This window comes from Acomys minous, assembly GCF_964271855.1.
Source record: "Acomys minous genome assembly, chromosome: 15".
Lineage (NCBI taxonomy): Eukaryota > Metazoa > Chordata > Mammalia > Rodentia > Muridae > Acomys > Acomys minous.
Window position 1 is genome coordinate 25,076,148 of NC_140497.1, and position 288,358 is coordinate 25,364,505.

The 288,358-nt window shown below is 42.2% G+C and overlaps 1 protein-coding gene, 1 long non-coding RNA gene and 2 pseudogenes across 5 annotated transcripts; 2 read left to right on the forward strand and 2 right to left on the reverse strand.

Moving 5' to 3' along the window:
- Positions 1-1,571: 1,571 nt before the first annotated feature.
- TNKS (tankyrase) lies at positions 1,572-165,756 on the reverse strand. Of its 2 annotated transcripts, none has more exons than XM_084760366.1 (27): positions 165,375-165,756; positions 129,629-129,853; positions 102,290-102,385; positions 68,341-68,377; positions 67,538-67,613; positions 51,889-51,983; positions 49,975-50,041; positions 49,534-49,720; positions 43,744-43,865; positions 42,004-42,095; positions 41,581-41,659; positions 36,826-36,997; positions 32,647-32,726; positions 30,973-31,118; positions 28,785-28,950; positions 27,085-27,304; positions 26,569-26,678; positions 24,076-24,264; positions 23,463-23,700; positions 22,138-22,220; positions 16,607-16,727; positions 15,636-15,733; positions 13,872-13,946; positions 12,788-12,893; positions 12,186-12,372; positions 10,629-10,785; positions 1,572-6,851 (listed from the first exon to the last, which is right to left on the reverse strand). In XM_084760366.1, the coding sequence occupies exons 2-27, from the start codon at positions 129,813-129,815 to the stop codon at positions 6,765-6,767; spliced, it is 3,273 nt and encodes a 1,090-aa protein (XP_084616492.1). In that variant the 5' UTR covers positions 129,816-129,853; positions 165,375-165,756; the 3' UTR covers positions 1,572-6,764. The 2 variants fall into 2 exon arrangements, with proteins under 2 accessions (XP_084616492.1, XP_084616491.1); XM_084760365.1 differs by lacking the exon at positions 165,375-165,756 and adding an exon at positions 153,090-153,787.
- Positions 79,599-92,269, reverse strand: LOC311584077 (small ribosomal subunit protein uS12-like; annotated as a pseudogene). Its single transcript has one exon. The product of its transcript is annotated as a small ribosomal subunit protein uS12-like (transcript).
- LOC311585308 lies at positions 161,716-166,667 on the forward strand. The gene is made up of 3 exons (XR_014775186.1): positions 161,716-161,895; positions 164,076-164,232; positions 166,337-166,667. It is a non-coding gene; the product is annotated as an uncharacterized lncRNA (long non-coding RNA).
- A 108,064-nt stretch (positions 166,668-274,731) lies between these two features.
- LOC311585251 (transmembrane protein 169-like) lies at positions 274,732-283,131 on the forward strand (annotated as a pseudogene). The gene is made up of 2 exons (XR_014783565.1): positions 274,732-274,756; positions 282,502-283,131. The product of XR_014783565.1 is annotated as a transmembrane protein 169-like (transcript).
- The last annotated feature ends 5,227 nt before the right edge of the window (positions 283,132-288,358 follow it).

Sequence of the window (288,358 nt, forward strand, 5' to 3'; positions counted from 1 at the left end):
TTTATCCCGCCAGGCTGCCCTGTGAGCTTTGTGGGCAATACCAAAGCTGGTATTACAGATTTTAGTGCTTTCACATGAGTTCTGGATGTAGAAATCAGGTGACTTACATCCTCTCCCATTTGATGTCAAGCCCCCACCCACAGTGGGTGCAACTATAAAAGCTTATGTACCGACCTGTTGACAATTCCAAGTTATTTACTTCATGTTGTACTTGTGACTGCACACAGTTCTGATGACCTCCACTAACGGGGACCGAAACAACAGTTTCTTGGGGTATGGAACCTGTTCTTCATGTGAGACCCTGACTGACACAGTGGCTCCAGCTGTCATTTCTACGTACACATCTAAACATCACCTGTTAACAGGGGCCGGCATACAGCTGCTGGTACTTAGGCTCTACAGGGGAAGGTTACCTTCAAGTTTATCTGTGAAACAGGGATTAAAAAGACTTTTCAGGGTTGTTTGATTAATGACAATGTACACAGAGCATGAAAAAAATGGGGAAAAACCCGGCTCAGCTGTTCTTCCAGAGGTCCTGAGTTCAATTCCCAGCAACCACATGCCATCTTCTGGTATGCATGAAGACAGTGTACGTGTGTGTGTGTGTGTGTGTGTGTGTGTGTGTGTGTGTGTGTGTGTGTGTGTGTGTATAAAATAAATAAGTCTTTAAAAAAAACCCTAAAAAACAAAAGACCACCACCCACCACCACCCTCCCCCACCCCCTCAGCAAAATTACTACACTTTAACCACCAGGCCATGACCACTTAAAGCCTGACCCCTAGTGGCCCATGGCATATTACACAAATGGCCAGTCTCAAGAGAAACAGCTGCTGTAAATTTACAACCCAGGAAGATTGTAAGCTGCTTGACTGTCCACCTAGATGTGGAGCTCACACAAACTGGCCCTGAGACCTAGCTAACTTTCCCTTTATGACAGCACCTGCGCACATTCCCTCAGCTCGGCCTATCTCACAGGTTTATAGGAAACAGAGTGCTACCAAACACTTAATTTATGTTTATAACTGTGATGATGCTTTTGGTAGAGAAGTTACGGATACACATCCAGGTTTAAATTTGCTGTGTGGAGGAAGAGCAGCAGTGAGAGATGGCAAAGCTCTTTGCCTCTTGGGGACAAGGTGGTAGGTCTTAGCATGCAAACCAGACTGGCCTGAAACTCGTGGTCCTCCTGCCTCAGCACCCTAGCTGCTGAGACTGCGGTTACGGTCAGCTGTGTTAGGTCTCGGCTGTGTCCTAGGGCATGTACAGAACCCTTCTACAGTCCTCCTCGCTGTAAGGGCCTATGAGTTGCTCTCAGGGTTAGATCCTGAAGACAATGGTCCTTTAAGACTTTTCTGAAGTTCTTCCTGTTACTGCAGTTTTCCCACAGCTCTGATGTGGGCTTACAGGTGATAAGGAACTTCAAGCTGGGATCGCACTAGGAAGCGGGAAAGGAGAACTGTTAATGTGAATTTTGACAGGGTTAGGTCAGCTGCGCTGTGGACGGTCAAGCTGACACAAACAGGACAGGACAAAAGGAAACACTTAAAAGCTGAATGCTATATACACACAATGTACTTTAAAATGTTTTTTATTGAATATTAATCCGTTACAAGTACTGTACGTTAGACATTAAGCCAAAGCACAATTACAGGTTAAATATAATCACAGAGATGTTTTAAATAGAAACCCACCATGTAGGCTGGTTAAGTTCCTTGATGCCCTCTTTTAGAAATAAGTAGAAGGCGAGAAAGAAGGGGGAAAAAAGGCCTTCCATTCCAGGTGAAAGCTACAACGACCAGAGCATTTCCATGCTGTGAGCATCCATTTGTGATCAAACTGCTAGGACTATCAGATTTAGAAAAACTACAAATAAAACAAAAATCTCATCAGTCAAAATCTGAATTTCAGATAAGTTAATGAACATTTAAAAAATGCACAGATATGTAAAATATTGCATGAAATATACTTGAGAAAAAACTGCCTGAAATTTAAATCTATTTGGGCATCTTGTATTTTGTCTGACGAACCTACAGATAGACAAATGCAAAAAAAAACCAAAACCCCAAAACCCAAAACAAACAAACAAACAAACAAACAAACAACCAAGGTGGGGTTAGATCCCTTGCCACTGGTGGGTCACACAGAGAAGGAAACAAAAAGAAGACTATCAACAAACCAAAGGGCCACTACACTGGTTATTTACAGAGAACGACATCACAGTAAGAAAACACACAACTCCAAATGTTGTTGCCAGGAACACACTACATTTCCTCAAAGCTGGTTTTGTAAGTTTCTGAGACCTTGTCAATCAAAGTACCTTTTTAGTATTGTAGGTATCAAAGACAAATATTACTACCACAAAGTTAAGATGAGCTTACAATACTGGGAGGGAGCAGAAGCAGGCACAATACACACACACAGAGCACGCTGTGCAGGGAATACACTTCCTGCCCAGCACGGTCACCTAGCTCTATACCACTCCCTTCAGAAAGTTCAGTTCCTTCCTTTTACTGTGGCGTTTTCTAGCTTTCCTTCCTGCACATTGGGGGCAGGTTCGGTGACACCCCGTCACCAAACGTCAGCTGACAAAGGGCACTCAGGGCCACTTGAGAAGGACAGACAAACAAAAGAACGAGAAAACCTCCAACGGACAGTGGAAGGGGGAGGAGCTATGACGTGTACAGAGAAAAGAGGGTGAAAGAAGGAAGGGTCAAAACTATCTCTATGGTGCAAATGTTACCTCAGCTTTTCAGAACTCTGGGAGAAGTATAAAACTGGCCACTCCCTGACCATACTGGATCTTACAGAGGATATAAAATCTTCAGCTTCCTACAGGTTTAAGTTTCACGGATCATAGTATATACTGTAGATAGTATTACTTATAAAATACACCCCCATAAAACACACTTACCAGGTATGAAATAGAGACATGTCCATTCACCAATACATTTCACATACTAAGAAATGGGTTCATGTTTCACTGCTGGAGTAGAAAAGGTTAAAAAGTTTCTGCCATAGATAAGGCTCTCTCACAAGAAAAATGTAATTGCTCACTAACTGTAGAATGTATCAGTTGGCTGGAGAAGCCTCACTTTTTAGGGTGTCTTTTTTGTTTTTTCAAGATAGGGTTTCTCTGTGTAACAGAGCCCTGGCTGTTCTGGATTTACCGTGTAGACCAGGCTGGCCTTGAACTCAGAGAGACCAGCCTGCCTCTGCCTCCCAAGAGCTGGGATTAAAGGCATGAGCCACCATGCCCAGCTAGGGTGGTATTTTTTAAATAAATCTTTTTCATGTGCTAGATGTAGCTGGTAATAGTTCAAATATTACTTCCATTATTTCTCTCATTTCTTTGTCACCACTTTAACAGCAAACAAACACCCAGTCTTTATGATACATGAAAACCCATTTTAATGCCATTTTTGAGTATTTGCTGAGTGACTCTAGAGTCCGTAGCTCTATGCAAGATGATCACCTTACAGGAAACACAGGAAGAAGGCTGCCACACCAACAAGACCTGGGTACATGGGCAGGGGCAGGACAAGGAGATGTGCTTAAAAATATACACCATTTTTGTTTACAAGGCCATTTATAGGAATCCAAACAACGAATGTTTAAAGGGGAGAGGGAGTAATGTCCAAGTAACCCTTCATGCAACTGGGAATATACTGAAATGCAGGAAAATGTAGACAATTTACTGGACTCTAATGCTGTTTTCTAGCATTAGCCAAAATGTTATTGTTTATAATACTATCTAGGATAGGATGTTAATGCACGTTTATTTGCTTGCCATTTTCAATTACTTCTCTATATATTCCCAATGCACCTCGCTATTCTGACAACTAAGAGAAATGAGTCTAGTTGGTACCAGGAAGCTCAGCAGAGCCCAGGCTGCTGCAGGAGACGGCAGTGTCCTTACTCTCCTTCGCTGCTTGGAGCTCTAACTGCTAAGAAGGGAAGGGAAGAAGCCTGGCTGTGCTGGTACTATTGTGCACAGAACTGAAACACTGGATTCCTTGCTGCCATTTGTTAGCAAACTGGCAGAATCTTTTGAGCAGAAAGTGGATGAGGACTAAACCCAGTTCTGCTTTTGGTATGAAAATAACAGATACCTGCATTCCTTAGACCCAAGAGGAAGAGAAGAAATACGAGGGTGAATGGGCCAAGCGCGAGAGCTACTTCTAATACTAGATTAGCAATTGGGGGAGAAGCAAAAGTAAAGTCCACAGAGAAGTGTCCAGAGTACTTGATTTATGCCTGAGTTAAGTATCCGTCTGGCCGAACCTGGGGAGCTGGCACCATCGGGTCTCTAGGAAGGGCCCTGGAGATGAGGTGAGCAGAGATACTTGCCTTCTCTCTGCACTTCTGTTGGGAAGGTGAGGAGCCCAAACCCATCAGCAGTTCGAAATCACGCATGCACAAGAGAGTAAACAGACTCCAGCCAAATGCCATGCTTTTATATTCCAGGGGCTCTTTTATAGTCCACGTCGCTACACAAGGGAACTCTGCGCAGTCACCTTTTGCCAACTTGAACACACTCAGGATGCCTTTGGTTTTCAAGTTCTGAAAGTATCTATTAGCTCTGCAGACCCACTCTTAAAACAGATCACATATGTGCATTCTGCCACACATGAGTCATGAGACCACTAGCACGTCACAAGTCTTCCTTACACAGTGTCTACTTGGCACAGAACATCAGACACACAGCACTGGTGGCTTAGTGACTACAGACTAACTTCTCAAGGTAAGGCCCAGATGCTACGATGGAGATGATACAACACACAACCACAGTTGAGACAGTGGCTCATCTTTTAATGATGCTCTAAAGCTTTCCACATCTGTAGCATGTTAATGTTACTTACCTAAACCACAGCTGTGTTGAACATTTTAAACTAATTCAGGTGGGGTCGAATAACAAATACATTATAGCTACTAAAACTACACAGACGGCAAATTCTTCAACCTTTTGTTAACAGACGCAATATGAGGAAAGAGAACTGAATGGAACTCTAGTCACTATTAAACAGGCAGCCCAAAACATAAGCACCCAGCTCAGGCCTGTGCAACTTCAACAGGAGTGAAAACCGAGGCTAATTCTTGGTTTAATTTTGAGGAACCCATGCAAGATTTAACTATAAAATTCACACTAGACTGGATGCCTAGCTCCAGCATTGGGCTCAAGCTAACAAAAATTAAATAAATAAAAAGAGAGAAATGTGTATTTCAATAGCCAGGGAAATAAAGGTGGTCACAGTTTAATATGCTTGCATTAAAAAAAAAATTAAAAACTTGTTTTCAGGACTTCCAACTGAAATGGTTAAGTGTGTCACACTGTTTTCTTCCATGTTTATATGACTTTTCCTTCAAAGCTGAGTAGACAGCTGCACAGCACAAATCTAAGTAAAGTAATGCACTCAATTCAGCATTCAGTTAAGGTCCACAGGGCAACAGATGGAGGGTGGCTCTGCTCAGACTCCTGTGTACTTGGCAAATGCTGTTACAACAAACAGTACTTCCACCAAGAAATGGTTTCTATAAGTGGCACTTAAAAAACTAAGTCAAAGAGCCTTTGGTTTCAATGTTTGTTTTCCTTGTCTAAATATATTATGACCTTGAAGAAATGGTTCAAAAACTGAAAGAAAGGATGTTCTTAAACTATTTGAAACATACTACTTAAAATAAAGGCCAACTCTTAAGTAAACAAAATTCCTTATATTTGTGCATATTTATTATTTAGGGTTTGAATCTTGGCTTTCTAAACTAAAGAGAGAGGGGAGTAAAATGCTGGGCACCCTAATGGAGTGCAATAGGCCTCTCTCTAATTTTGGAAGCAAAGGGTAATATTAGGGTGACAATTCTGGTGGTCCAGATAGTGAAATATTTATTGAGACATCCTGGGTTGGTGTGGGTGCAGCCACGGGGCCCTGTGACCCACTCATCCTTCCTCCTACCACGTCCCTTCCTCCCAGCTCTCTAGTCCTTTCGCCAGGAAAGAGAAGTCATAATTGCCTCCTTGGAACTCTCCCTAACATCTGTAGCATGGTTCTGAGAGCCCTGCAGACTGCAAAGAGCAAATGGTCCTCCTGGCTCTGACTTTCTAGGTCGAAAAGATGTTTGTACCCTTCCTTACTAGATGTGCCAGTTTACGAAAGGAAACTAGATCTTGATGCTTTTCCTTTGTGTTCACAAGAAGCAGATGCAAAATTTAATAACAGGGATGTGGGAACAGTGTCTTGCTCGGCCAGAAGCTCTGGCTGCTAATAGTGATTTAGTCGGTGTGACTCTGTGCAAAATAGCCCAGGAAGACTGGCTCATTTTCAAAGTAACAACAATAACAACAAGCATTAACAATATATGTTTGGCAAAATTAAAAAATAAAAAATAAAAAGAGCCCATCTCATGTGTCTATCTGCTATAAATGTGGCAAACACAACAAAGAAAATGTAGTGTGTGGACCAAGAACATGTAAGCCAGCATATTCTCTTTCCCATTTCCGCATTGAGCAAGGCGTCTTGCTTGAGAAATGGGAAACTGTCATGAACCGAGCCTGAGCCACGATCCTCCCAGGGAACCCGGCAGGTAAGTGTGCTCAGTCACTCACTCTGCACCAGCACTCTGGCACTGCTTTATAATAGACAAACAGCTCACTTCTTGGCTGTTGGGATTTAGAGAACTTTGATTTTTGTTGTTGCTGTTGTTGTTGGGAGCAATCCACTATAATCCAGGCGCAGGTCTGAATCCCTCTGGCCTTTACCAGGGGCCATCACTAGGTCTTCTGCTCTGCGGCCGTTGCGGTCTGTGAAGGGGCTTCTGGCTTCATGATCTGGTAGGTGATGAGATATTCTGGATATGCCTGCAAAGGTCAAGCAGATAGACAACTCATCCCCTGAAGGCGGAGCGGCTGAGCCTTCCCAGGGTCAGGCTAGGAAACAGGTGTAGCCTCTCCGCCTGTAGAACTGTTTGCACAGCAGTTCCACTTGGCATTTCTTTCACCTCTGCAGTGCTGGGGACGGAGCCCAGGGCTGGCTCACACGAGCTGACTATCTCCCAGCCTCAGCCTCACATTTCTTTCAATACTGTAAGTTAGTTCCCTCTGCTCATCCTTTACCGCAGAGCCATGTGCCGCCCGCTGGAAAGCATCGATATCTTTCCTCTTCACCTTACATAGTAGGTAGTCAAGGGGCTGATTAAATCAAGTAAGAATTCTGCTGCTAAGAGCTCAAATCAACCATAATGAATGTAACCCACATGCTACCACCTAGAAGAGGAAGGTCAAGCATGCTGAGGTACCAAAAATCTACAGGGCAACTGTGTGGGGGTTACTGCAGGTAGGATATTTCTTTGTGACAGGGTCTCATGTAGGCTAATCTGTTCTCAAACGTGCTCCATAGCTAAGGCCTGTCTTCCTGCCCCTGCCTTCCAGGCACTGAAAGCCACCACTCACGGCTCGGGATGATCGTACCAACCACCGAGCACCTTCTACAGGAAAGATGATGGCGCACATTTAGATTGTGGCCTTCATCACTGTCTCTACTGTCAGGAAGTTACTGAGACAGAAGCTCAGCTCTCGCCTGAGAAGAGGACTTCTTGGTGGGGAGTGGTAAGGGAGGCTGCTACCAGGGGACACTCTCCCAGGTCTTACATAGAAACCACTACGAGAGCCCGCTAGGAAGCAGGGAGCGAAAACCCCTTTCGTTTGTGGACTACCCATGAATTCTCTAACGCTAAATGACGACAAAACTAGACTCAGCATTTCAGAGTGCCCTGTGACTCTCTGGACTCTTGAATCTGAAGGTGCAAACTGCTATTCCATAGCTCCCTTCCACCCCCCCAAAAGACAGGGTATCTCTGTGTAGCCCTGGCTGTCCTGTAACTCACTCTGTAGAACAGTCTGGACTCACAGTGATCCAGAGTGCTGGGGTTAAAGGCGTGCGCCACCGTGGCGCATTCTGTAACTTTCTTTAATTCATACTGCTTCACTAAAAGGATTTAAAGCAGCGTTTCCAATTTTAACAGTAATTTCTCCTTTACTAGCAGAGAACAGCAAACACTAATTAGATAGTTTAGCCATAACGGAATAACTTTGGCAGTTCCTGCACACTTAAGGCCTCCGCTGTGTGGACACACTCTGGTGTGAGGGAGAACCCTTGCTCTCAAGTTGCTCATCATCTGTCTGGGGATATAAGCAAGACAAAGTGAAAGAAGAGTGTAAAACTGTGCACAGCGGCACCTGTTACACATAAAACTGAGGCTCAGCATCTACTTCCCTTTGTCCCAGCGAAGCTGACTTCACACTTGCTGTGACACCTTCTTTTTGCTTACAAAGCTACTTCATTAGGAGTCAAGGGGACCAGGAACCCCGATTTTTGGGACTCCAGCACATGCCCATTTTGGTCAGATAGATTCTGATTCTAGCAGCATGAACTACTGTAAGCTCCTCCTGTGAGGGCTCCAGAACCAGGATTAAGAGCCAGGACTGTTGCTGTGCATAGTTTATGGATCAATCACAAAGCCAAGAGGACTTCAAGGCAGCGGATCATTCAGCTGCAGGATTAGGAAGGCTAGAGCAAACCTAAAGCTTTATTACCTATCAGGTCATTTTAAATCACACTTCTTACAAAAGCACAGAGTGTATACATCTGTTTTAAACTCCTAGAAGCAACCGCTCACTTTGGGTAACTCAGTTTAAAGAATCATCACCCATATTTCTAATGCTAAAACTAAATCTCAACAACTCCATTTGAGTTGTCATGCTTTCTTGAATGAGATTCTGAATACTGGGAAACTACTTTTACAAACTATTCTATAGTATATTCTTCTCCATCTTAAATAAGCCAGCACTGTACAGATCGTGTCAGTAAAATGGACAAAACCTTGGTAGCACTCAATATCCAGAGAATCTCTCTCCTATGTATCTGATGTAGAGCGTAAAGTAAAACTCATATAGCTATTCGTGCTCCGCCCACCCACAAGTGCTGGACAGTGACTCCAGGACCGTGTACATCGAGGCGAGGGCTCTACCAGGGAGCCACTGCCAGCCTCTCCTGAGATCTTAAGTCTAATCATGTCCCAATCACAGCCAATCTTCCTTTCAGGTATACATCAATTTCATGTACCTTTCAACCCTAAACAAACAATCCCATCCATAACATCCTTTGACTGAAACATTCGTGTGTTCTCGACAGTGTTAAGCATTAAGGATCAAGTATGATTTAGTAAGCAGGGAGTGTGAACAGATTAGGAGAGAAAAACTTCCTACTGAGCGAGGTAAATTTTGATCAGCTGGTCGAGGCTGATCCTCTTTCCTCATGAGTGATTCCTGCCTCCTGTCCTAGGAGCTTTGCAACAAGCATGCAAATATTCTTCTTATGGAAATTATCCCCTAAACTCAGCATCCATGTTGCATGCAGCCTTCATTCACCATAATGATTTGCAAGATGGAGTTTTTCCAACCCCAGCATTCCTCGCATTTCTACTTATAGTATTCTATTATGACCTAAGCAGTTCCCTTTGTCACTCATTCATCAGAAAGAGTAATGAATGAATGCCCCGCCCCATTCACTAGTGTATTTATTCTGGGATGCAAATGTCTCAGATTTGCAGGGGAAGCTCCCTCAGCGACTTCAGGTCCTCACGCTGTCCTCCGCACTTTCCTTCCTGAGCACTTCGTTACTGTCTGGTGTAACAGCTACTTGAAGTTCATCTACTCTGCTCCAATCCTGGCTCCTTCTAGGCAGGAATGGGTGGAGGGATTGGGCTTTAGGTTTTCACTGCTACTGGGCGTCTCTGCTTTCAGCAGAGTTTCACATACGTACATATATTTATACATAGACTTAAACATACATTTATGTACAGAGGCATCTATATATCTATATATCTGTTGGTATGTTTGTTGGAAACCACAAATTCCTATTAGTTAACGCAAGTTCAAAACATTCCCATGTTTTGTTTGTTTGTTTTTTTTAAAACTTTTCTCTCATCTCATATGCTACTTCCCTTCTTCTATAGTAAAAGCCACAGTTCCCAAAGCTAATATCCTGTGTACCTACTCACTTGCTCAACCCTGTAATACAGTTAATGGAGCTTTGCTGTTTTGCCCACACTACCACCATAAGCACACTTACTAAGGACGAGTTGCCTGCAATTTCTCAACTATACACTCCATTCTGTCCACACTGAAAAATTATTATTTTTATACGTTATCTGTTTGAAGTTACTGTCCTACTTTTTCTTCTACTTCAGGCTAATTATGGCTTTCAATTAAGGTTAGAAAATTGACATTTGCATTCAGACAATTTGGGTGGCATTTAGTGCTGGTCTGCAAATCTAGAAAGTTTAGTTATGTACATATATATATCTCTGTATAGACATTTCCATCATTTTTTTCCAATTTCATTTTGAAGCCTCAAGAGGGTGAGGCTTAACTACACTGCAGTTTTGTGACTCTCAAGGCTGTAGGGCTACGATCGGAATAATAAAGATCCAGTTCATGCAACCAGCCTAGGGCGAGCAGGTCTACTCAAAAGCATGCTGTGCCTGCAACACTGTAGATGCTGTCTTAAACATGGCTTCCGCTTTTTTAATGAATGTGTTTAGTGACTCCCTCACTCTGAGTTAATGAGCAACATACCTGTTCTCCTCTATAGATGACGTATTCAGCATACGCCAGTCCATTGACACTTGGCCTGCCAATAACTGAGTGATGTCCTGGTGGAGCATGGGCCATTTTCATGGTGCTGAACTGCAGAAAAGACTTTCCAAGGGTCACTCTACAGAAGAGCATTTGTCTAAAGAAAAAAATAAAAGCAAAACTTTCAAGAACACTTTAAATCTTAAAATGTAACCATTAGGTTTATTAGCTTTTTTAAAAAAAGAAAAATTCACAGAATTGAAACTAATTTAAATGCTACTTTCAAGTTTGTGTGCTGTAATGGAATAAATTTACTATTTAACAATTATCAGGCTTGGAGGCAGAGGCAGGCAGATTGCTGTGAGTTTGAGGCCAGCCTGGTCTACATAGTGAGACCAGGACAGCCAAGGCTACATGGTGAAACCCTGTCTTAAAACAAACAAACAAACAAACAAATAAACAAACAAACATAAAACAAAAACAAAAAAGACAAAAACAATTATCAGGCTCAATATCAAGTTAGACCAACAGTTTAAGGCAGTTTTGGAGTACTGTGGGAATCTAGCATAGAAAGTACCTGGTATGAGCTGAGCCAAGTGTAAAAAGACACACAAGGGAAACTGCGTTTTCACATGACCGCATAGGAAGCAAGGAATCAGATGGGCGGTGCACCTGAGATCCATACTGCTGTGTGCTGCTGTGTGTGCTGCCTTAGTACAGGACACTGCACTCACGGAGTCAGAGCGGCTACAGGCACCTGCACTGGACCAGTCACTAGCTGGGAGCATGAGTGTGCACCCCTAGCCACTGGCAATTGAGGGCTGCGGGAGAGGAAGTTTATTTTTCTTTGGGGGTGTAGGTACGGTATGTTGGAGCCCCATACTCATGCACATTCCGGTAGTTCAAATGAGAGAATTACCAAAACTCACAAGGATGTCAAGGTGGGAGGGGAAAGTACTGGTGAGGTTTGAGGTAAGTGCAGAGCGGCGTGTGGGTTGCGTATAATCAACACACAATGGCACATGCATGAAACTGCCAAAGAATAAACAGAATTAAAAACATATGGAATAAATCCTTTCATCAGTGGAGAAAGAAACTCTGTCTTTCACTGACTTCAATGTTATATTCTCAAACTTCTGAATTATAAAATCTTGTTTTAAAAAGCTGCTATTCATTTGTTTGCTACTAATTCCAAAGCTGGTGTCATGAAGCTCAGCGTTCCCGGGGTGTTATGATGCTGCCTGAGAACAAGCCGTATCACTGGCAGCATCAGCAACGCAGACCTGTGTGTTCAGACACGGTGATGGCTAGAAGGCTTTTGTTCTGCAGTATCATTCTTAGCATCTTCTAGCTCTGACTCGGAAGGGCTGACAGGAAGGGCTGAAATGCAGTTTCACTACAAGCTACAGCACGTGCACACATGTCTGGCCTGGATCACTGGCACCAGCACTCTGTCACTGCTCTAGGCCAAAGGCTGAGCAGCAACTTCAACAGGAGCTGAAAACCAATTTGGTTAGTTGAGGGTGACAATCATTCTGGTCAAGAAAGGACGCTCACCTGTGACATATATAGCATGACCTATCTTTGTGTGTGGGACAGCCGGTTCCTCCTCCAATTCCATAAACATACTGGTTGCTTTTAGAAGAGTTTTCGGCAAAGTAAATTCCAGCTCCAAACATCCCTCCAATGTATGCATGTCGTTCATCAAATCCTTTATGAATAATTGCATTAATGAAAGGAGAACCTAAAAATATAAAGGTGGAAAAGTTTCCATTTGAAAACTTAGCTGTATACTATTTTCACCAAACACAGTATTATTAAAGAAGAAAAATGAAAAACAAACAAGCAAGAACCCCACAAGTGGCTCGACTTGGAATTTGAATTTAGAAGAAAGTTCAGAAAGTCATACATTGCACATGCTTTGGGAAGCCTTGCCAGCATGTGAAGCATTAGGGTACCAGGCATTATTTCAACCAAAAAAAAAAAAGGTCAAACAAGTTGTTTCAATACAACATTATCAATCAGTCCCATGGGCTTTCCCGTTACTAACTCCCCAAGCGCAGGCAGGCACCTGCGGTAGGCACCTGTGGCAGCCACCTGCGGCAGGCACCTATAGCAGCCACCTGCAGCAGCCACCTGTGGCAGGCACCTGCACTCACCGTGGAACAGCATGCGTTCATTGTGATGGTTGTGATTCTCCTCAGACACTTCCTTTTGTCTGTGACAGAATCGCTCCCTCAGCTTCTTGTTCACAACTTTTTGAATCTTCATAAAGGAAAGATATCATTATTAATTAAATGTACATTTCTGGTTTAAAATGACAAGTAGTTTTCCCTTTGGTGGTGTCAATTTTGTTTGATGCAGTACGTGAAATTCAGTAAATATGGTGGCTTTGAGTGACACATGTTTTCAGTTCAGTTGTTGCTGTTTTATGTGTGACCATGTGCAGGAAAGTGAGTGCTTGTGAGTGTGAAGCCAGAAATCTGCAATGAGAATCTTGCTCTATATCATTCCCTACCTTATTTTTGAGACCAGTCCCTCATTGAAGCTGAGTTTACTATTGGCTGGACGAGCTGGCCCGTGAGCTCTTGGGATCCCCTGACCTCCATCTTTCAGAGATAAGGGTGGACACCACCATGCCTCACTTTACATGGATGCAGGGGGCTCTAATTCAGCTCCCTCCCATTTGTGCAGCATGCACTTTATCCACTAAGCTAAACAGACAGACAGACACCCTTCATTTCTTATTTTGATGCACTAGGATAATTCCTGTGTGTCTGTTAAGAAAGGATTAAGCTAACTCTCAGCAGACAATCCCTTTCATGATATCCTCTGAAAAAGCAGATAATGGCCACATAGTTTTTTCTATGATGTAAGAGACAAATGCATTCTGATCTCATCAATGAGAAGTGGTCTAACAGTCCAGGCCTTTAATAAATGCTATTTTCAAATGATTTTAAATGAAGTTACTGCTGTTGAGGGTCCAAATTTGAGGATGCAATGGGTGACAGCAGCCGCCTTTGTGACACAGCCTTCTGTTTGGAGCTTTGCTGTTTTCACGGTGTAGCAATCTCTGCCCAGTGTAGCCTTGATGGTTACAGGTTGTAGTGAGAGAACATTTGATTTTAAGACAATGAATGATAATTTTTGACAATTTGAATTTTTTCTTCCAATTTGATTGTCTAGATTACTTTTCTGTTAGTTTTGCAATGCAACTCTCCCCATAAAAGTTTGCACACTTACCCGAATGACATTGTATCTGTTGAAGATGCCACCAGCATTCCCGCCGTCTCTGTGCTCTCGAATGGTACTCTGCATCTGCGGGACAACGGGAAACAGTTAACTTTGTAAGAGTCAACATTGGGTATTCCTTCTGCTGTCTCTACAATGTTGTAGCTCTTCCATTTGTCTCCCATGAGTCTGAATCTCAAACAGGAGCACACTACAAACCTATCAACAAATTCATTGAGTATCTGTGGTGAGAAAGTGGTCTTAGGTACTACTGTGAACATTTTCTGATACAAATTTTGGAAGATTGTAAACACAACAGGGAAACTGGAAAAATAGCCCTTTAAATAATGTATGATTACTCTTTTGTTATTGAGATGAAAAGAAACTGAGTAAGTTGGACTAAAATGATATTCAACTGATACCACATTAGATAACTGCTAAAAATAAATATTAAAAAATATATTTTTGTTCCATTTCATCTCAATAGTCTTGGGGATCTTGATATATCATCTCAGGCAAGGGAAGTTTGACTATATTTCACGGTTAAACAGAATAACCCTTTGACCACTGCTAATTCTTCTACCCTCAAATTTAAAATAATTATGAAATAAAATAAAATAAAATAACTATTATGGAAAAGAATCTATTTTAAAGACTTACAAAGAGAGTCTAGGACAGCTAAGGCTACACAGAGAAAACCCTGTCTCAAAATACAAAAACAAAAGCAAAAACAAAAGATTTAAGTGTCTTGGGCTGTGGGCAGAACACTTGTCAAGGATGTTGGGTTTCGGGGCAGCATCACAAAGACGCCAGAGTTTTTGACAACTGACATAGAGTAAGCTCTACTCATAGTTCCGTTCGGGGGATGTGCAGCCCGCATCTTACATGACTGGAACTTACTACAGGATAAATGAACATGTCCGAAGACATGCTGCCTTCCTGATAACGTAATACAGACTGAAACATTCCCTAATGTGAGTCTTTAGCATTGGATGGAGATAGTTCGGGCAACAACGGCCCAGCATCCTAAGTGCAGGCAGACCAGTTTCTGCTTGGGCGTTTGTGTAATGGGCCGAGGCAGCTTACTCACAACAGTGGAGCTAGACATTGCATTAGGGAAAGGAGTACAGGCCATCAGCACAGGGAATGTTTAGCCACCTTTCTACAGGAAGTTCACACGCGGTCTTATTATACAGTGTTTGAAATAATCGTGATTGTGAAAATTAATTGAGATAGATAACCAGGATATTACTAAAAAAAAAAAGTAATAACTACATTAAAACAAAAACTAAGCCAAGTGTGGTGGCACACACCTTTAATCCCAGCACTTGGGAGGCAGAGACAGATAGATCACTGTGAGTTTAAGGCCAGTGTGGTCTACAAAGAGAGGCCAGGACAGCCAGGGCTACACAAAGAAACTGTCTCAAAAAACAAAACAAAACTAAACCTAAAACCCTAGAAGGTATTTCCGTCTATCAGGAAGATTCTTGCCCCATATCAATCTTAGGTGTATTTTACTATATAAAAATGTTTTTTAAAGGTTCTTATTTACATGACAAAATTAATAGAAGAAAAAGACAGCTATTCTACATATAGGCTTGTGATATGAGCGCACTGTGCATCGTGTGAGCCGACAATCATACTGAAAGGCTTGCTGGTGACTGAGATTGAGTAACAGACCAAGTGACTCCATAACAGAGTAAGAGGAGTTCACGGCTCCTGGAAAAGCACTCTTAACAGAATCTGGGCAAAGAGACACTTTTTGACGTTCGTTACCTCTTCTTCTACTGACTGATATTCTTTATCTTCTGGAGCAAGATCTAGCAAAATAGTTCCCTGATTCACACAGTGAAAAGTCAAGTATGGATTGGTTCCTGTAGAAGAGAAAAACAAGACCATAAAGCACATGCCCGCATCCCCTCAGGCCCATCAAGAAACTGGCAGTTTGGAACAGCCTGTAATATGTTTAGTCTCCACCTCAGCATCCAGTCCGTAAGCAAATATACCAAAGGCCCAAGAAAAAATGAAGTGTTAAGGGACTTATCCCCTCCCATGAGCCCCTTCTCTCTCTGTTTTGAGACAGGGTTTATCTGTGTAGCCTTGGCTGTCCTCAAACTCACGGAGATCCACCTGCCTCTGCCTCCCAGAGTGCTGGGATTACAGGCATGCACTACTGCACCAGGCTCCGTGAACGCCTTCTACACAGCAGGGCTCTATATTTGCGGAACTGAACTCAATCATGAACATAGGATATGTCTACAAAAGTGAAACACAAGGGCTGGAGAGATGGCTCAGAGGTTAAGAACACTGGCTGCTCTTCCAAAGGTCCTGAGTTCAATTCCCAGCAACCACGTGGTAGCTCACAACCATCTATAATGTGAACTGACGCCCTCTTCTGCAGATAAAACACTCATATACAGTTGGGTGTGGTGGTGCACGCCTTTCCCCAGCACTCAGGAGGCAGAGGCAGGTGGATCACTGTGAGTTCGAGGCCAGCCTGGTCTACAGAGGGAGTCCAGGACAAACAGAGAAACTCTGTCTCAAAACAACAAACAAACAAACAAACAAACAAAAAGTGTAGACAGAGGGAAGCTAGTAAAAGTGATTGGCTAAGCTGAGGAAGGTAGGGGATGCTCTACCAGTTAACCTGCATGTGCTCCGGGGTCAGACTGCCCAAGCCCCAAAACTAGCCCTGGTATTTCTTCACTAAATTCTGGGGGAAAAAAATTTTTTTTCAAATAGCTTACCTTGCTGTCCACCTAAAAGTCTTTCCACACCCTTGATTAACTTGTGGCGGTGTCCATATGCATTGATGCCTATTTCTTTCAATTCTTCATGACCCATATCAGCCAACACGTCTAGTGTGATCTGAAAATGAAAGCAATTGCACCCTAAATCTGAGACAGTTCTTTGGAGGATGAAAGCTCTTCCACTTGTCTACAGTGCTGTGAGCACCATACAAGTTTAAAGAACCTATTTCCTTTCATAAACATGATCTTCAAACTGCCTGAGATGACCAGGAGCCTCCCAGCTCATTACAAAGACTTGCATTTGCTTTAAGCAGATGGGGAACCAAGAGAGGAGGAGACCCAGTGTGACGGAAGACAGATGTCATTGCCACGTTTCTTTCTGACTGCAATTCTACCATCTTTTGTTTGCCTCCAGATAGATAGATCAGCAGCTGGAAAATGGGAAAATCCCAAATTCAGTACCTTGTGGGTAGAAGAAATGAATTGCAGAGACAAATTTTAATTAATCACAGTGTAGCAAAAGCAAGCCAACTTTACATAAGAAAGCCAGCCAGGAGTTCGCTGACTTAAGTGGTAGGCAGATTGAAAATGTAAGTATCAGTGTAGATCGTAGGTCATTTCATAAAAAGTGACATTAGAAATTCCAATTTGGAGAAAATAAGATAGATGATCTTTAGGCTCATAAATGATCCGGCTAGCAACCCCCGCTGTCTCACACACTCCGTGTCTGTACAAACCTGTGGCTTATCTAGGATGGAAAGCTTCCTGATTTGCTCACACCTTTGTGGACTACAGTGACTGTGACTCTACCTCCACCTAGTGGCGAAGTTCTGAAATCACCCGTGGCTACATCTAATCTCCCAAACGAAGTTTTCAACAGCGCTTTCAAACGACAGCAGCACCAAAATAGTCATCTTTGAAATGGAACAGTTTACAGAGGATGACATTGGTAGTTTTTCAGGGCAAAAAAATGGCCCTGGGATAAACACTGGTCTGTCACCCTTGGTTTTTTATTTCTTCGGAGAACTGAAATATCCTTTATAGACATTCTTTTTCTAACTCATGCAAAATTAAAAAATATATAACTTTCTCGTTCCTTACACGTACATACTTAAAGTGGCAAATAAGGCCTCAAGCTCTGAATTGTACTGTCTAAATGAAATACTGCACAGTGAGCTGGACCATCTCAGTGCAGTGAACAACACTGCTCACTCTTTGAGCACACTAAGTGGCCATTGAAGAGATAATTGCTTCATGGTACAAAATCAGCAATTCACGTCTGATCTCCCAAAGGAAGTTTTCAACAGCGCTTTTAAAAGGCAGCAGCACCAAAATAGCCATCTTAGAAATGGAACAGTTGGGGTTGGAAAGATGCCTCAGAGGTTAAGAGCACTGGCTGCTCTTCCAGAGGTCCCGAGTTCAATTCCCAGCAACCACATGGTGGCTCACAACCATCTATAATGAGATGTGATGCCTTCTTCTGGCTTGCAGGTGTACATGCAGATACAACATTGTATACATAATAAATAAATAAATCTTTTAAAAAAAGAAATGGAACAGTTTATACTGTAAGGTAGACCTGATTTTATATAATTTGTGACCCATGTTACTGATGTCATCATCTTCTAGACATTTTATACTTCAGTTTAAATATGGTTGACAATAAAAACATGGCCTTATTTATATGAGGTAACTTTAGGTTATATATGTCAAAATCTTTGTAATTGATACACATAGTGCATAGCTGAAGGGTGTCAAAACTAAGCTGGAAGACGAAACAAAACTCCGAACAAAGAATATTTCGAGCCATGAAGGATGGAGACGGTTTAATATACAGACTTCAATCACAAGGATATAGGAACTCTTGCCCACCCCCACCCCCACGCTATCAAAGGCCTACATTACTACACTTCAGTCAGTGAAGCAGTGCCGAGCGCCGGGCTCCTCTCTGGTGGAGAAGGCAGCCTCTAAAATGGCTGCCAGAGATCTTCAGCCCCTCGCATCTGTGTCCTGGTGAAAATACCTCGCCCTAGGTGTGGCCTACACTTACCAACTAGTTACTAATATAATACAGCAGAGATGCAGGACAGTCCTTTCCCCTCACATTTAACTAGCTCATGTATCGCTTTTAGGCCTCCACTGACTTACCTGGTGGGAGCAAGAAGAAGATACGCTTGGTTATTTGGAGGAAACCTGAGTTTACTTCCCTGGTCATTTCCTTTGGGATGAAGAAGTTACTAATGTCTAACATGATTAATATAAATCTTTAGAATAAAGCTTGATTAAGCTTTTATCAAGCAAGATAAAGCTTGATAAACTAAAAATGGTCCTGCATATAAAGTACATGCCACATCTAGTAGGGTTGCCTCCTGTTCCTAAGATTTGTTCATTTTACCTGGGGTGTGGAGAGAAAATTAACTATTTTAACTGAAAAGAACTTTTTTCGTTTGGGGGTGGTAGTGGTGACAACTTTGTAATTTACTTAACAATGAACTTATTTGAGCTCAAGCTTTTATTTTTATCATATTTTGAAATGGCCACTCTGTGAGATATAGGTTGACTATAAATATACCCAGCCAGCCAAGTCACAGCAACTGAGCTCTAGAAATTACAGTGTCAATCAATATCCCCCTCCCTCAACAGGCAAGGCCTTCTAGGTAGGAAGCTACATTACAGGTGGGAGATGTTATTCGATCCTGTAGTTAACTAGAAGGGATTTTGATAATATCTTTAGAAAGTATCTGTATGGACTAAGATAAGAGAACAGAACTGTGAAGGTGAAGCTGAGAATATGACGCTCTTCTAGGACCAGAAAGAAAATAATCGTCTCCCACCTCACTGGGAGAGGAGCAGCCACATGTAGGAACAAGGGCAGCAGAATGCATGTAGTGGACACAGCGCATGCATCGCACGCTTCCACAGTACATAGTATATTGACACACATCACTGGACGCTACAGGATATTTATGACCGAGAAGAGAAATGTAAAGGTATGCTTTAAAAGGTATGGAAGAATTAAGTGGACTTAGTAGTTTATCACTGAGAACTAGAAGGCAGCATGTGCACTTGAAATAAATACAAACTTAACTGGCAGCCCAATAGTACAAGATAGTCAAGACAGCTCGATGTGTAGAAAGGCAAACCGCTGCTTCAGGAGGGGCACACCAGGCAGTACCCATTAGTGCAACACTTAACACCTTGACTATGAAAAGGATGTAGAAATTATTTTGAACAAAAGAAAAATCAATGGGACATTGATTTACTTAGAGCAAAACTGCAGTAAAAAGGAAGTGATAAAAAGGATAAGCTGACTGAAGGCATCATTAAACTAAGTCAATACATGAGAGAAGCAAGCCACAGGCAGTCGGCTGCTGACAGAGAGAGCATACAGTAGGAAGTAAAGAACAGAGTTGTACATTACAACGCAAACTGATGGAAGCACAGAAACGGCAGTTCTAGGAAAGGCTTAACGAGAATTAGAGTTTTTGGTTTATTAAACCAAAATGTGTGTGAAATTTCACAATTACTATGTGTGTGACTCAGAATGAAGAGACAGAGCTGTTGACGGAGCCACAGCAGAGGAGATTGTTTCCCACACTTCAAAGCTGTTTACAGCGTCACAGGAATCTCCAGTCAGAATGAACAGATGACAGGAGAGGCAGCCCCTAGAGCGGCGTACATCTTCACTGCAAATAAAGACCTATTCTTAACAAAGCATGGTTTAAAAACTGACAAAAACACATAATCCAGCCAGGAATTTTCATTACCTGCATATTGTAGATGTGCTTAACTGACTAATAAGAAAAGTGATAGGCTAAATGCCTCTTAACTCACTTTAACAGTCAGAGAAAAATAAGATCAAGATGTTCACTTAGTTCAGTTCTATTTCAACTGTTTAAGTCATTAAAAATATAAAGAATGAGCTATAATAAATGTAAAGAAATTTATTTAGCTAAAGAAAATCTTGGTATTATAAATTATATAAAAATTTAAAAACCCAACACTTTCCAGATATTTTTTGAGATAAGCTTCACTAAAGCCCAGACTACCCTCTAGCTCGCTAGGTCACTTAGGGCCAGCCTTAAGCTTGTGATCCTCCTGCTTCATGCTCCCAAGCAGCAGCGGGAGGAAGCGCCACCCTGTGTTAACTGCAGGTACTGCATTAGGTCGACTACAAGCTTACAAAGAATAAAGAGGGCCAAGACCTATGGAGAAAAATGTAACTATGTCACATACTGAAAAACTGAGTGAGTTTATTTATAACAGCGGGGCATAAGTTGTAGAGGCTGATGGTTGGAGAGGGAAAGGTCTATGATAAGTTGGCAAGGCCTTATGAACGTAATAAGGCTTGCAAACGCATGTTGTTGTGGGCTGGGTGCTAGCCTTCAAAGAGACAGGTCCTCAACCCTAGAAGGGATATGTTCTAAACGCTAACACTTTTGGGGAGCAAGGCTGTCCCTGATGCTTACGGTAAGGATCCTGAAGCCAGCAATCACCCAGGAGAGCCCACGTTTATAGGAAGTATCCCAGTAAGAGGCACCTGAGAAGGCAGACACAGGACGACAACAACAGGAGAGACTGGGATAACATGACCTGTGATCTAAGTCAAGGAAGCTGGGTGGGCAGGCGCAGAATACTCTAGAACTGCTGCAGGGAGTGCATCCTCAACAATCTGATTTCAATCTTCTGAGGGAAAATATTCCTGTTAGGCTACCAAGTCTGTGGTCATTTACTGGGCATAAGGTGGTAACTCTACACCAGGGAGAAGGATGTACTGGGTTCTAAGTGCCTCCTATCCTGAGGTTCCATGTCCAACAGTAGTCCTAAACTGTTGGTATCCCTATCTTAAGGGTTTACCACCGAGCACTGTAGTAAGAACTCATTATCCTCCACAACAGGCTGGCAAACGGAGTTCTCACTAGTAAACACAGGAGATGAGGGCATAATGCCAGTGTCCTCTGGAAACAAAACACCCAGATGGAACCGAAACTATTTTTTTAAAAAAAAGATTTATTATATATTCAATATCCTGCCTGCATGTGTGCCTGCCCACCAGAAGAGGGCACCCAGATCTCATTATAGATGGTTATGAGCCACCATGTGGTTGCTGGGAATTGAACCCAGGTTCCCTGGAAGAGCAGCCAGTGCTCTTAACCTCTGAGCCATCTCTCCAGCTCCTGAAACTATTAGTCGATAGTTTCTTGACCTAAGTTCACCAAGTGCTCTACCACCACGCTGTACCCTCACTTTTCCTGGTCTAACCTGACATATATACTACACTGAGCAAAACTGATCATAAAGAGAAAGGGCAGCTCTCTGAACTGTGGGATAATTTTGGAGAGGAGTACAAAGTGCTGGGCTCCCTGGCTTCTCTAGAAACAGCTCAGGCAGCTAAGAAACAAGGTAAACACTTTAAATCACGGAAGAAAGAGAACACATACTACAGAAAATAAATAGCTGCAAACTTAAGAAAACTATGTGGCAGTAAGTCAGTAGTTGGAAAGCTGAAAGAGTACACGAGAGTTTACCTGCTCTGTTTCAAAGATATCCCGAAGGTGTTCGAGGCCAAGGCTTTTAAGGAATTGGCTGATATTCATGTCAAGACCCGCAACTAAAACAGAAACATTAAAATTTCTCAGAATTTTCTAATTCTATGAAGGTTTCAGTATTTGTGTATAACCCTATTTCCTGACCCTTGCCTATATAGATGAGTTCACATGACATAAAATAATGCCAACTAATGTAAAAAAAACTTTTTTGAGACAAGGTTTTTCTATGTAGCCTTGGCTGTCCTGCACTTGCTCTATAGACCAGGCTGGCCTCGAACTCACAGAGATCTGCCTGCCTCTGCCTCCTCAAGTGTAGGATTATAGGTATTCGTCACTGTGCCCTGCTCAAATATGTAAATTTAACTCAAACATTTCAAGTTATTCTGAATTTGATCTTTGGCATAGCAATAGTACTTATATAATTCTAATATACATAGAATATAAAACTAAAATACAAATTTATATATAAAATATATGGTGGCACATAATAATTTACATATTAATTTCTAATATAATAATATTATTTTATAAACTTAAGGTTTATTTAATCATGTCTAATTGCAAGTGTGTTTATGCATATTGAGTATAGGTGATCCTGGAAGGCGGAAGAGGACACTGGGTTCATTGGAGCTAGACCGAAGGGGATTGTGGGCTAAGCACTGAGGGTGTTGGGAACTAAACTAGGTCTTCTGTAAGAGCAGTGCCTAGGCTCCAGACCGTATTTGATAAAATTAAATAACTTTAATGAATTAAAAAAACCAAACAAACACACAAGGCACCAGCTATTATTTTGATTTATTCTTTTAAAAATTATTTTTATTTATTTCTGTGTGTAGAGTGTATGTGGAAGCCAGAGGTCAATGTTGAGTGTTTTCCTCTTCCATCTTCTGTCTGTCTCTGAGAGCCAGTGTCTACTGACCCTGGAGCTCGCTCGCTCGCTCGCTCGCTCGCTCACTCACTCACTCACTCACTCACTCACTCACTCACTCACTCACTCACTCACTGACTCACTCAGCTGGCTGGCCAGCCAGTCTCAGGAGTCCTCCAGCCTTTGCTCTTCAGTATTGGGATTGGTTAGCATTTTACATGGGTGCTGATGCCCAAAACAAGGCCCTTTCTCTCCCCCCCCGCCCCATACCTCCCAGGCCCAGTTTCGATAGGGCCTCACAATGTAGTCCAAGCTGTCCTTGAACTAAAGACTTTAGAGAGAGGCTATTTTTAAACTTTTAATACTAAAAAGAAAAAAAAGTAACTAGTCTACTAAAAAAGTATAAACAAATAGGCATTCACAGGGCTATACCTACCTTCTCCTTCCTTCCTTTCCGCACCTGCGGCGCCATCCCCTGCATTGGAGGCCCCTCCTACGGCCAGCTCTGCTAAAGGGCCAGTGAGATTGTCTATGCTGCTGGCAGCGGAGAGGCAGGAGGGGGTGGACGCCGGTGAGATCAGAGAGGCACTAACGACAGTTGCCTGAGGTTTAAAGCAGGTAGGTAAGGCCTCAGGGGGCATGGCATCTATCAGCAAAGCTCGGATGTCATCAGCCTGAAAATAATGATGAAAGAAAACACAAAATCATTTTAAATGCTGAGCTTCCCACTAAGTACCGAATGCTTTATAATGTTTTTTCTTTAAAGACTACCAGGCATAGAAATCGACACTTGCTTTTGGCACCAAACATTAAGTGGTGGCTGTAAGAAAGAGCTGGAAGTTAGACAACTGGTAGTGAAAGCTAAAGGGGGTTGATTACACACGAGATATCACGGACTACTAAAGGAACTGAGGGAAAAGTGGTTTTGGCTAAGACAATTTCCAGGAAGAATGCCAACTGCCGAATGAACTGCCAGTTGGGCCCTGGAAGGTAATGCCACGCCTGAAGGCATGCCACAGACAGTAACCACAGCTCCAACAAGGACTCACCGTTGCCAGATCTAAAGGTGTCTGACCTTCCTGGTTCTTCATGGTTGGGTCTGCGCCATGTGCTAGGAGTAGGGCACATAACTGTGTCCTTCCTTTCTGGGCAGCTTCATGAAGGGGAGTAAAGGCCCACTTATCCGTTGCATTTACACATGTGTTGTATTTTATCAGTAATGCTGCTATGTCAACATGCTGGGAAAAACAAGAGGACACGGAAGCTTAAGAAGAACGCTCCCAGTGAGCTCCGTCAAGTAGCCTTGCTTCTACTTAACCTTAGTAGACATCTTCTTAAAACAAATACGCAAAACAAACAAACAAACAAACAAATACGCACAACCCCTCTACTTTTAGACTTGTCTCCTTCACAACTACTCTTTTGCCCCTCTAGGCTGGGTCTCATGTAGCTCAGGCTGGCCCAAGCGAATTATTTCAAACGTAAAGATGTTAATTCCTAAGAAAGGCTCCCCACTGCTGATAATATGAAGGAGGGAGGGGGCAGCACGGTGAAACAGGCTCTTTTGAGACCAGGCTAGTTTACTGTGCTTCAAGATTCTTTGGGGATTATGAGAACATTATAAAACTAATTTCCCAGTTTATGTTTAAACTTCTAAACACTGGAAGCTATCTATGATCTCATCAAAATAATTCAAAAAAAACAAACAAACAACCCAAATTATCTTCTTTACTCAAAGATGTGTTTAGAAAAACAACTTCTGTTCAGTCAACCCAAAAGCATGGGATAATTTCAAGCTATTCCTCAGATGATTTAAGTTACTTAAATTGTGTTTCCTGTATTTTATTAAGAGCAAGGCAACTTAGTAAGACAATTTGCAAAGATTTCCGAAATTAGTCCAAGAAAAGTTACAGTTTGTATGTACGTGGGTGTATAAATGAGCTGTGTATTCAGTATGTATTGTTAAATTTTCTTTATATTGAATTTACAGTGTGTCTTTAGTGAAGCCAATTATATGCTTACTAAATTGGCTGGCAAATGTCTAGAAGACCAATGTAGAGGAAGAAATATTACCCACATAGAGTCCAGAAACAATTCTTAAGCTTTTCATTCTTTTTAAGTAGCTGTATCACTAGGGCAAACTGTTATTACTATTATAGGTAACTGAAAATTAGAACTAAATGCACAAGTAAGCTGCACCTTGGCTCCTGTCATGTGGGACCACAGGCCTAAGTGAGGAGAAGGCCTAGACAAGGAGTTGACTGCCTCACTGTTGTGGACACAGGCAGTTGGATGTGGCTTTAGTGTTGAGCTGTATCACAAAATGTTGCAAGTGACAAAATGGCATAAAATCAGGGGACTCAATTTTAAGAAGGAGGAAATAGAAGAGAACATGAGCTGCAGTCAAAGCCATGTAATTATGTGTGGTCTCTACCACAACAATGGCCGGAGCCTGTGAGCTACCATCTATGTTAGGGAAACACTGCAAACGAGGAAGTGGAGGAAGAAGACCAACTGGCCAAATGATCCATTCTTATAAGAGAACATGCTTTGAGTAAGGAATAAATATTAATGCTTTTATATTTATTAATAGAACAGACGTTAACTGCCCTTTGTATGTATAGAGTAAGGTAATAAGGCATATTACCATACATAAAAACTATCATGAAACTTGTAACTTTTAAGATTCTTAAGTCAGCTATTGTCTCTCCATTTGAAAAAACTGAGGTGACATTTCTTTTTAAAGTTACAGATCAGAGAGTCTGATGACATGCTGTAACAGTGAAAGACAGTAGGGAAACACTCTATATTTTCTCATCTGCAGCCAGAGAAGGGAAGCAGGAACTGTGGACACCTACAAAGCAGGTTTGTATGAAAGGGGACAGTGGGAGTCACTCCATCCCCCACGAACCCAGTGCACAGGAACTACTATCTGGGAACTGTGTAGTCGTCAGAGAGGGCTGTGTGCAGAAGCAGAGACGCACAGGAACGGTCTTCATGTCTGACTCTTCTACGGCAAAGCACCAGGCCTGAGGACCTTGGTTACTGCTGGTTCTGACAAATGGCACCAGGGCACCCCAGAACCACCCTCTTCCTGTTGAGCACAGCTATAATGCCTGGAAAGAAGGCTCTGTACTTTCACGTGGCAGTTTATTCCCTCGGCTGAGTGCTATTAAACGCTGTACAAATTGCTTAACCACTTGGCTATCTCTAGAATCTGAAGATTCTAAAGAGAAGTGTAAGCAGCTACAGTTCCATACCTACTTAGGAGGCTCCGGGCTTTCATAGTTTCTAAAATCTATCTAAGGAGAGGTGAGATCTGTATATGGCTCATTATACACTCATTATTGTGTCAGATGATGTGCAAAGACCTGACAGCAAGCTCATCAGAAAGCCACTAGCTACATGGGGAGGTGTGACAAAATGTGTATAGATGGTTGAACTGTACTCATTGCTGTTGGTTAGGAATCTGTTGTTCAGCACATGACAGTACAGCGCTAACCGCCAGGGAAGGCGTCCAGATGCCTCTGTTACATGCTCACCCCGTAAGATGCTGCATTGTGAAGCGGAATCAAACCTCCTTTGTCCTGGGCGTTGACATCAGCACCGTGCTCTAGAAGGTATTCAGCTACTTCCAGGTTATTGTAGCCTGCTGTTAAGAGAAAAGGGGACATGTCAGGGCAGGAGAAATAAACACAACTCTCACACACATATAAATAAAGACCAGAAAAATTTACGATTTTAATTATTTTTCTTCAAAAGCTAATACTATCTTCATACAACTGAGTCTTTACCTAAGTGCACAACACATGGCAGCTTCTTTCACAGACGCTGCAGGAGGCCTCAGGACAATCCAGAGGGTTTGATCCTCTCTGGTGACCATGTGAGTTCAAGGAATTGAACTCAGGCCGTGAAGCTTGGTGGCAAGTGCCTTTACCTGTTGGGCTATCTCACTAACCCTCTTTCACCTTTCAAGCCAGGTGGCTAAACATCGGGCACACAGTTGAATAGTGTTTAACAGAGTATTAAAAGGACAATGAGGTGACAGTGATGCTTACCTGCCAGGTGGAGAGGAGTTGAATTTCTGCCCTGGGTATCTCTGCAGTTGATGTTCTCTGGCGTACAGAGCTTCTGCACTCTGGCAAGGCAGCCCTTCTTTGCAGCATCCAACAGGGCAGCGTCCCCCCTCAGTAGGTCCTGAATGTCTGTGTCTCCCTCTTTGACCAGATCTAGAGGTGTATTTCCATCTCGGTTCTTCTTAGTTGGATCTGCTCCATGCTGTAACAACAGAACCGAAGATGCACGCGTGTTTCCAAGTGGGCAAGCACATACACACTATTTACTCAAGTTACTCTCTACACCTTCCTTTCTCTGGAAAGAAATCTATCCTACATGCACTTTGAAAACAGGAATCTAAATTCTGCTTTATTTTGCGACTCGGAGGATACTGAGCATCTTTTGCTTTTTTGTGACAAACTTTTCCTAAGATTTGAAGTTGTCTTTGATAATCTCTCTTTTTTAAAAAATAAAAATAATTATCTAGATATTAATTTTGGCCAGACTTCAGTTGCAGTACACATCTACATATCTCTACACACACACACACACACACACACACACACACACACACACACACACACACATTTTAGCACTAAAACTAGGTCCTCACACTTGGTAGGTAGGTTAAGCATTTCACCACTGAATTATAGCTCCAACTCAAATTGCACAGACATATTTAGGCAGCATCATGACAAATGAAAAAGGAATATTCACAGGTATTAAAAAAACCTCACTGAATTCTAAATGGCATCAGTTTAAAAACAGTCTCATAGTTTAAAAATATATTTCGTGAAGTGTAAATGTGTTTTAGAAAAATACCTTGGCTTAAGTTATCTACACCTGTGGGCCAAGAATTTTTACTATAAACCTGATACAGACAGCTCCTGTGGAAATTAAGAATAATCCAAGCTGGCCAGGTGTGGTGGCACACACCTTTAAGCCTAGCACTTGGGGGCAGAGTCAGACAGATCTCTGAGTTTCCAGGCCAGCCAAGGCTACATAGTGAGGCTGTCTCTTAAAAAATGGACAAACAAACAAAGCCCAATATTCAGGTTAGACAATGGATTCATAATGACCTATATAGGTGCTATTAAAAAAAACTAGTGGTAATATTTGCTACATATATTTATGGTATCAGATAAAAGTATAAACTGTACTTACATATAACAAGAATATTTTTTCTCGGGTTAAGAAAAGATGAGAAGCCACACAATTGATCTCTCTCTTTATTTTTTAAAAAAGATTTTATTTATTTTATGTTTATGAGTGCTCTATTTGCATGCCAGAAGAGGGCATTAGATAACATTACAGATGGTTTTGAGCCACCATGTGGTTGTCAGGAATTAAACTTAGGACCTCTGGAAGAGCTCTTAGCCGCTGAGCCACATCTCCAGCTCCTTAACACAGATATCATGTTTGTGATATTTAATAAGGAATGAGTTAATAGTATTATTAATTAGTTATGATGGTAGCAATAGTAACTGTACCACAAAGAGCAACTAAGGGTCATTTTTCCTCTAATATTATTGCTACATGTAAGCCATATAAATTAAACCAACTCTCCCTAGAACCTTCTTTGATAAAATTGCCTCCATTGAGTCTATTCAGCAAGACGTGTCAGGCACTAACCAAAGACAATAGATTACCACACTACTTTCAAGCAGTAACTGAATCCAGGTCACCGCTCATGTCTACATACTTTCAGGAGAAGCTTGCAGATTTCGTATTTCCCCTTGGCTGCTGCTTCATGGAGAGGAGTAAATTTCCACAAGTCTGCCACATTGACAGAAGCTCCGTGCCTCACCAGGAGCTCAGCCACCTCGTAGTGTCCATAGGAGCAGGCGTTATGAAGGGGAACCAAGCCACTAAACAAAAGAGAATTACAGTCACAAAACAAATCTTTCAGATAAAATAATTCTTACAATGGTGATACATGCCTCTAATCTTAGTACTGGGGAGGTAAAGGCAGGAATTAAAGGTCATCTTCAACTACAGAGGGAATGTCAACCCAGCACAGGTACGTGAGACTCTGCCTCACATCTTCCTCCTCCTCTTTGGTCTTTAAGAAACGAGCCCCTGCTTCTAAGCAGAGATTAATACTTTTTATTAGTTATTGTACGTCGGCCTGTGTGTCATGATGCACATGGGGCCGTCGCAGGGCAAGCCTGTGAATTCAGTGCTCTCCTTTCACCTTTACGCATGCTCTAGGGATCAAGCTGAGGCCACAGGCTTCAATGGCAAAGGCCACCACCTGCTAAGCCTCCTCACCACCTCAAGCATTAGTAACTACAAAACCCTTTCAACATAAAGCCTTCTTCTACCACAGCCATCATTAGTCTTAAAGTACACATGAGTACACGCGCGCACACACACATACATACACACACACTCACACAAAACCAGCCTTTTCTATTTTAATATAGGCATTCTTAAAATATTCTATAAACCAAGCAGACACCAGGCCTGCTTAACACAATCATTTCAGATCTTCCTGTTACCCTGGAGTGTAAGGCTCTGTACACTACAAAGTACTAGCATGAATAACTAACCAACTGCTTCTTATGCTTTCTCAGATTTTCTTTGATCTGGATTTTACTAATGAAAATTGCTAGCTTACCTATATGACACGCAATATAAATAATGTAATATGTAATACATAAAATATACAAAACATTCTACTTATTCATTTGGCAAATTTCATCATTTGGTTTAGACATTTTTAAGTTCATAATGATTCAACCGTGGTTTCTCTGGATAATTTAAATATTGAGGTACAAAGCAATGAAAACTCAAGTAATTTCAAAAGAGAATTCACACTGGGCATAGTAGTGCATGCCTTTAATCCCAGCATTCAGGAGGCAGAAGCAGGAAGATCTGTATTAGGCTGGGGCCATCCTGGTCTACATAGCAAGTTTCAGGATAGTCAGAAGTACACAGAAAGACCAAACTATCTCCACTCTCCCTAAAAAGAAGAAGAGAATTCACCAAGGAAAATAAATATGTCAACTATAAATTCTACTCTCATCTAAGAAAATCTAGTGCCCTCATCTGAGCAAACTCACACGACTCCATTCTCATAGAAAGCAGGTGACATTCTAAAAGGCAGCACAAAAACAAAACAAAAACAAAAACAAAAAACAAAAAACACACACACAAAACAAACAAACAAACAAAAAAACCACCTTCTCAAGATCAGTGCTCTGAAGGATCAGCATAAGCTGACTTAGGATATGCATAAACAAGATTCCCAGAGCTGTTCTAGTTAGAGATTAGTGTCTCTAAAATGAAGGTTTTATGATGAAATATGCTGGTATTAAAACGAGTCATAGAAGCTGCACCACTGCATCTATTTTTAATAGTAAAAAATATGAGAGGATGAACAGTAAATTACAAATTACATGAAAATATTCATAAATAAAATGAAATCTTCACACAGGCATGAGAAGGATGCACCAAACCAGAAGACAGCCTGTATCTCCTACTGGGTGAGAACAGGTAACGTCCAAAGCAGACTGGATTGGCACCCTCACATATGCACAGTGCAAATTCAGAGGTGCCAGGTGACAGGCTCACAATCCAAGTGATTGACAGTTGGCATACACAACCAAAGGTGTAGCTGAAGAATTACATACAAAATGCTCATATTCTGTATTTAGTGTGTGGGATGAAAGAATCTTCACTTTCTGTACTGTATGTTTGTTTAAATTACAATTTAAATGAAATGTATATTATTTTAATGAGAAAAACATCTATAACAGTAAAAACATCGTTTTAAAAAGTGGTATGCCATTTGCAAACTTTTTGTTTTAAGGAAAGCAGTTATGTTCTGTATATCATATAATTTTATACCAGAAATACATAAAGTATGAAGAGAGTTGGACACATACCCTTTGTCTTTGGCATGGACATCAGCTCCGTGGTGCAGAAGGTACTCCACAACAGACACGCGGTTATAGCCTGCAGCAAAGTGCAGAGGTGTGGAATGCCGGCCCTCCAGGTCTCTGCAATTCACATTCTGCGGGCTGCAGAGTTGCTTTTGTGGTGTACAGAAAGACAGAGGCAGAGACAACACCATTAACCACTCACAGACTCTTCTCTAAGGCTGTGGCACACTTTAGATCACGACAACTGCGCAGTCAGTGTGCTCCAGGACGAGCTGTTTAGCAATCAGACCATATCCAGACATGGTGACACACACTGGAAAACCCCAGAGCTGGGAGGCCGAGGGAAGAGGATCTCCAACTGGGGCCAGTGTGGGTAACATAGTGGGTTTGAGGACAGTCTGGGCCACACACTGTTTCACAAAACCCCTAAAGAGAATCCACACAAATCCACTTAAGTGTATGGAAGAATTTAATCTTTGTGGCATGCCCTAGCCCAATCCCGTCTCACTGTGCCCATCCGCCTCCCTTATGTAGACTGCTCATCACAGATCATCCTGTGGTGGCTCAGCTGTTCTTTGCTCAAATCAGAGCAAAAGTTGACTATAGGGAGCTAAAGAGAGTTCCTGTTCCTTAAGAAACATTTGCTTTTTAGTTCTCAAGTTCTTGATTCTATTCACTTCTTGCTAATGTCAGAGCAACTATATATCCTGTTTTTCAAACTTAAACTATACAGAGAGGCTAGAAGGAGGGGCGGGGGGAGAGGTAGAACATCACTCTTATGTTTTTGGTTGTGAGCCTAGCCTGTAAAGGCTGAGCCATCTCTCCAGCCCTTTTTTGTTTGTTTGTTTGTTTGTTTGTTTGTTTTTCGAGACAGGGTTTCTCTGTGTGTAGCCTTGGCTGTCCTAGACTCACTTTGTAGACCAGGCTAGCCTCGAACTCACAGCGATCCACCTGCTCTGTCTCCTGAGTGCTGGGATTAAAGGTGTGTACCACCGCGCCCGGTGAGCATCACTCTTATAGTGCAGGCTATCCCAGAACTCACAGCAATCCTCATGCTGTAGCTTTCCAAGGAGACAAAAGGCATGAGCTACCACAAACCAGCTAACTTTTAATAACTCTTAGCATTTGAGGGGAAAAAAAAAATCACCCAACATTTACACTCTACTGTCAAAAATGAAATTTTCCTTTATTGTGAATGCACTGTTTAGGAACTTGAAAGCACATATTTCCTACTTGCGTACAAACAGATGAAATTAAAATTTGTATTCTGGAACAGTAAGATGGCTCATGGGACAAAAGTACTTGCCACCAAGCCTAACAGCTTGAATTCAAGTCCCAGGTTCTATGTGGTAGAGAAAACTAACTCCAGAAAGTTGTCCTTTGACTTTCACACATGCACCATGGCAGGAGGAAGGGGAGCTGCATACACATACACACAAAGTATATTTTATTATTTTACATGTAATAAAAATATGTTTCTTTTTTTTATAGTTTAGGTGTTATAAGAGACATACTGGGAAAATCTTAGTAGTGTACTCTGCCCATTTAAAATCATTCTGAGAGAGAGAGAAAGAGAGAGAGAGAGAAAGAGAGAGAGAGAGAGAGAGAGAGAGAGACTGCTTTTGAGTAGTTTTGGGTAGCAAGAGTCCAACAGTTACAGCAAAGGTGCTAATTTACCTTCACAGTGTCCAGGTCACCAGCTTTCGATGCCTCCAAGAGCCGATAGTCCACATCAGAAGTGCGGATAGGAGTACTCTCTGTAGAAGAAAGGCAAGGTTACTGTTGGCCTTGGGGTATTGTAGGAAGTCATGGAAGGACTTGGTGAGGGAGAAGAGATGAAGGCATTGGACATTACTGTGATATGATCTTTTTTTTTTTTTACTATTTATTTTGGCTATTACTGTGATATAATGACTATATAACTTCCCAAATTTTACCGAGATGAGTACTTTTTACTTCAATTTACATTTGATTGAAGTCAAATTTAAATACATTATAACACAGAGGAATATTTAATATCCCATATGCTCTGGTTAAAGACTGTTTCAAAGGGGAATGAGGAAAGCTGGGACCAGGAGAACGAAACTATCTCCACACTTTTCCAAATGCCTGTACAACTGGGAGAAATGATAACAATGCTAAATGGAACGCATCAAGTTGGGCTGTTACATTTAGATGCCTGTAAGTCAGGTATTTTAATTAATCAAATATAAATATGAAAAGAACTTATTCAACACTGGTCATTTAAAGAGAAAAGACTCAACATGCTCACATGAAACAGCCTTCAGAATGCACACACCAGCACAGAAAGGAATGCGCCCGGGCTCCATGCGGACTTTGGAGGATACTCCAGATTTTTGATATTTTTATTTACTGCTATTGGAGGCCAGGTGCATGTGGCACGGCGTGCAGATGGGGGCCCGAGACTGGCTTCCAGGAGTCAGGTCTCTCCTTCCAGCGTGGCTCTGGAGACTCAACAACTCAGCTGTCAGTCTTGCTCAGCAGGCACCTTTTACCACCACACAATCTTGTCAGGCAAATGCCTTAGGTTTTGCATTTCAAGAGCGAGCTCTGGTTTCCTTCAAAGTCTCTTTCATGTTTAAGATTACATTACACTGTGATCAGAGACACTGAGTTCATGGTCCAAGTGGGAAGATCAAGTGATGCTATGAAAGGCGTTAGATTTTAGAAGAAATACTTTATTTTTCTACAGTGCTTTGTTCAGAAGGTTGACTTTTATAGACAGGTTATAAGAATTCTTCAGTAGAAGACAAACTATTTGATCATATTAATAATACTTAGCAGATAAAATACTAAGATTAAAGTAGATAAAACACAAAACCTAAGGAGGAAAAAAAAAGACTATCTCAAACAGTGAAGCATATTTTAAAACGATTCCTCTTTGGAGAAGGTGTTATACCATGCGTTAGTCTGTGGAGCTGTTGAGGACAGGGATCTGATCCTTGCTCCTCTGTATTTCCTTTTTATAAAAACAGCGGTTCAAAAAGTATTTGCCGAGTTGATTTCTGGGCTACTTCCTATCAGAAGCAGTGTGTCGAACCCTAACTCGCTGGCTGCCTGTACGGGCTGACTTCTGGTCACTAGTCTCCACTCTCACAGCGACTGTGTCCTGACTGCTGCACTTACAGGTGTGAGGGTGTTCTGCAACACACTGCCATGTCTCTATGAGAGGGATTCCAGCGACAGAGACAACCCAGTGAGACCTCCTTTGTGTGCTCAGGCTGTCAGCACACCACGCTGACAGGGAATGACTAGGGAGGTGTCGTTTTCTCATCAAGCAAATTATCTAGTGGACAAACCAGAAGAACTACATACAGAAAGGTCAAAGGGTAAAAGTTAAACATGCTGACTGATGATAGCAGCCATGGAGTTTTGCATCTGTATAAATCTAAAACAGGTTTAGAACAAATTTATCTTTAGAAATAATACAGTGAGGCTTGGCAGGCAAATCCCAGCTATGGAAGTACGTGAGGCAGGAATATTACAAATCCTAGGCTTGTCTACATTACAGAGTGAGCTCATGACTAACATGGGCAACATAGTCAGACCCTGTCTCAAGATTAAAAAGCAAAAAGAGAATGTAGGAATATTAATATAAAAGAACACTCAGTGTCCTCTTCCAAGAATGAAGTAATTCTGATAAAAATAGTAATTTTTTCATGGTTTCTAAAAGGCCCTATATCTCAGTCAGCTCTATTGTTAGTATTATCTTTCTGATCAACAGTGAATACGACAAACTGAGTCCATCCATTTACTAAACTAAGCATTTGATTAACTACTCAATCACAAACCAATTTTAGAGTAGAATTATAAAACTAACCGAAACTTTTTATTTATGATTTTGTATTCAATTCCATTTCCCCCAGAAGTCATATATTTGAAATGCATTTACTTAGAAGGCATTTTAAAGGTATTAAATGGATCCAATTTGTTGGATTTATTTGATGCTTCATCCCCATTTTGTTAACCACTGTTAAAATTTATGTACATACTGTGAGAAATTGATGCAGTAGCTATATGTTTGTTTATTTATGGTTATAACTCACAGAAAGTAAAATTCAGTAGTGCATCATTCCCAGTAAAAAGTACAAACGGATAAAAACTCCAATTTACAAAATGATTACAATTTCTTGAAAGAGCTGTTTCCTAGTTGGGGAGCAGTATCTCATCTTCCTGCAGCCACTGCCCCCTGCTCTGCACAAGGCAGGGGTTCAATACTCAAGCTTTAAACCCTAGCCACATCTGGTAGTGAAGACTGGTGGAAAAGCACAGGTGAGGAAGAAGAGCAGCCATACTGAAATCCCTGCGCATTAGTTCCTAAGGTTTCCGTAGGCTGTGACTTCCAGTCTGCGGAGTTAGGAGGTCAGCGCCTCTTTTCCTATCAGTTGTATTCCTCATCTCCGTCAGCAACTGAAGCCTGAAGCAGAACGACTGGCACGTAAGAATGAACGAACGGCGGGAAGGAAATCCTTACCCAAGTTCTCAAGGTTACACGCTTGTTTCTTGAGACTGCTTTCCTCAGGTGGCATCAACACAGCAACCACTAAGATTCTGTGCTTCTCAAGTGGGCTGAATTTCTTAGCCCTAAAATGTCTGTGGTCAATTCTGGTCCCCCTGCATTGCCTGCCATATCCAAGCTATCATAACAACTGCAAGCTTTGCTGGAATTTACTACCATTTCCCTCCTCATAGTCAGATCTTGTATCAGATAATCTTAAGAATTTTACTTGGGCTGGAGAGATGGCTCAGCTGCTATTTCTGAGGTCCTGAGCTCAATTTCCAGCAACCACATGGTGGCTCACAACTATCGGTAATGGAATCTGATTCCCTCTTCTGGTATGCATGGAAACAGAGCACTCATATACATAAAATAAACCTTTTTTTTTAGGGGGGTGGGGGAGTTCAAGACAGAGTTTCTAAGTGTTAATAGCCTTGGCTGTCCTGGACTCACTTTGTAGACCAGACTGGCCGTGAACTCACATCAATCCGCCTTCCAAGTGCTGGGATTAAAGGTGTGTGCCACCACCCCTGGCCCAAAATAAATAAATTAAAAAAAAAAAAAAAAGAATTTTACTTCTGGGTAGAGGGTGCCATAAGATAACTGTTATAGAGGGGTACTGTGCCTACAGGGCTTGGGTGCACTGCTCACAGGCAGCAGAGTGCTGGTTTCCAGAAGGTTCTACGTTACTCTTTCATCTTCTGTCTGGCTACAGTAAGAGAACCCAGACAAAGGCCAAAGAGTGAGAAAGAAAGAATTGAAATTCTGGCATATCTAGTTCCTAGGTTTTCAGAAGGCTGTTACTTCTAGTTTTGGAAGTTTGGAAGTTGTTTATTTTACTATCAGTTTTGTGTCTGATCTTTGTCAACAAACTAAATAAAATATCTCACACTTAGTAGGCATTCGCTGGGATAATGTCCAAAAATTGATAATTATGTTTAAATCAGAAAAATCCAAGATAATTTCAGAATAGTTAAGAATGACAAGAAGTAGGTCAGACTACATACCATACGTATAAGATTAAAGGCATTACTATAGAAATTTAATTTTTCTCCATTAGATAAATTGTATAGCTATAAATTGTATAGTTCTAACTTGTGTCCTGTGCCATTTTCAATTTCAAGCAACCAACCAACCTAAATATGGTATAGATTGCCTCCTGACAGCTCCGCATCTCCTTCACAAAACAGATGGGGAGACCATGGGTTTAACTTTAAGCAAGGAAAGGTGAAAAACACGCATGCAGGTCGAGAAGAGAGCCCAAGAAGCTGCTTCCAACAGGCGACACTGTCTGTGGGAGAGGGCGTGGGGAAGAGGAAGGCAGGCGTGACGCTCACCACTCAGAATCTGCTGCACTGCTTCATTCCCCATCTGTGCTGCTGTGAAGCCTTGCAGGGAGATGACGGACGGGTCAGAGCCGTAGCTCAGCAGAAGGCGGCAGGTCTGCAGGTGGCCCGCTAAGGCGGCTCTGTGCAAAGCAGTCTGACCAAGACTGTCCAGTGCATTCATCTGAAAAAACATCAAGTGTCCATGTGAAATTGGGCATTCTTTCACATTGTAGCACAATATGCTCAAGAGTCAACTGTGAAACTTTCTTGGAAAATGTCATTGATAGTCTAAATATTGCTCACTGGTGTTGTATGAAGAAATAGTGAGTCTTGGGGAAAGGGAAACCCAAAACTATCCTTAATTTTCTTGAATAACCATCTTTCTGCTACTCCACTCAAAAAAAGAAAAGAAAGAAAGAAAGAAAAACAAAGTGTCTGAGGGCAGATACTCTCACCTGGCGTTCACTGCTTGTCACACTAGAGGTAACCATCTCAGAATGAACAGTCCTGGTCATGCTCAGACAACAGACACACATGCAAAGACTATCAATGTAGTTCATTACATTTTCTTCTCACTTTAGGAAATGCCTTACATTCTTGTTGAATATCCAGATTTAAAACTCTTTTGTGTTTGAGAGTATCTGTACATAGTGAAATATCTTGGGAAAAGGACCCACATGTTTCATATATTCTTTGTACACACAAGCTGAAGGGAACCATTTTGTGTGCCTGTGGCGCATTACTTGAGTTCAGGTATGGAATTTTCTAACTGTATGATGTTGATAATTCCAGAGTTTTGATTCTGAAGCATTTCAGATTTCCTGTTTTCAGGTCATGGATGTACATCTGCAACAGATACCTTAATTATAAACAGAGCTGCCTTGAGGATTCAATGTTCCATTTTCAAACCTTGAAGAGTGTATATGGGAAACAGTAATTTAGCTAATTACACTGACTACATGTTCAGCTTCTGGGTCATGTCCATAATTTGGTCAAATCTAACTAGTCTGTTATGTTCGAGTGTTCCATAAGTACCCGCTCCCCAGACAGATCAGAGTCTATTCCCAACAGCACCTGCTGCCTTCTCCAGGACCTCCTCACCTCCTGAGGCCTCAACGACCTCCTCCCTGGCTGAGCATCTGCCCGATTCAGCTCTTAACCCCGACTACACCACTGGGATAACTTTTCACCAAGCTCAATTACTGTTAGAAATATGGGCTGTCTTCTTGAAAGGCCATAGTAAGGGAAAGATAGTAAAAGCTCAGAATGGGCTAGGTGTTCAAAACATTTCTGCTCCTCCCACACCAGAAGGTCAGGATTGCAGAGAATTAGTCTCTGTTTCCAGTCCTTCATCATTACTGGCAAAGCTGTGGCAGTTGTCCAGATAAAGGTTCATTTAAATTCTTATGTTCTTCACAAAACTCACCGTGAAATGGTGTCACAATTTAAATTCTATTGTATTTTCCAGAAGAAAAAAATGACTTTGTACATAATAACAAAAGCACTGCTGTAAGTATTTACTTGTGGAAAACACAAGATGGCAAACTGGAGTTTTTGTATGAATGTTACTTCATTTTAGAAGAATATACCCAGAACCACAAACATTCTAATTATTCACACTTTTCTGGAAATTAGATGAGACATAATTATACAGCTGTAAAAATGAATGCTAACAATGAACTCCAATTTAGCTTGTTACATCATGGAAATATGGTCTGAGAGCTATTCTAAAACAGATTTTACCAACTTAAGCTCTCTCAAATTATTGATGCTAGCCCTTTAAATAAAGCCAAATCCACCAGCAAAGAAATGTTATGGGCAAGAGAGAAGGATGTAAAGGTTTTCTGTAAATCCAAGACTAGCCGGCTTCACCTCCAGTGTTGGAGGAAATCAACAGAATACAAAGAACACATTGCATCTTCTGAAAGTAAGGATGGTAGAACTGAGTGTTGGGGAAAACGGCTCAGTCACATGCCCAGTCACTCTGGGGAACTTCATGTCTGAACAATGAATCAAAATTTACAATGTATCAATGATTCTCAGAACTAACTTGTGACAGGAATTTTTAAAATTTAGTTTACAAAGTTCTATTTGGTGAGGGTTGACTGAAAACACTGGAAACTGATGAGTTGGTTATGGCTGAAATTTTATGTTCTACATTCTATACATACGAGGTAGTTACTCTTTGTTCTTTTGATATCTTAGAAAATTTCATAGACACTAAGTACAAGACAACAATACAATGCAAAACCATTTGTTTTAACAACTGTTTATTTTTAAATTATGAAAGGACATTATAATCCTTTCTTCAAATTCTGAGAAGTATTATCGACCAAAGACTATTTATGGAGTACTTTATCCAGCAACCAAGTGGAAGTAAAAATTTACCAATGAGTTAAAGCACTCGCTCAGTGGAGATAAACAGAAGAGCCTAAACAATTTTTGACTGTCTATACAGCTCACTAAAAGCACTAATGTGTAACAGAAAATAGTAAACAGGCTTTCTCTACATTTTTAAAAAAAGATTTTCATTATTTTAAGTATGTGTATGCAAGTGCCCACAGTGGCCAGAGATGTTAGATTCCCTTGGGGCCGAGGATACAGGCAGTTGTAAGCCACCTTATGTGGGTGATGGGAGTAGAACTCAGGGCCTCGGGAAGGGCAGTACGCACTTTAAGCACTGAGCAGCCTGTGGGATTACTCTTTACTAGAAGGCAATGTCACAGCTTTCTCAGGGAGGCTTGCACTGAAGGATTAGACTCTTTCCACAAGCAAAGGAACAACAAAACCGCCACCAAGCAAAGCAACAAACCTGCCCCCACCTCCCTTTGCTCCCTGAATACTTTGGTTTCACAGCCTCAAGAGCTCCCTAGAATTATTTGAGATCAAATCCTAAGTCCTAACTTCCTTGGTCACTACAAATATTTAACATTCAATGCTAAGGAGATTATTTTTATTAAAGTGTGAAACTACCTCCAAAAAAAGAAAACACTTAATTTAGCGTTTCATACTCAACAGTGCTAACAATAGTTAATACTTCCTTAAGCCATATGTTTGGAGGTCATGATAGCCAATTCTGATTGTGAGCTGGACTGCACTAAGCAAGTGACTAAGTAATGAATATTTAGTAGAGCAAACTTGTAGGGTGTCTGTGAGGGTTTTTCTGGAGATGACTAGATTATAAGGCTTCACCTTAAATGAATGTTAATCCACTGATGGACTCAAAATTGGGAGGCTCCTAGGAGATGGAACTGTGGAAGGCATGGGTTGACTGGAGGAGCAGGTCACTAGGGGTGTGTCCTCTGCGCTCGCACCTTCCTGTTAGAACTCCACTCTGCTTCCAGTGTGGCATGACACCGCTACTTCAGCACACTCTCTTGCCACAAATGGATTGAACCTCTGAACCCTGAGCAAAACATACTTTTGCTCTCTTATGTGGTTTCTGTCAGATACCTGATCCTAAGAACACACTCAGAAACTGTTACCAGAGTCAGTGGAAACATGGGTCATTAAAAAACCAAACAGAGATCACAGAGAGAAAATCCCAAGCAAGGAGAACATGGCCCAAGAGTAGCAGAGGAGAAGCTTTAGCAATACACGAATGACTCAGGGCAGCACCCTGTGGGATGAGCACCTGCCCTGGGATCCAGGAATGAGCACTTAGGAGTTGAATATAGATCCTCCCCCCCACCCCCCTTTTTTTCTTTTTTCTTCTCCTTTTGACTTACCTAGAGCTTACTATGTAGTTCAGACTGGACTCAAACTCACCAGAAATCTACCTGCTTCTGCCTCCTGAGTGCTAGGACTAAATAAAGATTTTTGTTACTACGGCCCATATGATGTGGCATTTGAAATCTACTGATGACAACTTATACATCTTTGCCTTTTAAGCAACCAATAACTTGCCGGCTGTAGTAGAAGGCCAGGAAGGCCATAATACTCTGGAAGTATCACTGGCAGAATGTTCTCAATGCTGAACTAAGATGCTGACAGGGAAAATGCACTATGCACACAAATGGCTGGTGAAGACTGAGAAGCTCAGACCTACAGAATCCCACTGAGACAGACTCTAGAGCTTTATAAGTGACAACAAATAATTTAAAAAATGAACATGATTCATGCTTCTGTAAGGGGAAATGTAAGAGGCAGGAAAGAATAATTAAAACTGAAAGAAGACTTTCATTACTATGGTGTAAAATATCATTTTAATTTTTTAAAAAGAATATATATATATGTATATATGTGTACATGCGTGCGCACACACACATATATAAACACATTGTTTTTGGAGACAGGGTTTCTTTGTACAGCTCTGGCTTCCTGAAACTAGCTCTATAGACCAGGCTGGCCTTGAACTCAGAGGTCCACCTGCTTCTGCCTCCCAAGAGCTAGGATTAAAGGTGTGTGCCACCACCGGGCAGCAAGATTTTATTTTTAATTGAATGTAGCCTGCATGTCTCTGTATGGGAATGTGCACATGAGTGCAGTGTACCCATGGAGGCCAGAGCTGCAGGTACAGGCAGCTGTGAGCTCCCCAAGATGGGTGCTAAGAATTAACTCAGATCCAGTCCCCCAAATCTTTTAATCTTATAAAGAATTATGATGTAAGGGTTTGAGGTCACTGCTTAGTTGTGATACCTGGTTCCAACAGCTTTTATTAGCTGAAGAGATTTCATACACTTATTGAAGATAGGTATTGTTAACCATGTTTACTAAACAGCAATGTTCCGTGCAGCTGGCTGGCTGTGCTGCGCTAGGGCTCACCTTTGCTCCATGCTTATGCAGGACTTCCATGACGTCATTGTGAGCTCTTTCGGCCGCGACATGCAAAGGGGTCATGAAACTGTGAGAAGGAGAAAAAGGAAGAGAATGTTGTGTCTTTTATTGTACCAGCTCTCCTCTCAGCAGCTGATGGATGCTGACAGAGGGTGTTGTTTTCTTTAGTGGTGTAGTCATGCTCGGCTGCATGTGCTCATCCAAGCCACTCTACCTTGGAGTCCCAGAAGCCAAGGCGAAGCAAACATGACAACAAGAAGACATGACACTAGCCAGGGGAGTTGTTGGGAAGAAGGGCTTCACAGTGAGAGGTGGTGGAGTTGGACGGCCACACACTAGATCGCATACATGTCCAGTCAGAGGAAGAGGAGGAGGAAAGGGGCTCAACACCTTTCTTCTAACTATACTTACTCCTTGTTTTTTTCGTTGACATTGGCTCCTTTCCTAAGTAACAGTTCTGCCACCTGCTTTCGTTTGGGATGCAAGGAGGCCACAGCACAGTGCTGTAACACAAACAAAATCCAGTTTTAGAATAGGAAACTTCTGCTTAAACATGAACTCCTGAAAGAAACAGCAGCTGGAGCTATTTGGAACACCGTCACCTCAAAGTACATCAGGACATAATGATGTATTTTACTCTATGGCCAATATTCCTTTTAAACACATCGCGAGTGCAAACCAAGTAAAATTATATTCTCAGTTAGGCAAGGAGAGACTTCATTTCTTTTCTTTCAGTCAATAAATACTCCTAAGCATATATTCCACTGAAGCATATATTTAATTCCACCACCTTTTCACTGATCTTTCAGCCATAGAAGTTAGCGTTTCATGATAACTCCACTGACACACTCACAGAGTTGATCTGCTTAGGCACTGGTGAGAACATGTGACCTTGAAGAAATTTAGAGGAACCAATATTCTCAGAAACCTTATATTTTTATTCTTGTATTTACATAACTTCTGTATTTTGCTCCATTTTATACAGGTGACTGTATTAACAGTTTGAAAAATAAAATAGTGCTGGAGAGATGACCCAGCAACAACATGGTGGCTCACAACCATCTATAATGTGATCTGATGCCCTCTTCTGGACTGCAGGTGTACACGTAAATAGAGTGCTCATATACATAAAATAAATAAATAAATCAATAAATCTTTTTAAAACCTAACCACACTGAATACAGTAAGTAACTAAAAGCGGTGGGTCACGGTTCTTCTAGTGCTGGGGCTCACACTCAGTGACTCTGGGCCTGCTAACCCAGCACTGTGCAGACTCATGCTATTTGAACTGGGCTTGCTGGCTTTAAATTTAAGTTGACCCAATTTGGTTTGGTTAGTTTTTTAATGGTATTTTCAGCTGAATGGGCTAAATGACCTTTCTGGGACACACTGGCTTCAGAAAGTTTGTTTGTTTGTTTGTGTGTTTGTTTTTGGTTTTTTGAGACAGGGTTAGGCTTCGGAAAGTTAAACGAAGCATATTAAATAGTCTATGATAAGAACCACCTATGTTTAAGTCCTTAAGTTACAGGCAAACACTAACCAGCCCAACATTTATGCCTTAATGTGCTTAATGACAAAAAAGTGGATCTTCCTGAGAGAGTACTAAGAAGAAAGGATAGCTTTAAAGGTAATTTATACAGTCAGGGTCAGAAATTCAGTTCTAACACGCCCTCACATGAACATAATCCATTATTTGAATGCAATTACTCTAAAGGATAATGCAAGTATCTATGAAACCATATTTTCTATAGAAAACATACAATATTTATCTAGTAAGCACACCCCAAAGAGAAGAGTCTATCAGATCATACTTTGCATTATAAGGACAGCACTGAGCACAAAAATAATTTGTCACAATAAGCTTGGGTGAACATAGAGATAAAGCAGGTCTAAATCATGGCTGAGCAAATATCCAGGCCAATCCTTCACTCACAAAGAACCCTGACCCAACCCAAGTTAAAAATCAGTGCGACCAACATTAAAATGCAAATTGCTGGCATTTCAGAGAGCAATGCCACTTTAAGCCTTCTGAAACGAAAAGCAGTATTTAATCTTAAACCACTATTACAGACCCAAGGAGTGCATGTATAGCATCATCTTACGAGTGCTCTTTCGTGGGACCCAAGGGATGCATGGATAATATCATCTTACCAGTGCTGTTTCGTGGGACTGTGGTTGCTTGAAGTTAATGATTTCCAAAGCAAGTGTTTTTTTAACTTTGGCCAGGTCTGCCTCTCTGGCGGCTTGTAGTAAAGAATGGCCTTTAAATTCATCTGCAATGAAATAACAGTTGACAAACAGTTTTATACGTTATAATCAACTATGGAAGGTATGATGTGCAAACCTGTAGTCTCAGCACTTGGAAGGCTGAGGCAGGAAGATGACAAACTGGAGGCTAGACTGGCTGCAAAAGCAAGTCTGAGACCAGCTTGTGCCACATTGTCTCAAAAAGCAAAACAAAGAATCCAACACATACCAAAAAAAAATTTAAGCAGAAAAATTAAATTTGCATACATCTCTACTTCAGTTAAAAGTAATATAAAATTGTGATAACATAAAGAATGAAGGTATACATTAAACATTTTTTGAAACATAAATACTCTGAAATGAGACTTTCATACTCTCAGAGTTGGCGGCAAGTCCCACAGAAAAGCATATACAGAAACGGTTTCTGGAACAGGCTATCTAAATGTTCACCGCAGAAGAGCAGCTGAGCCAGCAGTGACCACACGGGAGCGCTCTACAGCTCGGGAACAACACATGGATCCCTATGCTGTCAGGAGACAGCTGGGCTGCTCCCATTTCTTAGACTGCTCTGTTCTTGCTGCTCCTGCTGCCATCAGAGCTAAGTGTAAGTCACGGAACAGAAAATAATGTTTAGAGAAACAGTCAAACTATTAACAACACTTTGATTTTTCAAAGAACAATAACCATCTAAGAATAGTTTTAGATTTTTATCTTATATTTTACAAATTTGGCTCTATTTTATATAATTTTATTAACAAAGAGCTGAAAACTATTCTAAAAACACACAAATGAAATTTGAGACTATTCCATAGCCATTTGAGGTGCTAATGCTTAGACCGTTGCAGCTGCATGGTACTGTGCTGTTTCTTCTTTCTTGTGAGGACCTCACAAGATACCCCTCCCTCAAAAGGTGGAGACACAGACAGCACCTAAGGCTTCGGCTTGCATGCCTCCTTACTCCACGTTACCGAGCACTTCTAGTTAGGGTCAAGTACCTGTAACCAGCCTAGTTCCAGCCCAGCACCACGGTCAGTTCCTCGGCACAGTTTATCACTTAGCACAGAGTGTGGCACATGGCAGGTTCTCAATAAACAGTGTTTGTTATCAGTTCAATATTTGTATACTATGTTGTGGTTAGTTTGGAAAATGAACCATTTCTACATGACCTTTGATTTAACATTTTAAAGTGTGTGTGTGTGTGTGTGTGTGTGTGTGTGTGTTACGTGTGTATGAGTACAGTTGTGTGCAGAGGTCTGAGGACTACTTTTAGGAGTTGGTTTTCTTCATCCACAGTGGGTTCTGGGGAATCAAACTCACACCATCAGGGTTGTGTGGGAAGTGCTTTTACTGGCTGAGCTATCTATCTTGCGGCCCTATTTCATGGTTCTTTTAACCGTTAAATTTCTCAATGTGTAAGACTTCTGGAACAAAACCCAAGGTTAACTGAGGTGATAAGGTAAACCAGTATATAACAATGACAAAATCTGAGGCTTTGATTTAATGCTCCAAGCAGGGGCTAATAGAGTCAGGGAACATAGGCACATGTAAACAGCAGGGTCCTAACGACTACAAGGGGCACACGTACTCAGAAGTAGGAGCAAGCCGACTGCAGAGCTTTCCTGGAGTAAGCAGTTGAGAGATATTTAAGCTGAAGGCAAATGGCAGTGTCCTTAGCAACAAGCATTCTATAATCATCAATATAATAATGGCAGTTTAGTTTTCTTCTATTGTATAGGAAGGAATGGTGGCTCAGAAGAACAGCAAAATAGGGAAAATGTAAGTAGCCACAATGGAGTACTAAGGAAGGAAGACCTCTGTCACAGTAATACAATTAAATGGTGTGTTATTTCCTTCACAAAATATTCTTTATCGTTGCTCTTAGAAAAATCATAAGATTTCTGATCATACTGATTTTGAAATTTAAAATATTTTGTTGAGGAATAGTTATAATTAAAAAGCAACAACCCGGGTTCTAGAAAGCTACAAAAAGAACATCTTGACGGGTGGATCAGGGCCCAGAGGTGTCTGCTCAAACTATTGCACTAACCAAGGACAATATAAGTAGTAAACATCAAACCCCTACTCTGATCTATCCAATGGACAGGACATTCTCCATAGTTATGTGCAGAGCGGGGACTGACTCTGACATGATCTCTGGTGCCCCATATTTGACCATCTCCCCTCGGTGGAGAGGGGTGGAGATGAGACTTGATAGCCTATCACCATATAGTGGGGGAAGAGGTCCCCCTCAGTCATAGACCTAGGGGAGGGGAATAGGGTGAAAGTGGGAGGGAGGGAGGAATGGGAGGATACAAGTGATGGGATAACAATTGAGTTGTAATCTGAATAAATTAATAAAATAAAATAAAGCAATAACCCAAGAAGCTGAATGTTTATTAACTAAGAAAATGTTTTAACATTTTCAATGCAAAAAAGTTAAACAAGAATTTACTTATTCATTCATTCATTCATTTGTTTGCTTATGTATTTGATTTTTCAGGAGAGGGCTTCTCTGTGTACCCCTGGCTGTCCTTCAACTCAGAGACCCGTCTCTGCTTCTCAAGTATTGAGATTAAAGGTGTGCACCACCACTGCTCGGCAAGAATTTAAAGTTTTATTTTTATTATTCTTACTTTTGTGTGTGTGTGTGTGTCTGTGTGGGGATAAGTGTACTTTTGTGGGTTGCTCATGGAGACACTGGATCCCCTGAAGCTGCAGTTCTAGGTGCTTATAAGCTATCCCACAGCAGTGACCAGCCCTACTTGAGTGCTAGGCACAGGTCTTCTGCATGAGCCAAAAGTACTCTTGACTGCTGGACCATTTCCTTAGTCCTGGCTGTTTGTTTCTAGAACCTCAAAGACATTATACAGCTTAAAGGATGTTAAAATTAATTATGAAACTAACCCTAGATCCTGATAATTTTCATATTTATAAAATACCTCAAAGTTTTATTTTCTAAATGTATCTTAAATAAGAATGAAATTCAGACTACCTCATTTGGCTTTATAAAAAGAATAAATAAAATTAAGAAACGGGATAAATATGCAGAATGATGTAGTTATAATAATGGCATGGTGTAAGCATTACTTTTGTTTCCTGCATAATTTTCTTTTTGGGGTGTTTGTGGTCCATGTGTACCCAAGCATGCATGAAGGCCAGATGAAGTGTCCTGAACTTCTGAGGTAGGGGGATCCTCCCTGAACTCAGAACTGGAGCTGGGATCAAAATTCAGTTCCTAAGAACAAGTGCTCTAAACTACTGAGCCATCTCTCAAGCCTTCTACATAATTGTCTTTACATAAAAATTCCGTAATTGAACACCAACCACAAAGCAGAAATCACAACAATGAGAACTGTAGCTAGAGAAGATCCTTAAATTGGTCCTTCCCCATGACTCTTGGAAGAATCGGATTTAACAAAAATTCCTATTGAGGGTTAAGAGCATTCTCTGCTCTTCCAGAGGTCCTAAGTTCAATTCCCAGCAACCACTTGGTGGCTCAACCATCTACAATGTGATCGGATGCCCTCTTCTGGCACGCAGGTGTACATGCAGATAGAGCACTCATACATAAAAATAAATAAATATTAAAAAAAAAATCCTATCGAGAAAGTTGAAAACAGCCAAGAAACTACTCTGTGTATAAAAGCTACACAATTTAGGTAAGCTTTAAGGTCTACAATAGAATAAGATAGCCTAATAAAACAATGTCAAGACTTCTGGTAAGACTCTTAATTTCTTTTTTCCTGATTTTCTTTCTTTTTTGTTGTTGTTGTTTTTCAAGACAGGGTTTCTCTGTGTAGTCTTTACTATCCCGGACTCACTTTGTAGACCAGGCTGGCCTTGAACTCACAGTGATCCACCTTCCTCTGCCTCCCGAGCGCTGGGATTAAAGACATGCACCACCACCGCCTGGCCAGACTCTTAATTTTTAAAATGGCTGAGTGAATAAAGGGTCAATGTTGACACAGGATAAATACAAACTAAAAAAAAAGGACACTAGAAAACAGTACTGTACATTTTAAGTAGTCATGTTCAATTGGCTGAAGCTGTTGGACACACAGCACATACAAAGACTACACTAGGCTGGGGTTAGATAGAGACATGATACAGAGACCTCACTTAAGGTACCAGAGATAGTTGGGGGTGGGGGTCCTCAGAGAAGCACAGGGGCCAATCACTGAGTTCAAGGTCAGCCAGGTCTACAGAGTGAGTACCAGGACAGAAACCCTGTCTTCAACCAAAACCAAAACCAAAAGGTAGTATCAGAGATAGTACGGGTGTTCAAAGGTCGGAAGCCTGGCTACATAGACAATATAATCTAATGCAGCACGGCAAGACACATAGGAGGTTCTACAGGAACAGTTCGAAGGTGCTTCCCAACTATAGTCGGGTTCACACTCGAAAATCTGATCTAATCCGACTACATGAATACAATACATTTCAATTTCTACATGTGATTAAAGTTGTAGGAAATTTGCTCTATTCATAAAAATTAGCTTAAAAGTGGTTTCAAGTTCAATGCTATGAACACTATTTTCCTTGGGCTATCAGTTAGTAAAGATTTTCTGATTCTTAGGTCAGTGGGAGATGCTTAGCTTACTTTAATCTGAAATGCCCACATGGAGAACTGTATACAAGTCAGTATTGGCTGTAACACTACACATAATGTGATGACTTGAACGAGAACCCAACAGAAAAGGGACTTTAGGCAAAACCCAAGGAAATCTAGTTAGCGTGGCCTTCAGTTAATGTGTCAATATTGGGTTATTTACTGTGATAAATGTAGCACACTAATGTAAAATGTCAGTAATACAGGAACCTAGATATGCTGTAGATAAGAATTCTCTGTGCTAGCTATATAAACTTTCTGCATATCTAAACGTATTCACAGTTTCCTTAAAAAAAAAAAAAATATATATATATATACATACATACATGTAATACATGTGAATATTTATAAAGATTACGCCTATCAAATCATCTTCCTTAAATTTGGGACATAAAACTCACATGTAAATAAAGACATGACTGTGCAACTTTTTGGAAACGGACAGTTAACGTGCTGCATCTCCTTCTATTACCAGTGGCACAAGAATCAAAGTTTGGTGAGCCCAGAGACTTGGTTTTGATTTGTATACTGCTATATTTCTATTGTCTGTCACACAGGGGAATACTCAGGAAATGCTTGTTGATGGACCTTGTCCTTAGCTGTCAACAAACACATAAAAGAAAACAAACAAACAAACAAACAAACAAACCCCCAAAGTACACAAAAACAAAACCAGAAAACAAAAGACCAGGAGCCTTGGCAAATGAGTTAGAACTGGACATTAAAAAAATGTGTGTGAGGGGCTGGAGAGATGGCTCAGAAGTTAAGAGCACTGCCTGCTCTTCCAAAGGTCCTGAGTTCAATTCCCAGCAAACCACATGGTGGCTCACAACCATCTGTAATGAAATCTGGTGCCTTCTTCTGGCACACTGGTGTACATGCAGGCAGAACACTGTATACATAATAAATATTTTTTTAAAAGACTGTGTGTGTGTAGTCTGCATAGTGTATGTTTTATTGATATGCATGTACAGCATATGTGTGTAAAGGGCTCTTGTGGAATACATGAACATGACAAACTAGCACACATGTAAGAAGGGGAGGACATGGTCTAGGCACGTTGGGTTTAGGATGCAGATACTTACACGTCAATCTTTCCCGGAGCTCAGGAGTTGGAGCCATATCAACAGCACTTTTGCCATGGCAGTTGACCAAGGTAGGGTCAGCGCCATGGCTGAGTAACAAAGAGCAGACTTCTACACGGTTCTTGGAAGCAGCTTCGTGGAGTGGCGTGAACTGCCACAGATCCATAGCGTTCACACAAGCGCCATGCTGAATCAGGGAAAGGCTGACATCAGTACACATGTCCATGAGGGAAAGCAAACTCAGAAAACGCATTTCACTGAAATTTCAGCTATGACTTTTGGAATGTAATGGTTTTAAATTCAGCTTTTAAAAAAGTAAAGTTTCTAGGCAATAGAAACATTATCTTATTATCATACAAGTATTACTTGCTTGAAAAATTCACAAAGTATAAACAAGTTAAAGCCAAGCCAATATAATTCATTATTTTGGATTTCTCTTACCTTTAACAGAAGTTCTGTGACCTCATAGTGTCCATATGAGCATGCGTTATGAAGAGGTACAAGTCCACTGAATGAAAAGAGAAAATTAAAACGCTGTAATTTCAAACACAGCAATCTGGTTATGAATTGCTAGGAGAAAAATATGTTTTAAAAGTATTTTAGGCCGGGTGTGGTGGCGCATGCTTTTAATCCCAGCACTTGGGAGGTAGGAGCAGGAGGATTGATGTGAGTTTGAGGCCAGCCTGGTCTACAAAGCGAGTCCAGGACAGCCAAGGCTACACAGAGAAATCTTGTCTCGAAAAACAAAAACAAAAACAAAAACAAAAAACTAACCAACCAAACAAAAGCATTTTAAGACTTTATGGAAAGACCTCAAAGGAAAGCCCATGTCCACGCCTTCAGTAGTTATCTGTGGTCTTTATACATAAGCCATAGAAATTATAAAACTATCGATCAGAAGAACAGTTAAAGAACTAATAAACAAATACCAATATGTAAGAGGCATGCCAACTGGCAGGGAACCAGAATAGTCCAATTTTAATCCAGCTACGTCATACTTTGCAGTGAAAGAATTAAGTATCTTATAACTTCCCTGTCAGAGGCCCCTTCCTGCATGAGGCTAAAGCCGTCTTTCCTCTATGAGCCCTTCTTGATGACTGGTCACCGTACACCATCTGTTTCCAGACACGCAGGAGGAAACAGGCACAGGAGGTGACACACCATTCACAGGAGGCAAGAAGGGAGCAGATCTGAAATGGACAGATTCTCTTCCTCGTAACTGTCTCAAGCACAGAGGCCCTTTCTGTACTTCCTGACGTGAATTTGAGCTGACTGAAAGAAATCTCCCTCTAGGGCGTTGCTTCTTTATGCTGTCAATCACAGACGTCTAATCTAATCTGCGTCACCTGGGTCGGGTCAATTATTCTTGAGATATTAAGGCCAGATAATGAGAAATGTTAACTTTTCATACAGGACTGAGACCAAATGTCCACAGATCACTGGAAACTAGAAAGAAATTGCTAAGCTTCTCGTATGTATCCATTCACAGGACGCACGTTTTCGTTTGCTGTCCGTTCCTTCCTTTACCAATGTGTATAGGGACCATGTAGACTGCATTAGTTTAAGTGGATTAAAAAAAATAACTAAATTCAAAAATCCTTTAGTCATTACTATAGTTTATTAATACAAGGAGATTCTCTCTCCCGCCTCATCCCCTCTCACTTTTGGTTTTTCAAGATAGGGTTCTCTGTGTACCCTTGGCTGTCCTGGACTCCTCAAACTCACAGCGATCCACCGCCTCCACCTGCCAAGTGCTGGGATTAAAGGCGTGCGCCACCACACCCCACGAGGAGATTCTCTTAACAGCTACTATACTAGGTTATCACTATTTTCAGTACTTTTAAATCTTTCTGAGACGCAATTTAAGAGATGAAAGTAGTTATAACTGGGAAAAATAATTTCAAGTAGAATTGCAATAAAATTAAATTGGTGTAACATATGATTGAGAAATCTATAGTAGGCCTATAAAATAAGATCTGATATCAAACCTGAGACTACTATTTTTTAATTTCTGTTATTTTATGTGTATGGGTGATTTGCCTACATGTATGTCTATATTGCATATTTATATACCTGGTGCCCACAGAGGCCAGAAGAGGGCACTGAATCCTGTGGAGTGGGAGTTGGCGACAGCTGTATGCTGCCATGTGTGGCACTAGGAATCAAGTCCCAGTCTTCTAGAATCAAAGCCAGTGCTCTTAACCACTGACCCATCTCTCCAGCCACAAATGAACGTTCTTGATGAACGGGTTATACGACTTTCTTTGTAGCTAGCACCTCCGGGCTATCAAACAATGAAAATAGCATAATTATCCACCCATGGAAGCTCCAGAGGCAACAGATGGCTGCACTTACCCTTTGTCTTTTGCATGAACATCAGCACCATGCTGTAGAAGCAGCTGAACTATCCGAACTCTGTTGTAGCCCGCTGCCAGGTGTAATGGAGTGGACTGAAAAGAGAAGAGAAGCTCATTACTTCTTCAGGTTAAAAAAAAAACAAAAACAAAGAGCTCTGTTTCCATGTCACTGCAATGGCTTGATCCTGGCTTGTCCACATTGAACAGAACTCATGCCACCAATGCATCAGTGTGTCCAGGAATTAGGGCTGCTTTTCTCCAAGAAGAGTTAAGGCTCCAGAGGCGCTGGGTTGATAGTGCAAAAGGGAGTGTTTGCAAAGAAGTCCTGCCTTGGCTCCCTCTCTTGCTTCTCTCCCAGGTGACCTTTCCTCCCAGCCTCCTTCCCTTCTCTGTGACACAGACGCACAGACACAGACACTCTCACTCACTCCTGCCGTGATGCAGCGAGGGGCCTTTGACAGATGCTGGCATCAAGCCATGTGGACATTCCCGCCACAAGAATTATAAACCAAGCACGCTTTTCTTGATACCTTATTGAGTGTCAGTTTGGAATTGGCTAACAGACCTCATCTACGTCCCATATTGATCCTCAGGGCCTACAATAATCAAGCTCTATCCTACAAGCCCTGTGTTGCTTCTCTCTTCCTTGCCAGAAGGAACCAGTCTTATGCTACCAAAGTCATGACGGGCCATGCCCAGTAACTGGAAACATAATCATCTAACTTTCAAACTTTAATGGGAAACTTAATGGGAAAGATTGAGAGGTATCCCTGAAGAATTATTTGAAGACGCTTTAGCGGAACCCAAAATGATGACGCGCTTTATCTGTTCCCTATGCGAGCTAGCAATAGGGCAACACTGCATCGCTCTGCTGGATGCTCCATTATGCACAGCTTCTGACTGGGGAAGCTCCCTTCAGAGACTGCACTGCTGCGGACGACTGCTCAGTAACCCGGTAAGCTATCACTTGGCAAACCTGACATTACGTATTTTGTGGAAAAGGCAATACTTTAATTGATTATAAGCAAAAAAGGAAGCTCCTGCTTCACAATGCCTTTTACACGTCATTTGCTCTTAGATGATTCAGTACTTTCCATTTCCAAAAGCGAACGACTCTCAAAATGAATCACAATATACATATACTTAATAGTTCACGTAAATAGTCAAAATGTAAGAAAAACCAGCTTCCTACTTTTCAGGTTTAAAAAAAAATTCTTTGAGTAAACTATTTATAATGCTTCAAAAGTGGTAATATGCTTAGTTTATGAACTGTTAAAATACTTATAAAGCTCAGATAAATGAGGAGATTCTGTAATTTATCACGTTACAAATGAGAGAATGGCTGAAATAAAATGCCTATGAAAAGATGGAGCTAAGGAATTTCCAAAGCCTTTAAGAACTGGCAGCACACAACGTGACTTGGGCAGACAGTCCGATACCATAATGTCCAGCTGGGAAAGGACGATGACACAAGGAAGCAGAGCCATGTGTGAGTGAGGGTGAAGATCACTGGGTGTAAAGGGCTCACACATGCTGTGGTATCATTTCATGGCCCGCTTTGACTGTAGATGGCATCATTTTCATCAGCTGGGAGGGACTGGAACTGATGGGCTGGAAATAGCGAGCTGAGTACTGGCAGGCATGCATTGTGTCTGAACTGCGGATGGAGCCTGCTGCTGTGCGTTTTCACCATCCTGACCTCACAATGAGGGGACTGTACCCTGGTGCTATGAACTAAAGTAAGCCCTTTCTCATGTTGTATTTGTTTTATCACAGGAATAAGAAATGAAACTAAGATAGTGAATTTGTCTATAATTTCATGTAAAAGATTTACCCTGACATTTCAACATGGATACGTGTGATATTTGATGTACTTCCCAGGGAAGAATAAAAACCCAAACGTGAAGCTATTATGCAAGTCACCAGAGAGCTGTTTATTCTATAATGCATATATGCTGTTTTTATTTTCTTTAAGACGAAGACTCAGTGTGGCCTATCTTCTGGAATTTTCCAAACATTGGTGATCAATTTGTTTTGCTCTGTCCAGGACTGTCCTGGCTCCAGGAAACTCACTGTTGTCAGGGAGCTCGGCAAACCTAACACTACTCAAACCTCTTAGCGTCTAGAGCAGTGGTTCTCAACGGTGTGTGTGTGTGTGTGTGTGTGTGTGTGTGGGTGTGTGTGTGTGTGTGGGTGTGGGTGTGGGTGTGGGTGTGTGTGTATGGGTGTTGGAAGACCCTTTTTCAGGGTCACATATTAGAAATTTCACTATGCTTCATAGCAGGAAATTATAGTTATGAAGTAGCAAGAAAAATAATTTTATAGTTTGGGGTCACAACGACATGATGAATTTTATTAAAGGGCTGCAGCATTAGGAAGGCTGAGAATCCAAAGCCAGAAAGTGTGTGTGTGTGTGTGTGTGTGTGTGTGTGTGTGTGTGTGTGTGTACACACTCATGTTTATCCGTACATACACTTGCATTCCAAATATCTCTCGCTTTAGTACATTAGAAGACTGGTTATTAAGAGTTAGTTCAAGGGCTGGAGAGATGGCTCAGAGGTTAAGAGCACTGCCTGATCTTCCAAAGGCCCTAAGTTCAATTCCTAGCAACCACATGGTGACTCACAGCCATCTATAATGAGATTTCGTGCCCTCTTCTGGTGTGCAGGTGTACATGCAAGCAGAACACTGTATACATAATAAATAAATAAATCTTTAAAAAAAAGGGTTAGATCAAGATAATGAAGGCTGTCTACTTTGTCATCTAACGCTTTATTTCTTCCAAAGACCCATGGGTGGTCTTTCTTAGTTCCATACATTCCACAATATAAGATATTGATTGAACTTTCCCTCCAGATTCTTTCTTTACAGTTTCAACTACAAAATGATTTTATAAAATAAAGTTTCATAATTTATCATACAAATATAAAATCTTTGCTTCACTAAAAATAAGTTTAAAGAAATAAAATACCCACACATTTGTGTCCCACTTAAAAACAATTGCTAGTTAATAAAACATTGTTGCATGATCTTTTCAGCTTCTGTCATCTCTTTTGACAAAGTCCCCCCCCCTTTATGAGGTCAATACACAGATTTTTATGGTTGGTCCTGTAATATTGGTTTGCAAGAATCAAGATTAATATAATTGGTTACTGTGTCTTGTAATTTTCTCAAATGCAAAACAGTCCTCATGAACCGTGATTTTTGCTATTGTTAAAATACTACCCTATTGAGGAAATGTCTTTTGCCCATCTCCTTCCTAAAGTAGTTTGTGGCTACCTCGGTGAACTTAACTTTCCTCCTTCGAATCAACTTCTTAATAATATCTCTCACCTATTACTACCCAGCACACAGAACCCAGCAGGGGACAGAGCTTTTAAGGCTAACCATTTGCTTTAGTAATAGGCCTACCCAGGGTACCATCAGCCCCCTCTCCCATAGCCTTGGCAGTCCTGGACTTGCTTTGTAGAACAGGCCAGCCTTGAACTCACTGCAATCTGCCTGCCTCTGCGGGGATTAAAGGCATACACCACCACACCTGGCTTGTACCATCAGTTTTGCAAAGATATCAATCTATGAGTGAGTTTAGGTATTATCTTCAAATTGCCTTAGAAAAGGTATGATACAAATAACAAATACAAAGCCTGAAGTTTCAACCTTTTTGATGTATAAAATCATGTCTTTTTATTTTAAGTCTGGCTTCAAAAATGAAAACCACATGTATTTTCATAATTTTAGCTGGTCTCAAATTATCAAATTCTTTATACTAAACATTCTCTTCAGAGTAGAACCCCCTTTAAACATATAGATTAATATATTCTCTGCAGAAATTCAAGCTGTGCAGAAAACATCAACAGTTGTGCTATCTGCAGCTCAGCATGCCCCTTCCCCAGAGGAACCCAGTGACAGCTGCTCAAGGCTCCTTGGAGATTCCCAGTGGCTGGTAGTGTGTTTGCTTTTCCTCTAGTTTTTGTTGCTGCTTTTGTCACAGCAATAAAACTGCATTATATTCTTCTGTGACTTGATTTTCTTCTTCCTAATGTCATTACAGAGAAGTCTGTCTTACTCTTTGTAATGGCTGTATAGTATTTTCTATTGTGTGGCTTTATCATAATTATTTACTCACTGCCTATAATTGAGTATTTAAGTATTTCAATTCTTGCTTAGTTTATCAAAGCATATTTCATTTGGATCTATTATTTGGTTAAAACAGATCAGTGTTTTTCTGATACAAACAGCCATTAAGTCAAAATTCCTAGGCAAACACAACAAACATATAATCAAAACTTTATTAAATTTCTACCAACAGAGACATGATTAATCTGCGATGACGGAAAGCTCTAAGAAGCTCTTTGAGACACTGATACAAATCCAAACAAATAAAAGCCAGGAAATCAATATGGGCATGCATCCCTAGAAACAGGTATGTCTCCCTGCTCAGCCCTGTCTTTTTAAGCAGTATAATAATGAAGATTCAGCATCCTTCAAGTTTCTTAGCTCTTACATTCTGTAAAGAATCTTACTCTGTGTGTGTGTGTGTGTGTGTGTGTGTGTGTGTGTGTGTGTGTGTGTGTGTTGACTGGGTAACACACTAAGTTACCTGGGATTGAAACTATGATTACCACCACGGGACAAAGGAAGAAGCCAGGGAACAGGAGGTGACAGCAGAGAAGGGGAATCAAACCCAGGAAAGAATGACTGCATTCTCGGTCTGCATTCTTTCTCCTTCACGGACCAGAACTTCAGATTCACAAAGGATCTTCAGAAATGGACAGGTGTGGCTGAGGGGCAAGTGAGTTAGTACTTGCGGCAAGTATCTTTTTGGTTCAAAGTACGCCAGCACTCAGATGCTTATGTTATTACAATGACCTACTCCAACAGTGAGACCATACCATTAGGATGAGAACCCCAGACATGCTGGGCTGGTAAATAAGAGAAGCTGCCTAGGAGTACAGGACAAGGAAGAGTAACAAAGTGGAACAAGGACAGCAAATTTTATTCTACTTTTTCCCCCAAAGCAGGATTTTCTCCAGAGTTTAGGAAGACCTCTCTTTAAAGAATTCACTTAAGCACAACCTGTTTGGGTTATTCCTTAAGAAGATCCGAGCTACACTGAGAGACTAGAGCAGCTACCACTGAAGCCTCTTCCCAGTGAGTGTCTGTGAACTCGGATGGGCTACATGCAGGGGGACCGGGCGGCTGATCGTCTACAGCCTCAGAGGGAGCCTTCTTCCAAAGGAACACACTCATCTTTAGAATGGGTGCAAAGATCTGAATTCAACATTCTAGGACTATGAGGTACTTTATAAAACAACTATTCTACATTCCAACTACCTTAAATTCAAAGTGTGTCTTAGAGGCACGAGGCCTGCAAGTTCAAGGCCAGCCTGAGTAACTTAGCAAGACTCCCACCTTAAGATCAAAAGAGAGCTGAGGCTATATACCTATTGTGGAGGACCAGCCTAGCATGAAGAAGGCGCCTTCGATTGAAACCTCAGTATTCTTAGAAAGATTAATTTTAAAAGTATTTTAAAAATAAGGATATGAAGACTATATTTTACATGTATGATTTAGCTTAGCATCATCAGCATGGAAATACCAAGGAGACTCTTCAGCCAGGGGCCATTTCAGTCTTTCTTTTTAACTTCAGAGTCCAGAATCAGCTAAAGGAGGCAACTATATGGATGGACAGTTTTCTAGCATCCTCTTACAGAGTTCGAAAGGGGAGAGAGAAGGAGAGCTCAAGAGTTCTCAAAGTGTAGCTCTAGCTTTACAGCGTGCAGTAAGAAACAGCCAGCAAACCAGGCTTGCTGGTCTGAGGGTACCTCGCTATTTTGTGTTTTAAGGAGAAAAACTTCACACTCCCAAAATTCACATAACTACTTTTGACTCTCCTTTTTTTTTTTCCTGTTTGTTTTTCAAGACAGGGTTTCTCTGTGTAGCCTTGGCTGTCCTGGACTTCCTTTGTAGACTAGGCTGGCTTCGAACTCACAAGAGATCCTCCTGCCTCTGCCTCCCGAGTGCTGGGATTAAAGGCATGCGCCACCATGCTCGGTAGGCTGGCCTTTTCCCCTCTGGGTGTGGTGCTAGGAACTACACTCATGGCATTACACAGCCCAGACAAGTGCTGCACTGATGAGCCATATCCTCAGCGGTGTGTTTCTTCTAATAAATAAAATCTGCAACCTTAGGTTCTCATGCATCAAAAGTTCTAAGCAATGGGAGTAGGGAGTGGGGTTGGGCTGGAGCTGGAGCTGGAGAGATGGCTCAGCAGTGGAGAGTGCTTGCTGCTCTCCCAGGACCCCAGGCCACTCCCTAGCACCACCTCAGATGGCCTGGAACCTCCTGTAACTTCAGCTAGCCTCTGCTGGCTCCACAGGCACACATACATATACAAAAGAATAATACGGATCTTACAAAAAGTTCTAAATAATTTATAGTAGACAGATACCTCGTTTTGTAAAAGACAAATTCAAATTGCAATTACCAGCGATCTGTGAGGACACATGGGATGACTCCCTTTATACTAGCTGGATAGGTAGGCATTACTGGTGATCTGTGAGGACACAGATCCCACTCCATTTACACTAGCTGGGTAGGTAGTCATGGTAAGCAGATGCCAGGAAACAGGGGCTTCCTTGAGCTGCTGTGAAGCTGTGAAGGCCTTTAGGATGGTGGAGATATGTTGCTACCTCAAGGTTCCTTCAGTTATGACATCCTTGCTATTCTGGGATCTATTCATGTAGTGAGTGCAGCAGTTCAAGGGTGTCAGAGGCAGAGGCCCCAGCTGTCCTCAGTTATAGCCTTCTCACCCACTGCCAACAGGTACTGAGCCCCCTATAAAGGCAGTTTATTTTCTCTGGTATTTTTATGGTATGCAAGAATATTGTATTGCAATATAAAATGTCGGAGTTACAAAAGGAAAATAATACATTTAGAATTAGTCTGCTTCCAAACTTTCTAGTCTGCATACTGAAGTAAGCATTTTTACTATTTATATATGTCAGTTATAGTTTTGAATCTTAAAACCAATGTCATTCTTTTTTTTTTTTTTTTTTAAGATTTATTTATTATGTATACAATTTTCTGCCTGGTACACCTACAGGCCAGAAGAGGGCACCAGATCTCATTACAGATGGTTGTGAGGCACTATGTGGTTGCTGGGAATTGAACTCAGGACCTCTGGTAGAGCAGACCATGCTCTTAACCACTGAGCCATCTCTCCAGCCCACCACTGTCATTCTTAAAGCAGAAACACTTGAATGATTAAGGATATGACTATTCACGTAAAAGACAACAACAAAGTTTTTTTGAAAATTTACATTCTTTATGAGTAAACAAGCACAGATATTAGGCTATTTGTAACTCCCTTAAATTCCGAGGCTGAAGGCCACTCTTAAAATGGCAGGAAGTAATAAGGCTTCACTGAAGTCATGGGCTGCAGACCCTATGAAGTGATGTGTGGCCTAAGAAGAGACAGGTGCTTGCCTTCAGTCTGGCATGTGAGCACCTGGTGAGAAGGCAGGCAGGGTCAGACTCTCAGCAGCAATCAAACATGGGGGCACCTTGACCTTACACTTGATAGCCTCCCAAATGGTGAGAAAAAAGTGTTGGGCCTTCTGTGCTGTTATCAATGCCATGAAGTCAAAGATAACTAAGATACCAGCTAAGTCATATATTTGTAGACTGAGAAATTAGTAGTTTACATTGTAACTGGCCAGGTAACTGCTTTAAGAATGCTAATTTAGCCAGATGTGGTAGCAAGCACCTTTAATCCCAGCACTAAGGAAGTGGAGGCAGGAGGATTTCTGGAGTTGGGGCCAGCATGGTCTAAGTAGCCAGGTCTAGGCGAGCCAGGCTGTACAGTAAGACCTTGTCTCTAAAATAAGGGCTAGGGGCTGGAGAGACAGCTCAGCAGTTAAGAGCCACTAGCTCAGTTTACCCAGGTTCATTCTTAGCACCCATATGGCAGCTCACAACCATCTGTAATTCCAGTACAGAGAATCCAATTCCCTCTTCTGGCCTCTGTGGGTGCACAGATATGCATGTAGGTAAAACACCTACACACAACAACGATAATAAAATTTTAAAATATTAAAATGAAACAAGTAGCCAGCCAGTCTACTTGAACAGCAAGCTCCAGGTTCACTGAGAGACCCTGTCTCAGAAAGAAAACCATAGCAGAAGGCATCATCCTCTACTGTCCACACGTGCCCGCAGCAGTGCACACACAGCACGGATAAATACAGAGTTCTTATGTTTCTCCGTGCTCTTCTTTTTGTTCTTGCTGCTTCTCAACAGCTTGTACACTGAGTGGTGCTTCTTAGACACAGGCTCATCCCTGAAGAACTTTCTGCAGAATACTGAGCGTGTTGAGTGTTTTCCTAACTGGCCATTCTGCTCAAGCCAGATTGTTCCTAGTCAGGATCCTTAGCATGTCTTAGATTATCTTTATCATGTAATGTTTAATAATTTATAAGGGTAGAAGAGAAACACCCTATAAACTTAGATTCTAACAATCTGTAGAGCAGATGTAGTAGCACTTTTGAACACAACTTCTAATAAAATTGTAATCCTGACTCACACGGCTAAATGATTCAGCACTCACTCCTTTCTCATTACTCAGCTCACGTGGAAGACTGCAGGAAGCTAAGGTCAGGACACACTGTTTTACCAGCTTCCTTTCAACACTGGGTTCCCTTCTACTAAAAATGATTTTCTTAGTGAGAGAAATAGCTTTGTTGACACAGTTACTAATAACACTATAGAAATGTTTCATTTGACAAAAGAGATCTTTTTAGCAAAAGTAATTATCTAAAGAAAAATCAAAAAGACATTTTCAAGCCCTTGTTGTCACAGAAATGAATATACACAAACATAAAAATTTTATATACTGTATCCCAACATAAATATGCAAGAAAAAAATGCTATAAGGTGTTTCTGCATTACGGTGAGGCATACTCAGCTCAGCAAGAGCTGCCCTACAGAAGTGCTTTGATTAGACACATAATTAACCTGCAGGACTTGAAGAGGTCCCTGATGCAGACTTAATGAGTTCCGACCTTCCACGATCCCAAATAACATCTCGATCCCAAATAACATCTCAACTATAAGCCCATAGAACTGGGGATTTGGAAAATGGTATGACCTTTACCTACCAAGATTTGGCAAGAATGAGGATGATACAGAGGGCAGCAAGGGCTGGAGAAGCCAAGGCTATGTCCCTAGATAATGTTATCTCTTTCAGATGGAGGAGGAGGGCTGACATGAAGTTTTTCCAGATACCACTGTCTTAGTTAGGTTTCTCTTGCTGTGATGAAGCACCATGACCAAACAGCAAGCTGGGGAGGAAAGGGCTTGTTTGGCTTATACTTCCATATCACAGCTCATCAGTGGAGGAAGTCAGCACAGGAACTCAAGCAGAGCTGGGCCTGCAAGCAGGAGCTGATGCAGAGGCCATGGAGGAGTGCTGCTCCCTGGCTTGCTCTTCATGGTTTACCCAGCCTGTTTTCTTATAGAACCCAGGATCATCAGGCTAGGGACGACACCACCCACCATGGGCTGGGTCCTCCCCCCATCAATCACTAATTGAGAAAATGCCCCACAGTTGGATCTCATGGAGGCATCTCCTAAACTGAGACTCCCTCTCTGCTGACTCTAGCTTGTGTCAAACTGACACAAAACCAGCCAGTAGACCATATGTGTTCTACCCACTGTGAAGCTACAAATTCTTTTTAAAAAATGTCTTTATTTTGTGTGTGTGTGTATGCGTGTTGTGTGTGCGTGCGCGTGTGCATGTGCTCTGTCTTTATGTACACCTGTGTTAGACGGTATAGATGGTTGTGAGCCACCATGTGGTTTCTAGGAATTGAACTCACGACTTCCGGAAGAGCAGAAAGAGCTCTTAATTGCTGAGCTATCTCTCGAGCTTGAAGCTACAGATTCCTAAGCAGTCCAACTTAGTATTACTGGTAACAGTTGAAATATAAGCAACACAATTTATTACAATTTTGGGATATTAAAACTGAAAAGTACACATGGCTCAAAAACTTTGCTGTTTAGGCTGAAAAAAATTGGGACCTCAAGAATATATTAAAATTTGGTGTGACCATTTAACTGATAACAGTTAACATCTGTCACCTAGCTTTAAGTCCTTACTTTCTCCCATAATCCCATGACCTCAAAAATATACATGAAGTTATTTCTTTGCCAAGAGGAGAAAAATTATTTTAAGACACCAACTCAAAACAGGTGGACGTATCTTAGGAAGTGAATATATTTTGGTGGCATATTTTTAAATCCCCAAGTCTTCCAGGGACTGTGAACAGGTAAGTCTCAGCAGCTATCAAGCAGCTTTGCCTAGGTAGGAAAAGGTGCACTTTCCCTTTCTTCTCCCCTGGCCGTGAGACCTAGTCAGTCCCCACTGCTTCCGAGCCTGTCTGGGGACTCAGTGTTTTACACGGACCTCTTCTTGTGACTGGTACCATTCCTCATGGCCTGGCAGCTGAATTTCAAGAACGAGAATTCCAAAAAACCAGCAGCCAAACTATCCCAGGGTTTGTCTAGAATAAATACCACTTCCTTTTTATTGCATTGTCAAAGTAGTTCCCATCTAAGATCAGAGTCAATGCGGGAAGGGAATAAAAGCCTAAGTAAGAAAGATACCATGCAACACCTGCATAATCCTGCTAAAGCATGGTGCACATGAAGGGAGGGAAGGGACTGTTGATGGAGAATGAGAAATTCTACTTACAGCAGGACAAATGAATGCATACAACCCCAATTTAATCATATAAAAAACAAAACAAAACTACTTATACTAATTTTTTCTTCTGTGCTTTACTGAACATACTTTATGGAAGTCAAATCAACATTAGCATAATGGCATAATTTTAGCCATGTACTAATTTTTAATATCAAAGTATATTCAGAGACTTCAAAAATGTATCAAAGGAGTAGATTTGATTTGTGGTTATCATGTGTGTTCAAACTGTCCCATGCATACTGGCTTAACCCTCTCAAATGTCTTATGCAATGGAACAAGTATCAACATTTATAAATAACTGGAAACTCCACAGTCACACTGTGGAAACGGAAGAGCCAAGGGCACGAACCATTCTCTGGTCTCAGTCTATTTGCTCTTTCAAGTTTACCATGTTTTCTTCATGGTGTTTTCAAGGCACGCTATTAAATTCTACATGGTTTCCCATTGATTTACATATCAAATAGATTTTAAAGGTTTATTTACTTTTTATTTGTGTGTATGTGCTAGCCTATATGAGCATATGTGCATCACATGCATGTGGCAGCTTGTGAAGGCCTCCCTAGAACAGTTGCAGGTAATTGTGACTCATCGTGTAGGTGCTGGGAACCATATCCAGGTCCATTTTGAAGAGGAGTTAGCATTCTTAAACACTAGACCATCTCTGCAGCGGGTGTGTGTGAGTATGTGTATGGTGTGTGTGTGTGAGGGAAGGAAGGGCATCAGATCCTCTTGAGCTTGAGGTCTGGGCAGTTAGTAACTCAATGTGGGTGCTGGGGACCAAACTCTAGTCTTCTGTAAGACAGTACGTGCTCTTAATCGTGGGCCACTTCTCTAAACCACAGCTGTTCTAATGGCTTTACTTTTCTATTCTCAGACTCTCAGTCATTATTTGTTAGGGGAGCAAATATTTTCAGTTGCATCTGACACACAAGACAATCCAATTTTCTAATTTTATTCTGGTTCCCAGTTGCACATTTGTAAATTTATGTATTCTTGTTTGTTTGTTTGTTTGTATGTTTTTTCCCTCTCTGTGTAGCCTTGTCTGTTCTGGAACTCACAGAGATCCACCTGCCTCTGCCTCCCTGAGTGCGGGGATTACAAGCATGTGCCACTGTGCTCAGCGAATTTGTGGATTCTTACAGATGTCTAAATATTAATGTCATAAAAAGCCTAGACAAGGAAAAAAACCTCTTCTTAACTCTCTACTTCATAACTACCATATAATAAGGATTATTAAAACTTTTTAGTGCATCAGTTTCAACATCTACGGCAATATCTCAATCACTCTATTACTCATTTATTTCTGTTGAGTAAATACATGTTAGAAGCAAGAAAAAAAACCCTGAAACCTCAGGAACTCTAGTAATGCATTTTTTTTTTAAAAGACAGATTTATTGCATGTACACCTGCAGACCAGAAGAGGGAATCAGATCCCATTGGTTAATTACAGACAGTTGTGAGCCACCACGTGGATGTGGGAATTGAACTCAGGACCTCTGAAAAAGCAGCCAGTGCGAAACTGATGAGCCATTTTTCCAGCTCCCAATATTAAACTTTTCTTTCTTTTTTTTTTGGGGGGGGGGTGGTGGCTGGGAGGGCTTGGCTCTTTGAGACAAGGTTTCTCTGTGTAGCCCTGGCTCTACCTCCCAAGTGCTGGGATTAAAGGCATGCAACCCCTCCCTCTCCTAAAACATCAAATATTAGCCACTTTTTTGTATGTGACATCAAAGCAGCAACAGGAGTGGGTGCAGAAAGACACACATAATTCTCTCTCAGAAACACACAATGTAATCCCATTGTACCCATTTTGTTATGTAAAGAGAGATTTCTCACTTAAAAAAAGAAGTTTGGTGGCACATAACCTTTAACCCCAGTGTTAGAGAAGCAGAAGCAGGCAGGCCTCTGTGAGTCACAGGCCAACCTGTGGTTTCAGGTCAGCCCCAGAAGGACAATGATACCTGGTCCTTAAAAAAAAAAAAAAAGTCCCCTTGACCTCCCCATGCATGCACTTGCTGTTCTGGTGGTTTCTCTCCTGCTCTTTTCTGTCCACAAAGCAACCCTCCCCTGCTCAGCTCAGCAAAACGCTTAAACAGTTTTTTTCCTCTTTTTAAGATAGGGTTTCATGGGCTGGAGAGATGGCTGAGAGGTTAAGAGCGCTGGCTGCACTTCCAGAGGTCCTGAGTTCAATTCCCAGCAACCACATGGTGGCTCACAACCATCTATAATGGGGTTTGGCGCCCTCTTCTGTCATACATGCAAACAGAACACTCACATAAATAAACAAATATTTTTTTAAAAAATAGGACTTCATTATGTAGACCAGGCTGGCCCTGCAAATTTCCAATCTCCTGCCTCGGCTTCTTCAAGTTGCTGGGAGTGCAGTGTCGAGCTTTAAACGTGCGGCGATTTTGCCTTTTGATAAGACTGACCGCAAAGCACAACAGGGCAAAGAGGGCAGAGCCTCCCTGTTGCACCGAAACACTCAGGGCTCTGGAGGCTGGAGAAACAGACATCCATCCGTGGGAAATCCAAACACTAACCACTGACAGGAACCTACCAGGTCACCAAGGCACAGTAACACAAACAGAACAAACTTACGCTAGGGTGTGATTGCACACACAACATTAAGAAGAATGCTAAAATCTCATGCCCTACACATCTCTAAGCAATTGTCCACCCACAAGTCACTGTATAAGAAATATTTCTTTCTAAAACTACTTGTGAATTTACATTTCTATGGGCCTTTGAAACTTACAAACCAAGAACTATGAAAACTAAGGACAAAATCAGCTCAGCCTTAGCAGTGTTTTGAAGGTCCTCTGAAAACAGTATTTGATTGTATGACCCCTTCTAACACAAAAGCCAAGAGGTAAAATGTTAAATACTTCACTAACTTAGCTGCACATAAAACATACCTTCATTCTTTTATTTTGTAAAAACAGGTTCCCTGATTCTAGTAAACACAGATATACATATAAAATCTGAGAGAGTAACTTATAATTTATCAGCTTGGATTCACTTACATATTTTCTTGATACCTACTCTAAGAAAGCAAACAGCACTGCCATAACCAGAGCAGTGCACAGCAATCTCCACTAGCATTGACAATTCCGCTTGTGGCTTTACACACTGGTGCATGATAATAAGAATCACTCTGTGCCATACGTGAGGATAGAAATCGAAACATAAATATTACCAACCTTTATGTATACAATCTTGTGTTTCATATACAGATGGCAATTGTGAACTGTGAATGAGTCTTTATAATTAATAAATATAAGCATTACAATAAAACCCAATTGATGTCTATTTAATTTTCTTTCATTACCTGATTTAATTTAAAAACTCTGATAATGTATAAATGTGTTAAGTGTATATTTTTAGAATATTATTGTATTATTTCAGCAGAAATCCTTCAGTGTGATATCTCAGGTATGTTCCTAAAGATGTCTTCCACATGAAAATAATATGGTTCTTCCTTAACTCTCCAGAAATAAATAGAATACAAAGTAAAACCAACAGAAAGCATATAATCTCTCATTCACACACCATGGATCTAATTTTTTAAATAGCATGAGTAGTAGAGGTGATTTTCTCACTTGAGGGCTAAAATCATGTTTGTCAGTGAACCAGACTAATACTCTGAGCTGCAGCTAGATGCCAGGCTTGATCCTGTGCAAAATACAGAACCCGAACGGAATAGCAGAAGACAGACGTGGAAGCAGAAGCACAACGTAAGGAAGTCTGTGGGAAAACCCTATGGCTACTGCAGAAAAGGAGCCATAGAACTTGGGCAAGGACACTGGTCCCAGGTACGAGGAGGAGAGACTTATATCCCTAGGAGAGAGGACGGGGCTGTCCAGCATAAAGGCTGAAATCTGGGGATGAAGCTGGGATGGTGATTTCATCTCCTGCTATAGTAACCAACTTCCCAGGACCAAAATGGATACAGAGAACTCAAGGAAGCTGGCTCTAGGTTTGTCTACGTCCACAGCTGCACGTACTACAGATGCGACAGGCTCTCACCCACACTGTGAGAGGAGCAACTTGACCTACTCAGACGATCCAAACAAAACATGGAGTGCAAAGTACTCATGGGGGTTAAAATCCCAAAAGCAACTCCAAAACTGCAGGAGACATGAGCAGCTACCCTTTAAAATCAGCTCCGCAGAGTGAGAAGAGTACTCAGTGGATTTGCTAGTTTGGAGCAGTAGAGACTATTCTGGGGTTCTTTCCATCTACCAGATTAGTCACTGCAAAACTTTGCAGTCAATTACCACAGTCTGAAACACATTACATTTCATTCTCTATTCAGCATGAATACAGAGCCGACAATGAGGCTGCTAGCTGCGCATTTATACATTACCTTATGACAAGTGTATCTTGATGCAGAATATTTCTCTTTTAATCTATTTTCTTACAATATGCTATAATTAAGTTTTTTAAAAAGTAGAACTGTTATGGAGATCTAAAAAAATCATTAACAGTTTCTCACTTTTGATAGAAAAAGTGTTGATACTTAGCAGACAAACCTACCAAATAAATTAAAAACGCTTATGTCCTAACAAAGATAAATATTTTTTCCATTACGGCACACAGAAAGCACACTGTTAATTTTATTACAAAACCACTGTGTGCAGTTCATGTAACAAACAACTTTCAGTGCCTGACATTTAAGAGGGAAGCTCACTTAAGACCCATGCTTCCCTGGGAGTCTGTCACGACCACCAGCAAGAGAGCAGCATTTCATTTACAGTGCAAGGATGCCAGTAAAAACGGCTACAAATATGTACGAATAAACATGTACACAGACCATACTGAATACAATTATATTGTAAAGCAAGAAGAAATTATTGGACGAGGAAACATTTAAATAACTTACCTTTCGCCCATCACTTGCATGGCAATTCACATTTAGAGGAGTCAGTAAAGCCATTAGTTTTTCTTCATTACCACTCCTATAAAAAGGCAGTAAGTTAATATCTGTAATATTATAGTGCTTCTTATGAATATTTTCACTAGGAGTGGAAAACAAGGATTTTGCTTTAATTTTTAAATATGGATCACAATGCATGTCTACAATATTTATTTCAGCTAACATAATTCCTGTTAATTACGTGGTGGCATGGTATCTTGGGTGATGTAGCTTTCTACACATAACAATTTACCTACATAGTTATTTTAATTACAAACAAACTTTATTCTGAAAAAATGATCTAAAACATTTGAGTTTAAAAATACAAATTCTATAAAAAGGTAATCAATTAAATTATAAATCACCACCATCATCACCACCACCACCACCAACAACAACAAAATAGCTGAGAATTTTAACGTTTACTTTATGTCTCTCCTTCAAGCTTGGATAGGAAAAAAAAATCTTCAAAGCAAAAGAAAGCTATAGGCATATAAACACTCCAAGAATATCTTTTGAAAGGTCTGCAGGTAGTACCTCGAGATATGTTACAAATAAAATTAGCCTTACACCGCTCAGCATAGTGAAAGATTCTGTCATTCTGCACACTAACAATGTAAAATAAAGTGCACAAAGACTAAGTAGGTTTTACCCTCACTATCCCTTAAAGCCCAAGCAAGACACGAACACGTTATAAATCTGTACACTCCTCTACCTGTGCCCCCCCCCCCAATGCATTATAATCACTTAAAATGAATGGAATCACTTACCTAGCAGCTTCTAGGAGTTCGTCTTTTTTGTATTCACCTAAATGATTGCAAAATATCATGCTGTTAGCATTTGGCAGAAGACAGATTAAGAAATGCAGTAGGCAGCAAACAGAGAATTAAATAGAGAAGAACAGAAAAAGAGAGTCCACACCCCGCTGGGTGATGGAGCCGTGACGTTAGCCAGCTTGTGAAGGCAGCATCACCAGTGCCTTGGAGACGGGCAGCAAATTGACGCAGCTTCTTGTCCAATCCTCAGATGAAATAGCTTTCTTCAGACAACCAATGAACGCTAAACCTCGCGTCCAGGAACACATTCCCTCTGATAACGGCATGCCAGCTCAAGACAATGTCCCTTCCCCCCGGTTTGTATTCAGGCTGTCACAGTATACTTGTGAAGCATAATACATTCTGAGACAAAAGCAACATAATGTGGTTCTTTAAAGGTACAAATTACTAGCCTTCAAAAAGCCAAAAATTAAAAAAAAAACTGTTTTATTTGTAATGCCATGGAAAGTTTATTTTATTATTAATTACCATCACTGAGCTTTATAGCAGGAAAAAAGAAAGTGTAAATATCAGAACCACAAATCCTTTTTCGCCTCGATAGGGAAGGTCTGTAGACTAGAAATACGTGAACTCCGTACCAAATGCTATGAGCCTCTTGGAGGCAGTGCTCCAAAACCAAAACAGAGAGCACATTCTTACACGGCACCGATAACCTAAGCTGTGTAACCTCTATACTTGCTCACCAAGTCTTAACAACAGGAAATCTTACTAAGCAGAGGTCTCATGAGCTGAGCAGGGAACTAACTGCTAGGACATGGGTAATTTTACTCTCTTCTACTTTTTACAACAGATTTTTCAAAATATACCATTGTGAAAATAGAAATTACAAATCTTGCATAGGAGATTACTTAGAGCACTAAAGAGCTAACAAGTTTCTTTTGCAAGCTCAATTAAAGGACAAGGAACCTTAATAATAGCAACGCTGTGTTTGGTCCTTCAATAAATAAAAAAGAACAGCCAGGATTCTGATTCAGCTCTAATGCAGTGACTCTGCTGGCAATATCATTAAAGAAATAATTATACAAATTGTTTTAAAAATATCCTTCAGTTAAAGTATCAGGTATACATTAAAAAAAGAAAACTTTAGATTAAATAAAATTATATAATAACCTGAAATTATTTTAAAATACTCCATAATTTGCGATTATACATTTTTTTCCTGTTTGCATTTTGCTACAAAACTGAGTTACTTCAATGCCAACACTACAAAAATGCCAAGGCCCCTGAGCGGCCACTTGAGTCCTGTAGTCCACTATTAACGCGGGTGTCTTGTCTCTTGGATTGGAGCTTAGCTAAAAATCTAGAAACTATAACCACGCTTTCAAACAGACGTTATTAAGGGAATCCTATACCCATAAAGCCAGTTCTATGCACCCCCAATTCCATACGGTAGATTGAACAATTTCTGAATCACAGAACTAGTCTTTCCAATTCCCTATAAAATGTAGTTCAGATTGTTTAATAATTAACTGCATAAAAGTAAAATGGGATCTTCAGGCCAAAAACTTATCTTTATTAAACATTTTTAACAGCAATATGGAAATTGAACATATTAGGAATGTGATGTTATAAAGTCAAATTTAAAACCCAGAAAGCCTTAACAATTACAATCTAAATAAATGCTAATTATAGATCTAAAAAAGCCACCCATGCATTCAAAAGGCATATATATATATATATATATATATATATATATATATATATATATATATATGCCAGTTTTGAAGACAACACTGCCATCTCTGACTTCAAGGAATATTATCCTATTAAAGGAGAGAGAGAAGTAAGCAAATGATTACAGTAGAGTGTAGGGAAACCCTATGAAATCCTATTATGGGCTTATTGGCTAGTGTAACTGGGATTACTAACAGGTTAACTGTACGATGGGGAGGCCTTTCTGGCAGAGAGAAACAAAAGCCGAGTTTTAAAGAAACAAGTGGCTTCCAGGTAAGGAGTGTGAGAGAGAAGGAGATGCCTGAGAGAGGAAGGGAAACTCTGACTCTTCCTAGACAAACCAATGTCATCTGCAGGGCAACCACACCAACTCCATGAAAGGACCACAAGAGGACATGCTGGATGTTTTAACAGAAAGAGTACAAAATCCACTGTATCTAAGTATCTTCAGGTATACTGCCTAGATAAGACGTCTCCACACTAACAACAGTACACTTTTGTTGGGAAGAAAGGCAACCAGAACACAGGGATGAAATACTAGGCTCCACAGTGGACATTCTGCACTATGTACATATACACCGTGAACTGCAAGTAACTACTCCTGAAATTCAAGTCACAGTGAAATATAATTCCAATAAGCTAAGTAACAAAACTGCAAAGGATTCAGGCTCCTCATAGTTCTAATAAGTCTGCCTGCACAAAAGTCCTAATCATGCACAGCTTGCTATTTTCAACAAAATGCTTGTTTTTGCAAAAAATATTATTTCTTTCTGCACAGGCTGATAATAAGGCAATACTTTGAAAAGATATATGTAAGTATGTATTACAACTGACTCTACTCTTCCTGTTAGAGATCTTGGGGCTTTAATCAGCTTTTCTGCAATACATTCCAGCATCCACTATCTGGTGCCCAAGGACCACAATCAGTCAAGAGCTGAAGCCATGCCTCACACCCTGCCTTGCGGAAGTACTATCATAATGAATTTAGAGTTCTTTGTATTCTGACAGCAAACCTGAGATGCTTACCAGCGGCCTAACCACCAGGTCTGTTTCACTTTAGCTGAGAGAGCCTGGTACTCTGTAGAATGTTTGTGTTCTTTAATAACACCCAGTTAAACAGTAACAATAGGTAAGCTGGAAAGCGAACGAAGTAAGAGCAGCCTGGAATGAAGAAAATAGATGGCTTCAAATATTTTCTCACTAGAAAAAAGTAGGATGAAAACAAATAAGCACAATGTTTGTTTTGAATAGTTATTATTACCAAATATTAATGTGCAAAAGATACACTATATATGTGTGTGTGTGTGTGTGTGTAAAAAATTTTTATCAGGATGAAGGTTAAAAATACCCCCTTCATATTTCTCTGAAGTAGTTAGAAATAACCTCATTTTCTCTAGTATACAGGCAAATTTTTCTTTTGAAGAAACTTACATATAGAAATCATAATTTTTTGTTGTGTGTGTGTGTTTTAGATAAGGTTTCTCTGAGTAGCCTTGGCTATCCTGGCCTTGCTTTATAGACCAGGCTGGCCTCGAACTCATAGCCATCCCCGTACCTCTGCCTCCTGAGTACTGGAATCACAGGCATCAACACCATGGCTGGCAAAAGTCATGGTTTTTGATTTACCTCAATTTTAACACTGTGAGGGGCCTTTACCTCCAGCAACCAAAAGGATCAAAGCAGATTGCTTTGTAAAAATTAACCATTTTGTTTTTTAGAGATGAGATAACATGGAGAGTTTATGAATATAGAGTCACAGATGTTTAAAGCAGTAAAAGACTGAAAAAGAATTCTGATGTCTCTGCTTTCAAGCCACACACTGCAGTGACGCCTCACATTACACACAGAAAGTCACCTGTCTCCACCTCACCCCACCTTGCAGTTCCAGAGCAGACCTAACAAGCCATCTACCCTAGACACACGGTCTTGCTGGCCCTGCCTGGTCTGCTCCTTGCCATGCAGCCTAGGCTGGCCTTGAACTCACAGCAATCTCCTTGCCATGGTCTCCGAGTGCTGGGATTATAGACATGTCCCATCACGTGCAGGGGTCATCATATTCATCAGCTAATGAACTAGACCCAAAGCAGCCACGTCAGGTGGCTAGATTAACTGTGTCCACTGGTCTACCAGGCTCTGGAACTAGGCTACTGTGCAAAGAACCACCAAACTGGAGCTTTGTCAGACAGGACGTATGTATGTGAGAAGAAAGAAACTAAGTACAAGGACACTTTATAAAGCAAACAATTGTAGCTCTGAATAAAAAAATAAATCAAAATTTCTCACTGAACTACTTTGAAGCATTAAGCTTATAAACATGGGTCCTGGGCCACTGGAAGAGGGATGAAAGAAATTCTTCTGGTCTATTCCAGTGACCAGTGTATCCCACATTCCCACAGCATGCTTTAATTCCTGAAGTTATTGGATATCTCAAGGGAAGAGCTTTGTAAAGACTTCAGTCAAGTATCTCTATCACCAAATTAACGTAGGGACTCTCATGTTGCCGTGTGTGCAGCACTGTGACCTGACAATTCTGATCCCCCTGTGGAGGCTGAACACTACCAAGAATTTCTGCACTGAACTCAAATACAAGAAATTGATACTTTTAGCTGAACCCATAGCCTATTTAGGGAATAAAATATTAGTTCAGATGACGTATTTCACTGTGTTCTGGTTTGAAGATACAGAACTAGTTATGTGGTTGTGGAAAGAATTTAGCTACAAGACCAGGAAATAGTCTGTTCTCAAACCAGTAAAGCTAGATCCTCATGCAAACCAATTTCCCAACAGACAGATACTCTGCTGTCCAGAAATAAGGGTCTTAGGAATAATTAACCTATTGTCTTCATTCGAAAATCTTTCATGAATACTACTGAGACAAGGAAAAACTACAAAATTCTTATTATCCTGTTTCTACTCTTGAATCCTATCAAATCTTTCCATCTGTTCTGATGCGGCTTCAAAGCCCATACCAACAGTTAAATCTAAGGTCACAGTCAAATGAAACATGCCACAATTTTTCAGAAAAGAATAATTTTTAAAAACATTTTTGTTTTTAGGACTTATTATTTATCATGTACATAGTGTTCTGCCTGTATGTGTGCCTGGGTGCAAGAAGAGGGCACCAGATCTCATTATAAATGGTTGTGAGCCACCATGTGGCTGCTGGGAATTGAACTCAGGACCTCTGGAAGAGTGAGCATTGCTCTTAACCTCTGAGCCATCTCTCCAGTCCCTCAAATCAGAATATTTTGAATCTGTGGAGAGTATGTTTCTGGTGGAGATGCTTTACTTCATGGCAACCACTGGTCTAATTTCTGTCCCTCAAGTTTCTATTTGCTTGCCTAACATTCCACGCCCTCCACCCCTGGGATTGAGCCTAATGACTTGCATATGTCCAAGCACGGGCCCTAACTCAACCCTGCAATATCCTTACACTTTTAATTCACAAAATGTCATCTAAATGGGATTACTGAACACAAATTTTTGAGTCTAGGTTTCTTACCTGATTTAAGTGCTTTTGAAATCTGTTCATATCACTAAGCAGAGTAAGTTGTTTATTGTTAAGCAATATTCCATTACATATTATGTAGATACAGTTTGATTGCCCTTTCTCTGGCTGTAACTAATTTTTAATGTCTTCAATTCCTAAATCACAACTGCCACATTCATTTCTAATTTAGTGTACCCCATTGTTCAATGAAATCGGAGACAAGTTCCTATATCACTAAAAAAAATAGTCACATGGACTTCTACATTAGTTTGCAATTCCTTACGATGAAACTTGTCGCGAAAAGCAGGGTCTGACAATTCCCAAACAGGCATCTCGCAAAGCTCTGTGGCCCCTGTAGGCTGATGCATTCAAGGGGCATGCATCCTGATAAGAGCAAGGACGGCAGGAAAGTAATTTTCTTTTCAAAGATAACAATATGGTTCCTATAAATCACAGTGTGCTGTGTTCGTATAGTCTCACAGCTCTGAGACAGCAGGTACTACACATCAAACAGTTTCTTATATGAAGAGATCAATTTTGCCTACAGGCTTAATCAAAAATGAATTTTTTGAAATAAGCATTGTAATATCATAACTCACATAAAAATAATACAAACATTAGAAGACAGTGTTGAGTATCTTGATATTTCTAATTCTTTGATGGACGTACTTTTCTCTCATAAATGTATCAACCACATTTACGTAAAATTAATCATTGGCTTTACTAAAAGGTTCGTACCATAGCTACTGACTCTTGGAACACTTAAGGGCTACAGCAGCCTGGATGGTGGAGTTTTCAATTTAACTGTTAATTTAGCATTTCACGTTGTCTGTTCTTGACAGAATTCTTTTTTGAAATATATTATATACTTCTTTGCATTCAATAGAGATTGTATGAAAAATGACGCTACCTTTTTTTCTAGATAGTTCAGGTACCAGGAACTCCCAACAGAATACCATAACGTGAGCTGAAGGTTGATGAGATGAGCACCCAAACACCTTCAGAATGCGATATGTTTTATTTCAAAATATTTATTTCATTTACTTTCTGTTATCAAATGCATTTAATTTTGAATATTTTAAAATACAGGGCCTTTCTAGTGGTTCAAGCTCTGGACATGTGTAAACTGGTAGATTCTTCAGTTTCTTAACTTAAGAGAAATGTGGGGACGGGGAGACACTTGGCTTTCTAGAAAGAAGGAAACAATATGATGTTCTGGAACAGAATGTGAAAATTCTGGTAATTGATGGTTGACCATTACACAAGCAAGAAGAGAATGCTTCAGTAGGCTAAATGCAATGCTTTGCATCTCTGAAATCAAACCTGCATTCTCGTAACCAACAAGCAGCGTCAGCATAAATAAGAATATTGTGACTTGTGCTAAAAATGTGCTCTGTTCAATTCCCATTACCTTTGTCTTCCGTAGTCTCATTATAGCAGGGTAGAATTTTGCTTCTACTTTCACTTTTATCACAAAGTTAGAGTGGTATATACCTGTGACCATGGAAAATTGAATGAAACACCCCACCACATGTCTCTTGCGGGACAGGACAGGGACTGGGTGACTTGGGGGTCACTGAGGAGTTCTAACAAAGAGCATCACTTCTAGGGTCAAACACTTCAAATGAATTCAGGTTATGCTATTATCTACCCACATGAGTTTGGCCAAGTCATTTAACCTCCCTCCAAATCTCTTGTTTCTCATTTTTGAAAAAAAGAAAACTTACTTTATGGGGTTGCACTGAGGGTCAGGGATAATACAAATAGAACACCCAATACCAGCTGACTCAGAGAGAACACCCAAGATAGTAACAACGAAGAATGTGATTCAAAGTGTACAGCACTTGGATTTTATACTAACAACTGGTCCTTATTTTGCTGAGTGTAACCAAGGACAGAGCTCATCTTCACTGATTTTCCATTCCCCACTGTCCTCCGTATGCACATTAGTCAGCAGGTTAAAGCATGAGACTTGAAACAAATTTTACAATCACATGAGCCCAGGATTGGCACTGTGTTTACTACAGAGGAACGGAAGCCTTCCCTGCTGGCACTGCCTGCCTGTCTACAAGTGATGGGATGAGAACAGAGAGCAGAGCCATTCTACAGCTAGAAAAGTGACCATAATCCTTTCTCAGAGTGACTGCTGCTTTCTAAACAACGACACCACCAGGCCAAGTCTTGACATAGTATCTCTGCACAATAGTGGCCTGTTTCTTTTTTGGAACAGGGTTTTACTTACTCAGGGACCCAAGCACATCTTGAACTTGATCCTCTTGCCTCAGCCTCTCAATGTGCATGTGCCAATCCCTTTAGAAACACTGGTGTCTGTAAAAGCCTAGACTCTGTAGAAAACTCCCCCAAACTACTCTCAGAACCCTCTGGGATACGCTGGGCCTTGAGACAGCATGTAAAATGTGTAAAATAGCCTTTGACGATGCCAAGGTTTGCCTTCTGTAGGCGCACCTGCGGGAAGTTTGGTCCCCAGTAAGGTGATGCTGAGAGGTGGGTGGAAATCTTTAAGAGATGGGGCTCAGTCCAAAGCAAATATGTAATCTGAGGCATCAGCTTTGGCAAAGATGAATACTAGTCTCCTACAGTGTGTTTCCTGGAGAATGGATCATTATAAAAACCAAGCTTGCCCACTCACTGCCATCTGGCCATCACTCTCACCTCTGCTCCTATCACTGAGGTCCTCAGCAAAGCTAAGTGGCAGGGACTGGTCACACGCTTTGGGATGTCCAGAACTGTGAGCTCATTCACTTCCTTCCTTTGGAAATTAATTACCCAGCCTCTGGTACCTGCTCAGCCTCACATAACAAAAAAAAAAGGGTAACAAGCTGGGCATGCTGGTGCATACCTTTAATCCCAGCACTCGGGAGGCAAAGCAGGTGGATCTCTGTCAATTTGAGGCCATCCTGGTCTACAAAGGGAGTCCAGGACAGCCAAGGCTACACAGAGAAACCCTGTCTTGAAAAAGCAAGCAAGCAAGCAAACAAACAAACAACAAAAGGGTAACAGAGCTAGCCAAAGGTCTGTACAAAGTTCAGCTCAGCCTCATAGCAACAAAAACAGGGTATTAGAGTTAGGTAAAGGTCTGTACTGAGGCATCCAATAAGAGACAAGTATCCAATATACAAATGATCTTCATTTGCTATACTATTTACCATCTTTATAGTAAAATCTAAAAGTCCTTGTGCTAATTAACTGACTGGGATTTTTTTGTTGTTGTTGTTTTGGTCTGGCTTTCTGTTTGCTTTTTCAGGGGGGTCTTACTACAGGGCCCAGGCTAGCCTGGGACGTCAACAACAACCCCTACTTTGTGCTTCCACCATAAGCATGAGCTAGCTGAACACACAGACATTCAACTTCTATTCAGTTACCACATTTTACTCAAAACAAAATTTGGCTGGGTGTGGCGGCATAAGCAGGGGCAGGTGGGCCACTGTCATTCCCAGGCCAGCCAAGACGACAAGGAGACCCTATGTCAACAACAACAACAACAACAACAAAAATAACTAAGCCTGCCTTGTCTTTATTTTTCTTATTTGATATTTTGCATGATTACAATTTAAATATCAGCATCTATTTCTTCTGGATAATTTATTTTATAGTCTATTAGTGAATATGTAATTATAATCTCTAAAAACACCAAGTCCCTCCTTCATTTTACAAATGCACTTATAATTTGAGCAGCATTTTCCGGAAAACAGAAAATGAAAAGAATTAGATTTTTGTAGAATGTAAGTCATATATCTGATTAGTTTATTGATGGCTATTAATTTTTTTATTCACAAGCTAGTTAAACAGTTAACTCCTCAATTACATTTGCTATGCTTTCAAAGGGAAGGAAGGAAGTCATTTTAAACTTTTTTTTTAGAGCTCCCTCTGCCTTTGCCTCTCAAATGGCTGGTAAAGAAAGTCATTTTACAAGGCTGACAGCAAACGCACTTGCTGCTAGAAAGTTACGTTTACGTATGCAAACATGTAATTGTTTCCACGGAATGAGAAGCATACGCTTCATTAAACCATTCAGACTGTGCCAAGTTGTTCTCTGTCCTAACCCTAATCTGTTGCTCCCCTCCCGACTGCGGCAATGCAGTCTGTCCTCCCGCAAGGGGAGACACTCCTAACAATTTTTATTTATATTTTTTGTTGCTATTGTCTTTACACGTTTTTGTTAATTTTGAGACCTTTTAGCCTGGGTCAACCGCAACACTGTGATCCTCCTGTTTCAGAATTGAAGGCATGTGTCACCACACTCAGCTCAGATGCCATTTTTTAAAGCAAGACTGGAGGTAGGGCAGTCAAGACAGGGGAGCAGGGAGTGCAATCAAGAACAAAATTGTGTGTGTGTGTGTGTGTGTGTGTGTGTGTGTGTGTGTGTATTGTCTTGGGGGGGGAGAATGCCATAATGAAAGCAAGCATTTTGTACACTGTCTAAAAACATTAACTACCAACAACAGATCTGGTTAAGTATGACCTACAGAGATGCCTAGAGGTCCTGGAGCATAGCCCCCACAAAGGAAAGCCCCAGCATTAAGTATATGTTGAAATTACGTATTGAGGAGGTAGAATGACAGCTCAGTGCTAAAAGCACAGCCTGCTCTTGCAGAAGGCCCTGGGTTTGGTTTCCCAGCACCTACATAACGGCTCACAACCTTACACTACCAGTCCAGCAGTGCCCTCCTCAGACTTCCACTGGCACTGCACACAACTGGTGCACACACAGAGTCTCAGAAACACACAAATAAATGAAAGGGAGAGAGGGCCTTTTTTTTTTCTTCAATAAAATGTATTAATTATATACGCCTGGAGATACAAGCATGAACACAGTGTATGGGCCCTGACTTCCTGCAGCTCAAGTCAGGCAAGAAGACAGAGCTATATATGGTTTTTCACACAATGGCCAAAGTCTTATGGAGCACAGGGGAAGAACAATTGGTGCTCAACACAACTTCCTAAAGCCCAGAGCTCAGCAATTACCACAACTGGGTTGGTCTCACCCGAGTCTGAAGCTTAGCTGTGCCAGTAATTGTGTACTTTTCCATTTGGAATACTCTACTTTCCCCAGGTGAGCTTCCTGAAGCAATGGCTCAGTTTCCTGTGTGCTGGTGGGGTCTCTAGCACTCTTTGCTCAAAGTACGGCCTAAACCAAAGTTAGCCGGCCTTACTCAGTCATCTAAGAGTTGACTGTGAGTCAGCAAAGGAGGAAGTGACAAGTGTTTCTCAGCTTGTTCTCAGTAATGCTCCTGTGTCCATCAGAGTCAGCAAGTGACCAGAATCCCGGGAGGTGTCCTGTACATGTATGTTTTCAAACTTGCTACTTTGCTTGTTGAAAATTTAGTTATATCTTGTACAACTAGTTAATGGCTATCATGAATTTTTAAAAGGGTGGAAATAGTATTAGAGGAAAAATGTATTCATTTGAACACAGGCCCATTTTTCTTTGCCATTATTCCCTAACAATATAGCAGAATCACTACTTACAAACCAAATACCGTGCTGGGGCACTGTATATAGTCTAACGAAGCATTTGGGGGAAATGTATGCTGATTATGTGCACACATCATCCATCGTCTTAGGGCACTGAACATGTTCAAAGGACAGCCATGTAATGATAAAACGGTGTCCTGGGCTCTGAGTTGCAAGAGTGTCTTTCTTTAACTTAACTTCCCTCAGACACTATGACCTTGTTGTTCGGTAGTTTAGGAAATGGTGTTTTCCAATTCGACTCACGCTCTAGTGTGCTGACCTCTGTTAATTGTCTCCTTGATGTGGTACACTAAAGGATATAAAATGGATATATCACCATCCTCTTGAAACGAAAACTTCTCAGAGGTTTAAAAAAACCTATACCCATGTCGTATAGCACACACATCTCCATAAAACTCCGAAATGTACTACCTTTATTAATATAAAACCACGGGCAACATGCACGTGATAACTAGAAACATCCTGATCAGCCAGAACACAAAACAAAACCAAGTTTTTATGCTAAGCAGTCTAAACATTAGAAACATACATATTTTCCTTTTGTAGAGAGACTTACAACAGGATTTTAAAACTGCACGATGCGTCTCTCCTAATACTTAAGCAGTCAGGGCACAAACGGTACTAATACAACTCCAGTGGGTAAAATTAGGATTAATGGAGAAAGAGAAGATGTGGCAATTTCCCTGGAAGTAAAGATTACCACAAAGTGTCAGACCACAGAATGCAGACTTGACTTGGAAATGCAAAACTTCCTTGCACCGGCCTAGATGGCTGTGGCAGCTCTTCTATAGCTATAACTTCTGTGGTGTCAGTCATTCCCAAAATCAACTGTGATGTGAAAACAACAGGTAACTCCAGAAAGAACGAATTCCTAAGTCTAATAAATTCCCTTGCTGCCCTGAGTGGCATAAAGTCTCCAGCCATCTTGTTACATCGCAAACACAACAACCATCCCCCTTGTCCAGCAGATCTCGTGTGTGCTGCCTGCTGCCTTTAGCCAGCCAGGCTGGTACACTGCTTCTCCACTAGGGATCAATAATCTCCTTTGTTTCTCTTTGACTTGACCTTAAAAAAAAAAAAAAAAAAAAAAGTTTGTTTATTTGTTTTAAGCCAGAGTCTTACTATGTAGCACTGGTTGGCCTCTAACTTGCTATGTAGACCAGGTGGGCCTAACTCTGCCTCCCTCTCCTAAGTGCAAAGGTTTATATGCCACAAACAATTATTTTCACGAGGAGCGTTAACACATTCTATTTATCAAGATGCCCAGGGTGACACTCTGTAGTGCAGGCAGGTCCTGAACTTGCAATCATCCTGTCTCTGCCTTCCAATCAGCTAGTAGGCCTTTATTATCAGAACTAGCTTAATTTTTAAAAAAAAAGATAGAATTAAAATAAAATAATTAGGGCCAGCAAGTTGACTCAGAGGGTAAAGGTACTTGCAGCCCAACCTGAATATCAGAGTCCTGGATCCTCATGGTACAAGGAGAGCACGAATCCCACGAGCAGTCCCTGACCTCTATACGTGCATGTATATAACACATACAAATTAATGAAATTCAAGTTTTTTAATTAATAAAATAGCTATAGGAAATTATGAAAAATTAGGACTAAAATTAAATTTAACAACATTCAGTGTTCTAAAATACACTAAACTTTTATTTTAAGTCCACACTGAAAGATTTTATATATATTTTTAATTACATCTTTTAATTTTTTGAGACATATTTTATCAATTTCTGCCTTCTCTTTCTTCACTCCAAAACCTCCTATGTATTCCTGTTCTGGATCTCTTTCAAATTCACAGTCTCTTTCACTCTTGTTTTATATATACACGTGTGTGTGTGTGTGTGTGTGTGTGTGTGTGTGTGTGTATTAAGTATATAAGCACAACATGCTCAGTCAGTCTGTATAGTGTCACTTGTACGTGTGTTTTAGGGCTGAGCATTTGGTACTGGATAAGCAATTGGTGTGTCTCCCTTGGGAAGACTATTTTCCTGCTCCCAGCATTCCTTAGTTGCCTGCAGTTCTTTGTCCAGAGGCGAGGCATCCCGGGCTTTCTCCCTTCTGTGTCAGCATGTCTACCTGTGCTTAGACCTCAGGCGTGGGGGTGAGATTTCGCGGTGTAACTTCTCTGACGTCTATAAGAGATACGATTCTCAGAGCAAACTCTCTGCTCCTTTGGTTCTTACAATCTTTCTGCCTCTTTCACAATGATCCCTGAGCCTTAGGTGAGGTTGTACTGTAGCTTTATCAGTTGGGACTGGGCACCTGAACTCTGTATTCTGATTGTGTTCTGTAATGGTCTCCATCTGCTGCAAAGGAAGGTTTCCACGCTTTTCTGTGGGCATAAGTATAAAGACTTAGAATGTGGTTAGGGCTTATACTGGTTGAGTAGGTGGTGGTTTAGGTTTTCCTCCAAGATCCATGACCTCACTAGCCCCGGGTAGCTGGCTAGATTTTCAGCATCAAGCATGACTTCCCTCTTGTTGAGGCAGCTTTAAGTACACTTAGAAGGCTGAAGCTGGTTGTGCTGGGGTTCTTAGGTGCCACAGATGGCTATGAGCACTGGTTGCTTTCCTTCTCTGGAAACTTGCATGATGCCTTTTGGTACCAGGAAAGCTAGTCCTCAGGAAGGAAGCGTATAGGTCAGATCCAATCCAGGTCCTCGGTCTAATATGCACAGTGTCTTCAGCAATGGGGGTGTACCTGCCTCTCTAGGGGTAGAGAACAACCAAAGGCAACAGCAGTAGCCTATAATGTTTTCAAAGTCTTTTCCACAACCCTGACCAATGACTCAAAAGAGGTTTTTGCATACCTGGCATTGGGGGTTTTGTTAAGACTGGTGGGTGAAACATTGCCAGCTAAGAAGGGGAATTTTTCACTTAAACTATTCTACACAGACTTAGATGAACTGGGGGTTCTGTCCACCCCACCTGTCCCCTTTTACTTTCCTGAATTCTGCAGTTACCTCAGGTTATATATTCACACCTGAACACTTGGAGAAGGAATTGTCTTTCTACGTTTGGGTTATCTCATTCAATATAATTTTTTCCTTCTCTTCCTTTTTTTGCTTTTGTTTTGTTTTTCAAGACAGGGTTTCTCTGTGTAGCCCTGGCTATCCTGGAACCTGTTCTGTAGACCAGGCTGGCCTGGTACTCAAGATCCACTTGCCTCTGCCTCTCAAATGCTTGGATTAAAGGCATATGCCACCACTGCCTGGCTCTATGTGATCTTTTCTAATTCTATCCATTTACCTACAAAGTCCGTGACTTCATTTTTCTTTGCAGTTGAATGGTATTCCATCTTGTATACACACCAGACTTTGACTATCCACTGTCAGCTGAAGGACATTTACGTTGTTTGCACTTCCTAGTTGCTGTGATTAGAGAAGCAATGAACGTGGCTGAGGAAGTATGTAGAGAGTAGGACGGCAAGGCCTTTGGGTCTCTGCTGAGGAGCAGGTGGTAAAGGTGGGCCGCACGGATTGATTGTTAGCAGTCAGGATTCCCTGTGCTGATTTCCAGGGTGCCTGCAGCAGTCTGCAATCACAGCAACAGTGAATGCAGGTCCCTTTCCCCTCATCCTCCCCAGCATTTGTTGTATGTTAGGTTGTATATCTTTGCCTTTCTGACTAGGATAAGATGAGATTTCAAAGCTACCATTTTCTAATCGCTAGAGATGATGAACATTTTTTAAATATATACTTTGTAGCCAGTTGCATTCTTTTGTGAACTCCTATTCAGATCGTAAGCCCATTTTTGAACGGGGTGTTTAGTTTTCTGATGCTTTATAGTTTGAATTCTTTATATATTACGTATATTAAACCCCTGCCACATATATAGCTAGCAAAGATTCTCTCACATTGTGTGGGCTTCCTCTGTAACCAGTTGATTGTTTCTTTTGCTTTTTAGTTTTATTAAATTCTCCTTGTCAATTGTTGACCTTAATTATTGGGCAAATTGAGTCCTATTAGAAAGCCCTTCCCAACCCTGTCTTGAAAATACAAAACAAAACAAAAACAACAACAACAAAAAGACTTTCCCTACACTTATATTACATTGGTTGTTCTAATTTTTTTTCTTTTAAACAGTGATAAATTATATAGCCAGATAGTTCATGCCTGATCATATTTACAAGGGACAATATTCTGGCTCATCTTGTATAATTTCAAAGTATTTGTCTCTAACGCAAATAATTTTAGACACAAAATTTGAATTTTACATATATATATAATATATATAATCTAATGTAACAAAGATAGAAAACTATTTCAAATAAATTTACATTTGAAAAGCCATACATTTTAGAGAATGTACTAAGCAAGAGACTGAAAATAATTCTCTCACGGTCTCTCATTCCGTTAGCAGTAGATACTATACATTCATTTGAGTAAATGTGACTCAATTGATAGAATCAGTCATTTGTATAATGGCTTCTGCATAGATTATACAGAACAGTGACAAAGATTACCTTACTAAGAGCTTTGTAATTGGTATAAAAATCTCAGCAGGCTATTTTGGGTTCATTGGCAGCCTCATGTTTTATCATTTTGATGACTTTAATAGATTTAAGTAAAAAATTTGTTTGAAAGAGTAAAAATTTTAAACCCAGGATCCAATTATTTCCTTGGCATACTTAATGTCATTCTCTGTTTTACTTGTCTGTAGTTTCCAATGATGGAGACTGAACTGAGAAACCATCACATCTTACAGAAAATGACTTTGGAGACAAGTCTACCTGAGGGCAGATGGTGGAACTAAAAGGATCCTAGAAGTTCTTTCAGCAAAGACACACAGCCTATTATTTCAACTGGCCGCCAGGGAGAGAGGAGGAGGGAGGGGAGGGAGGGGAGGGGGTAGTGTGTGTGAGTGTGTGTGTGTGTGTGTGTGTGTGTGTGTGTGTGTGTGTGTGTGTGCGCGCCCCCTTTAAAAAACCAGCAGAAAAAGAAAGAAAGAAGCATTCTCAGAAAAAAGTTTAAAAATCCATATATAATGTCAGGAATACTCCATGGTCCCTGGGAATATATTACAGGAATTTAGCTTTTTGTTAGGTAAGAAGAATTCTACACACCACGGAAATAAAATTTTAAGAATCCATATGCCTTTTGTTATCATATGGTATTGAGGGGAAGAGGTGCATGAACAGCGCAGACCCACCTTTATTTGTACATGAACACACACCCCAGAGGGCAGCAGGGCCTTTCCAGCCTTGTCCTGCACCAACAGCCCAATAACTCACTTCAGTGCTAACACACTGAACTGAAGCAAATCAGTTGTTCTGTACCTACCTACCAATCCTCACAAACTAAACCAACAGAACATTCAAGACCTAAATGCTGAAGGAAGAATCTGCATCCTGGGAAATACTTCTTCGTGGCCCACCAGCAAATACTATCAGCAGTTGGACAAACCAGGCTGGTCAGTGTGGGAGAACTCACTCTGTGAGCTAAGCACAGCCAAGAAGAGGATGTGAGAATCAGTTTGAGTCCTTGGGTACTGGCTGGGGTTTTGAGTAAAGTGACTACGTAAGGGAGGGTTGTTTAAATTGGCTGCAATTACACGAGTCCAGGAGTGAGTACAAAAGGCAGCTGCCGTTCAGCTAAGCTGGGTGAGTAGGGCATCTGCAACACTGTGAATACAGGGACTCTGCTCACCTTTGCGTTGGCAATGTTATTTTTCTTAAGTGTCCCAATTTGAAGCTGATGTTACATGAGATTGTTTAGGTCTGAAAGGGGAAAAATATAGCCTGTCTATGTCAAGAACGTTCTCAGATGAAAGACAGCATTGCGCCAGATGTGCTATGTGGCACATTTGCATGTGTTCATGTGTGCTTGTGAGAACACACACAAACACAAACACACACGCATACAAACTTAAACATACAATAATAAAAATTATTGTATGTTTAATAAATTATACAGTCACTGAGAAGGCTGTATATAAAACACAGCCTTATGAGTAGCAAGCAGTACCACACACCTCTGCGATGACAGCACTAAAGAGGTCTGAATATTGCTTCCACTCTTAATTGGATTTCTTCCCCTTCTCTATTCCTAGCTAGCTTTTGCTTCCAGGCATCATTATTCATATTTATATTTGGGCTGTTCACTTTTCTTTTATAAAAACTATAGGCTAAAAGTTATTTTATTTTTCCTTATTAAGTTTTGAAAATGAAAAGAAGACTAATTTTGCAAACAAGTCCACAAAGGCATTGCTCTTCTGGAGACTCCCACATCTGCCTGTTATTGCCCCCTGGCATTCTAATAACCTCTTAAAAACAAGTCATTTTTGTGTCCTGTCAGAAGCAATATATCATTCACTCTCAGTTCAATGGACGGTAGTAGAATAATAGAAAAACAACACATGGAAAGACTGAACATCAATAGAGAAAAAAGATTCCTTTTCATTCACCTAGAACCCATTTTCAAACACTGAAGGCAAATACATATAACTAGAATTATAAAGAGCAATAAAAATTTTTTCACGAACAGGAAAAAAGGAAAAGACAGAAACCTTGAGGCAAAGAAGAGAAACCTAAGAACAGGTGGACAGAATAACACTTCTCTCCAGGAAGAAGGGCAACGTGCTCCAATTGGAGGGGCGAGCCTCTTAGAGCCGCAGATGCATGGACAGACAGTCTTTCCACCGTACAAGCTTCTCAGATCTAGGACTGATTTTCTGTCCAATTAAGTTCATAAGTACCACTTCCTTTAAAAGATATTTCCATATAAAAATGATGCAGTTATATCAGATAACGACACAGTTTCTACTTCCCTCAAAAGGAATTAAAGCACAGTACCCCATATCCTCTCCAGTCCCTGTCAGGCTGTTAATTCAGGTGACTTCCAATGTTCACAATTAAAAAAAAAAAAAAAAGATGTGTGGCTATTCCAAAACCGTCAGAGGGTTATGATCAAATATATAAAACCAAGACACTCTTAAATTACTGATATTTAAGCAGGGCCTGCTCCATTCCTTGAGAAAGTGCCGCTCGGCCTATGCACTGCAGTCTTACTCACAAAGCTAAGAGGGCTAATGTGGTTAAAAAGCTTCCAGAGAGCCAGTCAGTGTACCTGGTGTGCAAGCAGGCTAAGGCATCCTTCCGGAAGGAAGTGCAGACTGTTCTGTCACCCAGGTAGGAACATGGATAGGACAAAAAGCTGCAGACAGCATTTGCTTCAAGGACAAAATGCCCAGTAGTTAGCTTCTAACAGGACAAAAGATAAAGAATTAATAAGCGTGACAGTGCTCATAGAATGTTCTGGCCTAAAATGACAAGGAAGTTTAAACTTCACTCATATTTGAAAAGAAACATTTAAGTATGAGAAGAAGAGAAATGTAAAGAGGCGGGAAGAGGCTGAGCTTAGTCTAATTAGCAATGTAAGGAAGCTGGCATGCAGAATAGAGAAAGCAGCACACACAATGCTGGTTCTATACCTCAGCTAAGCGGCAATCCCCTTTCTCTGTTTACCAAGTAACGCTTAGAAAACTTTTCAGTGGAAATAATTTCAAACACAAAAAATTTGCAAAACTACTACAGCAGACTCCTGCCTGCCAGGCCCACCTATTTATACTACTCTGCCCACGAGCTTCCTATGTTTTCCGCACGTATGTATTTGTCTTTAACACTTCAGTGTCTGTGCTCTAGACACATGGAGACTGTCTTCTCGGGTAGCACCCCTGCTTACACACAGATTTATCTCACTCTCTCACCGGTGATGTTTCTTTTGATTTCCCAGCAAAGTACTGTCTAACTTATGGGCAGATGTGTAGAAATATGCAAATATATGCTAATCAAACATGGTCCCTAAGATTTAGTGCCCCCACGTAATGTTTGTCCTTACCTGTCTTTACTGTGACTGTGGTAATGATGAATTTCTTACCTCTAACAGTCCCTCCAAACTGATTAGTAGAAATGAAGACTAAGAAAGAGCCTCTCTTTATTTGTTCATATATTCATTTTCACTTATTTATTACCATTTTCCAATTTATTATATAGTCTAGCACTATGATAATTTATTATGATTATCAAAACTGTCCCAGGTTTGACCAATAAGAAACATTGTTCCTTCTCTCTGAGCACTGACTTGCCTATTGCTAAGAAGCAGCTGTCCATATTCTGTGAGGGCTCCACTCCCCTCCACCCCTGCATTCTTTCTATCTCTTTTCTCCCCAGGGCTCTGGTTCTCTTCAGAAGTGCATGGCCACAGGGCGCATAGACCTCAGACCGGGAGGGGTTCGCCTCACTGGGCTTTCTCTCAAGCACCACCTCTTTCTTCTAGGGACCCTCCCTTGCTTACATACTTACTCAATACTACAAAAATGTCAGAAGTTTCAGGATTAATGTGTCACAATCATTTTTTAAAAATTCACAGAGAATCTGCTTTACTTAAAATCCTTCTGTGCTGGGGCATAAGGTCCCACATCATATTCCAACAGTACTCACATGCGACTATTCGGAAGGCAGCTTGTCTGTGTTTGGGGGCTGGGGCGTCTTCTTCATCCTTTAACTTTCTTAGTATGCACACACGACAGACTTCCTGGAGTTACACTTGCAGCAGAACAGTATTCTCCAAGAAATACCCCTGGATTCCTTCACTTTGCTGGATTTCTCATGGTTTCCTGCTGTCTACCTGCCCCGCCCTCCCAGGCTTCCTCTCTGAAATGTCACCTTTCTTGAATATTACCAATTTTAATGTTTTCTGCTTTATTTTTTCTGTGTTTCATTTTACAAGAGGAAAAAAGTTTAAAATGAGTAATTAAAAATGCATCACTATATACTAGGAATCTGTTTCTGCCCAAACAGTTCACCTCGATGGCTGGTAGCTAAAAGAACAAGCATCACCCCATACTGTCTGTGGGGCCAGGGATCCGGGAATGGTTAGCTGAGTGACTCAGCATCTGAGCTGCAGATACTGAGCTGCAGTATCTCAAGGTTTAAGTGAGCCTGGAAACTGACGTCGGCCTTCTCAGGATGTGGCTGACAGGCCTCCCTGAGGTTGTCTATGACTGACCGTGGTCAGAGACTCCAGTGCCACCTCAGAGGCTTCTCTGTAGTCACTCAAAATACAGCAGTTTGCTGTCTTTAGAGCAGGGTAATCCAAGAGACAGGAGAAGACAGTGTGCAAGACAAAACCACACAGCGGTGACTCTGTAATACTATAACTCTGGAGATGCCATAAAGACGTCAAAACCAAGACACAACTACTACATATTGTTTCTTTTTTTCTTTTTTCTTTTTCCATATTGTTTCCTACAGAAAGAATGTCACATAATAATACCTTTTCATATACATGTCTGAAAAGTCTATATTGAGAACAACCTATCGATAGTTCACAGGGAACTTATTTCATATTTGTGAAATGCTCTATTGGACGTACATAATACTGATCACTAGCCATCTAAGTAGACTCCACTATTTTGTAATTACAAGTAATACATAACCCATTGCTTATGCATTTTTTGTGATTGAACAACAAAATGTTACAAAATCTAGCCTGAATCACCAATATATTAAAGTCGTTTCAGAAGAGTACTGGTTGGCATGTTTTTGAAAGGAAGAGTTAAGTCTTAATGTACCTTTTTCCTGTCACTTCTCACTATGACAGTCTTACTAAGTATCCCAGGCTAGCCTTAAACTGAAGATCTTTCTGCCTCAGCATCTACTTGCTGGAATTATAGGCACATGTCACTATATCTGGCCCTGTAATATGACTTTTAAAACAACTTCATGATATATTTTTCAAGCACTTGATATAAGTGATATACAACAGTCCATAATTACCATCTGCATTCCATTAATCTCAGAAACAGAGATAGCAGTACCTCATTACGCAAAAACGCAGAATCTATTAAAAAGGGGATAAAGGACAAGAGGAGTGAGAGAGGCAAATTTTAGTAGATCTGTAGAGGAAACTAGTAGGTAAAGATGTAATAAGTGATAGGCCAAAATTTAAATGTCTGTGAAAAAGTTCCAAGTTCAAAAGCTACTTAAAGAATTCTGAATAAAGAATACAGAATTCAGATATTACTGAAAAAAGTACAGGCCAAGAACTATTTCCATAAAATAGAAGAAGGATGAATTGTATTATGTTTGAGATAATACTGCATTAATGCTTTATTCTCCAACTGTGATCATACATTTGGGTTACACAGGCTAATATCTTTACTGTTAGGAGAGTATACATGCTAAAGTGTTTAGCTATGAAGCACCACACATCTGCGACTGACACTAATGATACAGCAAAGGCAACAGGATTTGTGTGTGTGTGTGCGCGTGGGGGGAGTTAGTCTGACTATGTAGGACTGGTAAATCTACATAAAATTTATAAAACTTGATTTTCTCAAGCTGACGGCATTTGGAATCACCTAGGAGACTCACTTCTGGACTGGTGAGGGTGTTTCTACAGAAAAATTTAACTGGCAGCACCACTGAGTGGGTGAAGAACAGGGAGAAAGTGGGCTACCCACTAGCATTCATCTCTCTCTGGTTACCTGACTCACACAGAATATGACCAGCCCCCTCACACTCTCACAAGCATGACTTCTTCCATAAAACACTGTTGTACTATTATGATAAATCTGTTCTGGACGAGCAGTAACTATCCATCTACTTACTACTTTACAGGTATTTCATTGAGGGCTGCGATCATAACAATAAGCAAAGAGAATTCCACTCTCAAGAATCTAATACTAGGAGCAATAAGAACCAGGTAATAAATAAGGAACTGACATCACTGCATACAGGAACAGATGGTGACGGAAAGAGTGATGAGTTGTGGCATGCACATACACATTTCCCTTTATAATCAACTACTGCCTCTTCTAACCTTTTAACCTCTACCCCACTTAGATGTAAGTGTGATGCCGGTGATACGACCTCTGTAGCAGGTTTAAGTTAAGAGCACTATGTCTTCTGGGTCCCAGTAATACTCTTTCCTAGTCTAAGGCTGCCAGAGGCTGATGATCCAATAGCTTGCTAAGCAAATGGGTGTGACTAAGTCTGCCTTTTACTAGTATCTGGCACTTATATATATACCTAGAGCATGTTGGGAGATGTTATTACACAGGTGTTAGCACAATAATCCCTGAGCATATTTGACACCGAAGTAGAGATCTATTTGAAAGTGGTTTTGGTTTTCAGGGTAACATTAACATTTTGCATCATATACTACCCTAGATTTGCGGTCTCAGGGTAACACTATACACTATACATTATCCACGCAACACTGGCACTGTGCACAGCAAGGCTGGAAAGATGGTATTCTGCAAACATTCACTAGTAAATTCTCCAATAGTAAGCAGTTGGAAAACCCTGGTGCTAAGGTTGCAACCTACCAAGACCATAAATCCCAGAGCTCCAAACAAAATGGAGGACTCTGTCAGCGGGGCTTCCTCTTCTCAGCCTGGGGAGCCCACATCCCCGCACTCTCTACCTGAGGAATCCTTAGTCCTTAGGGAATCACACAGAATCAGGTAGAATCATGTAGTCCTTAGGGAAATTACAGGCTCAACTTCCTTTCTCCTGATAAGAACCTTCTCAGCAAGCAATTTGGATTCCTGAAATGCCTCTCCATACAGATGAGACATTCCGTTAGCTTAAGCCCCAACCAATGTTGATATGCACCCTGGAACCGACCCCCCCTCCTCAAGTTCTATATAACCCTTGTTCACCCCAGTATAGTTAAACTGACTCACTGAAGGTGGTTCTGGAAGTCCTGGCTGTCAATCCATCATATTCACAGCCACCCAAACCCTGCCCTCCACTTCTGCTCCCTTCAACCTCATGAACTGGTGGCCAACAGCCCCCAAGAAAGGGGGAGAGCCAAGGTAAGCTACTTATTTCAATTATAAAATTTAAATATGTTATTATATAACTGACAGTGCCTTCTCAAATCTAAATGCTCTTTCCCATAATTTTACTATTCATCAACATCAGGTTTTTTCCCCAGAATATGAAGGTTTATTACTGTGTTTCCATTGTCAAAATGTATGATCTTGGTCATTCCTTCTTGCCTTTGTACTGGGCCAAAAGAGACACACTGGCTACTTTAACAATTTTAAATCGGACTCCAGGAATAACACCTACAGCACGACCTTTTTGACCAAATCCAGCAACCAGAACTTCATCGTTTCCCTCAATGAAGTTCAAGCAGCCATCACTGTGCACAAACGCTGTGATCTTGATAAGCTGCACCCTCACACACTTCCGGAGAGCAGAATTTGACTGGCTTCAACCCCTAATTTTTCCAGTACAATTCCCTTTGCACCTCCAAAAGGATTGGCCTTCAGGGCTGTGCCCAAGTGCCACTTACATTGTTTATCATGCCACTTCTGGCCACATTGGTGACAGTGAAGCTTCCTGGCAGTACGGAAGACCATAACACTTGCCCATCTTGCTACTGCCACAGGCCCAATCAGCAGATGGTTTTGTTTTTGCTTTTTAATGATAAAACTTCCATGTCATATATTCAGTGACTTTTAAGGTCTTTAAAATTAGTTCTTTAAAAAAAAATGTTGTTAGGCTATTCTGATCTTAAAGCTGAGCCAAAGAGTAAAAATTAAAGAGCATAGAAAGAAGATAACTAAAAGGAAAATTATGGGATTGCACTCCCAGCCCTGCTACCAAATGATAAAGCATTAGGTTTCTGTTAATTTTTATTTTTGGTCACAATTAGGAAATGAAACAGTAAATAACAAAATCATATGTTGAGATTCAAGATGATGTATATGTACAATATCAAAGTAGATTCAAAAATAATTTTTATTTTGTGTTTGTGGGTGTTTTGACTGCATGTACGTTTGTGCCAGTGCCTGTGGAAGCCCAAAATGGGCTTAAGATACCCTGGAACTGGACTCACAGACGGTTGTGAATTATCAGATAATGGGTGCAAAGAACTGACCCGAAGTTCTCTGGAAGAGCAGCCTAAGTCAGCCTTCTGGTCCTCTAAAAAGTCTTTAAAAATAAAGTAATTATTTCAGGATCTTTGGGAAAATAGAGTAAATACTATTTCCCCTATTACTATCACTAAATGCACCTAGAAAACTTACATGTGACACATCAAACAAAAAATAAAGCTCAACTAACCAGGGGCTTCAGTGTAAGGAATGACATGGAATGGAGTAAGCGCTTCTTACCTCAGCCTTTTCCAGCCAAGGAATGCCCACATGAACACCCTCCACACATGTGGTAATACCCACATCTGAACACCCTCCACACATGTAGTAATACCCACATGAACACCCTCCACACATGTAGTAATACCCACATGTGAACACCCTCCACACATGTAGTAATACCCACATCTGAACACCCTCCACACATGTAGTAATACCCACATGTGAACACCCTCCACACATGTAGTAATACCCACATCTGAACACCCTCCACACATGTAGTAATACCCACATGTGAACACCCTCCACACATGTAGTAATACCCACATGTGAACACCCTCCACACATGTAGTAATACCCACATGTGAACACCCTCCACACATGTAGTAATACCCACATGTGAACACCCTCCACACATGTAGTAATACCCACATGTGAACACCCTCCACACATGTAGTAATACCCACATGTGAACACCCTCCACACATGTAGTAATACCCACATGTGAACACCCTCCACACATGTAGTAATACCCACATCTGAACACCCTCCACACATGTAGTAATACCCACATCTGAACACCCTCCACACATGTAGTAATACCCACATCTGAACACCCTCCACACATGTAGTAATACCCACATGTGAACACCCTCCACACATGTAGTAATACCCACATCTGAACACCCTCCACACATGTAGTAATACCCACATCTGAACACCCTCCACACATGTAGTAATATCCACATGAACACCCTCCACACATGTAGTAATACCCACATGTGAACACCCTCCACACATGTAGTAATACCCACATGAACACCCTCCACACATGTAGTAATACCCACATGTGAACACCCTCCACACATGTAGTAATACCCACATCTGAACACCCTCCACACATGTAGTAATACCCACATCTGAACACCCTCCACGCATGTAGTAATACCCACATGAACACCCTCCACACATGTAGTAATACCCACATGAACACCCTCCACGCATGTAGTAATACCCACATGAACACCCTCCACGCATGTAGTAATACCCACATGTGAACACCCTCCACACATGTAGTAATACCCACATGTGAACACCCTCCACACATGTAGTAATACCCACATGAACACCCTCCACACATGTAGTAATACCCACATGAACACCCTCCACACATGTAGTAATACCCACATCTGAACACCCTCCACACATGTAGTAATACCCACATCTGAACACCCTCCACACATGTAGTAATACCCACATGTGAACACCCTCCACACATGTAGTAATACCCACATGTGAACACCCTCCACACATGTAGTAATACCCACATGTGAACACCCTCCACACATGTAGTAATACCCACATGTGAACACCCTCCACACATGTAGTAATACCCACATGTGAACACCCTCCACACATGTAGTAATACCCACATCTGAACACCCTCCATGCATGTAGTAATACCCACATCTGAACACCCTCCACGCATGTAGTAATACCCACATCTGAACACCCTCCACGCATGTAGTAATACCCACATCTGAACACCCTCCATGCATGTAGCCCATCCATCCTACCTATGACAACAATGAGCTAGTGAGGACCACAAATATGCACTTGCCCCAGGCTTTAATTAGAAAGCCAGGAGCCTAAACTTTGATGCCTCCTAGGATCACACCAAAGCTGACTACAGACTTCCACACCCTGCCCAGTAACAGTAACATGTTCCTGCATTTTCTCATTGGCCCTGCAAAGAATCATTAACAGTAATGGGGCTGCCACCAAAAACCGTGATATCAGTGGAGGCCACATAGATAAATGTAATGAGAAACAATACTATCCAGCCACAACATTATCAATAACAGTCTGGAAAGGAGGCAAATGTCCACTCGCTCTGCTTTGGGCAACTGACCTGGTAGGAGCCTAGTGCAGTTCTTTTCCCAGAGCAGAGTAAAATTAAGGTACCATCTCATGCCACAAACAAAATGTATAGTGTCAATAGAAAATCATTTGCTACAGTAAGAACACTATAAATCGAATAAAAGATAGAATCAATATTCTATGGTTTCTTATTGCTACCCTAACAAATTACCATAATCTTGACAGCTTAAAACATAAATATATTACACTAAAGTTCTAGGAGGCAGAAATCTACCATAGGCCATGGGGTAATCTAAATATACCAATTAAAATTAAAATAACAGAAACTGGCAGAAAAGAAGATAAAATGCTGCACAATTAATTTTTGTGAAAGAAATTAATTCCAGTATAATGATATTGGCAGGTTAAAAGTGAGTAGACAAGTAAATACTTTGCAAATGTTTTCAAAGCACAAGAGACTATATTAGCATCAGTTAAGTAGAATTTAGAGTAAAGAAAATGATCAGAGGCAGTGCTGACATAATGAAACAGGGCCAACTCACTAAGAAACATGCTATCTTAAATATGCATGCGCCAGACAACGAAGCCACAATACATTTGAAGCAAACTCTGACAGAACGTAAAAGGAGGCACAAATTTCCACTTTTAGCTAAACTTTTACTACCACTCTCTTAATTGATTAAACTAGAGAGAAAAGTCAATCAGGACACAAAGCACATTAGAATATGTTTATCGATTTCATATTCTTTTATTTTACTCACAGAACATACACTAGTACAGAACATACTATGGACCATAAAACGTAACCAAACCAAAAGAGAGAGAGAGAGAGAGAGAGAGAGAGAGAGAGAGAGAGAGAGAGAGAGAGAGAGAGAAAGAAAGAAAGAAAAAGAAAACAGCATTTTCCCAGAATTCAAATGAATGTAAAATCAACAAGAACCTTTAAGTATTTAAGAGCTGGAGAACATCAGTAAGTAGTCAGTGGATTATGGAGAAATTAAATTAATTCTAAAAGAACACCTAAGAAAAGCAAAACAGGCTCAATGTAGAAAAAAGAAAAAAAATAATGTCAAAACAAGAAAACAGATGAAACTAATGAGTTCTTCTTAAAATATCAATAAAATTGACAAACATAAACTACAATGACAAACATCAAGAAACAGAGACTATCATTACTGAGTGTAGGAAGGACAACAACATATAAGACACAGGAAAACTCTAAAGAATTCTATAAACACACTTGAGAGTTTACTTAGATGATACTCAGCAATTCTTTGAAAGACAAATTACAAGAAATCACACAAGGAGAAATACATAGCTTGATTGTCCTAGCTACATTAAACAATTAAGGTAACAAAGCACCAGGCCCAAATGGTTAGAAGTTTGTTCTAACAAAAAAGGGGAAGGAGGAAGGGGGGGAAAAAACATATATATACATTTGTTTAATAATCTTCTTAAAGAACGGGGGGGGGGGGGTTGTGCACAGCAAAGGAAATGCTTCTAACTGGTTTCAGACTTCCCCAGTTAACAGTACATAGAGGTGCTAGAAAACAACGAACTCCCCTATTGTGTAAGTGTTCTATATACTGACAGACTATAAATCTCCTTGTGGGATTTAGTACAAGTTTACAAGATAAAACCGCTAGGGAGAGCTGTAAAGAGTACAGGGAGGTCTCTGTGTACTACTTGCTACATTTGCATGTGCATCTATAATTGTATCAACATTAAAATGTCAAGGACAGAGCTAGTAATCTTATAATAGCAAACACTAATAAATTCTGGTACCATATATACCACATAAACAAATGTGGGAGCTGGGATACAGTAAATTACTTGCCTGACATTATGAGGCCCTGGGTTCTAATGTCCAATATCACACTGCCCTCCACAAAGCAAAAATTAATAATAGCTTTACTATAATAAAATCTAAAGGAACCATTTAAACTAGCAATATGGTCAAAATTCTAATCTAAAATGATACAGAACTCTTTAACCCTAACAACATGAACTCTTATAGGGGCTGGAGAGATGGCTCAGTGGTTAAGAGCACCGCCTGCTCTTTCAGAGGTCCTGAGTTCAATTCCCAGCAACCACAAGGTGGCTCATAATCCTCTATAATGTGATCTGATGCCCTCTTCTGCAGATAAAGCACTCATATACAATAAATAAATAAATCTTTAAAAAAAAAAAAAGAACTCTTATAAGGCTTACTTACATTATTTTACCTGCCTTGTATTTATCAATAGCTTGAACATTTTAAATATATATACTTACAGTTTGAAAAGCAGTGCACCAACTGTAAGCAACTAAAAACAATTTTTTAGAAAGAAATGTACCAAGGCTATGACTTGAGGGCTAGAGAGATGATTATTGCTCAGCTGTTAAGAGAATTTGCCGCTCTTCCAAAGGACCCACGTTCAATTCCCAGCATCCACACTGTGGCTCACAATGATCTGTAACACTAGCTCTTAAGGACCCAATGCTCTCTTCTTGCCTCCACTGGCACCAGGTACACATGTGGTACAAAGACATGTATGCAGACAAATCAGCCATACATACAATTTTTTAAATTTTAATATTATGATGTCAGTTAATGATTATTTTTTTGTCAATACTATTTGCTCAGTTGTCAATAGTCAGATCCCAAACATATATTTTTAATCTAATCACTTAATACACTGTAAGTCCTGAGTTCAATCTTTTATTCTATAAATAAAGCCCACAAAACATTATTTCAGGTATCAACAAATCCACAAATAAAGTAAGATTAGCGAGTGGAACTGGGAACAAGATGGTGAGACATCTGAACAGATACCTAACCGATGAGCCACAAAATTCTAGAGCCGTGTTTACTTTAGACACAGGAAAGAGTGTGTGTGAGGAACAGCAAGCATCCAACTATAGTGAATATGGATCAGAAAATTAAAAACTGAAATACGCAAGATAGGAGCAAGATTATGACAGGCCATAGGTGCAGAACTTGGACTTTATCTAGGGGTTATGGGAACGTGCCATAGAAGGATCTGACCAGGACACTCACTACTTCTGGCTGCAGTGATGGGAACTCAGAGTCAGAGATGCATGAAGTGACCACTGTCATAGGAGGGCAAGGATAATTTGGCCCTCAAGCTAAGGCGTAAGGTGGTGAGGAGCTGGTGCTCCAGCAATCTGAAAATACAGACCTAACTACTAAGAAAGTAGATGAAACGTGCTAAAGAATGAGAAACTTTTCCTTGAGAGAAATCCTAGTGGTCAAAGCTAAGCGAACAGAGTCAGCCCATTGAATTCCTTACTAATTATTTCCCTTACCTAGAAAGCAGTGAAAAGCAGTGAGTAGGATTCCCCACATACTTTGTTGATTTACCAAGCCAGTGTGTCTCTTCAGGCCCGCATTAGACTCCTCAACACTGTCTCAGATGAGCCATAGCTGATGTCTCTGCAGTCCTGGAAGGCTGCCCAGCAACCAGAGATGAGGACTGCTTTAGATGTGCAGTCAGCTTCAAGTTTCTTCCTGGTTTTGGTTTTGTTGTTGTTTTGGGTTTTGAGACAGGGTTTTTATTCTATAATACAGAGAACTCTGGAACTCTCTACGTAGGTCAGCTGACCTCAAACTTGCCTTCTCCTGCCTTACTCTACCAAATTCTTCAGTTATAAGTGTGAACAAGGCTTATTTAGTTTTCTGGCACCTTTGTGCAAATTATCTTTCTTCCTTATTTTTGTTTCCCAAAATCAACTGGGAAGGTACTAGGGCCAATTCCTAGGCCAAGCTTGTGACCACAGAAACTCTCACAGTTCACATTCTAGTTACCATTGACCTTGCCAAAACCAAACATTTCTTGGGTCATCTATCCCTCCCAAACTCTCAGTCTTAATCAGTTTTCACCTCTGCCTGATTCAGTGTTCCACTGACGTCCTCTATGCTTTCCGCTTTGCTCCAGATATTTCACTTTACATAGGGAAAAAAAAATCATCCTTAGTCCCATTAAAAAACGGTGTACACCTTTAATCCCAGTACTCGGGAGACAGCTGGATCGATGTGAGTTCGAGGCTAGCCTAGACTACAAATCGAGTTCAGGACAGACCCTGTCTCAAAAGACCAAAACAAAACAAAACAAACAAGCAAAAAAACCCAATGCTTTTTCTTTTTCTTTCTTTCTTTTTTAATTTAATTTTATTTTTTTTACAGACAGGGTTTGTATAGCCCCGGCTGTCCTAGAACTTGCTCTGTAGACCAGGCTGGCTGCAGATTCACAAAGATCCACCTGCCTCTGCTTTCTAAGTGATGGGATTAAAGGTGTGTACCACAACTGCTAGGCTAGCAACAATTTTTAAATACACATTAAGCGTTCCCATAATTACATCACATGCAATACAAACAAGTCTTCAAACGCACCAAAGTCAAGAACAGAAACACCCATTTTTTATGTGCTAAGCCTAAATACGGTAAAGAAGCACAATTTTGGTGAAACTGATGACCTCAAAGTCACAAAGATGAATAAAAGCTAAAAACGGGGTTTGGTAGAGTGCTTGCTTACTATGTACAAAGCCTGGGCACACGGGCATATATACCTGTAATCTTAACCCTTGCAGGGAGAAGGTCCAGAAGCTAGGCTAAACACCAAGTTCAAAGCTAACCTGGAACACATAAGACTTTCTTTTTTTTCCGCAATGTCCAATTTCAAAAATTTATTTATCTCAAACTACATAATGGAGTAAAAAATCAAGTTGAAAGTATAACTGTTATTAGGATGGTATTAGTTCAAATATATACATAGATTCTTAGTAGCCTGATTCCAATAACAGAACCAAAACATTTAAAAATACAACTGTGGAAAATAAAAGGGGGGGAAAACTTAAAATATCACAATGTACAGAAATATTACAAACCATAAGAAAATATTTCAAACACAGAAATTACATGTCTTTTATCTGAACAAAATGGAAAGGTAGAATTGAACAAAAGCTATTTTAAATGACCAATGATATCAACCTGCATGCACTTTTCTTTCTTTCTTTCTTTCTTTTTGGGGGGGTCTTTAAAAGCCAACCTGGGATACATAAGACTTTCTTGAGAGAGAGAGAGAGAGAGAGAGAGAGAGAGAGAGAGAGAGAGAGAGAGAGAGAGAAGGGAACTAATGTGTGTCCATGCAAAGTTAAAAGCCAATGTGGAAGACTACTTATAGTCTCCTGAAATTATCCATGCCACTAAATCAAATACTGCATGGTATGTACGACTATCAATTATTAGCAAAACACAAACACATGTATATGTGCATATTTTATTCAGCACTACATAACACACGTTGTTAAATATTAGCAGAAAAGAAGTGGCTATGAGAAAGTCCATCAGTGACATCTCTAAGGGAGAATTATGATCTTTCCTTGTATGTGCTTTTCTTTTCTTTTTGGTTTTTTGAGAGAGAGTTTCTTCTTTGTGTAGCCTTCGCTGTCCTACAACTCACTCCACAGACCAGGATGACCTCAAACTCAGATACCTGCCTGCCTCTGCCTCCACAGTACTGCAATCAAAGGTGTGCACCACCCGGCCCAGCTTTTGTGCTTTCCTTATTCCTCTCTATTTCCAAGTATATTTTTTATAAAGAGAAAAATTCCAAAACGTTACTTTCAAAAATCCATAAATATAACACATCAAATATCTTGTTCAGTATTTAAATATTATTCAAATTTTACATAAACTTTGACATTTTATACTTTTGTTCTAAAAACCAACACAACAAACAAACCTGTACTGGCTCCAAGTCCTCCCGCTGATTAACAAGAAGACAGGTAAATAACAAAAGCTGAAACCCAAAACTCTTCTATAAATATACCACTCACTCAAATAGTTCAGCAAATAGTCGAACCAGTCTTTCTAATTAGTCATCTCTTCCAAATGCCTAATGGCATTCTCCAAAGCAAAGATTGTGTGGTAGAGTTCAACTGCCAGATAGTCTATGCTTGCTTTGCATAGCAGTCTTTATGTATAAAACAAAATCCAACACATACTTTATACTGCTCTAAAAAGAGCTTTACTCTGTTAATTTGCTTTAAGTTGTACCTGCATATTGTTTGGTTAATGTGTCAAACTCGTAACATACATGATAGACTATCAGAAAGATTTTCAGCACCTAAATACCCACAGAGAAATGAAAGAAAAATCACCCTCAAGTTATGTAATGGTGCTACAACTCATCTGGAATAAGAATGAGACTCACTTAGGTGAGTCTAACAGCTTTCAAGAGCCCCCTTCACCTTCCAAGGGTTAGGGCTGCAGGTGTAGCCTGTGTGCCCAGGCTCTGTGCACTGTAGGCAAGCACTCTACAACCCCATTTTAGCTACATAGAGAAACCTTGTCTTGAAAAACCAAAACCCAAAACAAATACAAAAGAATTCCTTAGTAACAAGCCTGTACAGGCAGAAAATCAGGCTGAAACAGCTCACCCGAGTATTTCCGTGATGTATATTATATAGCATGAATGTGTGAGTAGAATAGTTTTATTTCCAAGAAAACTTCTACTTTAGACTTTTTTAAAACAACTGAAAGAAAAGTTGTCTCAAAAAAGGAACAATATCTGTAGCAGTTTCGTTACTGAGAAAAATGTCGATTCTCCCTATTAGAGTTAAAGTACAATGCTAGACAGTGCCCAAACCAACTTGAGATGTGCTGTCTGCCCTCTGGGCTACTCCAGTGTCTGCGAGCAAGTATGCCGGCGCTCTACCCTAAAATGATCTCTGACCTGAGCTGCCATTAGGAGGTGGCCTCTTATGGCTTAAAGCTTATATCTAAACGTATGTCTGTTAAAAGGAAGCCACGTAGTCCTAAAGGCAATGGTGCATTAAATGCACCTAATAAATGAGCAGGCAGGCAGAGAGATGGAGAAAAGGAAAGGTCGGGAGGAGGACGCTCGGAAATACAGTCTTGCTGGCACTTGTCCCGTACTGTAGCAGCTTCACTGAGTGGAGCTGTTGGTACTGTAGTTCTTCTCCGGTCAGAGACCATGAAAAGTGGCTATACTGTTGTGCATGGCTCTTTAATAAGAGGCTGGAGGCTTCAGGACCCAGGCAGGCTGGAGACAAATCAGGTAGGCCTGATTTCATCATTTAAAACTGGGTGTTTATATTAGCTATATCTACACTAATTTAAACAGCTTTAGTCCTCTGGTATATGCTATCCTAGTGTAGCAACTTATTTAATCTTTAATTAATCAAGAGAAATCAGATTACTCTGATTTAGCAGTGATTATATTAATTTTAACACAGTGGGAAGTTGTCTTTCCATGCAGAGCAATTAAGCAAAAATTCCATATATTTTAAAGCTTTCTATACATAAATGCCTGCCATTCATCTTACATCTCTATTAAGAGTGCACAGCAAGAACATAGATCTATCTTGTCAAACACAGCACATTTAAAAGGTAGTTAAGAGTCACTTAGTCCATACAACCTAAAACAATACTGTTAGCACTGCAGTGACAAAGAGGCTCCAAATAACAAAGGTCAGTTAAGTAAAGGAGGGCAAAGGCGCAGAGCTCAGACGCTGAGAATAAAAACAAAAATAGATCCGATGCAGCATTCTGAGAATGAAGATCAATGACAGCAGCCGCTCAAGATCTAGCCGTTAAAACAACCATTCAGCCAGTGACAAGGGGGCTGTCTACCCCAGCATCGCCTTTGTCATGGGTCTTGGCACTCACTTTAATAAAATTAATAAACTCCAAATCTGCATTACTAGAAGTAAAAAGACAATCTATTGCCCCAGTTCAAAAAACTTGGCTATCGTGGTAAAAAGTGAAAAGATGTGATAAAACATATAAAAGTAGACTAGGAGAGCATCAGAGTATTTAACTATCAACCCCAGTGATACGGCAGCAGGTTGTCTTTCCAATGGAAACTACTTTTACAGTAACACAAATGCCCTTGTCTGCTCAACAGTGAAGGGCTTAAAAAGCCAGCAGAGAAGAGGAGGTAGAGGAAAACAGTGATGTAAGCCATGAAACTGACAAAATATGAATAGCATTATGATTTAATGCTGTAATTCTCAGTCCTATGCACAGTGTACACACACACACACACACACACACACACACACACACACACACGCTAAGCACAATTAACAAGATAGATATCCAATTAATAAGGTGTTTAGTATTTTCTTAGCTTCATTAGTAGAAAAATATTCAGTGCATGAAAATCTTTTGAAAGCAAACAGTCTGCTAGCTGTTTCCTTACCTGTGAGGACAGCTTTTGCTGAAGGATCTGCCAGGTCCAGAGCTGATTTCCCATCAGTGTTCCGAATGTTTGGATCCGCTCCGTGCTGCAGCAGCACTGTGCAGGGAAAGCAGAAACAATATCTTACCTCGGGGATACAGAGATTATTTACTGGTAAGTGTCGCCTCGGCATGGTGTAGGCATAAACATACATTGCACGATTTTTTTCTCTTTCAAGAAAAGAAAGAAAGAAAAAGGAAAAAGAAGTACTGCAGCAAAGGATCTTCTCTAGAGTAAAGCAAAGTTGGCAACTTATGGTACAGTGTTATCACATGACTTGACATCATAAACATGAAAGCAGAAGCTGGCCCTGGACAGTCCTGCTTTGCTCCCCGAGGCAGCAGGATGGGAGCCGTGTGCTTGCTCACTGACTTGCTGTGAGATGTGCTAGCTGAAACTGCCCGAGCTTTACTACCACTGTGACTGCTTGTTGCTGCTGCTGCTGTTTCACTGCTCAGTTTCCAAATGCTTCCTCTCCTCAGAAGAGTTATAACAGCGTGCAAGGCTGTTGGTGGCTCACCGCTCACACACGAGACTCACCAGAAGCACACTGGCTTACTTCCAGAAGTTTAACAGACACAGTAATGCACGCGCCTCCAGCTCCTGCAGTTGTGCTACAAAACTGGCCCTATATTATGATCTTCCATCACACTTTCACAACTAGGAATCCAGTCCCTGGAAAATGCATGTAACAAAGCTACTTCACAAAGAACAACTACAGAGAACCCTTAAGATCCAGAACCTCTTATAACAGAATGGCCAGGAAAATAAAACATGGGACCACCTAATGCCAAGTAAACATCTCAGCTGTGTAAGAGCAGAAGCAGACCGCCCAAGACTACTGGCGTGCTGCTACCCATCTGATATTACAGCATCTTCAGTCAAACACCTGCAATCCAAAGCCACGAGGAAAGTGAATCTTTCTGAGCACCTTTATAAGCACACAAGCAGAAAAGGCCACAGCTGACCCCATGACAGATGAGCACTCAAGTATACATTAAATCACTTTCAGGTTTTGTACATGATCTATGTGAAACACAAATGAATCTCACATCGAGAGCAGGATTCCAACCTCAAAACATCTCACTCTACACACAGGCTAAAATTCCAATATCCCAGGGAGGGGTGGGTCTGAACTCCAAAGTACTTTGGTCTCAAACATTTTAGGTAAGGGATACTTATATCTTACATAAGGGCAGAAATGGTGGCTCAGCTGGTAAAGTGCTTATTACATAAACATGAGAAGCTGAGTTCTGATCCTCAGCACCCATGAAAATGGTGGGCACAGCAGCATTCCTTCATCTGCCACACGGAGGCAGCCGGGACAGTGAAGCTAGCTGGTCAATATCTAGCCAAATCAGTGTATCCCAGACTCAGTGAGAAAGGCTCTGTCCCAAAACATACAGTCCACGGAGAGAGACTAGGGGAAACACTCAATGTAGAAACTCTGGCCTCCACACACATAGGTACTTTCATGCATGCAAGCACACTCCTAGCAAGCAAATATGGATATATACCCCCCGCACCCCCAACACACACACACACACACACACACACACACACACACATACATTCAGTTATAGGCTTTGAACCACAGCTGATAATCCTCTGGTTTTCATTCATTCTAACTCCTACACTGAAGCCCATCACTCTTTGGAATATTTGGAAGGTGATCTTCGTATTACTAGGTACTGATCATGCTGTTTATAAAGCCATTCTTTCTGTGATGCATGAGCCATCAAGTCTATGGCTGTGTAACAGTGGGCAGCTGTCTGAAGGTAAGCATTTACATCTCTCGCCTTAGATCTGGAGCAATTTAACACTTGCAGTATTAAAACTAGCCACGCCTGAGAAGATGCAGGGAGCTCTTGAAGACCTTCTCTGGTCATCCCCCCACCACCTGCAGTTCTCAATGGTTTCAGCTGTCTTCAGTCAATCATAGTCTAAAATACTAAATGAAAAATTTCAGAAGTAATTGTAAGTTTCAGACCACACTCCATTCTGAGTAACCTGCTCCATCCATCCAAGAGGTGAAGCACCCTCTGGCCGGTGTACTCACACTACATGTACCACCTACTCACTAGTCACCTAGTAGTCACGTAAGCTAACAGGTGAGCGAGCACAGCATCACAGGGATGATAATAAGCAACCCTTATTTTACTTAGTAACAGCCTCAAAGAGGAAGTGTAATGATGCTGGCTGCTGGTAACTCAAACATGTCAAAAGCAGCTTACCATAGCATCAAATGAATAGACGAAAGTTCTCAACTTATACACAGAGAAAAATGTGTGTTAAGATCTGTGTAAGGACAGATCTATCGGTGAAGCTGTGAGGAGGGGAGAGAAATCCATCCTGGCTATGCTACTGCACATCTAGGTGATGAAACCCTCCAGCTACTCACAATGACCTTCACTACAGTATAATAATAATAATTATTAAATGCTGCTGCTAATCTGTGATGCATAATACCCAGATTGAACTAAACACAGTTCATATGTACAGGAAAAGTACAGACACAGGGGCTCAGCAATACCCAAGGTTCCAGGCATCCACTGATTCTTAGCCTATGTCCTGTGTACACAGTGGGGAGGGGACTGCTGTGTATTGTTTAATTCCTGAAACGATCATTTTTTTCACAGGATTCAAGAGTTAAAAAATAAAATATCAAACTGCTGTTACTTTATCATCCTGAAGGCTATAACTGGTGGTCAATATGACTACGTCTGGAATTAGCTACAAAAACCAAGCAGCTGAGAATACTTGTGAGGGTCTTTTAATTAACTGGATCCTTTCAGGTAGGAAGACCCACCTTAAACTGGACCATCTGAGGTCAGAGCACTCACCCTAAATCTGGGCCAACCTTCTGCGGCAGCCTTCATAAAGGGCACGGGAAAAAGCTTTTGTTCTTTGTCTCCTTGTCCTTATTCTCGCTGGCAAGTTCATATATCCTGCTGCTGAGCAAGTCAGCCTCTTGGACAGAAACAGTTCTTGAGAAACAGTCATCACTGGACTAGCTGGATCACAGTCTGTAAGCCACTCTAATAAGCTCCCTGTATATGTGTAAATTCCTTTACAGATGAACAAATGAACAGCTTTTGCAGAAGCTTTTTTTTTTTTTTTTAAATACCAGGAGGAAATTCCAGATTGGTCTGTAAGGCATCTCAATCACAAGGCAAACTCAAGAACCAAAAGGGGGCAAATCCTTGTGGCTTAGCTACTGTATGCTCTTGTGCAAAGGGTAGAAAAACAAAAGAAACAGCTAGAAAAACACTGGCTGTACTCCACACTTGGGAATGAACACCAGATCCTGCATTAAATGGAGGTGAAAACATTCTTACTTAGCAGAATATGACAATTACATAATGGCAACTTTGATTCAGCAATTTGTAATTGGTGTTAGAGGCAAAGTGTCGAAAGGGAACTAATTCTTCAATTCCTCTAACAGTGAGTGTTGTAACTATGGTAACTTTCCTACTGTGCCAGAGAACCTGAGTGTTTAGTTCCAGTTTGATTCTGCTTTAGGTGATTTCAAAAGTAGCAACTGTTCTGCCTCAAATGCACGGGCGTTGAACCATTTTGTGGTCACTCCTAGCTCTTTCTTGGACCTGAACATAGGCACATCCACTATACAACAATGTCACAACAGGAAAGACCTGTTTCTTGAACCAACTGCTGCTAACAAACTCTGTAGTAGAAAATATTTAACCATCTCAAGTTCATTAGACATAGGTCAAAAAAAAAAAAGCCTATAAGGTTTAGGTGTATCTGCAATTAAAATAACAGGGGTTCAAATTTGTCTTTCCCACTGCTGAGAGGAATAAATGACAAAATTTTAGAAAATGGAAGTATGCAGAGGCCAAGCTTGAAGTCTGACAATACCCATTACCCATCAGCTACTTAGAATATTTAAGGTACATCTTAAAATGCAAACCCCTCAGTATGCAATGCAAGCTCCTCCAAAAGCGAACAATCAGCCCTACCACACAGGGTAGGCATTCCACTGCTGCGTATCTACCCCAAAGATTCCACCTAAGCCCCACACCAGACACTTGCACACTAGTGTTCACTGTGACCCTTCTCACAGCAGCTGAATTAGCGATGACCTGAATGGCCTTCAACAGGGAAATGCATAAAGGAAATGTGCTTTCCATATACAGTGGAGCAGAGCAGGTTGTGACTATAAAAGTCATTGTTGGTGTTTCACAGTACTCTTAGCAGGGCTTTATGTGGGACTACATTCTAATAAGGGAGGAACGGCATATACACAAGCAAAGGTGGCAATGGCAGCTCTGAGGAATGCCAAATGGTACTTTAGGGGTTGGGTTTAAGATTCAGCTCAGATGCCTCAAACTGTACTTTCCAAGTTTGGAACCATGGCACAAAATATAATTGGGAATTCATACTGTATGGTCAATACAAACATCAAAGGCCTCACTGAATATGGGGGTGGAGTAGCATATGGATAATCCAGAATGTGGGTATCATGGCCATTCAAACTTCCCTTCCTTTATTTGCTTTATTTAGTGAGACATGGTCACTACCCAGCCCTCTTGGCCTCCAACTCATGACCCTCCTCCTTGGCCTCACAAGTTCTAGAGAGTGTACACTATCTTTATCAACTGAGATACGATGCAACCCTAAACCACTCCAACTCTGCTCTTCCCAGTTTTTCTACTGATGGACATCAACTTTATTATCTCCTTTCCAAGTAGGAGGACTAGAAAACCTACCGCACTGACATAATAGGACAGTTACAACTCAAGCAGGACTGAATTCTCAAAAACACTCCATATGACTCCATCTGTAATTCTCCTATTATCCAGCTTCTATTTATTTAGACAGAATCTGTTTAGATTCTGACAAGACAATTTTAGCATTGTTTTCACATTTATTTTTTCAACACTATTAAATTAAATTTCAACATTATTAAATTTAAGCACCTATATTATTCTTATAATTTAAAAAGAAAGTTAAACTTAACGCAAAGCTTCAGTTTGCCAAATTCTAGAAAAACGCAAAGTGTTTTAGACTACACTGTATTAACCATATTTAGAATTAGGTGATTTTAAAAGTCAGAACTGAAACCATGTGAGTTTTTCAAGCTAAAAGTATAGCAAGTCATTTAGAGTAAACATCAACAAGGTGTTTAAGTTTTGCTTCAAGTGGTAAAAATAACAGTATTAAAAACATTAAAAGTTATCTGGGTGTGGTGGCACATGCCTTTTAGTCCAGCACTCGGGAGGCAGAAGCAGGTGGATCTCTGTAAATCTGAGGTCAGCCTGGTCTACAAGAAATCCTCTAATGGGGGCGGGGGGCAGAAAGAAAGAACTGAAACTCATTAAAATTATGTGAGTTTAAAGTCTAAAACTGTTCACTGTGGTAACATTGAAAGTATTTAAACTGGTTCTATCTATGTTCAATGTTTTCCAAATATTAAGTAGCTTACTTTTCAGGGATGCAAATGTTCATTTGCTAGACTGAGTTTCAAAAACAGAATCACACAGGACCCTTAAAAACAAAAAATGATTTATGCTATCTTTATTTTACACGTGTCTTAGCTGGGGTTTTATTGTTTGAAGAGACACTATGGCCATGACAACTCTTATAAAGAAGAAGAGTTAACTGGGCTGGCTTACACTTCAGAGGCTTATTTAGTCCATTATAGTCACCAAGGCGAGAAGCATGGCAGCGCGCAGGCACACATGGTGCTGGAGAAGGAGCTGAGGGTTCTGTATCTTGATCCACAGGCAACAGAAAGGAACTGCGTGCCACACTGGGTGTAGTTTGACCACAGGAGACCTCAAAGCCCACTCCCACAGTGACACACTTCCTCCAACAAGGCCACACCTAATAGTACCACTCCTTCTGGGCCAAGCACTCACACACATGAATCAATGGGAGCCATTCCTGTTAAAACCATCACAACGGGTATGAATATTTTGCCTGCATTAAGTCTGGGCACCATGTGTGTTCAGTGCCTCACAGATGTCAGAAGGAGACTGGATCACCTGAGAAGTTACAGATGGCTGTGAGCTGCCACGTGGGTGCTGGAAACTGAACCCAGGCCCTCTGAGCCATCTTTGCAACCCTTAAGTTATTTATTTATTTTTAAATACACTGCAGTGGTTGGTCCTTAGCTTTTTTTTTTTACTACATTTATTGGGTGTGGGGACACAATATGGAAGTAAAAGGGCAATCACTTCACCATGTGGATCCTAGGGATTAAATTCAGGTCCTGAGGCTTGATGACAAGTGTCTGTACCCACTAAGCCATCTCATCAGCTCCTGTTGTTGGCTATTCCCCTAAGCAACAACATTTTTCATTCTTTAGTAAAATATATACTAAAGAAATAAATTTAAACAATTACTCTTCAGTTTTAGAGCTCTGATTACATCATGGGACTTAAGTGATGAGGGGTAAGAACACAGCTCGTTTGGCAGACTGCATACCTACCATTCACAATACCCTGGGTTTGATTCCCAGCATTATACAAAACCAAGCCTATAATGACATGCCTGTAACCGATGCACTTTGAAAGAAGAGGCAAAAGATCTGAAGTTCAAGGTCATCCTTGGCTATAGTTAGCTCAAGGCCAACTTGAGCTGTGTAAGACTGTCTCAAAACAAACAAAAACAGGAACAGAAGCCAAGGGTGTTTTTTTTTCTTTTTTAACTGAAATATACAATACATCCTTGATTATATATAGCCATAGTTTCCTCAGCATAAGTGCATATATAATAGTGTAATGTTATACAATAGCATTCATTTTTTATGATAGCATAAATTATACCATTAAAAACTATGAAAACAAAAAAAAATTCATTCAAGTTGTTTTACTTACTAAGGCATTAAAAATAGTGAAGCTGGTGGGAAGACTGAGTATCAGTATTATGTTAGGGTTTTTTTTTTTAAAGCCATCAAGAGTTGATATATCACTAGCAGTAAACATAAGAATTCAAGTAACGACTGCTAATGTATATAATAATGTGGCTTGTTGAATTTAAATTAGAATTAAGGGCTAGGCATTTTCAATTTTGAGCAATGGCTAACTCACTTGGTGGTAAGCAATGAAAGTAATGAGATTTTAAAACAAAAAACTAAATGCAACTTCAAGTGATCCAGTAGCTCCTGACACAGCCCAAGAATTAATGGAGGGAACTTGAAGGCAAAGGGGACCCAGAGTAGGATTCAAGGGGGGTGCACTGTTCTGAAGTCAAGTACTGACTCAGGAAGATAAAAACTGTCTTTCCTAGGTCTCATGGAGCAAAACAGCAGCAAGCAAAGCCCAGAACCCACCCCAAATTAGTAACTATAAAGAATATCCTCCCCATATCATGAGAGGCTTGTGCCTCAGGATGAGGAAATGTGGGTGTGAACCAGACCTAGGGCACCTGAGGCTCAAAAACAGGCTAGAATATGTCAGAGGAGAGGAGCGCTGAGAGAAATGTTCCTGGCCTGCAGAGAGTACAAGGTGCCACATCTCCACAACACACCTGCTACAGCTACCAAAGCAGCTGAGTGACTGTCTAGGCCAGGTTGGGGAGGGTGTGTCTACAAGGTCAAAATTCTTTTCTTTTTTTAATGATTAAAAAAAGAGTTATTTATGTACATGAGTGTTGTCTTCCACACACACCAGAAGAGAGCATCAGAACCCATTACAGATGGTTGTGAGCCACCATGTGGTTACTGGGAATTGAACTCAGGACCTCTGGAAGAGCAGCCAGTGTTCTTAACCACTGAGCCATCTCTCCAGCCCCCTTTCTTAATTAAAATATGATTTCTTTAGTTCACTGTACTACCACCTGCACTAGTACAATGAAGGAGGCACCTGGTAAGTCAGCACATGATGAGGTAAGTCACCAAAGCATACCAATGATCACAAACTCTCCCTTACTTAGGATCAAAGGGACAAGCACTTTTAAAGTTCTTAACAAAGACGCAAAAATTAGTAATTTTGTTAAATCTTTATTCATAGATTAATTTTTAAAATAGTATTTAAGGAATTGGAAAGTAGACACTATGTACTGCAAATCAATGTATACTGGTTGTTTCAAGAAAGAAGCATTTGGCTTTGGGGGGAAAACGTGCTTAAGCTGAACTAACCACTTTTTGCCATTTTCACTAAGATGGTTAAAAAAAAAAAAACTATGTATTCAAACTTGTGTATTGGGCAAACATACTTTTTAACTACTAGTGACAAGATGCAAACCATCAAGGGAAAAAAAACCTAGGTTTGTGATATTTACCCCTCTGAATATCAACTTCCATTCATATTCATCCTGCTGACAACAGTATAAAATAAACTTTTTTACATTAATGAACGATGTCAATGTGTTATTTTACCTTACAAACTCAACCAATACCTTTGAAGATAATGGAAACTATTACAAAAGTCATACAAAGGTAGAGCAATTTTCCAAAGTGAAAGATAACCAGTGGATTGTAAGGTTACACAATAAACAACTCCTTGATATGGAGTCAGATTCTCTACATTGCAATTAACCATTAACAACTAGGAGCTCCCACTGGTGCTGCTGAGATGCACTCACGGATAAAGAGCAGTTGTTGCTCATGCAGACAGCACCATTCCTAGCACTTATGGACTAGAATCTGATACTCTCTTCTGACCCCATGAGCACCAGGGTGTGTGTGTGATGTGTGTGCGCATTAATACCCATACACATAAAATAAATATTTAAAAAGTTTTAAATTTAAAGAGAGAGGGGGAGGGTAGGGAGAGGGAGGAGAGAAACCACCACGGTCAGGCTGGGGTAGCTCAGTGGTGGAAGGCTTGTGTGCCTAATATGTGAGGTCCTAAGTTCAAACCCTAGAATCAAAAAGAAATTAAGAACCACTTATCTGTAGTTGTTTGTAGAGGTTACTAATACACAAACTATAAATCTGAATGTTCATCATGTACTTCAACCAAACGTACACTTCAGAAAAGACTACACACGGAAGCAGGTGTGAAAATCTAGGTATCTAAGTCAGATCTTACCTTACACAGCTTTGCATAAGTAGAAAACAATTCCATCCTACATCTTTTGTTTTGCACAACTTGTTTTCATAAAACCATGTAACAGTCTATTATTTGCTAAACAAATTCATAACAGTTTTTGGTATTGACTTACTACAATATATTTGGCCCAACATAAAAGTTTTCTAAAATGCTGAAGGATATTTTGAAACTACAATGAGACTAAAAGGTATAATGTCTGCTCTTGAATAAACGAAAGCCTAGATGTATACTCGAGCGAACACAGGCAAAGTAGCAGAGGGGCCATGGACTTTACCCTAACCCTAACCCTCAGACTTTACCCACATCTGAATTATCAACAGCCAGCACTCAGAACAACTCCCCAAACTTCAGGCAGGCTATACACATACAGAAAAAGGACAAAGTAACCTCATTGAAAGAGGCAGGAAGAATCACTGGACCTCACTGCCATGATGGACAGGATTTAGTAAAAATTTAGGGACAATAATTATATAAGCATAAGTAAGTTCAAAGAACTAAAGAGAACTAATGCTTTAGGAAGTGAAAACATACAGACTAAAACCCAAACAGGAAATTACAGAGCTGAAAAGCTAAAGGACTCTGACTTCAAGACTCAGTACTAATGCTACGTGTAATCAGATGGCACTGGAATAACAAGAAGCAGGTCAAAGACACCCCAGAAACAGACAAATATATAAAGTCAATCCATTTTTCAACAAAAAAGATAACATGGTTATGGTAGTCTGAATGGAATGAATAGTCCGCATAAGCTCATATTTTAATGCTTAGTCACTGGGGAGTGGAGTTGTTTGGGAAGGACTAGGAGAGGGGGTCTTGTTGGAGTAGGGGTGTCACTAGGGGCTTTACGGTCTCCAAAGCCTCCTGTCAGTCTGTCTCTTCCCACCTCTCCTCTCCTCTCCCCTTCCCTTCTCCCTCTTCTTCTGTCTATCTGTCTGTCTCTCTCTGCCTGGTGATTAGGATGTAGCTCTCAGCTACTGCTCCAGTGCCATTTGCACATGCTTGCTTGCCTGCCTGCTGACACACTCCCAGCCATGATGCTAACGGTCTAACCTTCTGAAGCTGTAAACAAGCTCCCAATTAAATACTTTCTTCTGTCAGCTGCCTTGGTCACGGTGTCTTCACAGCAGTAGAAGAGTAATTCACAATAGACAATGATGCACTTCTGGAAAAATGGTCTATTCAACAAATTATGCTGGAACAGAAAAGTAATTTATAATTTCAAATATAGATCAATAGAAAAAATACATCAATTATTGAAAAGAAATGGTGAGAAGAAAGGGAAAAGTACCAAAAACTTCCTTGAGTAGTGAAAATATTCATTTTGATCATAGTGGTAGTTCCAGATGTGAAACTACCTCTGGTGTTATTGTTTGTCACTACAACAACAACAACAACATGTATGTACTTAAAATATTCATTTTATTACACTAAGAATGAATGTTGCTTTTATTTATATTCAATAAACTTATGCCTTCTGAGAGTTCAACTAGATTAGAAACACTTGAAAATTATTGAAATGAAAAAATGGACACAACAGGGGAAAGAAGCTAACCGAGTGGACTCGGACAGACTCACAAGTTCTACTGTGCTATGAACCACCTAAAGCAAAACCAAACCAAACACAAACCCTAATGTCAGCTAATGTCTGATCACCAACAGAAGCAACTGGTGCATTCAAGAAGTCTCCAAATGATAAATGCATTTATCATGTGGAAAACCAAGAACTGTCACACAGACCTCAGGAACAATGCCTACAAAGTAGCTGACAACTCACCAGAAACCATGCAAAGCTGACAAATGAACAGAATATAAACTACATTTAAGTAATTTCTGTCAGCCCACCTTAATATAGATCTTCTCTTCTGTATCATTGTTCCGACAGCTACACAAACCATTCACTTTTATTAATGTTTATCATTTATTTGTCTGTGTATGTGCTTTGTGTTTGCGAATGTGCACGTGCCATGGCCGAATGCTTGTGGAGGTTCGAGGGCAATTCTTTCTTCCATGGGGGTTTTGGAGATAAATTTGGGTTGTCAGACTTGGCAGCAAGAGCCTTTAGCCACTGAGGCATTTTGCTGATTTAAATTCTTTAGTCACAGGAGATAAACACTGTGTATACCAGATTAAATTTGAGGACCAAGAGAAGTAATCAGCTCTGCTCTCTCAACATACTCATGTTCATTAATATGCAAGCTTCTCTGGAGAACGTAAGATAAACACTTCTTTGATGCTCAATGGTGTCTTCTGCACTGAGTGATTAGCAACATTCAATGGGTAAAGTAAGCTGCTTTCATCTTAATTAACACCCTTTGCAGGAACCTGAGAATGGAGGAACTCTGCACAATGCAGAGCCTAATCTGACCCACTTTAAAGCTCTTCCAAAATGGAGGTGAAAGGGCAAATATTCTAATATAGTGAGTAGGAAGCTAGGCTGGGTTTCCAGAAAGAGTTTTAAACTAATGGGTAGGTTTTCGCTTGGTCACTTTACTCATAAAGCAACTTCCCAATATTCTTGAGATATGCTATCCCATATGGTTGCCTCCAGCTCACATGACCAGCATTCCTGAAATGTGCTAGAGAGACTGATGATCCAAACTGTTGCATTTAATTTTGGTCAACTTAAACTTGGCACAGTTACCAACAAGTATTTCACATGCTTGTAATACCTTAAGCATGTGAAATGACTTTCTGCACAACACATTTTGTGAAATCTAAATACAGGCTAAGAATTACTCACGAAGCTGGGTGTGGGGGTACACACCAATCATTCCAGCATCTGGGAGGCTGAGGCCGGAGGATTACCACTGAGTTTGAGAATAGTCAAGGCTACAAAATGATAATCAGGCCTGCCAAAATTATACAATAAAGCCTTATCTTTAAAAACAAACAAAAACCATGTATGTATATATGCTTTAAGTATAGATTTCAGAACTCTCATTGAAAAAAAAATGTTCTATTAACATTTCATACAGAATTAGTACTTCATATATATTGTATTTAATGAAAAGTATCAGTGAATTTATATCACCTACTTCTTTTGAATACGGCTAGTAGAAAAAGTTTGCCTTCATGTGTGCAGCATTGTATTTCTATTGGCTACTTAGTGCTACTTAGAACAGAGGTTTCACTACTCTGAATCTACTAACACCCAGAGCAGATATTCCATCTGTAAGGTAATGGCTCTGTTATATTGCTTACTTTGCATGCATCCTCTTGGGCTCACAGATAAACACGGAAACTGCAGGTAATCTGAGTGTCAACCACACATCTTCTGACCCCTTGAACATGAGAGAATGGGAAGCTGTCATCACTTCCACTGGAAGGGAGATGGGAGCCTTCTGCTTTTCTCTCACCTGGTTCTTCAGGCTCCCTGGACTTGGGAGCCTGGCCCTCTTTCTTTCAGTGCTATCATCCTTTTTTGTGTGTAGACAGGACAAGAGGGGCTGACAACTTGAATTTAGCTTTCACTTAGCTGCGTTCAGTTTCCTGGATCTTTGGGGAACTAGTTAGTACTTACTTCATCTTAATGGTCTGGCTCTAGGTACATAACAGCAGAGAGCTATCCTATACCTTCTAAGATGTCTAACAATAAGTCTGACCTAGGCCGCTAGGTATCAGTAGCGATACCTGACTGTGACACCTGAAACTATTTCTGTGTACTGCTACAACAACGAACTCACCCTGACTGACAGGCTCTCTTTTCTCTTCAGACCCAGACTCCTCTAATACACAGATAAAAAGTGGAACACATCTGCAAACAGTTTTATATGCCAGCTACTATACTATTCTTAGGTTTAAAACATTAAAAAAAAAAACACAAGTAAATAGCAAAACAGTAAAGTAAAATTATTAACAGTCTATTACTTTATATTTGAGTGCCAACTTTCTCAGAGCTATTTTATTACAAGGAGTAGAAGTTATTTTAATAAGATTTCATAAAGTACAGAGCAAGTCATCAAAAAGAAAAGCAGAAGTGTGCCTGTCCTAGGTAGGGTTATTATTGCTGTGATGAGATGCCATGACCAAAGCAAGTTGGGGAAGAAAGTTCAAAACTGATGCTAGCATGATGTGATAGATACACACAGCAGGTCGTGCGCTCACTAGCATGGTGTGATACACACAGCAGGTCGTGCGCTCACTAGCATGGTGTGATAGATACACACAGCAGGTCGTGCGCTCACTAGCATGATGTGATAGACACACACAGCAGGTCGTGCGCTCACTAGCATGATGTGATAGACACACACAGCAGGTCGTGCGCTCACTAGCATGATGTGATAGACACACACAGCAGGTCGTGCGCTCACTAGCATGGTGTGATAGACACACACAGCAGGTCGTGCGCTCACTAGCATGGTGTGATAGACACACACAGCAGGTCGTGCACTCACTAGCATGGTGTGATAGACACACACAGCAGGTCGTGCGCTCAATAGCATGATGTGATAGACACACACAGCAGGTCGTGTGCTCACTAGCATGATGTGATAGACACACACAGCAAGTCGTGTGCTCACTAGCATGATGTGATAGACACACACAGCAGGTCATGCGCTCACTAACATGGTGTGATAGACACACACAGCAGGTCATGCGCTCACTAACATGGTGTGATAGACACACACAGCAGGTCGTGCGCTCACTAACATGGTGTGACTGACACACACAGCAGGTCGTGCGTTCACTAACGAGGACCTTCTACTTTATACAGCAGCCCACTGTTTTCTGTACTTATGACAAATGTTTTAATGTTCATTACAGATGTGTTTTTAAAAAAAGATTTATTTATTATGTGTAGTGCTTTGCCGGCGTGCACACCTGCAGGCCAGAAGAGGGCACGAGATTTCATTACAGATGGTTGTAAGCCACCATGTGGTTGCTGGGAAATTGAACCCAGGACCTCTGAAAAAGCAGCCAGTGCTCTTAACCAGTCATCTCTCCAGCTCACAATTATGTGTTTTTAATAAAGAGAGCAGTGATATTTTTCCTCAAACAAAAACTATCTTCATCCATGCTGCTTTAGTATGCTTGCCAAAACAACATATTTATAAAACATAAAAATTAAAGAGTTCTTCCTATCAGGTAACTAACATAGGTAAAGTATTAAACAAATGAGAGCACTGTAAAATGAGTCTAATTTAGATTCCAGAATAAATAATGCAAAGACTCTAGAAACAAGCCTTAAATTATGAAATAGTCATGAGGCAACTATTGTGTAAAGTTTCAGGGTTTCAGTTATGCCTCTAAAAGTCTTTAATTTAAAAACCAAAAACCAAAAACAAAACAAAAAGAAAAACAAAAAACCTTCAAGATTCTGCTAACATCTACCAGACTTCTGATAAATTACTTTACCCTAGTGAACTATTTACCTTCCTTTGTTTTATCACATAAATATCTATATATAACATTTTCCTTTGTACCTCAATGCTCAAAAATTGGGTTCAACTGGAAAAGAAAATTAAATTTATATACTAGAAGTCTCCTGTTTGTGATTTAATGAATTAATTGCATCTCTTTCAGCGTTATGGTCATACATTAGCATGCGATTTTATGATTAAAAAGGTGTTACTATGTGTCCCAGGCTGTATAAATTCTGGTTAGTTATAAACTAGGTTTCATACTTAATATTAAAGTCAGTGCCCCCAAATCTCCTACCTACCCTATCATTTTATAAGAGCATAAGCTAAGATTACCCTCGATTTGCAACCCAAGCTTTCTTTTCCATGTGAGTTCTAAAAGGCCAGTTTCCACATCTGCCTTCAATACTACTCTGTTCCAATTATATCCAATGTCCTCCTCCTTAGAACCCATCAACAATTAAATGCTTGAAATTAGAATTCTGAAAAGCATCATGGTTTCTCTTGTTCCGAGTACCCATACACATGAATATTCTCTCAGAAGACCACACTCAAAACTCCATATATGCACAGAAAGTGTGTGCCCTCATTATTTAACCAAACTCCACGGGGTGACAACAACAAATTAAGAAAATTTCAGCCTTGATCTAAAATAAATTTAGATTTTGACCGACAGTGGAAATATTCTGTATGTGTACACACACACACACACACACACACACACACACACACACACACACACTCTCTCACTATCATCTGTGGGAATAAACTATTAACAGTCACACTGAGGCTAAAATTCTTAAGTCTGGACCCTATTTAAGGTGAAGCCTAGCCTGTGTCCAACTAGGAAAAGGCTGGCAGTCTTAAGTGAGCAAGTACTACAAGAGTCCATATTTTTTATGCCTACAATACAAAGATCATACTTGGCTTTCTAGTTTAGTGAGGACTAAAATCCTTTGTCTCCAACTAGAGCAGCCCCTGAAATCCCAGGTAAAGGAAGGAAACAGCTCTAATGTTCTGAAGCTCTAGGTAACATAACGGAATGCAAGGCAGCAATGCCTAACGAGAGTCACCTGTCTCAAATGCCATTTCATACCACACCAATCTGAAGCCACACAGTTCACCGACACGTTATTGTGAATTATCATGGCCAGTCTATTCTAAAGACACAGAAATGGGTAATTCTTTTAACAGATAAATTTCAACATTAACTGAAGACCAACATCATTAAAAAACGTGTTTTATTTAGCGTTCTTTTCCTCTTAATTTAAGCATTTCATTATATCTCTTATAATACTAGGAGTTCAAACTAGTGCTTCCTACGAATTCTAACAACAATGAACAAATACAAACCTACGAGAGGGGTGAATGTCACCATTATCTAGAAGGCATACTACAGCGGTACCAAATTAATCAGCTCAATGAATAAACACCCTCATCTTCTTGAAAGCATCTGGACACCCAATAGGCAAGATGCTAAGTGTCAGTTATTCTGTCACAGGAGAAAATAATGGCACCATCTTCACTGTTCTCTTTTTTTAAGGGCACGGTATGGAATTGTTCCAACTAAAGTATCCAATAATGTTACACTAAAATTTAAAACATCCAAGTTCACTGTTTATGTGGGAAACTGATGCTAAAAATGAAGATGAAACTTGTTCTGAAGGGGGGTGGAGAGAGAGAGAGAGAGAGAGAGAGAGAGAGAGAGAGAGAGAGAGAGAGAGAGAGAGAGAGAGAGTGTGAGAGAGAGTAATGAAACAAAATGAATGGAATCAAATTCCCAAAGTTGGGCTGGAAATGGCTCCATGGTGAACTCTGCTCTGCAGAGCGCCTGAGTCCAGGCCCTGGACCCCATCAGGCAGTTCACACTGCCTATAGCTACCTCCAGGGGATCCATCCAATGCTCTCTTCTGGCCTCCATGGTATCTGTACTCAAGTACGTATACCCACAGAGACACTTAATAAAAAAATAAAATAAAATCTAAATAATTCTCAAAGCCTTGTTAAATTTTCAACTTAATTTTTCCAAGAAGCATGGAAGCAAAAGGTAACGAATGTTCTTCGTATCTCATTTATAGATGACACATGGACAGATAATGTGACAGACTAAATCAGGAGCCCAGGAGCTGAAGCTGCTGTGGCTCTCATTAAGAAGCTACAGCTTTCCAGGCCATTAGCCCAGCATGATTAAGGTCTACTAAGACACTTAATGAAAGTGATACTCTGTAAGGCAAGGCTTGTAACGTCCTGCTTGCTTCCCTATTCCACCTGAGAACTGTTAATGAGATTACAGGTGTACATGCATATCAAGTAGATATACAAGCCAAACATTTATAGACAATTACAAAGACACTGACTATAAAATAATTACTATGCATATAGTCTTACCTTTTATTAAAGAAGAAATCAAAGTTGCATACTAATTAGAAGCAAATGCTTGTTTATATCATTATATAAAGGATTAAATTTTGCCTGGTGGTGTGTAGTAACCCCACCACTCAGGAGGTAGAATTAAGATCAAGCACTCAAGGTCATCTCCCACTAGATAGCAAATTCAAGGCTAGAGACCCGAACGAACACACACACACACACACACACACACACACACACACACACACACACACACACACGCACGTTCGAGCACACAAACACACTTTATTTAATATCTGATACAAGATGTAGCATACTGTCAACATCTTTCAGAGATGATCAATATTTTGATTTTATAATCATTAATGCTGAGAATGATGCTTAACATAAATATGTAGTACCAAATGGCAAATGACCACTGCAGAAACTGATAGAAATTGTCCTATCACAAAAGAAAAAGAAAAAGAAAAAAAGGCAGCAACTCAGGGTATGAACTTCACCAAAGAAATGTAACAATGGAAGTCATCAATTTATACTACACTCATTTATACAGGAAAAACAAACTTATCTTACTAGATAACAGGTGTATGTGTAAACAAAGTTACAAGAGACCTAGAGAAGAAAATTAATGTAGGAAAGTTACCTAGAAACTTGGTTAGTCACATTTATTCCATGATTCCCAATAGTCAGCCTAGATGCCAATCAATAGTTGAATGGTTAATTGTAGCAAATACACACAATGAAGTTTTAGTCAGCCATAAAGAATGAAATTATGTCATCTGCAAGAAAATGGATGGACATCATCATGTTAACAAAATAAGCGAGACTCAGAAAGACAAATATCTGACCTCTCAGATGCAGAGTCCAGATTAAAAAATATTTTTATACAACACGAAAGCAGATGATAGTCTACACTGTGAGGAAGGAGTCTAAGGCAATGACCAATGTGGTAAGTGTCTTTCTTATATAGGACAGACAGTTAAGTAGATTTATATCCACACGCATCTATATAACATGAAAGCAGAAATGGGACTTTTGGCAGAGGAAGGTGACCAGCAGGAAGAGGGAAGAAGACAAAAGACGGGAACTAGGGGAAAGTATGAATAAAGTAAAATACACACATATAAAAATGTCATAATAAAAACCATTATTCTGTACATTAACTAAAACAAGTAAAAATATTGTTTAAAGTCTGGTTTCAGTTTGGAAGACAAATTATAGTAGACTTTACAAAAAGTTAAGTTAAAATATGAAAAGATGAACACTTAAAAGAAATGAATTTTTATGATTAAAATATAGTCTTAAATAACTTCCCACCAAGAACAGAAGAACTTCAATTCTCAAACCAAGACAGATTTCTATCGTAAGAATATTGTGTCAGCTCTACAGACTATAGCAAATGAGCAACTTTCTCCTTTCTTTCAGAATAAATGGTAGTCAATCTAAATCATGAGTCTAGTGCAGAAGACATAAGTAGAATTGAAAGTGCTTGGCTGAGTACTCTGCAATAGCTCAAGTGAAACCGCTAACTCCACCTCCATAGGCCTTAGGTAATCACGTGATCCATTCGTCTCTACTGCCCGGTCTCAACCTCTCATGTCACAGTGGCAACCCAAGGATTTACTTCAGAGGTAACCGAAGAGGTCCAGTTGCCCTCCTTTGTTTTTTCTTTTGTTGGACAGACACTCTATGAGCCCAGGCTAGCTTCAACTCTATTAGTGTGCAAGGCTGGCCTTGAGCTCCTGATCCTGTCTCCAGGCAAATGCTGGATTTACAGGCATGCACTATCATACCTGGTTAACTGACTGGCCCTTCTTTATAGAAAAGCAGCCACAACCACAAGCCAGAAAATGATCAAAAGCAACACTCAATGGACTTATGCTGTAGTTATTTGAAAAATCAATGCACATAATTTATAGCTGGTGGTAAAATGGCAGAAAATCTAAACAATTTGTATTTGGCAGTAGAATATATTTGTACTTGAGTATAAACATGTGTCTGGTATAATGCAAATTCAAGTTACTTTAAACTCAAAACATAAACTCATCAAGAAATAGAAATTGCTTCATGTCTTTAGCTATAATACAGATGGGGGGAGGGGGGGCTGATGGAGCTATTCTCTTGTGAGATGCTTCATGACACCACATGTACTTCCTGAGTAGAGGATCAAATACACTATCATAATGACAGTGAGATTATGAAAGTGAAGAGGATTGTTGTTAGTCCCTCCCTCCCTGTCATGGAGAACTAGCTATCCCTGAGGCAAGGAGCAAATAAGGTCCAAGCAGAATACGGTGGTAACTCATTACAAAGCATTCACCCATCAGGAGCATCCTTACATTAAACTGCACTAGTTCTAGTTAACAGCCAGGCCCTGGTCCTGGCTACAGCAGGAAAGTAAACACACCCAGTGGGAGGAAGATTGCCTCCTCCTTGAGAGGCCCAGAAGAACTGGAGGGTTAGAGCACACCAGGACTTAAAAACAAGTCTCTGGTGCCATGATCTACATACATTTCTTGCCTCTCCTTACTGTAGGGAGTATGGAAAACTAAATTCCATCAGATTCACTAACAGAAGAAATGGCTTTAAAAACAAGTGGATCTTGATCCTACAACAGCAGACAATGTGGAAAACATAAATCAAAAGAGCATGAAGAAATGAACCTTGATGACTGAAAAGGTTTCAGTAACAAGAGGGCGGAGCCTATTTCCCTAAACACTGTAAGGTTACTTCCAAATAATAATGATGTGTATTTTAGTTTTCTAATTAAACTAAGCCCATCGCATCTGTTAAATATAAAAAAATAAGTCACATAATCCTAGATTTTATGTACAAATAGCCAACTCTTTCATCTTACAAGTCTATCCTACACAAGCTATTACAATGGCAGGACCCTCAATACCAACACTGCTTTCCTGCATCTCTGCTGTACAAGTGAAACTATGATTTTATTTCACTAGAAAACACATGTAATCTATGAGCAATTTACTAAACAGGAAATGACCTATCTTTCATACTAGTAAAACAACAAATATATATTCTACTTATACCTGACTAAACATTAAAAACCTTCCCTTCTTTACAGATACTAGTAAGAAAATGAATAGCAAAGCAGACTGGAAGATGCCCACAACACACACAGCAAATGCCACCACAGCCACAACAACACACACAGCAAATGGCCACCACAGCCACAACAACACACACAGCAAATGGCCACCACAGCCACAACAACACACAGCAAATGGCCACCACAGCCACAACAACACACACAGCAAATGGCCACCACAGCCACAACAACACACAGCAAATGGCCACCACAGCCACAACAACACACCCAGCAAGAATTCTCATACCCCTAAAAAGAAAAAGGAAGAAACAAACAGAACAAAGATATGAACAGACACTTTGCAAAAACATACACAAATGACTAATAAGTTCATGAAAGCCATTCAGTGGGGAGGGAAAGGCCAGCATTTGCAGCCTAACATAGACATATGTATTCTTTCTGCTCAGCAACCATCCAAGGCAGCTAGTGATCCTCCCAGGGATCCATCCAAAAGAGAAACAAACAAAACCCAGACATCCACACCATGACATATGCAATGTTCCCATCAGCCCTGTTCACAACAGCCACCAAAGGGCAATAATCCTATGGCTACCAACTGCCACACCCATTCAGTGGAATATATATAAGAACTACGCATAATATAAACAAGCATTTAGCTAAATGTGCCCAGGAAAAAGAAAGGTGACTCAAATAACTAGAAACATGTATGAATGTTTGTTTGCTACAGTGTTCACATAAACCAAAAGGATAATCAAGGAATGGATGGAAAATGAACAGCCGTGTGTGAAGGAGCAAAGATGGAACCCTTTCCTCACATGATACCCAAATATTAATGTCAAGCCAATCAAATACCTAAATAGTTTTTTAAAGTGTCCTATTCATCAACAACGATACATTGAAAACCACAAAATTTATATGTGGATGGATGAAACATTATAATATTAAGCAAGGCCATACAGCTAAAAACACACTTTGTGTAAGTCTTTTTAAATGCACTCTCAAGATAATACATGTTTTCAGAGAAAACTAAGTCCTTAAATGGGTACTGTCCACATGTAAGTCCCCGAGGGGGCATTACTAGGATATCAAATTTCAAATTCGGTTTTTCACTGATACTCCTATAGGGTATAGTACTACAACTTAGTATGCTGAATTCTTTATATGATAATTTTAGTTACTCAAATATCTAAGTGAATGATTAGGCATAAGGTTAAAGTCAGGTGTGTGGCATGTGCCTACAATCACAGTACTAGAGTCTCTGAGGTGAGAAGACTGCTACAGTTTGAGGCCAGCCTGGGCTATACAGTGAGTACCAGGGCAGCCTGAAATAAATACCAAGACTCCCTCTCAAAACTCCAAAACAGCCGAAACAAGACAAATCCAGGGTTAAATGAAGACCTAGGACTTGTCAATGTGTTTTTAGATATAATACCTAATTGGACACTATATGCAACTAAAAAGACTTTGAACAGATAGCAACTATCTGTAACTTTAATTCTTATCTGCTAGGTAACATAACAGGTTCAGAAATTAAAATACGGCATTTTGGGGCCAACATTCTGTCTTTATTTCCACTAGTAGCTGCAGGGGATTTGTTTCAAGACTTCCTAAAAAAAAAAAAAAAAAAAAAAAACTCATGGATAATAAAAGTTCCTTATAAAAAAGTGGTATTATATTTGCATATAATCTATATCCTACATATTATTTAAATTGTCCATAGATTACTTGTACCTAATACAATGCAAACACTAAGGAAACGTGTTATGATTCAGAAAAGAAGGTAAAGTTATGGTTTAGGAAATTATAAGATAAAAAATTCTACATTTTCAATGAAGAAAATGGACTCTAAAATACCCAATCTTCAGTTAAGTAAATCTATGGATAAGGAAGCTCTAAATACAGAACGCCTACTGTTTATAGAATATCACTTCTTACAGTCAAAAATGTCCAGAAATAACTATAACACATTATATAACATTCCAACAGTCCACACTATTTGTGCAAAAACCCTAACAAAGTAAAAATAAGTAGAGTCTCACTATTTTCACTTGACAAAGCCACCATGCCACAGAAAGTAATCCATTCACTCCAGACAGAAATGCTTCCTAATGGTGATGTGTGAGTAAAGCCCGGGCTCACTAGCTGCTACTTCATGGTCCTCTCCAGCAGATCACAACAGTCCTCAACTACTCTGTGAGTGAAATCTTCTCTGTGGCTGACAACTCTGTACTTTATCAATTGACAATGTAAGAAGCCTGATAGTTAAGTTTACACTGCCCAACTTCATGACTATATATGTATACACATGTGTAAAAAGGACATTATATATAAACTAGACTATAAACCATAATGCTGTTTTAACTTTTCTTCTGAGTAAAGGATCCTACTGCAGTGGATAGTGTATTCAGCTAAATAAATCTGAGCTTATCTGGTGGAATAATCAAAGCTAAGGCATTCGATTTATTTTCTAGACAGCAAATAAAGGACAAAAAGAAAGAAAATATATACTGAAACTTTAACAGAAAAAAAAAATACCAAAAGTTCTATTACATGTTAAAGAATTAACTGAAGATCTGATTTGAGGTAGAAAAAAATGAAAATTACGTTAATTGTTTTTTACTAGTTCATTTAAATAACCAACTTAACTTTATTAAGTGATGTTATCTTTTGCCTAATCTCTTCCTAGAAAGCATACTTAAGAACGTTCATGAGGCCTGTATGTGTTGGTGCATGCCTTAATCCCAGCATTTGGCAGAAGGATCGCTCTGAATTCAAGGCTGTTCTGGGACTCACTATGTAAATTATGTGTTGCTGTTCTTAGCTCTAATTCACTCCTGAAACAGGTAACTCACAAAAAGACCCAGGCCTCTCTGATTTGGACCACTATGACACAATGCCACTGAGTCTGGAAAAAGCCTAACTGTCACAGCTTGAATTTGGGACTCTCAGTCTCTGCATAAACAACAACAACAACAACAATAACAACAACAAATCCCAAGAACTGTTGAATGAACAAAGTAAGCAAGCAAGGAACAGCAGCTTTGTTCCCAACAACCAGTCCCAGGGGGAGTAGAAGCACATCTTTAATCCCAGTATTTGGGATTAAAGTTGGAGGCCAACCTGGACTACATGGGTCCCAGGATAGCTAAAGGTCCAGTTTTTGAAACTCTGTCTCAACTATCCTGTCACACACACTAGTCAGCTTTTCCTCCTTGCCAATAGCTAAGAAGCTGCTTTTATCAAGAGAATTAAAGGCTAATCCATCTCTGCCAACAGTATTCATAAAGTTCCCACTGTCTTCAGGACTTCAATGTTGTGAACAAAGAATCCTTTGCCTATTTTTTCTCCGTGTAGGCATCTTACGCTTTCTAGACAATTCTAGCATACATCTTCCTCAGTGGTCTCAATCTGGTCTGGAATTCACTAAGCTTTTTCAACATCAAGACACATTTTCTTATTATCATTTACTTATTACTGACTTGTTTATCAGCTTTTTTGTCATTTCCTTCTAGAACCCTATCACATGTAAGTTTTTAAAAATGGTATCCACACTCCTAGATGTACCCTCTTCTTCAGGATGTCCGCATGTTAACACATCCTCAATTGCTTCTCCACCTTATTTTCTGGCACAGGTTCTTTCTCTCACTGAACCTGAAATGTTCTGTTTCTCATTAGATGTCTGGCCAGCGGGCATCCTATGACCCCTCCTGTCTCCTTTCTGTCCCCAGCACTAGGATTAGAGAGGCGAGCCCCCATGCCCAGCTTGTATATGGGTGCTGGGAATCTGAACTCAGGTCCCAATGCTTGCATAGCAAGCCAGCTCCCCAGCCCCTGAATGTTTTATTTTTAAACAGATTAGGGTCTTTGTCCCCTAAAGTCTCCTACATTTAATTTTCCTAGAAGGAGAGACGTATATGTGTAGGCACATGCTTATCTGATTTTTAAAAAAGCTATCTTGGACACACACACACACACACACACACACACACACACACACACACACACATACACACACACTTTAAAAATTCAACATTTGCTATGGAACCAGCAAGCTATACCTCTCCAGATCACTCAAGTCTTTAAAAAGGGATCCTGAGACTCCTAAAGCATAAGGGTAGATGGTGCATAAGTAAAAAACATAAAGAAGTGATACATACCAAAGTTTACTTCAAGTTGAAGTAACAAGAAGGTATAGGCCCAACCTCAAAACCCAAAACCCCACAGAGTGGAAGGGAGCTAACTGTCCTTTAGCAGGCACGTCATGGTCTGGCCACTACTAGCACTCAAGCAAATTTTCACTGCTTCAGAGGATTATTTAATATGCACAACTAACTGTATGACCAGAATTCTACCACTACAGATCGGGCCACCCAGCTGAGAGAAGTCATCCCTAGCCAGGAATGGAAAGGAGCATATCTGACCCCACCAATTTCTGTATTCACATGGCATGTGCTCAATAAATACTTATTTTAATTTTCTGAGACTGTACTCTGAAGATGGAGAAATGAACAAGCTCTAAGGAGAGAAAGTGCGTTGATTTCTACAGAACATTTGGGTTGTTATATGCAATAGAAGAATGGCATAAACATTCCAGCGAGCCCCATTACTGTCTCAAGCAGTTCATTTAATTTTACAGGCATTTAAAGTTAAATTTTACAAAATACTCTGCTTATGACAGCTAAAGAACAGCAATGAAAGAAACAGATTAAAGATTGCTCATATGACTTCCTTAACAATAAAAGAGGAAGAGGAAGAGGAGAGGAAGGGAAGAGGAAGACAAAATACCTCACAGAGAGGCTGCTGTTTAGATTCTAACAATGGTAGTACTAGTAGTTCACAGAGGGCAGTGCCCCCACTGAATGTTACCCTGACAAGCACCACCACTGGTCACTTGGTCAGGAGCAGAGTCAGTTGCGTAGATTATTCCTTTCTGCACATCACTGAAACATAGTGACTGTGCTCCTTGAGGAGTCAAGGATATAAAAGCAGAGCCTGTGCTCTCAGCACCTGCCCTGATGTTTTCCTGGGTAGTAGTCATGGGATTTGGCTCTACCCTAAGTCTGTCAACTGTGTTTGCTATTCTACTCACATACAGAGACATAGATTTTAAATCATCAGGGTAGCATTTTAAAAAAATCAACTTTATACACAGCCTCAAAACTACCAACCTCAAATAGAAACTGAAAAAGGACAAGGTTTCCAATGATTTAGTCTAGCTTGCTTCAGAAGAATATTTCAGAATTTAACTATGCTTGAATTCCTGATGTATAACATATGCTACGGGAGGTTTTTCAAAGGGCATATTAAGAGGCTCCCAAACATTTAATATAGAGAAGAGTCTACAGTCATTTGTTTGTTTGTTGAGGCAAGATCTCACTATTACAGCAGGTTGGCTTCAAATTCAAGGGATTCGCTGACCTCTGTCTACCTAATGCAGAGGGATTGAAGGTGTGCACAACCAGGCCAGGCGAGTGCATCTTGAGTCCTGCAGATACTTTAACACCTTGGTCATATTTTGATGAGAGTTTCAAAGGTGCCCCTCCCTTCCTTTCAACTTTTATACTTCACACGAACTTACAGCAAGGGAGGCGATGTGGGCAAAGCCTGCTGAGGACTGCAAGAGCTGATGCTGCAGGGCCCAGTCTTTAAAGGGTCTTGAAGCCCTCCATCTAGATTTTTTTTTCAGCAGAACCAACATTAAAGAAAGCATTTTTAGTATCTATTTTTTGGTACAGACATTAAGAGGGAGAAAGGATTCTAACTTCAAAAAATTAAATAAAAGTAGTGACAAAATGAAAAATTCAGAGAGGTACAAATAGAAAAACAGTGCAGTGGAGACTAGATTGGATGTTTTCAGCAACTAAAAAGAGCATGAGATTCTGTGACCAATGACTAAGAAAACGCCAATGGGCCCACGCTGTCAGGTGCAGCAAGGACAGAGACGCTCAAAGTCTACATTAGGCGAAAACAATGGTCAGGCTCAGCAGCAGTTATCACACAGGAAAAGCAAGGCAGAACTTCGGGATCAGAGCAGCTGCTCTGAGCTGGGTTCAGGCTTCTCAGGGTCCTTGTGTAAAGTGAGCAGCTGGGACATGACTGTATTAGTGCAAGGCCTGGGAGGAAAAGAGACAACCACCTCAGTGCAACAGATGGCAAGGCACTAAAAGGCCAGGCAACGAATCGTGCCAAAAGACGCTAAACTTGACAGAAAACGAACAACTTCAGGAAAACTGACAACATACTAGAGACTAGAACAAATACCCTTGAGGGGATAGTTGTAATCATTTTTAAAGGAAAAATTTAATCAGAACATGTTAAAAATGGACTATATACTTTAGCATAAGAAAATGTTGCGATAAGATGTTGACATCCACAAAGAGACAGGGCCACCATTCTGTCATCAGAAAGGATACAAAGTCTCTGATGGGCTCAATACATTTCAACCATTTCAAGAGTCAAGAAGTAGGTGATACCCCCAGGAGACAAGCACTTGCCTTCTAAGAGGCTTGTTTTAGTAAGTAAAAATGTTAATGCAACAAAGGCAAATCTAAAAATTAGAAGTTACTTAAAATGGTTAGGAAGCTAAATTCTGTCTGTGACTGTTTTCTTTCAGTCCTCATTTGCTGTCTATTATTGTAATAAACATCAAAAGCAACCCTGGAGGAAAGAGTTTATTTCAGTTTACACTTTATCATGAAGGAACTCAGGGCAGGGACTCAAGGCAGGAACTGAAGCAGAGACCGTGGAGGCACACTGCTTACTGGATTGCTCTCCATGGCTTTCTAAGCCTGTTTTCTCATCCAATCCAGGACCAACTGCCCAGGGATGGCACTGCCCATAGCAGGCTGGGCCCTCTCATACATCATTAACTAAGAAGATGCCTCCATAGACTTGCCTATAGGCCAATCTGATAGAAGCATTTCTCAACAGAGGCTCCCTCTTTCTAGCCTGTGATCCTAGCTTGTATCAAGTTGAACAAAGCAAAGTTCTTACATGTGCACTCTGTAATATAGTTCAGCTTTGAACTACTGGACTTGAAACCCATACTCAAGGCTTTCCCGTAGTAATAAACTGATAGGTGTTCAATTTTAGCAAATTAAGGACATCGGTCATAACGTGATGATTTTATCTGAATCAACCTACAATATCCAAATATGTCATCCAATTCAGTAGGAATGTATACTTTACAGCTCTCACTGATGTGAGGTTAAATGCAGGTGTTTAATGCGAGACTTAACACATGTGAAGAAACTAATCAGAATTTACTTCTACACAGGTGACACCGAGTTGCCTCATTGAGGGAGCTAATGCAAATCTTAATCACCTCTGGATCCATCCAGCTCTCTACTTCCCTCTGTGGAAAAGAATTCCTCTAGAAGAAGCCTTTACCTACGCACACCTATGAAGGTTGCCCAGGAGCAGCCTGCAGTTAGCACTGTGCACACGGCGGTGGCGGCAGCACTGCAGCACTAATACTCACCGATGCAGACATCGATCTTCCCTTTAATGGCAGCTTCGTGCAGGGGAGTATAGTTCCAGTTATCTCTGGCATTCGGATCCGCTCCCTGGCACAGCAGCAGACTCACGACCTCAGCATGGCCGAAGGAACAGGCGTTGTGAAGCGGGATGAGGCCGCCGTCGTCCCGGGCGTGGACATTAGCACCCATCTGCAGCAAGTGCTCTACCACATCCTTCCTTCCAAAACCTGGGGAAGAGAGGCAGAAACGTTCCATTCGATAAGTCAAATCTTCAACAATACCACACCTATGCACTGAGGTACTGTACCCTACAGCAAAAAGGGAAAATTAAAGGAAGCAGAAACATTAGCTTCCTTCAAACTGATTCTCCCATTTTGAGAAGTGGAACAAAGGAAAGCTCTCCCCTTGCTGTGGAGTGGCTGGCCCAGAAACCATTCTTAATCCCTTGCTGTGGCAGGCAACTGTGTTAGAAGTACACGTGAATGAGATGACTCCGCACAACAGTGTCGCTGACATGTAACCAAAGTATATACATAAAGCTCCTATGTACTTTATACTTACAAGGTGCTGGCACAAATTTTATAGTTAAGTATGTTAAATTCTGCTGACAACCAAACCAAAGCAAATCACAACACCTCGCACCGGAGAGCACAGGAATGTAACTGAAGCAGGTGGTGACAGTTCCGTTAGGGAGACTCTGCAGCAGCAGAACTAATGACGGCACCAGAACACTATTGGGATTGACAGCCAAACTGCGCATCAGGTGGGTCAACCAAGCCATCTGTGATGGGATTACGAATCTGAGAGAACAAGGTGGAAAAGTGAGACTCGATGCACCTGAAGGTACAGAACCAGACACTGTTAACAATTCTCACAGTTTTCAGCTAGAAAAGGGAAAAGGAGAAGAGCCAGCTAGGACGTGAAGCCGTGTGAAGACTGCACAGTGAGAAGGGCGACGGAATAGCAACAGCAGGCAAAGTCTAACATGAGGGGAATTTAGCGAGACCTAGAGAAAAGGGAAATGGCGACCCATAACAGGAAAGTAACTGTGCTACAATGATAAAGCTACAATGAGCTAAAAGTGGACACTTTTATGAGCATTTAGTAACTTGTGTGGCACTAATTCCATGAGAGTACTTACTTGATCAAATTAGAAACTGGCATCTTAGAAAACTGAAGTGTAGGGAAAGAGCCGTATCCTGCTCCACTTCATGCATACATTGAAGAAATGAGAACCATGGGAAAAAAGATGTGTCTTCTATAGAAATTCACTCATTTTCAGGAAAGCAGGTTGTAAGGAAGTCTCCCCCGCAAAAAAAAAAAAAAAAAAAAAAAAAAAAAAAAAAATTTATTTCTCCTGGACCATCCCTCAAAAGGTAGGCTGAAATGGGGCGGGGATATAAGTCAATTTTATATTAGATTAGTAAAGCTGCTATTGCTACACCATCACCAGGCTATGGTTTGGTTTTGGTTTTTTGAGAAAGGACTGTCTTGGAACTCACTCTGGCCTCAGACTCACAGAGATCCACCTGCCTCTGCTTCCCAAGTGCTGGGATTAAAGACGTGTGGCACCAGGCCATGTTTAGTCTGTTGTTCTTAATCCTGGCACAGCAGGATGGTGGTAGTTGGAGGTTCCATTTAGGCTCATTTCTACCCCTTCCTTCTTTTTAACATCACAACACTATCCTTCCACTGGCACTTTCTGCCCCCTTTAGGAAAGACAAAGGCTCATGGGGAATTTTGAGGGTTGTTTTGTTCCTACTGGGATGAAAAGGGCAATGATGGGTTAGGTGAGGTTAGGAAAGTCAGACCTCTCAGATTCTTCAAGCCATGGTCAGGAGCTTGCAGTTGAGTTAGGGCCTATCAGGTGGTCAAATTCTGTATGCTGGCTAATGTCAACAACAGACATGGGAAGACAGGTCAGGAGGAAACACAGGCAGCTCCAAGTGACACCACTAAACTAGGGCAGAAATTCACTTGGCTCACATGCCACTTAGCAATGGCATGAGAAATGAAAGCCTTTCACTTTGGTGATCTCTGCCCCGGCATTCACTTGCTTATCCTTTTGTGGTTCTAAGAGTGTCTACACCTCTGAGCTTGACACACGATTCCCAGACAAGAGAGAAAGGAGAGGAAGAAAAAGGCTTGTACACACGATGATTAGTATTAAAGCAGTGTTTTCAGATACACACACCTATACATTCCTGGCCAAAAATGTGTCATCTACCCACCTACAAAGACAGACTGAAAAACAAGTCTTTTATAGCTGAGCACACAGCTGTCTCAAGAAAATCAAGTTATCTACTGGTGAAGAATTAGAAGATGAATTCAGGGAGAATAAACAACAGCATCTGCCATGGCTTCGTAAGTCATGGGTAGAAATTTGTTTCATTTTAAGTACCTAGGAACTATTCATAAGAAAAAATCACTTTATGCTATTTGAGTCTTGAAGGTTTTTCAGATACCTGAATTTGGGATTCAGTTTAAATATTAACTTGCCACAAATTAGAATCACCTGAGGAAGGAGCTCACCTGATTGCCTTCACTGAGGTGGGAAGACCCACCTGGTGTACACAGCGCCTTCAGGCAACATCCGAGGGCTGTTTTGTAAATCCTAAAGAAAAGTTCGCATTGCCTTCTATCCCTGGACTGTTTGAGTTGTATCAGATGTATCTCACTGTGGATTGGTTATTAGAAAGAGCTGACGGCCAATATCTAGGGCAGGAAGTGGAAGGCGAGACTTCCAGGCAGAAAAAGGGACTCTGGGAAGAAGAGGAGGCTCTTTTTCCACAGGAGGCATGAGAGGAGACAGACGTGACTGTGAGCCTGGAAGGTATAACTGGCCACATGGCGGATCAGGTCTAGGTGGTCAGGTTAACTTAGAAGAGCTAGCTGAGAGTCGGCCCAGCTAAAGCCTGACTTTAAAATAGTAAAGGTCCCAGTGTCACCAGGGTCTTACACCACACCATGGTGTCTGTCAGACACAGGGATTCCTGGAGCTCCCTGGCCAGCCAGTCTAGAACTAGTGGGCTCCAGGCTCGAGAAAGAGATGCAGTCTCAAATAATAAGGGAGGGTGACTGCTGAGGACACCCAATGTGGACCTTGGCCCTCCATAAGCACACACAGACACACGAGTGCATGTCACAATAAAAATTAAAGAATCAAGGAAAAAAGAACAGAGGCAACTAGTTAGGAAAATTCCTGCTGCACAGTGCAACAGTGGAGACCTGGCATAGATTCATTTAGAAAGCAAGAACAGCTTGGCGCCCAAATTCTAGTTGAGAACCTTGGTCTGTAGACGTTCCACAGACCAAGAAACCACCAGAAACAAAAAAAAAGGTAAGAGACCAGGAGTTTAAAAACAAACTATAGGAAAAATATTTCTTGGGATAGGAAAAAAAAAAAAAAAGATGGTTAGAGTCCAATGCAAAAAAGATTAGCTCACTAGCAGAAGATAATTATCCTGCCTAGGCAGGCAATACACCCGAGGAAGCCTACACTCCTCAACACTGTCAGTGTCCCGCTTGCTTCTGTGAAATATGAAGACAGGATTTCCAGTCCAGCTCCAGCCAAAAGTAGAGGGATAAATCAAGGGAAAATACTGCCAGCAGGCCAGAGAGCCAAGTGCACAATTACACTAAAGGTGACAGCATTTAGAGAAAAACAAAGGCTGAAAAATGCTGAGAACATGCTCAGAACACACTGGGGCACACTCTATCCTAGCATGTCTATTGATATTTTCTACAATCTAGAATGCATACTTCCATCACTCTAACCCGAGCTCCTGAAGAATTCTCCTGGAAGGCTCGAAAATCAGAGCAGAAGGCAAGAACTGAAGAAGAGACAGGAGTGGTGGGGCAGGAAGAGAAGAAGCACTGCAAAAGATGGCAGGCTTCTCACAGCTACCCAGGCTCAGGAGAGCTCGCAGGCTGCCAATGAGAACAGGACACTCCAGCACAGCCTAACAAATTCAACCATTAAAAACTTCTGAGTCTTTCAGAAAGAAAAGCGTTTGGTATTATATGAGTGGCAAAACACAGGGTTCCAGTATGATGTGATGGCTGCTTAAATCTACAGGAACACTGTCATCAGCCCCTGGCACTGTTAAACCATATCAGAAGTGTCTTGGAGCCCACGCAAGGCAGGGTCATCCTTGCCTTGATTTTGCCCTTTCAGCCATTTGTGGAAAACATAGGTGGCAAGTGGGAGAAACCATCAGGAAATTTGGAAATCTAGGGACAGAATTGGGAAGAACACCCTACCAGAGGTGTTGAGGAAAGCTGGCGTTGTCATGATGCTTTCTAGACTGCCACACCTGTGTGAAGGGGACATGTACAATGACTACTACATTTTGGGTGGTGCTGTCTTTGTTCTCAGACCAGTATAAACATGTGGAGGCCTAAGTCTTCAGAGTCACCCCTGGAATCTGCTGTCCAGAAGAGGGGATGCACGCGTCCAATGGAACGGGAACAAGGTGGTGGTGGTGGTGGAAACAGACCTCCGGGGACTGCCATCTTCAGTATCATGTAGGAATTTAAATAGCCAAAATACTAATTCTTTCTTTGTAGTGTGTAAAGGGTTGCTTTTAAAACAAAACCAAACTCTTTGTGTATTTTTAATCAACTCTTTACTCAGAGTCACTCTTTAATGCAGGTCATTCTCCAATTATTATGATGGAAGATTTTTTTAATATACTTAACTGTTGTAGTGACTCACTCCCAGACAAAGCAATAGTCATGATGTCATGGAACCGATAAATGGATTGTTTTTAATAAACGAAGACTGGCAATAAAGCTGTCCCTTCAATTCCAAATATCTGTTATAAGATGGAGCCACTGATAACTCTTTCATGTTTAGAAGCTCCTGTTACTATTCAAAAAATGTTTTTAATCATGCTAATAAACAGTTTTGGAGATTTAAAAAAAAAACAAGAAAATGCATAACAGCTAGGGGAACTAAATGACTCATGCAGCATAGAAACAGTGGCACATACAGCAATCTCAGAAGGGAGAAAAATTGCTGAAGACTTTGAACTCTTTCAGTATTTTTCCGTCTACCTTCCTTTATTTCATCATAGACCTCTCCAATGGTATTCTTCTGGGAGGAAGGAAAAACTAAATGCAATACAATGAATGAATCATAACTAGAAGCAGGGAGAAAGAACACACAGAAAATAACTAACACAATTACCAAAAACAGCTTCATTTTATCATAATGATTAAATTAGTCAACAAGTGGTGCTAAGCAACTGAACCACCTTTAGAATAGTTTAGGAAACAATGTCTTTAAGTCCTTACCTCTCAGTGCAGAGCAAAGGGAACTCTACAGACCACAACAGAAAACAGTGAAAAACAAACTTTAAAGGCAGGAAGTCTAGGGAGTTGGTAAACTAAATAAAAACAGCAACAGATATTTACATCAACTACAAAAAAATGCAAAGACAAAAAAAAATCACAAGTAAATGGCAAAAGGCAGAAAAAAAGATTAATCACACATACACAAGAAGTCTCAATTACTGTCTGAAACCACAGCCAAGTGACTCCCCAGAAATGCAAAATAAAACGTAGATATTATTTATTTGCTTTATTACAACACTGGGCCCGCAAGATGGCCCAGTGGGTAAAAACTCTTGCCACCAAAGCTACACGGTGAAAGGAGAGAACTGACTTCCACAAGACCTCCAACCTCCACACGTGCGCATGGCACAACACCCCACCTGCATAAACAAGTGAGTCTAATAAAAAAATGTAAACGCCAAGAAATGTACTTTAAATGCTGACATTTAGGGCTACACAAAACCATTCCTAAGAGCACTGCTCACAGCAGACACAAACAATACCCAGATGCAGCAGTCACAGCACAGACTGTACACAATGAAAACCAACAGACTGTTGCCCCAAGTCAGCCAAACCACACAGAACAAGTAACAACGGCAGAATCCTCTTGCCAAGTTCAAGAGCAGACTGCACCAACCTATGCATCGTAAAGGGCTAGAGACTCAACGACAGGCTTACAGCTGCAGGTGTAAACACTGAAAAAGCACCTTACAATATACTTAGGATTTGTGCATATCTGTGTCTGCTGTGCTGAAGGTGTAAGGACTGTGTGAGGAACATAAGCTTGTAGACTCTCGGGAAAGCCAATCTAACAGCACAGATTTCCAATCGAAAATCTCATGAGAATTTCAATAACTGCACCTACTCCATTGCACAGACCCAGCACCCAGGGCTCCTTTAAGTACACTTTAAAGGCCCAGGACTGCTTTTCTTCAGATATAACCCCCCCCCCTTGGAAGGCTCATGCAAGTGAATACCAACTGTCAGAATATCTCACTAGATTCTCAATCTTGCACATGCATGAAAACAGTGAGAAGGGATTTTTTAAAAACAGAGCTTACCCCACACTAGTGATGTAATCAGTCCTGGATTAGGAATCCGCTCCCAAAGAGCAGCAGCTTCTCCTGGGGCTTGGTAAAAACGCAAATTACTCGGCTCCACACAGACTAACCAAGAGACAAACTCTGGAGTGTGGCCCAGCAACAAACCTTCCAGTTTGAGAACTATTATTCTACAGCTTTGGGAGTGTGTAATTCTTCTGAAAATGACACGTACACTGTGCTGTATATGACTGTGCACACCCACCAGCCAACTCTAAGGCCATGTGAACACAATGAGGAGCTGCCCCTAAGTCAGCACACTCTACACTACAAGCTGCGGTCCCCAGTGACTTGGGATCCTCTCTGGGGATCCGAGAAGTTCAAACTGTCCGTGAAACAGTACTAAGTTGATGGTCCTGCTTTCCTCACTGCCCAGAGTGACGGTGATTGATTTTGTAGCATCATGCTGGTCATTTGGGAAATATGCCCATAGTGTTCTAAAACAAACAAACAAACAAAACCCTAACACGACACTTGGCAAAGAGAGACATCAAACTACCATCTGGCCATACTCTTTCTCACAGGCCTTCATGATATTTTCAGAGCCAATTTTACATGGGAATACTTTTCATGCAAATGTTGATTAAATTCCAGCCTCCAGAGTCCATATTTAAGTAAGACTGTGAAACAGCAAGAACGGCATAGAATGCAGCCATTTAGGACCAGTTTGGAACTCTGCATCTGCCAGGCCATGCTCTCAGGACGAACATGGGCGCCCGCTACTCAGAAGAGAACAGCTGCCTTTGCTCCTAGAGATGGAACTTGAGCTTTTAGACAAATACTGAGCTTCACAGCACTACACACCTTAGCAGTTCCCCAATAACTATTACTTTTCTAAGATTGTTGTTACAGACATGCTGTTTGTTATTCTTCTAGAGTTAAGATGTTAATGTTTTGAAAGATCTGAAAGGCAAACTGATGCAATACTTCCCCTAAAAAATCCAAACCATACACTAACAAGATCAATTTCTGTAAAATAAGTCAGTGGATTTTAACATACCAGAAATATGAAAAATTCATTGATAAGGCTGTAAACTCTCCTAACGAGAATTAACCAAACTCTGTATTATAAAGAAAAAAAATCTTATTATTTGAAAAGACTAATAAAATAGCACTTCTTTCACGACTCCATTATCTGTTTCATTAATTCACCCATACAATACACACAATGATGGCACATAAAATACAAGAACTAGACTGGCTTCTATTAATGCTGGCATTAAACTGACTCAAAACACAAAACACCTTTCTTTTCAGTAATCTTTGTTTCAGAAAGAACCGAGTAAGTGCTATATACTCTGCAAATGTTATTTACCCTCGAACAACGGAATTGATATATTTTTATTTCTACATTTTAATTTCTACTATAAGTCTCAACAGACATAACCTGAATTAACAAACGCACATTCAACACAGTCCTTTCCCCACAGTGCTGCATTCTGCACTAGAGGCCTGCAGCCAGCCACTGTAGTATTATATGGTAAAGACGAGAAATAAATAATGTCTAATTTGTAAATCATGTACTTTGTGCTGTGTTCTACCCAGAGTATCTGATCTACCTACCTACTATCATTGCCTCACCTCAGTTCTTGTGGTATTCCAGTGCTTTCCCAGACTTCACTCTTATCTACTAAGCTGATGATTCAGATACAACAGAATGGAGCTAACCATGCTTCCCTTAGGAGAAAGAATGGGGGTTCCTACTTAGGGACTTCTGGAGAGGATCAAACATACCTACCCACCAACTCACCCACAAACCTTTGATCAAAAATTTGTCCTGCCTACAAGATGTGCAGGGATAAAGATGGGGCAGAGATTGAGGGAATGGCCAACCAATGATTGGCCCAACTTGAGACACACACCCCCCCCATGGGAGAGAGCCAACCCTTGACACTATTAATGATACTCTGCTATGCTTGCAGACAGGAGACTAGCATAACTGTCTTCTGAAAGGCTCCACCCAGCAGCTGATGGAAACAGATGCAGAGACCCACAGGCAAACAAGAGGCAGAGCTTGGAGAGTCTTATGAAGAGTGGTGGTGGCAGGGTGGGGGAGGGGGGCATTGAGGGGTCAAGGGCACCACAAAAAGACCTACAGAGTCAACTAAACCTGGGCTCATGGGGGCTCACAGAGACTGAACCACCAACCAAAGAGCATGCATGGGCTGGACGTAGGCTCTTACACATATGTAGCAGATGTGCAACTTGGTCATCATGTGGATCCCCTAACAATGGAAATAGGGGCTGTCTCTTACTCTGCTGCCTGCCTCTGGGCCCCTTTTCCCTAGCTAGGCTGCCTTGTCTGGCCTCAGTGGGAGAATATGCACTTAGTCCTGCTGCAACTGGATGTGCCAGGGCAGGCTGGTACCCATGGCAGGGCCTCCTAAGGAGGGGAAATTAGGGAGGGGAGTGTAAGGATGGGACTGAGGGGGCGGCTTCAATAAGGATGAGAAGTGAATAAATAAATTCATGTGAAAAAGACTACCTACACATAATTTACCACCAATTCTTATATTTCTATATTACTGCTGTCCATCTCTTGCCTAATCTATGAACCAAACCTAACACTAGGCATATGTGTGTGGAAACAATGCATCTAGAGCTTAGTATAATCCAGGTTCAGGCGTCTTAGAACGCTGCGGGTAAGGGAGGATTACTGAGTATCCTGAGATGAAAACCTTTGAGAAACAACATTTTGACTCTAAGTGTTCTCTATCTATGTATTTCCTCCTAATTAAACAATCCCTCCTTGAAGGGAGGAAGTTCACATCACAAGAAACTTACTCAAAACTAAAGATGACCCTCCCCAGGGATATGTAAGTAGTAAACAGGTGTTGACGGAGGAGACTCTTCTGTGGGGCTACCAGCAACTTGCGGAGCAAACTCAAGTGGTGCAGTTGTTATGAAGTGAGCTGATGCGGGCCTTCTGGGGATACAGCTTCCAGAGTCAGTCAAGCTCCCTGCAGTACCCTTAATAAACTCACTGTTTCACTAACCGAAACTTGGGTGGAATAACCATTTCTTTAATCTGCCATTGGGGTACGAGTGGGGCTGAGTGTTCATGTATTCCCAGGAAAAGTCACACAATGTAATTAACACCCAAACAGGGCAAACAAAGCCCATGAGAAGTCTAAGATATGCAACTGAGGCTGGTCCCCATTATTCGAGTAAGAGGATGTCCCCGAAACAGCTCCTGGACCAGAGACTGTACTGCAGTCACTCAAAGCACCAAATACTGGATAGGACTATAAGTAGGCTGTGGCAGCTGGCGTATGGATTTTGCTGTGAGTGATAAGACTTACAACTGAGGATGAGCTGTCTACTCAAAACAAACAAAAATCTTGTCAGTGTTAAGGGAGGGTTACAACAGGAAAAAGACATGTGGATGCTGTCTATCCTCCACATAAGCCCATGGTTTGCTCAGAAAAATAGGGGGTGGGTGGGGGAGGTGGGCTGGAGGTGCTAGATTGCTGTTTCTTACAACTTGTGAGGTGCAAAGGAATAGAATAAAATTTCTATCTGTGCTAAACAGCCTTTACTAGCACCCAAAAACTTAGAATGCACGGGAAGAATCAAAATGAAAAGGAAGATGGCAAGGAAGGGCCAATACCAGCTACTCAGGTCTAATTTTAATACAGAGATAACTCTGATTCAACAGGCAGATGGCAGCCTTGATAGTGGGCTATGGTAACCAGGGAATAGCACACAGCACCTGAAAAACAATCAGAGTCCTCACAGCCTGTTTCCATGAAGCTGCTGGAGCGTGGGGACAGATGAGCTGGGTCTGCCTGCCCCAGAAGCAGAGAAAATGATCAATGTAATGACTCATCCCTGCATGAGGGTAAAGCTGCATAATCTGAGGCAGCATGAGGGAAAGTCAGTCCCTGGGGGACTCACCTCAGGATACTTGGTTATGACCAGCTGGTTATGACCAGAGTTCTTGCAAGTGTCGAAGGCTATATGGCCAACAGGTAGGACAGAACTGAGCATAAGAAAGACCATGTTTAATGCCTCTACCAGGTGTTGTGCCAGCTTCCTCCAAGTGTGTAAGTTTCCTCCCTCCAAAATGGAAATAGTCCATCCTGCAGGAACCGCCTTAAAAAGGAAGGTCAGCTCAAAACAGTGTCAGTATCTGGTGAAACTGACCAGATAAAGTCATTAGGCCCATTCCTGCCAGAGAAAGTAAAAGCTGAGAGTCCCTCTCAGAGGAAGAGTTAAACTGTAAAGAAGACTCAGAGAGCAGACTGGCTGCCCGGGGGAAGCAGAAGCCAAGACCAGAGTCATTTGGAAGGACACTCTCCAACCTGTTGAACTGCCTGCAGGCTGTGCACTGTGCACCAGTCATGCTGGGGTGGGCTTTGGTGACAACAGCTGCCTTTGCATCATTTTTGCTCCTACTAGAACTTATTGGTTCACCAAGTTGGACTTCAGTGGTATCCATACTTTGGTCTGTCATGGTACCCCTATCTGGGGTGAGTAGACATGTGTGCCATGTCTCCCTGGGAAAAAGTTCTGTCATACAACACCAGCCAGACAGAATTATATTCACAAGGAAGTTAAAAGCTGGAGATGGGGCTTTAATGGCTTTGCTGAGTCCGTGGTGAAATGCAATCTTTACAAAGTGGAATCTGAAAGACTTAGGTATGTGTGTAAGCTGTTCATTAAGTGTCCAAGCAATCAAGGGGGCATGAGAGAAAGGCAGGGCAGACAAGGGGTCTGCTCAAATCTCTGGAAAACAAGTGTGGCAGGATTTCTGCCAGAATTTCAGGTAAAAGGCTGACAAAAAGCCACACACTGTGCTTGTCAACCACTAGAAGGCTTTGAAGTCTGAAAGATTTGAAAGAAGTCAAAAAAGAGAAATACAGAACAGTACAGGTGAAAAAGAACTAAGTTTCTCCTGGGACAGGCAGTTACTCCACTAGAGTATGCTGGGTCTATTTCTCCCTATAAGAAGGCACACTGGGGGTAAAGACTGTTGGCCCAGCCTGGAAGGAATCCTTTTAGCAGCCCGCTATGACTCATGGAAAGGCAAGAACCAAAGCCTGTCTGAATCAGGAAGCTGGGTACCAGCAAGCACTGAAGGCAAGACTATAGACCTGTTTCTCCTTGATCCCCAGCCAGGCTGAGCCCCAGGAAAGCCCACCGTGGGTGGAGGGCTATGCAGCAGCCCTGGATTAAGCAGTGGGGTGTTCATGAAGGATGGCTTATTTATAGCTACTTGTAATCTCTATCTAGTAGATGCCTAATGAAGGCGCTCCCTCCACGTCTGCTGACGGGGGTGACTGGTGCATGGTGGTGCACTGGACCTTACTAACACTTTGAAATGGAAGAGTCTCAAGTCAAATGAAATAGCTGAAAATAGCTGTTCTCTTCTTTCCATGATGCTCTACCCTAGGGTACCTCACAGCACTCAACAACTGCTGGGAAGAGCAGGTTCTTTGGTAGGGCTGCCTACAAGTTGGGCAGGGTACTCTATTTATGCTGCTTTTTTGAGTAAGCAACCATGCTGCACTGGGCTTTTCAGTGAGTAGCTGCCCAGGTCATACATGCTCTTGCAAGTAACCCCAATAAGCTCAACGGCTGAGCAAGCCAGCCTTGGTACAATTCTTTCTATGGTCTGTCACCGGTGCCTGATCTGGGGCGCAAAGATGGTTGATTGTTCCCATCTACCCAGGAAACATCATACATATAAAGACAAGAAATAACACCATGCATCATCCTGCAGAAGATCTGAGACCTATTTGATGAGCTTCTGCTTAAGGATCATATGATTTTAGTAGAGCCCTATCTTGGTCCCTTAGAAACAGGTGTGAGAGTGAGGACTACACTGTGGGATTGTCTCAGTAACTGTTAACTAGGCAAGTTTCATGATGCTCATTTCATTTCCACCAACACTTCCTTGCTGGTGAATTCCACACGGCCAGAACCACAGTCATTCAGACCCATCGATAACTGACAGAAACTGAAAAGGGTATTATTAACATAACTGCTGAAATCCATTCTACTGAATACCACCAATATTTCCATGTTTCACCTTGGCAATATTAAATAATGAGTTCTCAGGCTGGGGAAACGGCTCAGTCAGTAAAGTGAACACCATGCAGCCCATGGTCCTGAGTGTGTAAGGCAGCAGAGGCACACCACTTGTAAGCCTAGTGCTCAGGCTGGGGAGACAGGGCTCCTAACACTGAGGCCAGCCAGCTCCAGATGTGACTTCCACACATGAACGCATACACACACATGGTGTACATGAACTCATGCAGATACACACCCATACACATAAGTTAAAAAACTTAAAAACAAGATTTTAATAATTGCAAATGTTCTAATATCCTACTTACTGAAGAGTTTTACTTTAAATGCCAGGAAAAGAGTTGGAGGGCTACATCTACCACAAGTCTCTAGCAAGTCTTGGGTGAGAAAATGATGGACAGCTTTTTCCTTCACTTTCTAATTTAAAATGACTGCTTTTACTATCAGGAAACCAACTTAAAAAAGCCATGACAACTGTCAAATTGTAAAACAACTCAAAATAGAACTTTTATTTCTCATTACTATGAAGTTTCCATTTGAGCAGCCTGGACCTAATGATTTTAAGTCAAACAAATATACAAGTTTAATCTACTGTGTCACTTAATAGCTATGTGACGTCTGACTTTGACAACAAAAAGGTAGATTAGTACATTAAAAGTTATTATTTCTAGATATAAGGAAGTCAGACCTGAGATTAGAACTATTAACCTAAAAAGCCCACTCTTCAGATGTGAACTGAATACCCATATTAAAGTCCTCGTTTTCTTAAAAGCCCAACAGGTTAACAATGGTATATCCCATTCCTACATTATGGTTTTGCCTTGAGGGAAAAACTGGGTGAGCCATGTTTTTTAATACCTTGCTCTACAAATTAGTTTAGAAGAATTTTTTTTTCTAAATGAGATTTCTCCTACACAAAAGCACAACTTAAGCCACCTCTATTCCAGACATTATTTTATAAAACAGCTAATAATTACTTATTAACTGTAATTTTGTGTCATCTTTAAAAAAAAAAAAGTCAAATTTCCACAGTCAGTATAAGAAGGTAAGCATATGAAAAAGGAGATAAAGACAATATATTAACAGGATGGACGGATGGATGGACGGATGGATGGACGGATGGATGGATGGATGGACGGATGAAGTCATCAAAAGGCTCCCTTAAATATTTCGGACTGAGGGCATCCAATCCTGTCAGATCTACTTGGACACACCCAACCTTTCTAAAAGCACTGTCAGTAGCTACATATTGGGAAGTTGCATTAATTTTTAAAACTCTAACTAGTGATATGAATACAGTAGCTTTTAAGATGTGTGGGTCAGTGGATAAGTTCTTTTAAAAGGCAGTTTGACCTTGCAATTAACAGAAGTCATCTGTGTTAACTGTCAAAGGTTTACTCAATTCTTTAAAAATAAAAACTTACAAGCCTAAACAAATAAACAAAAATTTGCCACTAGCCATTAGTTACAACCAAAAAGAGAAGAGGCTTTACTTTATTTCTCCTTTTCAGTTTAAAACAAAAAGACTTGCTGGGCGTGGTGGAACACACCTTTAATCCCAGCACTCAGGAGGCAGAGGCAGGAGGATTGCCTGGTCTACAAAGTGAGTCCAGAACAGCCAAGGCTACACAGAGAAACCCTGTCTCAAAAACGCCCTCCCAAAAAAAGAAAGAAAAAGAGAAAGACTCATTTGTTTAAACTGAACTAGGAAGCCTCCAATCCCCAAGGAACTGAAAAGCTAAGGCCCTGCTGCTTTCATTCTACAGAGAGAACCCGAGCAAATACACAAAGCAAGTTTCCACAAGACAGCCAGCGACTGATGATTACAGCAATCCCAGAACCCGATGGAGCCGCTAAAGCACACACCACTAAGACTTTCCTCAATTACTTCAAGTCAAAATGATTTTCAAAAACTTAGGCTTAAAATCATCTTCCCAAGTGCCTAGACCTCAATAAAATCCCAAGAAACTCACCCTAGTCCAAAAATAAATAAATAAATAAATAAATAAATAAATACAGTATTTTTCAAACAATAAACTAAAAGTCCATTTCTTATGGTTCATTTGATAATAAGCAATGAATTTTTTTCTTTTACATCATCCTCACACTACAGCCCTATTCACGATGACTAATGCTGATCAATTTTGACCAAGAAGCCACATGAATGACACAAGTAGCTCAGCTCCTTTTCTATTAGAAAGACCACAATTATAAAAAAAAAAAAAAAAAGGGGGGGGGGTGGGTGGGCTAGAGAAATGGCTCACTGACTGCTCTTTCAGAGGTCCTGAGTTCAATTCCCAGCAACCACATAGTGGCTCACAACCATCTATAATATGATCTGATGTGCACTGTATACATAATAAATAAACAAATCTTTAAAACAAAACAAAACCTGAAGCCCTGCATGGCGCCTGTGTGCTCAGTGACCTTTCCCAGTCTGTTGTGGAATCCTGTGTGGCCTGTGGCCTGGGTCTGCCAAGATGCTTCAAAGCCTTATTAAGAATGCCTGGATCCCAATGAAACCCTACTATACGCAGGTTTACCAGGAAATTTGGGTAGGCATGGGGTTAATGCCCCTCGTCCTTGATAAAATCAAGAGAGCTGATAGAAGAAGAAAGCTGTGAAACGATGCGGTCCTGCAACTGCCCGTGGCCATCGTTAACAGCTCCCTGAGTCCACTCAAGATGAATCGTGTCGGCTAAGCTTAAGCAAACTGTATTAGATGGACATGATATCACTGGACACTTGTCTAAGTACCATTTGCAATGTGACATTAATAAGTGTATGTGAGAAGCAAAGAAAATAAAAATAAAATAAAAACCTAAGTGATAAATTTCTCTGGCAAGTCTAACATCAAGGAGCTTTGACCAGCAAGCCCCCACCCCCCCCCCACCCTCACCCCGACCCCCCCACCCCCCGCCCTGAGGAAGGGCAGCGGGTTGATGGCATAGCAGCATGCGCATGCTCACTCCCTCCTACTGATCACACTCCTCAGCTGTTACACCTTCCCAGCTTCCTGCCACCTAAGCATGCGCATGAACACATGCCATGTCTTAAAAATCTGTGCACCGAAACCTCCCAGTGTGGCAGGATTAGGAGATGAGGTCTCTGGGAGGCAATTAAGTAACGTAAGTGAGACTTAGAGCCTTTATAAGAAAAACCATGAGAGTGCTCATTTACACATATGCTCGTTCTTGGTATCGCTCTCTGCTCAGCACATGAGAATGTACTAAGAAGTAGCCAATCAGCACCTCAGAAGCTAACCTGCGACCCTGACGTCAGACTTCCAGCACTATGAGAAACGCGTGGTTTTTGTAAGTCACCTACTAATTGCTTTTAGTTGCATGATGTTGAACTAGTGGTACAACTATGTGGTGGCATACATGTACACTACACATGAACACTGCAGCCAACCCCTACCACACCACACCACAACACAACACACCACAACACACCACACACACACACCACACACACCACACCACACCACATCACACACCACACCACACCACACACACTACACCACAATACACCACACCACACCACATCACATCACATACCACACCACAACACACCACATCACACACCACACCACACCACATCACACCACATCACACACCACACACACCACACCACACCACACCACACACACCACATCACACACCACATCACACCACACCACACCACACCACACACACCACATCACACACCACACACACCACACCACCACACCACACCACACATCACAACACAACACATCACAACACACCACACCACATCACACCACACCACATCACACCACACCACACCACATCACACCACACCACACCACATCACACCACATCACACACACCACACACACCACACCACATCACACCACATCACACCACATCACACACACCACACCACACCACACCACACCATACCACACCACACCACACCAAGGCAAACCTAATCTTAGAGAGAAAAACAGATCATCTGACAAACTTAGAAATGTACTTGGAACTCGTAGCCCCAGGCAACTGTTACACAGTAAGGGCAGCTGAGCTGGACCCAGGCTAAAGCACTGGTTAAGGAGGCATTTATACCACCTTCTTAGGAAAGCCAAACCTGGATGGAATGCTCTGCATTACCTGATGCTAGAAAGCACGACAAGTCACCAGGAAAGGCAGCTTCTAGGATGACACCAGTGATCTGCATATAGTCACAGCTGCATAACAGTGTTGAGTCAAGGAGATACCGAGTCACATAACAGTGGGAAGATCATTACAGCACTGAAAAAACTATCATGAAGTGATACCATTGCCACTGTGATGCCACGATGCACTACTTCTTTGTCTGTGGTGATTCTGGTGTAAACAAACCCACTGTGGTGTACTCACACTGTCCCTGTCATATAAAACCACAGCTTATACAGTAACATACAGAACATAGACTTGGTACGGCTAATAATTTACCAGCTTGATATATTTACCATATTATGTTTTCCATCATTATCTTACACTTAAAAAAAATACATAGAAAGCAGCCTCAAGCATACTTTGCAGGTTTTGCAGGTACTGCAGAAGGCAGTGAAATTGTAGGAGATGGCCCAATGCTGTTACAGTCCCTAAGCACATTCCAGGTGGACAAGACACTGGATTCCTAGCTTCCGGCACGAGGAGACAGTGGTGACAGTTATTCTGACCCGGTGTTGGCCTCAGCTGACTAATCTATTCTACTTCTGAGCAATAACATACAGAAAGAACAACTAAAATAAAATGGTTTTAAATAAGGAAACATTGAGGCTACAAAAGATAAAAATATTTTGTTCGACTGTATACCGTATGTCTGTGTTTTAAGTATTATAAAAGAGAGTCAGACATGGTGGTGCCTGCCTTTAATCCCAGCACTTGGGAGGCAGAGACAGGTGGATCTCTGTGAGTTCAAGGCCAGCCTGATCTACAAAGCAAGCCCAGGACAGCCAAAGCTACATAGAGAAACCCTGTCTTGAAAAACCAAAGAATCAAAAGTTTACAAGTTTTTAAAGATAAAGTGGAAAAGTCCTGATCAGGCATGGCAGTACAGGCCTACTACCCAGGGAGTGAAGCTGAGGGTCATCAACTCAAGGCTATCGTGGGCCACATGAGAAGCTCTGGCTCCAACAAACAAAAGGGCATCAAGTTAAGGTTAAAACATCACTGAAAAAAAAAATAGTTTTATAAATTAGGATGGCTATAAGTTACAATATTTTTTTTAAACGCATAGGCCTTCCTGTTCACTCTCTAATTCACCCAGACTGACTTCCAATTCCACAAACTCCACTCATGCTAAGTGTCTTTAAGGGTATACTGTTTCACTTTTCGTATCTTGTTTTACCATTTACTTTCTCTGTTTATGTACAAATACTCAGCACTGTGTCACTACAATCAAAACTCAGACACTGACAAGATACTGGACAGTGTGCAGCCTAGAAGCAACACCACAGAGCACGATGTATATCACATGTGCCACGGGCCTCTGTGGGCACACTCTGATGATCACAGCCAACAATCGCACCTAGCAGCGCATTTCTCCAACCTGATCCCTATCACTAAGCAACACAGGACTGTAAGTGTAGGCATACCTTGTGTGGTCACCTCCTCCTGAGCAGGGGCTGAGCCACTTTCTTTCGAAATACCCACCCAGCCAAAGTGGAATGAGAACCCTGGAAAGAGTCTAAGTTCTGTTTCCTCACCTACGCTGCTCCCAGTTGGCCTGCTCTGAAATCAAGAGTCACGCTGTGCGCTGCTCTATGAAACCGATCGTCTGAGTCCTGCCACTTTCAAGGGACTACGGGCCACCACCCCGGACATTTACCTAACCCAAGATCCAACAGTTCCAATACATTTTTGTCCAAGAAGAAAAAACCCTATACACACAAAAGTTTAAAAATGTATGTCTTAACAGCTTTAGTTGTAATAGTCACAACAGAAAGACGCACACTGCTACAACGAATCTGCTGAGCGCAGAGGGATTACTGACATACAACAACAGACGTCGGGAGAGGCTGGCCTTACAGAAGAGTGTGAACTGGACGAGACCACTTCAAGAACTTTTAAATATGACTGCTCATCCCAGAAAACTGAGCTTTCTGGCTTTGTAGTGACTTTTATAAGGGTCTGAGGTGTTTGTATGCATCAAAACTCAGCTTACTGGGACACCTACTCAGTGCCTGCAATCTACACTGGCACGCTCTTAAGCAAAGAGTCTGAGACTGAGGAAGATTTAAGCCAACAGCATAAGGCAGAAATATGAGCAGTCTCAGGTAAGTTTACTTGTTACCTTTTTCGTTATTGGAGACATATTTGTAATGACATCAAACAGCTAGCTTATTCTTTAAAGCGTCGCTTCCAAAGAATGACACCACTAACACAAAAGAGCGAGACATTTCATGCACCCTCCAACTCAAAGCTCCTTGCGAACTGTAAGGAACATGCACAACTTTTAGAAACCATGAGGTACACAAGCCCACTTCAACCAAACAGTTTAAACCTAGGAAGGAATTTGCAGAGCAAGTTCTTTTCTTCTACCACAGTCGGACCTTTCAATCCTGAGAAGCGTGCCTTGGTGGCACAGGCCTAGGATCCCAGCACTCGGGAGGCTGTGGCAGGGGCGTCAGGAAGCCAACCTAACCTAAAGACAGGCTGTCTCCAAGAAAACTGAGAACCAAGTGAAGGTAACTCTCGCCCCAAATCAATGTGGTTGTCAGCAGTAAAAAGCAGAGGCACAGACTGCACAGATTCCCACTCCAGGACACTGTGTAGTGTAGTTAGCTATTAAAAACTGTACTGGAAAAGGAGGAGCTGGGGGAAGCCAGTATTATCTTTATGAAATATCAGTATCTAGAATGAGTTGAGCAACTTTTGTGGGGTTGAATGTGTGCTACAGGGGGGTCCCATCCAAACCAAGAAAACAAAACTGACATACATTCTAAAATGCCTTATAATACACAGTTAACAAACAATACAGAAGCCTACATCAAACATCTTCATTTAAAATAAACACCAGGCTAGGCATGGTAGAGGCTCTGTGAGTTTAAGACCAACCTGATCTATACAGCAAATGCATTCTAGGACCGTCCTAGAGATATGTAAAGACTCTGTCTCAAAAAAACAATAAAATAAAATGACATACTATGAGGGGCTACAAAGACGACACAGTGGTTAAGAGGGCCTGTTGCTCTTCCAGAGGATCCAAGTTAGTTTCCCAGTCACCACCTCACAGAGCTCAAGCCACACGCAACTCTAGGATATCCAACACTCTCAGGGTTTCTCTCTGCTCGCTCTCTACACACACATATGTATGCATGCACACATGCGCATGTGCACATACATCCCTATACAAAGACACATATACACGCATAAATTTTTAAAAATGAAGCTTTAAAAATTAATGCTAAATACTTAGAACAGGGATCTCAAAACTGTTTGAACTTTTAAAAGAAAATGTTGAGTTGAACTCTCTTTTCTTTTTTTTGTTTTTGTTTGTTTTTTGAGAAAGGGTTTCTCTGTGTAGCCTTGGCTGCCCTAGACTCACTCTGTAGATCAGGCTGTCCTCGAACTCAGAAATACACCTGCCTCTCAAAGTGCTAAAATTACAGGCATGCATCACCACGCCCAGTTCTGAACTCTTTTGTGAAAAGAAGTTTCATGAAAATTATACTGGTTTGAGGCTGGGTATGGTGGCGCATACCTTTAATCCCAGCACTTGGGAGGCAGAGGCAGGCTGCTCTCTGTGAGTTCAAGGCTAGCCTGGTCTACAAAGCAAGTCTAGGACAGACAGGACTACACAGAGAAATCCTGTCTCAAAAAAAACAAAACAAAACAAAAATGAAAATTATACTGGTTTGTTTGTAAAAATACATCAATAGTGAGAAGTGAATTAAGATAATTTCACTTTAAAGTGGTACTTAAAAAGGTTTTGGTGACCAGTAATGCACACCCAGAATATCAGCACTCAAGAGGCAGAGGCAGGGAGGCAGACTTCTTACAAAAGTCTGTGAGCCTGGTCACCCTGCTCCACACAGACAATTCCAGGACAGCCAGGATTACATAGTAAAAGCCCTGTTTCAAAAAGAAAACTCAACTAATCAATGTTTTTTAAAGGAAAGACTTCCTAACTGCTTGCTCCAAATCCAGAATTAACAGTCTTTTCTAAATACTCTAAAAAGCAGTAGAATATACTCCTACAGGTTACACTGTGAGGTTTTACAGTTATTCTGTAAACTTCTCACTACACAGTAAGCTCTATAAAGTAAAGAATTATCTGCCACTCCAAAGTTCTGCAAGTTTTTAACACATTAAGGAATTCTTATTAGCTAGAATTTTAAAAACTTTCCATCCAAGACATTTGTTCATTTCCTATCCATAAAAACTCCAGAACAAAACAGTGGCTTTAATAACAATCAACTAATAGTCAACTAACAAGCACTCCCAACTACTCAGCCCACTTCCAATGGAAACCAGACTTTAGGAAGCTTTCACACTCTACAAACATGAACAGGTAGATCAACCAGAGAATGCTTTGTTTTGTTTTACCATGGAGAATTCAATAGCTATCAATGTCTGTTTTCCACAAATGAGCTAAAGGACGAAGGTTTTTTTTTTTTTAAGCCAGATCAAGATTAGGTTCTTCTAACTACAAAATAATTATATAAGGCTGTTCCACTGTTTGCAATCTAATGTATGTGAGTACACGCAAAACTCCAGAGAAGAATTCTAAGTAATTTGTGGTGAATTAAAGCCATGACTGGGAAATAAGCACTATTCTGTGTGTGCTAATTTTAAATGAGTAAAGTGATCCAGAAAGTAGCATGTTGGTTATACATTTGTGAGACAACACATACATCAGATTTGGAAAAGTAAAGTAAACAGTCTCAGAACGTTCACTTAGTCTAAAGAAAAAGAAATCATGTGTAGTAGCACAGGCCTGAAATCTTAGCACTTGGGAGGATGAGGACGAACGTTGAGCCTGTCCAGACCAGTCTTGAAAGACAGAGAAAAAAGAACTAGGGAAGAAAGAAAATCAAAACAAGAAAAAGAAATGCTATTCCATTTAAAACAAGCAAGTGCCTTCACTTTTCATTTACTTAGATGAAAGCTTACTTAAAAGCCAGTTCATCACATTCAACAGTTAGTGTCTAAATACCTAGCATAGAGCCAGTAATCTGATGATTCCCAGTGTGATCATTAACATTAATGAATCACAGACACAATTTGTTAAGTGGAAGACTATATAAAAATACCAAAGTACAACACACACATAAGGGAGAGTGTAATCTGCAACAATTGCAACAATACAAAATCTATTTCTAAGTATGGGCTGCAAAAAAAAAAAAAAAAATTTAAAAATCTGATAGCTAGCCTTTTCTATAAGCCCCACACTACTACTTTCTCCCCCAAACATTGAGTAACTAGGATCTGTGCACTGCAATTACAAACCCAAGAAGAGATTATTATAGCTTAAGCTCTAAATCACACTGCTGACTCAACGTCCATGTTCCACTACTTTGCTTGCAAACCTAGACTCACTTAAAGATGTGTGCCTGAATGAGAACGGCAGTACCCGCCAGGTTATAGGCAGAAACCCTATATACAGTCCTAAGCCTAAGCTTACAGAACAAAGTGAAGGAGTGATACCCTGAAATGTAGCCCAGGGGGAGAACGTTCCCCCAACAGAAGCAAAGCCCTGGTGTTCTACAGCATCTCAAGGCAGAGCGGGAGCAGGAGATGACGCTCTGAAGTTAAGCACTGCTTACTCTTCCAAAGCGGCTGAGCACCCATGGTGGGTGACCCCACAACCACCAGCTCCGGGGAACTGACCTCTGGGAGCCTACAAACACAGACACAACACACACACACACACACACACACACAAACCCCTAGCAAACACACAGGTACTCATGAAGAAAAACAAACTTTTTTTTTAAATCTAACATTTAAAAGTTAGCTTTGGTATTTTATTTTAAAAGTATGTCTTTTAATTTTGTATCTTTCTGTCCTATTTGAATGTATAAGAAATATGTAACGTACATACTTCAAAGGTAGTGTTTTAAAGTACGGAACATAATTGTCTTTATTTAAAAAAAAAAAAACAGGCGGTATCAAAGCAGTGAGGCTATGTATGGCCTGTTTGTTTTTGCTTTGCGTTTCTGTGGTTTATAAAAAAAAATATTACGTGTTTCTGAAAGAAAACTACTTGCTCAGAAGGGGGAGGGGCAAAAAGTAAAGTTCAGCGTTCAGAAACCTGTGCCTACTGGGAGAATTTTCACGCCAGAGACTGCTTTCTAAATCCTCAAACAGCCTATCATCTTTGTCTCTAAGAAAATGAACTAGCTGAGACAGGGTAAATACACAAAGGAGGAGTTCGCAACCCCAAAGCGGCTCTCTCTCCCCACATCGTAAGGCGAACAATACCCTTATCACTATTGTCTCCGACTGGCCGGTGGTAGTCTCTCCAAACAGACTGAAAACTCCTGAGAAAAGACGGAGTTTCACAGACACCACTGTCTTGCGTATTAATATAATAGATTCTAAACACTTGTTGAGTTGCCCGTACACTTCTTTTGGCCGGGAGTGTCTGTCCTCAAGAGACATAACCGTGTTGTAAAAAAACAAAACAAACTAGCACAGGAACGGCAGAGCTGTTCTCAAGCTACTCAAATCTATCCTGTATCAAGACACACTCTCAAGGGAAAAAGTTTAAGTACGTCCATAGCCAGCGTCAACCACTACACGGAGTTTACAAGTTGAAGTCCCACTGCTGTTGCGAACGCCAAGCTGCAGATTCACAGGTACCCCCCCTTCTACGCCCCCACCACCCAGGCACTAACTTCAGGTCTCAGGGTGAGAGGTAAAAGAAAAACAACCAAGGCCCTACTAGTCTCATCACTAGCTGTAACTTTTTTTTTCCCTAGTCCTATTACCCGCCCTCGCTCCAAAAACTGCAAAAACACAATTCTAAAGTCTCTGACCTGCTGCAAAGTGGAGGGGCGAAGACTTTCGACCGGCCATATCCTTTGCATTCACGTTCGCTGCGTCCACCAACCTCTTCACCCGGGACACGTCCCCATTGCGACAGGCTTCCAACAGCTCCCGCAGGGCCCCACTCACGGCTGGGACCCCCGGGCCGAGGCCCGCCGCCCCGGGTCCCAAAGTTGCAGCGGAGCCAACTCCGGTCCCCTCGGGACTCTCCGCTAAGCTCGAGCCAGGGGAGGACGGGGAGGAAGACGAAGAAGTCGGGGAAGAAGTGGACGACGCCGAGTTGTTACCGCCACCGCCGGCTGCGCTGGGAGCGACCCCGACGGCGGCGGAAGCTGCCGGGACAGCGGCCGTAGCTGCCACCGTGCAGACCGCGCCGTCCACCGGGTCGGGAGATCGCGGCCTGTCGGGCGGGTCCCGGCTGCCATCCCCCTCCGGCAGCGCCAGGCCGTGCCGCGGGGAGGCGAAGGGCGCCAGGCCGCCTGCCGTGGGAGAGGCTGGGGTGGGTCCCGGAGCCAGGCCCGGGCTGAGCGGCGGTGGAGGTGGCGGTGGCGGAGCCGAAGCCCCTGGGGCGGGCTGGAGCTGTTGTTGATGATGGTGGTGATGATGCTGAGAGCGACGCGACGCCGCCATCTTCCCACTCCCCCGTACTGTCACTGCGGCAACGGCACCACCGCCCGCCCTCACTTCCGGCTTCTGGACCAATCAGAATCCAACATACTCGGAAATGATTCTTTCCGAGGTGGGTGGAGTCCGAGAGAAGAAGGGAAGTATTGGGAGCTTAGAGAACAGCCAGCCTGGGGGCGTGGCTTTGTAGTTGAGAGGCGGGCTTTGTGACGCTCTGGCGGGCTGGCTGGGCAGATTTGAAAGTTAGGACAAGCCACTACCTGGCTGCGAAACTTAAACCTTCCTTCATTTTCTGGAGCGTTGCTTTGGCCGGCACAGCTTTCCTCAGATATCCGTCTGCTCTGTCTCGCTTCAGAAGCAGCTCTTGAAATGCAACCATCTATCAAATGTCCTAGCCAGAAAAATGGAGTTAATAGCACCCACCTCACAAAATTGTTTGCAAGGAATAAGCGACCTAATGCATGCAAAACGCTCACACAACTAATTAGCACATTGGAGTGTGTGTGTGTGTGTGTGTGTGTGTGTGTGTGTGTGTGTGTGTGTGTGTGTGTGTGTGTTTTAAATGCAGTGTTGGATCTCTCCACACTCCCTATTATCTGTTTGGTCTCGTTCTGACACTGGGCAGGATGGATGGATAAGATGCATTTGTACTTAATACCATAGAAAGGAGTTGACACGTACACATTGTCAATAGCTGGGTTGGTTTGTTCAGATTTAAATCTGACTTCAGAGTGAGAGGAATGCAAGACTCGGTGGCTTTGGGAGTGTGCAAACCTAACAAAGGTAACTAGAAAGAGACTAAGGAGGGACCTGTGCAACCGGTAAAAACAAACAACAAACAAAACAAAACAAACAAACCAGCCATGAATCTCCGAAACCAGACTGACCACCTGACCTGAGTGAGAGACAGGACCAGACTCAGGAATGACTGATTTCCTTTGTTCCGGTTTGCTAACTGTGAGACAGATAACAGGTAAAACAAATCACACAAAAAAATGTTAATCCTGCCTTCTCAGATTACGGGCGCTCTGAATAAAGCAGTTCAAAGATTCACCCTGTCTCTGCTCATTGGCATTTGTGGCAATCCGCTGCATAAACACTGATAGTCCGGTCAGAGTTTGCCCTAGAAGTTTTCTCATCCTGTGACTTTGCTAAACCCCGATTTTAAATGGTGATTCAGATTGCTATGATTGAAATTCAAACTCTGCCGTTTCCTGGCTGTGTATTTTTAAGCAAGCGATTTAACCGAACGGTTCTGCCGCTGCTTTCCCTTCTGTAAAACAAACACATTTGATGAAATGTTAATTAAAAGTAAGATTTTTTTCTTATTCTTTGTACTTTTATTTATCTTAATTTTAGCTAATTGGAAAAATGTTTCTTCCCCCCCTTCCCCCCCTCCATTCCCCTCCACTTCTCTCTCCCCTCCCAAACTAAGATAAAACTGTCTATAATACTGTCTGTAGTGCCCAAAAAAACAGCTGTTTTTTCCTCTACCTTTTATTATTGCTTTTGTGTGACATCAAGAGATGTTGAATAAGATAATTGAAGTGAAGACTCCATTTCATACCGATTGTTCAATAACGTGGAAGTACACAGCGACATCATTATTTCTATAGAGTGGACACATGGAGAAAACGCAATATGGATCATTAAGCTCATGGTTGTTTCAATTGTTTGTTATTAAATATTATTATCATGCTATTAATATTTCTATTTCCGTGAATGGTTGAATTTTGACATATCAACTAAATACAATAAGATCAAGGACTTGAGTGGCATTTGATTTTCAGTGAATCTCGGACTACAGATTACAAGTCTAACATTATCCTATGTCTTATACGTTTGTGCCCTTTTCCACAGTGAGATTTGACAAAGGGTGATATTATAGTCCAAGAATAACCCCAGAAACCACTCAGACACCAATCTCAGTTAGATATGGATGGTTTATTGAACACCCCCAAGACTGATTATGCTCAGGGACACAGAGTGGACTCAGGAACCTAGCTGTGACACTGGTCTGGTTCTAAGGCAGCCAAAAAGAAAACCCACAACCAAGTGTAGGAAGCAAGGGAAAGGCAGCATCGTATCATTCTGACTAGCTAAACCAAGCATTTCTAACTGACCTTTGATTAGTCCCAAGTGGAGCTTCTGTGGGAGACTTTTCAGAATGTCAAGGTAACAAAGTATGAATAACAAAACCATTCCATCATAACAAGATATGAGGTTGACTTGACCCTTTAGGAGCATTTGTATTAATGACATTTAGCAGGCAGAGCCAGAGAACTTCAACCTAATTTCATCTTATAACTAAAATGGAGACTGAAGAGAGAAATGGCTACAGTTATGTCAGAAGGAGCGAGCCTTAACAGGTAAGGCAATATTAGAGGCCACAGTGAAACTAAAATCCATACCATATGTTTCCCTAGTTTTGAATCTTTTTCTATACACAAACAGTATTACATTCAAGTGCCTTAAATTTTTCAATAGACAAACTTAAGCTTACAACACTAAGTCCAGAAAGTATTTTTTTTCTTAAATAATTTTTTTGTGTTTTTTATTTATGTTCATGCATGGGTATTTGTATGAGTGTATGTCACATGCGTGCAGAGGCTAGCAGAGGGCAAGAAGAAGGCCTAGAGTTGCAGGAAGCTGTGAGCTGCCCAGGGTGTGTGCTGGGAACTGAACTCAGGTCCCCTGATAGAGCAGCAAGCACTCTTAACCACTGAGCCACCTCTCCAGATCAGAAAATGTGTTTTATAGAATATGAAGGTTGAAATTACTGCCCTGACTTAGGTTTCTTATCTTCCCCAAAATCCAAAAAGGGTAGGCAGCTTCCTTGCCCTCCCCCCCACCACAAATTGTACCCAAAGCATTTCTGAACAGTGCAATCCATAATCCAACTTATAAAAAGGTATGTCTGCTGTTTCCACAGTGCTACTTGGATGAATGAAGCAGTAACTGGTAATTTGGTCACTCTGGATGTTTTACAACTCTGTAACAGGAGTCCATTGTAGATTGATCGCTATAAACACCAAGGTACATCAAGACCCAATTGCCGAATAAGGTTGTGCATTTATTTTTCAATCCATGATCACATGGGCTTCTCATAAGGAAAACAGAACAAAAGATGGTACTCTATTTATTAAGATAAGCATCAACATCAATGGAATAGGTTCCCTTTTCATCATCAAAATTTGGGAAATTATTATGACTAGAGAGCAGAATGCTGAGTCAGCATTATTCTTGTATCATCTTCTTAATGAGGAGCAGAGGCTAGCATTCAGGAATGGAGGTGGATCACTGCAATATGCTATGTAGCTACAACTTTCCTTCTGCCCCTTGAGTGTTCTCTGAAAGGAAAGCATAAAGAATGTCTCATCTGGTCCCCTGATGGCCGTTTACTCACATATTGTAGAAAGAAGAGATGGTCAAACTATTTTAAAATGTGTCTATTTTGTCTGCTTATCAGAACCAAATAGATAAGAAAATCTCTGCTGGTTAGAATAAAAAGACTGAATTGCCTGAAACTGATCATAGTACATTCTGAAAATGCATTCCATCAACTGGTGAGAGCTTTTTTCATCCTCACTGGAGAGTAGTAAAGGTGCTTAACATTATGTATTTATGAAGTTTATGGGCTCAGAAGGACTGATGTTGAGCTCTGGACATGAGAGCGCAGCCATCACTACCCAATCTGTGGTTGCACACAGTTCTACAAGGGCATGATACATCATGCCATACCAGAAAAAAGCAAAGCCCAGAGTTCAAACAAATGTGGCCTTGGCTTGTATCTCTGACAACTGTGAGTCAGCTCACCATGGTAGATATGTTTATGAATCTGAATTTACTGGAGCATCGTCATGAGAATTAGAAGACCTACCTACTTTTTAAGGACTCCTTGAACATAAGTTTTGTTTCCTTATGTGGCACTCATAAAATGCCAACAGTATACTGCCACTATTAATCACTTTCTCCTCTCAACTTCTTTTATGACAAAATTGAAAAATAAATATCTACCATTTGGCACATAAAAAGAATTCTTAAAGAAATATTGGTTTGTTTCCTTGTTTGATTAATTCAGGATTTTTCTAAGTCCCTACAATCTCCAAAAATTGAGAATCGCAATATAGTACCATCTTATCATTTTCAAAAAACATTGACATGAAAATCATGTCCAACTGACTTAGAAATATGAGCATACAGTGTTCTCCTAGGCCCACTGTTGACACAAGAGCAACCCTCTGTTTCTGGAATGTGCTCTAATATTTGGGTTTTCTCCGCAGTATTTACTTGAACTCTCGTTGAAGGTTACCCCATCTTAAGTTGGCATGGCTTCCGTATTCCAGTCTCAGTCAAACTTGGTTTGATTACTCTGTTGTAAATGTTTTTATTTCCTCAGATGATGGGATTAGATGAGCTCACATCCAAGCTTTACTGCTATACTATCCCTCTGCCTAGGCCTGCAAGCTTCCAGCCTCTGTACAATCTGATCTGCTGCAAGCCTGGACCTTGAATCCTCAGCTTCCAGCTTCCGCCTGCTACCCTAGGCCTAGAACACTTTCAGCCTCCAAGACTTACTATGGAATAAGCCAGTCCACTCTACTTCTTTTTAAACTCTGGCTGACAGGTTAAACTCAGCTGCTCTGGCTCTAAACACCTCTCCAAGATGACTGATTCAAAGTGGCTTCTCTCTTCTTACTGAATTGCTCTGGTGCCTCTGAACTCCATGAACTGAACTGCACAATCTCAACTGCACTCAAATGAACTGCACCAAACTACCATGAACAGTACTGTACTGAACTCTATTGTCTCCATGAACCATCTTGATCTCCCTCCTCCCTCCCTCCCTCCCTCCCTCTCTCTCTCTCTCTCTCTCTCTCTCTCTCTCTCTCTCTCTCTCTTTCTCTCTCTCTCTCTGTCTCTCTCTCTCTCTGTCTCTCAGCTGTTCCTCTCTGTTCTCATGAGAATTGTGTATATCCTATCTCTGACGTATCCTGCCAAATCTTTCTCTGATTCATCATTTTGTCAGCCCCTCAATTAGAGGTCATTGTTTGGGATTAAAGATGTGTACTAAAGACAAGGTGGGTCATATCTATATTCCTGCCAGAGGAATTAAAGATGTACACACAAAGGGCGTGTCTGTATTCCAGCGGGATCGCAGACTTTGGTCTTTGGATGTGATCCCTTGGTAGAGTAGCTGTGTTGCTGGGTTGAAATTTCTCTACGTCTTATGCATTTTCGACTGATCTGACTCAGAGGCAAATTCATTAGCAGCATTTCAGATCTAATACGTCTAGTTGTTCTTTGGTGCCTTGTTAATGCTTCCGTGGGAAATCCACCAGCACAAGGGTTAAGCACAAGTGCTTTAACCAACGCACTGTCATTTTCTCACCTTAATCTTGGAAAAAGATGCCATTCTTATGTCAGAAATGCCCATGGTGCCATTGGCTCAGATTTCTCTATTAAAGTGTTACATTCTCTTAGCTCAAGTTCCAACCAGAAATCTATATGCGTCATAATGACAAAGGGTGTCAACAGTTACCATGGCAACCATCATACTAAATGAACTTATTATGAGACAGGAAAATAACAGTAGTTCAAAGCTGATATATCCTATACCCAGTTCCCTTATAAGATAATCCTCTTACATACCAGGGTCCAGTCAGTTGGATGCCATACGTGTTAAGAATGTAGATTCTGCATGTCAAATGCTTGGATATGAATCCTGACTTGGCCTCCATTTAGGATTAATTCCTTTACCACTCTACATTTTTGGAGGGGTAATATGCATACAGATGTATGGAGACCAGAGGACATCAGGTGTCATTCCCCAGGTGCCATCCACCTAATCCTTAACTGAAAGACAGAATCCTACCAGCGCAGAAACTAGCAAATAGACCAAATGGCCGGCCTCTGGGTCCCAGGAATCTGCCCATCTCTTTCTCCCCAACTCTGAGATTACAGGAGCATGCTACCGCACCTACCCCTCACATCCATACATGGGTTCTGAGAATCAACTTGCAAGGGAACATTGGGCTAAATAAGCTGTATTCACAGCTGCTGTCACCCTGCATTTTAAGAGAGATGGCTACAAACCTGTTTGTTCTAAAAAAAAAATGGTAAGTTGTCACGCTAAAAACATTCCTTTTTATTTATTTATTTTTAGTTGATATGCATTGGTGTTTTGCCTGCATGTATGTCTATGGGTGTTGATCTTGACAGTTGTGGGCTGCCATGTGGGTGCTAGAAATTGAACCCGGGTCCTCTGGAAGAGCAATCAGTGCTCTTAACTGCTGAGCCACCTTTCTAGCCCCCAAATACTCCCTTTTTTATGAACATGTTTTCTCAGTAGTAATTAGAATATACATGTATACTCCGTTAAAGACTACTTCACCCAAAATATACACATATATCTGTTATTCCTAGAAATCATAAGCATATTTAGAGAAATGCCCAAACATTCTTGAATGCATTCATAAGGAATACATGCACAGTGACGTAATGTAGTATGGAACTTTAGAGACAATCAGAATACAGCTGATACAACTACAAACCAATGGACTGTGAGATGTAACCAGAAAACCCAACCCTCTTTCCAGATGATTCTAGCTGGTGATGAGTTGACAAACTAACCAGCAATTGCTTCATGATAGAAATCAACAAATAAAATCTGTTTGAGTTAAGTAGCATTTCTGTTGTACCCACCCATCCCCATATCTTTTCTGGAGTATTTATTTTGGTATTCAATTGCTTAGCATAAAATAGCCAGGACAATTGATTTAAACTTTTTTTTTCCCTCAATAAGTCTACCTGCAAGGTGGAGGATGAACAGGTGTTATAGCATTTGGCTTTATACTGACTTCTTAAATGAAAGTCAGTGTACTTACACTTTCAGAGAAATATACATAACTCCTGCCGGCTATAAGAAGAACGTGGACACTACAAAGGAGGACACCTCAGCCTGGAAGTTGGTGTGTTGCTTTCTAATGATTCTGTCTCAGTACTGAGGGTTAGTGTAGAGTTGGGGTTTACAGCCAATAGTTCTAAAGGGGGGGAAAACCCTCTAAGACTCCAGTTTCACTGTTTAGTAAGTGGGCAGCTAGTTAGAGCCAAGCATGTTGGCTTTGAGTCTAAGTTTTTTAACCTCAGCCCTTTACTCAGTGTAATTTGAGTTGCAGCATGTAACTCAAATACCTTTGCTCAAATGTTAGGAGTAGATGCCTATATCTGTGTTTGAGATGCGCCCAGATTTCTTTTTTTCTGCATGGCATTTTCTCCAACTCCACATAGTTGTCCTTTGATGGTCACATGTGAGCCACGATGTTTACACACATGCATCAAACACATTTTTAAAAAATATTTTATAAAAGAGAAGAATCAAGTGTGACAGGTTTAGCCTAAGCATCTGGGTAGAAAGAGTTCTACTTTTGCTAGGTAGAGAATAATTTAGGAGAGAATATCAAGAATTTGATTTCGACCCTTCCTGGTTTAAAATTTCCATTACACACTCAAGCATAGGTGCGTACAAGGGCCAGGAGTGCAAGAAAGAGGTCAGAGTAAAGACATAAACTGCAGATTCATCAGCATATAGAAAGCTTCTAAAACCATAAGCTTGATGAGGTCATCAAATAGATGACTATATAGCTAGAGAAGATACCCAAAGTCCGACCTTAAGACATTCTCATCCACTGCTTGAAATTAGCAGCCATCGAAATATAAGTTTAAATAGTAGAGTACCGTAGTCTGAAGAAAATGATCCAAGGAGTATGACGGCAGTATTATTGACCTCGGTTCCTTATCGCTCCTTGCATCATCATTGTTAGCCCTATGACCTCACAGATTTGTCCTTCCAGTTCCTGAGAGACTGACGCACTCCCACAGGCAGTGAGGCATCCGGGCTTGTGTTTCTTTGGGTGTTCTCTCAGAAGGCAAGGAAACATGGGACTTGATAGGACAATTGGTTTTAGATATTAATCTAGTGTACCCTGTATGCCTTGCAAATGTCATTGTATCCTGGCAACTACAACTGTGTTGATCCTGGCAATTGCCATTATATTCTGTTTCAGAGAAATATATTACAAGTCTGATTGCTCTCAAGAAAATTGCCATAGCCCCAGTCTTGCTGTGGCCCCTCCAACTGGCCTTGGATTTAATTCTTCATGACAATATCAGGTAACCTGACCATCCCATGTAAGAAACCACCCTCAAACCTAGTAGTGTGAAATGTTTGGTTTTGCTTTTTTATCTGTAGGTCAGTTGCAGGTGGGGTTTGGTCCAGGTTGACTTGAAGTCAGCAAAGTGGCTCATGTCTGCCCCACAAGTCTCTAGACTTTCTTGGGTAAGCACACTAACCGAGGCATGTTTCCTTTATTTCTTGATATAACGTAAGAGGGAAAATGGAAACACAGGATGCCTCTTAGTTCCTGACTCAGAACTGGCACGGGTCAGGTGAAAGCCTACTTGTAAGCAGCTGTGCTTACTTACAGACCAAGGTTACCTGACTAGTTAAAAGAATAACAAGGAAGTGGTAAAGCCGTGCCAGATCTGCCTACGTGGGAGAAAGAGAAGCAAGAACAGTGCAGAGAATGGCTCTGCATGTAGCTACACAGGGAAGTGGGTGAGGGTTAGAGAGCAGTTTGGAGGAAGTAGGAACTGTATCAGCTACCAAGAGAAAAACCAAATAAAAATAGTGGATACAATTTTTTTCCAATGAATGTTGGTACAAAGGGAAGGAAAGGGCTATAGTAACAACAAAAAGGAGTGATGCTAGGAGAGGACTTTTCTTTTATGGATATACATTTGCTTTGTAATATTGCATTATGGTTCATATACTTATTAACAAATAGATCCTGCTTGTGTTATTTTTGCATAAAAAGATTTGAACTTCCCTTAGGGCAGTTGAAATATCATTATGATTTATTCTATTCAATTTCAAGCATTTAGAATATCGTATTTTCTATTTTCCTTTTGTATGCTAGGTTCATTGATCTACATATTCATATAAATATGGTCCACCCATATAAAGTACATATACTTTGGAGGCTAGGACACATGCCTTTAATGTCAGCACTCAAGAAGCAGAGGCAGGTGGGTCTCTGTGAGTTTAAGGCTAGCCTGGTCTACATAGATCCTACATAGATACAGGATAGCCAAAGCTGCCTAATTGAGGCCCTGTCTCAAAAAATAGATCATACATACATACATACATACATACATACATACATTCATACATGTATACATAAACAAAGTATGTATGCTTTGGGCTGAGGAGATAGCTTTAAAATACTTGTACAAGCATTAGGATGGGAGTTCAAGTGTTAGAACTCATGTAAATACAGAGTGTGTGTAGTAGCCCACCTGTAAGTTCAGAGGTTGGAATGCGGAGACAGGGGATGTGGAAAGATGGTTAGCCAAACTAGTTTTATCCAGCAGCTCTGGGTTCAATCAAGAGGCTCCGCTTCAATCAATAAGACAGAGAACAACGGAGGAACATTCCCAAAGTCAACTTTGGACTTTTACATGTACATCCACACACATATGATTATCTACACACCCACACAAGTCCACACACTCGTACAAATAACATACATACTTTGAAGAGTTTGGCACAGTTAGAGCTCTGCAACAGTTGCTGCAATCAATACTAAAACCTGTAAGCACACCATGAAGAAAACTCACGTCAGCTAAAAAGCATTCATTAGAGAGTTGTTTAAGATGGAAAAAAAAATTAAGCATGTCTTTATAGAAATGGTTAGAATTGTGGAGGAAGTTCATAATATAGGAACGGGGGTGGGGGTGGGGCGGGGGGAGTATCCTTTACAGCACTGGGCTGCTAGTGGCCATTCCTTTCCAAAATGCAAATTTGAGTCACCACCACAAAAAGAAGTGTCAGCAGCTGTGGTGCACATAAAAGAAATGTAAAACGAATAACAGAAGGGCCTTGGATAGACCAGCTACAACTAACTCCTTGACCGGAGGCAGACATTAGGATTAAATGTGGTATTCTTTCTCTTCTCCTGCAAATGTTTACTTACGTTCATCTTTGTTTCCTTCCCTCTCTTCCCAGTGTACTCTCTACAAAGAGTGTATTATTAGTGGCTACTTTGGTATAATAGCATTGAAGCTACAGGATGTCAAAAGATGGCACCCCAGAGAAACTTTGTTCTTTTGTGTCACTGTTATTAGAAGAGGATTATCTGATAGCCTTGTAAGGAAGTGGCAGGTATACTGAGTTAAGGCAATGTTTGTACAACTAATTGTTCCCTTAGAACACATGACAAAGGAAGATTGAGGAGAAAGCTAATTAGAAACTCTTTAAAAATTCAAAGTCTTTTCTTTTTCTTTTTTCCAAGGCACCTACTCTCACAAAGGAAGACTGTAAATTCCATCTCTAGCAGGAAACCTGAAAACTTAAGCTAGATAAGTAACTCTGAGGGAAAAACAACAACAACAACAACAACAACAAAAAAAAAAAAACCAAATTGCTGTTGCAGGAGTATATTTATAGTGGTGAGAAGCTAGAAGCAATATAAAAAAAATCAGACACTCATTATTCAATTTAAGACACTCCTTTTGTTAGAAATCATAAAGTCCTATTCAAACGACAGATTGGAGAGTGTGTAAGGATGTGGGAAAGCATTTACAAAGGACTTTCAAGGGAGTAATGGAAGAAATAGTGTTCATCCTTGAGGGATGGGAGGACAATGGGGAGACGAAGCTTTGGCATCTCACCTTTGCCTGAGTCCAGGTTAGTTCTCTGGCCCGCCATATGACTTTGGCCAATTAGCTGAGACTCACTTCCCCCATCTACCTATATGACTACTAATCACTGAGTTACGAAGACTTGTGAGTTAACATACACAAAATGTCAAGCTTAGACATTATACTCCTCTTTTCTACGCCTTCACTAATAAAAATAGAAGACAAAACAATGTACATGGTACTATAACTACATAGACTATTGTAATTTATTGTTAGTTTTTCTAAGTACTGGCCCCTTATAATTCGTGTCCTTTGTCTCTGAACAAAGGAAAGAAACAATAATTGAAAAAAAAAAGCCAGGCGTGGTGGCGCACGCCTTTAATCCCAGCACTCGGGAGGCAGAGTCAGGCGGATCGCTGTGAGTTCGAGGCCAACCTGGTCTACAAAGTGAGTCCAGGATGGCCAAAGCTACACAGAGAAACCCTGTCTAGAAAAACCAAAAAAAAAAAAAAAGGAAATTCAACAGTACGTGAATTAAACCCTAATAACCCCAAACTTAGTGGGATTGAAAAAGCCAGGACCAAATAGCAGAGCACACAACGATGCAAAGGGTTAAACTCTTTGTGTACCCTAAAATTTATCCGTGGAGCCCCTCCTTGTTTGCAGGTGAGGTCTTTGCAAGTAGCATTCATAGCGCAGCCACTCCAGGACAGTGTGGTGTGGCATGGGCGTGGTTCATAGAGGCAGCCAGCAGCAGAGGGGAGCTAACAAGGGACCAATGGCAGATATGCTTACTGGCAGGGGTAATGATAGAAGAAGTAAACTAACTAACAGGGAGGGCCCACAGTGGTATGTGGCCCCAACTGTACTAGTTGCATTTACTCTTTCCAAATCATACTTTCCACCATGCTGCTAGAGTCCAACAGTGATTAGCTGGACAGGAAACTCACCTGGGATTCCATGATGACAGGCTGGACAAGGGAGACGTCAGACGTTCACTTAGCTTTGCCACAATACACACCACCCGAAGGTTCAGGGCAGCCAGCTGGACCAAGAGCACGTGTCTTCTCCACCTACTCCTTTGCCATACTGCTTACAGGGATGGAGGTTTTATTGGCTAGGTGATGTAAGCATTGGCATCCCTAACTGGCTGTTGTTCCTTGTGAGGCCAGCATTCCCCAGAGCAGCTGGCATGTCCTACGAGGAGGAAGCAGGTTCTCTTAGCAGATAGTAGCAATTGTGGTTCCCAGAGTCCGTTGGATGGCACTTATAGTTCACTCCAGTCTGGGCCTGCGTAGCCCTCTTCCATTGCTCCCTTGGCCTAAGTGGAGGCTTGTGAACATACAGCATCTGAAGTCCTATTTGTGAACTCATTGGATGGAGATGATGTCACAAAGGCGGGGTCTTCATTATGAGATTAATGCCCTGAGGGGTCACCAGGGAGAGTCCCTTGCCTTTGTGCCATCCCCACCTGTCCTGTAAACCCACACAGGGGAGGATGGTGTTCTGTAAGACAGGAAGGCACTCACCAGAATCTGACTATGCTGTCACTCTGACCCTAGATTTCTAACTTAGCCAGATGTGGTAATACATGCCTATAATTTCAATTATAGAAATGAGACACTACGCCTGTAATCGTAGCACTTAGGAGGCAGAGGCAGGCAGATCTCTGTCAGTTTGAGGCCAGCTTGGTCTACAAAGTGAGTCCAAGACAGCCAAGGCTACACAGAGAAACCCTGTCGCTAAAAAATAAATAAATAAACAAACAAACAAATAAATAAATGGAAGAGAAGAGAAAGTTGAGGCAGATTGATCATGATAATTCTGGACTACATTAGATTCTGTCTAAAACAAACACACAGCCCACCAAGAACCTTAAAATACAAAATTGACCTTGATTTTATACTTCTAGAACAATAAGAAAATAAATACGAGGTGTAAGCCCACAGCCGACGGCATGCAGTTCCAGCCACTCAAGCAGGACTAGAGCAGGTAAAGGCCCAGGAATTGTAGCTATATTCACATTCTACGAGGAGATGAGAATTAAGCGAGAGAAACAACGGACACCTTAAGAACTAGTAAGAAACCCAACCTCACATTATAAAATCAGTGGTGGTGTTTTTTTTAAATATTGAATTTATAATCTAAAAATTGTCTCAGCTATGAAAAATGATTTCAGGATTGATTCGTCTTTTTCATCTTTGCATCCAATTGTCTCAGCAACACCTGCACTTGTGCTGTTCCCAGGCATCTCAAATGTAATAGATGGACAACTGACTTATTCTTTCTTCCTCCTAAAATCCACTTGAACCCTAGTCTCTTCCATCTTAATTATTAGTTGTTAACTTTTTAAAATGATCTTTTAAAGGATTTATTGTTTATTTATTTATTTGTGTTTGTGTGTGTGTGTCTGTGTGTGTGTGTGTGTGTGTGTGTGTGTGTGTGTACCAGAAGAGGGCCAGACCCCCTGGAACTGGAGTTGCAGGCAGTTGTGAGACACCTAACGTAAGTGCTGAGAACTGAATTTGGGCCCTCTGGTAGAGCAGCAAATGCTCTTAATTACTGAGCCATCTCTCCACCTCCAAGGTTTTGTTTTGTTTGTTTGTTTGTTTTTGTTGTTGTTGTTTTTAACATAGAATCACTAGTTTACAGCTGGGGCTGACCTAGAATTCACACTCCTCTTGCTTCATCTTCCCCAGCACTGAGATTACAGACATATGTCGTCATGTGTACTGTCCCTATCGTATCATGGTACCATTCACTAACTCATCTGGTCAGCCTGGAAGCCTAAGAATCATTTTGAATTTATCTATATTATACACTAATAGCATCTAACCCAGTCCACCAAAGGCTAAGCCACCCACAATTCCTAAAAATGCAATCTTTCGAATACACTATAAATTAGCCTATGACCCACCAGTGTCACTTTGTGAGAATTAAAGCACTGTTCTTCAACCTCATTTCTGTACTGTCACTTTGTTACTTCCTTCTCTGGCCGAGCTCATTGCCTTTTGGCCGTCATTTAAAAATTTTAAATATCTTTAATTATGATATATACACATACGTAAACATATAAAACATAAATGGACACCGTAACAAATTAGTAAGTAAACATTAAAGTGTCACCTAAGTCAAGAAGTAAAACACTTCCAGTATCCCAAGATGCTCTCTTCAGTCCCTTTGTCCCCTGTAAAAACAACTATGCTGGATTTTATGTGAAAATTGTAGCCTTGGTGTGACACATGCATTTAATCCCAGGACTGGGGAGGCAGAGGCAAGTGGATCACTGTAAGTTCAGTGCCAACCTGATCTACATAGTGATTTCCAGGACAGCAAGAGCTACATTGTGACACCCTGTTTTGAAAACAAACAAACAAGCTAATCTTCATCTTATTTTTCTAGCATGTACTATAAGGAAGAGTGATGTGGACTGATTCCTCAAGTCTATGTACTGAAGATGTTTTCACTCGTTGCCCTATCTCTACCCATCTTTATCCTTTTTCCCCGAGCATGAGAGTATATAATACGATGTTGACCTGTCTACAGTTTGAAAGCAGAATAACCTCTGAGAATAATCCCAGACTCCCCCAGCCCCAGACTCTAGAACTATTTGAAAAGAAACGCTTCTGTTACCTAGTCCTTAAAAACTGTTCTATACCAGCTCAAACTGGGTGGAGAGTGGGGGTGGGCAGAGTTCAGGAAGTGATAGGAAAGAGCTTGAAGCTCTCGGCTGGAGAGTCCACTTGGGTTTGCACTGTTTCCGTGTTTTGTATTTTGCTCAGTAGCACGGCTTCAAGGGTGGAGTTGTAGATTATCCAGAGCTTGAAGAAAAATACGATCAGCCAGCCAGAGGAAAATCATGGGTAATAGAGTCCAGTAAACTCAGCAGGGCCCTTGAAGAACCCTCAGTGCACCCCAAAAAAGAGGTTACTATCCTACCCATGGAGAGACCATTTCAAACATTGTTATGCTCACAGAAAACCAAAAAAAAGAACAGTTTTTGGGGCTGGAGAGATGGCTCAGAGGTTAAGAGCACTGGCTGCTCTTCCAAAGGTTCTGAGTTCAATTCCCAGCAATCACATGGTGGCTCACAACCATCTGTAATGAGATCTAGTGCCCTCTGTACATGCAGAAAGAACACTGTATACATAATAAATAAATAAATCTTTTTAAAAAAGAGAGAGAGAACAGTTTTCACCCCTTTCATTTCCTTCCTCCCTGATTAATCTTGGAGATACAGACTCTAAGGCTACTGTGTCAGAGTCCCTCAGAGGAACAGGACATGTATCTGTACCTATGCTGAATTAGAGTGTGTCAATACATATGTGCATATATACATTATGAAGGTAGACTGTGGACTCCCTCAATCTACCACCTACAATATCGGGGAACTAAGAAGACCAGTGGTGTGATTCAGGCTAAGTTCAAGCCTTAGAGGTGGGGTCAATGGTGAAATTCTTAGCCTGAATCCAAAAGCCTGAGACCCAGGATCTCTGATATCGCTTGGCAGGAAACACAGGTGCTCCAGCTCAAGCTGAGAGAGTGGATGTATCTTTTCTACTCAGAAGGTTGGGTGACGGAGACATCCTTACACACTTTCCCAGTGATAGTATCTTCCCAGATGTTTTTAATATTCCTTAGCTAAGTCACGTAGACACATTACATCAACTTCTGGGGCCTCTAGGCATGCTGGGAAAGAGAAGAGAGAGATTGTAAATGTGCACAACTCTGTTATCTTGAAGGCCTCATGAACCCACATATCCAATCATAATAGTGCTTTTATTTTACATAACACTAAAAAGCGTTAGAGACAGCCCATAAATGTGAAACAGGTAGATGTGCAATTATCACTGATACCCGCCAACTCATTCCACACGGGAAGGTCATGACCTTCTAGGCACTGAAGGAGTTGTTTCTGATTGCTTCTGAGAGCAGATAATCCCTATGGGTTGGATGGTTTATATAGGCAGACTGCCCAGAATCCTACCACCAGTCCCCTGAGAGAGCTCCAAGTCAACACAAGAACACCCAAACACAAGGTTATGAACACCAGTAGTTGGTATCTTTTTTTTTTTTTAAGGTATCATTTTATTCTTGAACTCCTGTGGCCCAGTTGAACATCTGCCAAGCCATTAGAGCAGTGTCGATTGGATTTACACCTCAAGTGGACTTACACTTCGTGAAGGGGTCTCCTTCCATTATCACAGAATGTTATATTGGATTTCCTTTCTGGTTACTTAGGAAAGAAAGAAAGAAAGAAAGTGGATAAAAAGTGACAAATGTAGGCAATTATCTTTACAGTCTTCGACAAATACAGTACTCTCAGAATTCTTTTTCCCCCTTTTTCCTTTTGGCCCTCTGAGAAAGAATTCCTTGGGCAATTTTAACTTATTGAAAAATCTATAGACTTCAGCCAACCCTTCCTAAAGAGCAAGAGAATCATTATGGCTTTTCTGAAGCACAAAAAGTGATGCTTAGCTTTAATTATACCAAGGTTTTATTGATTTGGCTGGCTTAATGTCTTAAGCCTCAATTAACATCAGAGAACTTATAATCATCATCACTCAGGCCGGGAGGGGTGGAGGAGCTCAGAAAAGGAGGAGTTATTAAGTATGGGAGCACTAAGGTGGCTCTATCCACGGAGTGCACTCAGGCACTGCTCAAATGAATACAAAGCAGATGGAAAGCATCCAAAACTAAGTTAACTAAAGAACTTCTCCCAAGGGCATGTGACAATAGTAAGAATGATACCAGGGCATCCATTTGCTGAGTTCATATGGAATGGTTGCTGTTAGGTCTCAAACCCTGGCACAAATGGCTGAGCAAACATAGCAAAGCAGACCTGGTCAGCATCTTTCAGTCTCTAGCTGTTTCAGGGTCCTTCTGGTTGGCTGACTCCACACCCTTCCCTAAACTTTCCAGCCCAGGGACTAGGCTGCCCTTCCCCCCAGCTGCCTTTCCCTATATAATGCAGCCGTTTTGGTTTCTTCTCTGAGTTGAGCCTCCTGGCTGCTGCATCTGGGTCCTCTCTCCTTCTCCCTTTCCCTCTCCCTCTCCCCTCCCCCTCCCCCTCCCTCTCCCTCTCCCTCTCCGTTCCCCCTTTCCTCACGTGCCTCTGTGTCATGCCACTCTGGACTCTCCCAGTTGTCCCTGCCTCTGACTACACTCTCCCTTTATTCACAATAAACCTCCTCCATCATACCTGGGAACAGCCTGGTCCATTCCTTTTCCTGTTTCTCTTTTGCATTCACCTAGTGCTGAAACCTGGGACCAGTCATCATGTTCTTCCTTCCTTCTTTCCTTCCTTCCTTCCTTCCTTCCTTCATTCCTTCCTTCCTTTTCTTCTTTTCCCATTCAGTTCCCCCCTTGTTTTTATGACTTGAAAGTCTGTGTCTTGTTTTCCTGCTCTTTGGACACTTGGCTTCTAGATTGGCAGTGACGCTCTGTGTTACTGAATCCTCTGCAGAGATCTTTCCTTACGGCGAGCTAGTGTCACAGGAAACAGGTCGGTACACCAGAAAGTTGCTGAAGTGTGTGTTGGCAGCATGCCTATTCTTTTCCTTTGAAACACATGAGACATTGGCCTGCCGCAATGAGACATGGCCATGTGTTTATACCCACGTTGTGACCCCATTCTTCCAGCTGCTAAATGTTTAAGAAGCAGATATTTCCTAGGTCCCTCCTTTCCAGATAAGGCCCAGAACTCCTGTGGTTCCCCATGGCTGTTAAGGAAGTCACCTTTCCTCACAGCTGCTGCCTGGAGCAAATGTGAAGGGTCAGATTCCTCCCACTCGCTGTCGTTTGATGTTCAGAAGGCCCTGTTTGTTTGTCTTGGATTCTCACCGTGCGGCATTGCTTGTGGTCTCTATCTGAAAATCACCACTGGCTAACCTGGCCACGTTAGTGTAATCATGTTTTAGAAAGTAAAATAGAGGCATATACAAAGAGAGAGCAACTATGTCAGCCATCCTGCCTCTTGACGTGTTTCTATGCTTAACATTCTCTGAAGCAGTTATTAGGATAGTTAAGGAAATAAATGCTGAAACTGGTGCTTTTGCTCCACTCGTGGTAGAACTTTTTTTAATCAAATGAAAATTACAAGTGATGCAAATGATCTTAGAAACCCTGTTGCTTAAATTACTTATAACTGAAGAAATAGCAATATCCATCCCGCCATATGGTAGTGATACATGGTATTAGAATCACAGTTAAGAAATCACCTAATGCCTCTAGCCAATTCTTTTCTTGTTTTTTAAAAATTCATTATTATTTTATAATGAAAAAACTTTGGATTTATTTTATTCATATGAGTGTTTTGCCTGCATGTATGTCTGTGCCTGACACATGTATGCATGCCCCATACATGCCTGGTGCCTGAGGATGTGGTGAGACTCTATGTGGGACCTGGGAATCAAACCTGGGTCCTTTGCAAGAACAAGGGCTCTTAACCACTGAGCCAACTCTCCAGCTCCATTTTAAGTCAAATAATCAAGATTATTTTTTTAATGCTACACATGCATTATATTTTTTTGAAGAAAAAAAAAGTTACGTATATTATACTAGTGTCCTGGCTCAAAACTTTTCATAACTTTGAGAGAAAAAAATCTTTAAGAACTTTTCACATGTCACTTGAACAAATTTAACATTATGAAACAAAGAACCCTTGAACCATCTCATGAAGACTGCTGGAAAAAAAGAAAGAAAGAAAGAAAGCTACAATTAGAAACTTGAGATGCTGTCTAAAAGGCATTGTAAAACAATCCTTTACAGTAAAATAATATCATGAAATAACCCAACCCTCTCTTAAAATGGCTCTTGATATCTGCTCTGGTGTTGTCTTTCATTTCACCGTGTTACAGTCGCAATAAAGACCCGCTAACAAAGCTTCTTTTGGTCAAGAGAATAGAATCTCTGGCCTCAATGGCAAATTAACATTCCAGTTGGGCCAGGCCAATCTCCTGGACAAGGTACCACCTCCAGTAAGGCGGGCTCACCGTAAGCCAAGCCATGCTAAAAAAAAAAAAAAAAAAGATAGATGGAATAGTTTTTTCCTTAATGAGATACTGTGCCTTTTCAAATTCCTACCCCCTAGTGCAGTCTATACTAGCCACTGTGAGCTTCAGCTGGGCCTCCCATCTTTCTGAGGTCTGAGCCAAAAAGGCACATTTTATCTTCTCTCCTCTCTTCTCGTCTCCTCTCCTCTCTTCTTTCTTTTCTTTTCTCCTCTCCTCTCCTCTCCTCTTCTCCTCTCTTCTCTTCTTTTCTTTTCTCTTTCCTGGCTCTTCCTTTGGGATGCTAGCTAGCACCCAAGTATGCTTTTTCCAGTACTCTGGTTTTCCTTATTCTTTTTCTAAAGCTCCCCTGCTAGCCCTGTGGCTGCTGGTCCACCATATGTCTCATTTCCATGCCTGCTGAAATGTCATGGCTTTCCCTCCGTCTTTCCTCCGTTCTGCTCCAGCAATTGCTGGGATTTACAGCTTTCCTGCCTTGGGGTTTTTTCATTTAAACTGTAATAAAATTGTCCTTGAGCTTCTGTTGGAATCAATTCTTAAATTCTTTTATTAATGAGACTAAGAATCCCAAGGGGAGATTTCCCCTATATCAACTTCATATTTATGTATGACTGCCCCAAGGGTTTCCTAAGAGTTGCCATCTTTAATGGCCTGAAGCTATTTTGTCACCTCTGAACAAAGGAGAATTTCTTTCAACTGTTTTTGGTCCTTGCTGTCATAACGAGGCCACTCTTGTGTATGTACCGTGAAGCCTGTGCACTTCCCACTGCAGGCCCCATTTCCTCCTCTGTTTCCTAGACCAGAGTTTCCTTGTGGTTATTTAATGTTCCTGCTGCTACCAAATCGCCCCCTCTTTGCTCCCAGCCTGTTCATTTACTGATATGGAATCCAAAGGGGCTTTGGGTAGTTAGTTATCTTAGTGTTAAGGCAGACTGACTTAACAAAACTCAGGTTTTAAACTTGGATGGGGTAATGTTAGGAGGAAAAGACAGGCATCTTTGTTAGGTTTCCTGTCGTTGTGACAAACATCAGAAGACACTTTTGGAGGAAAAGGATGCTTTCAGCTTACAACTCTCAGATCACACTCTGTCACTGACGAAGTCACCGAGCAAAGGCCACAGAGGAACTCTGCTCACTGGCTTGCTTCTTACGGCTGGCTTAGCCTGTCTTCATGCACAACTCAGTACCCGCTGCCTCTTTGGGATGGGCTTGTCCACATCAATTATAAACCAAGAAAATGCCCTGTAGATGTGCCTACAGGTAACTGCAAACATTTCCTCAGTTGGGAGTCTTTTTCCCAAACAACTCTACCTTGTGTCAAGTTGACAAAACAAAACAGAAAACTGTCCAGCACAGGAGGAGAGGATGGCAGAGAGGAGGTGAGTACAGGGAAAAGAAAGAGAGCAGAGGAGGAGAGGAAGGTGTGAGAAGAAGAGAGAGAAAAGAAAGAAGAGGGTAGGGAGAAGAAAGAGGAGAGGCATCCCAACTCTTCTTTGGGAAGACATTACTGGTATCTTAATTCTTCTTTTCTGGAACAAGGGGGAATTTTCTCTCAATTGTTTTTGGCCTTTATTGTCATTGTTATAAGAATTGCCACACAAACCACTCGAGCACCAATCTCAGTTAGGTACTGATGGTTTATTAGAATGCCACACCCCAAGACTGACCATGGCCAGGGGAACAATGTGACCCTGGTCTGTTTCTAAGGCAGGCTTTTTATAAGAAAAACTGTAACCAGGTAATAGCCAGGTGACCAAGTGGGAAGCAAGGGTGGGCAGGGAACAGCATTACATCATTTTGATTATCTAAACATAAGAAGAATCGATTTTGTTCTGAGCACAATGTATCCAGGTGTCTATACAAAGCGTTTTAAGCTGATTGTCTAGGAGGCAGGCTTAGGGACTTTCAGCTCCCCACTGTTCCAGGAGAAAAGAACACAGCAGGGTACTGTGGTTTTGTCTAAGTAGAACATAAATCATTAATTCAAGCAGAATGTTCAGCAAGTATTGAGTTGTAAGTAAAAGGCTACTCAAGCTCCCAGGCAGGTAGAGTCTGAGAACATGAGCTTAGTTTCACCTTATGATCAAAATGGAGACTTGGAGGCAAAATGGCTCCTGACGGCAGATGTTAACACAGGAGACACAGTCATACTAGGGACTAAATCAGGTCTCAATGAAGGGGCTAGAGTTTTTAAGCAGGTTAAACAGGCTACAACAGTCATAAGAAGGCCACTGTGTTCTCATGGTGGTTTACAGCCCATAGTGTCTTTGTTCACTTGATAATTACAAACATTCTGAGATGTCCCCCCTTAGAGTTAGCTGAAGGAATGTCATCTGACTTACTCAAGCGATGCTATAGATCATAATCAAATGCTTTAGTTCCAAAGGTGGTACTCTTTCCAACAGAAGGAAGGGCATAGGTGCCTCTGAAGCGTCATTTTGATCTCAGGTAACAGCTCATCTCTGTCCCCATTCTTTTTTGGTCAACACCACACCATGTGGGACATTGCATTTCTTTTTTTTTTTCTTTTTTCTTTCTGGTTGTCCCAGTGAGTGGGAGATAAGGATGATCGAGGAGCAGGAGAAAGGAAGGGCAGAGGTAAATTATTCACCTTGCTCAGCTTCTTATGGCATCATCCGCAGTGACCTTTGTGCCTCTCCTCTCTTCCAGACTGATAAAGACCCCTTTCTGTGCTCCCCAGAGGGTCCAGGATTCTGGACTCTGGTGCTGTGGCTTCTGCCTGATTTCCCAGCCTCTGGGGTGCCTCATTATCCCTTGCTTGTTTTCTCTGCCTTTCTATAATCCCTGTGCCTGATTCCCTGTATTAGCTGAAAGGCTTAGAGTGGCTTTTCTTTTCCTGAATGGAACCAAACTGATAAAAGATAGGAGCTAAATTGAGCCTCTTAAGAAAACAACAGCAAGAAAACTGCTCAAAGGGGGATTAATACTTTTGGGGGGGAAGACCTCTTGGCCATTGGAGGAAAACTTTCGAACATTTAATGGGTGTGTACTTTGGTACTTGACTTTAAAAAACCATTTCAATAAAGCCATCTTACACACTGATACTCCTTAATATTTGTAATTTACCAAAACAAAACTTAACCATGTCCGTCTCTTTTCCTAACACACCCATTGGTAACAGTACTGTATGCTTAAGCACAATATGCAGTTATTCATAAAGGTACAAAATGAACCTATATTTCACCGTAAAGACATCATTTCTGCCTCAGTGTTTCTCCCTGACACTACCTTTTATCTCTTTGCAGTTATGCACAGGTTTCAGAATTTATCCGAGTTACCTGGAGGTCTTCTAAGCCTCAGCGAGTGGGGTCCCCGTATTCCAGTTTCTCGTTCAATGGCTCTAGGATAAAGAGAAAGACTGCCTTATAAAAAATGTAATAGTTCTACCCATAGACCTGCAGAGTAAGTGAGATCAATTGAAACCCAGGTAGGTTTATCTTTGTGAGTATTGAAGGACTCTGATGAGTTATATGAAAATGCAGAAATGTCTGTCAAGATGCTCTTGAAGCAATTGTTGGCCTACCAACACTGCCAAATACCAAGACACTCTACACAGCTGTAAAAACGAGGACAGCATGGTACTGGGATGAGAATAGATGAAAACAATTGATGGTGGGAATAAATGTCATCTCGGCTTTCTGAGCTTTAGTAATGTTAAGAGTTATGTTTGGGGTGGATGATATCACGCAGCAGGTAAAAACGTGTGCTTTATACGTCTGGCAGCCAGATCTGATCCAAGGAACCCACGCTGGAAAGAGAGAGCTGAAATGTGACCCCAGAAACCATGTGGAAGACATGATCCAACTCCAGAGTGCTGTCTTCTCACTTCTACATACTAATGGTGACCATGTATCACACACACAGGCGCACGCGTGCGCACACGCAAATACACACGGCTGAGCACACACTAGCAACAGTAAATAAAATAGATATAATACATTTTTTAAAAGTTGTGTTTATTCAAAATAACATCGAGGGTGCTGGGCGTGGTGGCGCACACCTTTAATCCCAGCACTCAGGAGGCAGAGGCAAGTGGATCACTGTGAGTTCGAGGCCAGCCTGGTTTACAAAACAAGTCCAGGACAGCCAAGGCTACACAGAGAAACCCTGTCTTGAAAAACAAACAAACAAACAAACAAACAACACAAAAAAATCAAGGGAGAAAGGGTAAGATAAGGAATATGAGAAATGTATGAGTGAATTTTCCTAAATTTAGGCCACATAAAATACATCAATTATTACTAAAATCAATAGGGAAAATAATGGGCAAGGGACTATAATAAGTACTTTACAAAAGACGAATGTCAAGATGGTCAGTAAATGAAAAGGTGGCTGGCCAATTGTAACTGGTTGTTAACAGGGACTCGGAATCAAAACCACAAAGGCTGTATGACTGTGTTTTCTCCCAAAATGGCAAATAAGAAGTAGGTCAGGTGTGGTGAACACCTTTAACCCCAACGCTTGAGAGGCAGGCAGACAGATTGTTGAGAGTCTGAGGGCAGCCTGATCTTTATGGAGAGTTCTAGGCCAGCTAGGGATATATAGTGAGACCCTGACTCAACAAAACAAAAATAAACAAAAATAGAAATTAACCTACCTCACTCATTGTTAGTAAGAATTTGAAAAGAACGAAACAAGAATTGATTGCTGATGAGTAGAGAAATGGGTGCAACTCCTTTAAAACATTTGTTTAGAGCCAACTGGGCAGTGGAGGCATATGCCTTTAGTCCCAGCACTTGGGAGGCAGAGGCAGGTGGATCTCTTTGAGTTTGAAACCAGCCTGGTCTACAGAGTGAGTTCCAGAACAGCCAAGAAACCCTGTCTCAAAAAACCAAAAAAGATTTTTTGTTTATTGGTTTAGTAACATTGACTGAAGCCTCAGGCATACAAATTTTATAGCTAGGAATTTTAGCAAGTATACATCCACAGTAAAGCATAAAGTTGATATGGAGGGCTAGTTATAGCAGCACACTCCTAATAGGCAAAAAGATGGCAAGACCCCAGCATCCACTGAATGCAACAAGCTGGAATGCAGTACAACAGGAGCAAACCAAGTAACTTGTCACATGTGCAGAAATACTTCATAAGCCTCATACTGAAAACAAAGTATCAGACAACGTGAGCTCAGACAGGAATTCATATGTATAGTTGGTTCCGTTTGAATAAAGTTCACAGACAAGAAGTCATCACAGGTGAAGAAGGCAAGGAATACGGAGTGACTGGAGTAGGAGATGAGGGGCGTGGTAGGGTGTAAAAAGACCCTATGAGGTACCAGTGATGCTTCATCTGTTGATTGACATATGGGCATAAAGGTTATGCTTAGTGTGTACATCAGGCTGTGTCTCCACGGCTTGTGCGTTTCTCTGTTAGCATATTTCAAGAAAAAGTAACCTGAACAACTTGACAGTAGAGGGTCTCAGAAACCCATAGAGCTTTGGAATCTGACACACTGGAATTTCACATCAAAGGGGACTGATGACTGGCTTGCCTCAATAGGCAGGTAGCTAAATATATTTGGAAAGATAAATTCAAACTACAATGTGAGATTCTGTCACTGAAATGCCAAGGACTTAAATTCATAAGGCCATGGAAAGAGCTGATGGGTCGAATGAAACAATATGACCAGCTCCATGTTTATAGAAATCTTTACAGCAAAAAGTTGGGAGGGAGGAAGGAAAGACGGCAAAGGGCTGATTAAAATACTGTCCAAGTTTGGAGAGAAAAAAAAAATGCAAAGCACGCTATGTCAAAACCAAAATATGTCTCCCACACCCACGCATGTCTGCCCCTTATCTACACTCATCGAATAAACAAGTACAGATTCTGAGAACACTGGTTACTGCTGGAAAATTCCATTTCCCGTCCCAGAAGCATCTTCACTGTTGATGGCTTCCAGGCACAGAGCGAGGTCCTGCAGGAACTGCTGTCAAACCATTTTTTATGCTGGCGAGTACTTGGGTGCAAGCTCTTGGCACGCTTCAGTTCCCAGGGCACGTTCATGCATGGACTCTCCTGTGAAGTTAAGAGAAAAAGATATGTTGTCTGATGAAAAGTCACAGGGCGGAACCCGCGCAACAGCGCACATGCTCAGCCGATGAGCCTAGACCAGCACATGTTGACATTAACGTCTTTCTGTGGGTAATAATTCTGATGTTAGGCTAGACTAGAAAGTAGGTACGAGGGATAGATCAGCTTGTCTTGGTTTCAAAGTTAGCAAGAATGAATCTCCAACTCGCTGGGTACCAAAACTAACCTAGGTATATGAACAAGGCATGTGCAGACAAGGATCCAGCAGGGATGAGGAAACCTCTTCTCCATCCATCCTCTTTCTGTGCGTTACTTCCTGTGGTTGATAGAGTTTACGAGACAAGAGTACACAGAGGGAAGAATGATTGTTGCAAGCCTGAACTACTGCTAGCCGTGGAAAGTCCTACTTGCAGTGTTGGCCTTTGACTGACATCTGGGAACTGAGATACCGGGGGTTTCTCCATCCTTAACTGTGCAGGGTAGCTCGGTGTGCCTAGACTGCTTGTACAAACAATATGGTTCCTGCTTGTACTAGTTGGTGCTCTTCAAAGAACCAACCAATAGGGTGTGGTGGTGGGGTGGGGGGAAGGGAGAGTGCAGATGTGATTACAATCTGGCAAGTTCAGAATCTTGAGGATGGCCCAGCAAGATTGGAGGCAGGGGCGCAGCCAATGTTGGGGTTCAAGTTCAAAAAGCCACCCGCCAACTCCTAATCAGAGGCCAGTCTTTCTCAGGTGATTGCATGAGGCCCACTACCCACCCTAGGAAGACAATCTGCTCTACTCAAAAGTCTACAGAACTAAATATCAATCTTATCTGAAAATATCCTCATGAAGCACTAAAGTAATGCTTGACCAACTACCTGGCCACTGTAGCTCAGTCAAGAAAATAAAATCAACTACCACAGGGCTGAACATATGCTTTCCCCAGAGAGTCTGGGCTTTGGAAGGCAGCAGACAGAGGCTGTGGGTTTAGCTAGCCTCCAGTGAAAACCCTTGGCATGGAATCTCTTTCATCAGAGCTCGCCTTGTAGCTCTTGCTAGGGGAATTCAGCACATTTGTGTGGTTCTGCTGGGAAAAGGCCCTGGGAAAGCTAGCACTGTCATCCCATGTGACTTCTGCCTTCGCTGTTTTCGCTCCTTATCTCTTCGCTCTAAGGAACCAGAGTTGCCACTGTGACTGGATAATGAGTTCCACAAGTCCCAGTGACTCTGGGGACAGTCTTAGGAAACAGGCAGGCACCAGCTCTGACCAGAGCTGTCGTAGGACTTTACTCCTCTGAAACCTGTTGGAAGGCACAACAAAAATAAACCACATCTCGAAGCGTGTAAGAACAGCTCAAAAGGAACCAGTGGAAGGGGAATACTGGGAATATGAGGAGTTACATAAATTCTAAGTAGTAATGATCAGGCAAATTGTACTTTTCTTTTAATCCCAAAAGACATTTCCACAGATTTTCACCAAAAAACAAATTTAATTATGTACATCCAGCAAGAATAGTTATGAACTATTTCAATAGACACAGACTTTTTTATGGCTAAAGGTAAGTGCAAGGAGCCTTTATATAAAGGGAAAATGTTTGGGAACTATTGAATGGAATTTATAGCCCAATAGGTTTCAAAATTGGCTTATTTGAATTATAAGGAAATATTTCATGTATAATGCTCTTTGAGTTTTGCTTAATAGACATACTAATTAACTTCTCAAACTCAATAAAAATGTAGGAAATTTACCTATGTTCAGCACTTGACAAATAAATCATGATAATTACATATTCACATGGCCAATAATAGTTCTTTTAAATCAGGCTGAGCAGTGAGACTGCCTTAAGATAATTATTCTCTTTAAATAAATCACATGTTTAAAACTACTCCTGCTGGTCAAGAGCCTTGAGGCTTCATGACATTTAAGAAACAGGAGCTTCCCAAGTCTTTGGTTCAGTGACAACATCCTTCCGTGTCCAGTGGTAGAAGGATGGACATCTTCAGTGCACCCTAACACATGTGGGTAAGGATGTACAAACTCTAAGGATGCTGCAGAGATCAACTTGGGTTTTCTTTGATTGGTTGATTTTGCTTTGTTTTCAGGGCATCTTTTTGTTCCCCTGTTGCTCTTCACAGGAAGAAAGGCAGTACATCAAAATCCTAGAAAACCAAAACAGTGATTCTTAAAGTGTCTTCTCAAAGCCAACAATTGTCCACTGTGTCATCTGGGACCTTGAGAATATAGATCCTGGGCTGCTAGAGGGCTCTGAGGATGAAGGTACTCACTGTGCAATCCTGGCATCCTGAGTTCACGACCTGAACCCACATAAAGGCAGAAAGAGAACTGATGCCACAACTTTTGTGTTTTTTTTTTCATGCATATTATGACATGCCCAACACACACACACACACACACACACACACACAGAGAGAGAGAGAGAGAGAGAGAGAGAGAGAGAGAGAGAGAGAGAGAGAGAGAATAAAGAATATAGATGCTTCAAAGCAAAGGATCCTATTAGAAAACTAGCAATGGACTTGAATAGACTGTTTTTCAAAGAAGACATGTGAATGGCTAATAAGTGTGTGAAAGATATTTGTTACCAGCCATTAGGGAAATACAAACTAAAGCCACAGTGAGACACCACGTTGGGACCATCAGGATAGATATTATATTTGTGGTTGTGAAACTAACCTTTAGCAGCTAAACCATGTCTCCAGCCCTAAAATAGATATTATAAACACACACACACACACACACACACACACACACACACACACACACACACACAGAGAGAGAGAGAGAGAGAGAGAGAGAGATACAACGGAGGTGAAGAGATAGAGAAACTGGAGCGTTGTCATTGCTGATGGGAATATAAACTATTACAGTTATAGAAAAAAAGGCTATTATGGTTACTAAAAAAGATTTTTGTTTTTACTTTGTTTTTTTGAGACAGGGTTTCTCTGTGTAGCCTTGGCTGTCCTGGACTCACTTTGTACACCAAGACCAGGGTAATCTTGAACTCACAGAGGTCCACCTTCCTCTCCCTCCCTGAGTGCTGGGATTATGGGCGTGTACCACCCGCATCCGGCATTACTAAAAACTTATGCAAGGAATTACCATATAACCTAGCAATTCTACTTTTAAGTATCTCCTCAAAAGAAATGGAAACAAGGACTCAAATAGACAGTATACTAATATTTATAAAGGTGATGTTTACTAGGGCCAAAGTGTATACATTATTCAATTGTCTATCAATATGAGAACAAATAGAACAAGTAAACAAAACAGAATATCATTCAGCTTTAAAAAGGAAGGAACTGGGCTTGGTGGCACATGCACTTGGGAGGCAGAGGCAGGTGGGTCTCTGTGATTTGGAGGCCAGCCTGATCTACATCAAGAGTTCCAGGACAGCCAGAGCTGTGTATGGAGATCCTGTCTCAAAGAGAGAAGGAGAGGGAGGAGGAGAAGAGGAGGGAGAGAGAAAGTAAATTATGATACATACTATAGGATGGATAAAAGTTGAATCTGATTTACTAGGTGAAAAATCCATCTGGGAAAGGATAAATAGTGTAATTCTACTTATACAAAATAATTAGTCTCCACTTCATGGAGACTGAAGGTTGACTAGAGGCTTTCAGAGACTGGTGATGGGGACAGAGAGGATTAAAAAGTTATGTTTTAATGGTACAAGCTTTATATGTGGGGTGGTTAAAAAGTTCTGGAAGCCAACAATAGTTCACATAACATTGTGACTACACTGTTTTTCGAGACAAAGTTCTCTGTGTAGCTCTGGCTAACCTGGAACTCACTCTGTAGACCAGGCTGGCCTTGAACTCAGAGATCTACTTGCTTCTGCCTTCCAAGTGCTGGGATTAAAGGTGTGTGCCCCTATCATCTGGCAACATGGTGACTATACTTAATCCTACCAAGTTGCAGTCTAAAAAGGATTGCCAAATTTTGTTGACTATTTTATCGCAATAGGAAAATTAAGCTTAATTATTTGATATCATCATTGTTTTTTCTTTGGTGATTGGCCATTAGTTGCGTGTCCATGCTGCAGTGGGTGTCCCACATGCATGTGTGCGTGTGGCACTAATTAGCCTCAGTGTGTTATTAAAGGAAAAGGAAGAGGAGATGAAGTCAGGTGGAAACTTCTTGAGGAGTTCTTGGGGGTAGTTGGAGAGAGGGAGGAAAAGGGCTAAATGTGATCACAATACATTGTGTGAATAGATAAAATTCTCAAAAAGTAATTAAAAATGTTTTATATTAAATTTTTTTGCGTGGCCAAAGTATGTATTTTCGAATGAGAACCCCCTCAACCAACTAGGGATATAGTGATACTATGGCCATTTAGTTTTTAGAAGGCAGCTTCTGTAATCTTTAAGCTGTGGCTATGACTGTAATTGAAAGTGCAATAATTTAAAATATTCCCTAGTGGTCTGTATATATTATATGGTAACATTTGAGGGTTTTTACACAATGGGAGGTGATTCAGCGCTAGGGATAGCTGGATATTGTGACAGTGGCCTTGTGCAGTCTGTCACTTCTCAACTAATTTAGGATTGAGCCATCAAGAAGACTGCACTAGTCTCTCCAGTGTCCCATGAGGAACACCCCAAAATGTATTAGTAGAGCCATCTTCCTTTTGAAGCCAATAGAAGGGTTATGTCTTCCCTTCCTTAGCCTCTAGTAGTTACCTGTCCTTTGGAGTTCTTTGGCTTTTTGTCACTTTAATTTTCTATTTTTCCATGAGCATCTTCCTTTTGACTGTCTATATATTACAGTTTATCCTCTTTCTAACTAAGGAGTTATTGACAGGGGAGAGAGAGCGAGCCTTTTTTTTTTCTTTTTTTCTTTTTTTAAGAGTCTAGTCTCTAGTAAGTTAAGCCATGATGGCTTCAAGCTCATGAGTTTGGGCACAAATTGGGCTCTGCAGGTTATTTAACAACAACAAAGAAAAGAAGCAGATGAAGTTGGGAAGGCGGGTCTAGGAGGGATGGGATGGATATGACCAAATATATTGTATGAAATACTCAGGGAATTAGGTATTAATATTATGTATTAATATTATATTTAAATATCCCTCCTGTTTTTAAGAACACCAGTAATGTTAGATTAGTTCCTGAATCAACGATCCCATCATTGCTCCATTAGTTCTGCAAAGACCCATTTCCAAGTCATATCGTATTCTGAGTTACTGGACATGTTTTGTTTGTTTGTTTGTTTGTTTTGTAGAAACACACAAGAGCAATTTATGCAGCTGCTTAGAAGACTCTACCAGTTGGTGACTAGAAAGTCACAGAACAGAGAGCCAAAGCAGCTGCTTCCCATTAACAGGTGGCTATAATACCACCCTTGAACATGAGAAGCTGTTTCAGCAATTAAATGCCATTCTACGGATTTACCAGCCATCTTGGGCAACACTACCCTCAGTATGTGATCATAACGGTTTTGGACTTCAGAGTGAACATACATCAACATATATAACTCCTACACAACCAAAACGTGTTTGGTTCCAAGACTCAGACAGACTAGTTCCTGATGAGAAATCTGCTTCAGAATCCTGAGACCAAATTACATAAGCTGTTTTCAGATCTGTGCATGTTAAACAAAAGTCCATATTTCCAAGGTGGCAGCAACCTTAGCAGAAGCTCCATCCTTTAGCAAATGCTGGGAAGCAAACGCATGTACTTTTGGAATGCATTGCAGCTGGGCTTTGACACCTCTTTACCTTAAAGAAATTTAGTATCCACTTCGATCCTGCGATTTCCTCAGTTGTCCTCAATGTTTCTTTCTAAATTGCACTTTAGCAGTATCGCCCTCCAGGCAGCCTCCATAGATTTTTAAGACCAGAAAGCAGAGGGCCAAATGACCTACTAAGAATAGCTACATTCCTGGGTCAATTAAATCCAACGTGACTTCCTTAGCGCATGTGTAATGCGATAATAATAATGATCTACTTCTTAGGTTCTGGTGAGGAATAACAAATTAGTGACTGTAAAGCACCCTGAAAATAGAAAGGGCTCAATAAAAGCTTGTAATTATTAATGGTAATCATTCGCGACTGACCTAGAAATTACCATTAAGTTATAGCACGCATCTAGTAATCTATTTTTTCCTTGTAATTTTTGGTCTTCTAGCTCCAAGTTCTGTGCAGAGGGGAATTTTGTGTTGCTGTGCTGCGATCCTCAGGAGCCTTCTATGTTACAGGCTTAGAAACAATACTTACTTTTTAAAAATAGGTTTTTACTTATTCATGGTGTGTGTGTGTGTGTGTGTGTGTGTGTGTGTGTGAGAGAGAGAGAGAGAGAGAGAGAGAGAGAGAGAGAGAGAGAGAGAGAGAGAACATTCACACATATAGAGGTCAGAGGGTAACTTATGGGAATCAGTTTTCTCTTCCCACTAAGTAGGTAATAGGATTTAAAATCAGGTTGCCAGGCTTGGCAGCAAGCATCCTACCATGCCAGCCTAACACTTACCTTTGAGGCTCTTGCTTATAAAATGTGTTTGGTCTTGCCTATAGTTAAAATTGGAGGTAAAGTTCCTTTTGTCCCTTCTTTTCTCCCTCTCTCTATCCCTCCCTCTCTTCCACCCTCCCTTCCTTCCCTCCTTCATTCAACAATTACTTACTGAGCATTGTAAGCATAGCCTTTGGTTTGGTGGACACAAAGGCAAACACCCAGAAACAGATGTGGTACCCTTATCTTAAAATCAGCAGTCTAAAGAGAGGGGAAAAAAAATAGCCAGACAGTTATTGACACTGAACTACGTATAGTGAGACAGGAAAAGAAGGGCTGTTGAAAGTCCCCTTAGATACAGAACTATCCTGGGTAGGTGTACCGTGCCTTGGCAGGGAGGGCACTCTTGATCCCTTCATTCCACTATCCAGAAACAACTGTACTGGGGATAATCTGTTACTGCCTTACTCCCCCAGGGGGTGGCTCAGACCGACAGAGTCTCGCCTGGCTTCTTCTATTATCTAGGGCGCTGAACAAATAAATTATTGACCAGTCACCAGGAAGATGTATAGCAATCTGTTAGTTTTCTCTTTCTGCTGAGCCTCAAACCTTCTCTATGATCAGCACACAAACCCTCTGGAAGGCTAACCTCTGTTGTAGGACTAACAACGGCCCCAGTGAAGGATGCTCTCAGCCAGGGCTTTGGGTTATCAATTCTGCTGACCTTGCGGCTTCTGCATGGTGGCACCTGCTGTCTCTATCTTCCTGTTTTGGTGACTTAAGAGCTAATTATTCTCTCGTTCCTTCCGGCAGGGTACGTGCCTTGCTTCTCTCGTGCTTGTCAAAGACTGGACTATTCAGCTTTGTACTCCATCCCTTCTTTATGACTGAGGAGGCTCTCAGTTCTCACCTCCCAGCAGGTAGGGTCTTGGTCACCAGCATTTCTCTGATGTTTCCCAGCCCACAGCTGGGAGAGCTCAGTGCTGGCTCCACTGTCCCCTCCCATTACTCTGCATCCTAGACTTGTTTCCCTAACGGCCATGGAGTCTTTCTCCTCTTCTTTACTGCTTTTGCAAATGCTTTTTGAGTCCCTCCTCTGATCTCATACCATGCTTGGTCATGGGAGGACCAAGGTTTAAATGAACAGCCTGCCCTCTATAGTTTTCTATGGAATTACCATGTGTATTTTGGATCCCTGGAAAGACCCAAGCAGTTTTCTGTCAGCTAAGATGACACATATTTAAGGTCAGGTAAGGCAAGAGTTTAAAGGTATCAGTCATTCATTTACTCATTCATATACTCACTCACTCACTCACTCACTCACTCACTCACTCACTCACCATTTTGATACAAAAACTCTCTCTAGATAGCAGTGTCCATCCTGGAACTTACTATGTAGACCAGGCTGGCCTTGAACTTAGGTCTGCTTGCCTCTGCCTTCCCAGTGCTGGGATGAAAGGCATGTATCTCTGTGCCTGACTAAAGGTCATTTAAAAAGTGAGTGTCCCCAGGGCTTGCACCAGAGCAGCTGTCTACTAACTTGTACCACCTTGGGTCTCTGTGGCCTGACTTCGGTTTAGCTCAGCATCCCTCAGCTTTGTTCAGCCTTGTCTTTGCCCCACAAACCCAGCCTGAGCCAAGGAACAGCTATTCTTTCTGCTCGACACACCCTGTATTCGTTCTTAGACGCCGCCGTAATGGCCTTTGCTCGTGACCACACATACTTCTTCTGAGTTTACCTTTCTGGAGGCTGCATAAAGAAGTAGCTTGTTCTATAATTTATTAGATCTGGCCCATTAGGTCAAAGTTTTAAGAGTTTGTATTAGCTTTTTTTTTTTCTCATTGCTATTACAAAATGCTAGACAAAAGCAAGCGGAGGAAGGAAAGACATATTTTGGTTTATGGTTCAAGGGTTCAGTCAGGGTGGGAAAGTTATAATGGCAGGATCTAGGGAAGCCAGAGGTGGGGGGTGGGGGAGACAGAGAGAAAGAGAAAGAGAGAGAGAGAGAGAGAGAGAGAGAGAGAGAGAGAGAGAGAGAGAGAGATGTTTAGTTTGCTTTCTCTTTTTTATTCAGTCTAGGTCTCTAGCCCATGGAATGGTGGCACTTACATTAAGGGTGAGTTGTCCTACCTTGTTCAACCCAATTTAGAAAACCCTTCACAAGCACGTGCAGAGGCTTGTTTCCTAGGTGATGCTAGTTCACACTAAGTTGAATAATGAGTCTGAAGAATGCATGTAAGCTGAGGAATATACACTCCAGCAACTGTAGATTCAAGTCTTACTGTCCTGATGTTGGCCTGTTTTATCAGTGAGACTCACTCATTCTTCTTCCGTCAGAGCTGGCCTTCAGCATGGTGGAGGGTGGGGGGATGGGGGGCGGAGATTCTAGTGATTTCTCATTAGAGACCTAATGATAGCCTGGCTGGGACATGGTCTGAGCTGTGCTGGAATGCAATCAGGTGATGTCACCTTCTGGGTCAACATCAAATCCAGTGCAGTTGCTTGAGGGTGAGGAAATGTATTTTGACGGGGTGGAATGAACTTTTAGACAGATGGTAAATGTGGAGTTGGAGATACAATTAAGAGTGGATAACAGTGCATGCTGCTCTTTCAGGGGGCTTACGTTCAGTTTCCAGAACCCATTGTATGGTTCACAGCCTCCTGTTTCAGGGGACCTGACTCCCTCTTCTGGTCTCCTTGGCCTCATGCCTGCATGTGACACACATAAGCTTACACAAGCACATGCACACTTACACGTAAATAATAAGCAAACCTTTTTAGGAAGATGATGAATGTTAGGTATATACCACAAATCCTCTCACATGGGTAGTATTCCAAAACACTGGCTCCTTTCAGAAGGTTAAGACCCATTGTTTTAAACCTGCGTTTTAAATCTGCGCCATCAAACAGGTACCTCAGATCTTCATGGGGTTTTCCCTCTGTTGCCTTTAGATGATAGCATAACTGTTATTATCACTAACCAGATGGCTAAACTAGATACAGGAGGAAAGAGACAATAGGCTAATAATCCTCACTATTAGGAAACCCAAGAGAAAGTGCATATTGTACTTCTTTTCTCTGATTCCCTCTGACTCAGAACCACTTCACACAACGCCACTTGCAAATGTGAATCAACGTGCAGAGCAAAAGGCTCTCGCTCCGTATTTATCCAGAAACCAACCTCAAGGTTGTTGTTGTTTGTCCTTCATGGCTTATTTTTAACCTTCAGGCTTCGGAGAGAACCATAATAGCGCTTCTTGTTTGCTTAGGTTTTTAAAGCTCTGACTGCTACGGAAGGCCTGTTAGGATGTAGTTTAGTCAATTAGGAGGCTAGAGTCTAAGGCTGCTAATCCGGCAGAGCCTCGACCCCCCCAAGGACAAATTAATTTAAACTGGGCGGAAAAAGAACAGCAATTATTAGCTCGTGTAGGGCCAAGGAGTGCTTGTTAGGAACAAAACGTGCAATGGGATGCCAATAATGGTTGTGCAGCAGGAGCATTTCTGAGTGCGCTAGGTACACAGATTGCTTTTGGTTGATGGAACTTTTGTTTCTTGTGAAATTTGCTCCTCAGGGGAAGTGTAAAAGGAAAATGTAAGTCTTTCTTAGATGGGCTGTTGGAGGGGGGGGTGGCATTGCTTCACAGAATGAGCAATAATGGGGAGAGGGGCACAGCTGAGTCACGGTGTTAGGTATAGCAGAGAGCAGGCATACCCAAGCAAGCCAGTGGTGGGGCTGTTATTAATCAGTTACATTACTCTGATTACATTAGGAATATAAGTCTCCGGGTGACTTGCAAAGGAATGGAAAGTTCCTTTGAAAATGTCAGCAAAGCAAGATGGATTTGTTCTCAGCCTTTCAGCTAAGACGCAAAGGCCTCAACTGCTATAGAGTCTGCACCACCTGAAATGCCTTGAGGTTAAGCAGTATTGCATTTCCAAGAGATGCAGGTGACAAAAATGTTCTCATAAAGCAATTGCTCTCTGTATTTATGAAAGCGATTCCTTTAAATAGTTAAAGATGTTTTTGTGCATTCTCCTCCCTTAGAAAGCCCTGGATTTTTCCAAATGTGTTTCTACATGTTAGAATAAAAGTGGCTTTAAAAAATTCCCTCACATTATAAAGTAATAGTCTACGGCATATGTCTTGCTGCTCTCTAGGGAGAGAACAATCCTGTGGAATGACTAACTAGGGGTCTGGAATCTATAACATGTGGATTTTTAATAAATTCCTATTTATTGCCTTGTTTCATGGAGACTGTCTATTCCTCCCTGGTCCTACGTTGGTATTAAGAGAAAGTGAGGATAACCAAGAAAGCCATCCCATTGGCTGCCACTGTTGCCAGAAAGCGCCAGGTGAATGTGCCCTGAGGTTATGAAGTGGACGGTGAAGACTTCAAAGATGATGAAGGATATCACACAAATCATTTGCCTGTCCTTGTCACCTCTCCCTGCACACAGAACACCCCGACCTCTCCCACCAGCCTATGGTGTGTGCCAGGATGGAGATATGGGCTTCTCAGTTGCTTTCGTGGAAGCAGGCACTGCATCAGGACCCCTTCAGATGCAGGCGGCCATCTCCAGGACTTGCAAATTCATGTGGTGACTCCCTTTCCTACCAAAATTCTTTTTCCTTCTCTCTGGCCTCATTCTTCATTCTACTGAAAGTAAATTTTCAACAAAATGCTCACCTCAGAGGAAAAAATCAATGAACAGAGCTAATGAGGTCACAAATTTATTCTCTAAAGGCCATTCATTTGTACGTGGTTTTGAAAGCTTGATCTTATTTGCATATAGAAAAAAAAAAAGAAAGAAGACCAAAAGTGCATAATAAGATATCCTCTATTTTCTATTTCTTCCCAACTACTAATACTACTTTGAGAATAACAAATCAATTAAAAGTTTGGGGGGGGGATTCCAACCATATCTGATTGGCATCACTACAGGTGTAACCTTAAGGTCACTAAAAATGGCCTTGAGCCAATTCAGTGGGCAGCTAGGACTCAAGGAAAGTAGGTTTGTCAGTGAATAGCTTCCAAGGATCACTCTAAGGATTGGAAGTTAGCAGCTTGCCTTTGGATTTCTAGCTGCTCCTATTTAAGAAAAATCAAATGGGATTACTTGTCACCCACATCCTTCCAGGAACAGGTTAAGAAAATGTGCTACATATACACAATAAAGTTTTACCCATTCACAAAGAAACAAATTATATAATTTCCTGGGAAATGTATGGAGCTACAGATCATTATGTAGAACAAGGCAGACTCAGAAAGACAAGTATCACATGGTTTCTCTCCATTGTGGACTCTAGACTATGTTGGAGATAGTCTTGCCTGGTACAGGCTCAGGCTTGTTCTGGTGTTAAATGGAACAAACCCTACTGCCTCTTTCTCTGCTCTGTGATTTGCAGCTGCACTTTTAGTATTCTTCTGTCACCCTTTCCCTTGTTTCGCTTCTCCTTCATCTGTTTTATAATTAAAATATAAGACACAAAGCAATAAGATAATAAGGTACCAGATGCCAGATATTATGTTGTAGATGAGTTTACTAAATGAGCATGGGGAGAGAAGGAAAGGGGGAGGGGTACCCCAGAAAGAGAGAGAGAGAGAGAGAGGCAGAGACCGAGACAGAGATGGAGACAGGAAGAGTAAAAAGAAGAGAGAGTAGAGAGAGGGCCACACGGATGGTTTGTCCTTTTATATGGCCCTGGACAGAGCCACACACCTCCATGACAGGTAAGCAGTGACATCACAGGTAGGCAGGCTGAAGAACTCTAAGATTTCTACCTTTTCCTATTATTAAAAAAATGAGGAACGTTGGATTGCTTTATATAAGGTAAGTTAAAGTATATAAATGTAAGTTCATTGGAAGCAGCTTATGGTTGCCATGCAAAGGGAGGAGAGAGAGAGAGAGAGAGAGAGAGAGAGAGAGAGAGAGAGAGAGAGAGAGAGAGAGAGAGAGAAAGTAGTAGCAACAAAATGTCCAGATTATATAGTGAAAGGGAAGGAAAAGTTCTGCCCTGAAAGTTCAAGGTAGAGGGTGGGGCATGTCAGCCATGTCCTGCAGCCCATAGGGACCGAGGAGTACTCGGGGAACCTGGAGCTGTTTGTCCCCGGCCTGGAACACATCACTTCAGCCTTTTGCAAATGGATAAGGGGTGAAATAATCATCTTAACTACTTCCTGCTGACAGTAGGGAAGCAATAGGGGGTTTAAAAGGCTGAAGTATTGGCCAGGTGCTGGAAGAACAGACTGTTGCATTGGCTGTCCAGGGTCTGAGAACATCTGTAGCTGGGAACGGCAATGCAGGTGCAGCTAGGAGGAACAATGCAAGTCCAGCCAGCACGATCTAGGAAGCTGGACTGGAGGGCTTTGTGGGCAGCTGCTTTGATGTTGCCCCAGATGTAGGAAGTCTGGCAGGATACTGGAACATATATGTGGGCGGAAGACAAAGTTAGTAGGTTAGGGAGAAAATTCCCTTTAGGTGTGCTTTTGAAACTCTTGGGAGAGCAAGGAGAAAAGGCAAGAGACAATGCTGACAAATTTTGGGGGCGCAAAGAAAAAGGTTTGAACTTAGGAAATTTCCTTTCACTTCACCCTAGGAAAGGCTTGAACATGGAAGAGCAAGAAAAAGTCTGGACATGTGAACTTCCTTCCATTTTATCCAATTGTTGGCAATAATTAAAACAGTGTTGTTTTAGATCTGTCCAAGAGGCATGTAAGCTTAGAAGCCCTCCATGTGGGCATAGGGATTTGAGATTCTCTAAAAGACATCCCAAAGGCATGTTAAGAGGAACAGGTGTCTGCACGTTTCCAATGGGGAGGTGACATCAGGAAACCTATGGGACATCCCCAGGACGGATAATGATTTAAAGAACAGGTGCACAGACTATTCCAATTCGTCACTACTGGACAGCAACCAAAGAGCACAGTCACTTACCTAATGCACTAGGAATTTTTCAGAGGCCAAGGGGCATTTGGGGGGAGGGGGAATGGGGGTGTGTGGGCCACTGTGTCAGTTCTCATGCAGCTGGAACTGTCCTAGTTGTAGGTCAGTGAGAAGGACCAGCCACTGTCATGGAGACCGGGGTTGGGTACCTCTGTTTCCAGTGAACCAGAGAGGTGTCCACAGCCTCTTGGACAAAGGGAAGCATTTACGTGACTAGGAAGGGAGAATTCAGCTGGTGTTGGGTGCAGAAAGTTGGCAATCACGTAGTTAGGGAGAGAGGAGTCCCAAAACCAGTGAAAAGGAGAAGGAATCCAAACCCCAGAGATAGGAAGAGTGAGAAGAAGATAGAGAACACGTGTAGGGTTTGTCCTTTTATATGGCCCTGGGCAGGGCCATGCCCCCATGGCAGGTAAGCAATGACATCACAGGTAGGCAGACTGAAGTAGAACTCTAACAATCTGCCACTCTTCTTGACATCCTTACTTGTCTACATCATTTTATGCTATGTGGCTATGTAAGCCATGTTAGCATCCTGGCTCAGTCTGCCTAGCAACCTATGATGTCATTACCTACCTGCGAGTAGGCTTGCCCCTGCCCAGGAGGAGGTAAAAGGACAAACTCACCTACTTCTCTCTCTTTCTCTCTTACCTTTCTCCTCTCCTGTTTCTCTGTACCTCTTACCTCCTGCCTCTTGCTCTCTTACCTCTTAAATCTCTCTCCCTCCCTCCCTCTCTCTCTCTCTCTCTCTCTCTCTCTCGCTCCCTCTCTCTCTCTCTCTCTCCCTCCCCCCCTCTCTCCCTCCCCCCCTCTCTCTCATAGCTATACCACTACTTCATATCATATCTGTTGAGTGGTGAATATTTCATATTTCATATTTCGAGCCACCCTTACATAGCCTTAGTCTATTTACCCTGTCAATGAATTAAAATGCTGCTCTTTTGGGTTTCGTGGCTTATCTCCACGAATTCTCTAGAGTATACAGATATATGTGTGTGTGGGGGGGGAAAGGTGTGCTCTTGGGAAGAGGAAGGCAGCTAACAGGAAAGAGGGGAGGGGAGACAAGGCAGAGTGATGGAGCATGAATGTAATCAAAGTCCATTATATGCATGTATGAGCACATCATAATGAAACCCATTACTTTGAGCGATGAATATGCAGAGGGTTGCATGCCTGACGGTGTATATGTTACAGAGACCCCTACATATCACCCGGACGCAAAGCTCCCAGGAGATAGCACGTGGGACCTGATAAATAAAGCTGCTTGGTGGAAGCCTTCTGCTGTTGCTTGTTTTGATGCAGTGCCTGGAAAGTCTCCGACCTGGTAAATAATCGAGGAGCTATCTGAACATGCAGAAGTGAAAACGTACAACTTTAGGTAGAAATTTACTTGTCCTTGTTCCTCCATTATAACTCAGAACCTCACTGTAGGGCAATGCTCTAACAATGTCCTTCCGGAGTGGCCCTAGAACCTTAGAAGGCGTTGAAAGATGGTTTTTAAGTCTTTGGACAGATTCCACAAACTCTTTAAGAACTCCTCCGGGGATGACAACATCAGGTGTTTAAAAATTATTCTATTTAATAGAGAACAGGTGGGAACTGTTAGGATTCTGCTTCAGTCTGTCTACCTGTGATGTCATTGCTTACCTGCCATGGGGAAGGGGGTAGCCTTGCCCAGGGCCATGTAAAAGGACAAACTTCCACGTGGATGTGACTCTCTCTCTCTCTCTCTCTCTCTCTCTCTCTCCCTCCCTCCCTCCCTCCCTCCCTCCCTCCCCCCCCCCTCTACCCTCTCCACTCTTTTTCCCTCTACCCTCCTCTCTTTTTCTCTGGAGTACCCCTCTCCCCTTTCTCTCTCCCCCTTTCCCTCCCCCCCCATGCTCTTTTAATAAACTCCATATAACATAACATCTGCTGCCTGGTACCTTCTATCATCTGTCATGTACCTCAATTTTAAAATATAACAGGAACATTTCTAGAAATGTAATAAATGATTAAAAAGCAATGTTTCTAATCAGTAAACCATGTGGCTCCCATCTTCTTGGGAATGGGCTCTGGATGTCGCAAGTCAGATCTCTTTCTGTGACAAAGTGCTGGCTATTGATGGAAGTAGCAAGTCTCCCACCTCCATCCCAACCCTCACCCCACCCCCGGCAGAGCTCCAATCCTAACAGCCCAGAGAAGGCCAGTGTCTCCCACTAGGCCTGCAGAGGAAATACCTGATAACAAAAGCAGGGGGAGAGAATCAGGAGAGTTTCACCCAACCAGCAGAGTAATTAGATTAGGGAAGAGGGTGGTTTGCATAGCCAAGTAGCATACAGTGATGTAGAAAGAGCAATAGGGAGTCAAGAGCGGCAAGTGATGGAGAAGGAAACAGGGCGGGGGGTGGGGGGTGGGAGAGAGATGGCAAGGAGTCAGATACAGCTGATGATGCACCTGTAGATCCCAGAGACAGATGCTGTAGGGTTTGTTTCCTTTAACCCCAGAACAAGCCTGGACCTGTGCCGTGCACAGACAGCTTCCAGTGCCCGCCCAGAAAGAAATCCCTTCCATAGCGCCCATCTCCTGTAGCTGCAGCAGCAGATGGACACCAAATACGGCTGTGAGGGCTTTTTGCGGTCAGTCGAAATAATCCGTGCGGGGTGGGCAGACGAGCCGTCGCACCTCTAGAGTCAAGAGGACAAAGGCTCGTCACTGAGCCTCACAGCAATCCTGTATCCTCGCCCTCGGGTCCCTGCTCCTTGCTTTAGTCTCTGCACTGGGATAGCCAGGAGGAGGAAAAGGAAGTCTACAGCTGTTTCCATTTAATGTTAAATGGTGCTAGGAGATTTGCCTTTGTGGTTTTGCTGAGTCCAAACAGTAAACCTTTGACTGTTGGTTCCTGCTCCAGCTGTTTCGTATGCAAGGCAAGAGGGCCTGGGGCTTGATGCTTTTACCCACTGTGATATGTATCAGAGGTGGAGTTTGGACTTTGCTCTGACTTCCATGGTAAATCATTATCACTTTGCCTGAGCCAATCAACACAGTGTCTATCATGTGACCTCCTGGGAGATGGCCCCTAAGTCCATCAAAGTCTCCCTCTATTTGTTAACTCTCAGCATAGGTGAGAAGATAGGGCAAAATATGTGTGGATGAAAGAGGAATAAAAATGATGTGAACTTTTTTTCTAGTCCAGGGCTGTTTCCTTTATCTGCTCTGTTGTCATTTCCCCCTTCTCCAGCCCCCATCATTCTCCCTCAAGCAATATACACTGGTCAGGATATTAAAAACGAGCAGAATAACATTTTCCCCAGCTATTCTTTGTCTAAGTGAGACACAGATAGCTGGAGGTAATTCCAATCCATTTTCGAGGAAAAAAAAAAAGACTGTCCATAATACTGTCAGGCTGGAGACGAGTCCAGGACAAAGTGTTTTCATTGTATTATGGGCTAGAGGAATAGAGTCAAAGTCATCTTAACTTCGTAATGAATAGCATCTCGTCAGAGTGAATATTTGGCTCTGGGGAGGTTAAAGGAGAAACAGGACTAAAACGCTTTAATAGCCAAGAGACCAGCAGAGTGAAATGAATGAATTGCTTTTAGTCGAGTCCCCAGTGGACAGCACATAATGAAACTCACTATCTGATAAGGCCGCCTTGTTGAGGGAACTCACCGGCAAGCAGGCAGCATACTGATTACCAGGTTGCTGGCAAACTTAAGGTGACCCATGCAGCTGCCTGCACAAGTGGCAGGCTTCTCCCATGTCTGGGTGCACCAATACGCAGAATACGCGTGGAGTGGCGTGTGAGAAGTAGTCACGCCTGTCAGGAAGGATGCTGGAGGCTGTCCATATTCTGGATGGTCTAACAGATAATCAGGGCAGACTGAATGTGAATGGGGAGGGGGGGCCCATGGCTGGACCACACTTCCATTAGCTATCAGGTGAATCACACCCATTTGTTTCCCGTGGGGAGCATGTTCTGCAGATCTCACAGTCCCAGCTGAGATAATCTGGATGTTAAATTTCAGAGTCAGTTAACTTGGCACCTTTGATATCTGATCACTGGACTGCTTATTGAGTAGAAGCAAATTTACAGACAGGGAAGGACAAACAATCCTTTGGAAGTGATGTGTACAGGCAGATGCACTTTTTCCAGAAGAAAAGAACTGCCTTGGGAAGGAGACATTGGTTTTACTTGAGAATAAAATGTTAAGACAGCCCGGCATGGTAGCACACGTGTTTAATCCCACACGTGTTTAATCCCACACTCGGGAGGGAGAGGCAGGTGGACTGCTGTGAGTTTGAGGTCAGCCTGGTCTACAAAGTGAGTCCAGGAGAGCCAGGTCTACATAGAGAAACCCTGTCTCAAACAACAACAACAACAACAGCAGCAACAACAACAAATGTTAAGACATTTCTTAGTCCAACAGGGAGGAACCCAAGAGAGTCACAGAGCATAAACAATGTCAAATCCAAGAACATAGGATTAGAAGCAAAGACAGAAATGTCTAATTCGGTGCTTCTCAACCTTTCTCATGCTGCGATCCTTTAAGACGGTTCCTCATGCTGTGGTGACGCCCTCAACCATAAAATTATTTCCATTGCTACTTCATAACTGTAATGTTGCCCCTGCTATGAATTGTAATGTAAATATCTCAGGGTGAGGTATCTGATATGTGACCCCCGTGAAAGGGTCATTCAACCCTCAAAGGGTTGAGAATCACTGATCTGGTTAGACACAACATGGTGGTGGTTATTGGCAAAGAGGAAGAAAGAATTCGGCTTATCACTTTCTCATCCTTAGGAGGCACATCTCAAAGTTTCCTTTCCATTGTTCACCCTTTTCATGTCTATGTACTAGTAAGCAATTTTGCTCACCTACTTAGTATTTTTCTGGAGTGAATGCTGCCTCGTGAGACATTTCTGGCGGGAGTAGAAATGGTATAATCATTTTGCAAAACAAATCGGCACTATCTCCCATTGTTCATAACGTCCTCTCCGGGTTCATTTCTCGGTATATGTGCACAGTCAGTCCAAGCACATTCATAACACTAAACATTTATAATAGTAAAATGTAGAAGCAGATGCTCATCACTCAAGAATAAATAAATGTCAGATTACATAGTTGAACATAGTTAATTGTTGCCAAGTGAATCACATCATTTTAAGAACAGTACGGATACATCTCTAGAATACAATATTGAGTGAGAAAGCCTAACATCATTATCTTAGTCTGTTTTGAATGGCTACAGCAAAATAACTAAGGATGGGTGTTTTATAAAGAGGTTACAGTTCAGATGGTTGGAAAGTCCAAACAGCGTGCTGTGGGCATCCTTGGCAAAGGCCTGTTGGCTGAATTAGAACATGACAGTGGAAAGGGAACCAGTCAGAAGAAGATGGGCCAAGCATATAGGGTGGCCTTACTTCTAACGACCCTGCCTGTGATAACAAACCTAGTCCTGCAAGACTGTGTTAAGTCCATGTTAAGATGAGACTTCTAGAACCTAGTCTGTTTCTGGTAGGCCCTACCTAATCTTTAATTAAAAATTTTTTGGAGAATTTTATATGCTAGTATTATATTTTATTTACATCATTTCCACCCTTCCTCTTTTCCCTTCAATCCCTACCATGTCACTATAGAGAGAATCTCTTCTGTACGGTGTGGAAGCGTCACCTGTCAATAAAAAGCTGATGGCCTATTAGCAGAGGCAGGAAATTGGAGGTGGGAGTTCTGGGACAAAGAGGTGAACTCTGGGATAGAGTCAGAGGTGGGAGATTCGCCCTCAACTCTGAGGAAGATGGACACATGAAACTGAGGAGAGCTAACCAGCTATGTGATACACATAGAATAGCATGAATGCGTGAAATAAGTTGCGAGTCAGTCAGGGAAGGAGCCAAAGCTAATGGCCTAGGCATTTATCCATAAATAATAAAGTGTCAGACTTATTTTGGGATCTGGGGTGTGTGTGGAAAAACCTGCTGTTACATGACATTTTCCTCAATTCCCTCTCAAATTTATCATCTCTTTTTGATGAATTATAATTGTTTTATACACACACACACATACACACACACACACACACACACACACACACACACACACACACACCTGTATAGAAATACAACCTACTGAGTAGGGTGCAGTGGCACATGCCTATGATCCTAGCACTTGGGAGGCACAGGCAGGCAGATCTCTCTGAGTTCGAGGGCAGCCTAGTCTACAAAAGTGGTCCAGGACAGCCAAAGGAAACCCTGTCTCAGAAAACAACAGCAACAACAACAGCAATAACAAAAACAACCTACTGGGTCTGTTTAGTGGTGTGTGTGTGTGTGTGTGTGTGTGTGTGTGTGTGTGTGTGTGTGTGTAGGGCCTCATCCCTGGATGAAACTGATTCTCCCTTTGTCAGTAGCTGTTAATTGCTTGTAGCTCTTCACCTATGCCTGGGGCCTTGTGAGATTTCGATCATCCACGCAGGCATGTCAACTGGTGTTGTCATATTGCTGGTCTAGTTTAGGCAACTCTATTGTTGAGCTTTCACGGGCATAGCTTCCTTATCACAGCTAGAGGATACTACCTCACAGCAGACCTCCTGGTCCTCTGGCTCTTACAATCTTCTCCATTGCCTTTGGTGTTGCCTGAGCCTTACGAGCAGGAGTTTCCTTGTAGATGTATCAGTTGACCTTGGGCACCACACAGTTAGTTGTTCTCTGGATTTTGGCCAATTATAGATTTCTGTAATGGTCTCCACATGAGGAAGCAAGAAGCCCTGTTGACGAGAGATGAGAGTGACACTTATTTGTGGGTATAAGGATGAACATGCAGAATGCTGTTAGAGTTTATGCTGCTTTAGGAATATAGCAGTAGCGGGTTGTCCTCTAGGGTTCATGCATGACCCCACCAAACCTAGTTAGCTAGGTTACTAGTTTACAGTTCCAGATACAAATTCCCACCTACTGAACAGGCCTTAAAATCCAACTAGACAGCTATTAGTTACACTCAAGATATAAGTGCCACTACTGCATCCTTGGAGATGCTTTGCTGTGTTGGTCACTGTGATGCCTCCTAGGCAACGCACCTGAGTAGAAGTATTAGTTGCCTTTCATTTCTGATTTAGAGGTTGATGTAGGTTTAAAAAAAAAACAGTCAAAACATCTTTTGGATGGGAAAACTTGAGCGTCAATAAGTTTGAGATGAGCGTCAATAAAAACAACATGATGAGAACACTGTCTTAAACCAGTGGTTCTCAGCCTTCCTAATACTGAGACCCTTTAATACAATTCCTCATGTTGTAGTGACCCCAACCATAAAATTATCTTTATTGCTACTTCATTACTGTGAATTTGCTACTGTTGTGAGTTGCAGTGTGAATATCTGTGTTTTCTGATGGTTTTAGATGACCCCTGTGAATGGGTCCTTTGACACCCCCCTCCCAAAGGGGTTGTGACTCACAGGATGAGAACTGGGAAGCGCAGTCCAGTGTCTGAGAAGCAGCATTGCAAAGGGACAGAGTATTGTTATGTCAACAGAGAGAGACAATGGCCCCTGAGTCTGCCCTGGAGATACCTCAGCTGGCAGCACAGAGGCAGGCAGACATAGAAGAAAGCTGCCACACAAGTGCTATATCACCCTTAGTTCCTGTGGACTCAGTAGGAATCTTTTAGTGGGTCCTTCAAGTAGGATGAGCTGATGGATGGAAGAATGGAGGGGGTGGGGCGGTACGTGAGAAAAAAATGTTAGTGTTAAACCCTACGTGTATGGATATTTGTTGTAAAATTCTCTCAACTTAACTGCATATTTGATACTTGCAGTATAAAATGTTAAAAAAAAACCATTGGGATGGATATTCAGAAAAAAAAAACACTCTTTTTCCTTTCAAATTATGTCAGTGTCTGATTCAAGACTCAAAAACTTGGACCAGCAGGTGAGAGCCACTCTGCTTGGAATACTAATTCTGAGGATCATTGTTGCCATGGGGCCTGGTTAGACTCCAGCCTTTCATTCTGTCTTCATAGCTCTGGAAGAGTGTTTACCACCAAATACTAAAGGAAATGTTCTGGAGACACTGAAATTCTTTTTTCCCCTCTTTCTTCACTCTTTGAACTTTAAGGGCCCAACAGGCTTTTAAAAAAGCTTTTAAAGACCAACAGGAGCAACTTAATAAGGCAATTTTTACCCCAACACAGGATCAAGGAGACTATAGCCACATCAATACCCTCTAGTGGGCTGAGAGAGTATCTTTGAGCCAAAGCCCTTGCCAGGCACACACCCTGGCTCCATCCCGCCCATGTTGGCCCATTGCTTAGACTTCCTGTCCAGTACCAAATTATTATCATTCCTCCTGACTAAGTGATACAGGAGATCCAGTTCTTGGTGTGTGGGCTGTCATTATGAGGTGTCTGTTAAAATGCACGACCTAGATGGGGTTAAAGGATGAATATATTTGGTTTGTAAGAGCAACGATAATTTGTATAGTAGAGGTTAGAATACTGTAGCTGGCAGATTAAAATTGGTCCACAGGTTGTTTTGTCAAATCAAGTTTTATTGGGATACAACTATGCCTATCTACTTAGGTATGGCTCTACTTATATTCAACAAAAATAATATAGTAAGTAGTTGTGATAGTGACTGCATGGCTCACAGTGTAAAACACTACATTTTTATAGAAAAATTGCCAAACTTTGGCTTAAAAGAATGGCTTTAGGCTAAGTTACATTTTGATGGAGTGGAAAGAAAAGCTGAGCATTGGTTTTTAAGCAAATTCATGGTTGTGTGGAGACCTCATGAATGTGTGTGTTATAATTAAAAATTAAGGCAGATATAGATAGAAGGTATCATACAGAAGATATTATGCTATACAGAGTTTATTAAATGAGCATGAGGGAGAAGGAAAGGGGGGAAGAGGTACCCCAGAAAGAGAGAAGAGGAGGGAGGGAGAGAGAAAGTAGAGAGGGAGGTAGAACAGGTAGAGGGGGAGAGAGGTAAGAGAGAGAGAGGGAGCAAAAGAGAGAGAGAAGTGGGGGGGGGGAGTGAGAGTAGAAAGAGAGGCAGAGAGAAAGAGAGAGAGAGAGAGAGAAGAAAGAGAAATCATGTGGAGGTTTGTCCTTTTATATGGCCCTGGGCAGAGTCACACCCCCTGTGGCAGGTAAGCGATGACATCACGGGTAGGTGGACTGAAGCGGGATCCTAACAGTGTGTCCTTCACACAACACACACACACACACACACACACACACACACACACACACACACACCCCTCATCAATCAACCAAATCAATTCCATTCTCATTTCTTTTGTACTTTAGACTCTATTCACACGAAGACAGAGTTTTAAAGATTGATTGGTTGATGATTGGTTTTTCGAGACAGGGTTTCTCTGTGTAGCCTTGGTTGTCCTGGAACTCATTCTGTAGACCAAGTTGGCCTCAAACTCAGAGACCCTGCCTCTGCAGCCCCCCCACCCCACCCCCACCCCCGCCACCACCCCTGCCCCCAACCCCAGTGCTGGCATTAAAGGCATGTGCTGCCACCACCTGGTTTAAAGATTTATTTTTGTTATTTTTAATTGTGTATGTGTGTGCCTGTGCATTGGTGTGTGCATACGTGTGCAGGTGTCCATGGAAGCAAGAAGCATTGGTTCCCTTGGAGCTAAACTTACAGGTATTGGGAGCTATAGATAATTTGAGTCCAGGGAACCAAATGTGAGTCATCTGCAAGTGTGCTTTGCGCTCTCAGCTTCTGAGCCATCTCCTCAGCCCTTGAAGAAAGAGTTTTTAGAGCTGTTAAATGTACTTAATATTGTCTAGTCCGGTGGGTCTAACCATGAGTAAACAGTAGAAGTTTCTAGAAGCTTCTAAATACTAACACCCTGATCGTAGTCCTACAACTTTGATGTTTTTGTCTTGGGGGCTGGGGAGCCTTGGCGTTGTAATAGAAACAAGTCAAGCAAAGGAAAAGCAAAAGCAAATCTCTGTACGCTTTACTGTACAATAAGCTCAGAAAAACACTGGTTTAGACATGAAGGAAAATCTGGATTAGGGAACGGGCCTTTGAGGAGGCCTTGATCATTTAAGGGGTCCAATCAAAGTGCTGGACAATATCAGAGCTGAGAAGAGGGACTCAAAGCACAAGAGAAACAAAGTACAGGAGTTGAATCAGGGCTTTCATAGGTCAATGTCTCTTAAAGTTGATATACGGCTAACTGTATATCTTAGATCTTAGTCAGTGATGAAAGTCAGCTTAATGTATTCCCCCCAGGCCACTTAAACCAGGGCAAGCACAGTTAAGAGGAAGAATTGAGAAACAAATTTAAGGTTGGCCTTGATTTAAAAGACCAACCTAATCAGAATTTTTGAAGTGTGTGTTGTTCCCATACTATCAATCTATAACCGGTTCAATCCTCAGGGCCTTGTAGGAAGTCATTTTATGTCCTGAGCGGATGATGAAATGACAGCAAATACAGAAGACGCCACCTTGCTTTCCACTGGTGGGGACTTGGTTTGCATGCCCGTGTCTCTGTGGGGTGCTCTCTAGCCACTTTTCTAGCTGTGCTCTGAAACTTTTGTCTGGCCCAGGCTGGGGTAGGAGCGGAGTCCTGGAGTTCAGATCCTTGGCTGTCCACTATGTAGAGAGCAGCAAGCAAAGCTGTATACTAGGATGGTCTTCTGGGTGCAGATGCGGGAGCTTGGAGGCCTTTTCTTGTTAAAAAACAAAACAAAACAAAACAAAACAAAACCCAAAACAAACTACTCTTGGACACTTCAACCATGCATCAAGATATTGAAGTCGGGCTGGAGAGCCGGCTCAGTGGTTAAGAGCGCCGCCTGCTCTTCCAGAGGTCCTGAGTTCAATTCCTAGCAACAACATGGTGGCTTACAACCATCTATAATGTGATCTGATGCCCTCTTCTGCAGATAAAGCACTCATATGCAATAAATAAATAAATAAATAAATAAATAAATAAATAAATAAATTGAAGTCACTAGGGACCCCACTGGTAGCCAAAGAAGGCTTACTTTTTTGAGAGTGGTGACTGTCACTATAGACTCTAGAGACTAGATAGTTCTCACACCTCCTTAGTGGGACCCACGGTTCCCAAATACAGAGCAGGAAAGATATCGACTAACTTAGTTGTGAGATCCATTTGAAAGCTCACCCAGGTTGGGGTTTAAGAGCAAATAGATGCCCAGTAGCACATCCTCCCAAACATGCCGCCTTTCCGCCATCTGAGACTTCTACTTTTGATTTTCAACAGTTGTTCCTTTTCTTAAGAATGTCTGTGGTGCTGGGCATGGTGGCACATGCCTTTCATCCCAGTACTCGGGAGGCAGAGGCAGGCGGATCTCTGTGAGTTCTGGGATAACCTGGACTACAAAGAGAGTTTCAGGACAACCAAGGCTACACAGAGAGATCCTGTCTCAAACAAACAAACAAACAAACAAACAAAAAAGCCAAAAACAAACAAACACAAAAATAAAACAAGCAAACAAACAAAACAATGTGGCTTAGCACTTAAGAGCACTTCTTGTAGAGGACTTGGGTTAGGTTCCCAGCACCCACATGGTGGCTCACAACCATCTCTAACTACAGCTCCAGGGCATCTGATACCTTCTTCTGGCCTCACACATATGTAGTGCACAGCTATGCACGTAGGCAAGCTACTTATGGGCAAAATAAATACATCTGAAAAAGAAAAGAAGAAGAATGCTAATTATTCTTTTATACTTGGAGAACAGAGAATATGACCCACATTTCAACACCTACGGTCTCCAGCATGAAGTCTTTCCAGCTGCCTTAGACAGAATCGGTTGTCTTCATGCATTTGCTTTATATTTCTATATCTCATTCTAATTGTCTGTCTTTGGGGTTGCCGCCCCACCAGCTGTGAGCTGTTCAAACACAGGCGGCCCCTTAGTCCTCTGTGTATCCTGAGTTTCTCACACCAGTGACACTCAAGATGATCTTATGCAGTACATTTGTCTCTTTGCCTCTGTTTTTGTAAACAAAAAAAGTGTTTCTTTTTCTTTTTTTTTTTTTTAAATATTGGTTTTTGTTTATTTGTTTGTTTGTTTTTCAGACAGGCTCTTGCTATGTAACTAGGGTGTCCTGGAGCTTGATATGTAGCCAAAGCTGGCCTTAAATTCTTGTTCTTGTACCAGCCTTTCAAGTGCTAATATTATAGGCGTGTGCCACCACACCCAGTTTCTGCCCATTAAAGGCATGCTTCATTGGCACTTATAAAAACACAGTAAATTATGACTTTGTAGCAAGTATATTCACTTTGTAGCAAATGTATGTAATTCCAACACTTGGAGGGAAGAGGCAGGCAAGTCTCTGTGAGTTTCAGGCCATTGTGGTCTACATAGTAAATTTGAGGCTAGCAAAAAGCTATGTAGTGAGATGCTATCTCAAATATGTGTACAGATAGTTCATTTATAAACATTTATTAAGAACCAGCTGTTATCCAGGTCTTGTGATCTTGGGGGCCCTGCAAAGGTGATTGAAAGGTGTAGTGGTCCATGCCTTTAATCCCAGCACTAAGGAGACAGAGGCATGTGGATCTCTGAGTTCAAGGCCAGCCTGGTCTACAGACAGAGTTCCAGGAGAGCCAAGGCTACACAGAGAAACCTTGCTTGAAAAACCAAACCAACCAAGCAAACAACAAAATGAAACATAGCTTCTGGCCTGTGACGCACATGGTTGCGTGGGAAAGCGGCATGGTTACAGGTGAGTAATCTGAGCCTGCTGTAAAGATCTTTCCTGGATCGCACAGGATAAGCTGTCTGGAGAAGGGGATTCAGGAGACTAGGAACAATGAATCTTTGGGGAGTGGTGGGAGCCAGTGGGGGCATTTTAGGGAGTAGATCTCAAACCCCAGTGGCAAAAAAAAGAGTAGAAAACTACTCAGTTGACACCATAGGGGAACCTATGATAACTTAGAGGATAGCTCTGTCTAAAGGAGAGGAGAGAAGAGAGAGAAAGAGAGAGAGAGAGAGAGAGAGAGAGAGAGAGAGAGAGAGAGAGAGAGAGAGAGAAGGGGGGAGGGAGCAGGGGAGACAGACAGATATGGACACATGCGTACACACACGGAGACTCAAAGACACTACACACACATGGAGACTCAAAGACACTACACACACATGGAGACTCAAAGACACACACATGGGCACACACACACACACACACACACACACACAGAGAGAGAGAGAGAGAGAGAGAGAGAGAGAGAGAGAGAGGCAGAGGCAGAGACAGAGACAGAAACAGTGAATGTGACCAGTTTCTCATCTCGTTGGTTTGACCTGGACATGATAACTCCCATTTTGAGGGACCATATATAGAAAGATATTTCCCCCTTTAAAAGTCCCTCTAAAACAAGTCTGATTTTATACAGCCCAGTAGGCATAGCAAGGTTCTCATTTCATTTTGTCAGGGAGAGGGCAATAATTTTAGGGTGGGAACTGGTCCGTTTGCACAATGGGAGAATTTCCCTCATGCACAGTGTTCCTTAGCAATTTGTGGCCTCACCAAATGCCACTTATAGTTCTTACAATGACAGGAAAATTAGGGGGCAGCGTGATTATTACGCAAATCACGAGCTTAGAGAATATGCTAGCCATGGTTCCCTTCCACAGCAGCAAAGGCCAGCTCTGCTTGCCTTTCAGCATGGGAGAAACCAAGCTAAAGGGGCAATTTGTTCCCTTCTTCGTTATTATCTTTCAGCCTGAAAACCTCTTCCAGCTGCTAACTGTAGCCCATGGTCTGAAGCTCTTGCTCAGAATAATGCTTCATCTTTGTTAAAAAACAAAGTTGTAATGCTGGGCGCAGTGGTGCACACCTGTAATCTCAGCACTTGGAGAAGCAGAGGCAGGGGCATCTCTGTGAGTTTGCCACTAGTCTGGTCTACAAAGCAAGTCCAGGACAGCCAAGGTGACACAGAGAAACCTTGTCTTGAAAACTGAAAGAAGAAGAAGAAGAAGAAGAAGAAGAAGAAGAAGAAGAAGAAGAAGAAGAAGAAGAAGAAGAAGACGACGACAACTTTGGGACCAGAGTGCTGAATCTCAATGTCAAAATGTCTCAAAAGAAGTAGATAATTTAAGGGTTATACTGTATTCTGGCTAAATACTTGGATGGTTCCCAGTTTGCACATGAGAAAGAAGGAATAAGCTCTGTCTTCCCATCTGGATGGTGTGTGAAGGTATGCATAGCAGGCTCTCCCTTTTGTTGTGCTCAGCTAATTGCTAATTATGCAGTGATGGATGTAAATTGCACAGTTGGACTTTCAGGCTTCCTACTCATTCCTTTTATTTAAAGGAGAAAGGCCAAAATATTGAGAAAAGGCAGGTATCTTTATCCAGGAAAATAAAGCCTAAAGGGGCCGATAGGGGCGGGTCCCTGTTGACCCCGCCCCCATTTCATCAGGGTGGTGGAGATGCTCTGGGAGCTGAGCTCAGTGGTGACCGAAAAACGGATGCCACAGCTGCAAGAGCAGCGACGTCCCTGGCTTCGAAATATTTTGTTCAGAGACAATAATGAAGAATAGGATTCCTCTGTCTTTAGAAGGCAAATTGTCGTTTTGTGGCTTCTCGGATTGCCCCATAAGATTATGGAGTCATGTTCACCTCAACATGAGATTAAAAAGTTAAAGAGAAAAGCGTGTATCCCAAGCTACCTGCTGGCTGATGATGACCCAGACGGACTCCAATATTACGTTCGTCTCGTGCCCATGTGCCCACGGCTCTTCCCTTTCACATTTTACGTGATTTGTAATGTAGTTGGTAGGATCATGCTAAGCAGGGAAGCTTTTATTTGCGACTTCCCTTATTTCTCCTTGCTGTATGTTTGATGCTGAGCAAGGAAAAATTAGCTTAGAAGGGGGCAACTGCTGTCACGCTGGGATTCAACACAGACGCAGTCAGCTGCACCGTCAGCAGCAACCAGTATTCCTCCCAGGGGTGCTCCACCATTGTAAAGAACTCCCCCTCCCTTGGAAGGGGTTTTTCTTTTACTTATTCGCCGAGAAACCTCCCCTCCCCCGCCTCATAAATTGCAGGTAGGACTGTTCCAGTTTGAAAGTGTATCGGTCAGAACACAGTTTTCCGTTTTGCCTGGGAGACTGAGGAGATGCAACCCAACCTCTGTTTCCCAGCCAGGTAGGGAGCTTCAGGGAAGAGCTTCTTGAACACAGTACTTCCTATTAACTCAGCTTTGCAGTTTCCAAGGAAATAAACCCCCGCGCCCTCCACACAGAACTGTTTCCTGTTGTGCCTATCAAAACACTCTTCCTTCCTCAACAAGAGACCACTTCACACCCGCTAGGATGGCTGTAATGAAAAATGTGTAAACCTCACAAGTGTTGACAGAGATGGGGGGGAGACTGGAATCCTTATGAGCTATTGGTAGCGATGTAAAATGCTACAGCTACTGTGGAAAGCACTCTGGCAGTTCTTCCAAAAATTAAATAGAGAATTACCATATGATTCTGAATTACACTGTGGGGGTATGGAACCAAAATAATTGAAATCAGGAGTTCAAATGGGTTTTTTTGTGTGCTAGTATTCATGATAGCGTTTATTCTTAGCAGCCCTAAAGTGGAAGTAATCAGAGTGTCTAGCATAGACGGATAAAGAAAATGCGTACACACAGAATATTGTTTTACCTTGAAGTGGGGACAAATCTAAAGCGTGCTACCATGCCAATGAACTTGGAGGACACTCCTGCTCAGAGCAACCAGGCAGCAGCAGGGCAGACACCACCATTCCGTTTTCACAGGGTATTTGGAGTAGTCAGATTCCCAAGGACAAGGTATAATGGCTGTTGCTGAGCTTTGCTTTGAGTGGAGGTACGAGAACTCAAGTTACTGTGCTTTGTGCACCAAGTTACAGTTGGATAAGGGAAAATGGGTTTGGAATGACGGTGAAGCCCGTGAGACAGTGTGGGCATACTTAACCACCAGGGAACTGCTTTCTTTCTTTCTTTTTTTTTTTTAACCTTAAAAAAAAAAAAGATTTATTTATTATGTATAGTGTTTTGCCTGCATGTACAGCTGTGTGCCGGAAGAGGGCACCAGATCTCATTATAGATGGTTGTGAGCCACCATGTGGTTGCTGGGAGTTGAACTCAAGTTACCAAGAAGAGACTCGATATTCTAAGAGAATATAATAGGGGGAGGAGGTCTCCCTCAATCACAGACATAGCGGAGGGGAGAAGGGGGGAAGTGGGAGGGAGGGAGGAATAGGAGGAAACAAGGGAAGGGCTAACAATCAAGATATAATATGAATAAATTAATTAAAAAAAGGTTATTGGGGAGGGGCGTGCTAGAGAGATGGCTCAGAGGTTAAGAGCACTGTCTGTGCGTCCAAAGGGAACTGCTTTCTTAAACATGGTTAAGATGACCAAAGAAAAGCCCAGACTTCTTCACTTACATTTTACCTAGGCATCACTACTCATCCAACCCCCTACCAATTCCATTTCCTGCTGTGTTTTGGTGAAACACTCACAGATTCCCACATGGGCTGTCTCCCACGTAACAATGAGCTTTAAAAAAGAAGCTTTCAGTTTGTTGCAATACTTTTCTACTTAGTGGTTTGGTAGACTGGGCTCAGAAAGTGTTCACTCTTGTCTGTCTAGCAAACTGGATCTTATTAGAGTGGAATTTTGGGACTTCTGTCATCTGGTGGCCTTAGGGGATGCTCTAGATTTGTATACTGGGCAACAGGGAAAACTCAATGCCCACTTCAGTTGAGGGTTGGCTCATTCTCCGTGCTACCAAGGCCCCGTGTTTCCACAAGGCTATGGCTCCAGGTGACAGTGGCGAGTGGTTGTGTTCAAGTCTTTTCACCAGCCCCACTGCTGGCTTCTAGACTCTGGCCCCAGCTGCTTCATAGTTTCTCTCTCTCATATTCTGAGGACATTCTATTTCTGGTCCACAGAGCTCTTTATGTACATTTTCTCGATGCCTATGCCTTTATGACTGTCTGTCATTGTTGCTGGTTTTGGTTAGGGGATAGAGAAAGAAGAAAAGCAGTGTTGTCTTGATGAGAGATTCTGGGTTCAATACTTTGGGTGACAGCTTTCCACGTTAAGCTAGACTATAGGGCTTTTGGGCTGTATGGATTTAGAAGGAAATTATTACAAAAAAGGAAGGCTGCTTTGATTTTTAAATTTTAATTAATTAATCAACTAGTTAGTTAATGTCTGTGTGTGTTTGTGTGTGTGTGTGTGCGCGCGCGCATGTAGAGGTTTGTTCAAATGGGTACAATGCCTGCAGAGACTGGAAGAAGGCATGGGATCTCCAGAGCTGAAGGCACAGGGATCTGTGAGATGTCCAGTATGGGTCCTGGGAGTGGACCTCAGGTCCTCTACAAGAGCAGTAGATGCTCTTCGCCACTAAGCCATCTCTCAAACCTCAACCCTTTGATTTTTTTTTTTCAAGACAGGGTTTCTCTGTGTAGCCTTGACTGTTCTGGACTCGCTTTGTAGATCAGGCTGGCCTCGAACTCACAATGATCCTCCTGCCTCTGCCTCCCAAGTGCTGGGATTAAAGGCATACGCCACCACGCCCGGCTTCGCCCCTTCGATTTTTAAAGTTCACTTTTAATTAATTTTTTTTTTTTTACGGTTTTTACTTGTAATTGATACACATTAACTGGACAAATCTTTGGGGTAAAGTGTGATGTTTTGCATATGCATATGATAAACAATGATTGAGTCAGGATAATTAGCATATCTATAATCTCCAACATTCATCATTTCTTTGTGATGAAACATTCAGAAATCCTGGCTCGACTGTCCTTTTTCCAGCTCTCACCTCTCAGATTCTTCCTGTTTTCTTTGCCGTCTCTGCTGGCCTAGTTCCCCAGGGGGCACACAGGGCACCCACTAGGTGCGTCAAGGCGCATCACCTGTAGCTACGGAAAAATAAAGGCAGCTGGATGCTGTTTTGTTTTCTCTAGAATGACTCATTCGGGGGCTGGGCCTGTGTCCGGCTCGCCCATGTTGGCGACTGTTTCCGGTTTTAACTGTGAAGATTCCTAGACATCCCTCCTCTCCAGACTTGATCGATGAGAAGGTGCGCTAGGAAGATGTATCTCTGTTTTTCCTGTTCCCCAAATTCCACCATCGTCTCCACATTTCTCTTAACAGAAGCTCTTGCTTCACCAGAGAGGCTAAATTGAATAAACTAAAGGATCTTTTGTGCTGTCATGTAGTGAGGGCCAAGGAGGTCACGGTTGACCACTCTACCTTGCCAGTGTTGGGATAATCAGTGGATGATAGAGATTTGGGCCCAGAGGACAGTAAGGATTGTTTTTTTGTTTTTGTTTTTTCAATAGAGCTGAGAACTGAACCCAGGGCCTTGTGCTTGCTAGGCAGGCGCTCTACCACTGAGCTAAATGCTCAACCCCGACAGTAAGTATTGTTAATTTCAGTAATTTACCCCTATAGATTTTTGATTAACATCAACCATAACAAATAATGGTTTAAAAAAGTAATACTCAATGTGTGCCTATAATCTTTTTTTAAATCACCAGCATTACTATCTACTTTGTCACCTCAGAATTAAGTAGACAAGCAAAACAAGACAAGATACCTCATTTTTTTCTTAGAGGAGAGTATGAGATGGCAAGCATGGGAGGCCACTCCATAAGGTGGGAAAAGCCCCCGTGAGGGAGACTGAAGCCCTTAGCCTTAATATTGTTCAGGCAGCAGCTTCATGACCTTTAAAAATGCACAGCTAAGCATTAAAGGCCAGTTCCTTCCTTCCTTCCTTCCTTCCTTCCTTTCTTTCTTTCTTTCTTTCTTTCTTTCTTTCTTTCTTTCTTTTTGATATTTATTTCCTTTTATTTACGAAGTATCTGTCTGTCTCTGTGTGCCGTGTGTGTGTGTGTGTGTGTGTGTGTGTGTGTGTGTGTGTGGTGCCTGCAGAGGCCAGAAGAGGGCATGAGATCTCCTGGACTGGAGTTATAGATGGCTGTGAACCATCACCTGGGTGCTAAGAACAGAACTCAGGTCTCCTGCAAAAGCAGCAAGTGTTCTTAACCTCTGAGCCACCTCCTCAGCCCTCAGAGGGTGTTGTTGTTGTTGTTGTTATTAATGATATTGTTATTATTATAGTGTGTGTGGCTCACACATGAGTGAGTATGTGTGTTATATCATGGTGTGCATATGGAGCTCAGAGGACAACTTTTCAGAATCCGTTCTCTCTTTCTACTATGGGCTCAGGGGATTGAACTCAGATCACCAAGCCTGCATGGCGAGCTCCTTTACCCACTGAGCCATTTCACCAAGCTCTGTGGTCTTGGAATGTTTTTGGATCTCAATTTCCTCATCTATCAGTTTGGACAAGAAGGTGTATCATTGTCATTCATGCCTCTTCCTTCTACAGAGTTCCTTAGGTTTAGGGTGCCTGCTTCCCCTGGTGTATTAGCTGATTAAAGAGCCATTCTCCTCTGGGATTTATTCATTTGAATGGAGAGAGAGAGAGAGAGAGAGAGAGAGAGAGAGAGAGAGAGAGAGAGAGAGAGAGAGGTCTTGGGCACAAGCTATTCAGAACTGTAAATTGTGAGAATACTGGGTACCATGGCAGGTTGATAAAGAACTGCTTTCCTATGGAAGTCTTTTAAGAGACCTTAAATCATAAAGTAAATTGAGCCATCTAGTTGTAAATCTGGTGTGGGGAAAGAGGCTGAAACATGACGCGTAATTCTGCTTCTTAATTACTCTCACCCACCTGAAATGGCCACCGTGTGCTCAGCGCTAGTGTGATGCTTCCACGGTCCCCCCTACATGCTCCATGTAATCTCTCATCTCTCCCTCCACTTCCCACTGGTGTTTTTTTACTCATGACTTCACGCTCTACACTGCTTATAGTCAAACAACACCATTGTAAATTGGGTGCCGTTAGTCCCTGGCTTGTTCAGCTCTCATCAGCGGAGTTCTATTAACACAGAGATATTTGCAGTCGCAGATAAATGGCTCTGTCCAATTTGCATTTCAGTAATTTTTCTGATTTAGACACGAGGTTGGTAATGGGCATAATAGCTCAGGAAAGGGTGAGTGGAAGGGGAGGGGCGGGGCCTCCTGAAATGCCTGCATCTTTAGCAAGCTCCCAAAATAGTCACCGCGTTCCATTATGCAGCATCTCCCTGCATCTGAATACATAAGGGTTAATTACCTTCAGGGAGCCTTGGTGGTGGTGGTGGTGGTGGTGGAAATGGTGTTGGATATTCTGTTCTCTGAATGTTTTTGCTGTCGATTTGAATTCAAATAACTTCAGTAAGGAGCTCTGCCCCAGGGGACCATTTTAATAGCAGTGCTTCTGATTTGTCATAATTTACTGGACTACATGGACTATCAAAACCTTACTTTCAAAAGCCAACTCTTGGGAGAAAAGTGTTAGCTGCTGGTTTTGCAACTTGAATTCTGCCTGTGGCCTCGGCCTCTTCATCTTTTCATTAAAGCCTTTCATGGCTGTGGCCTTCGTGTTTTTATTGCTCTACCCATCATTCCAGGGCCTGGACTTCTGGAGAGAGGGTCTCAGCTTGTTTTCTTCTAAGACCTCAGCCAGTGCTAGACAGTAAGTAGGTACATAGCAGAATAAATAGAATTATTTATCTAAATCCCCAAACACAGTACTTGTCTAAATAGAAGACTCACAAAGCCCAGAAGTGGTGCATCGATTGGTTGCTTTGTCTTCAAAGTGCCAAACAAATGCCTGGGTGATTTTTTTTTCCATTATTGAATTTATGTATTTGTATGTAGGAGGTAGAGAGCACTTAATCAACCACTTTGACAGGTTGCTTTTGCCTTCTGAAAACAAAGCTTTTAAACGATAAACCTGGATCCATTAAGCAATATGAAATTGCTTCAACCCTGTGTCCTACAGGCTGTGGGGTGCATGTGCTCATGGGGTCCCACGTGCAGCGCTGGCATCAAGCCCATCCCTCTTCTGCTCAAAGCCAAAGAGGCCTTTCATGTAAAGAAGATACTACAGAAAAAAAAATCGGATAGCGGTGGTGATGGAACTGGCTATTGAGCAGCTTTGCTGTCATATGCAATGTCCCTGGGTTCAGACTTTAGCTCTGTGAAAAATGAATAAAGAAGTGCTTTAAAACAACAACCAAAACCCTTCCCAAACTCTGGAACTACACTAGAGAAATGGCCATTTTTAAAAGTTTCTTACACAGCCTTCTAGAAACCTTTAATTAGCACGCAGTCACGCACACACGCACGCAGGTAGAGTGTTTTGTTCATCATTTGAAAGTTGACTACAATGGGCATCATTTTATATCAGTAAGCATTAATTACAATCCATTTCCATTTTTTTATAGTCTTGAAGATTGTACCCAGGATCTCCCACATGCCAGGCAAGCACTCTACCACAGTTCTAAGTACTTTCCTAGTCTTCTCTTTCATTTTAGTGAGTCTAAACCATCTCCTTACAAGGGTGAGTCAATTTTAACTAAATTCTCATATTTCTCTAAATTTAATATTTGCTATTATAATCAAACTTGTGAGTGAATATCCTGCTGCATAGGTGTTTTGTGCATTTGTGTAAGATATTTGTCTTAAATTCTGGCAAATATAAAAAGATAATGTCCATTTATACTGCCCACCAATACTATATACAAAGGTCTGTCTTAATTTGTGCCCTTGTGACGGTTTTTGTTAACTTGACAGAGAGCTAAATATACCTGGAAAGACTGAATCTCACCTGAGGAATTGCTCCATCAGATTGGCCTATGGGAAAGTTCGCAGGGTATTTTCTTGATTGCTGGTTGATGTGGGGAAGGCCTAGCCACTGTAGACGATACCGTACCTGAGCAGGAGGCTTTGGGCTGTACAGAAAAGCCTCTGAGCAAGCCATGAGGAGCAAGCCAGTAAGCAGCATTCCTCCATGTCTCCGCTTCAGTTACTGCCTCCAGGCTGCTCCTCTGCTTGAGGTCCTGCCTTGGCATCTCTCAGCAATAGACTATGCATGAACTAGGAAGTATAAGCCAAATAACCCTCGCCTCCTCAATTTGCTTTTGGCTTTTGTATTTACCACAGCAAAGAAACCCGATAAACCCACTGCTATAACATAACAGTTTAGATTTAGTTCTTTAGTAGTAGCATTTAATTGATCACCAATGGAGTATTTCTCACAGTTCTGACAGCTCTTCTGGATAAAGTAGTGTGGTGTCAGAAGAAAGATAATTTTATGTGCAAGATAGCATCTTCTTGATTTATGGAGCAAGGGCCCACATACTGCCCCTCGTGTGGGATAAGGTACAGGAAGAGTAAAAGACTCTGGATAGATCCCTCCGGCCTATGTATAAACAAGTTAAACACCTTCCAAATACCTCACCTCTTAAGCCAATGCTTTGCAACCTTCCTAATGCTGGCTCCCTTTTATACAACTCCTCACGCTGTGGTGACCCCAACCATAAGATTCTTTTCATTGCTACTTCATAACTCTAATTTTGCTGCTGTTATGAATGGTAATGGAAATCTCTGTGTTTTTCCAGTGGTCTTAAGCAACCCCTGTAAAAGGGTTGTTCAACCTCTAAAGGGGTCATGACCCACAGGTTGAGAAACACTGTTTCTCAATGCATTGCACCAGGGATTGACTTTCAGCAGGTGTTTTGTAGGGGAGGCAAATATTCAAACTGTAGCAGTACTTGTTTTACTCTTCAACAAAGAAACATCTAAATTAAAAAAAAAAAACCCAACTACCATCTATCTGATGGATAGAATTTATCTTGTTTAGAGTTGCCTTTCTTTAATTATACACAATGTTGAATGTATTATGTATTTATTATCTATTTAAATTTCATTGGCTTATGAATGTTGTTCAGTTTTTTCACTTTAATTGAGTTGTTCTTTCATTCATTGATTTGTAAGAGTTCCTTGGTGTAATAAGAAAAGTAGTCACCTAGTATATTAACTTGTTCACTGTTGGAAAGACTATTCCTGCTACTGGAATGACGCCTAACATGATGTGATGCAGTGATGAGAGCTCTCTCCAGAGACAGTGCCATGCTATTTGAACTTGGATGAACTTTTAGCCTCCAATACTCTGAACTACATAAGCCTCTTCACATCTTACCTGTCTCTGGTCTGTGGTGGTTTGAATAAGAAGGGCTCCCATAGGCTCATATATTTGAATGCTTAGTCCTCAGGGAGTGGCATTATTTGAAAGGATTAGAAGGACTAGGAGGCGTGGCCTTGTAGCCAGTCTTTGCTACTTTGTGGGTTCTTCTTTCTCCCACTCTTTCTCCCCCTGTTTCCACCCTCTAACACTACATAGGAGAGAAACAAGGATAGAGGAGAGAGAGGAATTAGGACAATCCCTGAACCTAATTTCTTTCCTTTTGTTCCTTCTTTAACCATGGCTACTAACAAATCACAACCAACTTCCTTAAATGACCAACAACCACTGAATCCGCCTCTCGGAGAGCCTCGTATTTGTGTTCCCTCTGAAAAGTTCCCAAAATTCCAAACATCACACAATTGCAGAAATTATCTGCAGCTGGTAAAAACCATGCTTCTGTTAGAATATAAGGCAAATCATGGTCAGCTGCTGTGGATAGTCCTACATCTCTACACCTGGAGCATGGCCTTGTTGGAGGGACTGTGTCATTGGTGGTAGGTTTTGAGGTTTCAAAAGCCCATGGTAGTCTCTCTCTCTCTCTGTTTCCACCTCAGATCAAGATGTACCTCTCAGCTACTGCTCCAGCACCATGTTCCCCACCATGATGATAATAGACTAAACCTCTGAAAACTGTAAGCCAGCCCCAATTAAATGCTTTCTTTCATAAGAATTGCTGGGGTATGGTGTCTCTTCACAGCAATAGAATGGTGACTAAGACACAGTCACTTAGTACAGAGAATGCAGAGTATTTTCCCTGAGACATCACCTCGCTTGAGGTTAATAGTTATGAGGAGTCTTCTGTTTAAGGGGATTTTGCTGGCCTTTCTTCTATGTCTCTCTCTTTTCTCCTTTCCCCCCTTTCTTTCTGCCCAATTTGATTAGTTGTACAGCTACCCACCAGAAACTGTCAGAAGAGTAGATTTAACTAAGCTTGGGGTGTTGTCACCTGTGCTGCTGCAACCTTGGTGGTATTCTTTCCTTGAGGTCCTGTAGGTTAGAATTCCACAATGAAGGTGCCAGCAGGGTTGGTTTCTCCTGAGACTTTTCTTCTGCTTTGGCAGATGACTGACTTCTCACTGTCTCCTTTCATGGCTTTCTCTGTGTACATCCCCACTGTAGCTTTTCCTTGGGACACCAGTTATATCATTGGGGCCTCATTTTATGACATTAACCTTAATTGTTCCACTGAAGACTGTAGCAGATTTCCTAAACAGTCCCCTAGGAAGTTCCACACACACATTTTGAAGGGACTAGATTTGGATGTAGTTTTGAGTATGTCTCTAAAATGGCTAGTGAGCTAGGAATTTGGTCTACAGTGTTGTAGTACTGAGAGGTAGTGCAGCCTTTAAAGAGGTGGAGCTTGCTGGAGTGTGGTTAGTTCACTGAGAAACCTACTCTCCAAAAGCACTAGTGGAGCTTCTGAATCTCTGTCCTTCTGCTTCACAATAAGAAGTTTTCTGCTTGCTCTCCCACCACTGAGATGGTTTCCACCAGACCATCATTAGAACCAAGCAAAGAAATGCTTTGGCCATTTTGTTGAACATCCAGAACTGTGAGCTAAATAAACTTTTTTCCTTACAATGCACATACCCTTAAGTGTTTTGTTGTAGCAATAGATAACGGACTAACTAAAACTTAATTTGTAATATCAGAAGAATGTGAAGAAATAAGAGTGGCAGGTAAGTTGAAAATAGATGGGAGTGGTCGTAATCGTGTATTCCAGATGGCACCGAAGAGCACTAAGAAGGGAACTGAAGATTCCGAGTTAGCTGGGTAGTGGTGGTGCATACCTTCAACCCCAAAACTTGGGAGGCAGAGGCAAACAAGTCTTTGAATTTGAGGCCAGCCTGGTCTACAGTGTGAGTTCCAGGACAGCCAGGGCTATGCAGAGAAATCCTGTCTCAACAAACAAACAAACAAACAAACAAACAAACAAGATTCTAGGTTAGTGAGTGACAGTAGATTTAATGTTCTTTCTTATCTGTGGTAAGAGTCAAAGAACAGGTGGTCAGGGAGCAGAATGTCTGAAATAAAAGCATGAATGCAGAATAGGCACTGAGAATTCAAAGTCTGACTTTGGGGGGGTGTCACTAGCTGAGACAGTATAAGGGACAAGATTACTAGTAGAAGTGGTGGTGGAGTGTCAAAAAGTAGATGCCAGAGTGTGTTACGAAGGTCATCCTCATTGACATCAGGAATATTTCTGAAGACTATAGTGATGGGGTAGTCATGGGAATGAGACAGAAGAGCATGTCTACCTGATCTATATTGTCGGGAGCCGCTCCGCCATTACAAGATGACGCTGGTTTCCTGTTTCCTGGTTCTTCACGGAAGCCCTTGTGGCCAGTGCGCATGCGCAATTACGTCATCCTTACATAATCTGCTTATGCAAACGATATGCTAATTGGGTATTCTCTAGAGCGCCAATGATAAGAGGACACGTCCCTATACGCCCCTGAATTCCCTATATAAGCCTCGGGTTTTTTGGGGAAGGGGTCCTTCTCCATCCGTCTACAAAGAGCTGTACAATAAAATCGCTGTCGGAAGAATCCTGAGTTGCCGCGTCTCCTTTATCGGCGAAGGCTGCGCGCGACACTATATGTTAGAGGTCATGGAGGGAAGGAAAGAAAACACATGTCCCTGTCAGGGGAGGTGTGGAGAAGCATCGCCTTGGAGAGCTGGGATGCAGCTGAAACCGGTTGACAGGATGAACTCCCTTGTTCATCGCAGCATGCTTCACTACTGCTAACCAATGAAAACCACCCAAGTGTCCATCAGCTGATGGGCAGATAAAGAGCGTGTGCTGCATATGCATGATGGGACACTATTAGCTATAAAGGGAACGGAGCCCTGTCATCTGCGGCGAAATAGACAAAGACTGAAGCTCCTTATGTTAAGATCAAATAAACCGGGTGCAAAAGACAAATGCTACATAGTCTCTCTCACACTAAAATTAAAGAAAAGCGGGGGGGGGGGGGGGGGGGAGTTTCTAGAAGGTGAGCCTAGAATGGTGCTTTTGAGATGGGAGAGAGCCGGGTGTCGTGGCGCATGCCTTGAATCCCAGCACTCGGGAGGCAGAGGCAGGAGGATCGCTGTGAGTTAGAGGACAGCCTGGTCTACAAAGTGAGTCCAGGACAGTCAAGGATACACAGAGAAACTATGTCTTGAAAAACCAAAAGGAGAGAGAGGGGGAGAGACAGAGAGAGAGATAGAGAAGAGGTGGGGGGGGGGGGAGAAAGGGGAGAGAGTAGCGTGCAAGGGTGGGGAAGGGTTCCTAGATGGGCACTGAGTTAGGGCTACCCAGGAGAAAGAAGTTCATAGTGCCATTGAGGCTACAGATGATAATATCATATTGTGCATTTCAATAATGTATTGTGCAGAAGAGATTCTCAGAATTCTTCCAACCATAAGGAAGTGACGGATGCGAGGAAATAATCTACTTAACCTAATTTAACCACTTCACAATGGATATTGAAATAACACATTATACTCTTAAAACACATAACATTCTGTATTAAGTAAGCTTAATCAAGTAAATCTGGAAACACGCACACACACAAGAGTCTGTAGGAATGTTCACAAATGTGAGCATGTGAGTGTGTGGCCACAAAGGGGGACAGCTCTAGGAATCAGGCATGAGTGAATAAAAGAGTCAAAAATGAGAAGGACGGATCAAAAGCATTCAGGCCCGGGGAATAGGGGGAAATCCTGTTTCTTAAGGTACTTTAATTGCTTTCGTTTTTTTGAGGCACATCATATAGCCCAATTTGACTTCTAACTTGCAATCCTCTCGCCTCTCCAGGACTGGGACTAAGTTCTACACTGGCTCTTGGACTCTCTTTGGGTGACATGATATAAGTAGAGGTGTTATGTTTTGGATCTGAGGTGTCCCCAGAAGCCTAGTGTATTGAATACCCAGTCATCAACACGACAGTGCTCTAAGGGTCAGCTTTCAGAGATGATCAGATCATGTGGCCTCCAACTTTATCAGTGAGTTGCCTAGTATGTTGAGGGCTGCACAACTAGGAGATGCAGACCAGTTAGAGAAAGTAGGTCACTAGGGGGTGTGGCCTAGTTACAGACTGTTAGGGGACCCTTGTCCCAGTCTCTCTTTCTCTGCCTTCTTGGCCACTGTAATCTAAGCAGCTCTCCTCTAACATGTCCCCTGAACCATGCCCTGCCTCACCTTGCCTCAGAGCCAAGTAATTATGTGTCAAAAATCTCTGTAACTCTGAGCCCCAATGCATCTCTGCTCCTTTTAGCTGATTTCCATGAGTCTTTGTCCCAGTGGAAGAATGCTGAGTAGCCCAAGGGATGAAAGTTAACGTGAGGTCACCAGTGATAATCTCAAGAAATGCAACAAGGAGGGGCTGTAGAAGAAGGGGTTCACAGCTGCTGGAAGAGGGAGCTTACCCAGAACAGTGTTTGGGGAGGGGCTTCCCGCTCCTGCTGATGGAATGAGGTGCTATGCATTGCAAATGCTTCTTTGTTTCTCAAGCTGTTGCTTGCTTTGTGACTTTATCAATGCATATTTGTGCTATCCATATTAACCTCTATTTACAGGGGTTCCTGCTTTTATATGATCACTATTAGCAATTGTTTTCTTTCTTTTTAAAAAAATTGTAATTTTATTAATTTATTCAGATTACAACTCAGTTGTTATCCCGTCACTTTTATCCTCCCTTTCCTCCCTCCCTCCCTCCCTCCCGCTTTCACCCTATTCCCCTCCCCTAGGTCTAAGACACCTCCCCTTGGTGGGGAGGCCTGATGGCACTCAAAGAAAGCAACTGTTTTCTTATGGCTTTGTATATTTTATGTTAAGAAATGTCTTACTGTTTCTGAAACCACAACCTCTTTTAAAAAACAACATTTAAAATCTTTCAGCACTTTGTCTTTTGGCTGTAGTCCCCTTTGGATTGATGGATATATAAGACTCTGGATTTTTATTTATTTCTGCATGGCCAGCTTCATGCCCCAGGACTGCATCTTGAAGCATCCCCAGATGTCCTTTGAATGTGTATTTATTACATCCACACTTTTTTTCCTCTCCACATTTTATGTGTTTCTCAATAAAATTTTCACATAAGCACTGCGCCCTGGCCAATTGAGCCGCTGGAGCTCCTAAAATTTTCAGTTCACAGCTCTTTAAAAAGTTCCCGTGCTGTTAGCCTTCTGCTTCTCAGCTTCTACTAGAAATCCGAGAGCAACGCCATCTTTGAAATATAGATGCATCTTTGAATATACGCATCTTATAGATTTTGACCATCCCTGATGCTGGGCTAAATAATTCCTGAAGAAAAACTCAGCCTGTATTTTCTTTTCTGACTACGTAGCTTTGATCAGCATGCCTTGTCCAGAAGAAAGTTAAAATGCGGAGCTATGAGGTTAGGGGCTGACAGCAGGCAACAGCCCACACACACTGCGCAGCAACGTCATACAACTATTTACAAGGAGTGTTAGGAGTAACCAGGGGACCATCCCGGCAGGCAGCATTGCATTGCCACCTTGTACAAAATGACCTTTATTTTTCCATCAGTTTCTTAAGATTTAGGATTCCTCTACTACCTTAATTCTTAAGGACTGACTTAAACATATAAGGCTTTTGGTTCCGGAGAGGGATGGACCCAGCATTGCTCTGGAGAAATGATGGCCAGGCTCTTGTCATTGACACTAGCAACCAACCCATCCTTCAGGATGGGAGCAGACCTGACGTCCTCTTCACATGTTTGCTTGTTTCTTGTGTTCTGCTAGTTTACTGCTGCCTTCCAGGCCCCAGCTCTCTTCCATGCAATCCAACGTCCAGATGACATTTTTGGATGCTCATTCCAAATAAAGGCATGTGGGCTTCCTTGTTTAGGAACTTCTCATGATTCTCTGCTACCTACAGAAGATGAACTTAGAGTCGGGTGCTCTAGATCCTCCCCACCCTTTAATGAGACTCTCCTGCCGTCTTTGTTGGTGTACATCCCTCTTTCTCTCCCTTGTTCCTCTGCCCAGTGTATCCCCATATGGCTACAAACTCTTGCATTCTGCATCCCTCATGCCCCATCCCTGCCGCTCAACTTGAGGGGTTCCCTCTCCCCTGTTCCTTGCACGTAAGCTAGTACTGGAGGGTAAAAGGTCTGAGCTCACTTCTGAGTTTGAAAATCCACCAATCCCTGGGTTCTCCCCAAGCTCAGGACTTGGAATCCCACCAATCCCCACCCTGGAAGTCTCCACCGTGGAAAACTCCACCCCCCCAAAACCCTATAGGACTCTGCGTCCCACTCAGTTCCCTCCTCACCTGAGCAGAGGCAGCTATCCCCTTTGCCTTTCTCAATAAATGTCCTGTGTGAGGTCTGTTGTGCAGTGTGACTTTGTGGTGTCCCTTGGCTCCTGACTACCAGCAAACTGGTCCCTTCAGAGCTGTAACACTTTCAAGTATGATACACCTTGTGGGGCTCAGCTCTGCATTACAACCTCCAGGAAGCCTTTTCCACCCCCTTAGGCAAAATATCTCTCTTTCTCATTAGGGTTCCCATAGCATGAGGTTGATTTGTATTGACCATTAAACAGCAAGCTGTTTCCCGTGCTCAGGGAAGGCAGGTCTCCTCTGCAGAACTGGGGCTCCTGCTTTATAGAACCATGGTGTGGTGTTCTGTGCCCGGTAGCAGATCTACCTGGTGCTGGCATTTTATGGGCATTATTTCACTTTATCTTTTGGATGATTCCGTAAGGTGCACGCATTTATTAGGGAACCTGAGCCTTGGAAACATCAAGGAACTAACTTGTCCACAGTCTATGTATTTACCCAGCATGCTCAGTTTTTAGAACTCACTCCCATTGACTGACTCCAGAGTGGATGAATGAAAGAGCTGATACACAAGCAGCGCCCTGTGCTTGGGCCCAGTTCGCTGCTGCAGAGGTATATTCCCGGCCCTATTTTTTTGCTTTACATTTTGAGACATGATCCTGTCTCAAACTGCTTACCTCACTGGGCTTTGGGAAAGGCTGTGTGAAGTAATGGAAGGAAAGCACGTGAGTGCTAAGGGAACATATCAGGGATAGCTTCTTTTCCTTTATTCCTCATTCCACAAGGTCAACACACTGCCTGTGCAGCGGCTGTGACCAGAGAGGAAACCGAGCAGAGAGGGGGTGATGAAAAATCAATAGGGTGACCCATTAGGGGGAGCTAACCCAGAGTTCAGTGTCACTCCCACAGGGGTCTCAAATGAATCTTAAATATATCATATCAATGTTTTTGACTCCTATATCTATTCAGAGGAAGGTATGATCTCATGGAGTGATATAAAAAAGGGACAGTTAACTAAAAAGTATGTATTCCCTGCTTGTCCTAAAGCAATTGCCACGCTTTGCTATAAAAATCTCAGAGTTTAGACATTGGCTTTCAGAATCGAGAGAAAAACAACCCCCTAGAGACTCCTTGCAATTGCTTTTGGCCTCGTTCATACTATCACTAATAACTTCAAGGGTCTTTGCTTCCTTGGTGAGGCCTGTGCTCATTGGCTGGGGAGGGAGTAGGGGAGGGAACTTGTTAAACAAACAAACAACAAACTTTTGAGGTGTGGGTTTAGAGAACTTGGTATGTTCGGCATCAGGGATAGCTTCTTTTCCTTTATTCCTCATTCCACAAGGACAATAGACTGTGTAGATGCTGTGACCAGAGAGGAAACCTAGCATGAAAGAGGAGCATATGAGGGTGGATGGGAGGGGCATGTGAGGCTGGATGGGAGGAGCATGTTAGGATGATTGGGAGGAGCATGTGAAGTTGGATGGGAGGAGCATGTGAGGCTGGATGGGAGGAGCATGTGAGGCTGGATGGGAGGAGCATGTGAGGCTGCATGTGAGGAGCATGTGAGGATGATTGGGAGGAGCATGTGAAGTTGGATGGGAGGGGCATGTGAGGGTGGATGGGAGGAGCATGTGAGGCTGGATGGGAGGAGCATGTGAGGCTGGATGGGAGGAGCATGTGAGGCTGGATGGGAGGAGCATGTGAGGCTGCATGTGAGGAGCATGTGAGGATGAGACCCAGCACTGGGCTTTTCTGTATAGATGAAGAGGCACAGAGACAAAGCATGGCCAATTGTGAAAGGCCCACTCAGTCCAGGGCACTGTGAAATTCCTGATTGTGATTCTGTCTCAGTTGGGTTTACTATTGCTGTGATGAAATGCTATGACCAAAGCAACTTGGAGAGGAAAGGGTTTATTTAGTTTTCATGTCTACATCACTGTTCATCATCAAAAAAGGTCAGGACAGGAACTAAAGCAGGGCAGGTACCTGGATGCAGAAGCTGATGCGGAGGCCATGGAGGGGTGCTGCTTACTGGATTGCTCAGTTTGCTTTCTAATAGAACCCAGGACCACCATGCCCAGGGATGGCTTCTTCTACAATGGCCTGGACCCTTCTCCATCAATCACTAGTTAGGAAAATATCCCACAGGCTTGCCTACAGCCTCATCTTATGGAGATATTTTCTTAATTAAGGCTCCCTTCTCTCTAACTTGTGTCAAGTTGGTATACAGCTAGCCAGCACAGACTCTACCCAGTAGTCAGTAGATGGGTGCCTTATGGCCAGGAGCTGCCCAGAGGAAGTAGCCCAGGGTTAAAGGCTTGGAAAACAAGTGGGAATCATCCAGAAGAAGGAAGGAAGAAAGGAAGGGGTGTTCTTTCTTTTCCTGAGTAAACTTGCTTTTGGAAAGGAACGGAAGTTTACCAAGGCATTTAGCCCTGGTGTGGGTTTCATCTTGTCTAACTAACGCCTCAGGTTAATATTGTGAGATGAGTCTTTTAGGAATGAAGACATACAGAGATCCTGAACAGCCTGGAAGTTCCACCGGTGATCAGTGGGGGACATGCTGGTGAGTTTTTTGTCTTCCACACTCTGTGGAAGAGGGAACCTCAACTGAGAAAATGCTCCCAGGAGATTCACCTGTTGGCCAATCTATGAGGGCATTTTCTTGAATAGTGGTTGATGAGGAAAGGCCCAGCCCACTGTGGGTGGTGTCATCCCTGGCAGGTGGTCTAGGTTTATAAAGCAGGCTAAGGAAGTCATGGAGGAGCAAGGCAATAAGCAATATTCCTCCATGGCTTCAGCTCCGGCTCCCGGCTCGAGTTCCTGCTCTGACCTCTCTTCATGATGAGTCTATCATGAAGCTCTAAGATGAGATAAATAAACCCTTTTGCTTCTGGTCATGGTGTTTATCAGAGCAATAGAAAGCAAACTGGGACAGAGAGCCTGAGATTTGAGTCTAAGACGTCTTGAGATTTCTATTTCAGTTCTGCATAATCACAGGCATGTTTGCATTAGCCACGCCACAGCTATCATTATTTGTGCTATCATAAAATGAGACTAAGACATGTACAGGTTTATTTCAGGTTTTTAAATTTTTTACATTCATTCATTTATTTATGTTTGGTATATATGCATTAATGTATGTGTGTATGTATACATGCCAAGGTGTACATGTGGAGGACAGAGGATGACCTGGGATGTAGGTCCTTGCTCTCCACCTCAGTTTGTTCTTTTAATTATGCATCTAATACTGTGGGTCCAAGACAAGTGAAGCTTAGTAGCTTACATGCATTTAAGTAAGATGTATTTGCTCGAGACCGGCTCTTTCTTGATTACTGTTGCATAAATAGGGCTAGATGCCCCCGACTGTACTCTACCACAGCCATCCTTCATGTAGGTTCTTGGTATTTGACTTCAGCTCACCAGGCTTTTGTAGACAGCACTTTACCCACCAAGGGATCTGCCCCACTGTTTATTTATTTTGGAAGCAAAGTCTTATCATGTGATCCATGCTCCCTGGGACTCACTATGTAGCCCAGGCTGACCTCAAACCAATTCCCACGGGTTCTCTGGCCTGCTTCTTGAATGTTGAGACTACAAGTCTGTGCCTCCATGCTCAGCTAAGGCCTTATTTTGAAATCACAAGAGATGAACCACTCTATGAATGATCGAAGATGATAGCGGTATAAGTGGTATTAATGAAACTATGATTATTCCAGCAAAAACCAGGTAAGAACTAGTTTTTTAAAATAATAGGTAGCATATGCTATTATTAGACTGAGTTTGTTCTTTTAATTATGTATCTAATAATTATTGGTCTAAGACAAGTGAAGTTTATTAGCATGCAGGTATACTCATGTTGATTATGTGCACAAATTAGATTGAGATCCGTGAGGATATTGTTTCCTTTATGAGTCAATTCATGCAAACTTCGTAATGCCTCTGTGAATGCTGGCAGCACTGTTGACAAGGCAGCAGTCACTCATGGAGATACGCACCTTACTCAGAGGCTCAGATCTGGGTGTGTTGAAGTTATTTTTACAAGACTGTTTCTCTTAGCTTATTTCTTAACCCAACCATCACACAAATAATTGAGACTCGTCTATAAGACAGGGCTTCACAACACAATCTCAGCCGTTTAAATCTGTTTAATCCGCTATGCTATTTTGTCTTACTTCCAGAAAACATCCCAGTGATACTTGCACTTTGTAGTGTTCCTTGGCTCCAGCTCCTTCCTTCTCATCTCCCTTGGGCCTCCACCTGGGGCTGAACGACCCTGGGTGAATCCCCTGCTTCTTCTCCTAACTCTTCCTCCCCTCTCTGGCAGGAAGTCCAGCCCTTTTCTCTCCCCTGCTCATTGGATGGCTGTAAGCTGCTTTATTGACCTATCAGGGGATGAACTGGGGAGCAGAGTTTACACAACATTGAGACAGGAGGTCGGAATTTAAACCACACAATAACCCTATGCCGATATGGTGTGGTGAGGGCGTCAGAGCACTGGACTTGGAGAAATGGAGGGAAACAGAATTCTTACATTTATGTGTCATGCACAGTTCTTGGAGTTTCACAGCACATTTTTACTTATTTGATGTGCAGGTGTGTGTGTGTGTGTGTGTGTGTGTGTGTGTGTGTGTGTGTGTGTGTACATGTGTGTGATATGTGTTTGTGTTGAGGGAAGGTACAGGAGTAGAAGTTGACACATGTTTCTATAAGCCATCTGCTATGGTTCGAATGTGACATGTCCCTCCAGATTCACGTGCTTGAATTCTTGGCCCCTAGCTATGGGGTGGCCTTGAGGTGGAGTCTTACTAGAAGGAGTTGGTCACTTTAGGGGGAAGGAGGCAGCCTTGAGGCTTTTTACCCCAATCCTACTTCCTGTGAGGTGGGACTTGTCACCTCTTCCTCTAAATTGCATCTTATTAGGTATTTTAGTGTAGCAAAGAGAAAAGTAACTAATTCACCATGTATTCTTTTTTTTTTACAGCTGTATTCTAATATTCCTTAGTAAATCTGTAGAACAACTAAGTATAATGAATAGGAGGAGCCCATTGGTGACTAGCAAGGAGATCCAAAAGAAGACGATTTGACGCAGAAGAGCCTCTTGTCAGGAGATGGGCTTTGTTGTTGATGGTTTTTCTTTTCTGCTCTCCTTTCTGTTTAGTGGAAGACTGCTGTTCCCTTGATGACGGAGGAAGGCTCTGCTGTGGGACTGAAATACCACCTAAGAAAAGCATATTTGGCAAAAGGAAATGGGGAATAGACCTGAAAGTATTTCTGGGTCCTTTCTTGGCACTGAATCCAATGGAACACAAAGAGCCTCCATGGAGCCCCAACTGCCTTGATCATCAAGCTGTCCTCTAACTTTGCTCTGACCCCAGGCATCCTTCTCCAGAGTGCTTATCTGCTGTCTCACTGGAGTGAAATGTAAGGTGCCTCCAATTCATAGCTTCAGCTGGGGCCCAGCACAAAATACTTTTCCTTCCTTACTCTGACTGCCATTTGCATAGATGGCCATCTACTTATAAAAAACATAGACTTTAACTGAATTGGAATCTTAGTTGTCCTGTAAACATGGGCATACAAGCGTGTACTTGTGTGTGCATACTCAAGCATGTGTGACACACACACACACACACACACACACACACACACACACACACATCTTTGAGACAGGATTCCATAGTGACTGAGACTGGCATAAAACTTGCCGTGTGTCCTGGCCTGATTTTAAACTTTCTTTTTTTTTTTAATATTTATTAATTATTACGTATACAGTTCTCTGCCTGCATGTATACCTGTAAGCCAGAAGAAGGCATCAGATCACATTATAGATGGCTGTGAGCCACCATGTGGTTGCTGGGAATTGAACTCAGGACCTCTAGAAGAGCAGACGATGCTCTTAACCACTGAACCATCTCTCCAGCCCCTGATTTTGAACTTTCAATCCTCCTGCCTTAGTGTCCCCAAAGCTGAGATTAAAGGTACGCCATCTTGCCTGACTTTTTTTTTTTTTATTAATACTGATTAAACCCGCTCTTATGCAAGGAGATTACTAACTTTCTGTTGGATGGCATAGGAAACCCATCATCATGAGAAGCTCCCTGGACTCAGAACTCGGCCTCCATCACCAGTGATCATATATCTAGGCTACAGAACATCTGAAAACTGAGTAAAAGCCACGACGTGTTGGTCCAGCTGCCTTAGGGGAAATTGGAGGATCTGTGGGAGCACACGGGGCTCACTAAGATTACTGAGGGTGGCTGTTGGCATTCAGTGCCTGGGAACTGGAGATGATGGATTCCTTGTCATGTGGGGCCGGCTCCTCCCGACAGAATGTGTTCTAAGCAAGGTTCTAACCATGTCTCTCCTGAGAAACCCTGAAATTGTCCCTAGCTTTGCTTCCTAAAATCAAAGAGATTGACAGAGGCCAGTTGTAACTCAGCTCACTTTGACAAAGTCAGCTCACGATCCTGGTAAGTACAGGCTAGACACCGGCCAACTGCTCCAAGGAGCAGACTCGTTCAGAGACCAGAGAGGTGTAGTAAGTACTAGTGGCTTTTCTTTCAATGCGTGCTGTGGAGGAAGTTACTGAAATTGCCATTCGTGATTGCGGCACACTTTCTATTAATTATCTGAGGTAATTTGTAAAGCACTAGCTCGAAGCTCACATGGAACGTTAATTCTGCTAATGAACCCAGCACGTAGATTTCCCCTGGCCAATCCATGTCACTTTAGTGGATAGGAAAGGGCCTGGAGTTGGTAAACTTGCCTTCGTACCCACGAATGGCTTTTTTCTTTTTTATTACAGAAAAGCTACATGCTTCAGATTGACTGTTGCCCGACTCTTTTGCTTTGCCGTTAAAGCTAATTGTCAATAAAGATAATGAAAATGACTCCCAGGCATGTTAGCAGTTTCAATCACTGGAAGCCTCTTGGTGGCTTGATGCCAGCTGACAAGTGCCATCCCAGGACAGCTCTCCAGCCATTCAGAACGCACCCACTTGGGACAGACCCATTCACAACGTTCTATGCCCCATCAGATTACAGGATCCCACTGCCTTCCTATGATGAGAAGCTATCTTTCTTTCTTTCTTTCTTTCTTTCTTTCTTTCTTTCTTTCTTTCCTTCTTTTTCTTTAGCTGAGCTGGTGAGGAAGATGACTTATTGTACACAAGTTACGCTTGGCCACAAGTGAACAGAACTAGTCCAGAATGCCAAAGGTCCAGAGAGGGCCAGCTGGACTGTGTTGTTGTAAGGGAGGCAGTCAGTTCGTCAGGTGGTCTCGGTGAGATGATGTTCCAGGTCCTCTGAGTCTTATTATTGACAGCAGCATACAGTCTGATAACCTGTGTCTGAGCCTTCTGCATCCCTTCCTTCTGCTCCTGTGGCCTTCGTGGCGCACAAGGCGATTGATTTACTTGGACCTCTGCCTCCTATTTCTTCTTTTGTGCTTCAGCCTGCGCCCTTCCTTCTTCCACCACTTTGCTCTCATGGCGCAGGAGTTTCAAGGAAGATGGCGCCAAGGCCAAGAAAGAAGCTATTTTTCAAAGGTGGAATACAGAAATGTGCTGTTATTGATGACACTTTCTAAAGTGTCAGAGATCTTCTCCTGGGTCACTCAGAGGAGGTAAAGGAATGTGTTCACCCTGCATTTAAAAGTAAGGCTAAGGAAGAAAGCTACAGGAACATTCTTCCGAACTTTTCAAGGCACCTCGGCTCACTTCTTTATTTTTCTTTGCCCTTGAGTCTCTGTTAACACCACTACCTAAGGTCTGGCCCATGGGGAGCAGACTCCATTGTCATAACCGGACTCAGATGTTGTGGTAGCCATGTGTCCATTGTCAGTGACAGATGGTGACTTACTACAATTTGGATGTGACAAACCTGCTCGTCCACCTCCCATCCTCCCAGGCACGGGAAGGTTGTCATATCCACTAGATGCAGAGACTTCAGGGAACCTCTCGCAGAGGCTTCTAGAAAACTTCATTTTATTTGGGGAGTATGAGAGGACCTAAGTAAAAGAGTGAGCTAGATGAGGTTTTTCCTTTCCACGGGAATGTGGCATGGTGCCTGGGAATGCTGCAGTCATCGTGTGACCAGTCAGCAGAACAGAAGGCTGTAACTTAACGTTTTCCGTGATGGGATCTCCTAGGACCTCTCTAAGACTGTCAACCCAAATCAAGACTTCTTGAAATGTTTAAAACAGGCACAAAACCAAAACCCAACTTTTATCTGACTAAGCCCCTGGGATAAATTTTTCTGTTCATTATAAGTACAAACCTTGTTGATTTAGCAGGTTTTAGGTCTTCAAAGCTATAAGGATGATAAGTCTTGGAAATTTTGACTTGAGAAGACTGCTGATAGCAGAACCACAATTGGAACCTGGGTACTTAAACCCATCTCAGGCGAAATATTGCTCCTTTCCCTGGCTGTTGGAGATTCGGAGGTGCTTAGAATATTTGGGTAATGTCAGAGCTACAATTGCCCACAGGAAGCAAAGCCAGGTGTTGTGTGTTGATAGTGTCAGGACTGGCCATCTCCAAGGTGTCACTTGGAGGTACAAGTTGTGGTACAATTGTGACAATGAATGGAGACAGACATTTGCTTTTCATTAATGTTGGGGACCCAATCACAAGTCAAGTGGCATGGATGTCACGTGATGCACCTGAGGAGCTTTATACTGGTGCTGCCTAGTAGGAGGAAGCTACATTTTTACTCCGTGGAGAAGCAATGACTAAGAATCAACATTCTGCTTTTTATTTCTACTTCACGATTTTGATTTATCTAAAAATTTTTATTTAGTCTCTCCGAGTGTCAGTTCATCAACTAAAATATATGGATAATAACCGTGTTTTGTTTAACTTTACACAATTGCTGTAGAATGCAAGTTAGATGAATTGGATAAAAGTCACTTTATAGCATACTCGCTATGCAAATGTTAAGATGTTATCAATTACCATAATCACTCCATTGCTAGTTCCACAGAATAGATATGATCATTGTCACCATTTTATCAGCTCGACTTTGAAGAGGAATGCTTTGTTTATTTCAAATAGGCAGCACCTTTCAGAGAGGATAATCTCCCAAGGAATACATGGTAATACTTTGAGGTTTAAACACCTGCCTCCCCAAACAGATAGTTCATAAAGACAAGCATGGCTACAGTCCTGCAATTCCTGGCTGAGAAAAGCCATCCCTTAGCATCTTGAATCTTAAGTCTATTAAACAAGTTATGTTGGAGAACATCGGTTAAATACAATACACAATTTAAGAGAAGGGTTGAAGAGCTATCAACACCAATATGTAGTTAGCTATGTTATGTGTTCAGATTTTATGTGTGGATATATATATATATATATATATATATATATATATATATATATATATATATATATATATATATATATATTTTGTCCCTGTTATAGAGGAAGAAGATAAAGGAAAAGGAAGTCCAAATCTACACCCTCATACCCCACCATAGCTCTGAATGCTCTGACAGAAGTTCTTAAACTCAAAGTGCCTGCAATACCCATCCAATCCGCAGAGCCAAATGCATGTAGGCAGCAGGAACTGGCATGTTTGAGTCATATCTCTGCAATACTGTACATTCACTGCTCAGGGAACCAGGCATCAACAGCATCCCCAAAGGCATTCTTAGACTGGACACCTGGAAGCCAGAAGTCAATCTGATGATTGGGAATGAGAGCTCAAACCAGAAAGGCTGTTATTGTTCAGGTCTAAAGGAAACCCCACAAACCAGTCAATCACCAATCTCAGTTAGATATGGATGGTTTATGGAATGCAACACCCCAAGACTGACCATGGTTGGAGACACAGTGGACTCAGGAGCCAAACTGTGATATCAACCTGTTCTTAAGGCAGTCTTTTCAATAGGAAAACCAAGAAGACAAGGGTGGGGCAGTAATACATTGTAGTACATTTTTGGCCAAGTTGACAAAGCATTATCAGCTAACCTTGGTCTCAAGTGAGGTAAGTGAGGTGGTGGTCAGCTCTGACTCAGGCTATTTTTGTTAACTAGACAAGCAATTCTAGCTAACCTTGAAAGTTTGCCTGGCAGCTCGGGCAAGCTGTGCTGGTGGTTGGGGAATTTCTAGGGACAACAAGGCCACAGAATTTCTCATTGAACATAAATATAGTTTCTGGTCAACCTAACCTTGTACAGATTCTTTTACACCAGCAATGAGCTGAGATGATGTGGCTGGGTGGACCTGAAATAAAAATAGCTATAGTTATGCTAGACTCAACGTTGTGTACCAATCATGGAAACCAAGGGATTCAGACATTGCCTGAGCTCCCTTTTGAGTTAGAACAATAAGAAAATAGAACTACATAAAGATCAGAGAAATACAGAGGTGGTTACATTCAAAGAAATATGCAAAGGCTTGGGTGTGGGCTCAGTAGAACATTTGTCCAGCATGCACAAGGCCCTGGATTTGGTTCCTAGCATCTCTCTCTCTCTCTCTCTCTCTCTCTCTCTCTCTCTCACACACACACACACACACAAATGTTCATTTAAAAGAACAACAAAAGCCTATGGGGGGAGGGAGGGAGGGAGGGAGGGAGGGAGAGAGAGAGAGAGAGAGAGAGAGAGAGAGAGAGAGAGAGAGAGAGAGAGAGAACGAAACAGTCGTGACTAAGGGAGGATGAAGCAATGATCTTTGAGATGACAAGTTGAGTTGTCACTTGACCCATCCATTTCAGGTTTGCCGGGTGGTGCATAGAGCCACTGTTGTGCTTCACATAGTAACAAGGTCGCTGTGATTCTACAGGAAATGAATGCATCACATCCAGCCTGTGTCCTTTTCGTTTCCCTCTTGTCTTTTTTTTTTTTTTCTAGTATGTCATTTGGAAGTCTCCTAACTCACCTTTGTTTCAGTCTGCCCAGAAAATCTAGATATGCTCTCCACTTATGTATCTGTCTGGGTATGTGTTTTTGTTGTTGTTGTTCGGTAGTACTTTGGGTGGGAGCAACCATTTGTCTTGTTTGATAATTTCTTCCCTTCCCCTTACATATGTCATCAACATCACTCCATCTTGTTAAACTTCCATCTAGGGCTGAGGTGTAGCTTAATGGGAAAGTGCTTGCTCAGCCTGGGTTTGCTTTCCAGAAGCACAAATAAACAATGAATCAAATCCCAGTGCTCAAGCTGAGTGTGGTGGCACATGCCTTTAATCCCAGCACTTGGGAGGTAGAGGCAGGCAGATCTCTGTGAGTTCGAGGCCAGCCTGGTCTACAAAGCGAGCCCAGGACAGTCAAGGCTACATAGAGAAACCCTGTCTCAAAAAACCAAACCAAACCAAACCAAACCAAACCAAACCAAACCAAACAAAAAACCCCACTGCTCTGTTAATAGTTGCTTGAATGCTCTCAGAAAATCTTTCCTTCTATCTCAATGTGAGGGGATGTGATAGATACAATAATAAAAACAAAGCAAGGCAGTACAGCTGTGCTCAAAAATAAGAGAGTCGTGATGGGCAGAAACCAGGAGGACACAGAGCGCCGAGGAAATGTCAGGGGAGAGTGGAGCTTTGTGGTTCAGTGGGAGCTGCAAATGTGAGCCATTTGTCAAGGGAAGCCATCCCGAAGAAAGCATCAAGAAGTTGGAAAGTGGGAATGTGCTTCATGTTGGAGAGTGGAGGCTGAAAAATAGCTTTGCATTACAGCTTCAAAGGGGCCAGTTGCCAGGGACCTGGAAAGTAGCAGGCTCTTGCCTAGGCTGCAGACCAGGTGCTCTGACTTTCAGCCTGGACCTTAGAAACACGCCATCCAGAGAAGAGGCTTTGAGTGCACTTAGCAACCCGAGCACCATCTGGTGCCTTCATTTTGTAAGGATGCGGGGAAGGTAATCCTGAAATGCTGTAGTTTCAGTAGCAAATAATAATAAGGAGGTCCCTGAGACAAAATACAATTACAGAGCCCCAGCAACTGAAGTAGGGGAGGCATAGACCCGGAAGAGTAACAGGAGAATACGGGGCCCAGCGACACAGTCCCTGAGCACGGGAACTTGGTGCATGGCAGGTTTATATGTGAGTGGTGAAAAGAACGTGGAGTCTGATGAATGGTTTGCGGAAATGCCCGAGGGACTCTCAGTGTTTCAAAACATAAGTTCTTATTCAAACCTTACAGTGCACATGAATGACATTCCTGAGTGTTTTGTTTTGTTTTGTTTTGGTTTTGTTGTTGTTGTTGTTTTGAGACAGGGCTTCTCTGTGTAGCCTTGAATATCCTGGACTCACTTTGTAGACCAGGCTGGCCTCAAACTCACAGCAATCCACCTGCCTCTGCCTCCCGAGTGCCAGGATTAAAGGCGTGCGCCACCACGCCCGGCAGGAATGACATTCTTAATGACTATCTTATGGTAATCAATACAAGAGCCACTTTCATAAAAGCATGCATATTGTACATTTGACGGCGCCATTATTTAAAACTAAAAATTTCAGATCAAGCAAATTAAAGCAAAGCAAAAGGCAAGACACAAGTTTGGGTAAATTGTTTACAGACAGCCAAAATATTAACATATAGAGATACAGTCTGGTGGAGAATTAATGCAAGCCTAGGCATTGCTTTTATTGTGGCAAAAAGACAATTAACATGAGATCCAACCCCCAGAACTCTAAAGAAAAATACACATTTCTATTTATACACCCTATTCAATGCCTCACTTTTTTTGTGTGTGTTTCACATTTTACTTTGTGTATATTCGACATCTTTTTTTTTTTATGTCTTTTTATTTTTTTTTTGGGTACGGAGGGGCTGCTCTTGAGGTCAGAGGACAACCTGGAGGAATCAGTTCTCTCTTTCCACTCTAGAGGTCTGGAGAATTGAACTCAGGCCACTGGGCATGGCAGCAGGCATCCTTACCTGCCGAGCCATCTCCAAAACCCAGCACCACATGTTTGACACCTGTATGGGCTTTGTCTACTGGACCCTACGGATCTCCAGTAATCTAAGGCAGTTCAGACACCACAGTTAACGGTTACCTCGGGCCCCACAGGTTTTGGACTCAGTCCAATAACATTGTTCTCATTTCCCTTGCAAAACACCACCACTAATAGGTTACAACCTCTATTGCCAGCCCAGCCAGTTGTCCATGAGCGGAGAGCTCCCACAATCCTCTTCTCAGACTTGGTTAATTTGCTATAGTGACTCACAGACCTCACAGAAGCATCTGTGTATAGTATCTTTCTAATAAAGGATAAAATGAAGAATGAAATGGACAATCGGATGGAGGAGGTGAGCAGGAGAAGGCATGTGGGAGAGATGGGCTCTCCCACGCTCTCCCTGGAATCCCCGTGTTATCCTCGTTTTGAGTCTTCCTTACGCAGTCATGACTGATGGCATCACTGGCCATTGGTGATTGCCTTAACTGTCAGCCCCTCCTCCCTCCATGGAGATTAGCAGGTAGAGCTGAAAGAGCCAGCTTTCTGATTGCCTGGTTGTTTCCTTGGTAACCAGCCCCTATCCTTGTGCTAGCCAGGAGTCCACCAAGACAGGCACCATTAGAACCAAAGGCATTCCTAACACCAGGAAACTCAAGGGGTTTAGTTTGCTGTGGTAGTACATTACAAAGGTCTTAAGAGCTCTATACGAATGAAGGATTCTTCTGGTGCCCCTATCGATGAGAGTCTTAAGGAGTTCTGGCTCAGGAACTTGGAGAGGACAGTATATATTTTAGGTCTCCCCCTGTTGACAATGTGTTCTCTCTCTCTCTCTCTCTCTCTCTCTCTCTCTCTCTCTCTCTCTCTCTCTCATTCCTTTCTCTCCCCCTCTCACCCCCTACCTTCCTTCCTTTCTTTTATTTGTTTTTGTTCTTTTGGAGACAGGGTTTCTCTGTGTAGCCTTGGCTGTCCTGGACTCACTTTGTAGACCAGGCTGTCCTCGAACTCACAGAGATTTGCCTGCCTCTGCCTCTGCCTCCCCAAGTGCTGGGATTAAAGGCGTGCCCCACCGTGCCCAGTTAGTTTTGATATCTGTCTTTAGAAGGTGGCTAAAAATTTAGCCTTATCCTGGGAGGATTTGGTTGCAGATGCTTAGACAACACATTTTGGGGGATACTTCTTCATCTTCCTGCATGGTCTTCTGACCAGGTTCTGACCTGTGGCCAGGTACCCTCACAGGATGACTGAGTATTCCAGCAGGTGACCTGGGGGCTCTTATACCACCTGTTTATACTGAGACACAGGCTATCTAGGAGATCCGTACCTAGGAAAAAAGTTGGTGAGGTGAGGTGGTTATGGCTGTGAAACAGGTGAGCATCAAATAAAGAAGGATGCTAATTTAAGGCTGGGGACTGTGCTCAGGCAGAAGGCAGGAAGCCAGAAAGAACAATTCCTAGTTACAGTTCCACTGCTGTGATGAACACCATGACCAAATGCAACTTGGGGGAGGAAGGGGCTTATTTCAGCCTACAACTTTCGAGTCATACTCCATTGCTAGGGGAGTCAGCGCAGGAATACAAGGCAGGAACCTGGAGGCAGGAGCTGAGTTGGAGGCCGTTGGAGGAGTCCTGCTGACTGTCTTGTTCTTCATGGCTTGCTGAGCCTGCTTCTGTATAGCACCCAGGACTAGCAGCTCAGGGGTGACACCATCCACAGTGACCTGGGTCCTCCCACATAAGTCATCAATCAAGAAAACACTCACCACAACTTGATGAGGGCACCGTCCTCATTGAGGTCCCCTCTTCCAATAGGACTAGTTTGTGTCAAGCTCGCACAGGAAGCTTTGGGAATTGAGTTCCTTTTAGCTTCTGTGTATTTAAGAAACTCTTCTAAAACGAGGTGTGTTTACACCACACTTTGATGTTCATTGACCCTAGGTGAACACCTGGGTGCTTCCTCTGCCTCTTAGCTAAATAGGAACAGTGCCGCTGTGAAGATTGGTATATAAATGTCTATTTTAATCCTTGATTTGATTTTGCCTCTTTGGTAATTATGCCTAGAAGTGGAATTGCTGGCTTATATGATAATTCTGTTTTTAATTTTTTTGAGGAGCTTACATACTGTTTTCTATTGTGAGCATGTTTTACATTCTCACTAAAAGTATGCAAGAGTTTTAATGTTTCTATACCCTCACTAAGCCCTGCTGTTTTTTAGATGGCTTTTAACAATGGCTATCTTAGCATATATTATATTACATATTATTATATATCGTATTATTGTAGCTTTGTCTTGTACTTCCCTGGTGATTTGCAGTGCTGAGCATATTTCACAGACCTGCCAACCACTTGTATGCTACGTATGGAGAAAGGTCTAACCAAATCCTCAGCCACTTTTGATTGTATTATTTGTGTTTGTTGATACTGAGCTAAGAAGATACACACACACACACACACACACACACACACACACACACACACACATTTTGGATAACAATCCCTTATCAGATAGGTGCTATATAGACAAATACTTTCTTCACTGTGCCAGAAACGTGGCTGTGAGACTGCATCTGCCCCGCTTGTTGCTGAATGAAGTCTCTCTGCTCTCTGTGATGATGGTTCTGTTAGGTTCTGGTCCTAGAACACTCTGCAGGCAGGACAATCTGTAGGTGAAAGGTTTTGTGGCCGGGTTGGCGTTCTAGTCCTTCCCTTTGAGGCCTTGCCTGGTTACAGAAGATGACCAGTTCAGGCAGGCTCCGCTCTCCTGCCCCCCCCCCCCCATTACTAGGAAGTTTTGCTAGTAGATTTGATGGCGTTTCCACTGAAGTAAGTTTCCAACTCATCCCTGAAATGCTCCCCAATTCCAGTCATTTCTCCCAGGATTTTCTCCTCGCCCTGCCCCCACCAGCAGCCCTCTGCAGGTAGCATGCCAGTCTCATAATGCTACTCTCAAATGTCCTTGTCTTTGCTTTGCTGCAGTTTGATTACAGTGTGTGTCTTTTGTGTAAACCCCATCAAGTGTCATAGTTAGAGTCTTTTTGGGCTCTTGGAGTCTGAGTGTAATTTCTATGGCTCAGTTTTGGAATTTGTATTATTGGTTGATTCATTGTGTAATCTAGGTAAATAAGACTGTCCTCCAACTCATGATCCTTCTACTGCGGCATTCCAAACACTGGGATGAGATGCTTGCTGCTCCATTTGGCCCATCATCATCTTACAGAGAATGTCTGCTTCTTTCTCTTTGTCATGAGCATCATGGCCCTCTTGATGGGATGTCATATGCCCCTCCATCCTTTGGCTCTTTTGTTTTTGCTCCTTTGACTTGACAGTTCAAAATGACATGTCAATGAGTTGCTTCCTCTTTGGTCTGCTTCACAAGGTTTGCTGTCAAGCCTCTCAAGTGACGTTTTCAGCTTCATATACTCCTCTGCTCCAGAGTTTGTTTGACTCTTTTTTTTATATTTTCTGTATTGTTTGTGTCCTTATGTTGTTGTTGCAGCAGCATTCTGTGTTCAGTGTGCACCTATGTGGTGGTTACTCTGAATTCCATGTTGTGTTTGCAGGGGCTTCTTTCTTCTGTTTTTTTTTGTTGTTGTTTGTTTGTTTTTTTTTTTTTTATTGTCAGGTGCTGGCTACTTGGCCATGTCTCCCTGTTTCCTCATGTGCCTTACAACAGCTCTGTCTTCATGAACTGACTTCAGAGAAAGACCTTTACCAGCAGCCTGGTTGGATGTGGTGGTGTGAATGAAATGGCCCTTATATCCCCATAGGGAGCGGCACTATTAAGAGGTGTGGTCTTGTTGGAGTACCTGTAGTTTTTTTTGGGGGGGGGGGAAGAAGTGTGTTACTGGAGGAAGGCTTTGAGGTTCAGGAGCTCAAGCCACGCCCACGGTTGTTTTCTCTTTTCCTGTTGCCTGAGGATCCTGGTATAGAACTCTAAACTACCTCTCCACCCACCATGTCTGCCTGCCTGCCACCATGCTTCCCGCCATGATGATAATGGACTAAACCTCTGAACGGTAAGCCAGCCCCAGTGAAATGCTTTCCATGTTGCCACCGTCATGGTGTCTCTTCACAGCAATAAAAACCCTAACGATGATACTGGGCATTTTAGGATTTGTCAACCCCGGTGGCTAGATTTGAGGTTTTCCCGGCTCTGTGCATGGAAGTTCTCGGTTAGAAGGTTTTCTGGTTTCTATTTTGTAAGGAGCATAATCTCTTGTTCCCAGCTTGCCTGTAGCACTGTAGGCTCTCTGGCTCTGAATCAAGCATTTCAACTCTGTTCAGCAGACTCCAGTCTTCTAAAGCACGGCCGATCCTATTAAAGATGCCAGTTGGAAATGACAGCGCTCAGCCCCCTAGGAAGGTGCACAGAGGCATACACTCATGTTCCTTTCTCTTCCAGGGGAGCACCTGGGAATGAGACGTCTTTCTCTTGATTATTCTCTGCTGAGGTGGGGGTGGGAGTCATGACAATTGAGTGCTAGTTGGAACTTCATCTTTGCTCTCCATAGCATCTCAGCTCCCTCTTTTGGGAAGGTAAGGCACAGACCCCCACCCACCCCCATCCCATCCCTAGAGCCCAGTCCTCACGTTGAAATGTAGGTTCAGGCTCCCTGTCACTCCCCAGAGAGAAGACAAAGGTTATGGCTCTTTTTCCAGGGCCGCACAGCAGTGACGGAAAGGACTGTCTTGGGTGGCTGTCAAGGCTTTTGATGTTGGTTTTGATGTGCCTACCTCTGTACTTTTCCAGGAGTCACTGGTGTTAGAATTCTGCATCAGTCTGCCTATCTGTGATGTCATTGCCTACCTGCCATGGGGGTGTGGCCCTGCCCAGGGCTATCTAAAAGGACAGACCCTCCTTGTGACTCTTTTTTCCTCTGTCTCTGTCTCTATCCCCCCTCTTTCTGTGGTACCCCCATCCTTCTCTCCCCATGCTCATTTAATAAATCTTATATAATATAATATCTGGCTTCGTATCTCTCTTTATCATTTTTCTTGTACTGAACATAGAAACTGGCCTTTTACCTGTTGTCTGGGTTTCTCATAGAAGGAAGAGCCCTGTACCTTGGCGAATCCATAGGTGAAGGGCTTGCTGGATTTCCCCATCTGCCATGTTGTTTGTCATAACTGAATCTTCAAAATTCCTATAAAATACAAAGAGTATAGCTTTAAACATATTCCAGCAGCCATGTGTGCTGTGCTGCGAAGGAGCAATATCACTGTCGCACAAAGGAACACGAGAAGAAAACGAAAGCAGTTCGGCAAGATGAGCTCTTTTTGAGAAGAAGGTGCGTTAGAACCCAGCCTGGGCTAGCGAATGGCCTCTGGTTTTCACCCCTGATGCAGGTGGTGACTGCATCTCTTCCCATTGGTGGGGGCTCAACTGGGCAATCTGACCTAATTGGCTAATCAGTGCTAAGAGAAAGACAGGTTCAGGAAATGTGGACCCTTGTCAGGGTAGCTACCTTCCACAGGAAAAAAAAGAGAACATTTTTCCACATATGATAAGAAATAAGTGAAGATAGTGTTTTGAAATCCTGGGTCTGTTTTATACTCAATGGTAAATTCCATTTAGCCTAATCAAAGTTCAGCTGCTTAATACTCACTAAAGGCTAGCAGCTGCTGCATTTGAAGCATAGAATAATTGAACAGATTCCTGTAATATGAATTTGATCCTAATCATAAATGAGCAAATCAAAATAATCATAGATATTGGGGCAGGATATTGGGGGGAATGAATGGGGCAGGAGAAGGAAAGTGAGTCCTTCATTCCTGAGTGTATTAATATGGAAGTCTCTGACTAGCCAAGGAGTCAAGGATCTACTGTGGAGATTGCCTACCTAGAGATAACATTTATGTGTGTGTGTGTGTGTGTGTGTGTGTGTGTGTAGATGTTTTAAATGAGAATGTTAGAGTAGCAATGAACATGCATAAGCGAATGTGACCTTTCAGTTCCTCTTCCCCTTTTCTCAGCTGTAAGCCTAAAACTTTCTGAGAATGTCACAAACAAGATTACAAAGCCTGTTCACAGCCAAAACAGATGTCTTTACTTCTCTGTGACCTAGTGTAGGAAGGATGCCTCTGATTTATTTATTTATTTATTTTGCCAATGTTTTTTATCTTATCAGTCTATACCCCTGCCCAGTGCTCCTCAAGAACTGGCCTTTAATCAATTAAAGGAAAAGAAAGAAAACAATTCCTTAGAAACCATTTGAAGAAGGCGGCTTTAAAATTAGCCACAGTAACCGCCGGCAATTGTTAAGACACTCGGGCAAGGCTCTTGAGGCACCTGCTCCCATGTCTTGGGTGTGTACTCCCTTTTCTGCAGAGCCCTGCTCTCTTTCCTGACACATCTCTGCTACAGTCTTTTCTTAATATACTTCATCTATGCTTTATGCTGCCTTACCCACGGAACGCTTTCCTACAGAGAAGCTAAGGACTTCCATTTTACCTGGTAGAGGTCTTTGAGAAACTCCAGGCTGCTGTGGGTAGCAGAGCCAAGTGGAAGCTCTCCTCCTTTCTGGCTGTTAACAGAACAGCTTGGGACCATTTATGGAGGGAGAAATATTAATAAGGAAAAATCAAAGGACTTTTTCCCCCTTAAAGATAAACACAGATTAGAAGAACAAGAGCCGCCACCATCTACTGTGCGATCCTAGAGCTTACAATAAAGATAAAAGGGAGCAAAGCTCTGAGGTTCTTCCTAGGGCTGCTTTCCCCAGGCAGGAGTCTGCTCTCCCTTCCCGCATATGGTATTGACTTCTTTGCTGGAAGGTAGCGGTGAGATGGCCACACTGACTTGCTTCTTTCTCTTAGAGGTGAGTTTTACATTTATTCAGTCAGCACACTATATGTTTTTATTTTCCAGAAGTTAGTATCAAAACAACAAAAGTAGGGGCCAGGGTGCTGGCTCAGTGGTTAGGAGCACTGGCTACTCTTCCAGAGGGCTGCAATTCAATTCCCAGCAACCACATGGCAGCTCACAACTGTCTGTCACTCCAGTTCCAGGGGACCTGACACCCTTACACCAATGCACATAAAATAAAAGTAAATAAATTATTAACAACAACAACAACAACAACAACAACAACAGTGGCTTAATTTTCTTCACACCGTGTGGTATTTTAGCATAGGCTTGCCTTACACTCAGAAGCTGGGTTTACAGTTCTGAGAGGTTAAACTCCTGCTTTCTTCTGATGGTTGTCTTTACATTACTCCTGAAACACAATTTTCTTCTCCAGTGAGTTTTCTATGGATCCCTCAGTTACAGTGAGTGATCTATAAGCGACTTCTTGCTGGATTCCATCTCCAGAGGAAGTTGTTTTTGTCAAGGAGAACCTGCGGGTGCTGCTGAGCGTGTTTGCAAGTTTGGGTTTCTGCAGAGCTAGTGTTTGAGGCAGAGGTTAACATTTAATGAGGAGACTCTCAATCAGGCCTCCTCAGTCTAGGATTTGTCCATACGTCCACCTGTGGTTAGTTTTAGTCAATTAGAGTCATTGAGGAGAACAAGACATCTTTTCTGTGCTTGGATGAAAGGACTAGCTGCTCTTAAAATAAAGGCAGAAAGAGAAAGGAAACGTTCTATTCTCTCCTAGGTTTTGCCATTTGAGAGGAGACCTGAGCACAATGGCTCGCTCAGTGAAAGAACGGATGCCATTGTAATGAGAAATCTGGGCCAGAGGAGCTCAGGGTACAAGGAATTATGGGGCTCTAACCAAACTGAGTATCATTTTAAAGGGCTTTATCAGGTGCACATACCTTAAAATAACGTTCCTAATTGTTCTTCCTTTTGTTCTTTGCTTTTATAAATCACAAAGGAAAAAAGGCAGGAGATTGAGCCCCCGACAGGAGAGCTGGCTGCTGAACTGGTTAGGAAAACAAAGAAGATGGCTATAATGTTCATTCCTTTAACACCCAGTGCTCTACCAACACGCAGGTGAGCTGGGCGCCCTTAATTGGGAGACACAGTCTGCCCAGTATGGCCGTATTACATAAATATCTCCACAAACAAGGGCAAGAGAAAGCAACAAATGACCTGATTTCCCTCTTCTACCAGACAGTACCTCACCGGCACACCAAGGAAAGCCAACGGGCTCTGCTCTCCTTTTATGGAGGCTTCCAGAACATAAATAAGCAAGTAGAGAAGTTGAAATGTGGGTTGCAGTTACTTCTGAGAAAGGAAGCTGGCTTGAGCGGCGCTTTTCATCGATCCTCACAGCAAGAGAGCCTTCACATCAGCTCCGCCTCTCTCGGTTCCTATGTATCCTCCCTCAACACTTGCCAAAGTACTTCCTCCTCGCAGACACCCTGGGAGACACCCGCGGACCCTTCTAAGCGCCTCTTGTCGTCATAGGCCAAACTGAGGGCGAACCAGAAAATGAGAATTCTTTATTTCAAGGAGAGACAGAGGCTGGTTTTGTTAGAGGACCCTCTTCCCAGGTTGGCCGAACTTTCACGCATGTTTTCCTGACCGAACTGGCGACACGTCTGGCTTACTTACACGGCATCAGTTCAAGTTCTATTTGGCTGAAAACGACGATTGATAGCCTGATATTTCCTCCGTGTGCATTTCGTGACAGAAAAACCATTTCATCTGCAAATGAGTTTAAAAGTTATGGTGCTGGGCCTGTCTCAAGGAGTTAGCCGTCAGGTTTGCCCATGCGCCATAAACCTTTAGTCTCGAGGCTCCTTTTCTGTGGAGTTGAAGGGAGGTAGTATGGCTAGCCTCTATTTCTATGGGTTGCCCACCCTCAGTCTTTTTTTTTTTATATAATTTATTTAATTTTATTTTAGTGCAAGGTGTTACCATTGGAACTGGTATTACAGACAGCTGTGAGCTGCCATGTGGTGCCTGGGAACTGAACTCCTTTGAAAGCGCAAACAGTGCTCTTAACCACTGAGCCATGCCCCCAGTCTTGCATGATTCAGTCCTGATGGGATGGGGTGAATTCATTGCCTGAAGAGGCAGAGGTCTGATCTGTGGGATCTAGGATCTAGGATTTGAACTTGTGAAAGTACCGCCTGGCCAGGATTTCCTGTGCGTGCGCCTGTTGAGTGGGGACTTGTTCTGTTTCCTGAGATGTTACCTATTCTGTCATGGAGATCGTTTACATTTCTGTTAAAAGTGCAGATCCTTGGCTCTCACTCCAAACGCTAAGCAAGGGCAAGCCAGGAAACCCCTGTGCAGGCGACAGAATAGGCTGTAAGGCGGGACTCTAAAGCAATGATCAAGAACAGCCGAGATCATCCAGCCTCTACTTTAATATTTGCATAGTCTCACAGAAATAAACACGTTTTCCTCTGCTTCATTTGTCAGTTGGAAATTAAGAACCTTAATACCTAATGAATAGAGAGCATTAGTCAGTAAACCCACGTAAATGGCTCGACTAGTTAGAGCAAGGCATCTGGTCAGGCTGCTAGCTGCTTTTCTTGTGTAGATGAAGTGTGAGGTTCGCAGGTCCAGGATGTAGGTCTTGGGTCCTCCATCTGCTTTTTGGCTGGCCTTCTATGCTCCCCCTTCCCACAGCCCCCTAAACGTACACCCTCTTGACTGTCTTCCTGAGCCTTCTGGACACTTCCCGTCAGCGTGGGATGAGAGCAGAGCGTTGTGGTACAAGCACGACAGCAGAAAGCCACTCAGACTCCAGTCTCAGTCAGATATGGATTATTTATTGAGGGGACACACCCCCCAAGACAAGGCTGATGGCAATCAGGGCCACAGAGAGGACTTAGGAACCTCTAACTGTGACATTGACCTGTTTCCCAGAGTCAGCGTATGAAGGCAAAAACCAAAATTAGCACATACAGTGGGGCGGATGGTGGAACAGGGTGGTCAGTTCCGACTCAAGTTATTTTGCTAACAAGAAGTTCTAGATAACCTTGAAAATGTGCCTGGCAGTTGGGGGCCAGCTGTGGGTAGGGTGGGGGAATTTCTGGCAACAACAAGGCCACAGAGTTTCTCATGGAACATAAACATAGTCTATGATCAACTTGACCTTGTACAGAGATTCTTTTACGTCAGCAATGAACTGAGACAATGTGGCTGGTGGGCCTGAAACAAGAGTATCTTTAGTTATGCTACCCAAATGGAACAGGCCTCAGCACAGAGATGCTGCCTTCTGATTTGGAATGTGACCATAGGACCAGACGTTAATATAACTGACTGTGTCCTTTTCATCTTGGTCAAGCTACTTTATTTTTCCAGCTACCTGCCTTAGATTAGAAAAGGCCTCCCTCCTCAGGGAACACGTGCTCTGTGACACTGACTGCTTGCCATGGATTGGTCCCTCAGTCTTAGATAAACCACAGTGGAAGTGACTCTGAGATCTGCCCTCCTGGACTGAATCTTTGGTTTGAAGGAAGTAGAAGTGCTAATTTTGTAGCATATTAATTTATAAAAAGACGACTCTCTCTTCTGAGAAAGAGGCAGCAAAACACGACAACTTCCTGAGGATGGAGCAAACTGGGGCAGAGTCACCTTCTGCCCAGGAAAAGACTAATTAGGAAGGTCTATAGTTAAGTCCACATAGCTCTTGGCATTTGCTTCATAGTTGGTGTTTGGTAAATTGTAAGGCTGCCACAGGTACAGTGAAAAGAAACCAGTTCTTTTTCTTCTTGCCTTGGCAATACTATAAATAAACTCATTATGTTGTTGTTGTTGTTGTTGTTACCAATTTCTATTCTCTTGTTTCTTTTTGGCATACAGAGCTCCTAAGACAGCAGGTTATGAACTTGAGTTTCTGGTTGACTTCCTGTTTTGAGTTGGTGAGTAGCCAGATGTCTGAGGTGAGCTGAATAAACCTTCGGGCCTGGAGAGTCCCTTGAGCCTGTTGGTTAAAAAACCAAAAAACCAAAAACCAAAAACAACAACAACAACAAAAAACTCCACAATAGCTATTTGCAAGCTGTCAAGGGGAGGATTCAATGAATTCCTTATACTTCCTCCATTGATGGGAATCTGAGGACTTCTACAATATGGTGCTTCGTATAATATACTCAGAACTTCTGTTCTCTGACCCATCATGTTTTCTGATATGAATAATAGTGAGAAGAGCTATAAGTACTGACGCCTCCCTGGGTCTGGAGATTTATGTGTGATTACATTTGAGTTGGAGAAAGGTTGAAAGACTTGCTTTCCTATTTTCTCAGAAGGAGAGAATTGGGAGGGAGAAAACCAAGGCTGTGGAATTTTGCTGTGCTGTGGAAATTACAAATGCTGCCAAGGTAGTTAATCAATATCCAAAGACAATGGAAAAATCTCATCTTTTGCCCGAGTACACGTTCTACTAACCCCAGTAGGTGTGAGTAATAGTATTGAAGTGAAGGAAATTGCTTGAAGGAAATTGCCTGAGTGGGACGGTTAGAAGAGGAGAGTAAGGCTTGCTTAATTAAAGCACAGTTTAATTATCGTTATAACTTAAGGCAATGGTGTGCTGTGCAATAAGACGGGAGTCTGAGAGGTCTGTGCCTTGTTGGGCAACAATTAATTTCCAATCATTGGGCTGGGGCTTGGTGAGGCATGATTAAGCACAGGACTAGGCTGAGGAATGAATTGCTGGGGAAGTACATTTTTAAACTAAATGAAAAGGAGTCTAGTAAGAATGGGGAAAAGCTCATCACAATTATCGTCCTGTGGCCTTGTTAGAGGGAGAAGCGAGGGTGTTCTTTGGGTCAAAATAAGAGTCAAGAGGCTGAGTTCCAGCTCTGTGCCTTTAACAGGATCCCTGGGTTCAGCTCAGCAGAAAGCCATTCAGGAGGACAGGAGGATCCTGGGCCTGATTTCTGCTTGGTTCTCACCCTCCTGTGAGTCACCACAGCATCTCTGTGGTCCCTCACCAGGCCACAGAGCCCCACAGTCCATGCTGGGCGCCTTTCCCTCTTCTGCTTTCTGAGGACAGTCTCAAGCCAGTCCTTCAGGTTTCTGGTTTTGTTTTCATTTGCCAACTGAGAGGAAGCTTCTCATTTCTTGCTCACTGCACGATGAAACTTAAGAAACCGCCCATAAAGGTACCAGGAAGGGAAGAAAGAGATTGACCTGGGCAAAAGTGGTAGAGAGAATAGGACTATAACCCACCACTTTACACTGACGAGAAGTACGCAACGCAAGTGGAGGTGAAGAAGAAGCTATAGACAAGTTCAGGAGAGAAAAGGGGTGTGTGTGTGTGTGTGTGTGTGTGTGTGTGTGTGTGTGTGTGTGTGTGTGTGTGTCCACCCCAGAGGATAATTGAATCCCTATGCACACTGCACTCACATTTATTAGTTGTTTTGACATGTTGTACAGTTTGTTCCCCCCCCCAAGCACCTTGATTTTTTTTCCCTTTCACCCTCTGATTATCCCACCAGCACCCCCACCAAGAGTTTACCCCACTGAAGAACCGTTTCTCAGCCTTTACATTTTATAACATTGGCATGTTTGAAAGGAACACAACAATTATCCCACAGAGTATATTTTGCTTGTTTGTTTGTTTGTTTTTCTGGTTTCTACCTTACAGTTCCCTGTTACAGGTTGATGGCCTAACACTGATGTCCTGTCTGTGGGCATTGTACCAGGAGATGCAAAGAAGCCCTCTATTTCTTGTTACCATTTGTTTAAACACTCATCTTTGCTCTAATAATCTGAATGTCTCTTTTGCTCTAGACTTCGTGTGTGTAGCTAGGTTCTATGTGGCAATGCTGCTGGTCTGTCTCTATGGGAAGCACGACATTGTTTTACGTACGCAGGTGTTACGGTGGGTTTTACATCTGGGAGGGCTGGTCTCTTTCCCTGCTTCCACCTTTCACCATGCTCCTTGTGTTTTTTGCATGCTTGTTTCTCTGTGTGAACTTTGGTGTTACTTATGCACCCTCTAAAAAGAAAGGTTGAAGTGAGAATTTTGTAATTTTGGTTTCTTAAAAAACAAACCCACAGAAATATTATGAATATGTTTTCGTTTTAATCCTAGGTGTGGGGATATGGGGCTGTTTCACAGCAGGTGACTATGGTTTGCCACATGTTCTAGCAGGGGCTTGATTATTCCAGCTCCAGATAGTTTCTGCCAGTGTGTGACGATTGGAATTCTGGGAACGTTTCAGAGGGTATATAAGTGCTAGAGCCCCCACGGGTGGGCTGCTGGTTGGTGGTTGCTGTTGGTTGAAGTGTGCTAGGTAGTCATGTGTAAATAAGAGACAAGGAAAAGAAGAAATTAGATATCCCAACTGCAAAGATCCAACTTGCCCCCAAGGAACTGGACATCCCTAATCAGCAGGAAATAGTCTAATGATAACCACGCCCCCTTTTTTCTCTATCCTTTTTTTTTTCTCTCCTATCTAATGTTAGGGAGTTAAAAGGGTAGAAGAAAAAGGGTGGAGAAGGCTGGAAGAAAGAAGAACCCACAAAGTAGCAACCACTAGCTACAAAAAGTTCTTTATATTTTATGGTGATTGCATTCCACTTGAAGCTAACCTAGCGAGAACTCTCCTTTTAATGATGTTGACAAGTCCAATCCAAGGACGAGGGGGAAGCACCTTCACTCAGGACTATTTTCATTTTCCTGGCCCAACTGAATTAACCTGCTGTGAATCAAGCTGGGGAGTGTGTGTTAAAGCAAACACGAGCAGGTCCTCCTCTCTCAGATGCAAGCGTATGCAGCCCACATACATGGGTCTCGCTTGAGCAGAAAGGAGTGGGAGAAGCTAACACTGAGCACTGAACCATAAACCTTTAACTTTCCTTCCGAAATAAAAGGAAAAAAAAAAAACCGAAAAGCTTGACAGTGCACAAGACCAGTGATTTGGAAACTCCTTAAAAATGCAGCATGTTATTTCGGTCTTGGAAGCATTGACCTCAGATGAGAAAAAGGGGTCTCAGAGAAAGATGGAGGGATGAAAGCTGAATTGCTGATGACTCTGTTCTGAATAGTTTCATTTCTGCATGTGGAGGTCAGCAACTCTGGGTAAGCTATTTCCATATGTGAAAACTCATTATTTCTCTCAGACAAGTAACTTCTTGCACACAGACCAGCTATTTGCTCTCTTACTATGACTCCCCAGAAGGATTTCTTAAAAGCTTTTATTTTTCAACTGGCCTTTGAAAACCACTGCCACTCAATATTGGTACACCACCATGCTTTGGGTCATTTGATGGCTTCAATGGCACATTGTGCTTTAGGGAGACCATGGAGATCTCACGGTTGGCCGGAGACTGAGGTCACAAGATCAGTGCCTTCTCTTGCTGTGGACCATGAGGCAAGACAGAAACACTTGCATAAAAGTCATTGCTTGATGACACAGAGTACCCCACCACAGAGAAGTGAGCCCTCAAAAATGTCATGCTCCCAACTCTTACAACAGAAGCTCAAGATCCTTGGATGCTATGGACCCTTTCTCGGCTCTGGGTCCAATCCATTAGCTGGGCTAATTTCTTCCCTCGGATACCATTTCCTGATCAATTGTCTTCTCCAGTCACTTTTCTCATGAACTTTATTTGCTGTCCCTTTGTCTTTCACATACTCTTTGTTCCGTAGCCCAGTTTAAATGTTGTCCTCCAGAGTCAGGCATGCATGGATTTAAATTCTGTCTTTGCCATGACCTGGTGGAATTTTTTTTTTTTTTTTTTTTACTCTTTGTGCCCACAGCTCCTTACCTGTAAAACAGGAATAACATTGACAGTGACTTCAGAGGTCATCATGAGGATAACATTAGAGAACACGTGGCAAGGGCCCGGTGCTGGTCACGAAGAGCACAAAGGCCCAAATCAGTATATATATATTCGTTGCTTAGAAAACAACCAAGAAAATTTCCATCAGCCAAAACAGTTCTTTTGGGCACTAGTGTGGCTGGGTTTTGTGTGTGTGCTTGTTCGTCTCCTTCTTTTTAGTGTGTGTGTCTTGCAGGGCTGGGATGGAGGGTGGGGGCGGGAGGGGGGAAAGGGAGGGATCCAGTGTCCAAGTGTCAAAAGCCCTTGTCAAAGTGACATGTAAACATATTACTTGAAGCTATGAGGTTTCATTTTTTGAGGGCCCCAAATAGGTCATATGTATCATAATATAAAACACAACACAAGGTAAAGATTCCATAGTCTTTAAAAGGCCCAAAGCTTAAGATGTTTAGGATTTGGAGGCTGAAGAGATAGCCCAGTGGATAAGAATGACTCCTGCCCTTACAGAGGGACTTAGGTTACTTCCTAGCACCCACATTGGGTGGCCCATGACCACCTGGAACTCTGGCTCAAAGGGCTCCCGTGTTCTCTTTTGTCCTCCCCACCCACATGACATACACTCACACACACACACACAAATACACAGAAATTTAAAAAACAAAATAAGAAAAAAAAAAAATAAAGGTCCAAGGTCCCTTTAAAAATCTAAAATCTCAGCCAGGTACAGTGGCGTACACCTGTAATCCCAGCACTCTGGGAGGCAGATGCTTGCAGATCTCTGAGTTCGAGGCCAGCCTGGTCTACAAAGTGAGTTCAGGATAGCCAAATTTACACAGAGAACCCTGTATCAAAAAAATCAAACAAAAACAAAAACAAAACAAAAGCCCCTAAAATCTCTTAACTGTGGGCATCTAGAAAACAAAAAATAAGGAACAAGTTACATTCTTCCTAATCCAAACTGTAAAAATCCAAGCACAGGAACAAGCAGATCCACTTATAATAGACTTATTATGTTGATAATTTTATGTTTCTATAAAATAATTTTAGGCTTTTATTAATCTGTCTCATGGACATGTGTCTTTGTGTGTCTGGTTTGCCAAAGATCTTTATATGGCCCTGTGCCTTGGAGTTTGTATTGACTAAGGACTAACTGCTGTAGTTTCTTGGTCCTTGCAAACTTATGGTCATCTGTGCAGATCCATGACCCCACCCCAGTGTCTACAGAATGGTGTGTGTGCGTGTGTGCATGTGTGCATGTGTGTGTGCATGTGCATGTAGGTGTTGATGTTAAAATGTTCTTTATCACTTTTTCACCTTACTTTGAGATGACAGGGTCTCTTTTTAGAGCTGAAGGTAGACATTTGGGTATGCTGGCTGTCCAGCAAGTCTGTGTACAGGCATGAACAGGGCATACCTGTCTCTCTGCCCCAGTGCTGCTACTTGCCATCGTGCCCAACTTTTATGAGGACTCTGGAGATCAAACTCTGGCCCCCATGTTTGCACGGCATCTCCCCAGCCTCCCATCTACTTTTATATGAAGCTAAGCTCCATTTTAAGATCTGCGGATCCAGTATAGTGCTGTGTTTACCACTCTGCTTGGTGGTGTGAACCTGGGAGAAAGTGGGACCTAAAACTGAGGCAGACCAAAGTCTTGTGCAATGACCAGCTTCATCCAGAGCATCAGGTAATTTATACTCCGAGGGTTAAGAAGAGCCACATGAGTTAGGGGTTCAATCACAAGGACAAGCTGCACGTGACAAAAGCATGTTTTTCCATAGAGGCATATGAATAACAACAGCTGAAGTAAACTCCATCCTGTCTGCTACACCTGGGAGGAGCACAGAAACACGTTCCAAGAACAATTAATTCTGTGTTTTAAAGAAAGTGAGGTCAAAGACTCTTGTCTTGTTTCCTTGGAGTTTTCTCGAAAGTACTCAGAATTTGTCTCACATGACTCCATTCTTGGATTGTGTTTTAACAATATCATATATATTATTTTTGTATTCATTATAATTTTAAAATATATTTTATTAATTTATTCATATTACATCTCAGTTGTTATCCCATCCCTTGTATCCTCCCATTCCTCACTCCCTCCCATTTTCCCCTTACTCCCCTCCCCTACGTCTGTGACTGAGGGGGACTTCTTCCCCCTGTATATGCTCATAGGGTATCAAGTCTCTTCTTGGTAGCCTGCTATCCTTCCTCTGAGTGCCACCAGGCCTCCCTATCCAGGGGACATGGTCAAATATGAGGCACCAGAGTTCGTGTGAAAGTCAGACCCCACTCTCCACTCAACTGTGGAGAGTGTCCTGTCCATTGGCTAGATCTGTGTAGGGGTTCGAAGTTTACTGCACGTATTATCCTTGGCTGGTGCCATTTCATTATAATTTTTCCTTAAATTTACCCATTATATATATTTTCAATGGCCAGTTTTTAGCATATGTATGAATAAGTACAATATGGTAGAAATCACACATTGACTGTAGCAGACATGAGCTCAATGTCCATCTGTGACATAAGTGCTGTGAAGACTTGGAGACATTTTCTAGCCTCTCTCGTTCTTGGTGTCCTCATATTCAAAGTGGAACCATGCTCAATTAAAAGTATTTTAAAAGATAATCTCATAGCATGGGAGGCCTAGGCAGGAGGATCACAAGTTAAAGGGTGCTCTATAGTGAGACTTTGTCTGAAGAAAAACCCCTTAAACAAGAGATTAGGGAATATATATTTAAAAATGGCCAGGGCTGGAGTGATGTCTTAGTGGTTAAGGATCCAGCTCAGAGGACCTGGGTTCAATCCCCAATATCCACATGCTGGCTCACAACCATCTGTAACTCTAGTCCTAGGGGATCCAACTCCCACACTGGCCTCCAAATGTTCTACATACATGTGGTGCGCACACATATACGCAGGTGAAACAGTCATATACACAAACCAATGAAATAATTTTTAAAAATGTAAAAAGCAAATGGGTACATACTAAACACCCATTATAAAGAAAATGCAATTGTTTCTGCTCTGTCATTATTTTCTTCCTGAAGATTCCCCTCTTTCCCCTCTATCCATGAATGAAATTATGCATATCTTTTCCTTTTGATTACATAGTTAAATTTTATAAATCTAACCCTAAGTATGCTTGCTTTCACTTCATGATTTGACATGCATTCATTGTTTCCCAAAGTATATTTTATTTCGTTGTTGGTCTTCTCCTTGATCTAATAGTTAAGTAAATCTTCTTTTCAAATTGAAGATGACTGGGGTGACTTTGGTTATAATTTAAACAAGTTGGTTTTAGTTTTACTGTATTGTTTTGATTTAATTTACTATTTACTGTATTAGGATATGTAGCCTACTCCAATTCTGCTCTTGTGAATTTGCATTCTTTTTTCATTTCTGGTGACATAATTAATTTTGACTACATAGTCTATGGGTCTCTCAGAATGAGAGGATTTATTTTCTGAAGGACTAGCATTAGGAGTATAAGTAGATTAATGCTGAGATTCAATGAAGCTGGAGTTCAGTGAAGAAATTGCAGCTGATTAATACCCATTGGGTAGTGAGCCATACACCAGACATAGCAAGACACTCCGTGGGCAACAGCTTGAAATCGGTGTAAACTGGGATTTAGGCAAACTTTGGTCTGTTCTCCTCTTTCTGTCTCTCCCCTTCCCCCTTCATGTGTGTGTGTGTGTGTCTGTGTGTATGTTTGTGTGTGTGTGAGTGAGTGTGTTTCAGTGTGAGAGTGTGCATGTGAGTGTGTTTCAGTGTGAGAGTGTGCATGTGAGTGTGTTTCAGTGTGAGAGTGTGCATGTGAGTGTGTGTGTGTGTGTGTGTGTGTGTGTGAGAGAGAGAGAGAGAGAGAGAGAGAGAGAGAGAGAGAGAGAGAGAGAGAGAGAGAGAGACTCAGGATGCTGAGGAGTTCATTTAGATTACTAGATGGAATCAAACAACTAAGAAGTAAAAATTCTTGAAGAAAGAAGAGTATCCAGTATATAGGAGGTCCTCAGCATTGCACTGAACCTCAAGTAGGGTCCTGAGCTGTGGCTCCAGGTGCAGACTCTTGGGTGCACCCTAGAATTTCATGACTTTCTTAGGAGCCTCCTCGATTGTTCTGTGGTCTTGGTGGTGCAGGCAACAATACTGTTATTAGAGCGTAGGAAATGTTGCTTTCCTTTTCTTCATCTCTTACATGTCACAACACACACACACACACACACACACACACACACACACACACACATGAGAGAGAGAGAGAGAGAGAGAGAGAGAGAGAGAGAGAGAGAGAGAGAGAGAGACTCAAGTGAGGGTGGTTACAGCAGGTAGAGACATTGGCTGTAGGAATCAGTGTGAGGCTGGATTGCACGCAAGGCAACTTCTCTATGTCAGGTGGGTGAGAGGTCTGAGCTTGTTATCAGCATAGAAAGCAACAGTGTGGATGGGTGTGGATGTGGGTGGCTGTGGGGGTGTGTGGGGGGGTGACAGTAGGTGCTATGAACCTCAACTCCCCCATGCAGTTTCATACTTTGAATTCCTCCTTGACTGGTTGGTGCTGTTTCGAGGACTGTGGAACTTTTAGGAGTTAGGGCCTAGCTGGCCGACGTACCTAATGGGGGTCCGGTTTTGAGTGTTACTAGCCTGGCCCCTAGTTCTGATTGGTCTGCTTCCTGGTCCAGTGCCTCATGCTCCCACTGATGGATAGAGCTGTTCCTCCACATCTTCCCTGCTACAAATAATCAAAATCCCTTAGAACCAGGAGCCACACAGACCTTTCGTCCCATACACTGTCTCCTTTGAGTGTTTGGTCATGTCGGCACATAAGTAACTAATACAAAAGGTATGCTGGTGTAGGTGAGCAGAGCCGGCGGTCCTTGAGGGCCCATGTTGATGCAGTCCTATGCTGAGAGCAGCTGCCTATGCTCTCCCACTTTACTGAGAAAGATATTGATGCTCACAGGCTGAGTGGTAGTCTCTCTTAACTGAGTAGGAAAACAGAGAAGGAACAGAGCGCCCGCCTGTGTGATTCCTGAGTCTTTATTTACGCTCCGCAGCTTTCCCCTCAAAGATAAAGCAGAAGCTAGTGAAAGGCCCATCGAGCAGCATAGGCTGGAATTCTGTTGCTCACGTACATTATTAAATGCTGGGGGCCTCTGCTTCATCACCCCTTGACATGGCTTGTTAAAATTGCACTGCCTCTTTCCACTCTAGTGGCTTTTGTCCTGGGTCTTGCATTGCTGCATGCTGCGATATATGGGGATTTGCTATTACTGCTTTGATTTTTTTCCCTTGTATTTTTAAAGGAAAATGTTACTTTCTATAGATAGTATAATGCATTTTGATGTTCACAAGCACGTATGCATACAAACATATTTACACACATGTTCATGTGAGAGTACACAAACACACATGTGCATATAAACACCCAGAGATTTCCCCCCCCCAACCATTCTATTGCCTCTGTGTTTGACAGTCTTTTGCAATTGTGCACACTCTTGCCTAGCTGTGATGATCAGACGGCCCCTGGTGTTCTGTATCAAAAGCATAATTATCACTGTTTTCTCTTTCCGAAGCACAGGAGAGATTAATATTTCTCCATATAAACTCTGCTCCTTTTCAAAATATGAACACTAATTTTCTTTAAATGCCGAGTTATTGGTGCATAGACTTATTTTTAGTGTTTTCAGACACTCTCCAGTATTGTCCTGGTTAAGAGAGTTATTGCCCATTTGCATAAAGGGACCACTGCATGGAGGATTTCCAGTGTGTGATCTCATCTTGCACCAGAATATTTGTATTAGAGCAGCATTGCTATCTCCAGACACAGACTGTATTCTTTTTCCAATTCAGTCAAATTGCTTCTGCATGCAGATACAACATATGCCATCGTGACAGGGTGTGAGCTTGGGAGGTGCCATCCTGGTCTTTAAGGACTGCAGCTCACTGGGTGCAGTGACACGTGTCTGTAATCTAAGTCCTTTGTAGGAAGGGGCAGAAGGACTGTGGATGCCAAACCAACCTGGGAGACATAGCAAGTGTGTGTGCAGCTTGTGTTACACAACGAGACTTTCTGAAAGCAAACCAAACAAATTCTTCAAGGGTTAGCTCATAGCTCTGTGATAGACCTGTTGCCTGCTTGGGCTCAGTCCCCACCAATGAAACAAACAACTGAGACTCCAGTAAAGAAGCTATAGTAGTCAGCTATTTATGCCGCAATGAAAGACCTGATACAATCTACTCATTCATGCTGAGGTTCCAGTCTAAGACCCGGCAGCCTACATGTAGCACATTATTATAATATAGCATGTATGAGAGTGGGTGCTCACATCTTGAACCAGGACTGGGGACTGAAATATCAGGGTCCTACAATCCCCTTGGAGAGCATGTCCCTGAAATCTAAGGACCTTTCATAACGCTATATGTTCTTTCTTTTTTTAAAGTATACACACACACACATATTCATATATGTACATACACATATGTATACATGTGTTTATGTATATAGACATGTATGCATATATATGTATACTATACACACATATGTATATATACACACACACACAAACACACATGAATGCTTTTGCCTACATATATGTCTGTGCAACACTTGTATGCATGGTTCCCCCAGAGGTCAGAAGAGGGCATCAGATCTCCTGGAATTAGAGTTATAGATCGTTATGGGCCAACATGTGAGTACTGGGAATCAAACCCTGATCATCTGAAAGAGCAGCCAGTGTTCTTAACTGTTGAGCCATCTCTACATCCTTGTGTAGACAGGTCTATTTATTATAAGAAAAGTTATTACATTCACTAATTGTGTGTGTATGCTTGTGTGTGTGTGTGTGTGAGTGTGTGTGTGTGTTCTCTCAAAAACTCACATGTGACACAGTGTGCTTGTGGAGGTTGCTGCTTCTCTCCTTCTACCTGAAGCCTTACTTCTTAAAGGTCCACAATACCTCTGTCCACAATACTGCTACACCATGCACTAAGCCCTTAATACATGGACTTTAGGGTACACTCCACCAAACCATAGTGACGCCTATCTGACTGCCTATAGGAGTTGGCATCTATTCCAGGGCCTTCCTTATTCAAGATGTCATATGTTGTAAATCTTCTACCTATGAGAACCATTGGCTATTTAGACATAGCTTTTATTGATCTAGCCAGCATCTGAAGACTGCAGTTACATGAATTCTCTTGAGGCTATGATGCAAGACTTCCTGAAAAAAGTATGTGTGGAATTGTGTGTTTTCTGTGGATAGACTTGGCCTCAAAAAGTAACTCCTGGTTGTCTTAAATCCATCATGTTCATATTTAGGGAAATTAGGAAAGCATCACAAATATTGTGCAACACTGTGACAACTCTTATCTGTTGTCCTGCCCACACTCCTCATCAGGGAACACAACTGCAGGGTCAGTACCAAAAGCATCCTGAGCCGAGAATACTCATTTCACAGTCTGGAATATATTTTTATTGGCTTCTGTTAGAGGAAGGTGCCACTGCAGTCTGCTAGGTGTGATGTCCTTCCCTGTCAACTTTATTGGATTTAGAATTGCACACTGATGGGCGTGTCTGGGAGGGCATATTTATGGAGGTGTTAGCTGAAGAGAGAATACTCACCCTGAATATGACACCATGCCATGAATAAAAAGAAAAAGAAGAGGAAGGCAGCTGAGTGTCAGAATTCATTTCTCTCAGCTTCCTGACTACAATTGCAATGTGATGAGCTGCCTCACATTCCTATCACCATGCCTTCCGTGCTGGGATGGACTGCACCCTTCTAAACTGTGATCACGTGTTTTGTCATAGCAACAAGAAAAGTAATTCGTACGTCAGGCGAGGCAAAGTTTAGCAAGGATTTTAGGGAAGGAGAAATTTCCAGGTTTGTTCAGCTGAGGTCAGCTGCCTTCAACCTTAAGAGGCAGCATACCCTTGGGAGGACGCCACTCCTTGACTCAGGCAGACATCACCTTCCACTTAGACTTTGACTTAGATACTGTCATGAATACAGCGGACTTCACACACCAACTGCTTGCTTTTTCTGCACCTCTTTATCACCCATCCACAAACATATTATTCCTTGGAACATGCAAGTTATGTAGTGGAAGTGAAGGGTCTGTCTGTGTCACAAGACTCTCCTCTGATTGAGAAAGTAAGAAGGCTGGGGAAAGGTGGGCGGTGGTGGCACATGCCTTTAATCCCAGCACTTGGGAGGCAGAGGCAGATGGATTGCTGTGAGTTCAAGGCCAGCCTGGTCTACAAAGTGAGTATAGGACAGCCAAGGATACACAGAGAGGCCCTGTCTCAAAACAAAAAACAAAACAAAACAACAACAACAAAAACAACCAAAAAACAAAAAACAAAAAGAAAACAAACAAACAAAAAAAGAAGAAGAAGAAGGCTGAGGGGCAAATAGCCAAAGAAGAAAAGGAAGGAAGATGAGGGTGAGAGAAAAAAATAGAGAGAGAGAAAAGAAAAAGGCACAGCATATTGGCACATGCCTTTAATTCCAGCTCTTGGGAGTCAGGGGGCAGGCGTTTGTCTATGAGTTTGAAGCTGGCCTGGTCTACATAGCTGGTTACAGGTCAACCAAAGGTTACATAGTAAGACCTTGTTTAAACAACAACAACAACAACGTCTCTCCCTTGGTCTACCCTCACTTTGTGTATAGCTTTCAGATGAGCAGTAGCCTAGTAGAGCCAGGAGAGTGTCAAGATCTTTGAAAGTCACTGCTGGACTTTCTTACTGATCAACTCATCAAACGCCAGTGTAAACCAATCGCCAAGGATCGCTTGTGCTACTCATATCCGTCACTCTTTCTTCTCTATCGGTGTCCGTGGTGCTGAGTGTCTTTAGCTATAATCTTGTTTTTCTTCTTGCTGTTCTTCATCTCAGCAAAAGAGAGAGGATTAAATCTCATTGCAACATCAGAGTTTTTTCCACAAGCTTTTTATGAAAACGGATCTCCATGGGTTTAGTCCTCTTGGGATTTTGCTACCTAACATCTTATTTTATCACCAGAAAGCCTGAGGCAGGAGGTCATCAGTTTGCAGCTGGCCTGTGCTGCATATGGAGAACTGATCTCAAAGAACAAACAAAATCTCACTTATAAAATTAGCAAATTTATAGAATTATCAGAATGACTTCCTTTAACATTCCTTTATTTGGTTCATCCTGGTCAGAACGCCGTTGCCATTCACCTGCTAAATTAATGCTTCGAGGCTTTTAAAATTTACCTTTTTTCTCTGAGAAGTGTTCTTTAACATTTTAAGAAGTATTAATTTATTTTTGATATGTGTGGGTATTTGTGTGTATGTGGATGCACAAACACATAACATGTATGTATGTATGTTTGCATGTGTAGGTTAGAGCACAACTTGCAGGACCCAGTTCTCCTTTTTCAACATGTGATCTTGGGGATTGAGTTCAGGTGGTCCAGTTTGCCCACAAACCCCTTTACCTGTTGAGCCATATCACAGACCCCTTAGCGAGCTTTTTAAAGAAACTGATTTCCTCCCCCTATGCGGCTCCAGTTTCTAACTGTGTGGTTTCTGCTGATGGAAGCATCTTTTACATTTTGGCATAATGCAAAAACAAACAAACAAGCAAGACAAAACTAAACATTTGCATTATGGCACGTGTATGACTACACTGCAGGTGGTTATGAACAAATTCTGCTACTATGATGTTTCCAAACTTCTAGGGGCTGTCTCTCTTTTCTGTCTGTCATCACGTTAGCTCAGACTAGCTATGACTAGCCTGACATAGCTAGACATGCTAGCTATGACTGTGTAGAGTGAGGATTTGTACCTAATCTGAATTCAGGTGCTGCATAACGTATTTATGTGCAGGCACATGTTTATATGAATGATTGGCATAACCATTGAAAACGAAATTTCTCAGCCTATTTAAGACCAGAGGAAGGCACAGGAGACAGTGAGGGCCCCCAACAATTTCTTCCCAACTTCTAGGTTTGATCCCTCTTTTTCAGAGAAGGGCTAAAGCCCAAAATGAAGGAGTGTTTTCTTTGGGGACTTTTGTGGCATTCTGGACACAAGCAGGGCCCTACAGGCCTGGGAGGATGACATTACTACGGTACATCTCTGTCCTATAATATAAATATGTGGTTCTAGGAGTGCAAATATGATGCATTATTTATTTTTCTCATTGCAACAAAACACCTGCTAGAAGCAACTTAAGGAAGGAAGTATTTATTTTGGATTGTAGTTCTGGGAACTGTACCGTCCATCACAGCTGGAACGCTCTGGTGGCAAGAGCAGGAAGCAGATGGTTATGTTGTCACCATTAGGACCCCAGCCCATGGAATTGGTACTGCCCACATTCAGAGTGAGTATTTATTCTCACCTCCATTAATTAAGTATCTAATTAATTATCTAATTATTTAATTATCTAATTAATCTAGATAATCTTTTATGAATGCCTGTTTTCATAGTTATTCTAAACCTCATAAAGCTGACAGTCGAGATTAACCAGAGAGAACCTCATGCTATTTGGTACCAAGAGGTACCAATGAATAATTTTGCAAATTTCCAAGGACACTGCTTTTGGGAGAAGAATCCATGGATCGGTCAACACCAGAAGCAACCATGGGGGCAGAGGCCAGACTTGTTTGAAAGCTACCATTGGAAAGCTAACATAAAAAACAAAAAAAACCCAAGCCAAACCAAACCGACAAGCAAACCAAACAACGAAAACCAAACCAAAACAAAACAAAACAACAAGAACAAACCCAGAGGCGAAGCTACATGAGTTCCCCTCAGGGGACTCTTTGGACACCTAGGAGGACCGTGGATACAGAGGCCACCCAGACAGCATCATTGAGTTTAAAGATTACATGACCTAGTTTGAACTGTCCAGTGGAGTTTGGAAAAGCTGAAGTTATAGATGAATAATAACTACAAATTTCTGAACAGAGGATGAATGTCTCCTCTCAAAGTTTATGGGTTGAGGACACAATTCTCAATGCAATAGTATTAAGAAGCAGGGCCTTTAAGAATCTATGAATGGGGGGTACGGTGGAGATATGGCTCAATGGTTAAGAGCTCTGTTCTTCCAGAGGTCCTGAGTTCAATTCCCAGCAACCGCATGGTGGCTCACAACCATCTATAAGGTGATCTGATACCCTTATCTGGTGGGCAGGCCTACATGCAGATAGAGCACGCTCATATACATAAAATATAAATAATCTTAAAAAAAGAGAATTGATGAAACCATGAAGACTGTCATCATGAAAGGATTCTCTCTCTCTCTCTCTGTCTGTCTCTGTCTCTCTGTTTCTCTGTCTCTGTCTCTGTCTCTCTCTGTCTCTCTGTCTCTCTGTCTCTCTCTCTGTCTCTCTCTGTCTCTCTCTCTCTCTCTCTCTCTCTCTCTCTCTCTCTCTCTCTCTCCATACCATGATACAGCAAATGCAGGCCTCCGCTTTGGACTTCCTGACTCTAGAGCTATAAGCTAAATGTTCCTGTTCATGATGAATTACTCAATCTATGATTGTCATAGCAAATGGACAGAGGACGTGTGAAAAGCATTGAAATCAAGTGCTCCTTACAATTCTGTTTTGATTAGGTACCTTTACTAATGTCAAAACATTGGTTGGGTAGTTCTGGATCCACACAAATTCTTTGTTTTCCAAGCCTGTCTCCATAGAATCAATCTTTTGAGTGGGCATTGAAGGTGGTGTTGACCTTGAAAGATGAAGGCCAGGAGAAAAATGTTTGCTAGGAAATAGAGGAAAGGCTGGCTGTCTGGCTGCCAGATGCTTCAAAACAGAATTTACCTTGGTGATTTAACTACAGGCCAGTGTCTGGCCCTGAGTTTTTCAGGTTCAGAAACAGAGAAAATTGGTTTTGTCAGCACACCGAGGAAAGATCAGTGTATCGGGCCCTCAGTCATACTAACCCAAGTTCGCAAGAGAGGGATGTGTAAATCAAAATGCCATTTTATTAATTTATATCGACAAGCAAAATCAGCCCAGAGATCAGACACACATTCTGCTTGGAGCACACTCTCTCCCTGTGGTGAAATCTAGGTGGGAAGTCAAATTATCATCAGAAGACAGCCGGGTGAGCCGGAATTAGAGCAAGCAGAGGCAGCTGGCTGGCTGGCTGCCTGACTGCAATGTCAAATGAAGGCGGTGCTTCATTCCCTACTGAAGGGAAACGCTGGAGGGATCAATGCTCTGGGATTCTACAGACAGGCTGCTGTTCAAGCACAGACCTGGGTGCACCCACGACTCCCTCCTCTCTCTGGACACTGCTCTGTCCTGTGTGCTGACCACATTTATTGTGCTAGACATGTTATTTTTTTTGAGCCGGGTCGATCATATTGATTAGCTACAGCCCATTTCTCCCTTTGTATGGTCTTGCTTTCACTCTCTCTACCAAGCAAGGCTGGGGCCACTGTCTCTGAGGGACCCTAACCCATCTTCAAGGTCAGCAGTGGCTGTCATATTCTGCTGAGGTTAGGAGACCTTTATGATCACAGAAACCGAACAGCTCCACCAACCCCCCACCCGAAGCTTTGCTTGTCACCCTTCAAGCCAGGTCCAGCTGAGCAGAGGAGGCTAATGAATTGATAATGAGGGTGATTGATACGTTTATCTCAGGACAGGGGCTGCCTCATATTTCTAAACCATTGTCTATCTAGGTTAAACACAGAGTAAGTAGCTGCTGCCTCTGCATTGCCAAGAGCCCTTGCTGAAAGTCCTCGGGCTATAGGTTTCTTTGTTGCATTAGCATTCAGATGTATTTTAAGAGCTTGGGATGTGAGCTGACACCTCCAGGAACGGGAAGAGATGCTCTGAAGGGTTCCATCTGTGGAGAGAGAAACATCAACTGCTTTGGATGATGCCCCTTCAGCCTGATGTGTCCCTGTCTTCCCCAACCCACCCCTGTCCTTGACACCTCCCTTGCAAATAGGGTGACCCCACAGAGGACCTCACCGAAAGCTTGTCACATACTAGCCACTTGGATTAATTACTGCTCTTGTTGTTATGACTAAACACTTGACAGAAAGCAACTTTGGCTCACAGTCTGGAGGCACGCAGTCCGCTGCAGGCAGCAGAGGCATGGCAGTAGGAAGCCGCATGATGACAAGGGTACATGGCAGCTGCAGGCTCACATCTCAGATGAGTGGGAAGCAGACGTGCAGAGGGATGCTGGCTCTCCATGGCTTTTCCTCCTTTTTCCCATTTTATTCGATGCAGGACAACAGGCCCACCAGATGGTCCTGTCCACAGGCAGGGTATTTCCTTGTTGGTTATTCTTCTCTGGGAATGTTCTCTCAGACAAACTCAAAGGTGTGACTCATTAATGCCTTAGGCATTTATTAATCCAATCACGTTGACAAGCTAAATTAACTGTCACAACTCTGTTCTAAGCATCCTAGTAATTTCTTTAGCCATTATAACAATTCTTTGAAATGTGCCACCGTCATATTACAGATGAAGAAATGAAGCAGAGAGGTTAAATATGTTTGCCAAAGTCACTAGCTCATGTTCAATAGATACCTGGTTTTTCACTCTGATGATAACATTTGGACTAAAGCTGCTTCCTTCATGTAACGAATGACAACCTAACTTTGTAGGCAAACTAGGCTTACTATACATTCTCAGTCTCAGAAGTAGGGTTTCAGCCAATCAGAGATGACTGACTGATCAGATCATGCCCATATTAGGCAAGTCCCTCCTCACACCACGCTCACATGAGGCAAATGCTGACCGCAACCAATCAGATTTTTTTTCTGTATGCTTCTTTCTTTTCTCTGGCCATAAGCACAATTTGCACGTGTGACTGGGGCTCTAGTTCTGAATGTTCCATCTCTGTAAACTCTTTCTTGCTCAAACTTTGTTAAATTTAATTTTACCTCAGGGTTTTCTTTAATACCATTAAGCAGCAACACCACACGCCAAACTTGTCCACCTTCTGACCCATAATGTTAAGCAGAACTAGAAGATTTCCCTAAATGCATTCAAATTAGGTATTAGCTGAGAAGATTGGAGTTTGTTGATAGTGTCGTACATTTCTACTAGCCATATGTCCCTGGTTAAGTCAGTTATGTCTCTGAAACTCAGTTTGTTTAATCTGAGGGGGTCCCCTTGATCTCTACATTTCTGTTCAATTTCAACGTTTTGAATTTTATTCCATGATGTCTGCTTTATATTTCTATGGGTTTTAAAACAACCTGTCAGGCTGGAGAGAGATGGCTCAGCGGTTAGGAACGCTAGCTGCTTTTCCAGAGGTCCTGAGTTCAGTTCCCAGCAATCGCATGGTGGCTCCCACCAATCTGTAATGGGATCTGATGCCCCCTTCTGGTATTCGTGAAGACAGAGCGCTCAGGTATATAAAATAAAGAAATAAATAAAAAATTTAAAAAATCAAATAAAATAAAACAACCTGTTGTTTTATTTGAGCCATGTAAGTAATCTTTGCTCACCTTTATTTTCTGGACATATTCACTCTGGTATTGTGCATAGTTTACCAGTCATACACGCATTAGCTTGAACTGATCGTCATCCATCCTGTAAGGTGGCCAGATACTGTCACTGTCTCATTTTGCATTTAGCCACTTATGCTTACAGAGGTTCAGTAAGTGATCTAGACATATTCTTTAACAACATCCATCTTTCCCCGAGTGGCGTTAGATGACACCTAAAGTAGTCAGCAATGCAGCTGCACAGGGTGTAGTATTTAGGCAAGTCTGCCAGAGACACAGCAAGATGGTGCCTGGCATAACGTGACGTTTCTAGCTACTCTTCAAGGCAACCAATTGCCCTGAGACGGTTTAGGTAGAGCTGTGGAACAGCTGAATATTATGTGCATGTGTCCTTTTCAAATGAGGCAATTGGTCCCTTAGGACTAATGTCTGAGTGTTTTTGTTTTCCACACTAAAATTTTTTAGTTCTGAAAAATGGCTCATCAACAGTCACGTGGGAGAGCAGAGCTCAAGTGACTTAGACTTCAACACTTTACAGTGCAACAATGCGTGTGTGTGTGTGTGTGTGTGTGTGTGTGTGTGTGTGTGTGTGTGTGTGTGTCCTTGAGTGTTTGAGACAGGAGTCTTACTTTGTTGCCTAGGCTTGTCTTGAATTCTGGGGAATCAAGCAATCCTCTTGTCTCAGCTCCTGGGGCAGCAGAGACTGCAAGGATATGCCACTGCACCTGGCTACGACTTAGCTGTGACACCTTTATGCTATGGGGTAAACAATGCACCATATTTTACAGATCACAAATCAGAGATTAAAAAAACAACAGACCAAGATTAAATTCATTCAAGGCTAGCTCAATCTATAGAGAGAGTACCAGGCCAGCCCTCCTTCTCTCCTTCTCTCTCTCTCTCTCTCTCTCTCTCTCTCTCTCTCTCTCTCTCTCTCTCTCTCACACACACACACACACACACACACAGATTCATAGGAAGTTGTGAAGTGGAAGTTTCTGGTTTCTTTGAAGACTCAGTTGTGTCATGTGGTGTTTTGCTGGGAGCTGTCTTGTGAGAGGGCATGGGATGTCTTTCTGGAAGCTGTCTTGTGAGAGGGCATGGGATGTTTTGCTGGGAGCAGAAACCTGAGAGGGAACATGATGTTTGGAAGGAATGAACATAACCTCACAGACAGTGAGATGATGCTCTTTGCATCACTATTGCTACGCCGTGCAACTCTTCGCTGGTCTTCATTGGTCTTCACTTCACAGACAGGAATGTTCCAGAGACCTTCTCATGGTACTCTGGCTGATTCTGGCTGCTTCCACTGACTTGTGACTATTTGGCAGAACCTTGCTGTTTCTGCTGGATCATGGCACAGCTATGTATTCCTGTTGCTGTTTGGTGTTGGCTATTGGACTGGACTGCTGGTATCCTGACAAGGCAGAGTGGAGTTGGCCCAAGGAACTACATCTAGATAGGTCCACAGCCTCTTTTTCCTATTAACATTCTTTCTCTTTCTCTGGTAGATGGATTAGATGTGAGGTTGAAGTGTTTAAGAACCCTAAAGAGCCAGGTGGTGGTGGCGCACGCCTTTAATCTCAGCACTCGGGAGGCAGAGGCAGGTGGATCACTATGAGTTCAAGGCCAACCTGGTCTACAAAGTGAGTCCAGGACAGCCAAGGCTACACAGAGAACCCCTGTCTCAAAAAACAAAAACAACAACAACAACAACAACAACAACAACAAAAACCAAACCAAACAAAACAAAACAAAAAAAAGAACCCCAAGCCTACAAAGTTGTGCCCAAAGTTCCACCCCTCACTAGGAAACTATTGCCTGTTTTGTGCTGCTGGGAGAAGGTATCAGTTTTGTCAACTGACTCTCTTTCCTCCAGCAGCTAATGATTTTGGCTCATTTTTATTTATCTATAGCTTTGTAAGCAATAGTAATTTGACCACATTTCAGTAGAAGGCTACATACCCACGGTTATTTGGCAGTACATATTTGTATTAATGGGAGAAAAGAAAAAGAATTAGACTCAGGGATTGGAGAGATGGCTTAGTGGGTAAAGGTGCTTGCTGCTAAGCCCAATGACCTGAGTTTGATCCTTGAGACCTACACAGGAGAAGGAGCGAAATGACTCCCACAAGTTGTCCTCTGACTTACATGTACCGATGGTGGCATGCATGGACGAACACATTTATGTATGTATACACAAAGTAAATAAGTAAGTATAATAACATTTTAAAGTATTAATTTCCTACTTTGATCAGCTAAAGTTTTATGTAAGGCTGATGGGGATTTTTGCATTTTAGTTTCCTTGGTGTTCTGGACATGATGGAGAAGAGGCCAGTGATCTTAGGCTTTATCCCACGCCTCCATCCTCAGGATCCCATGAGCGCCTGCACACTGAGATTCTCCCGACTGGCTGAGGGTTGATGCAGCTGAGGGGATGATCTCTCGGAAAACAGAGCCCCACAGAGACATCAACTCCAGTTATCTGAGAGACACAGAGGCAGTGCTGGGCAAATGCATGACTGGAGTGACTGTGTGAGGACTGAGTGCAGGGTCTCTATCACGTGAGCCTGAATCTCAGATATATCAAAGGAAAGCTCCTGGTCTCTATCATGTGAGCCTGAATCCCAGGCACATCAAAGGAAAGCTCCTGGTCTCTATCATGTGAGCCTGAATCCCAGGCAGGTCTTGTCTGTCTTGTGATTCTTCCTGAGATGGCTAGGCTTCAGTGCAACCACTGGTGCTTTTTTCTGAAAGGCCTCTGTGAGGGAACAAAAATAAATGTCTAGATGGTGTTAATGGGATGGTGGGGACTCTTTATCCCATCTGCCCACTTAAGGTCTTAGAGTCAACTTGGCACTCTGGGATCTTGAGTATAGGGACATTTTGTTTTTACAGTTCTAACTCCTCCTTTCTCCCCCGAGTCTCTCTAACATTGTTTCTATTGGATATTTTAAAATTAGTTTATTTGGTGTGTATGTATGTATGTGTGTGTGTGTAGGTATGTGTGTGTATGTATGTATGTATGTATGTATGTATGTATGTATGTATGTATATATATTTGTACATGTACATGGATGCAAGTGTGTGTGGAGGCCAGATGTTGATAACCTTTTCTTTCTCCCCTTCACTATCATTTAATTGTCTTTTATGCTCATGGGTGGCTTTGCCTGCATATCCTTGTGTGCCTGGTGCCCCAAATAAATCAGAAGATGTAGTCAGATCCCTTGGAACTGGAGTTACAAATGGTTGTGAGCTGCCATGATGGTGCTGGTAATCAAACCCAGGTCCTCTGGAAAGGAAGCTAGTGCGTTTAACCACTGAGTCGTCTCTTCAACTTCGTTTTTATAAAAAGGATGTTGCTATTTTTAATGTGTGTGTGTATATAGCTATGTGCACATGAGGTCAGTCATCCGTGAAGACTGTAAAAGGCCATTGAATCTCTTGGAGCTGGAGTTATATGCAAAGTTGTGAGCTGTCTGGGCTGTGGGCTGGGATGTAACATCAGGTCCTCTGGAAGAGCAGTACACGTTCTTAATCCTCAAGCCCAGCCCTCCACCTTAGTTTTTGAAACAGCTCTCCCACTTCCAAGGTATCTATGTAGCCCTAGATAACTTCGAACTCATTTTGTAGAGCAGGCTTGCCTTGAACTCACAGAGCCTCCTGAGTGTTGGGATTAAAGGCCTGTGACACCACCTCTACTGAGAGTTTCTTGTTGAAACTGGGGCTCAGTGAAATTGGATCTATCTCATTCTTCTGACTGGCTGGCTGGCCAGTAATGTCAAGGACTCTCCTGTCTACTCATGTCTAATATCAGGATTACAGGCAGGTACCTGCCATAGCTTATGTGCTGGGGATCTGAACGTGGGTCTTCATGCTTTCAGGGTAAGCATTTTCACTAACTGAGCTATCTTCTCAGCCATTTAAGGGATCTCTAAAAGAATTGTCTCCGAGGGTTGAGGAGATGGCTCCATCAACGGAAAGCATTAGCCCTGAGCTAGGAGTTTCAGAACCCACAGGAAAAGTCAGGTGTGCTTGTGTGTGGCTGTGACTCTAGCATAGGAAGCAGAGTCAAGCAGATCCAGTCAAGCTCACTGGCCAGCCAGGCTAGTCAGCTGGTGGACGATGGTTTGAGTGAGAGACTGACTCCAAAGGTAAGGTGGAGAGCAACCAAGGAAGCCATTGCTATTGACCTTCAGCCTCCACATTCATGTGAACACACATACATACTTACCTGAATGCACATGTGCATGCACACACTAGTACTATAATATGTGCACACACACCCACACCCATACACACACACACACACACACACACACACACGTATCCACACAAAGAAAACATGTCTTCTATAAGAAGGTTTACAGTCACATGATCAAGATGTACTGAAGGACAATTTAAGGAGGTATTTTATGGCTTTCGTTGCCTTTGTGAATGACTTCCCCCCCCCTACACACACACACATTGCAGCTTGTAAATTTTAAAATAACTAATTGCACTAAGCAGACATTTCTAAGACAGCACTGCTTAATAAACTACCCCTAAAGGGGGAGTGACAGCAGCAATCCTGTGTCTTCATGGCCTGTAGATCAGATGGTATGAACAGGTGACTCAGTTCAGTGCCTGTGCTTTCAAATCAGGCCCAGCTGGGGGAGGCTGCTGCTCTCTGAGTCTATTTGTTCTTGAGCCCGAGCTAAAGGACTGCAAGGTCCCAAGGGCAGCTCTTCCTGGAGATGCTATAACTTCAGGGGGCCAAGGGGCAAAGCCAAATGCTTTTGAATGGCTGTTGTGGGCAGAATTGTGCTAGATACAAAGATATATAGAAGTCCGAGTCCCCGCCCTCCTCTTACCAGTGAATATGACCTCATTGGGAAATGCAGTCTTTGCAAATGTAATCACATTAGGGTGACATCATAATGGACCAGTGTGGGCCCTAATATAATGTCTGGTGTCCTCACAAGAGGAAAGAGATTCGGGCACAGGTCTCCACCCAAGACAAATATAACAGTGAAGGCAGAGAGTGGAGATTTGTTGACATAGCCAGAACCTTCCAAGGATTGCTGATGCGAAAAACCTGGACCAGATTCTTGAACCCAACAGAAGGATTGATGCTGCCTAAGTTAGGTTTCAGAGAGAGAGAGAGAGAGAGAGAGAGAGAGAGAGAGAGAGAGAGAGAGAGAGTGACTTTGTGTGTATGTGTGTGTGTGTTGTTTTAAGCAACTACTTTTGTATTAATTTGTTATGGTGCCCTTGAGAACACAAGTCTCTCACTTTTGCCCATATTCTATTGGCCAATGCAGGTTGCAGAGATGAACTTAAAGTTGGGGCTCATAAGGAGTGTGCTGAATCATGGCATGGCCAAGTGATGGATGGATGGATAGAGGGAGGGAAGGGAATTGGGGATCACAATTAGGCTACCACATAGGAGGATTCAGATTTGCATTCTGAAGCATCTTTAGATGGGATACTAGAATTTATGTATTAATAATATGGATGTTGGATTCTTTTTTTTTTTTATTAATTTATTCTTGTTACATCCTAATGGTTATCCCATGCCTTGTATCCTCCCATTCTTCCCTCCCTCCCATTTTCCCCTTATTCCCCTCCCCTATGACTGTTTCTGGGGATTTCCTCCCCCTCTATATGGATGCTGGATTCTTGCTCAACCACTTGAGGCTCCATGATCTTAGGCAAATGGCACGACCTTGAAGCACCTGTTCCTTCATTTGTGTAGTGAGAACAATAGCCCCTCTCTCATAGCGCTCATTAACATTCCGTGAGTGGGTGTCTGTGAAGTGTTTATTTCAGCTTCTAACATAAACGTGTCCAAATGACCCAATAAATAGTAAGCTAGTGCCATATTATCACTGTAATAATAGAGCAGTAAGGACACGGAAACTCAGGTAGGGGTATGCTATTAGGACCTTAGGATAGAATTGGGTGAAAGGAAGACAGGGTGTGCAAGGTAAACATTCAAATTTTCATTTGTGGAGCAGCATGTAAGATATGCTAATGATCCTTGGGGTAGGCTGGGGTTTTATCTCAGGAAGAAGAGGTGAGCCTATTTGCTCAGAGAATAGCCAGTTTAAGAGGACTGAAAGCTGCATATAAAGGGATGAGATAAAGCTCTTAGCCATGGAGGATTAGGGCGGGGAGAATTCACATGGGAAAACACTAGGGGGTGAGGAAGGGAGGGCCATGAAGAAACAAGACCAAGCGTTGACATCTGTATGGCAACGTGCCGAGTCTTGGAATTGAGTGGACATGTCACAAAGGAGTATAATCTCAGGACGTGATTGTCTACGGGATGGAACACAGAATGTGTGTCTGAGGATGCAATGGTTAAGGTTGCCTATTTTTAAAAGTTATATTTTTAATTATCGCTTTAACTCTATGAGTTAATAGAACATGCTACCTTTCCTGTTTTGATCATTACTCACTGCCGAATTATATTGACTGTTCTAGTAAGAGCCAACTTGTGAGAAAATGCAGAGATGTGTCTCCCTGCCCTTTACCATCTAACCCTAGTCCAGGAATTAGTTGACACTGAATGGCTGATAGTCTGTATCTCTGTTGCTAGTGAGTGATCAAAATGAAATAAGCACTATGCTGTGTTGTTTGTCTTGCATTTTGGAGAAATGCTATTGCTTACTCTAATTGAAAAGCGAAAGTTAAAGACGTGTGCAACCTATTTTCTTTTGAAGGGAAATTTGTCTTGCTGTTTTATGTGTGTGGGTAAAATGTACTCGTAAAGCAATCTGTTTGGAGAAGAACAAAATGTTTCAGGGAATTTTCTGTGAAATATCTTCTTTGTCTTCTTATTGACTTACTCTGTAAAGATGACTAGGAGGGCGAGAGATACAGATGAAGGGAACAGTTCCAAATCTGTCCCTGGAGGCAGAGTAGCCGCACAAGAATGTATCATTAGGGAAGTCGCATGCGCATGTCATGAGTGCCTTAAGCCAGCAAGTCTTAAAACATCTACAAGGAGAACAGGAAAGAAAGTCTTTCTGGAAAGTTTATGAGAAAAGCAAATTTTAGTTACTTTAAAGGAAGACGGTGTATTCCTGTACTAATGATTTAGGACTTGTATTTAGCTAAAGTCCTGGCAAAAGTGCCCTTCCCTACTCTGTGTGTGTGTGTGTGTGTGTGTGTGTGTGTGTGTGTGTGTGTGTGTGTATGTGTACAAACACATATGCCTGTGTGTATATTCTGTGGCCAGGGAAGGGTTCCACTTATCCTCTATCTCTGCCTTGTTCCTTTGAGGAAAGGTACTCACAGAAAGTGAAGTCTTTTGCTTTGGCTAGGCTGTCTGGCAAGAGAGCTCCGGGTTCTGGCTGTCTCTGCCCTCTAACACTGGGGTGAGAGGCATGTGCAACTGTACCTGGCTTTTTACATGCGTGCTTTGGATTTGAACTCAGGTCCTCACTCTTATGCACTGAACCAGGTGCAAGAATGCTTTTTACCGACACTCCCTGCTTAATACGTTTTCCCGAGCTATTTGTGATTGTTCTCATTGGTCACAGTGAATCGTTCATGCTACTTTTCAAGCTAATATTTTCTTATATATAGAAAGGAGGCAACATCTGTTCTCTGGAGGATGAGCTGATTAATCGCAGACTTGGGAGGGAAGAGCTGCAAAGCTGCGCCTGCACATACATCTCTGGGATAAAACAGAGACTATTACAAGTTCATCTCGTTGCTTGCTAATTTACACCTTTGCCTAATCAACTAAGAAGCAAATAAGCTGCCAACATCTGGAAGTGTGGATTTTGCATATTTATGTATCTCATGGCTCCTTGGCTTGAAAGAGCGAACAGTAATTGTCAAGGCAATTCAGGCACATGGTGCCAAACAGGGCTCCCCCAGAAGCTTCTGTGGCTCCAGGCCGTTGTCTCACTCTCTTGTACAACACTTCTATTTAAACTTTAGATGAAAAAAAATAAATAAATAAAGAGTGGACTAAAGTCAAATTTCAGAAATGAAAGTGTTTTCAAGATGATTATAAGAGTTATCGAGTGCTTGTTTATGAGTCACTGGACAACAGTTTACATGGGTTATCTTATTTATTTTCGAAAGAAAATCTTGTGAGCTCAATATTAATACCAGTCTCCCAGATAAAGAAACTGTGGGTTAAAGAAGTCACTGTGGCCAGGTGTGGGTGGTGCACACCTTTAAGCCCAGCACTAGGAAGGTGGAAGCAGGTGGATCTCTTTGAGTTTGAGGCCAGCCTGGTCTACATAGATAGTTATAGGCCTGCCAGGGCTTCATAGTGAAGAAGAGGAGGAAAAGGAAGAGTGAGGAGAGGAAGAGGAAGGGGAAGGGGAAGAAGAAGAGAAGAGGAGGAAGAGGAGGAGGAAGAGGAAGAGGAGGAGGAAGAGGAGGAGGAGGAGGAGTCAGGGCTGGAGAGATGGCTCAGTTAGTAAGTACCTGACTGTACATGAAAAAGCTAGGCATGGTGTCACACCCCTGTAACACATGCTGCACCCCCACCCCACCCCGTGCTACCAGTGTAGAGACAAATGGCCCCTGAAGCTCATTGATCTGCTGTCCTAGATGAATCAATGAGCTTGAGGTTCCCTGGGAGATTCTGTCTTTAAAAAAAAAATTGAAGAGAAATTAAAGAAAGACACACACATCTACCCCAACCTCCAGAGATACACGTACACAGTGCACACAGGTCTGCACACACACACACACACACACACATACACACACACACACACACACACACTTCCTCTTTTCCACCACCGAGAAAGCAGAAGACATGATTCAAAGCTTCTGAGATATAGCTGAAATTAGATCTCAAGTCAGACTGACATTGCATTCGCCTGGACCACGAGGGCTGCCTGACTAGATGCTACTTGACAGTTGAAATTCTCCTTCGAAAACCCCACCAGGCCATCTGGCTATATTTGAATAATCTAATGATCTTGGGAGCCCTTGATGAGCAGAAGTGGTATGTATTTTTTTTTATCTGAAATTATCCTCACCATAGATCTTAAGTGGGCTTAATAGCTGCCCATTATTCATGGCATCTGGATGAACAAACGCCCCTGAAAGAGCTTACCGGCATATTAAGCTATTATTAGTATAGAGCATGAGAGCATCCATGTAACTACACAATTCTTCAGCTTCATTTAAAGATTGAGCCCTTAATGCATGAGAAACAAACTAAAAGGCTAGAATGAGCCAAGTGCACATGGTAAAGCAACCAGTGGCTTATTATTCCTGGTCACCTCCTTCCCAGGTCTATGCTTGGTGCCAACACACGTCTTTCTACTCTGTCCCTCACTTTCTGTTTGTCTCTTTCCATCTCATCCTCCATTTTCATTATTTCCTCTGTCCTTTTCCCATGTCACCCAGGAAATCAGAGAATTCAGCATTTTACAAGCCTCAACAATAGTAGTTGAATCCCAGAAGCCAGTTAGCTTTTAAGAACACTTCCTGAATTCATCAATGAGTCAATAACTAAAACAGCTATCTTGTTTTTGTTTTTGTATTTTGAGACAGGGTTTCTCTGTGTAGCGTTGGCTGTCCTGGACTCACTCTGTAAACCAGGCTGGCCTTGAACTCACAGAGATATGCCTGCCTCTGCCTCCCGAGTGCTGGGATTAAAGGTGTGCGCCACCATGGCCAGCCTAAAACAGCTATCTTTATCCCAAACATCATTCTTTTTTCTTTGTCCCCCCTAGACATAAAAGCATTCACTGTAACATAAATAGTTTTTGCAAGCTGCATTATTGGATGGCACAGGTGGCAGGAGCACAGCAAAGGGTGCTCCCTTTGATGCCATCTATGAGCTAGAAGGCTGCAATTATTATTTATTTATTTTTAGTCACTGAGAAATCTATGTTAGCTAATTTGCTTCACTGCCTCTGTGACCAGTATCACTAGTGTGATTGATGCTCAGGACTTAGCACTTGTATTTAGCCTCTTTCAGAGCCTCCGAGATGAGGATCTGGACACAGATGGAGTGGGGTGGGGATGGGGAGCATGGGAAGAACAGCGAAGGAGAAGTTCGCCTTTCCTGAAAGCCATTCTCAGTCTTCTTCACGGCTCCGCATTGGTGGTGTAATGAGATTTCCCCCGGCACAAAGCGCAAAGCGATGAGAGAACACAAGCCATGTGCTGTGCGGGAGCAGGCGCAGGATGGCTGATGGAATTCCAGCTCCAGGATGCTTCCTGCAGGGCTCAGGTTTGGCCCTCTTGCTCTTTGCTTCTCTTTGCTCTTCAGACAGATTTCAGGAATGGTTTTGGAAAGGCTAGCTAGCACCTTGCACCCTATGCAAATGGACTCATGTGGGATCCTGTAGACCGTCCTCTCATTGTTTGAGGAATAAAGTGGATGGAGTTCTCCAATGAACCCTGTCCAGCTTTGCACAGTACTTTCCTCAGGCAACACTAGACATCCAATGTGAACTAGCAATGCCAACATCTGCTATAGAGCTGGGAAGGGCAACCCAGTGCTTCAGATTCCAAAAAAGTTTCAGAGCCCATTCAAGCCGGTGTTGTCTCAGGGCTTTTCTTTCTTTCTTTCTTTCTTTCTTTCTTTCTTTTCTTTTCTTTTCTTTTTTTTAAATAATGACTTCAGTCTTTTTTACAAGATTTATTTATTTATTATATATACAATACTTGTCTGCATGTACACCTGCAGGCTAGAAGAGGGCATCAAGATCACATCATAGACGGTTGTGAGCCACCACGTGGTTGCTGGGATTTGAACTCAGGACCTCTGGAAGAGCAGACAGTGCTCTTAACCGCTGAGCCATCTCTCCAGCCCCGGCGTCTCTTTCTTAAATAGGAAGACTTTGCAGAGACAAGGGAGCGGCAGCATCGTTCTTGGTTCCTACTTTTTTTCAATGTTGCACCAAAAGTAGGCAAGTAAGTGAATGAATGAAACAGAACCACCCCTCTCACCCTGGAGATGCAGCAGAAGGAAGAGAAAGCAGGCAGAGCCAAGTGTCTGCATCAGCCATGCTGTTGGGACTGTGTAGAAGGTGAAGAAAGGTCAGGCACTTCAATTGTCACATGAAGACAGCCGAGGTGTTAATGCCTTCATTTCTCACTTCTCTTTCAGCGCCCGTTCTGCTCACATGCCTGCAGGATGAGGATCCTGACTCTGTAACCCTGGTGGAAGACTCTCTAGGTAGGGCAGGCAGCCACGAGGCACCTCTCTTCAGTCTGAAAGCTCTCCTCCAGTGAGCAGCCTGGGACAGTGAGATGCCGAGGTGATGTTTGGGAAAGGCGACCTCAGGGTTGCAATGCCTCGGGGCTTTCCCACTTAATTTCACTCTGTGAGGAAGTACCACATGGCCAGGAAAAAGAAGAGCAGCCTGTGGACCCACTATGCTGGAGCCTCCGGGATTTGGAGTCCTGGTGGTGGTGATGGTGGTGGTGATGGTGGTGGTGATGGTGGTGGTGGTGGTGGTGGTGGTGGTGGTGGTGGTGTGTGTGTCCTTGGTGGTGATGGTGGGCTCTTGACCCAATATGTCCTACACAGGTGAGTGTGGAAGAGGGAGGAATGAAGTGGGGGAGGGGGAGAGAGAAAGAAAGGGGAGGGGGAGGGAGAAGAGAGAGAGATAAGGGGAGGGGGAGGGAGGGAGGGAGGGGGAGAGAGAGAGAGAGAGAGAGAGAGAGAGAGAGAGAGAGAGAGGGAGAGAGAGAGGGAGGGAGAGGGAGAGGGAGAGAGAGAGAGAGAGAGAGAGAGAGAGAGAGAGGGAGGGAGAGGGAGAGGGAGAGAGAGAGAGAGAGAGAGAGAGAGAGAAAGAGAGAGAGAGAGAGAGAGAGAGAGAGAGAGAGAGAGAGAGAGAGAACACACAGAGCAGGGTCCATCTCCAGGTGTGCTCAGGTACAACACACAGCCCAGAGCCATCTCCATGCCGGGAGACCTGAAGTCTCATGCCCCTGTCTTAGAAACCACCTCCTCCTTGGCTCCCAGATGAGCGTCTTCTTCTCAGTAGTGTCCCTGGAGCATTTTGGAGCTTGTATCCACCCTACCCCAGTATCTCTCCAAGGCACTCACTTACAGGGAGAGCCTTTTAAACAATAATCTATTTTTATTAAATGATAAATACAGTTTTTAGAACAACCATGCACCATTAAAACATTCACCTTAGGGGTGGTATCAGTTCTTCCAATCTCCTGTTTCCATCTTGGGATTTCTTTCCTGGAAGTAAGGCCTTTTAATAATTTTAGGTAATTTTCTGATTCCCTCTCCTACCATATTCTCTATATAACAGATTTTACTGGTGTTTCTTTTCTTTTTTTTTGGACTTGGATTTTACTATTTAGCCTAAGCTGGTCTCAAACTCATGGCAGTCCTGCTGCTTCTGCTGCTGCTGTTACAAGGTGTGAGCCACCATGCTTGGCCTTCTGCTGGTTCTGGTGTTCACTTTCAGGTGGCGCCTGTTGATCCACTAGGGTAATAATTATTAGCTCTTTTATCTCCATTTGCTTGCGCTCCCCATCTGCAATGAGTATTTCATAATTTTTAACATTATTATTGGTGCACTAAATATAGTTCACCGCCAAGCCAACTCTACTGTGATTCATTTTTGTATTAAGTCATCTATTGCTGCAAACTAAATTTTACCAAAAGTTAGCAACTTAAAAATGATAATTAACATTTATATCTCATGATCTGCATGTCTCAGCATGTGGATTGCTTCATCTGACTGGTTCTGCCTTAAGGCTTCTCATGAGACATCAGTCAGAATGTCAACCTGCGTAAATTAATTATATTTTTATTTTACCATAGTCAAATACCAGAGGCTGGATAATTTATAAATAAGAGAGGTTTGCATCTGGAGGTCCAAGAGTGTGACGCTGCCTTGTGCTTATCTCTAGTGAAGGCCTTGTAGAAGATGACAGCGTGATGGTGGGAGCACATGCTATGGGGGCACAGGAAGTTGGCAATTTAGGGGTCTTCTTGTTCACATTTTGTTTTTCAGAGTCTCCCCATTTGGTCTAGGCTGGCCTTGAATTTGATATATAAGCAAATTTCAGTGTGTGTGTGTGTGTGTGTGTGTGTGTGTGTGTGTGTGTGTGTGTGTTTACAGAGCCTATGGGTCAATGTCAGGTAACCTCTTCCATCATTTTCCACACTATTATCACTGTTGTTGTTATTTTGAGATAGGGGATCTCACTGAGCCTGGAACTCACTAATTTGTCTAGTCCAGGAAGCCCCAGGAATTCTTCTGTCTCTGCCTCCTCAGAGCTGGGATTCCCAGCACATCCCACTGCATCTGGCTTTCCCGTGGGAGCTGGGGATGAAACTCAGATCTTTGTGCTTAGGCAGCAAGCAGGTTACCAGCAGAGCCACCTCCAGTCCAGGCTCATACATTTATAAAAATGTATTCTTGGAGAGCTTCCTTAATCCATTCTAATGGTCTTCCATGATGCCCTGCCTCTTGAAGGTACATCTTAACACCACTGCACTGGAGATCAGGGTTTCGACATCCTGTAATTAAAATCACATTGAGTGATTGATATCTTTCCCATACACACACATTCACTCACCACCTTATGAAGGTTCCCAAAAGGCTCCTGCCATGTAATATCAGCTCAAAGTTGATAATTTCACTGACTAAATCAGACTCAAGCAAATTTGGAGCTTAACAGCCAAGATCCTTTAAGAATGCATTCTAATACAGTTGCTCTCAATTAAAAGACCTGTAAACAAAAAGAGGCAACTTGTCTGAGGCCCACATACCCAGCATGCATCAGTGGAGCAGGCATATGCGAAATGCTAGAAACCCTCCTATCAAAAAGGAGAGGGGAGAGATACATAGGAACTGGTGGTTCATTGTACATATTAAATTCAGCAGGACAAGGATTGGTGAGATGGCACATCAGTTAGAAGAGTTGGCTGTCAATCTTGATGACCTGAGTTCAATCCTTGGGACCCATATGATGGAAAGAGAGAAATGACTCCTTCACTTTGTCCTCTGCTCATAGAGTGTGGTGTATGCACAGACACTCAGACACGCAGACACTCGAACACATACAGGCACAGGGCAGGGAGAGAGAGAGAGAGAGAGAGAGAGAGAGAGAGAGAGAGAGCGGGCCCAGGGGGATGGAGAGAGAAAATAAATATGTAGTATTTGTTTTCATTTAGTAAGACACAGTTGATATTTCTTGATTAGGATTCATGATCTAGGAAAACTTTTTGGTTCCTGGCTGTGCCGTCTGAGTGTTTTTATATTCCGAGTCAGTCTTCCATTTCTATGAAAGGTAGCCTTGTGTTTGTAGCATAGGCATTTTCTCAGCCTGTTTTATGTAGGCAGAAGTTTGAAAATCCCAAACCATATTTCTATCTGCTTCAGTGTCTATTGCTTTTGGTATAACATGGAGATCATTGTGCCGATGTACTTTTATAAAACTTTTACCTGTCTCCTGTAAACCTTACTGGGGTTCATGGCTTAGAACAAAGCAATACCCAGAAATCTCTGAGATGATGCTTCCTTTGCCTGTGTTCCTGCTGAGAAGGCAATGGGATGGTGTTCATCACATTCCTAGAAGTGTTTTGCGTCTCAGTTTTTAAGGAGTCTTACTTCGTAGCCCAGGGTAGCCTAGAACTCATGGCAATCCTGCTGCCTCTGAAGGTCTGTGCTTAGGGGCTTGAGCCACTATGCCCACCATAAGCCTTGATTGTATTTGAAGTTTAAGTCCTTTTTTTTTTTTGACCATCCCTTTAGCTTCATCTTTACATCATTGCTTTGCTTACACAGCATAGTTCTGCTGCTCCTGGCCCGGGAGCCATTTCTTTGTTTTAAAAAGGAGGGCTGGAGAGATGGCTCAGAGGTTAAGAGCACTGACTGCTCCTCCAGAGGTCCTGAGTTCAATTCCCAGCAACCACACGGTGGCTCACAACCATCTATAATGTGATCTGATGCCCTCTTCTGGCCTGTAGGGCTCCATGCAGACAGAGCCTATATACATAATAAATAAATAAATAGGATTTTTCACATAAGGTGCTAGACAATTTCAACTCGCTATGTCTTATCCACATTTTATTTATTAGTTTTTCTTTCAGTGATTACCTACTCCCAAGTTAGATTACCACATGGATCCTGCATTAGATTACCAAATGAATAGATATTTTCCATTTATGATAGACACTAGTATTTCTAAACTTTCTACTGCCGGTGTAGCAAGAGCCCCACGTTCTCTGCTTTCTAATAGGATTTTCTCTGTTTTGTTGATTTAGGCTTCTCTAGGGGTTCCCTCAAAATCTATCAGTCTTTACTAACAATATCTAGTTTTTGCTTATTTTATTCAGGGTCCTGCCATGTAGTCCAGACTAGCGTTGAATTTATCATCCTCAGTCTCCTGGGTGCTGGGATTATAGGCACGTGACACCACTATTCATAATGTAAAAATACCACTTTGCCCAAAGCCCCCTGCTCAGTCCTGATCCGTACCAACTCCTCACGGTTTTTGTTATAGCTACATCGGACTTCCAGGAACAAACACTTTCATCCTCCAAGTTAACTCTAAAACTCAGTGGCATAGGGTATAAAAAGTAGTGTTCTGTACTTTTAGGAGGTCTATACTTCAGGGGTATTTTCGGCAGGTGGTCTGGCTTGCAGTCAGTGTTGACCGGGCACTGGTGGTATCTGCACTCTTGCCTTGAGTTCCACGATCTGCTTCTTGGGTTGCTCACTCGCATGACTGACAAGGTACCCTGGCTGCTGCCTGGCTTCCGGTCCTAAAGCTACTGACTGCTGATGTTTCACAAAAGCTGCCTTCCTCCAAAGCAAACTGCTCTAAGAGAGCAAACTGAAAGTTTCAGTACTTTTTATAACCTAACACTGAAACTCACAATCATTTCTACACAACACACATGTTGCATGTCGGCCCTACTGACTATAGGAGAGGCATATGAGGACATGAAAACAAGAAAATTGGTACCATTGGGGACTATTTTAGAAGCTGGTCATCAGCGCACTTCTCTTGCTAGAGTTTTCCTGTGACTGATAATTGCCATGGAGGAAGCTGGCTCTCCTTCAGTACTTCAGTATCTTTTTAAATACTTAGGACTTATTTTTCCCAAACACTCAAAAACGTCAGGCTACTCTCACTTGTGTTATTTTTATCCTGCAGGTTCCTCATCCATAGCCCTTCACCTTCCTCTTCCTTCTGGGTTGCCTCCTTTCTAAGCTGTTGACCTGATTTTCATTGTAGGACTCTCTTTCACCATTTTTTCTGTGTTCCAGCTCTTGTTTTCTGTATCCTCCTGATGGCATTTGAATGTGATACATTGCCCGTAGGTCCATGTATTTGAATCCTTGGTGCCCAGCTAGCGGATCCTTTTTGGGAAGTTATGGAACCATTGGGGGACGAAGACTTGGGGTGAACCTGAGGTTTTATAAACAAAACCCACTTCCCATGCAGTGTGACCATCTGTCTCCCCATTACAGAGGCTGTGCCCTCTCTGGCAGTAATGAGTGGTACCCCCTGGAACTATAAGCTAAAATGAACCCTTTTCCTTCAAGTTTCATCTGTCAGCGTATTTTATCATAGCCACAGCGAAGTAACTAATACAGTATCTCTTCGTCTTTGCTGGGTTTCTTATCCACATCTTTATTCCAAACTCTAGGAATCTGAGGACATGGGAGATGATGGTGTTGAGTTCCACGTGTCTAAAATCCTTCCTTGGATCCTTGACTGTACGCTCACAAAACAGAAATAACTAAAATGTGATTATGAGCTCGGTGGATGTGGGTAGAGTTTGCCAAGTTGTGGGTTCGTTTGCCGAGAATCAACGAATGAATGAGTTTTATTCTTCCATTGGTAGATTCTCTGAAGATGAACCTTTCACTTTCTCAAATCCCTGGAGTGGGAGGGGCAGGGCAGGACTGAAGAACTTGGATGACTCTGCACACAGCACCAAGCCCACTTCCACTCCTCCTTGACCCAGGCTTTCTCACTGTAGCCCAGGCTTGCCTGAAATCCATTATATAGCCCAAGCTGTCCTTTCACTCACAGTTAACCTCCTCCCTGCCTCTGGGTACTGGATACTGAGTCTCTCTGGTCCCCAGCTGAGTCTTATGGCCTAAGTTTGCATGCCAGTTTCTCCAGAAAGCAAGAAACCACTCCTGTTTCCCAGGCAGAAGTGGGCAGGAACTTGTTCCCTGACTCCTTACAATTCAAAAGTTCAGTGTGGGGCCTCCCTGTTTGTCATCTCCCACCCAACCCTGAATTCCTTTGTAACCCACCTTCCTCTCCTGAACTAAATCAACCTCTCATTGGCTGTCCCTTCTCCTCCTCCCGCCTACAGATAGTTTAGCTTCTGGTTTTTCTCTTCTCCATTTCTGTTTGTTTTGCCGATGGGTTGGCACCCTTCTTAAAATTTGCATTTTTAAAATCAGGGCATTGGAAGGGAAAAAGAAGATATTCCCCCCCCCCCCCCCCCCCCGGTTTCCCTGTGCACAACTGGTGAGTCTGAGTGAAGGATTTTACCTTGTGAAACACAAGGATAACATACAGACTCAAGAGCAAAGAAACTCACACTAGAGCCATGGGAGACAATGCTCCCCAAGTGAGCATGCCCTTTCACACCCAGCCTTCTGGAAGATGGGTCTTTGCACCTCCACTGAACAGAAAAAGTGCTCCCCTTCCCCGGCACCCAGCCCACGGTCCAGGCATTTGAACAGTGTTGCCAGCTTGAATTCTGTGGCCAAGGGAAGCAGATGGCTTTCGAGAACCGATTAATCTTTCTTCCCTCGCTTAGGTTTCCAGCTGTGGTTCATGCTCCCCTTTCTGGCATGGAGCCATTGCTTCTGAGTTCTTTTGTTCCTGGCAAAATATCAGAAACCCAGCTATCTTTTACTGAACCTCTCTGCTCCCCAGCTTCACGTGGCTGGCCAGGATGCTTTATTTATAGCAAAGCTACTGTGAGGTTGGGACCTTCACCCACACTGGAATGAAGCCGACTTCTTCATTTAGTGTCTTGACCCGATTGTATGAAAAAAAAAAAAAAAAGAAAGAAAGAAAGAAAGAAAACAGGTGGAGAAAGGTAAACTTCATGAAATCCCAGAATTCTCTCAAGGTGGCTGCTAGAGTTGGACCTACCAGAGAAGTCAGTTCTGGTGCTTTTAGCTCCCTGTTTCAAAGTCACATGGCATGTCATAAGACTTGATGGAACTGTTCACCATTGACTACAGGAATCTTGCAAAGGGTTGATCAACTTTGTTAGCCTTGAGTTAGTCCATCTTGATGTGAGATTTTGGGATTATTAACTTCTCCTAAGAACCTCTTTCCACTAAGCAGGGTGTTCTAAATCTGTGGTGTGCATCTGGGTTGTCCTGAGCATCATCATATGACACAGGTCCAGACTCCTCTGAGAGATGCTTAAAGCCAAGCATCTTGCATTTTAAAAATTTCCAGGAAGCCTTAGTTAAGAATTGCTCTAAAGAAAGTCTCTGAAATTGAAGAGCAGTACAGGTTTGTCTTAAAGAACATAAGCTCTGGATTCCTGGGGGTGGGTCTCGGTCTTGATTTAGAAGGTTCTCTTGTTGGTAGGGAGACCATATATGTAACCATTTACAGGAGGAGGACACATATGATAGCAAGGAGGAAGATATTAATAATTACATCAGGACAAGAGGCATAAATTGAAACTGTCTGGACAAATCGGTCACCTAACTCATTAGTCAAATGAGAGACTGGCACAGATAACTCTGGGGTCCTTTCCAGATTTATGATTCCATAATTCATGAGAACAGGATTGAGTGCAAAGCATACTTTCCTTCCAAGTACAGCAAGGCAGAGTCAGTGAGGCACGGTCTCCAGGCAGGGAAGCTGAACGGAGAACCAAACTGGGACCAGAGGCCAAATCATGACACACAAGGAAAGAGGCCAGGGGATAAAGCCAACAGGATCACGTGACCTAGTCCAAAGGCATGGGCCAGCAGGGGCAAGAACCACATGAGGATTTATCAGCAGCAGCTGCTCTTGTCACCAGAGCCCCCCAGGACAGACATCAGTGCTGGGTGAACTCTGTTGACATTTACATATTTCTGGGTCATACTCCAATATGGTAGCCAGAGACATTTACACACAGTTCCATAATCTTCCAGTCTGCTATCCAAACAATCTGTGTGGCCAGTTCCATGGCTCGATTTAAAAAAAAAAAACAAAACACACGTGTGTGTGTGTGTGTGTGTGTGTGTGTGTGTGTGTGTGTAGTTTAACTTCATGTTCCAGTTAATGATAAATAAGTATCTAAATCAAACCGTACAGGATAGTGTGGAACATGCCTTTGGACAGCCACTACGTCATGCTAACCGAGACCATCACACGAGGGAAGAAGAAGGGTCAGATGGTGGATATCCATGCCACTCTGACAAAGAAGGAGTTGCGGGAACTGACCAAACTGAAGGATCTGTCAAGGGAAGCAGCACCTGATGGAGGAAGGGCCTGCCATGTCGGGGCAGACCAGGCACCACATGTGGTCCTCCGGACACTGGTCTGCCTACCTGTGGTCTTTGTCCTTTCGTCGCGATTTTCTACTATGACACTGTCACCTGTTTCGACATCTTTCTTGTGTACAACGAGGAGAGGACCTTCCGGCATATGATTTCCTGCTATTCATGCCTCTTTCTCTTCTATCCAGTGCTCATCAGAGCCATCACGGTCATGGCCTCTTCCCTGGGGCTCTATACTGCCGTGGTCCAGCTCTCATGGTCCTGGGGGGGATGGTGGCGAGCTGCCTGTGACATGGAGAAAGGCTTCTGTGGTTGGCTCTGCAGCAAGCTGGGGCTCGAGGACTATTTTTCCTACAGCATTGTGGAACTGCTGGAGTCTGATAACATCTCAGGCAGCCTCTCCAACAAGAACTCTATCTAGGGAGTAGAAACCTCTACTGTCTAAACCACCAGGGACTTCCGTCCCAGGCCCTCGTAGTCCAGAGCCATTCTACAATTCTAGCGGGTTCTTTCTTTCAACTGCCCAGTCCCCTCCACAGTCCTAGAAGATTCCAGATTGCACTGGTGTGTCCCACCATCTTCATTATTACAAGAGGGTGGAAAATAGAAAACTGACTGTCACCAAAGCAGTTCATCTGAAATACAAATGCTTCTTGAAAAAAAAATCAAATCAAACAAAAAAGTAAAAATAAATCAAATCATACACAAACTACCAGATTTCTAAAAACTCGAAGTGAGTAATCCACCCAAAATAAGATGCCTTTAATTTATATTTCATGTTTTAGAAAGTATTTTGGTGCTTTGCACTGTCTTGTGTAAAAAAAGTCAGGCCGGTAGAAATTATTGGACCAAGAATTTTTTTTTGATGAACACTGAAGGAATAAGCTCTGGGCCGTTCAGCTTTGATGGCCCATTTCTACTATATTACATGTTGGTGAGATCTGGTTCATAGCAGAATGAGGCTCCACAAAGCCAACACTTTATAAACCTGGGGAAGGGATGCTGAAATCACTTGTTTGTGAAGGTTTAGGAATAAGGGGAGTTAGCAAAAGGAATGAGGAGGTGGAGGAATTCAGACAAGTGGGGAGGAGGAGGAGAGGGAGACAGCAAGGGAATCAGCCGTCTATTGAGAGATGCCAGAAAGAGAGAGAAGGGGAGACACTGCATGCGGGCAAAACAAAGTGCGTGGGTGTGCATGTGTACACATGGGTGTGTATCCAGGGGGGGGGGAAGGAAAATCCCAGGCCAGGATTTTTAGTGAGAATCCCAAAATGTTTGTACCCTGAAGCTATACGGATGGGCACCACTCAGTTCATACAACATAGGTTTAAGTTCCTGCTGTTTGGTAAGCAACGACTCACCACGGCTATGCCTCAGGGGGGTCATTAGAGGGCCTGTCATTGATGGAAAGGGTCTCACCACTGCCCTGGGAGGCAGCTAGCAGAGTGTGAGCAGCCTGGCTCACAGCTCTGGCAGCAGCAGCAATTGTCAGGACCCTTGCCTTGCACATGCAAGCCCCGTGTCCCATGTGCACCAAGATGTGCAGGTTCTTAGCCCTGTGTCATGTGTGCAGTGAGATGTGCACATGTTTAGCTTAGGCTTGGAATTCTGCTAGGTGTAAAATGGTTTCCCCACTAACAGATTTTTATCGTTGACTAAGAGTGGCGTCAAGGGTAAGAAATTACTGTTGTCATTTTCAGAGACACATGGAGAGGGGCGTCTGTCCCTGAGGGAACGCACGTGGACAAAGAACTGAGAGGTTATCACTTAGCTCATTAGGGAACATCTCGGAGTGATATAGCCAGAATAGCATGTGAGAGGCTGCAGTCTCCAGGGAAAGCTTTGGAAAGAAATAGCAATCTCTTGCTTTTAGCTGAGGAATGCTGAGTGTGTGGTCTTTTCGACTCTATGCTATACTCTTCTACACAGTGGCCTGGTGAGGGCCCTCTCTGGGCCAAGGAAGGGCTTCAGGTGCAAATGGCATGTTAGGACCTTCAGCACAGAGTAGCCAAGACTGACGCAGAATGAAACGGACCTCTGAAACAAAAGACAAATAAAGATGGCACACCTAAGCTTAAGAGTTCTGAGTATCACACCTTGATGTTTTAGAAAGGTGACATAAAATATATGATTTTTATATAGTGAATAATAAAGGTAGGAAATGTTTAGATGAGTGTATTGACGAGCTTAGAGATGACATATTTAAAAAGTAGTAGTCTGTAAGTAGTAAGTAGGTAGTCAGTAGTCAGTAAGTAGTAAGTCGTCAGGAAAGGGGTGGGCAAATCATTCCACAGTGCCCCAGACTATCTTTGTCTTAGTTATATCTTTTGCTGAGGAGAAATGTAATTAACCTGTCCTCGTGTGTACCTCCCAGGCCCATGGCCAAGTAGAATAGGACTGAGTAAGGGGTGCCTAACCCAAGACCAGCCAACTGTAACCTCCATGGTTATTTCTTGTTTTTTTTGTTCTCATTTTTTTGGTGTGTGGGTTTGTTTCAGACACTGTTTCTCTTGGCAGCACTGTAGCCTGTGGATTCACTGTGCAGCCTTGGATGGCCTCGAGCATGTTGGGAACTTCCCACCCCAGCCTCCCTGAGATCAGTGGCTACTATGCCTGACTGTTTTGATTTCATTTAATCCTGGCTGGTGCCAGCTGCCCACTCCCCCTTACGTTCTAGTCTTATTGAGCCTTATCTCACTTGAGATCCAGAAAGAGATATTTCAGAGATAATGGCAAGGCGAGCAAAGAAGGAAGGAAGGAATTAAGGAAGAGAGATGGAGGAAAGAAAGGAATATAGAAAGAAAGGTAAGAGCTAAGAAAGAAAGAAAGAAAGAAAGAAAGAAAGAAATAAAAAGAAAGAGGAAGAGATGTTTAGTTCCAGGATAGCAGAAAATCCAGTCCTACAAGAGTCAATGCTCTACCTCCGTGCCAGGGGACATCATGCCGTGTCACATTTAATCTTTAAATTCACTCATCCATCAGGGCAACACCTACTTTTATTTTATCCTAACAAAGAAGATATTGAGTTGAGAGAGACTATAGGGACAGATAGTTAGGTGACCCTCTGCTGCTCCTACAACTTCCTGCACAACTTGTCCCAAAACTTGTCGTGCTCCATAAAAATCATCTCTTTCTTTGCATAATTTCTTGGTCTAGACCGTGAGCTCTGGGTCACTCGTTCTTCAGTCTTCTGTGTGTTGGGTAGACCAGTTGTCACCCTGGTCCTTGGTTGTCAGTGTGTCCTCCACAAGTTTTACCTGCTTTTTCCAGGACACTTTGCTCTTTCTATGGGCTCCTTCACATCTCTGTCCTCAGGCAAATAAATGGCTTTGAGAGTCTTCTCTTTTCTCCAAAGATCTAGAGTTTGTTATGTAAATGAATAGTTCTGAATTCGATGCCTCAATTGTTTTTCCCTGAACACAGTACATCTTGAAAATGAGAGAGAGAGAGAGAGAGAGAGAGAGAGAGAGAGAGAGAGAGAGAAGTGAAGAACATGGATTCAGGTCTGCAGAGTTCAAGATTAACTTGATGGAACTTGACAGTGGTTATGAGGGACAGACTTTTAGATCTAGAACTAGCATATCTCAGACAAATCCAAAGAAATCATTTTCTTTAAGTACAGCACCTTTTTTTTGCTGCAACAAAACACCATGACCAAAAGGCAAGTTGGGTAGAAAAGGGTTTATTCGGCTTATACTTTCACATTGCTGTTCACCAAAGAAAGTCAGGACAGGAACTTAAGCAGAGTGGAAACCCAGAGGCAGGAGCTGATGCAGAGGCCATAGAGGAGTGCTGCTTATCGGCTTGCTCCCTATGGCTTGCCCAGCTTGCTTTCTTTTATAGAAGCCAGGATGACCAGCCCAGGGATTGTCCCACCTACAATGGGCTGGGCCCTCCCCCATCAATCACTTAATAAAATGTCTTACAGCTAGACCTTATGGAGGCATTCTCAATGGAGGTTTCCTTCTTTCAGAGAATTCTAGCTTGTGTGTCAAGTCGACATAAAATTAGCCAGCACACAGAGCAAATACTTTCCTGGAACCAACCTAACTGTGGGGTCAGAAATACACTGAAAGAATTGGTAGAGACAATTCTAGCATGCTGGGCAGCCTGTTAAAGGCTGCATACTATGAAGACTATTTCTCCCATATGGTTTGTGCATTCATGTCTCCACATCCATGTCCATCAATTAGAGACACAGAGGGACTAACCGATGTCTCCTGCAATTTGATAGCTGTTGTGTTCCATGAGTGACAGCTGCAGAGTTGACCTTTGACAGGGAGAAGCTGCATCAACCCCCTTCCCCTTAGCCAATTAACGATGAAAAAATACCCAGGACTGCCTGCTGCCGAGCATGGAAAGAGGTGGTGCTGTCTTCTTAGAGAATGGATGTTGACTGATAAGTGGGTTTTGTCTATTCCGTTTCCTACATGTTGGCTCTTGGGAGCCACGTGTCATTGCTAATTCCACACTATACTTTCAACTCGTAGATCGGAAAACCAAGCCGAGAGAGGGTGCAATTCTGCATTCACAGACAGTGACCTATCACAGACTTGTGGGATGTGACAGTTTCAAGCGCTCCGTGCCTCATTGATTTGTCCTTTTCCTGTCTGCAAGATTTCATGTGTAAATGTTTTAGGAGATTGCTAATGGCACACTGATGAATCTCCTCAAGAGCCCTTCCTTTTGAGAATAAATAGCTCTAGTTTCCTCTTGCCTGGCTGTTGCTTGTCTTTTTTCTGTAGGTACTGTGAGGAATAAAGGAGCATCTTTTTTTCCAGCTTCCTTCATGCAGACACAACTTTCCTTCCCCTCATAGTTTAGAATCTCCCCAAGGACACTCTTTTTCAAACACTTACACAGCTAAGAAGCAACACTTTTGTCTTAGTATTACACATAGATTGTCACTCTTTCTCTGCCCTGCCTCTTTCCTTCCTAATACACCCTCTGGGCAAAACTCTCCCCAAGCCAAGTGCAGCCACTTGTCTTAAATCTAAAAGAATGGAGACACACGATGATTGGAAGAAGACCGTTAAGCTCTAGAAGTCAATCAGCAGACAGAAGCCAAACGGGTCTTAAGCAGTGTTGACTTCATGGTGGGAGCCGAGAACACTCACTTCAGAGACAGAAGCTTAAAATACGAGCTTTGTCTTCTGAGTGCACAGGGAGGCGGCCAGTTAAGGATCTGACCTGAGTCCTGGAAGGGAGATTGTGCAACACTTTTAAAGGAAGGAAACACAAAGCAGAGGGGAGCGGGGTGGGATGTTGCATTGGCCAATCATAGTTTGACACAAGGGGTTAAACAAGGAAGTAAATGTGGGTAACTGGGCTTGTCCAGGTCACCTGGTTTCAGGACCCTTGAATCAGCTCTTTGCAGCCGGATCCCATCCCGGACTCTGACCCGGAATGTAGGATGATAAAGGAGCAAGACAGGCAACACATTTACACCTGTGTGCCTTAGTTTGGATAAGGCACAATGGCAGCTCCCCTCTTTACAGTCTTAGTGGATAACAGACAAACCTGAAACACCTGAAGAAGCAGGAAAGGAGTTGGGTTCTGCGGCCTGGGAATATGAACTCACTTTTGCCCCTGCCAGCGAGATGGAACATGTTCCTAAGATGGCTGGACCCAGGAAACTGTCTTCTCACAGCAGAAAGCCTGCCTCTGGTGTT

Bases quoted from the DNA above. Each gene is read 5' to 3' on its own strand.
- TNKS (XM_084760365.1), bottom strand. From the start codon at position 153,729: ATGGCGGCGTCGCGTCGCTCTCAGCATCATCACCACCATCATCAACAA. The intron at 51,984-67,537 runs GTAAGTTATTTA...TTCTCTTTTCAG, and splicing joins ATGCAAGTGATGGGCGAAAG to TCCACTCCATTACACCTGGC. The intron at 28,951-30,972 runs GTATGTGTCCAA...TCTTTTGTTTAG, and splicing joins GTCCATGCCAAAGACAAAGG to TGGCTTGGTTCCCCTTCATA.